Source organism: Castanea sativa, chromosome 1, assembly GCF_040712315.1.
Source record: "Castanea sativa cultivar Marrone di Chiusa Pesio chromosome 1, ASM4071231v1".
Lineage (NCBI taxonomy): Eukaryota > Viridiplantae > Streptophyta > Magnoliopsida > Fagales > Fagaceae > Castanea > Castanea sativa.
The window spans coordinates 58043228-58331585 of NC_134013.1; the positions used below are offsets into that span (position 1 = coordinate 58043228).

The 288358-nt window shown below is 36.0% G+C and overlaps 13 protein-coding genes across 14 annotated transcripts in view; 4 read left to right on the plus strand and 9 right to left on the minus strand.

Moving 5' to 3' along the window:
* Positions 1–16421: 16421 nt before the first annotated feature.
* LOC142622079 (calcium-transporting ATPase 10, plasma membrane-type) lies at positions 16422–118912 on the plus strand. Its single transcript, XM_075795508.1, has 41 exons — positions 16422–16556; positions 16642–16738; positions 30308–30340; positions 32114–32350; positions 67959–68045; positions 81152–81213; positions 86548–86666; positions 87481–87649; positions 89617–89733; positions 89826–89865; positions 93377–93504; positions 93636–93767; positions 93861–93950; positions 96631–96700; positions 97721–97791; positions 97895–97978; positions 98067–98144; positions 98229–98300; positions 103828–103911; positions 103990–104072; positions 104167–104275; positions 104391–104446; positions 104641–104683; positions 104792–104875; positions 105254–105391; positions 105481–105546; positions 105636–105734; positions 109089–109196; positions 111838–112008; positions 113045–113104; positions 113717–113881; positions 114042–114158; positions 114913–115011; positions 115806–115943; positions 116028–116128; positions 116530–116575; positions 116706–116840; positions 117747–117854; positions 117935–118026; positions 118306–118424; positions 118520–118912. The coding sequence occupies exons 8-41, from the start codon at positions 87485–87487 to the stop codon at positions 118522–118524; spliced, it is 3273 nt and encodes a 1090-aa protein (XP_075651623.1). The 5' UTR covers positions 16422–16556; positions 16642–16738; positions 30308–30340; positions 32114–32350; positions 67959–68045; positions 81152–81213; positions 86548–86666; positions 87481–87484; the 3' UTR covers positions 118525–118912.
* On the minus strand, positions 54594–55346 carry LOC142630717 (uncharacterized). The gene has a single exon (XM_075804753.1). The coding sequence runs from the start codon at positions 55344–55346 to the stop codon at positions 54594–54596; it is 753 nt and encodes a 250-aa protein (XP_075660868.1).
* Positions 82535–84110, minus strand: LOC142630725 (uncharacterized). The gene is made up of 4 exons (XM_075804762.1): positions 83931–84110; positions 83683–83840; positions 83094–83300; positions 82535–83027 (listed from the first exon to the last, which is right to left on the minus strand). The coding sequence occupies exons 1-4, from the start codon at positions 84108–84110 to the stop codon at positions 82535–82537; spliced, it is 1038 nt and encodes a 345-aa protein (XP_075660877.1).
* Positions 118913–121596: 2684 nt separating the features above from the next.
* On the minus strand, positions 121597–129083 carry LOC142640154 (choline monooxygenase, chloroplastic). 2 transcript variants are annotated; one of them, XM_075814245.1, is made up of 8 exons: positions 128514–129083; positions 125372–125446; positions 125059–125268; positions 124738–124833; positions 123431–123552; positions 123226–123319; positions 122033–122083; positions 121597–121946 (listed from the first exon to the last, which is right to left on the minus strand). In XM_075814245.1, exons 1-8 carry the CDS (start codon positions 128982–128984, stop codon positions 121806–121808), a joined length of 1260 nt encoding a protein of 419 aa, XP_075670360.1. In that variant the 5' UTR covers positions 128985–129083; the 3' UTR covers positions 121597–121805. The 2 variants fall into 2 exon arrangements, with proteins under 2 accessions (XP_075670360.1, XP_075670364.1); XM_075814249.1 differs by lacking the exons at positions 121597–121946; positions 122033–122083 and adding an exon at positions 122357–122810.
* A 7525-nt stretch (positions 129084–136608) lies between these two features.
* On the minus strand, positions 136609–137736 carry LOC142630732 (uncharacterized). Its single transcript, XM_075804775.1, has 2 exons — positions 137615–137736; positions 136609–137392 (listed from the first exon to the last, which is right to left on the minus strand). The coding sequence occupies exons 1-2, from the start codon at positions 137734–137736 to the stop codon at positions 136609–136611; spliced, it is 906 nt and encodes a 301-aa protein (XP_075660890.1).
* Positions 137737–154205: 16469 nt separating this feature from the next.
* LOC142630742 (uncharacterized) lies at positions 154206–155393 on the minus strand. The gene has a single exon (XM_075804786.1). The coding sequence runs from the start codon at positions 155391–155393 to the stop codon at positions 154206–154208; it is 1188 nt and encodes a 395-aa protein (XP_075660901.1).
* Positions 155394–184366: 28973 nt separating this feature from the next.
* LOC142640828 (plant intracellular Ras-group-related LRR protein 6-like) lies at positions 184367–189115 on the plus strand. The gene is made up of 3 exons (XM_075815118.1): positions 184367–184799; positions 185205–185374; positions 187888–189115. Exons 1-3 carry the CDS (start codon positions 184611–184613, stop codon positions 188594–188596), a joined length of 1068 nt encoding a protein of 355 aa, XP_075671233.1. The 5' UTR covers positions 184367–184610; the 3' UTR covers positions 188597–189115.
* A 16792-nt stretch (positions 189116–205907) lies between these two features.
* Positions 205908–206735, minus strand: LOC142618585 (uncharacterized). Its single transcript, XM_075791531.1, has one exon. It carries the CDS (start codon positions 206598–206600, stop codon positions 206052–206054), a length of 549 nt encoding a protein of 182 aa, XP_075647646.1. The 5' UTR covers positions 206601–206735; the 3' UTR covers positions 205908–206051.
* Positions 206736–213834: 7099 nt separating this feature from the next.
* On the plus strand, positions 213835–227301 carry LOC142621492 (nucleotide-sugar uncharacterized transporter 1). The gene is made up of 7 exons (XM_075794756.1): positions 213835–214165; positions 216039–216190; positions 216298–216506; positions 216578–216671; positions 218914–219080; positions 219168–219338; positions 226710–227301. Exons 1-7 carry the CDS (start codon positions 214075–214077, stop codon positions 226981–226983), a joined length of 1158 nt encoding a protein of 385 aa, XP_075650871.1. The 5' UTR covers positions 213835–214074; the 3' UTR covers positions 226984–227301.
* A 6893-nt stretch (positions 227302–234194) lies between these two features.
* On the minus strand, positions 234195–238272 carry LOC142622349 (auxin efflux carrier component 2). The gene is made up of 6 exons (XM_075795796.1): positions 237029–238272; positions 236130–236415; positions 235517–235602; positions 235224–235381; positions 234519–234595; positions 234195–234412 (listed from the first exon to the last, which is right to left on the minus strand). Exons 1-6 carry the CDS (start codon positions 238269–238271, stop codon positions 234346–234348), a joined length of 1917 nt encoding a protein of 638 aa, XP_075651911.1. The 5' UTR covers position 238272; the 3' UTR covers positions 234195–234345.
* A 3877-nt stretch (positions 238273–242149) lies between these two features.
* On the minus strand, positions 242150–253808 carry LOC142622609 (auxin efflux carrier component 2-like). The gene is made up of 6 exons (XM_075796124.1): positions 252695–253808; positions 252337–252535; positions 250921–251006; positions 249394–249551; positions 242349–242425; positions 242150–242216 (listed from the first exon to the last, which is right to left on the minus strand). The coding sequence occupies exons 1-6, from the start codon at positions 253806–253808 to the stop codon at positions 242150–242152; spliced, it is 1701 nt and encodes a 566-aa protein (XP_075652239.1).
* A 15468-nt stretch (positions 253809–269276) lies between these two features.
* Positions 269277–274797, minus strand: LOC142622593 (auxin efflux carrier component 2-like). The gene is made up of 6 exons (XM_075796107.1): positions 273684–274797; positions 273326–273524; positions 271883–271968; positions 270572–270729; positions 269476–269552; positions 269277–269343 (listed from the first exon to the last, which is right to left on the minus strand). Exons 1-6 carry the CDS (start codon positions 274795–274797, stop codon positions 269277–269279), a joined length of 1701 nt encoding a protein of 566 aa, XP_075652222.1.
* Positions 274798–287886: 13089 nt separating this feature from the next.
* Positions 287887–288358, plus strand: part of LOC142622371 (homeobox-leucine zipper protein ROC8-like) — an 8298-nt gene continuing 7826 nt past the window's right edge. The window contains exon 1 of the mRNA XM_075795824.1: positions 287887–288008. Within this exon, the coding sequence (XP_075651939.1) occupies positions 287887–288008 (122 nt within the window). The remainder of the gene's footprint in view (positions 288009–288358) is intronic.

Sequence of the window (288358 nt, forward strand, 5' to 3'; positions counted from 1 at the left end):
TTTCAATATTTATTTACAATAAAAAAAATTAAGTAAAAGGATAATTATCTTTGTCAATTAAAAATCCTATTAAAAATATGACTATTTTTCACAAAAATTACTCTATCTCATACTACTTTAAATATAAAAAATAAATTAAAAAAAAAAATTTAAGAGCTAAGGCCGTATGGAAATTGTTGAAAACTCTATCTCATTTTTAAGGTCACTACCAATATAGAAAAATATGATAGTTTTCTAAAGTTTTTATTTTTTATTTTTTTTTTTTTTGTAAATGATTCATTTTATAAATCAAAAATTTGGGTCAAATCAAACAAAGAAATTGGTAATGTTCCCACTAGCCTTATAAATGAATAGTTATTATAGTCTTTTTGGAAAGTAATAGTTATTTTTCATTTAAAAAGAATAACTATTCCTAAATGATGTAATATATTATATAATTTTAAATTTGTAATACTTAATTTGAATAATAATTCCTGAATGCAAAAATAAGGCATTTGGGAATCTTTATTCAAATTCATCTACCTCAACTAACACAAATAAGACATTCAAGAATTATTATTCAAATTCTCTCACCTCAATTATCGAACTATATATATAATGCATAACACCCCTAGTTTAATATGAAAAGGGGAAAATATTTTTCAAAAAAAGAGTCACAACATTTCATATATTAATATGTCAATTCACATATGAGCGCCACCACAATCTTCAATTTAAATGATATGAAATGTTAGTTTAGGAATATTTCGAAGTTATTGTAATTTTGTAGTGTAAATAGTATTACTCACCAACCGACTTTCTCAATTTCGTTCAACCCAAAGACTTACCGCGGCGACTGACAAAGGAAAAAGTGATTTTTTTTTTTTTTTTGGAGGAAAAAGTGAAAGTGAAAAAGCTGTAAAGGGTTTTTTTTTTTTCTATAAATTTCTTGGGGCCCCTAAATTATTAATATTTATATCTATTCTATGGGCCTAAATCTTTTGACATTTTTAGCGGTCCGGTCAAGCACTATGGGACGCATACAAGGGGCCGAGGGCACATGGTAGTGGTACACCGGCGGTGGATTATTATTATTTTACCATAACATTTTGCCACCGTCTTTGCTTTTTCTTTTTTCTTTTTTCCACACTCTTTTTCGGGGTGGGGGAGTCAAAATTATAGGTGTGGAAATAATTAGACTAATGGAGGACCATTGAAATGGAAAATCAGATATAGTGGGTGACAGTTATCTTCTTGAAAATTAAAGTTGGTTGGTACACCATCATATATATAGAATCGAATGATAGTCTAAAATCTATTTTATATTTAAATTTGATAGCTAAAATATTTAAAGCTATACAAATTACTGTGGAATTAAACTTATAAGACACATTGTGAAATTTTGAAAAAGAGTCATTGAATATAGGTTAAGACATAAAGACAACAATATCGAAAAATCAATCTAGTTTTATGCCCGGACGATCTACCATTGAAGCTATATTTTCCAACTTAAATGTCTAATAGAAAAATATAGAAAAACTTGTAAAGATCTTCATATGGTTTCATTGAGCTAGAGAAAGCATACAATAGGCCTCTAGAGAAGTAATGTGGTGTGTTTTGGAAAAGAAAGAAATTTCTCTAAAGCAATATTAAGTTGTTTAAGGATATGTATGATAGAGCTGTAATTAGTGTGAGAACAAGAGGAATCACATGTGAGTTTCCTATCATTATAAGTTTTCATCAAGGATCAACATTAAGTCAATATCTCTTTGCATTAATGATGGAAGAGCTCACTAAATTGATTTAAAAGGAAGTCCCTTAGTATATGTCTTCCACAAATGATATAGTTTTAGTGTCCGAAGCTAGAAGTAGAGTTGATACCAAAATAGAAATTTGGCAAGAAGCTCTAAAATCTAAATGCTTTTGATTAAATGAGACTAAAACAAAGTACATTGAATTTAAGTTTAGTAAAAATAAATACATAAATGATTCCTATCTTCCCAAGCAATTCCACCTACAAAACCTAATCCTTTAAGTTTTTACATACCAAAAACTCATACTATTTATAATTGAAAAAAAAAAACTCATCCCATTTGCCCCGTTAATAATCTTACTATAAGGGGTTATATAAACCAAAAAAACTAAACTTCTAGAATTCTATTTAGTTTAATTTTAAATATTAGTAAATGTTTTTATACTAGATTAAATAATATTTATAATGATTCTGGATCAAGTTACACTTAGTGCACCTCTTTACGATTCACTCAATAAATTTTTATTAGATTAAAATTTTAAAATTTTCACCATTAGATTCATATTCTCTTTATTCTTAATATGCATGACAAATTTTGTGTTAATGAGATGTTATTTATTATCCAATAAGTAAACTCATGTTTGTGTATATAAAAGGAAAGCAAATTATGCTACTGAGGGCGAAAATGGGCAAATGCCCCATTTTTCAAACTAATTAGGGAAATGCCCATCTTTTGAAATTTGATTTTCTCAAAATGAAGTTTCAAAAAAAAATTGTGGAGCTCTATAGCGACGTTTTAAAGGGCTTATAGTGACGTTTTAAGGACCTATAGCAGCGTTTCGTAACTCGACTTCCATGAAATTGAGTTACACGCAAGTTTTTCTTTTTTTTTACCTATAACTCGACTTCATGGAACTCGAGTTACAAAACGCCGCTATAGGTCCTTAAAAACGTCACTATAGGCTCCTTAAAACGTCGCTATAAGGTTTAACTTGATTTTGAGAAAATCGAGTTTCAAAAGAGTGACATTTCTCTAATTAGTTTGGAAAATGGAGCAACATGCTGATTTTTTTTCGCGAAAATGGCAAAAGCCCATTTTGGCCTGCCATTGAGTTACAAAGTTCATAATTGTTTGTGTATAATCTTAAATTTAAAAATACTTGAAATTTAAACATTTAATAATGGGATAGTTATTGATCTCCAATCCTATTGATATCTTACAAACGTAGAGAGTATATCAACTTATCAAGACAATATAATCCAAAGGTTAATTTGTCAAATTTATACTATTTTAATGAAAAACTATGAAGCGGTGTAATATTACAAAAAATTAATGGAGTAAAACTTAAACCAACCAATTTATATTATAATTCAAATGTAATCTAGAGCCATAATTACTCAATTGTCATCATATATAATTGACCATATTTAAATCACTAAAACATAATAAGTATAAGTGTTTGTGGGGTGTGGGGGGCAAGGGCCAGAGTTCAAGTCTCTAAGAGGGAGCTTCACACACATATACACTTAAGGCACGTTTGGTAGACGGTAATAGACACTGTAATGTAATAGATATTCCTATTGCATAACTATTCGGTTGTTTGGTTATGTTTTTATTACAATGAATAATTATTCCTTATGAATAGCTATTTTTCAAAATGAGGAATAATTATTCATTATCAAAAGTACTAAATATCTATTCCTTCACTTGATGTAGTAACTTTCTAAAACAAATTCCTAAAAAGCCATTAGTTGCCACATCTTCAAAAGGAAAAAAAAAATAAATTTTCCTTGTTGTTAATTATTAGCTCTATTTTGAACACTCTAAAATAAGTGTATTTTAGGAAATTTAATTTAAAAATGATTTAATTACACGTTCTTTTTATACTCTACTAAATTGTGGATGCATATTCAGAATTCTATTTCTAAATATTTACCAAACTAATGAATAGTAATACTTATTATATTCCAACTTAATGTATTCCTTGTAATACTTATTCCTATTCTCATGTAATAATCATTACAATATACCAAACGTACCCTTAGATTAAGTTAGAGTAGAATTCTATCTTGTATAAAAAAAAAACCAAAATGCATCCTAAATTGTTTCACCCGACATCACTTACAGTTTCCTTTTCCAAAGTCTTCAACACACTAATACTCTATCTTGTGACTCTCCTTTATTTATGTTGTTTTGTTCTCCTTAACGTGAAAAAGAAATAATGAAGGTCAACTTTCGTCAATAATGAAAGAAACTCTACTTTAGTCAATGTGAACTTTAGTAATTCAAAGCATAGTCGGAATTCGGTTACATGTGCTGCAAATCCAAATCCCTAGCAAACGTATTTTAGGGTTTGGGGATTTGTTATTGGGAAATGTTAGAGGATATCTTGAAGCAATAATTAACCATCTATTTTTAAAAAAATTTATGAAAAATAAAATAAATAATATTTTGACAATTTTTTCAATTTTTTATAAAAGTTGTGTCAAATTTTTTTTTAAATAAATTGTTAATTATTACTCTAAAAATACTCGTTAATAATTTTTTTTTTTGAGTAACTGACACCGTTAACATTACTCTTCATTATTTTGTGTACTATATCACATGAACTATCATCTCATTAGATAAACCTACAAATGTGGGACTGATACCCATGTGATATCAGTAATATTGCAACCACCTCTGGCACCAGATGTAATGGATTGGAGTGAGTGAGTGACACAAGAAGCACGCCATGATTCCATTATTAGGTGAAGCATTTTTTCCATGTGGCACATGCAAGATATAAGAAATGGAACACACAACAACTGTCATTGACTCGTAGGCTAATTCCGCAATCTACACGGCAGACTACCCAGTAGGAAAATTTCGGCGGTGATGTGAACTCTGAATTAAAAACAATGTACATTTTCTTTGACAGTATGCATTGGTTTGAAGTATCAGAAACATCCCATCAAAAAAACAAAAAAGAAGTATCAGAAGCGTTAGCATTGGGTATAAAACCTTCCGATTGCTATTTTATCCACTAAATTTACCAAAACAAGTTCCAATCGGATTGCCATATCTAATGCAATCCAGCTACAGTGAGCGGTTGTTTAAATACAACCTCATTGTGGCATTGCTTGCCTTTTTTAATTAATTCTTTCTTCACACTTCTCCACTCTCCTCTTCTCATTGGTTGCCTCCCTTTCTTGTCTCCTTCCTCCTCTCTCATAAAATAATGTTTATATTATTTTATTTAATAGTTATATTATTTTATTAAGTTATATGTAAAAATAAAAACTGAGATGTAGAATAAGTTATAAAATATGTTAGTAAAATAGATAAAGTAGTGTTTGAATATGTAAGTTTTTTTTTTTTTGATCCTCAGATGCTAGTGGTCTCAGTAATGAGTTTTCTTTCTCCAAATTTTATTCTGATTTTCACTGCTCAATTTACATTTTGCAGCTCTTTTAGTCAGCATCTTAGGGGTTTTCAGAGACTGCTAAGTCAGTGTCAAGTTGGATGTATATGGCCTATCCCAATGTTTGCGAGTTTGTTTGGGATGTGATAAAAAATTCAGCTTTTTTGAATTTTTAGCTTCTTTTTGCTACTATGGATCCGTTTGGATAAAACTTATTACTGAAAATTGAAAATTGAAAACTGAAAACTGAAAACACTATAGCAAAATAATTTTTAAATGCGTGAATGCCATGAGACCCATTTTTAATAAAAAAAATTGTCTGAAAAGTGAAGTTTGTGAGTCCCGTGAACAGTACACGGACCCACAAATGTGATAAAAAGGCTGAAAAGTCAACCATTCACGGTTACTGTTTATGAACAGTAGCATTTGCCCCGACACGTGCACAAAAAAAAAAAAACGTGAAAATGCAAACGCAGCCAAATTACTCTGTATCCAAACGGATACTATGCATGAGTTTCATTGCACTTTTTTGTACTATTCATAAGTCTCATTGTACTAATCAGTTGGCTTTTAACTTATTTTTTTTCTCTACATTTTCATTAAAAAGTTTTTAATTTTAGCTAAATAAACTGTTTCCACATAGACCGTGCGTAAAAAAAATTTTTAATTTTTTCTTTTGGGGGTCGGTGTCATGCAGTGATTCTCATATGTTGTTTTGTTTATTATTCCCATGGATACTTATAACTTTTCATCAGGAGGTAAGGCCACTGGTTTGTTTCTAAGCTTAGGTTGTGTTTGGTTGACAGAAATTGATTTCAGTAAAAGTATTCTTCACATTTATAGGTATTTAGGGCGACAAAAAATGTTGTTCAACTGGAAATTATTTTCAGTTGATAGTAAAATAAATGAACTTATGATTAAAATTGGCTTATATTTTCATTTTCTGTAAACCATTTTTTTGTTTCACCAAAAATTTATCAACCGAACCTTCACTCCCCCCCCCCTCCCAACCACTTTTTGCCACCCAACCATCACCCCCACTAAAGTCCGCCATCTCCGGTGGCCAACCACTGCCGTCAGTGGCTAGTGGCTGTCAGCTACCAGTCCCTAATTACTATTTTTAAAAATTTCTTTTAAAAAAAAATTATATACGTGCTTGAGAGATGAGAAAATAATAGAAAATATGTTTCCTGTAGCATTTTTAGGGCTCCAACCAAATACTAAAAAATATTTTTCCAGAATATTTTTAAGAATACAACCAAACATTTGCAAATAATTTCTTTTCTGGAAATTAAATATTTTCACCGAAAAATATTTTACAATCGTAAAATATTTTTCATCGAACTAAATACTAATCCTGACTCCTCGGGTAAGGTTACACTATAAGAATATGAGAAAAATAAAATAATCATAATCATAATCATAATTGTTTTGTGTGTGTGTGTTTTGAGTTTGGCAAGATGATAGAAAAGTGAATTTGATATATATATATATATATATATATATATGACCCTCCTTTTTTTGTTTGAAGAATGAAAGGTTGAAACAAAATTGTCTTCTAAATTTACTATTATCAGTATTATGGTTAAAACTTAGGAAAAGTACACACACACACACATACATACATATATATATATATATATATATATATATATATATATCTTTTTGTTTTAAAAAATAAAAAAGACATACCTAAGTTTTGCACTTACTGTGGGTGGTAAAAATGCTTGAGCAAACGTTTGGGTTTTGGGCCTGATTGGTTGGTACAAGTCTGTTTGATCGGGTTCTCTAGGCCCACAAGTCAGTCCGCACTATGGAGGTCCGAGGAGTTGTCCGAGGATGAGTATCTCCTCGGACAGGCCCAGCAACGGCCCTAGAGCTTCAAAAACGGGTTAGAGGCATAATTCTGGAAGAACTGGTGGGTAAAAGTGTGATCCAAGCACCCTTTAGAAGCAGGAGCGTGTAAGAAATATCTGAGAAAAAAGCTGCTACCACCGCATTAATGGGGAAATGACCTCTGAACGGTAGAATTCAACCTCCCTGCTATTATTTGAAGACTTCAAGAAGGTGGTGGATGGGACAAGTATCTAAAAGGAAGATTTGTGTGACACGTGGATGAAACAGGGAAGAAGAAGAAGTATATAAGAAGACGAGAGAGGAAAGAAGAGGGGACCTACTGGTTAGCTAAAAAAGAACTAAGAATTGTAATCTTTGGCATAGAAAGATAAGTATTATACAAATTGTCATCGGCTTACGTCCGAGGTGACTTCCTTGTCATATTTATTTATCATTTGCATAGATTGTGGCACTCTAGCCTGTTAATCAACTTCCAACATCCCAAACCTAGGTTTCAAACTCACACTCTACAAATTTCATTGTATAAGGCTCATTGGGCCTGAACCCATCACTTGTTTTTGGGTCCGGGTACAATTGTGCACTTACACTTACCATTATCATTATGTCCTTACTATATAAAAAAAAAATGTAATTAGATAAGTTAATAAAGATGACTATGACTATAAAACTAATGAACGTATATTAAATTTATTATTTATCCTTCTATTTTAAATAAGAAAAAAATAAAGTGAGTAAATTAGTACAAATGGCACCTTATAAATACATTAGAAAAGCATGGGAAAAATCGTAAATTTGTCTTCTTTTCGTTAGGGAACTTTTCTGCATTGTTTTCTCTTCTTTTAGAGAGGGGGCGGGGGGGAATTGAGCCCAGGAAGAAAAATCTTAACTCTCTTTCTTTCGGATAAGAGTTTTTTCTTTACCAAACTAAGAAAATGGTCATCCCACTATTTAATTCTATCGTCATTTTTCCATTATTTTCCTTTTCGTCCTTATCTAACAAACCTAAATAGTTTTTTTTTTAAAAAAATAAAAGGACTTGGAAGTCTATCACCTCACTACCGCGAAACTTCACTGTGTTGGAATTTTCTTTCCACTTGTCGAAAAAGATATTATTCAATGACCTCCCGTCATCTCTAACTAAAGTCAACCTTCTTGGTTGCACCGTTGCAGTGACACCTCATTGCCTTGCTTGTAGATTTCTGATGGAAGTAAATGCCGCTTGATAGAGAAGTTTGAGTAATATTGTTTGTATTTTTTTGAAATATGTGTGAGTGAAAAAATGTGTGAAAATGTATGTAATGTAAACTGAAAATATGTGTTTAAAATGTTCTACCAAATGGGGCCAAAACAGATTAAGATTGCGACGCCTAGAAAAATAAATAAACAACAACTTCAAATTGCTAAAAATGGGATCCAGGTTGCATACTCTAGTTGAAATGTTTATGATTTCGGATTTCCTCTCTGTCATTTACATTGGCTCATAATATGGTACTCCATTTTCAGTGAGTTTGGATAAAGAACTCGGGTGCCATAGCCATTTGGTTTTTTTTTACTCTTTCATGGGTTTTCTGAATTGTCTATTCAAGGTACAAAATCACCTACTTTGATGTTATGATTGTTAGTGTATGTTAATTGTTAACCCGATGGATCCTTAGTTCATTGTATTTCATTTGTACTACACTCCTATAATTAGTTGTACAATACTCGCATGTATACCTATATAAAGGCAGTCCCTTCTATAATTTTACACATACCAATATAATAAGAATTCATTCTCAAGTCTAACTTGGTATATGATAGTAATTTGGCCAAATTTGACCCAACCATTACTCATGGCCCATGAATCGTCTACATGGGCTATCTTATAAATGAGTTTAAATTTAAACTGATTTTAATATGAGTTGTCAAGATCATTAGTGAAATGATTTAAGATGATTAATTGAATATTTTTAGGTTTATCCCTACTTGCATAGGTATTGACTTGTACCTAAAATACTCAATTTGAGATAACTAGTAGAGTGATTTAAGATGGTTTCATGTTCTTGTTATCTCAGATTTTGCATGCCTACGCCCTAAGTTTTTGGTCGAAATGGGGCAGTAATTCTCACAAACTAATGAGTGAAACCATGATTTTAAAAACAAGATTGGACCAAACGGTTCAATCAGGAACCAAACCCTGAACTAGTCCGCTAAAAATCAGTGGTTCAACTATAAAAACAATTGGTTCAACCGGTAAAAACAATACCATTTTTCAATTTTTTGACCGTTCTAATTTTTTTAACCATGGGTGAAACATGTTTACAAGGGAAGTAAGAGGTGGCAACAAGGGAAGCATAAGGTGGCAAGAGAAAGATGGAGATTGCATGAAGCAAGGCTAGTGGTGGCATGAGGGAAGTAGGATTTAGCATGATGCTTATCTTGAGGTGGTATGTTGTGGAGGTTGAAATGTTATTTACAAAATAGTCTTTAAGTTTCTTCCCAATCACACTAACGCTCTGTTTGTTTGCTTGTAAAATATTTTCTAAAAATTGTTTTTCGTATTTTCAAGTGTTTGTTTAATTGGAAAATGTGGTCAAATATGAAAATCTTTTTCTTTGATTGGAAAACTCTTTGATAAATTTGTAAAATGTTTTACACCAATTTTTTTATATAAAATTTGTCTCAGTCTATGTTAATCATCTACTAACATAGACAGAGACACAAAACACCATTGTTTCTTACTACATCAGAGTATTTGCATTAGCTCATGCAAAAATATTTGTCTATCTTAGCGTAAAAATTTACATTTTCTATTTTATATACTTACTTTTCAAAATACCTCACATCAGATTATCTATTTTATGCTATATTTCATAAGAATAATATTTCCTATTATTATCCCAAATCATCTCTCTCTTCCTCAACCAAAAATCACTGCCCTCAATCTAAATAATTATTAAGTATTCTTTTGCATAACTACAGTAATTTTGTAAATTTTTCCAATCAACTCCAAAATACACCCACATCAATCTATGTATTTTTGCACATTAATACATAGACTAATGTGAGTGTATTTTGGAGTTGATTGGATAAATTTGAGATCTTATTTTATTTTACAACCAATGCAAATGCTTTAACAATGAAAATTGTAATTAATTTAAAATTGTAGGGAGGGAGCCCAAATATAAAATTGTAAAAAAAATATACTTATATTTTTTTTTTCTTAAGACTGAGGGGGCGAGCCCCTTTAGGCCCTCACTTGGTTTCATCCCTAGGTAGTTGCATACTTTAGTTGCCTAACTTGTGTTTGATCCAAATTATGACCCAACTTGATATTAAAGTGTCATGATATTAATGCGATATTTTCTAAGGTTTAATCCATGGATTGGAGGCTTGGGTTGATAGAATCCGCTATGTGCGATATAAATACCGTAGTTTCATATTAGGGCTTTATGTGTTGTTTTAGAGAGGATTTTTTTTTTGAGAAACAAACTAACTGCTAAACACACACACACACGCACGCACACACACACACACATAATTATACTCTCTCACCAAGCTCAAACACATTACTTAATCCCAAGTACCAATGTAACTTGTATATTTTGAAAATAGTGAAATTACTGCAACTCTATGGACGTAGGCAAATTTCTTAACCATGTACTTTCTTATGTCGTGTGATTGCCTTTTATGTGTGTGTTATTTTTCTATCTGTCTTCAAATCTCATAGATCTTGGAATTTATATATATTCCCAATAATTGGTATCAAAGCTTAGGGTTAGGGAGTTGAATGAGGTTTTTTTTTTATCCCTAGTGATTGTTTAAGCAAAAGCAATGGAAAAGGAAACTAGAAAGGCGTTTGGAATAGAAAATTTTGATAGCACAAACTTTGGATTTGGAGGAAGAAGATCACGGATTACCTGTATAGGAAGAAGTTACACAAGTCGCTTTTGGGTGAAAAGCCAGAAGGCATGGATGATCATGATTGGAAACTTCTTGAAAGATCGGTGTTGGGGGTTATTCAATTAACCTTGTCTAGATCGGTTGCACATAACGTTGTAAAGGAGAAGACCACTATAGGTTTGATGGCGGCCTTATCTGGTATGTATGAAAAGCCGTTAGCAAACAGCAAGACGCATATGATGAAGAAATTATTTAATCTAGCAATGGTAAAGAATGCATCAGTAGCATAGCATCTAAACGAATTGAACATCATCACAAATCAATTGTCCTTCTTAATATTTGATTTTGATAATGAGACTGTACATTGATCATTTTGGCCTCTTTGCCAAACTGTTGGGAGACCATGAGAATGGAAGTAAGTAATTCTAGTACAATGACATACGAGATCTAATTGCCAAGGAGATTTGCAAATTAGATGCAGGTGAAACCTCAAGATCTAGTTTTGCCTTAAACCTTAAGAGAAGGGGTAGAGGACATGACAAAAATTCAAATCAGTACAAGATGTAATCTAGATCTGGTCAATAAGTATAATGTTGGAACTGTGGCAAGGCTAACTACATTAGGAGGCACTACAAAAGTCTTAAGAAGAAGAATGAAAATGACTCTGCAAATAATGTAATAGAAGAGGTACATGATGCACTACTTTTTGTAATAAATAGTCCTCTTGATGATTTATTTTTGGACTCTAGAGTTTCGTTTCATACCATTCCACACTGAAAAATCATACAAAATTATGTTGGAGGTGATTTCAGTAAGGTGTATTTGGCTGATGGAAAAGCCTTGGATGTTATGGGTATGTGAGACATACGGATTCAACTGCCCAATGGGTTTGTATGGCTGCTGCATAAGGTTTGACATATTCCTAACCTCAACAGGAATCTAATTTTTGTTGGATAACTTGATGATGAAGGGCATGCAATACTCTTTGTTGGTGGTACACGGAATGTTATAAAGGGAGTCTTAATACTAGCTCGTGGAAAGATAATATTGGTATTTTGTTTTGTATATGACCTCAAGTCCAAGAGATACAATTGCAATTGCAAAAACAAGCAATGATGCAAGCCTATGGTACCACAAACTTGGTCACATGAGTGAGAAATGGATGAAGATGCTTGTGCCAAAAGGGATACTACCATAACTGAGTTCCATTGATTTTAACGTATGAAAAATGCGTTTTGGGAAAGCATAAAAATGTGAGTTTTTTGAAAATTGGCATAACCTTGAATGTTGGAAAATTAGAGTTAATATACACTGATTTATGGAAGCCTTCTCTTGTTGCATCCCTTGGAGGTTCAAGCTATTATTTCACTTTCATTAATGGCTAAAGTAGAAAGGTATGAGTTTATCTTCTGAAAAATGAATATGATGTATTTGAGACTTTCAAGAAGTGAAAGACCATCGTTGATACATAAACAAATTTGAAGGTAAAATGTCAGAAATTAGACAATGGAGGAGAGTACATAGATGGAGGGTTCAAACAGTATTATACTGTACATGAAATTAGGATGGAGAAGACCATTCTTGGAACACCAAAACATAATGGTGTGGTCGAGCATGCGTGTGAACAAAACTCTCAATGAGCGTGCTAGGAGTATGAGGTTGCATGCTGGATTACCAAAAACTTTCTGGGCCGATGCTGTTAATACTGCAGCTTACTTGATAAACCAAATACCATTAGTTCCCTTAGAGTTCGAAATTTTTGAAGAGTTTTGGAGCAATAAATAGGTAAAGTTTTTTCATTTGAAAGTTTTTGGTTCTGTTTCTTTTGTTTATATTGATTCCGATGCACGTAATAAACTTGATACAAAGTGTAAAAAAAAATTATTAGCTATGGTGATGAGAAATTTGGCTACTGGTTTTGGAATGAACAAAATCGAAAAACCACCAGAAGTAAAAATGTGATATTTAATGAACATGTTATGTATAAGGATAGGTCAACTATAGTGCCATATGTTATGGGGATAGATCAAAGAAGACTAAGTTTGTCAACCTAAATGAATTGATTGAGAGTACGGTCCATTAAAGGGGTGAAAAATATAAATTCACAAGTAGATCATAGTAAACCTGGAGCTACTATCCATATATATTCTAGGATTATTAGACCTTCACAGCGTTATTTACCATTTTTGAATTATATCATGTTGACTAATGGTGATGAGCCAGAGTGTTATGATGAAGCATTGTAGGATGAAAATTCAAGCAAGTGTCCGTTAGCCATGAAGGATACAATGGATTCTTTGTTGGGAAATCATACTTGGGAACTAATTGAACTACCAGCAGGAAAGAAGGATTTGCACAATTAGTGGATATACATAATAAAGAATGAGAATGATGGTAGTAAGTGCTATAAAGCCAAATTAGTTGTAAAAGGATTTCATTAGAAAAAATGTATTGACTACTCATAAATATTTTCTCCAGTTGTAAAGATGATAGCAATTAAAGCGGTACAAGAATGGTGGCTACAGAGAATCTATATCTTAAACAATTAGATGTGAAGACATCATTCTTTCATTGTGATTTAGAGGAAGACTACATGTGTCAGCCACATGGGTTCATTGTTTAGGGACAAGAGGGTCTAGTTTGCAAACTGAGAAAATCTTGTATGACATAAAACAAGCTCACAGACAATGGTACAAGAAATTTGATAGTTTTATGCGTAGAACTAGGTTCAAGATATTTGAAACTAATCATGGCTTTCATGTTAAAAATTTTGACAACTCTTATATCATTTTACTATTGTATGTAAAATGATATGCTCATTACAGGGTCCAACATCGAGGAGATTAATAATTTGAAGAAGCAATTGTCAAAATAGTTTGCAATGAAGGATTTGGGAGCTTCAAAACAAATCTTTGGTTTGAGAATCACTAGAGACAAGGTCAATGGTACATTGAAGCTTTCATAGACAGAGTATGTGAAGAAGGTTCTTAGCAAATTTAACATGAATGATGCTAAACCAATAAGCACGCCATTGGGTAGTCATTTTAGACTAAGTAAAGATCAATCACTAAAGACAAGGCAAGAAATGGACCATATGAGCTAGGTAAGCTATGTCCCAACTATTGGTGGTCTTATGTATGCTATGGTGTGTACAAGACTAGATATTGCACATGCAATGAGAGTTGTAAGTAGATACATAAGTAGGCCACGAAAAGTAGCATTGGGAAGTAGTCAAGTGGATTTTGAGGTATCTAAGAGGTTCATTAGATAATGTGTCTTTGCTTTACAAATGCAGTTTTGAAATTGCAGAATTATGTAGATGCTAATTTGGCTGATGATGTTAACAAAATGAAAAGTATTACTGTGTTTTTATTTACTCTGGGTAGAACAACTGTATCTTAGGCTTCAAATCAATAGAAGATTGTTACTCTGTCTACTATAGAAACCAAATATGTTGCATCGACTGAAGCTGTTAAGGAGATGATTTGACTACAAAGTTTCTTGGATGAATTGGGCTGATGATGTTAACAAAATGAAAAGTATTACTGTGTTTGTATTTACTCTGGGTAGAACAACTGTATCTTAGGCTTCAAATCAATAGAAGATTGTTACTCTGTCTACTGTAGAAACCAAGTATGTTGCATCGACTGAAGCTGTTAAGGAGATGATTTGACTACAAAGTTTCTTAGATGAATTGGGTAAGAAGCAGGAGAAAGATATTCTACACTTTGACATCCAGAGTACTACTTTTCTTGCTAAAAAATCGACTTTTCATTCCAAGTTGAAGCATATACATATGACATAAGGACTAGAACCTGCTCTTAGCAGGTGAGATAACATCCAAGCATACAAACCAATGGGTCAGGAATGAAACATTAATAATTATAAAGACAATCTAAGTACCAAATATATTAAAAAATTAAATGATACATCACAATTTGACCTCGGTTAAACCTCAGTCTGACCTCAAAAACCTTGAACATTTCTCCTTTTCGGTTCTTTGAACAGTTCGGGTTTCAAAATCATGGTGATAAGAGCTTGTGTTTAAAGGTATGTGACTGGTGTAGGTGATTGAAGTAGTCTCCAAGTGGGAAATTTGTTGAGCTATGTAGAGCCTAATTCGTGTTTGATTCGAATTATGACCCAACTCGATATAAATGTGTTACAATTTTAATGAGAGATTTTTTTTAAGCTTAGGGTTTTGTGTGCTTTTTTAGAGAGAAAAATTGAATTGCCACATCTTGTATATGTTCCTTGAAAATAATGAAATCACTACAACTCAGTGAACGTGGAAAATTATCAAACCTCGTAATTTCTTGTGTCATGTGATTGTCTCATATGTTTGTTATTTTTCTATATGTTTCTGCATCTTACAAATATGTAAATTCATGTATATTCCCATCAAATAATTTTAAAGCTTGAGATTGTCAAAAAGTTTAAAAGCTTGAGTTTAGCTTGGCTCAGCTTGATTCATTAATTAAGTCAAGTTCGAGCTCAATATCAAGCTCAAACTCGAGCTCAATGTTAGGTTTTTGAGTTTGAGATTCAAAACAAGTTCATTATTAAGGTTATATCAAGTTTATTATTTAGCCTATTTGGTTTAGACGAGTGAGTTCCAAATTCTATTTAATTAAAGTTTTCTGTTAATTAAATTTTTAAAAATATATGAATTCATCTATCAAACGTATTATAAAACTCATAAACAAGCCAGACTTAACTTGTTTTGTATCGAGTCCTAATGTTCAAGTTTGTTCATGAACAAATTTTTTATTTCTTGCTTAGGCTCAACTCGTTTATTAAATAAGTCTAAAACTAAAGTTAAAGTTTGGCTTGTTTATATACAAATAAACATGTATGAGCTTTTTATCGAACTAAGTTTGAGTTGTTTATGAACAAATTAGTTCATTTACAGCCATATTCACAATAATCAAGTTAGCTTCTTTTTTTTTAATAAAAAATAAATGGATAAAATTTAACTATAAAATTAGTTATAGCCTTAGCGTACAAACTTACTTAATATCTTTTTATTAAAGGTGAATCTTGACAAATCCATTATTAGATTATATCTTCTTCTTATATCCTCTATGTTTGCAAAATTTCAAGAAAATTAAAAATCAATAGTTATGTCATCAATAAATTTTTAAATTGCAAGTTTTTGTAATTTAAAATTATGCACAAAATATAAACTTATAAATCATATAGTAAATAATATCTAATTGACACAAAATTTAACTTCTGTATTAAAAATGTAAGGAACATACAATTCAACCATTAGATTTTCAAAATATGTTATAACATTAATTTTATTGAGTGAATTTGTAGACTTGAGTAACAAAAAATTTTGCAGCTAAATTTGTCAAAAATAAATTAAGTAGAAGTTTTATTTAACCCAATAAATTTAAAAATGGGCTTACATCATATAGCATGGACCGATCTCTCTCTTTCCAGGAAATTTCATTGGGGTCAACGAGTCAGTACTGAACCAGCTATAAACAAAATAATAACAGCAATATAACTCAATTTATGAATGGCAGACACGAGAGCAGCGTGGTTGATGACATGATGCCGTTTCTTTTTTTTTCTTTTTTCTTTTTTCTTTTTTTTCTGAATGACGAAGTACGGTTTTGTAGCAGTTGAAGCCCTTTTATGCGGAATCCACTTCACTAAGCTTTCTATGATCGGTACTACGAAGTTAGTGTTCCTAGTCTTTCAACATATATGGTTTTCACACTTAGATTTTCCAAGTAGATCTTTTCTTTATTCCAGGGGGCCGGTAGATTCGATTTCTTCGTACAATCGGATAGGTTCAGAGCTGATGATCCTTCGTGGGTATTTCTTCTCCGGTCTCAAATCATTTTCCCAGGTATGTATGTAATATCCCCCCACATTATTTTATGCATTAATGTAAGGGAAGACAATCAAATTCGATACACTCCTTATTTGTATCCTAGTTTCATTACCTGGCATCTTACTGCACTTTTAAATTCCTTTTCTCCCCTAAATGCATAAACATGTATAAAATCATATTCACCCAACAATTTTTTTTTTTTTTCTTCATTGAAAGAGTATTGATTAGACTTACATACGAGGATCTTTTAAGAACCAGATTCTATCCATAGAAGAGATTTGATGTTTTTTGGATTTGGCAATGTATCTTGTGTTACGCCATGTAAAATTTAAAAAGGGATACAATACTTAATACACTTTTAAATTTGTAATATTTAATTTAAACCAAGGAATAGAAGGAATCTTAATAGACTGTGACAATTTGGATTGGGTTGATTTTTCTGCACATCTGCTTTTTGTGTTTCCTTCCTTTTTTTTCTTTATTTTTTTGATGCGCGTTTTAGCGGCACTTTGTGGGTCTTGTATACTACTCATGGATCCATAAACTTTTTTTTCATCAAAATTTTTAGTAAAAATAGATCACATAGTACTATTCACACATTTAAAAATTATTTTACTACAGTATTCAGTTTTCAGTAATTTAAGCAGTATCTAAACGAACTCTTTGCCAATTTTTATTAATCTCCCATCTCTTAGTTTAAGTATGATTTAATCCAAGTCTCTTGTTCCACAAGAGGTTAACATTAGTAAAAAGTTTTTTGTATTTGATTTTTGAGCATCACTAAGAGGAAAAAAGTTTCTAAACGCAGTTGACATAATTCTTAACACCCCACCACAAAAAAATCAAAATCATATAAAAAAATAATTTAAGAATTTACTTCGTTATATATATTTGTTGGCTCTCTACATATTAACTTAAGGACTCAGTTCGAATGCTTCAATATGGTAATAAAGCTCCTTTTCCTTGGTAGGTTTCAATTATGTTAGTCTCTTAGCCCCTATCAACTTTTACTTTTACTTTAAAAAAACACTTTTTACTTTTACTATTTAGATGCTCTAATAAAAACAAAAGTTCATATTTCCCACAATAACGATGGAAATAATTGTACCACACTAGAACATGATTCCTCCCCCACCCCACCCCAGAGAGGCAATTAATGCTTCGTTCGTTTCATTGTAAAATGTTTAGGAATATTTTTAGGTATTTGATATGACTAGTACATTTTTTCAAGCAAATCACCAAAACCAATTACTCAACTAGTGGAACTAGAGGTCTGGTGATCGGATCATCAAAACCTATAGTTGAAACGATGACTCCAATGACCATCGCCAAAGCAATGTCTCCGATGACTGGACCACCAGCACTGATGGTTGGAACGACGGTTCCAGTTATCAAACCTTCAACACCAGTCATTTGAACAATGTCTACGGTGACCAAAGCTCGGCACCAGTCATCGAAACAGCAACTCCGACCAACAAACGGCAAGAACTAGTTCCAAAGTAGCAGCTTCGGACATTGAACCATAGACACAAGTCATCAGAACAAAAACTCTAATGATTGAACCTCTAGTACCAATTGTCAAAGCAACGGCTTCGACCATTAGACTGTCAACACTAGCTGCTCAACCCACCAAATTGGTGATCTAAACAACAGAGAGGGTGAGGGGAAGCCACTATGTGTTTTTGTAAAATTAAGCTGTTTTACCAAATTTTTAAAGGTAAATGTTTTACAATTTCTTATAAAGGATTTTACGGCCAATGGAAAAGTATTTTACAAGTTTAACTACATTTTACATATAAACCAACACCTAAATATGAGAAAATTTTCTAGAAAATATTTTATTTCAAAACAAACATAGCGGTGTTTGTTTGTTGTAAAATGTTGGTTAAACCTGAAAACATTTCAGTTGACCATAAAACCCTTTACAAAATTTTGTAAAATGTTTTACACAAAAACTTGGGCAAAACAGTTTACAAACTGTTGAGCTCGCACAACCCCCCACCCTTAAATACTCCTCGTACACCCTCCACCCTTTTCCTCCTTTTGCTCTCAACGGTGGTCTACATAGCCTTGATCACGACGGTCACCACAATCTAGTTCGTGGTGGTTAGAGGATTCAATGACGGTTGGGTGTTGGTGAATTGTGTTGGCGAAGCTTCGATTTAGAATTAGGAGGCTTTACTAGCAGTTAATGGGTGCCAATGGTAATTGGGAAGCATTAATTTGGTGGCCGAGGGCAATGATTTAGTGGCTAGGATCGTGGATCCCTTGAGGTTGCACCAATCTTATGGTTAGGGGCATGGATCTAGTTGGTTTTTAGGCTGATCTAGTGGTGGCAAGGTCAACAAGTGTCAATTTGATGGTTGGCTGGACCGAGTTGCACCAATTTGGTGGATGGTAAGGTGGATTGCGCTAATCTTGAAGTGGCGGGTAGGTTTTGATTTTCCCCTTTTCATTGTAGGTCACACCAAACACTTGTAAATGTCTTTCCTGAAAATATTTTCAGTTACAACAAAACCAATGGAGCATTAATATTACCCTGCCCCTTTTTTAAAAACATGCAGATAAGGTTCATTGAAACACACTTTTTGATCCAAAACATCCAAATAAGGGGTATGATACCCCCTCTCCTCTCCCTCTATCCAAACACTCTTTCTTGATCTCACTAAAGCATACAATAGCTCTAAACTTTAGTAAAAAAAAAACAAAAAGAGTATGGTATTAAGAAATAAAAAAGAGTTTTAAGCCCTATTAAACTCTCTTTATTAGTGTTTTAAAGGAAAAAAAAAACTATAATTTATTATATACGCTTCATAAATTTCAATTTTAAAAAATATTATTCACTATAGTTTATCAAAATGTTAAAGTTTTTCAATTAAGATTCTAGGTGTCTATTTGCCACTAAATTTTTTTTTTTTTTTTTTTTGGTTTAGTTTTAAGCTTGTTTTGTTTATGTACAAACTTTTAAATTTTCATTTTTTCTTACTTTTTCAAAGTATAATTCTACTTTAACTCACTTTTTGCAAAAAGTCAAATAAACTGATATCAAATTGACAAGATTGTAAAGACAATCTTCTCTTACACCCTATATGAAAAATTAATTAGTATCTTGGTAGAAGATGTCTTAGATTTGAAATATTATATTATCTATAAGTTTTTTTTTTTTTTTAAACTTTATTCCTTGCAATAATATTTCATCAGCTTTTGCATCAACCCCAAAAAAAAAGACTTTTTATCACCAAAAATCACTTTATTTATTCTACATCATCACTTTTACAACACACCATATATCCTTTTTTTTTTTTTTTTATTCTACACTTCATCATATTAAAATAATATATTTTCTATACATCATCCTACACCAAAAAGAAAAAAGAAAATTTTTAACTACTCTCGGAGTACGAAAAAATTGTGCCCCATCTTCTCACATATATGGCGAACTCAATCATGAATTTAATCAATGATCCCGTCATAAATACGAATGGATGGAGCACAATTTTCTATGCTCTAAAAGTATTACATATAACATAATAAAATAATATAAATTACCAAATAAAATAATAAAAAATACCATTTTCTCTCTTTTTCCTCTCACTCTCACTCTCACTCTCTTTTTTTTTTCACACACAACTATAAGATTTTTTTTTTCTTTACAACCGCAAGGTTGCATATATGCCACCTGTAGTATATTTTTAGTAGATCAATTTAAACACATATTTTTAGTTTTTAACAACATTATATATATTTTTACACTTTTTCACCCACATATATTTTCAAAAAAATTAAAAACTTTTATTTAAACACACGTATCAAATAGACTCTTAAATTATAAAATAGCAATGAGAAAGTGTTTAAACACTAGTTCTTCTGTTTGATCACGTTGTTTAAATAACAATTTTTATTATTTAAATATTACAATACTATTTTTATAACATTTTTTTACTCACAAATATTTTTACAATTCTCCAACAAACATTCCTAAAAATCTCTTGCCAAATGTGAATACTCTTATCGTTCGTATGACTTTAATCGGAGGTGACAGGCGAGGAGAGCAAAAAAACAACACAAGAGAAAGGGGAATTCTGCTTTGGGTTTTGTGATTATCGAATTTAGACAAACAATCCAGCTCTCCTAGTCGTAGAGTTGCTAAGATCATAGACGTTGGCACGTAGCACGTAGCACGTAGCACGATCAGGACCTAGAGCGACATCGACAAGCGAAAGAGGGGACAATGCTAATCCAGCTAACAACGACTTTGAGTAAATTTGGCCCTAACCGTGCGGTATGGGTTAGAAAATATAGAAACCTCGTTACTTGTTCCCACTGCCTTTTGCCCTTTCCAGGCAATTAAATAAGTTAAAGTCTTATCTTTATCTGATCAGAGTGCCCATTGGCCATTGTCTGCTTACTTTTGTACTTTAACTCTTTAAATATAAATAATACACCATTTCCTAAAGGCCCTACGAAACTTCGTTTCAAGTTCGAAGGATTAAATTGCAGTACGCATCCCTGCAATAGTCAAGGAAGCGGGTCAATAATAATAATAGATAAATAAATAAAGGGTACAGCCAAGTCAAGAACCACACCCGTAGGTCCCTGCAGAACTGACAGGTCACATGAGAATCATCTAGACTCTCACGGAAAGTGAGTGATTCAACTTGTTCATCAATTTGACGTAACTGGAAACGCGTGATTGGATTACTTGCTTGATGTTTAAGTTGTTGTAAGGTGTTTGAGTATATGTGTCGCCGTGCCTTCTTACGGGTGTTTGATGGGGGTATTTAAGCGGTAATTTTTGTTGTTTAAATAACAGGATATATATATATATATATATATATATATATATATATATATATATTTTTTAACACTTTTTTATCTTTTTAAAAAATTTAAACAATATTATTAAAACATTTCCAAACGGCCCTTAGTTTTAAGCATCCATTTGAGGTGAGTTGAAAAGTTCAACTAATTTATATTTTTAATTTATTTTTGTTATTATTTATGAGTTTTATATACTTTTTAATATTATTTATAAGTTTTATTATACTATTCAATTTATTTTTTAACTTATTTTCTACGTTTTCAACAAATTATTTTCAACTTCAGCTAAATAAACTGTTTCCAAACGAACATTTAGGGCGTGATTAGTTGGAGTGAAAACAGGGAGGATGGAAAATAGGGAAAGAAAAATAGAGTTAAAAATGTTGTTTTCCACTGTTTGGTTGAGGAAGGAAAATAGGAGATACAGAAAATAGGGGAGAAAGTTTCTCCTCCTGGACCCACTTTTTTTATCCTCCCAAATTGAGAGGAAAATGAGGAAAAAGTGATAAGAAATTCATTTTACACAAATACCCTCTCACCTACCCCTTACATATTATATAATAAGGATATAATAGTCAATTTATATAAATTACATTTTCTATCATTCTATTTTTTTTCTCTAACCAAACAAAAAACTTTTCCACTCCTCTAACCAAACACACAAGAGGGAAAACCAAAAATTTGCTATCCTCCCACAATTTTCCATCCTCTCACTTTTTCACTCCTCCAACCAAAAGGACCCTTAAGGTCTATTTGGATACTGCTTATCGCTGAAAACTAAAAACTGAAAACATTGTAGCAAAATAATTTTTAAATATGTAAATAGTACCGTGAGATCCAATTTTAAATAAAAATTGCTGAAAAAAGAAATTTATAAGTATCGTAAACAATGCACAAGACCCAGTAAAAACGCTTAAAGCTGAAAACTTAAAAGCACTAGTATTTGATAATGCATATCACTCTATTTTACACTTTAAAAACATATTTTAATTATTTTACAACTTCATTTTGCAACTCACTCAATATTTTAATTTCTATTTTTATATCCAACTTATTAAAATAAGATAAACTATACAAACAAATAATATAATCAAATCAATTCTCTCTTTTATCTTTTCCTCTCTTCCTCTCTCACTCCATCAAACCCACACGACCACCACCACCACCAAACCATAACAACCCACAACCAAAATTCCGCTGACACAGTCAACGTCACAACCAAAATCCACATAGCCACCACTGAATCACAACAACCCACATGGCAAGAACCCAGTCAACCCACAACCCCATGCCAAACCCACAACTTGTGAATCCCACCACCCAAACCCATACATCCCACAACCCACACCCACCAAACCCACGCCCACCACGATCCACGCCACCATGACCTAGGCAACCACCCCATGACCCACTAGTAACCCACAACCCGCAAACCTCAAAATTAACTTACGGTGAGAGGTTTAAGAGAGAGATTGAGAGCTAGAAAGAAAGGGAGGAGATAAGCGAGAGAGGTGAGTTCTATGAGGTGAGAGACGTAACTGAGATGGGATAGAGGTGAGAGAAGGGAGACACTAGTGAGAGGCAAAGAAAAGAGAGATATTTTCAATAAAATAATTCTTTTTTACATCCAGAGCTATTGTTGATTCCATATATGATAACCAATTGTTCATGGTTGGTAAAAAAAAAAAATCATTCTCACACTCGAATGTAGCTTATTTTTGGCTTGTTGGTTGCTAAAATAACAACTGAGTTGTGTTTACCCCCCTTCCTCATGCCAGTGCTCTAAGAGCATTGGTTATAAGTGGGAAAAAAAAAAAAGTCTTAAGAGCATTACAGCATTCATATAAAATTAATTATATATATATATATATATATATATATATATTAAAAAAGATCATATTTTAACACACTAAAAAATTACTTTATCTATTTTAGAATAACATTTAACTTTATATCCTACACTCATCTTCTACTTTAACACATCACCCAGACTTTTCATCTTTTTAGTCTTAAGAGCATTAGAGCAACTGTATCAGATGTTTTAAAATTTTTTTAAAAAAAAAAATCCCATTTTACTTTATCTATTTTATTATAGGATTTAACATTATACCTTATATCTCATCTCTTATTTTAAACATTTCCCATTAAAATAATACATACCTTTTATTATTAAAAATAAAAATGCAAACCACCACCCCTACACATAGCTAATTAGCCACAACCCACCACCACCACCAAATTTATGCAAATACAAAAAACCCAAATGCAAAAACCTACAAAATCAACCTAATTTCTACAAATCAAGATATACAAAAACCCACAACTTGCAAAAACACCAAAAACCCAAAATTTTATAAGTGCAATTCGCATAATGCAAAAACCCAACCTCCCTGCCTCCAACCTAATTGCTGTGAAATCGCAAGCTACCAACCCATCGATCGCAACCTAAAATACCCAACACGCCAAAACCATCGTACAAAACACAAATTGCAATCACAAACCCACTTATCTCAATGCCACCAATCGAAACTCAAAAAAATTCAACTCAAAAGTAGTGACAGTAGAAATCTCAACTTCAATTCATCTCCATCATTGAATTCCTCTGCCATACTTTTTCCTTGATTGATCTCACTGCGAATCTAGTGGCTATGTTGAGCTTGAAGAAGACAATGTAGGTGGAATTGGTGGGGAACAAGGTTTGGGCGTGGTAGGGATTGTGTTGTTGGATGGTGGTGTCGCAATTGGGCTAGAGAGGTGGAGGTCAATTTGCTACAGAATTTAGCAATTGGAGGATTTTCCAGAGAGAGAGGGAGAGAGAGAGAGGAATAAGAGAGGAGAGAGAAATTATTAAAATAAATAGCGTGGTTGTCGTACCCTTGTATTAGTAGAAGGGTACTGTAACAAACCAAATTTTTTTGACATTTGACACATCCAATAGAAGTGACTTTTTTGTATTTGATGTGCTAAATGCTAACTAAAAATTTAGCATTTAGCACATCCAATGGTAGTGCTATAGACATCCGGTGTGCTAAACAAATGTTAGTTTAGTATACCAAACTACTATTTTTGCTACTTTAATATACCACCTCATAATTCAGCCTACATCTTATATACTATTTTATTATACAAGCCATTAAAATAAAAAAAGTAAAATAGCGAACACGACACCACAAAAACTACCACAACCAACATCACCAAACCCAACACCACCACATCAATCCTAGCATCACCGCATTAAAGGAATTAAAAGAAGTTTACCTATCCAAGTTTGGCATTAGGAAGTTTAACTCTAATAGCATCCTCAAGCTTCTTCCCTATAGGTATCGCACCAGACATCATTATCTGAATCGTCGACAAGTCATACTTATTAACCTCATGGCTCTTAGTGACCACCAAAACAACTGGAGAAGTTTACCTATCCAAGTTTGGCATTAGGAAGTTTAGCTCTAATAGCATCCTCAAGCTTCTTCCCTATAGGTATCGCACCAGACATCATTATCTGAATCGTCGACAAGTCATACTTATTAACCTCATGGCTCTTAGTGATCACCAAAACAATTGGAGAAACAAAATGTGCAATTGTAACCTTAAATTATAAAGCAACTCCAACAGCTTAACAATCTCAAACTTTTGCATAATCAAAATTGCTGCCCCAACTCATAACCCACAAAGAAAAACCAAGTTCAACATATAAATATGAGACAATGGAAACACACAGAGTAAACCTAGCACCAACATCACCAAACCCATAGCCCACAACCACCGCCATAACCCATAGTCATCGCCGCATCACCAACTGACACCAAGATCCGCCAAACCCACGTCACAAACCAAGATCCATACCATCAAACCCACATCCCCAAACCCATTGCCTAGAACTATGAGGAATGAGTCAGAGAAATAGTGAAAGAGTCAAAGAAAGATAGAGAGAGCCATGAGAAAGACAGTGAAAGAGAGTTGGAGAGAGCAAAGAGAGGCACGAGTGATAGAGTGAGGAGAGAGAATAAATAAATTAACATAAAAAAAGTAGCATTGCTATAGTGAAAAAAATTTGCAAATTTTTTTCCAAGTGGCATACCAGATGGAGCCACTTTATTGTTGTTTTAGCACCCTCAATGTTAATGCTCTAAGTATCTCTAAAATTTTCTCCATATTTTAGAATAAAAACCTACTTTTCTCTATCTTAGCTAACCAATTTTCAAAACACCCATATCAAATTCTCTACTCTAAATTTAATTTAATTTAAATATTATTTCTTTATTCATTTTTTATTATTTCTCTTACCTTTCAAAACACCTAATTTTATTTATCACAGTTCCCAAGACACAAAATAATAAAATAATGATTTAGGGAATGAACATTATAGTGGCCCTCAAGCTTGCTCAAGCAAGTTGTTAAAACATAGTTTTCTAAATTTTATTATCTCTTCATTCTTTAGCTTTCAAAGTAAGATCATTCATAAATTAGAACCTATATATATATCCACAAATATTCAACAATCCTCTACTAGGTTTTATTATCTATATTTAACTTGGTTGACAATTTGTCATGCATAAAGGAAAGTGTCTTTTAACTTATATATAATGCTCAGGAAATTTTCAAAAAAGATTTGTTTCTAAAATTAAGGCTCAGATGAGTCTTACCTTATCTCATTGTTAAAATTGACAGAATAACTAAAATAAGGGGTGTATTTGGTACACCATCCAAGTTCATGTACTACATTAGCAAACAAATAAACGATAAAGGAGTCTTAGTGCAACAACATAAAAGTTTAGGGGGTCCTAAACATAAATAGTTACATGAAATTATATATGAAAACCCCCAAATTTTTGTTTTGATCTAACCTAACATCTAACAAAGCATCGCATATCTCACATTTGATAAAAAATATTAGAACATATTGAGATCTCAAAACAAACTATATGATCATGCCAGGAAATTTATAAAACCCAAAACCTAAGATGGAGACTCATGTAATTTTACCTACATCACCTTACAATCAAAACAAAACAAATAATATCATTAAACAAACCATCCAAATAATCGGTTAATACCAAAACACACAAATTACAGAGTAATTCCTAATCACATAGATCTCAAATCAAAATTAGAGAGTAAAATATCCATTTCCTTGAAAGCTCTAAGATCTAAATAGCTCACCAAATGAACTAATCAATGAGCACTCATCACACTAAGCTTCACGAACCTAGAAGAACAAGGCTTACAAAAATCTTTGGTACTTTTAGAACTTTTAGAAGCTTATAGAAAATCAATGAGAACTCTTGGAAAAGTTTTAAACTTAGAAACTCTAGATATTAAAATGTTTTTTTAGTGATTCTCTAGGACTATGGGACCAATGGTCATATCTCACTTATTTTAATTCCGACTAGTACCAAATTTGTGCACATTGAAGTTTCAGATGTCTACTTCCACATAAGAAAATTTCCATTTTAACATTCGATGTATTTTATGAGATATGAGCAAACGAGGAAAAAAAAGTGACTTTATCAGTAGTACTTTAGGGAACTTTTGAGTCATGAATTGATCTAGATCTTTTACAAAAGCCTCCAATACTTTGTTTATCAAGGTTAGAGCTTTGCTCCTCCATGATTAAGGATTGGGACTTGAGTCTATTTATCGGAACAAAATAGGAAGTCTAAAATGAATGTTATCTTTAAATGAATATCCAGGTTGACCTTAAAACTAATTCCATGACAAATGATTGAAAAGAATCCTCCTTAGTGATGAGATGGATATTAGAGAAAAATTATTGAATAAGCATGAGGGTAGTTTCAATGATATTGTGAGTTATGGAAAGGAAGCACAGACACTTCATTTAGGGTGTCATATTGGTGTCGCACCCGTTGTGTCATTTGGGGTGCTGTGCTAGTGTCGTACCACAAGACTATATAATCCTTGGGACACAGGTATTACCTAGATCAGGAAAATCTATAGGACGCTCAAGGTGCATCTCACATAGACCATGACACTTATGGAAAGCATTTGAGGCTCAAACATGATGAATTGGTTCTTGTCAAAGCGAGAAGTGGAAGCACTAGAGCTAGAGCTAGGAGCCATTATCCTGGAAACAATTAGACAAAATATGCAATGAAGATCAAGACATGACTCAATGGAACAACGCCTCCATGAGATATCACTATATGCTTGAGAAAAGGTATTTCCTCAATGATGTGTATGGAAATTCTAGGGCAAGTGTGAAGGGTTTATACCATAAAATACCTAGTAGAAAGGCCATAATCAAGGTCTACAACACAATCATGCTATACAGGTGATGATTATTGGACAAAATTTCACTTGGGCATTTTGTCGAATATTTGGCGTGCGTTGTCAACACAACCAGGAATGAACGAACAACCACCCATGAAAATGGTCCAAATTACACACAAATAGCCTTCAAAGCTTCAAAGGGGAATGTAAGTGCACAATTTGTACCCGGTCCAATCCCTAGATGGACCCAAGCTCAAAGAGTCTTATACAATGAAATTTGTAGAATATGGGTTTGAAACCTAGGTTAGGGATATTGGAGAGTTAATAAACAGGCTAGAATGCTGCGATCTATGCGAATAATAGATAAATATGACAAAAAACTCTCCTCAGACGTAAGCCGAGGACCACTCTTATTGCCTTTCTTTCTTTAAGCAAAAGATTACAATTTTTTAGTTCGAAAAAAGGTCCCCCTTCTTCTTACCTCTCTCGTCTTCTTATATCCCTCTTCTTCTTCCCTGTTTCTTTCACGTGTAACACAGATTTTCCCCATAGATACTTGTCCCATCAACCACCTTCTTGAAGTCTTCAAACAATAGCTGGAAGGCTGAATATTACTGTTCAGATGTCATTCCTCCATTAATGCGGCCAAGGAGATAGGTGCAGGGCCTTTAATGTAGTGGTAGCAGCTTTTTTCTCTTCTGGTATTTCTCACACATTCCTCCTTCTAACGAGTGCTTGAATCTCGCCTTTACCCAACAGATCTTCTAGAATTCTGTCTCTAGATCCTTTAGCACGTCTCATGGCCTTTACTGGGCCCGTCCGAGGAGATACTCCTCCTCGGGCAACTCCTCTGCCCCTTGTAGCGCGAACTGGCCTGTAGGCCTCGAAAACTCTGATTGAACAAACTTATACCAACAAACTGGGCCCAATGCCTAAATGTGCATTTAAGCATTTTTACCCTCCACAGGGAACAAACTCCATCGTTGACAACCAATATAATAGAGAAATATTGATGGAATTTAAACCCAAATCCAACCTTTGTGAAAAAAAATCCCAATTTTCATGCCCTAGATTGAAACTAGATGAAATGCCTGGTGAAATGAGATGGGATAGCGTATGATTACCTCAATGATGAAGGAAAACCTAAAATGAATACAGTAATCTTCAAATAATTTCAGGTTGGAAGCTTGAGGCTGAGGGGGTTAAAATTTTGCACTACCGAGAAAAATAGCAAAACTGACCCCAAATGTTGAGTAAAAACCATTTAAATGAGGTTTGGAACAAAATTCAGTGAAAAAAAAAAGATCGGTCTATTTTAAGTAAGAATTTTTATTTTATATTCTTTATTGGATTTGTATATTTGGCTGGAACTGAAAACTTTTTGTTGAAAATATTATGGATGAAGGTAAAAGTTAGCTGAACTCATGAATAGTACAGTGAACCTATGAATAGTATCAAAAAGTACAGTGAGACCCATAAATAGTAACAAAAATAAGTTAAATAGTAAAATAACCTGGCTTTTTAATTTGGAGTCAAACGCATATTTACTCTTCAAAACACTCCACATTTTTACATTATATTTTATTAAAATATCAATTTTTCTTGATTTTTTAATTATTTTTCGTTTTTCACACACAATAATCATTATTCACTTTCTTCCTTCGACCTCGAAATGCATAAAAAAAGGAATAAAAAACTATATGCAAAATGAATAATGTTAGTGTAAATTTACGCAATTACTTTAACAATTTTGCAAATTTACACTTTTTTAGCTTGATTGATTGATATGGATGATTTTGAAGGTTGAATGTGTAAAATTGATACATTTTTCTATTTTGTAATGATTGATGCAAATGCTCTTCTTTTTTCTTTTTTCTTTTTGAGAGAGAATTTCAATCTATGGTGTCTGCTCCTAATAATAGTTCTTTATCATCAGATCAAGACACCAATCAGTTTTTTGATACAAATGCTCTTAGAAAATTAAAAAGACCCTATTTTTCTCAAGAAAAACACTCTAAAGACTTGCCACCAAAAAAAAAAAGAACAAAACATCTTTTGGGTTCTTTCATAAAGAGATAAGCATGTTTAAACAAAGTTTGAGCAAGTGCTATTTGAACCATAATAGAAATTAGGCATTGATTACACTTAGGACTTGCAAGTAGTGTGTAAATTTAAACACTAAAAGCTTATTACAAAAGAAATAGTGAGATGGCTAAAGGCCATACAAGAAACCAGCACATAATTTACACACAAAATATCATTAAGGTTTGATAGACACTATCCTCTAATGAGGTATATCGTATGAATGATGAACCCCCCTTACTATTTGTCATTATTAAAAGAATTCTACATTTTTTTTTAACAAAAGTAAAGTACACCACATTTGAATCTTATATTTAAGTTCATGCTTAATTATTCATATTTACCCATTTTATGTGTCTTTGTGTTAAAACTTCTTTCTCTTTTTCTCTTGTGTGTGTGTTTGTTTCTCAAAAAAGAAAAAAAACTTATGAGATCCGGCTTTTCTATATGCAGGAGGATAATTTTTGAAGAACAGAAAAATTAGCGGTAAGTACTCATTTATGCATTTCTCATTAGAGTGTCTAGTATTTTATCAAAATTCTCAATATTTACAAGTAGGTCGCATGACCCATTGCCGCTAATCACTCACTCAAGGGCCACAATACTCACTCAAATTTATTTATGCATACATATGCTAGCTAGCTTCACAAATGCACTACGCCATTGTATGAATGCACAAGGCTAAAGATGGATTTCACAAAGCTAACTCTATTTTAGAAAGATTTCAGATTTTTTTTTTTTTATCAAAACCTCAAAAACAAACAAAACTATGGAAAAAGGGAACTAAGGACTAAATAAATCTAAATGAGATGCGATGCATAGTGTATGCAAATGCAACGCAGGATGTCCACTAATGATATAAAGAATTGAAACAAGGACGGAGGCGCAAATTTGATCTTTCCTACTGTACTGAGAGGAAGATGGGTTGGATGGACCTTCACCAGTGTAACCTAAGCTAATCCTATCCAACTAAGTTTTAGGATGCACAGTGTATGCAAATGCAATGTCAGATGTGCGCATGAATGTCCACTAATGATATAAAGAATTAGAATTGAAACAAGGACGGAGGAGCAAATTTGATCTTTCCTTTTAAGCTAGAGGACTGAGAGGAAGATGGGTTGGATGGACCTTCACCAGTGTAACCTAAAGCTAATCCTATCCAACTTAGTTCTAGATTGAGCAACTTCTTGCTCCAAAAGCGTGATTTTATCAAGAGCAACTACAAGATCAGTCTTCAACTGCTCAACCTCCTTTGTAGCCACCTCTAACTACTCCATTATAGAAATTTTTTCCCTCAACTTTACTAAATTTTTTAAGAGCAATTCCAGAAGTTTTCTCATACTTGCCACAGTCCATAATAATCTCATTATAAGCTATTTGAAGATCCCTATTGCACCCAAATTCATCCTCTGATCCTTCACCATCATCAAACTCAGAGACTTCGTGTTTGTTTGGAAATATCTTATTTAGCTGAAACTGAAAATATTTTGCTGAAAGTACTATAGATAAAACTAAAAGATAGCTAAAATAATACAATAGGACACATGAATAATATCAAAAAGTGCAATGAAACCCATAAATAGTAAAAAAACTGACTTTTTAAGCCAATGCCAAACACACACTTCCTTAATAACTTCCACAAAATTTTCTCCATGGTTCTCACCAATAACATCAACTAATACAATAAATGCAGTGAAGTTTCCTTCACTATCACTGCCATCTACAGAATTCGAACTCTCACAATCACTCAAGGTAGTATTCATGGCTTTACCTTTGGAATTAATGTAGTTTGGACATTGTTTCCTCATTCTTTGTTTTTTTTTTCCTCTCCAAAGCATTAGGGGCTGTTTGGTAAGTTAATTTAAGTAATGTTGTTTGAGTGTTTTTTATATATGTGTGGGTGAAAAACTGTGTTGAAATTTGTGTAAAGTTATTTAAAATGTGTTGAAATGTGTTGTAGCTGATCTGCCAAACAGCCCCTTAGCATCCTTGATTATACAAGGTTAATAATTGACTTAGATCCGACCCATAATTCATGGCCCTTGGATTGTCTACATGGGTTATGTAATGAGTGAGTTTAAATTTAAATTTAGATTTAAACTAATCTCTTTTGGAAAAGGGAAAAAAAAATTGATTTTGATTTGAGTTGTTAATATCAATATTGAAGTGATTGAAGATATATGGTTAAGAGTTTTTAGGATCACTCATTTGATATTGGATTTATCCTTACTTGAATTTGAATACTCCTATAACAAACAGATTAGTGAAGACAAAGAGAGAAATTGTGAGAACAAAAGATATAAGTACAATTTCTCTAAGTGCTCTCTCTAGGGACACCATCAACAGTGCTCCAGAACTTGAAGTGTGGAATTTACGAGGAGACTTTGATAGCCTCTTCGGTGACAAGAAGGTGCTCCAAGAACGGTAGAGATCGTGGGGAGTTTGTAAAGTAAACAAAGAAAAAGATCTTACAAGTGGGTGATCTGCTCTACAAAGGTACGTGGAATTATGGCCCATCTAATTTACTCAACATACATATTCCTTCACATCATTTGATGGTCCCTTAGTACTCTAATGTTTAACTTCAATTATATTGTGCATTTCCAATGGCAAGAATATAGAGAGAGAGAGAGAGAGAGAGAGAGAGAGAGAGAGAGAGAGAGAGAGAGAGAGAGAGAGAGAGAGAGAGAGACTAAGAATAGTTTGTACATTGATGCATATTCTATGTGTAACACTGTACAACAGAGAGCTTTATATAGGCACAGTATGTATGAAGTACAAGTAATATGAGTGTACTACAAGTACAGTATACTAGGCCCAAACACAATGGGCAAGACTAACGTATATACTAACACTCCCCTTGAACTCAAAGTAGCAAGGAAGAAACCAACTAGAGTTTAGATATAAGATCTCAAAGATGACTAGGTGGGTGAGTCTTGGTGAAGATATCAACAAGTTGGTCGGTGGAGGAAATGGTATGCAACTATAGACTATTTTTTTTTTAGATGATGACGAGTGATGTGGTAGTCGATTTTAATGTGCTTGTTGCGTCTATGGAAGACATTGTTATAAACAATGTAAATAGCACTATGATTATCACAATATAAGGGAGTTCCAGTGGGCTATGGAGCATTTAAGTCAACTAGGAGCCATCGAGGCCAGACGAACTCAACAGTGGTGTCAGCAAGGATATGGAACAAGAAACAATATCATGCTTCTTGCTATGTCATGAGACAAGAGAAGTACCCAACAAGAAGCAAAAATCTGTGATGGAGCTACGCCATGAGACAAGACAATTAGGGCTCGTTTGGTTTGGCCATGACTTGTTTTCATAACTCAATACTCATAACTCAAACTCAAAACCCATAACTCATAACCCAAACCTCACTTTATCTCAAAAACTTCAAAATTATTGTTTGGTCACATAACTCAATCACATAACCCATCTTTTGCCACCATTACTCATATTTCAGAAACTGAAAACACTAAAGCCCTGTTTAGTTTTTTTTTTTTTTTCCTTCACTCATCACTCTTCATTCAATTGTCATCACTCATCACTCATTTCTCATCACTCATCACTTATCACTCAAAATACCCCAATTTCTTATACCCACCCGTTTGGCACACATCACTCAACTTATTATCACTCAAAATTTCAACTTTTTATGGGCCCCATACCTGTAACTTGGTCAAAGCAAAGTTGTTAGCCTACCTGCGCGGAAGGTTTCATCCCTATTTTTTCTCCTTTCTCATTTCCCCTTCCCCCTTCAGCCCACATACTCTCCCAAAGCACAAACCCGAACCCATAACTCCAAAGAAGCTTAAGAAAATACCCAAAAAAAAAAAAACATTTAAGAAAGAAAAAGACTTCACCTTTTTCATTCTTCCATTCCTTTTTAGCCTACAAAACTCAAGGTACCGAAACCACAAATCGATATCGCCTTTAAACCTTGTAATAGCAAGGCGAAAAATCTCGACGATCCTGGTGACGCCGGCGAAGTCCGAATGGTATTGCTTCATCTTCATGTTTCCCTTGGCTTTAAGCTCACATGCCACAAACTTCTTCCTGAGTCGGCGGAGCAAGTTGAGCTAAGTCTCATACTCAATGTAAGCCAGGTAGTCCTGCTTGAACAACAAACCCATGGCCCACGCCTATCGAAAACCCACACCACAATCAAACCCACGGCCCACGGCCCACGCCCACCGGAAACCCACAACTTGAAACCCGATCTGAAACCCAAACCCATACAAGACCCACCCCCACTGAAACAGACCCATAAACGAGACCCACCACCGAAACGCCGGCCACTGATTCAACTCCAGCCACCAATTCAACTCCACCACTGAAACGCCATACATCAATACCTAACTCCACCATTGAAACGCCACCACAGACGAGAAGAGATGGATTAGAGAAAAAAAATGAGAATAGAGAGAAAAGTAAAGGAAACGGAGAAGAGAAAAATTGAGAGTAAAGGCAAAAAGACCCGTTGGAGCAAGGCAAGGATGAAACGAGACATTGGCAGTGAGACCCGTTTGTGCTATAAAATTACGAAATTGCCACTGATATCCCATAACTCATAACTTGAAAACAAGCTACCCTTGTTTCCGAAATTGGTAACTCAACTCTCAAAAAACTCAATTTTGTTAACTGAGTGAGCACACAGGCAAATCATCCAAACAATGTTTATTAGTGTGGGCCCCACGGATTTTGGGTTATGAGTTAACAAAATTCAATTTTGTTAACTCAGTTTTGCAAAATCCAAACAAAGCCTAAAATTCTGTTTTCAATTTCCATCATTTATCACTCAAATTTTTGAGTTTTGAGTGATGGAAACATCACCCAAAAACCAAGTCAAACAAGATTTTTTCGGTGGAATCCACGCATTTTGAAAACTCAGTGATGAAAACTGAGTGATATCACTAAAAATCATGGTGATCTAAACAAACCCTTAGGATCTTTTTTACTTTTTGATAGGTAAAAGAGATCCTAATTGATTGCTAATAAAAAATTTGATCCTTAAATGTTTTTGTTGGAAATTCCATGAGATGTCAACCAGTTGAGCTCCAAAACTCTTAGTCATAAAATTAAGGAATTAATATCTTACCACTAATAAAAAAAATGACACCTATCTTATTTTTAATTTTTTTTCCTTCTCCATATTAGTTGAGATAACGTTCCTATTTCATCCAAATAACGTTGGTAAACTGGGTAACTCTCTGTCACGTGACTTTTTGTTTAGATCAAACTTTTTTTTCCTCTTCTTCTTGCAGCTAACATCTCAAGTCTCAACCATCTCTTAAACAACAAAGAAAAACCTTTTTTCTCTCCTTCTTTCTGCATTTTTATATTAACTAATTTTAGGATTCCGTTCACGCAAATCTTATGGACCATTTATTATTGTATCCATGTAACAAACTATTTGAAAATTATTTAAAAGTTCCTAATTAAATCTGGTTGAAGTTGGTATATACAACTTGACATCTTAAACCTTTTGCCTAGAATTTTAATTTTTTGAATTGGATAAAGTTGTTGTTTGAGAAATCGTTGAAAATTTTTAATTTCAAAGTTTCAAATTTTTTTGCAATAGAATGAATATGAACACTTATGTAGGGGGAAAAAAAAAGAGAATGAAAATGAACACATTCCTGCTTTGTGCAGGTTAGGAACAAAAATCTTCACTATAAAGAGAAACTTTTTTCTCTCCAACCCTTTTCCTAATAGAACAAAAATCAAACTGGGTTACGTTCTAGGTCAATCCTTCTTCTGTAAGATAGCATGAGCTGCTATGCCTTTGTGATTAACCCCTCTACTCATTACTACTTGAAAACATCACCACCAACAATGCCGCAACATAGAGAAATTTCATTAATCCGTTATCTACACAAACCCCCAAATGAAAGAGAAGAAATTCAAAACAAACCCCAAAATCCTCTTTGTGGAGATTTACCCATAGCAAACCCCAAAATCCCCAAAAGAGATTCGTTAAGTTAGAAGGGAAAAAAAAGCCAGGAGTCATTTTTTTTATTAGTGGTATATATATGGAGTGGAACACAGGCTGTGGGACAAAAGATTTTGATTCAAAATGAAGGATTTTTTTTTTTTTTAAAGAATAAGACACTAATAGGTTTTTGGTGTAGGTAGAGATTATTAAATTTCAGATTTTTTATTCAATTATCAGCGATTTTACCAGTTGAGCTAACTAGAACTCACAAATTATTAAGGGCTCTTAGTTAACTATAAAAGTATCAAAATGAACTAAAGTTATGGAAATAAAATCATATTGAAAATGCATAAAACTAAAAAATAACATAATTAACGAATGATAAAAATAGACCCTTACATTTTGTCTCTCATCAAACCTATCAACTTGAATGAAACTCTACTTGTCTAGAAATTGAAATTTCCACTTAAAAAGAAAAAAGAAAAGAAAAAGATAATTTGAATAATTCAATAATCAGGTTTTTGAAACTTTATATCCTTGAAATAGTGTTATATAAAATTTCTTCTCATTGGACATCAATTAATAAAGGATTGAAGACATAATCAATATTTTCTACCCCTAGAAAATCAATAGACTTTGATGTGTTGTCAATAGGATCTTGAGACTTAAGGTTTATGGTTTCCTGTATTTGGATTCTAAAAAGCTCTTATACCAATTAATGCAGAATATAAATTATAAATATGGAAAGAACTAAATCTTTTTTTAATGAGAAAAACTATATATTGTTATAGCATAACGAAACCTTTAAATCCATATGGATTTTCTTGAATCTATAAAGAAAAATATGAAATCCACTATAAGGGAAAGAGAAAATCCTCTTTAAAATTTTTATTAATCAATTTCATAATTCTAAATTGAAAATTCCTTTACAGACTTGGAGACTAATTTAATAAACCATAAAACTTTTTTTTTTTTGTTGAGGAAACGATCCTGTGGGGAGTAAAAAGATCCTGATGGGAACGTGAGCCTTTTGGGCCGTGTTAAGGAAGGCCGACCTGACCCTGGGTTTAGAAGTTGTTAGTACTATAGGTCGGCCCATACGCCGAGGATCCGAGGATCCAGCCGAGGATGAACCTACGCTCGGATGAGCACCGAAGAACTCGAGATTTCATAGTAAAGGTTAGGGGATGACACAGTTAAGGCCAATGGTTAAAAGGGGTGAACCCTAGAACGCCCCAGAAGCACCGGTGTTGAAGAAATGTCAAAGGTAAAGGCTGTTACCTCCACATTAAAGACCCTGCACCTACCACCCTGGCCGCATTAATGGGGAAGTGACACTTAAATAGTGGAAGGGAAACTTCTAGTCACTGTTCAAAGGCACTAAGAAAAGAAATATCTAGGCTAAGGGAGGAGTTGGGGCAACACGTGTATAAAGTATTAAAAAGAGGAGTATTTAAGGAGGACCTAGAAATGAAACGGGACGGAACTTTTTGTAACCTAAAAAGAAAAAAGACAAAGAGAGAGATATAATATAAGAACATTTCTTACGTCCGAGGAGGCCTATTTACATTACTCCTTGTTATTTCAGTGCATCGGCAATCTTTAGTGTGTCAATTAATCCCCATACACTTCTAACCTAGGTTTAAAGCCCACACTCTACAAATTCGTATTGTTTAAGGCTCATTGGGCCCATAACTCGTTTGGGTCCAGTGCAATTGTGCACTTACAATTGGCGCCGTCTCGTGGGAATCTAGTCTAGAAGTGGGTAGGGATATTATGGCAAAGCTTAGGCTCTCACCATGCGCAGTCACAAGGATCACAACCGGAAGATCATTTCGAACGTCTTGAACAACGTAGGGATTGTGAGGGAAGCGTCCATACAGAATACCCAGGGGTTAGCCATACTCATGGTGGGGGGAGCACTACCCACGATGAGGGTTCTAAATCCATGCGAAGGAAATCAATCGTTTCAAGAGGAAGTTACGCCGTGCTAAACGTAAGGTTTCCCCGTCCTCGTCTAGTTCTTCCTCGAGAAGGATAGGGGAGTTGGGTACGCTTCAAGGTCATGTTCCCCCACCGCGCAACATCCTCCGGTGAGGAGGACGACCACCAACCCGCGTAACGTAGCTTCTCTGTGGGCTTAGGCAACGATACCATGAGTAGGGGCGTTGCACCAACTCTTTCTAAATCTCCGTTTTCACGGAGGATCGAGAGGAGGCTTCCCGTGAGGTTCACCCAGCCCACCTTTACCATCTATAATGGCCGGACTGATCCTGGAGCATGTGAGTCACTTCAACCAAAGGATGGCAAGTGCACTCTCACAACGAGACTTTGATGTGTAAAGTCTTCCCTCCACTGGGACTCCGTGGCTGGAGATGGTTTAACGGTCTCAAATCGGGATCCGTAGGGTCATTTGGGGAGCTAACTAGGGCATTTGCTTCGCGGTTCATTACGTGTAGCGAGTCCCTCGGCCCATTGGACTCGTTGCTATCCATGGTCATGAAGGAAGGGGAGACACCGAAAGCATACTCCGACGGTATACCGGGAGATGTTTAATGAAATAGACGGCGACTTTGACGAGGTGGCGCTTAATACCTTTAAAAGGTGGGCCTCCCTACCGATCACGACCCGAGAAAGTCTTTGACGAAAAAGCCCGTCCGCGTTGTACGCCGTCTTATGGATCGTATTGATGAATATAAAAGGGTAGATGAAGACAAGCAGGGAAAGGAAAGGAGAAGGTTATCCCGCAGAGAAGGCGGATTTCGGGTCGGACAGATATCACAACAAGCCGAGGAGGATTACTTCGGACAATCCGGCTCGGCAGCACCCTGCAGTGTAAAATGCGTGTTCCGAGAACCAAGGCATCGCTATTAGAAAAAGTTCGTAAAGAGCCCTTCTTCGATGGCTTGCGCAAGATGGCAGGGACCCCGCGAGAAGAAATCAAAACCTTTTCTCGTCGGGCACCATCGGGATGTGGGCCACACTACCGAGAACTGCCTGACCTCGTGGAACCATCTAGAGCAGCTCGTCGGTGAGGGAAAGTTAAAGCAAGACTTGTGTCACCACCGGGCGGTGTCGGCTCAAGTTGGTTCAAACAATCGGAGGAACAAGCCTTTCATCTCGGCCAGCATTGGAACAATTAATGTTATCTTCGCCGCACTGGGTAGGACCGGCTCAGTCCCACTAGGGTTATGGCGGTTTCCCATCCGCGTGCCGAGGATGTGGGTAGCGGGCCGAAGAGATTAAAGAGCACTTTACCCGTCTTGGGTTTCTCCGAGGAGGATAAGGTAGGGACTATCCAGCCCCATGACGATGCTCTTGTGGTTACCCTCGTAATAGGGAACTATGATGTGAGAAGGGTGATGATAGATCGGGGCGGCGGTGCGTATATCATGTACCCCGATCTATTTAAAGGGCTAAGATTGGAGTTGGAAGATTTAACCCCTTATGACTCCCCACTTATAAGCTTCGAAGGAAGGGCCGTTATGCCGAAGGGACGGATCCGTTTACCCGTTCAATCCGGCACCGAAACGGTTGAGGTAGATTTCATTGTGGTTGACGCGTACTCTCCATATACGCCTATCCTCGCTGTGCCATGGTTGCACGCCTTGGGAGCCGTCTCCCTCTACCTTACATGTTAAGGTGAAATTCCCTCGGGGGAGCATGTTGAGGAAATCCTCGGCAGCCTGCAGTGGCTAGGCAATGCATATCGGCCGCGGTGCTTCGTCGGTCAGAAATTGAGTCATCAACCTTGCCCATCCGGGAGTCATAGCATCACGGCTCCGAGGCACCCGGAGCGATGACGATAAGACGAGGCTATTTGTGAGGAGTTAGAGAAGTTTGTAATAACGTATGATCCGTAGAGGTTTTTCCAAGTTGGCATACTTTTGCCACACCAAGAGAAGATGGAGTTGTTGAAATTTCTGAAGGATAATTTAGATGTTTTTGCGTGGGACCCCTATGAGGCTCCGTGCGTAGATCCGAACTTTATTTGTCATCGTTTAAACGTCAATCCCGCCATTGTTCCGAGGAGGCAGCCACCTCGGCGATCTTCCCGAGAACATTCGAAGCCGTGAAGGAAGAGGTTCTTAAACTCAAAAGGGCGGGGGCTATCAAAGAAGTTTTCTACCCCGAATGGTTGGCTCATACCGTTGTTGTTAAAAAGAAGAACGGCAAGTGGAGTAGTATGTGTAGACTTTACCGATCCGAACAAGGCCCTGTCCTAAAGATTCGTTCCCAATGCCACGGATTGACCAATCGGTAGATGCATCTTGTTGGACATCCTCGGATGAGTTTCTTGGACGCCTTCCGTGGTTACCACCAAATTCCCTTGGCGTTAGAGGATCGCAGGAAGACCGCTTTCATTACTCCAACCGGGAACTATCATTATAAGGTCATGCCATTTTGGGTTAAAAAATGTCAGGCTACTTACCAAAGAATGATGACCCGAATGTTTGAACAAAGAATCGGGGAAAACCATAGAAGTATACGTGGATGACATGGTGGTGAAGAGTAAAGACAAGACCTTCGCACATGACGTATCCGGCCGACACCTTCCGATGCTAAGGAAGTATAAGTTGCGCCTTAACGCCTCCAAGTGTTCTTTTGGCGTGGGATCTCGGAAAGTTCTTGGGATATATGATTACTCATAGGGGCATAGAGGTAAACCTGCAAGGTGTTAAGGCTATTCGAATTTGCAGCCGCCTAGGAACCCAAAGAGATTCGAAATTGGATCGGAATGGTGGCCGCGTTGAATAGATTTATTTCTCGGTCGACCGACCGGTGCCGTCCTTTCTTTCGCTTGTTGCACAAGTGGAAAGGGTTTCAATGGATCGAGGATCGCGATTTAGCTTTCCAACGACTTAAGCAATATCTTTCTCGGCCACCTATTTTATCTCGCCCGAGGTGGATGAGGTTTTATTCGCTTATCTGGCCGTGGCTGTTCACGCGGTGAGCTTAGTCCTTATAAGGAATGAAAGCTGAGTACAGAGACCGATCTACTACGTTAGTAAGTCCTTGAATGAGGCCGAGGTGCGCTATCTGCCCTTGGAAAAAGCACTTCGGCGTAGTCCACGCCACGCGCAAACTTCCCCATTATTTCCAATCTCATACCGTGGTTGTTTTGACCCGAGTTGCCTCTTAAGGCCGTGTTGCGTAGTGCCGATTATTCTAGTAGGTGGCAAAATGGGGAACCATTTTGGGAGCCTTTGATGTTAAATACAAGCCTCGCACTTCGGGAGAAGTGGACAGTCCTCGCCGATTCGTGGCGAGTTTGAACCATTGCTAGAAGAAGCTTCAAAAGAAGCACACATGGGTGAAAAATCGGTTGGTGTGATTACGGCCGTATCGCCCCCGCTTGGAGAGTTTATGTGGATGGGGTCGCTAATCAAAAAGGGTCTCGGTGTTGGACTTGTTCTAATGTCCCCGAAGGAATTGTCTTCGAAAAATCTTTGAGATTGGCTTTCTCGGCTACTAACAACGAGGCCGAGTATGAAGCAATTTTAGTAGGCATGAAAATGGTACATAAGATGGGTGGCAAGGAAATCCATGTGTTCTCGCTCTCGGCTTGGTGGTCGGCCGTGTCATGGGAACCATTGGAGGCTGCAGACCCCGTGAATGCAGAATATTTGGCCTGTGTCAAACGCCGGCCAGCCGAATTCGACTCCTTTTCCTTAGCTCACGTTTCTAGGAGCTGGAAACACTCATGCGGATTCCTTAGCTACGTTGGCAACGTCCTCGGCTCAAGGGTTACCAAGGGTTATCCTCGTTCGGGATTTGGTAGAACCTTCTCTTAATCGCTAACGCACCTCGCATCCATCTAATAAGGCTCGGTCCTAGTTGGATGGATTCGATCATATCTTTTCTTAAAAATGATATTCTTCCCGAAGCCAAGGTTGAAGCGAGAAAAGATACGTCGAAAGGCGCCGCGTTTCGGTTGTCCGAGGACCGAAGCTATACAAATGATCCTTCTCGCAGACCGTATTTGTTATGTGTACACCCCGAATCAACAGAGGCATTACCGGAGGAATTGCATGAGGGAATTTGTGGGAGCCACACTCGGGGGAAGGTCTTTAGCCCATAGAGCCCTCGACTCGTGTTGGTTATTGGTGGCCCAATATGCGTAGGGAGGCTCGTGACTATGCCAAAATGTGATCAATGTCGAGGTTCGCCCCTAATATTCACCAACTCCGAGGGGTTCTTAACCCTCTCTCCAAACTCTTGGCCTTTCGCACAATGGGGCTTGGACATTGTAGGGCCATTTCCGAGAGCTGCTGGAAACAAAAGATGGCTGCTCGTAGGGACAGACTACTTCACTAAATGGGTTGAAGCTGAGCCCTTAGCCAATATCCGAGATGTTGATTCCAAGAAATTTATATGGAAAAATATTGTTACTAGATTTGGTATACCGCATACACTTGTCTCGAACAATGGCGTTCAATTTGACAGCAACGCCTTTAGGCAAGATCATGGTGACATGGGCATCACAAATAGATACTCTACCCCAGCTTATCCTCGAGGAAATGGGCAAGCCGAGGCCGTTAACAAGGTCATAGTTAACGGGCTCAAGAAGAGGTTGGATGATGCGAAAGGTAGATGGGTAGAAGAGCTCCCTCATGTCCTGTGGACATATCGGACCACACCACGCAGGTCCACTGGAGAGACGCCATTCTCTATGACTTATGGAGCCGAGGCGGTGATACCGCTAGAATCTGGTTTTCCTACTTTAAAGACAAGTTCTTTTAGCCCAGAGAATAACCAGGGACTTCTAGAGAAAGATCTTGATTTACTTGAGGAACGGCGTGAGGCAGCTATGGTCCAATTGGCTTCTTATCGCGAAGCTAAAACGAGGATATGATGCCCACGTGAAGCTAAGGCCACTTGCACCTGGTGATCTTGTATTAAGGAAAGTTGTAGGCACTTCTAAGAACCCAGCATGGGGTAAGCTAGGACCTAACTGGGAAGGCCCCTATCGCATTGTTTCTATAGCAGGCATAGGGTCGTATAGGCTAGCTGACCTAGACGAACGAATTGTACCACGTCCATGGAATGTAAATAATCTTAGAAGGTATTATTATTAATCAAATGAGCTTTTGTCAATTAATGCTTCAAAGTTATGGCTAGCTCTGACATTTACAGTTACAATTTTTAAGAATTAAACGAAAGATTGCTTAATATTTATCTTCGGACTACGACTTTGATTAAAGTTAACTTCTGATTGTGTCTGGATGTTAATACGTTACTGTTTATTAACTCGGATCGTAAAGTTAACTTCTGATTGTGTAAGGAATGGTCCTCGGATCTTACATCTTACTAGATACTGTGATATGCATTACAAGGGTTTAATCATTATATGAGGTCCTTTCTTCTTTTTAATTGAGGCATTGTTCAAATGAATTAACCATGTCACCTTGTATTAAATCTTTAATAATATACGCATGATTATGTGGAAGTTATGATTGTGCAATCCTTGGAGTTAGATTTTTATACTCTGAGAAACTTTTGATATGACTTAATGGGAAACTTTTGTAATAAGTACAAAAAGAATAAAGTAAAAACGAGATACAATCCAAGTGAAAAGTAAACGAAATCGTTCTTCATTAATCGCCGAGTATGCATTACAATATATAATTCAAAAAAAAAATGGAAAAAGAGAAGCCCTAAGCTAAGTCCTAAGCCGTTGGAGGAGGATCTTGCCGAGAGGTACTAGTGCCCTCGGTCTTTCTCAACTCCAAATTTCAAAAAGGAGTCATAACCTCGCTTTTCTTTATCCGCCGTTCTCTTGTTGGAAGGACGTTGGGTTCCACTGTCCGGTTCAAGTCCTTCTCTCGCATCCACTCCTCCTTCCTTTTCTTTATTGGAACCGAAGGTTCTCGTAGGATCGTGAATTTGGCTGGGACCACCGAGGTAGAGCAGAAGAGTTGTCTCGTGATAGGAGTAGCGCGGGAGCCTCTTCAATCTCCCGTATTTCTGGTGGGAAGCCAAACATTCTCGGACTTCCTCAAATCCGAAGATTGGGGAACTCACCCGTTACGTTTAAAGCTTCCCCATACTTTTTGACGCATTCACGGCATAAAGCCGCGAACTCCTCTGTCACTGCTCCCTTCCGTGGTTGCTACCCCTTCATCGAAACTTGCACCTTCGCTGCAAGCCAAGAGAGAGTTGGAAGGAGCCGGCTTCTTCCTTCATCGAGCCGCTTGCTTCTTCGATCCGAGCACTCCATTTGAGCTTGGGAGAGCTCTTCATCTCTTTCACGAAGGAGCTTGCGCTGTCCTTCTATCTCGGGTCTTCATAGTCTTCAAGTTTGACTCGACCCCATTTTTCTCTCCTCCTCGCATCCGCTACTTCCGAGGTCGCCTTCTCGTTCTCGGCAAGGGGTACCCATGACTTCTCGCCCGGCCTAATTTCGAGCTCTCGCCCGGCTACTTTCCGAGTGTCTTCAATAAACTTTTCAGCTACAAAGACCTCCCCGAATAGCCCGTAACAAAGTATGATGGAGTTAGGAATAATAAGAAACAAACTTACCTATAAATATTATTAAAAGTGGAATCTCCCTAAAAAAGGAGAAAAACTTACCAACGCTAAGTCTCTTTTTAGTGAGAGGAATAGTTGTGGTGGCCCATCTTTTCCAAGGTCTCCATGTCCTTGGGCGGCGGAAGCAGGCGTTACAAGACCTCGGCCGGTGGTGGGCGTGGCCTTGTTGAACCGCCCTTATACTCGGGATCGGCAGAGATGGGTGCGCCGTCCCGGCCCTTAGATCGGGGGACCAGGTGGTCGGTGCTCGGCGCACTTCAAATTTCGTCCCCGAATTCCCGATTTCAACCGAACGGGCTCTACCCTTGCCCTTGTCCAGCCTTCGCCGCCGGGCCGGTGGGAGTTATTGGCGTGGTTTTTCGGGGTCTTTATTAATCGTCCCCTCATTATCCCCCTTCCTCTTCTTCTTGGGATCCTCGGGCCGGCTTTGGCTCACTCTGAGGAGGAGGAGGAGGTAAAGGCCGGGGGAACTTGGGACGTCCCCGTTTTCTTTTCTCTCGCAACCTTAGCGCCCCTATTGGTGAGGAGACCCTCCATTCTTCCCATGTCTTCTTCTAATTCGTCTTCGGGAAGGGCAACCACAAACCCCGCAATCCCGCAGGCCTCGGTGGCTTCTTCCTCCTCGTCGGAAAGTACCACAAACCGGTTCCCGCGAGGTCTCTCTGTCTTCGAGATGGAATCGATCTATCTCGTCGTCAAGTGTGTGTGAAGAAGACACCGCTCTTTCCGGAACGATTGCTTGCTGAGTGCACCCGGCGAGGGGGACCGCTCGCTATCGGCCGGTTGTACAAAATGGTGTTAGGAGCGTCCGGAGGTCATGGTCGTCCAAAAAGTGGGGCCGAGCTACGTTTATCCTCTTTCGTCTTCGGCCGCCCGCAATTATGGCGTTCTCTATCTCCCCCGGAAGTCTTTGGAAAGGGGGTGTACCCAAGAATAAGGTGAGCAGCCCGGAGTTGTAGGTCTTCACTAACGAACACCTCGGAGCGAAGTACCCGGTTTAGATCCGCGATGTTACGGTGACTCGACGAGGACGCACGTGTTGCTTATCCGCAAAAAGACGTCAAAACAAACAAACTTGGTCGCATTTACATAGATGTTTAACAAATTTAAGTAAGTACGAATACGCATTTATCGTGTGTGTGTTAGGAGAAGTTGTGTCGTGGGGAGATTAATCCTACGGCGTCGCACCCGGATCCCCCCACTAACGGCAAGGGCGAAGCCGTCGTGCCGGTTCCCGTACACGATCAAGTAGTCGTCCTTCATGCCTTTGTTTGACTTGGGCATGTGAGATTAGCCTAACGGTGCCGGACCGAGACTTAATATAATAACCTACCTTAGAAAGTTTATGGGACTCATATAGGAACACGACATCGTGCCATGTGAGGTTTAAACCCATTTGCTCGTTTAGAGCATCTACACTACCCAACACTCTAAAAACGTTCGTGGGAGGCATTGATCGGGACACAACCGGTGGTTGCGAAGGTACTCCCTTGTTACGTGCTCTCATTGGAAGGGTCATCCCACCCTCTATAAAGGCTATCATAGGAATGATAACCTCTCCCTCCTTCTTTGAACCGGCCACCGGCGTTGCGGGCAATATTCTAACCCTACGTCGCCGGGAATATGGTATTTGGCTCTAAAGCCTTCCATCCCGGCGGCGTATCAACTAGACACTTGAATTTTCCCATTACAGAGGAACGATAGACTAAACTCTAAAAGGGATAGTGTTTGTAGTGATAGCCGAGGACAAATATCAGGGAGAAAAAGGTTAAGAATAGGAGCAAGAACTTACAAGGTTGAAGGAGCGCAAATTTCCACGGTTTTCTGCAAGTAAGGAATGATGGCTGATGTCTTGATGGGATTACCCCCAGAGGAATTAAATGAAGGCGCAGGTTCCCGAAGCGTCACGACGTGCGAAAAGGCGGCCTCGAAATTATATTTGTCCCGCCTAAACTTTCGTGGAGTGATGAGGGCCGTTGGATGTCCATCTCACCGTTGAACGTGAGGGACAAAATGTAACTTGCAGTAATAAATACGCGGGTTGTTCAAAATAAAAACCGCCAAATGGCATACTCTGGGACGCGAAACGATTTCCACACGTGCCATTACTCGCAAAGTGAGTAGAGTAGGTTCTCGTCGGATCAAAACCCTATTTTTCTCCTCGGACGTTGAAAATTAGAGTTTTGAGGGCTATCATGTGGGAGTAAAAAGATCCTGATGGGAACGTGGGCCTTTTGGGCCGTGTTAAGGAAGGCCGACCTGACCCTGGGTTTAGAAGTTGTTAGTACTATGGGTCGGCCCATACGCCGAGGATCCGAGGATCCAGCCGAGGATGAACCTACGCTCGGATGAGCACCGAAGAACTCGGGATTTCATAGTAAAGGTTAGGGGATGACACAGTTAAGGCCAATGGTTAAAAGGGGTGAACCCTAGAACGCCCCAGAAGCACCGGTGTTGAAGAAATGTCAAAGGTAAAGGCTGTTACCTCCACATTAAAGACCCTGCACCTACCACCCTGGCCGCATTAATGGGGAAGTGACACTTAAATAGTGGAAGGGAAACTTCTAGTTACTGTTCAAAGGCACTAAGAAAAGAAATATCTAGGCTAAGGGAGGAACTGGGGCAACACGTGTATAAAGTATTAAAAAGAAGAGTATTTAAGGAGGGACTTAGAACAGAATGGGGAGAGGAACTTTTTGTAACCTAAAAGAAGAAAAAGACAAAGAGAGAGATATAATATAAGAACAGCTCTCGGCTTACGTCCGAGGAGGCCTATTTACATTACTCCTTGTTATTTCCAGATACTGGCAATCTTTAGTGTGTCAATTAATCCCCATACACTTCTAGCCTAGGTTTAAAGCCCACACTCTACAAATTCGTATTGTTTAAGGCTCATTGGGCCTGAGCCCATAACTGTTCTTGGGTCCAGGTGCAATTGTGCACTTACAGATCCCATAAAACTTGATTGATAAGAAGAAATATTTTAAAAGATATCATATTGATACCCTACCATAAAAAGACCCTTTTTTTTTAAAGAGTTTCAACCTATGACGTCAACTTCTGATGATTGCTCTTTATTATCAAACCAAGACATTAATCAGTTTTTGGTGTAAGCGGGGATTGAACCCCAGATCTCTGATACAACTATCAAAGACTTTACCAGTTGAGCTAACTAAAACCCACATAAAAAGACCCTTAGTTGTCTATAAAAGCATTAAAAACACATCTAAAATAATAAAAATCATGAAAATAAATTTATATTCCCTAATGTTACCAAATATACATTAAAATTTTAACAAATGATAAAAATGTGGGGTTTATAAGCTAATACATTTTTAGGGAATAGGATTTTATACCTTTTAATATATAGGGTTTATATGCTCATAAATTTATATAGAATTAATATTAAAATCTCATTGTTGAATATACATGTCTTTCATGTTTTTAATATGCATATCAAATTTTGTATCAATTAATTAAATATTATTTATTATTAAATTCAAAAACTATATTCTATGCACAATTTTAAAGAAAAAAAAAACTAAAAATTTAAATATTTTATGGATAAGATAGTTATTGATCTCAAATTATTCTAAAATTTTGTAAATATAAAAGGTATAAGATGAAAATTTAATCTAATTTGTCAAAATTTATAAATATAAAAGGTATAAATTGTGTCTTATTACTTAAAAAGTTACTACAAACATGACTTGAACATATATGCAATCTAAAGTTATATTACTGGACTTTACCTATGACTGAAAATTATATTTACACCCGACAACTTGCCTTATGCATGACATACCAAAAATAAAAAATCTTGCCAGTAACTTTTCAACTTAATGATCCGTCATGTTGACTACAATAAAGAGATAGTGCTTCTTTGTAAAATAAAAAAAAAAAAAAATCTTGCCACTAACTTTTCAAGTTAATGATCCGTCATGTTGACTACAATAAATAGATAGTGCTTCTTTGTCAGATATTGTCACATTAAGATTTGATTGAAAAAACAAATTTGAAGAAAGAGTAGGGCCGAAAGAATCTACAAAATCTTTGAAAATAGCTTTGACAAATAGCCTTTATGCTGTCGAATTTCTTCGATAGGCATTCATAGCTTTGACATTTTCTAGAGGATACGTCAATATTACTTATACCCATGTTATCAAAATCGAGCTCTTACGTAATATCGTGTAACTCGGCACTGTCATTATGCAGGTAACATCTACTACCCACTCCTATAATAAATGGTGACACTTACAACAAAAATTAGGATAAATTATGCTTTTAATGATGGTTGAATCTTGAAAATTCAAGTGTGGTATAGCAGAATAGTCTTAATAAGAAATCATCAATATGAGTGTGTAGTTGGACGCTTTTATGTGAATTTTAGGGATGAATTCTTTAGATCATTCATGAAACCTAGTTTTGTTTAGGGCCAAAATGAACCCAATTCAAACTAACTGTGTTAAAAAAGGAGTTGTGTGAATTTTAATGTCTTCCTATACACAAACAACTAAATAGTTCAAGGCACCATGTTTATCGGTTAGCCAAAATCTTCAATTTTCTTTCACAAAAGAAGATTCAAATGTAAAAGCTATCTATCCCGATATAGTGACTTTTTATTCTACTCTTTCTGTGATTTCATTATCATTCACATATTTACACTTCCAATCTTGTGAGAGATTGTTAGAAAAAAAAAATTGGTTTTTACAAGTGTTTGGGTGGAAATTTTTGAGCCAAAATTAAAATGGGACCCACATGTTGTTTGAGGCAGCTATGAGTTGGGATGTGTTCTCCTTTGTGAGGAGATTAACATCATGTAATCACTTTCCCAAAACCATTAAGGAGTGAATGAGAAATTTACTCTTAAAAGAGCTCACATGAATATAGTTTATATTGGTGAAAATCCTAGAGTCCCACATGGGAAAGGAAAGCATAAAATATTGAATACATGTTTGTGTGGGCTAGGCCTTGTTCGTTTAATATTTAATAATTTTTTGTTTCAATGTTTGTATATGCACACTATAATTAATTCCAAAACAATATGTCTATTTGTTATTGCACATTTTCCAAACTAGTGTGAGTATCCCTATAAATATGTATCCCTCATTTCATTTTAGTTAGTTCTTTGCACTCATTCATTAGTGACTCTAGAGAGAGAGAGAGAGAGAGAGAGAGAGAGAGAGAGAGATGCACAATTCTAATCACTGTGCACAAAGATTGTAGTGTTTCTTTTGTGTAATGTTGATCATTGTATCCTAGGAGACAAACATCTAAGAGTCTGAAAAGAAATATTATGAGGGATGAAATCTGTCTTAAAAAAATAGTGTCAAACACTAGCCTTGATCAGTTTTGAATTCCATACTGCATTCACTTGAATTTCATATTGCATTCAGTTGGTCTGTGAGCTTTAATTTATTTATTCACGCATAAATATGTGCATATATTGTTTTTTTTTTTTTTTGGGTAAGAAAAGGGGGTATTATTTATAGCTTAGCAACAAAACACTAGGTTTGTCCATAAGGCACTCATGGAGAGTGCATAGTTACAGGGGATATCATAGGACACTCACAAGGAGTTCCAATTTACAAAAGATCACACACATGGTTACTAGTAACAAAAGTATGACATATATTATATTCTTCTAGTATGCTGCCTTGCTCCCTTCCTCTCTTTTGAGTCCATCGAAGACACCATTTGCTTCACAAAAGATGTGACGTGTAGACAAATGGTCCACGCCTAGTTCAGTAAGTGCCTGCAATCATAGACCAAAACAGATAAGACCGGAGCTAAAATACGAAGTCAACAATTAATGACAAGCTCATAATCTATATATATATATATATATATATATATATATAGAAAAATGCTAACGAGTGCTCTTAGGGCATTGATTAACAATCTATTTTAGGAAAATTTTGATATCATTTTTATGAAAAATGAAAAAAGTTGTCAAAATATTAATTGTTTTTTTTCTCATAAAAATTTTCTTTAACTGGATTGTTAACTAATGCCCTAAGGGCACACGTTAGCATGACACACACACACACACACACACACATATATATATAGAGAGAGAGAGAGAGAGAGAGAGAGAGAGAGAAGAATCTATATCAAGATTTTTTTTTTTAGAGCCAAACTTTGTATTAATAATTAACGAGAATCAAAGTACAAAGCTTTTAAGGCCGGGGGAGGGGATTCCTTTAACCAAATAATCTCATCATTGATACATTTCCAATAGCGAGCTAGAGAATGGGCTATAGAATTGGCGGATCGAGCAACACATGACATCGAGTGAATGTGTATCCTCGTAGTCAGACAGTGGATATCTTCATACACATGACCCAGCTGAGAATGAATCGAGCGTAGACTAGAAATGGCCGCCATAACAGTAGTGTTATCTCCCTCAGTTACTATATCAGAGAAGCCCGAGTCTATGGCAAATTCCAGCGCTTTCCTACAAGCCAGCACCTTTGCTTCCTCGCTGTCATGAACTGGTGGCCCTCTAGCTGATAATGACGCCATAACCTCTCCTAGATCATTCCAAATAACAGCCCCGAACCCCGATGCATTAATATCCTAAAAGATGGTCGCATCAAAATTAAGCTTGAAGCTAGAACTTGGCGGGGGAGTCCATCTTGAGCATCTCGCCATGGCAGTTGTGACAGCCAACTAAACTTGGGACTATTTGAACTCATCCAAAAAATCACTAACTCTCTTTACCTGCCAAGAGGGGTCCTGTATTTGTCCACCAAGGATGACTGTATTACGTTGTGTCCATATTAGCCACACCTGCACAAATAAGAGCTCCAACTCCTCTGTAGACAGTTTCAACGTTAGTTCCTCCACCAATTGCAGAAAATCAAGTTGACCACCAGCTCCTTTCTGTAATTTCCTCATGCTCCCGGCCCGAACGTCCTGAGCCACACTGCACTCCCACAACGCATAAAGAGCTTATTCGCTTGTTCTTTTACATAACTCACAGGTGCTATCTTCAACCACGTGTCTGCAGGCCAAATTATCGCGAGTAGGGAGAATGCCATGGCAAGCCCTCCACCCAAACACTTTAATTTTATTGGGAATGTGAAGCTGCCATAACTTGCCCCACACTAACTCACCTGCTCCTGCTTTTGAGTTTCCCCCTCTGCATGCTAACTTCCCTCTTGATTTCGCAAGCCACCCGATACCCTAACTTGACAGAATAGACACTGTAGGGATGATAAATCCAATATTACATGTGTATGTGCTTATTGGGCCAGAGGCCCAATCCGAAGACATTAAATGGTCCGAAGACGAGGAAATATTGACCCAAGAGGCCGTGTTGGTGGTCCGAGGAGGAATCCTTCCTCGGCCAAATAAAGCCGAGGTAGGAAAGTGTTGCCCGACATCCAAAAGCAATGTTCTGGGAGATCCTGTAAGTAAGGGTATGTATGGTGAACGTACCGGATAGGAAGAAGGACTATGAAATATCTAAGATAAAGCTGTTACCACCACATTAAATGCTCTGCAGCTAAACCCACTGGCTGCATTAATAAGGATGTGATGTCTGAGCATCAAAGTTCAACTTTACAGTTATTTTCAAAGACTTGAGGGGAGGGCTGATGGGACAAGTATCCAAACCAGTAATCTGATCCATACATGGAGAATGTAGAGAGGAAGAAGGATGATATAAAAGGGGGGGAGACATTCAGGAAAGGGGATCGGAAAGAAATATAGAAAACAATGTAGACTGGATATTTTTGTAATCTTCCCTTAAGAAGAAAGAAGTAGAAGAAATAGCTCCTCGGCTTGAGTCCGAGGATGATTTTGCATCATATAAACTTGTCCATCAATATTGTTTTGTGATCTTGAGTGATTACCATTGTTAATTAAGCTCATAAGCAACTAGATTTAGGACGCACTTTCTACAAATTTATTGTATTGGGCTCTTTGGCCCTATACCCTTTCTACTATTGGGTTTAGGTACAAATTGCGACCTTACAGACATCATCTCTATTGAATAGCTAGAAAATAGAATCAGCCACGTATCTTCTGCTTAGTGGTATTCGAAGGATTGCTTTAGCATCGTCTTTGTGAAATTTTATCTCTATTAAATGTCTATCCCATGCACCAACAGACCAGTCAATAAGTTCCATCACCCTCCATTCCCATTCTACCTCTTGTGGTGGATGAATCACCTTATTACTTGGATGATTCAGGATCCACTTGTCTGTTGTATATCCAATCCAGTTCCCACCCTCCAACAACATCCTCACTTTAGGACCTCTTGGGCTTCCAGAATACTTTTCCAAACATACGAACTGTTTGGAACATCTTTCGCCTCCAAAAAGCTACATCTTGGGAAGTACTTTGCTTTGAGACAAGTATATAACAATGACCCTGTATCTTGTAGCAACCTCCATCCCTGCTTGGCTAGCACCGCCAAGTTAAAACTTCGAATGTCCCGAAACCCCATATCCCCTTCCTTTTTTGGTTTAGACATCGAGTCCCAGCTCTTCCAATGGATCTTCCTCTCATCACCCACCTAACCCCACCAGAATCTTGCACACATAGCGTTAAGTTCATTACAAAGCTTCATCGGCAGTTGGAAAACTCTCATAGTGTATGTGGGTATTGATTGTGCTACGACTTTTATAAGTACCTCCTTCCCCCTCTAGACAATAGTTTGCCCTTCCACCCCTAAAGCTTTTTCCAGGCTCTATCCTTAAGAAAAGAAAAAGCTTGATATTTAGAATGACCAATCAAAGTTGGTAGCCCTAGGTATGATTCAAACCTTGCTACTTCCTTTACACCCAAAGTATTTTTTTATCCATTCCCTATGCCTCACATCAGTATTGCTGCTAAAATAAGTGGAAGACTTATCAAAGTTTATGCATTGCCCAGAGGCCGAAGCATAGAGATCCAATATGTCCATAAGCACTTGCACCTCTCCTTGGTTTGCCCGGAAAAATAATAGAAAGTCATCTGCAAACAAAAGATTAGAAATACAGGGTGCTCTCCTACATATAGAAATCCCATGGAGCTACTCCTCCATCTCTGCTTTGGCTAGAAGTGAAGTGAAACCCTCTGCACATAAGATAAACTAATAAGGAGATAATGGGTGGTGAAATATTACCAAATGATTTACCATTTATGTGAATAGAAAAAGAGGGGGTGGAAACACAACACATAAGATGTTCAATCCAAATATGGGGGAAGCCCATCTTTTCCATGATGCCTCTAAGAAAAGCCCATTCAACCTGATCATAAGCTTTACTAATGTCCAATTTAAGAGCAAGGGAACCTCTTTTGCCTTTTTTACGACAATGCATAGCTTGTAATGATTCATAAGCTACCAATATATTATCAGTAATGAGGCAACCAGGAACAAAAGCACTCTAAGTGGGAGAAATCAACTGGGGGAGTATTTGCTTCGGCCTATTTGCTAAGACTTTGGAGATAATTTTATAGATGACGTTATAAAGACTAATTGGTCTGTAATCAAACATTTTTTCTGGTGGTTTAATTTTAGGAATGAGGACAATATGAGTATAGTTAACATCAGTATCCATATTTCCAGAATTAAGAAAATCTAATACCACTACAATAACATCATCACCAACTATATGCCAAAACTTTTGGTAAAAAAGTGCATTCATACCGTCAGGTCTAGGAGCCTTTGTTGGTCCCATTTAGAACAATGCTGCTTTGATCTCATCCTTACTATATTCACTAGTCAGAATTTCCTTTATATCAGTTGTGATTTTGTGATTAACAGCATTCAAACAATCCTCCAGCTGGTCACATGTACCTGCTGCAAACATGCTCTCAAAATAACTGGTGGCTACTTTAGCAATGTCTGAAATGTCTTCCACCCACATACTGTCCTATGTTTTCATACCTTGAATGAAATTCCTACGTCTTCTGTTTGATGCTTTAGAGTGAAAAAACTTCTTGTTCTTGTTCCCATACTTCAACCATGAAATCTGAGATCGTTGTGCCTAGTATATTTCTTGCTTCACTAACAGATCATCCAACTCCTTATTAGAGGCTAAGAAATCATCCCTATTGTCTTCTGTTATCTCTCACTTATTGAGGTCTTCAACCCGTGTTTGGAGTGTTTTTATTCTCTTGGCATCAGGGCGTGTTCTAGATAAGCCCCATGCTTGCAGGTCAGCCTCACATGAAGCAATTCTCTCCTTTATTTTGTTCACACCCGAGCTCTCTCCAACCAGTTTAGTCCATGCCTCATTAACCATAGCTTCATATTCATCCCATAATAACTACGACTCTTCAAACTTGAAACTTTGTGGTTCTCTTGCACTCATACTTCTAAAGGTCCTAATCTGCAAAAGTAAGGGAACGTGGTCAGATGCATGCGAAAACAGGTGAGTAACGATTCTTGCCGAAAATCTTGCTTTCCAACTTTTCGTGGCAACTGCTCGATCTAGCCGTTGCCTGGTGTTGGCAGACCCTGGCTGTTTATTATTCCAAGTGAATGGATAACTGACAAAGCCCAAGTCCGATAGGTGGCAACATTCCAAAGCTCCCTTGAACTCATCCATTTGGCTGTAAGGGGGAGGCCGAATGCTCTGTTTCTCATGAGAGTGCAGTATCGCGTTGAAATCCCCTATGCACATCCACGGGCCCTCAACAAAAGACATAAGATGGTATAGTAAGGCCCACAACTTGGACTTCTGTGTGGTTTCTAGCCACGCATAAAACCTGGTCAAGTACCACACTAACCCATCGTCCTCCCTCACTCTTGCTAGTATGTGATTTTCTGTATAGTTAATAACATCAACACCCATCTCATTCTTCCATAGCAAGGCCAATCCACCCCCGAAGTCTAGTTTTTTGACAATGAACTGATTAGGGAAAGGCAGATCCTTACAATGTTTTTTGTAACCTTTCTTGACCAACCTTGTTTCCATTAAGAAAAAAATTTTGGGAGCTTGATCCTTCACAATTTTTTGAAGGCTACGAACTGTCCAAAGGTTCCCAAGCCCTTGGCAGTTCCAACTCAATAGCCTCATTGTGATCGGTAAGGGTGATTTAGCACCCCGCCACTAAATTAGTAGAATAGTCATCCTGGAGTTTCCCACGTTTCACCCCTATGCTTCCTCCATCCCCATATAATCCTCTCCCACCATTTGGGTCGACCCCCTCTTTCCTAAAGTTGGAAGAGGTTGTGTATCACAACCCCCATGTGGCCCACATTCCATTCGGGGTACCCTGGTCCATTTAGGCGTGGGCTTGACAGGCCCAACATGGACATTTTCTGTCACGTGCGCAACAGGAATTGTCATTGCCTTGCTCTTCCTATTTAAATTTAAAGACCCCTAGTTAACATCCACTTGATTCGCGCCCCACTTATCCATAACTTATGCGCTCCTTCCTTCTTTCACGGCATTAACTTCTTGAAAATCCGAAACTGTTCCCATGTTAGCGGTCCTTCCATTCACATAACCATCATCTCCATTAGGGTTTGTGGTGGCCAACCCTATCGCCACCAGAGGCTGCACCTCTTTGCAACTACTGTCATGGGAATTAACAGGTCCCATATTTTTGGTGCTCAGAGATAAACTAGAAGAATCTCGTTTCACTGGTGATCCGGAATGACGCCCCATGGCTTTCAACCAATCGCCATATGGACAATCCACCTCTAAAAGTACAGCTGAAAATCAGGACAATGCAGCTGAAAATCAGAACCGGTGCGTGAGAAAATGCAGTGAAAATCGGGGCAGTGCGACGAGAAAATGCAGCTGAAAATCGGGCAGGTGGAAAATGCGAGTGAAAATCGGGAGGACGGTGCGGCTAAAAATCAAGAGGAAAATATACCAAGATTACCTAAATTGTAGAAGGTAGACAGCTAGCAAAATACCACAACTAGGCATCCTTATTTCTTTGGTGTTACACATGATTTGCTCCCTATTCTTTCTCCTCTGTACATATCCATCTAAATGGGCAATATACAAAATGTAATAGTTTCTATATAAATGAAATACCAGCTCTCTCTCTATCTCAAGGTGAGATAGAATTTCTCAAAAATTCTTTATGGTATCAGAGCCAACCGTGAGAGAGAGAGAGAAACAAATTTTTTTTTTTCAACCCATTATGTCAACCACATCAAGCTCTTCCCCTGCCCTCACTCAATCTGATGACTATCCATATCCTGTGACACATAATATTGCAAATTTTGTGTCACTTCGTCTCTCCTCTACCAACTTCCTTCTCTAGAAAACACAAATGCTCAATATCCTTGAGAGCTATGACCTCCAAGGCTTTATCAATGGTGAAGTTCAACCACCACCCCCGTTAAATCAATAATGCGTCGGCACACAAACTAATCCTTTGCATTTGTGAAGTGGCGCAAAGGCGATCGTCTTGTCAAAGGTTGGTTGACGACCACTCTTTCCGAGGAAGTTCTTGGCATTGTTGTAGGCCTCAATACGCCTTTGAGGTGCGGAATGCATTGGTTCATGCATTTGCTCGTGTCTCATCAGACCGAAGCCTTGCGCTTAAGCGACGGCTTACCTCATAACTCGAGGTACCGATACCTTAGGCATTTATCTCCGTCGGTTCAAAGCTGTGTGCGATGATCTTGCAGCCATTGGGAAGCCAGTTCCAGATCACAAGAAATCATGGTGGCTACTCAATGGGCTTGGCAAAGAATATGAGGTGTTCACTACTACCATGTTGAGACCACCAGTCCTTTCATACTCTGAAATTGTCACTTCACTGGAGAGTTATGCTGAAAGGCATAAGCTTGATGCTCAACCCACGCCTCAAATGGCTTTCTATGGCCAACGCAACAATAAAAATAAAAGAAGCAATGGTGGTCAAGGGTCCTTTAATTCTAAGGTACGTGGGTTTGTTCAAGGTGCTCAATCAGCACTAAAGAATTCCAGCCATCCTACACGAAATCTGCCAGAAAATTCACCAATCATCACAGCCAAAAACACAAAAGATGAAGCAATTATCTGTCAGATTTGCAACAAAAGGAACCACACTACCCTCAAATGCTTTAATCGATTCAATCACTCATTCACAGCAGACAACATTCCACAAGCATTAGCAGCTATAACCATTGCTGACAGTTAAGATTCTGAGTGGTTCCTAGACACAGGAGCTAGTGACCATATTACTAGTAACCCAGGTAATCTTTATTCCTTAACTCCTTATCATGGATCCGATGGTGTTATGGTTGGCAATGGTCATACTTTACCTATCACACACATTGGTGAAACTACTCTTGGTACTAGTTCTTCTCCTATTCACTTAAAAGATGTGCTACTAGTTCACGATATTAAAAGAAAGATGTTGCTCTCTGTTAGTAAACTTACTACTGATTATCCACTCATCTTTAAGTTTGATGGACATGGTTTTGTGATAAAGGACAGGACAACCAACAAAACAGTAGCGAAAGGGAGTAAACGAGGTGGTCTTTATGCCTTTGATAGAGGTCCAACAGCCCTATTCTCCCATCGATTCAAGCGGGTTGCTAGAGATTGTTGGCACTATCGTTTCGGTCATGCACACCAAAGGATCATCAATCACTTGCACTCAAAAAATTTCATTTCTTACGCCTTGGCATCTAAGTCTTCTTCAATTTGTACTAGTTGTCAAATGGGGAAATCGTGTAGGCTTCCATTCTGGCCTAGAGAAAATGAAATAAAACTCCCATTTTATAAAATTCATTGTGATCTATGGGGGCCAGCCCCTGTGTCTTCTAGAGAAAAGTTTCGCTACTACACAATATTTGTTGATGAGTTTACCAATTTTACTTGGTTTTTTCCTATGAAAAAGAAGTCAGAATTTTTTAGTTGCTTTGATCTATTCTATAAATATGTGGAATGTCAGTTTAATGCAAAAATTTGTGTCTTTCAAAGTGATGAAGGTGGAGAATTTGCGGATCGTGAGTTCTTGCGGTTTTCTAGCCACGAAAGGTATTCACCATCAATCTGCTTGTCCAAAAACACCTGAGCAAAATGGCAAGGCTGAGAGAAAACATTGAAATATCACTGAATTGGGACTCACCATGATGTTCCATGCACATCTACCACCAAGATTTTGGACAAATTGCTTTTCCACAGCAGTGTTCCTAATCAACCGTCTACCATCCCCACACCTCAACATGGAATCTCCTTTTTTCAGACTCTATGGAAGAAATCCGGACTATTCTTCATTATGAGTATTGGGCTCAAAGTGCTTTCCTTACCTTGGTGAGTATAGATCACATAAGCTTGATCCAAAGTCCCTTCCTTGTGTTTTTATTGGCTATAGCATGAAGCATAAGGGGTACAAATGTTTGTATCCACCGACTAGGCGAGTTTATATCTCACGCCATGTGGTCTTTGATGAATCCATCTTTCCTTATTCCACGCCTACAAGCTTGTACAAGAGTGATCCTCTTAAGGGGGAGCTTTGCATCTTCTCAGAATGGGAGATTGATCCACCAAATGAATCTCCTCCACCTTACTCTACATCTCTTTCAGCCTTTGCACCGCCTGAATCTCAAGACATCACTAGCCACCTGCACCATCAAATGCATCACAATTCCTCCTCAGTTGAGCCTCCTACAGTGACCATATCAGGCTCTTCTTTGCCTAAGCCATGTCAAGCATCTTCCTCAAATCCACCAGTAGAGACCACTCCTATTCCTCCTGAAACAAACCCAACTCAGCACCCCATGCTCACTCGTTCCAAGGTTGGTGTACATAAGCCCAACCCCAAGTATGCTAATCTCCATGTAGCTCGCATAAAGGATGATATCCCAACTGAACCCCGATCCATTCAAAATGCTAAAAGTCACCCAGGTTGGGTAGCTGCCATGGATGAGGAGATGGATGCCCTTGCTACAAACAAAACATGGATCCTTGTTCCGTCCAAACCTGAGATGAATGTGGTGGGATGTAAATGGGTTTATAAAGCCAAACTTAAACCCGACGGCTCCTTAGAGCGACTCAAAGCACGATTAGTTGCCAAAGGGTTTCATCAAGTTGATGGCATAGATTTCTCAGAAACCTTCTCTCCTGTTATTAAACCTGCTAGTATTCAACTGACCCTCACAATAGCAGTTGTCAAAGGATGGGAACTTAACGTCAAAAATGCGTTCCTTCATGGCTTTCTATGTACTCCTGTTTACATGCATCAACCACCGGGCTATGTTGATCCAGTACACCCTACTCATGTTTGCCAACTAAGTCGTGCCCTATATGGCCTCAAACAAGCCCCTCGCGCTTGGTTTGATAGGCTTAGTGACTTTCTTCTTCAACTTGGCTTTTATTGCAGCATATTTGACCCGAGTTTGTTCATTTGTCAATCTTCTCATGGAGTTCTTATTTTACTACTCTACGTTGATGATATGATAGTCACTGGTGATGACCCAACTAGGATTCAATGGCTTATCTCTCAATTGGCTCGTGAATTCTCCATTAAAGATTTGGGTTTTCTCCATCATTTCCTTGGCATTGAAGTCCATCAAAGTACCCAAGGTCTTTTCCTTTCACAAACACGCTATGCTTTGGAACTTCTAGATCGTGCTGCCATGACATCATGCAAACCAATTTCGACACCCATGCCATCAAAAGGTCGGCAACTTCCCATCAATAATGCTCTTTATCCTGACCCCACACATTATCGTAGCCTAGTTGGAGGACTACAATATCTTACCTTCACTAGACCAGACCTTTCCTATAGTGTCAATTTTGTGTGTCAATTTATGCATGCTCCTACAATGGCTCATTACCAGCTTGTCAAACGCATTTTGCGCTATGTCCATGGGACTGCTCACTTTGGGTTACAAATTTTGGCCTCAAGTACTCTTGATTTGTATGGGTTTTCTGATGCTGATTGGGCAGGTTGCTCTATTAGCCGACGGTCTATCACAGGATTCTGCACTTTTTTAGGCAGTAATTGCATCTCTTGGAGTGCCAAAAAGCAATCAACTGTGTCTTGATCTAGTGCTGAGGCTGAGTATCGCTCCATGGCATCCACTGCAGCTGAACTCACATGGCTGTCCTTCTTACTTCGTGATCTTGGTATTGCCCTTTATCGCCCTCCAATACTACATTGTGATAACTTAAGTGCTTTGTATATGACAGTGAATCCTGTCTTTCATGGGAGGACAAAACACATTGAACTAGATTATCACTATGTTCGTGAAAAGGTGGCTCTTGGTTCTCTTGAAACCCGCTTTGTTCCATCCAACTATCAACTAGCTGATATTCTCACCAAGCCCCTCTCCAAGGTTGCCTTTCGGGAATTACAAAACAAACTTGGCCTCTGTCCTGATCCACGGCCAAATTTGAGGGGGAGTAAAAGTGCGGTAGAAAATCGGGACGATGCAACGAGAAAATGCAGCTAAAAATCGGGACGGTGAGAAAATGCGGTGAAAATCGGAAGGACGGTGCGGGCGAAAATCGGGAGGAAAATATACCAAGATCACCTAAATTGTAGAAGGTAGACGACTAGCAAAATACCACGGCTAGGCAGTCCTTATTTCTTTAATTACACATGATTTGCTCCCTATTCTTTCTCCTCTGTACATATCCATCTAAATGGGCAATATACAAAATTTAATAGTTTCTATATAAATGAAATACCAGCTCTCTCTCTATCTCAAGGTGAGATAGAATTTCTCAAAAATTCTTTAACCTCACCTTCATTCTTCGACGCAGCGTAGTGACTTGCGCAACGCTTGATATCGTGCCCTAGTAAACCACAGTAATGGCAAAACATCGGGAGTCGTTCATACTTGAAATCGACCCAAGAACGATCCCCATTAGATCTCACTATGAATCCACTCCTTCGAATTGGTTTAGAGATAAGAATAGAGACCCTCACTCTCATGAATAAGTTCTGAGCTTCTTGTTTCTGTCTCTTCTCTACATCTTCCATTACTCCTAGTCTACTCCCCACCACTGTAGCTACCGTGGGGGATGTCATATCAAAGGGGGCTCCCCATATCTGAACCAGCAACGATACCAAGTCAAACTTTGCATTCCTTGTTGTCAGACCCTTCTTCCATCTAAGTAGCACGAGTGCCTGGTTATTGAACGTCCAAGGCCCACTTCTAAGTATCCTTTCCATATCAAAATCTGTTTGGAATTTGAATTGGAATAGGTTGGAGCCACCTCTACACACTGAACCCTTTCATCTAGACCCCAAGCTTTCTTCAGGGTGGTCATGGCCGCCCTTTTGTTAAAAGGTTTGCAAGTCAGGAATTTCCCTATCAAACTCTGGGTACAGCTCTAAATTTTGTCCTTCCTTCCTTCATCCGAAACCTTTATCACTTCTTCCTCTTCTGAGGTTAAATTCATGTTTTCCAAATTGTTTATCACATCATCTGCCATCCTATCTACGGAAAAAAGAAAAAACAAACCCTCAGAATACAACTAAGGGAGGCAAAACTCGTTAGATGAGAGAGAGAACTCCTACGACGAAGAGAGAGGTTACCTCCTATATCAAGATTTAAATTGTGTAAATCTAAATTCCATGCAATCTGTAAACCCTTCCTTACTACCTTTATTTCAGCTGCATTATTGGTTGTTATCCCATTAGTATTTAATGTAACAAACGGGTCAATGGGTGGCATCCATGTAACAATTTTGATGATTTTATATGAAGGTTGATTGGGAGAATAAACAAGATGGTAGAATTCTGTCGATAGATGTAAAGTTTTATAAAGAAGTTGATTTAAGCTGAGAGAGGGTGGATTAAAAATACGTTCATGTCTTGCTTACCTAACGTGCCATAACCCATAATTGAAAATGATATTCCAAGGAGTAGATGGATAATTACTAGCCTTATCCTTGCACAGATTGGTAGGAAGTGAAATCTCTAAGGGTGTAGTAAAAAAGCTAGTCTCTTTGACCTGGAAAGGAGTTCCAAAATGGTTTGGCCCAAGAGCAATCTTAAATAACATGTAGTTTTTTTTTTTTTACAAGATAGAATATCTACTCCAACCTAATTTAAGTGTATATGTGTGTGAAACTCCTTCTTAGAGACTTGAACCCCAACCCTTGCCTCCCACACCCCACAAGCACTTAAACTTTGTGGAGTGACCACCGTGCGCGGTGGTGCAAGTAGTTTTGTTTCAATTCAGTTGCATTCTGGGCATTTCAGCCCGAAATTGCTCTGGTTATGAGCAATATACGATCTGGTGGGGAGCCTGTTATGGAAACATTTCCAAACCAAAATATAAATTTTATTTTGGCATCGAATTTTCCATATTCAAATCCATTTATTCTTTTCAAATAAGAGACCCTCCTTGCCACTTATTATGATCATGTTAAATTTTCGATTGTTCCAAAATCTTATGCTATTGGGATATGGTAAATTTAATCATTTAACCATACAATTTTAACACTCCTCCTCACATTTGGGCATAAACTCCTCTTAATACGTGAGACCCAACACGCAGGATTTTATATGGGAGGTAGAGTGGAGGAAACAATGATAAAACTCAAGACCTCTTATTCTGATACTATGTTAAATTACTGATTATCCCAAAAAGTTAAGTTATTGGGATATGGTAAATTTAATTATTTAACTACACAATTCTAACCGATCAAGATGGATTTGAACTTCAGGAATAGGTGTAGCAATTATTGCTTCCTGAATAGGCAACGTAGTTGGTATGATAATCTATCCAAGTGGCAAGTATCAGACATATAAAACAAAGCTACACACCTATCTTCTTATTCCAAGTCCAAAGGGCCTTCCACTTGAAACCTCAAAGAGCCATTAGGAAGCCATGGATCAGTCCAAAATTTGAAAAATGTTATATCCACAACATTTTCATAATACTTTTACAATAAATCTTAAGTGGCAGGTTGTTATTGGCTGTTACCGGTGAATAAAATAAATTTCAATGGTGATTCAAATAAGAACCAATAACAACTTATCATTTATGATTTGTTGTGAAAATATTATTGATATAGCACTTCTCCCAAAATTGTAGCCGAGTTCTGTCTCCTATTTGCCATCTCATACCTTGACTCAAATTCTCCTTTCTATAATATAGAGCTTTCCATATATGAGAAGCATTCCTAGAGGGTGTACAATGTTGAAAAGTGCTATGTGGAAAATATTTGGCTTTTACGCTCTGTTTTTTATAAAGTAAAATATTTTCAAATGTAAAATATTTTACATGTAAAAAGTTGTACATGTAAAACATTTCCAGATGTTTGATATGACAAGTAAAATTTTTCAAACAAACCACCAAAATTGGTGGCTCAACCACTGGAGCCGCTATTTTTGAAGGTACAGTGATAGGATCAATGGAACGGTTGCTCTAGTGATCAGACTGCCGGATATTGCTGATGAAGCAATGTCTCTGGTGACTAGACCGTTAGCACTGTGGCCGAAATGGTGTCTCCGGCCATCGGACTACCAACACCGATGGCCAAAATGTCGGCTTTGATTACCAAACCTTCGAAATCGGATTGCTGACACCGATTGTTGGAGTGGCAGCGTTAGTGACAGGACCCTAGCACTAGCTACCTAACCCATTGGACTGGTGACCTAGCCACTAGATGGGGTGAGGGAAGCCACTGTGTGTTATTGTAAAATGTTTTACTAAAGTTTTAAAGGTAAAATGTTTTATAACTTTTTATAAATTGGTGACCTAGCCACTAGATAAGGTTAGGGAAGCCACTATGTGTTATTGTAAAATATTTAACCAAAAATTTAAATGTAAAATGTTTTATAGCTTTTTATAAATGATTTTACTGTTAATGAAAAATATATTACAAGATTAACTACATTTTACATGCAAACAAATATTTGAAAATAAAAACAACATTTTCCTAAAAATATTTTACTTCAAAACAAACAAAGCACAATTATGGGAAAACTCATATTCTTACACAGAATTACAACCTTAAATTATTTTTTTGCATTACTTTAGACATATTTAGAGCTTGTTTGTTTTCCCATCTCAAATTCATATTTTTACATTTTAAACAACATTATACACATTTCCACACACTTTTTCACCCACACGTATTTCAAAAAATACAAAAATTTCATCTCAAAGTACTCTACCAAACATCCTCTTATACTCCAGAATTTACTTTAGACGTGTCATGATGGATCATTAAGTCGAAAGGTTATTCGGAAGAAATTGATCTTTTGACTAAAAAAAGAAATAGCGCTTCACTAATTGTTTTGCTGCTTTCATTAACACGTCTAGTGGGTAAGAAGTAACTAAAAAAAGGGGCATGAGACCTACCCTTTTGTGAGAGCCTGAAGCAATATTCTGGGACTGTTTAAGGTTTTTTTTTCCTCTCTCTCTCTCTCTCTCTAAAAAGGAGACTCAAGTATTCTCAAATTCAGATTTTGTTCCTAAAAATTTATAATTAAAAAAAATTAAGCAAAGAGAGATTTGAAAAGAATAGAGCCGAAAGGATCCACCAATTCTTTGTCAAATACCATGGCTTTTATGTTTGTCGAGACATAAAAGCGGGCCAAAGTCATCAGGAATACCATAGCTTTTATGTTTGTCGAGTTGCTTGAAATAAAAAGTCATCATGTTGTTGTTGTTGTTGTTGTTTTTTCTTTTTCTTTTTTGACTGAACAATTCCCTTGATATCAAGTTAATCAAAAGTATGGTCAATTGAACCTAAAACTTCTAAGTATACATTATACCCTAGACCAATAAGCCTACCATCGAAGTACCACCATACGAGACATCTCTCCCACTTTATCTCATGTGAGTTTTTCTTGTCATAAGTATGTGTGAGTCTATGTATATTAGTTATATACTTAATTAAATATTTTTTATATATCCATACAATATTGATGTATTTTTTTAATACATAGGTCACAATAAACTATTAGTCCCGTTTCTCAACAAAAAAAAATAAAAAACTATTAGTTTCTAAAGTTTAAAAGTTTATGAGCGATTTTAGTTTTTTAAGTTTTAAGGGGTTGTTTTTAGCCTCTAACAAACTTAAAATGAGCACTTTTAGTTTATATGGAGTCATGTATCTATAGTGTGTCAGTTTTTAGTTTGACCATATCATTTAAATGGCTAAAATCAATTGTTTTTAATTTTAGAGACTAAGGGGTGTTTGGTTTGTGTTTTCAAACAACTATTTTTAGTTTTTAAACAACATTAAACGTATTTTCATATACTTTTTCACCCACACGTATTTTCACAAATATTTTTAAACAACAATTTTTAATTTTTAAACACATATACCAAACGGACCCTAAAATTGCTCATGGGCTAAACTTTAGGGACAACCATGTATTTCAGTGTTGTACCTTCCATCTCTTTCGTCGCTATTTTATTAGTGTTAGAGTCGCATTGATCACTTTAAGTCTGTTAGAAATTAAAAATGACCACTTTCAACTTCAGGGTCTAAAATTACTCATGAACTGATGATGGGCTAAACTTTTGTGACTAACCACCACAACTGGTACTATTTTTGTCTCGCACTTTTTCCTCATCTTGGAAAGGAGACAACGCATCCATGATTCAACTTTACTCCTATTTGTCATCAATTTTAATTTTGCATTTTTTTTATAAAAAAACAAAAAAAAAATTGTATTTGTAATCTAATGATCAAAACAAAAATCTTATTCCTTTTTTTTTTGATAAAAAAAATGTGAACCTTTTTTCTTAGGATTTTATGTGGTTCTTATATGTAATGTTTTTTTTTTCCAAATAATTGTCATGATCACCATGGAATAAGGGCACCAACTTTTTAAAAAGTTTGCCGACTTCCAAATGGTATGCAGTATCTATCACCCTTAATTAGTATGCAAGTTGCTTTCATTTATTACATTAAAGTGACGGGCACGAATCATCATTATTCTTGTTCATAAAAAATAAAAAAGAATAGCATCATTCTTAATTCACTTCATACCGACTTGCTATTCTTATCCAAAATTTTTTTTTTAAAAAAAAAAAACCGACATGCTAGCATATTCCCATCCGCAAGTCCACTTTCTATATTTATACTTGAAAAAATATAAAATTTAAAAAAACTGTAAATAAACTAATAAAATTTAAACGAAAAAATTCCCAGCAACTGACCGACGCCAAGTTAATGGTATATATAGTCTTTGCAATGCCGACACTTATCTTTAGTATTCATTCCTTAGCCTTACAGTGTGTGCCCACTGAATGATATACTGCTGACCCTAAAATCACTAAAAGACATGGTATTCCTACACAAATACGATCATCTTAAAATTATTTTAACGCAAGTAATATTAGATAACCTTGATATAACATTAACTTGTGCATGCGTTTGAGATGTCTTTGTTTGTGTTTTGGTTTTTTGGCTGAGAGAGAGAGAGAGATCTGTGGTAAGTTTACCAATATAACCGCATGTACTTATAAGATACAAGGGATATATGCAACCAACCGCTAGGAATGAGTTGCAGATATATATATATATATCGAAGGATTAAATTGAATGTAAAGCTAATATTTACTGTACTCCTATACTCAATTCAATTTTAGGTGGAATGTTACATATTATGCTGTAAAAAGTAAGGAACAAAAGAAGTGCAATGTACTATCTTGATTTTACGTGTCAACTGTGTGCTGGTAGCTGGATGGATGGGATAGTTTAGATTAGAATGAATGAAGGAACTAATTATTCTCTATATGAATATAAGATGTGGAAATCAGATATTTGTTTATTTCAACTACAATTATTCTTTGCTTCACTTGAGGAGAAGATATAAAGGAGTGTGATTGGTGCTTCAAAACTTCACTTCCAATACAAAGCAAGTTAGTCCTGTTGTTATGATCCGAATTCCTTTGCAAGGAGATTGGATATCGATACTTGATCCGATACGTGTTTTAGATTCATTCGCTCTATAAAGACTTAAAGATAGACCATAGTAGAAAGCAAATTACCGAAAGAGAGAAAGACAATATTCCTCATCTTTAAGAGGTACTAGCGCGTGAGATGAGGAATTTTTTTTTTTTTTGGTGGTAGTAGAAAAAAAAAAACTATGTTTTTTATTATATATAATTTTTATTTTGAGAGTATAATTTATAAGTGAATAAATAAATTTGAAAATCAATAAGAAAAATGACCATATTTTTTAGGTAATGTTTTAGTAGAAGTTGAGATTTTATTTTTACTGAATTGTCTTTTAGTTTTGTCTCTACTTAAACATAAGAATGTAAAAGTATTTTAGAACAAAAACAATCCGGATTGTCCTTTAGTTTTTTTTTATATATATTTAGATTTGTTTTTGAATAAACGTGGGGTGTTTAACTTATTTTTCTATTTAAAAAAAAAAACAATAAACGTATAGTTACTTTGAAGAGGTGGGTTAGTGGAAGAGTATTCCTATTTTGTAGGCAATATTTTAGTGCAAATTAGACATGTATTTTTACCAAACTATCTTTTAGTTCTATCTCTACTTAAACATAGGGTGTAAGGATATTTCGAAACAAAAAAAATTCGGTCTAAACAGATGCAGCCCTTAAATAGTAGTACGGTCTTTTTTCTATGTTTCTTTGCAATTGAGAGAAAGGAGGCTTCTTCCTCAAAAAAGAGAGAGAAAAGAGGCTTGGTAGTTGATATTTTATAGTGTTTATTTCTAAAGTCTGTAGCAATTTTGCAACCTTTCTCATTCTCATGGAATGTCACTCTTGCGCATCCAAACAGACTTTGCCCAAAGCTTCTAAAGAATTTCAACAAGGAATATATAAATTTTCCAGTACATGCTTGCGCTTCATTTGTTCACTGCAAAAGGTTAGTTTCAATTAATAAGTTATTTACTTCAACCTTATGTTTAATTAGTTCAAGTTTTTGAGCATGTTTTAATATTCCTATGCATGGTATATAATTTTTTTTTTCATTGTATTAAAGAAAAACTTCTATCTTTCTCTCATATGAATGCGGTAGAAGACCCCCCAAAAAAAGAACGTTGTAGAAAAATGGATGAAATGTTGATAAGGTCTTCCTAAATCACTTTTTAGTAATTTAATATAAGATAGCATGAGCATACCAGGCATATATAAAACTTTCTAGAAGTAACTCCAATCCTCAGTTTCTCGGTTCTTTCTTTTCTCCCAGTCTATCGTTATTTTTTATTTTTTATTTTTTATTTTTTTATACAAAATAAAATTCTAATATAGCGTAATCTAAGGATATTATAAGTGTATAGGTGGGTGAATTTCTCTCTTGAACTCAACCCTTCCTCATACCCTACCGTATAAACATTTATATTTGTAGAGTGATCATCGCACTACTTGATGCAACAGTCCCCATCTATCGTTATTGAAAAGGCACGTGGGTCAGATATATCAATGAGACAATCTTATAGACCTCTCTCGCCCAAGATTTTTTCATTATTATTATGATCAGTGTTTTTAATAAACAAAATTAAAAACTTAAAAAAAAAAGTTTTAGTTATTTTTTTTTTTTTTTAATGGAAAGCCTGTGCTTTTCTTTTATTAAACAAAGAAAAAGAGTGAATTACATCCTGAGTACCTGCTTACCCAATGAGGCTAGGAGTTTCCTCCAACCAAACAAACAAAGTCATCAGTCTGTTTCGCAAATTGGGCTAGAATATAGGTAGGATTATTGTCTTGCCGTTTGACGTGTGAAAAAGTAAAAAATCTAAAATTTTAAACTAAAGACAAAATGCTAACAGTAATAGTTTCAATAGAGAAAACAGCATCTATGGAACCAGTAAGAACTTTGCAAAGGATTAGGGAGTCCGTCTTGAAAGTCACCTCTCTAAACCCCATCTCCCAAGCTAATTGAACCGCCATCTCCATGGACTTTGCTTTAGGTTCTAGCGCTATCAGGGGTACTAGGGTCTTCTTGCTTAAAGCTGCCATCACTTTTCCCCTCCGGGTCCCTCATAACCAAACCCATGCCTGTTGCACCCAACTCTGTGAATACGGCCCCATCCACACTCATCTTGAACCTAGGTGGCTTTGGAGGGGGCCACTTGACTACTTCAATAGGGTTGTTTGGACGGTCAACTTCATTTGCAGCTCGATATGCCTCCACCAAGGATAGTGAGTTTCGTACAATTACCTTCCTTGGTCTTCGAGTGCCTCCATGTCGTACAGTGTTTCTAGACTTCCAGATTTCCCAGCAGAAGGTCAGAGTCTTCTCAACTAAACTGGAGCTTTTGGGACTATATTTGACGATCTGCCAAATCACATCTATAAAAATCCACTTACTATCTATCTGAAAAGGGAACACCAACTTGCTATTGCTTTATACTTCCTTGACTTTGTTACAGAACCAGAACATGTGGTAACTAGTTTCAGCCTCGTTCCCAGTCATTACAGAGGTCATCATCCGTGACAGGTCTTTACCTCGGTAGCTAGGATGTCCCGTCAAGCCCTCCAGGCAAAATTTCTGATTTTGTTAGAGCATTCACAATTGTTTTTTTTAATTTTATTCTATTTTACCATTTTAAAATGTCACTTTATTAATTATACAATATAATTTTATAATATTTTTAGTATTTTAACTTTTATTTTCCTATTCTATTCATTAAAATAATATTTTTGCATAATAAAATAATATATCCCACAAACACCATCATTTACCATACAATACATTATTTATTCTTTCTCTCTCTTTCTCTTTGTTCAAGAACCACAATCACCACTACCGCTGCACTACACATACTTGACACCACCACCAACCCATAATCTACTGTCAACACCAAAAAAAAAAAAAAAACTAGACCATCAACACCACCTTCTTCGATCATCAACACCACAAAAAAAAAACATAGTAACCCACGATCAAACCCACACCGCTGACCTACTGCCCAAGTCATTGCACCACCAGACCCACGCCGCTGCATCCACTGACCACGCCGTAGCTCACCCAAATCACACCTATTGAAATCAACACACTGCCACCCACCGACCCAAAACCCACTCCCACACAGATCACAACCCACGCAACCCAACACTAACCCACCGCGATCTCCATCGCTAACCAAACCTAGCCTAGCCCGCCGAGACGCCAATCCAAACCCAGCTCACCGTGATCTCCCACATTTTGTTGACCCACACGAAGACACCGATCCAAACCCAGCCCGCTGATCCAACCTCCAAAATCCAAAACCCAACATCGGTGCAAGTTTTGAACGAGAGAGATGTGAGAGAGGGAGTGAGGAGGGAGGAGCTGTTGTGAGAGACAGAGAGAGGAACTGAGAGTCAGAATGAGAGAGAGATGAGAGACCATGGAGAGAGAAAGGTTTAAGCATAAAATATTAAAATCTCTTTTACCATTGAGCTATAGTTTGGTTCTACATTTAGAACTGCCCTGTAGCACAATTGTTTTTTTTTTATTATTACAATAGTTACCTTTTACAACATCCAATGGAATGAGCATTTTGGGTTGAATGGTTTCTATAAGCTTAAATTTGGCATTTAGCCATTCCGTTGCTGATGCTCTTAGGCATCTTCATACTCCATATACTATTCCATACTTGCCTTATTGCCGAACCATCTGAACTTTACCCTCCACTTACACTCCAAACCTCCTCCATGAGAAGTTTATATGCATTACGAACCGTGAATTTACCATTCGAGGTGCCAGCCCAAATACTCTTATCCGGAGGTAGTCTAAGGGTTTGTTTGGACATCGGTTATTGCTGAAATCTGAAAACATTGTAGCAAAATAATTTTTAAATGTGTGAATAGTACTATGAGACCCAGTTTTAAAGTTTTTTTATGAAAAAAAAAGTATTTCTGGGTCCCGTGAACAGTGCACGGGACCCACAAAAAAAATGTTGGACGCCGGACGCGCTATCCAAACAATCACTAAGGCTCAGAGGGATGCTTAGCACCAAGTCTGCCTCCTAGGGACAAAAGACCTGTCTAACAAATTAAGTTTTTCACTCTCTATTTTCTTTCTCGATAAACTCGTTGACCTTAGCATTCACATTTAGGATGTGCATCAATCTGACCTCTCGAAGGTGTTATGTCACCTTGTGGAACACCATTTATGCGAATAGCGTACGTTACAATGCTTATTCATTGCATAACAAGGGCTACCCACCTCTTTGTAAAGCCCAACTTAAGCATAATCTGTCCCAGGCACCTCCATTCCACCCTGTCATATGTTTTGCTCATATTGAGCTTCAGAGCCATTTTTGCTTCTTTACCCTTTCATTTTTGACTGATATGGTACATGGTTTTTGATGCCACCAGCATATTGTCCGTAATGAAAAGCTCAGCCACAAACACATTTTAATTCTCACAAACTAGATTTGGTAACACCTGCTTAAGCCTATTCGCTATAGTCTTGGAAGCAATTTTGTAAGCCACGTTAAAATTGAAAACAGTAATTGTTATTTCGAAAAAAAAAGATGTGTTTGGAAAGTCTAATTTTTTTATAAAAAAAAACAATAAATAAATAAATAAAAGCTTTCTGTTAAAAAAATATGATCTTGCTTTAATTTCTACAATAGACCCAATTGATAATTTAATCTCTCCATAGTCCACACACAAGTCCAATCCATCAGCTATGGCCAAATGGCCCAAATCCACCCAAGGCCAACAAACCCAACATGCGCTCACATATGACACATCCACAGCAAATTGATAGCAATTAAAAGCCCATCAAGCTTAGGCCTATTGTTCTAGGTTTTCTTGTATTACACCATATTGCTTGTAAAGCGCACATATCTCGTCTACATAAATAAGAAAGCCTAAGAGGATGGGTTGATGAACTATTTTTAAAAACATCTTATAAGAAAATATTGAAGTAATTAATTTTGTTGACAATTTTTTATATTTCCTATAAAATGATGTCAAAACTTTCCTAATATGGTTTATTAACAATTTTCCTAAGAACACTATTAAAATGACCCATAAATAAATAGTCCCTTGTATTTTTTTTACATAGTGTAATGCACAGTTTTTAAGAATTTAAATAGTATCAAAGTAAGTCTTGTGTTCAAGAGTAGTAGGGTCTTTAGTACATCTTCCATTGTCAGTGTTCTTGTATTCTCTGGTCTATCGCAGTCGTTAGATACAAGACTCTCGCTGACCCAGTTAGCCCATCGACTTGGTTTGTTCATTGACCTGTTGACTTTGACCATGACAATTGCCCAAAAGGGTTGACTTTTCACACAGGGTTGACTTTTTCAATCAGGTGCTTCCTAGCTAATTTTCACATCCTAATTTCATTTTTACAATCCTTTTTTGCACTTGAGCTTTCTTTATGGCATAACAAGAGATCTCTTTTCTAATTCAAGTCGTCCTTTATTGCAACAACTACTCTCACTAGACTTAAGTTATGTGTAGCTTTCTCAAAAGTCATAAGTTATGGCTTTATGTGACTGGGCAACACAAGGCTCCTGAACTCAAAGAAGTAAAATTATTGATGCCTTTGTTTTTTTCCATAAAGATTGGGAAGGCACCAACCATCAAATTATCACTTGGCGTTACAACACCTCTACTCTTGTTGTTTACATTGAATTTGGGGGGATATAACTACAGCTGTCCAGACCCAACCGGAGCCCGAAGACTCGACCAAACTGCCCGACTTCAACCTGATTCCAGCTTGAACTGAAGCTCCAGTCGGTTGGCGACGGGTCTTTGTTTTCAAGAACCAACATCGACGGGTTTCCTTCTCCAAAACCTGAGCCACCCGACCCGACTAGAGTTATACACAAAATCCGGCCAAATCTGGTAAGATCAAGCCAAATTTGGCGAGATCTCCACCAGATTTGGTGGGATTTAGCTAGATCTAGCCAAATCATAACAAATATCAGCAAAAATTTGCAAATTTTGGCTAAAAATTTGCAGCTTCCGACAAAGTTTTGCAAATTCTGGTGAACTTTACCATAGACCGAACTGACCTGAACTTGAAGCTGACTTGACTGATTGACATTGGCAGTCAATTTTGGGTCCCTCTGCCTCCACCTGATGTCGGCGAGTTAGGTCCCGGTTGGGTCCAAAACCGAACTGGCCCGACCCGTGGATAGATACAACACACCCGAAGGAGTTTGGAATATGCTTACTTCCTAGTATTCTGGATTTGGTGGTGCAAGAGAGTATAATCTTATGGTTGCCCTGTATCAACTCTGACAAGAACCTAGCGAAAGTATTACTACCTTCCACAGTTTCTTTCTAGGTGAACATTTAACTAGAAAGAGAGTTAACTTAGACCTAAGCTTAAAATAATTTGGTCTAATATGCCCAACAACACCATGATGATGAGAGGTAGACACCAACTTAAATTTATTTTGCTGGCTAAGGGGGATCTAGACATGGATTTATAACTTGAATTTCATTTATTGATCATTTACAAGTGTTTATCCTAGCTAAATTGGGATTTTTTCACTTCTATCAATTGGGAGTACAAACATAGATTTTTCCTTAGGAGTAGGGGACTTTGAGGTTGATGTGTTAGATGGTCTTTCTTACCCAAATATATTATAAGACAAACTTATCAAAATTAGGCTTTTAAGATTTAAGTACTTCATCAAGTTTAGCACTAAACAAACTCTCCAATTTTGTCCTAAACAAATCAAGTTCTCTAAACTTTTGATCTTATCCACACAAGAGACATTCAGATTATTATACCAATGTCTTGTTTTCATGTTGAACCCCTTTTATATCTTTAATAAATTAATACTTGTCCTAGATGTTTTAGGAAGTTTCATGAATTCTTTAAAGAAAGCTTATTATAAGTTGGTTGAAGGTCAACATCATCATCTAATCTTTTTTTTTTTTTTGGTTAAAAGGAACATGCATTAAAACTAGATAGCCATGAAAGGCATAGTAGTGGCAACATGCCTTACACAGTAGAGACCATTAGCATCCTCATTAACAATGTTACAATATCAGGGGCACGGGGTTAAACAAAATAACAAAATCTTCTTGTTGCATGCATCCCCTCTTCGCTCGTCCATCAACTGCCCTGTTCGTTTCCCGAAAGGTGTGATTCAGTCTGATTTGTTGAAACCTGTTGAGAAGGTACCTACAATCATTCAAAAGAGAGGAGTAATCCCTGTTAGTGACTGGATTAGAAAGAACAAGATCAACCACAACTTTAGCATCAAGTTCAACTTCCAGATAATCTATTCCCATCTGCAAGGCAAGCTGAAGCCTGTCTCGCAGAGCCCAAAATTCAGCTATGACACTAGTAGTGATTCCTATGTTTCGAATGTACCCTTTGATCCAGGCACCTCTATAATCCCGAATTAATCCTCGACCCCTTGCTCTCCTTGGGTTTCCAAACGATGCTCCATTTGAATTTAGCTTACACCATCCTTCCAATGGTTTATTCCACTTGACTTGGGAGTTTATCACCTATTAGGTTCTAAAGGATTTTCCTACACAGTACGCATACTCAATGGCTTGCTTCAAACATGACTTATTAAGGTTTGGGTTTAGAGTAGTGTTTTCAATAACTACTTTGTTCTTGTGTTTCCATAGGAACCAGATTGCGAAGGTGAACACTATTCTCCACGGATATCCATTTGCCTTAATTAGCGGGTTGCACACGCAGTTGGCTTCAAGCCACCTATGTGATGCCCCAATTTGATTGATTATGTGATGTGTGTGAATGTATGATGAGTCCCACATCAGGTATTTACTAGGTAGATCTGAGCTTTATTAACAACTACAATGAGCCTCAACTGTGATTAGTCCTTTTGAGGTATAGCGCAGATGTGGCTAGCGCTTTTCCTTGGGTCATTACATATGGTATCAGAGCCGGCCCGGTAACCCTGTGTGGGCTCAGAGACACTATCCCACAAAGTGGGCCTTAATGAACACGTTAGGGATTTAAATGGGGGAGATTGTGATATCCTAATTTAATTGATTGTGTGATGTGTGTGGGTGTGTGATGAGTCCCACATCGGGTATTTACTGGGTAGATTTGGGCTTCATTAACAACTACAAGGAGCCTTAATTGTGACTAGTCCTTTTGAGGTATAGCATAGATGTGGCTAGCGCTTTTCCTTGGGTGTTACATATGGTATCAGAGCCGACCCGGTAACTCGTGTGGGCTCGGAGACACTACTCCACAAAATGGGCCCTAACGAGGATATTAGAGATTTAAGTGGGGGAAATTGTGATGCCCCAATTTAATTGATTGTGTGATGTGTGTGGGTGTGTGATGAGTCCCACATTGGATATTTACCGGGTTAAACTGGATTTTATTAACAACTACAAGGAGTTTCAATTGTGACTAGTCTTTTTGAGGTATAACGCAGATGTGACTAGCGCTTTTCCTTGGGTAGTTACATCTATTGTGATGCCCCAATTTGATTGATTTTGTGAGTGTGTGATGAGTCCCACATCGGGTATTTACTGGGTAGATTTGGGCTTCATTAACAACTACAAGGAGCCTCAATTGTGACTAGTCCTTTTGAGGTATAGCACAGATGTGGCTAGCGCTTTTCTTTGGGCCGTTACATATGGTATCAGAGCCGGCCTGGTAACCCTGTGTGAGTTCGGAGACACTACTCTACAAAGTATGCCCTAACGAGGACGTTAGGAATTTAAGTGGGTGAGATTATAATGCCTCAATTTAATTGATTGTGTGATGTGTGTGGGTGTATGATGAGTCCTACATCGGGTATTTACTAGGCTGAACTGGACTTTATTAATAATTAAAAGAAGCCTCAACTGTGACTAGTTCTTTTGAGGTATAGCGTAGATGTGGCTAATGCTTTTCCTTGGATCGTTACATATGGTATTAGAGCCGGCCCAGTAACCTCGTGTGGGCTCGGAGACGCTACTCCACAAAGTGAGCCCTAACGAGGACGTTAGGGATTTAAGTGTGGGAGATTGTGATACCCCAATTTGATTGATTGTGTGATGTAAGTGGGTGTGTGATGAGTCCCACATCAAGTATTTACTGGGTTGAATTGGGCTTTATTAACAACTACAAGGAGCTTCAATTGTGACTAGTCATTTTGAGGTATAGCACAGATGTGGCTAGCGATTTTCCTTGGGTCGTTACATATGATATCAGAGCCGACCCGGTAACCTCGTGTGGGCTCGGAGACACTACTCCACAAAGTGAGCCCTAACGAGGACGTTAGGGATTTAAGTGTGGGAGATTGTGATGCCCCAATTTGATTGATTGTGTGATGTGTGTGGATGTGTGATGAGTCCCACACCGGGTATTTATTGAGTAGTTTTGGGCTTTATTAACAATTATAAAGAGCCTCAATTGTGACTAGTCCTTTTGAGATGTAGCGCATATGTGGCTAACGCTTTTCCTTAGGTCGTTACAACCTATGTATATCGAGATTGAATGTGGAAATCACATCAACAGAGACTCCAATTTTTTATCAAAAGAACTGACTGCATCAAAAACAAATTTAGGAATTTTTTCTAGAGTAGTCATTAATAAATTTAAATTATATAAAATTTGATAAAAAAAACTTAAATATATATTAAAATTACAAGAAAAAAACACACAATTACATGAAATTTTACAATTTCCTTTTAAGAGTTTTCAACGTTTGAAATCGCAACATGATAACTTCATTATCAATGCTGCAATTGCAACGCTAGAGAGCAAAGCTGCCAGCACTACCGAAGAGAACTCACAGTATCTGACATTGTTTTTAGGAAAATGAAGTTGGGTATTATTTTTATAGAATGAGTTGAAGAAGTTACAAATTTGATTGATTAAGAGCTTTGATATATGAGAAGTTTTGTTGTTGTTTGGGCTATTTTTACTGTTATTTGAGTTAATTTTTATTATTGTTGTCTTAGCTTCATTTTATATAAATATAAATATAAATATATATATATATATATATATATTTTAAGGGGTTAAGGATTATATTTGTGAGCCAATATTAATTTTGGAGTAACACTATGGACAACAAAGAACCATAACAATTTCACAACATTCCCAAATTGGTATGCCAAATCATTAAAAAAATTAAATTTGAGATTGTGGTGAGCCAATATGTGAGTTAGCATGCTAATTTAAGAATGTTATAAAATTGTTGTGGTTTTTTGTTGTGTCATTAGTATTCTTCTTATTTTTGTTGAATCTAAAATTTTAGAAATCTCATATTCAATATTTCTTTTTAGGTTAAACAAAACAAGTCAATTAAAAAATAATATCCGTGTAAATGTATTTATTTATTTTTGCAAGTCAGGGTGTTCATATGAACATCCTGATATAGTTTTGAAACTCAGACCGGACCATACGATCCGACCGAAAAAACCGCAAACCTCTCAATTTTGCGGTTTTTTTAGCATCAAGAACTGCTCTATGGGAAAAAAGCAGGGATTCGTGCGAACCGTGGTCAGATTGTACGGTTTTGAGAATCATGACCGGTTTTTGAGGGTCGGACGGTTTCTTTTTATTTCAACTTTTTCGGTGAATTTTGGCCAATACATCAGTATGAAGTTATGATCAGATTTAGAAGAAATGAAAGAACACGAAGAAGAACAAATATCAGAAGGAGATCTGTTAATTTCAGATCTTGAACAAAGGTATTTGTAAGGGAAAAAAAAAGAACTAGAGAAGAAGAAGACAAGTTCCTCAAAAAAAAAAAAAAGAGAAGAAGAACACCGATCACGCCTTTGTCTTCTGCTGCCGCTTCTTCTTCTTCTTCTTTTTTATTTTATTTTTTTCTTCTTCTCTTTCTTTTTTCCGTTGATGGAGATCACTTTGCAGTTTCCTCTTTTTCGCTGAATACTACTGCTATGTGTTCTCTTTCTTTCTTTCTTTTGTTACACCTCTTGAGTTGGAATTCCCAAGTCGCTCACGTGGCTAACATTGGAAAGATGAAAGGTTCTAATTTTTTAATAAAAGCAAAACATTTTCAGCCATTAGATTTAAGTATGCCAACATGAACATGATGTGATGCGACAACCATTAGATTTAAGTATGCCAACAGCCATTAGATTTTCAACTGCCCAACAAGATGTGACATGCATTGGTAGGTGTATTAAATATTTTAAGTATTTTTAAAGGGAGTAAAGCTCCATGTATAAATTATTTTATAATATTTTTACAAGATGTTGATGTGACCAGTCTCTTATTAGTTTTCATTTAAATTCATCATTAATATCATATTTTTGTTTACCAATAATCACTAACCACATCAGCAGTTTGTAAAATTTTTTATAAAATAATTTGTATCTCTAGCATTATTTCTTTAAGAGTAATGTAGTATCACAATATTTTACACAATTTTTTGCTAAATTTGACACATGGCAAAGTGTGAGTAATAAAAAAATTTATGGGAAGTTATTATTATTATTATTATTATTATTATTATTATTACAAGTTTAACTAATCAATATATAAATAAATAAATAGATATTATATTTAAATTTGCTTAGGATTTGATATTTTTTATTGTCTTGTAAAAGTTCTGATATGAAAATATATATTTGAAATATAGATATTTATATTTTATTGGACTATTTTAGTTAAATTTTCTATTTATACTAATTTAATATATTTATTTATATTAAAAATTTATTAAATTAATTATAATGTCATCACAGTTCGACCTCGGTCTGACCTTAAAAACCTTGAACCTCTTTCTTTTACGGTTTATTGAACGGTCCGGGTTTGAAAACCATCATGAACACTGTTGACAATGTGGAGCCGCCTTGGATATGGTAGATACAAAATGCCAAGTGGGTGCCACCAAATATGTCAAAGAAGGACAATTTTCTAATCGCAATAACAAACTTTATTAAAGGCGAATTGACATAATATACATGCCATTGTGGGATATTGTTGGATTCAAATTATGGTTCATGCAGCTGATCACTTCAGAACCACGTTTATGCATGAGGCATGCATGTGTGCTTGGGAATAATTAAGCCCATGGGTTGTCTATTCGATAAGATGATCAAGGGAAACCCTAATAAGATACAGGATGTCAGTTTAGGCATTGGATCTCATTTTGGCCCACTAAAATGCTAAAGCAGCAAGACTTGGTGGGATAATCTTTAAGTAAAAATTTCGTGTTCTATAGCATTTTTGGGGATGTTTCGTATATGTGTTTAAATACATGTTTTTAGTTTTTAAATAACATTACACATATTTCTATATATTTTTTCACCCACGCATATTTTAAAAAATTACAAATAACATTATTAGAACAACGTTACCAAACGACCCTTTTTATTTGAAGAGAACATATTTATGTAAGGATCAAATCCCCACTTTCTCATTCATAAACAAATCTTTTACCTCAAAAGCACAAACCCATCCAACAAGTAAAGAAAATTCATTGTGGTACAACTCTAAAGGGAATTAAAGTAATCAAAGTAACCTCATCTGGGCAAACCATTTTTTGAGAAAATCTTCACCTGTTTACCATTTTACATACTACTGTGACTTCTCTTTTGGTGCATATACTTTGCGTGAATACAATAAAGGCAAGGCACGGAAACAAAGGAAGAAGAAAAATATTTTTTTAATGCGCAAAGCTATAAAGGCTATCTCACATATCCATAAGCGGAAACCCCTTTTAACTTTAAAATTGTACCGATGTGGCATATTTGATGCGTGAGGGTATTCTAGATGCTTTTTTTTATATTTATGTTTGTAGGGTCTATTTGGATAGAACTTATTGTTAAAAATTGAAAACACTGTAGCAAAATAATTTTTAAATGTGTGAATAGTATTGTGGGACTCTTTTTTTTTTTTTGTTGAAAAAATGCTTGTGGGTCTCATGAACAGTGCGTGAATAGTGCATGAATAGTACTTCTGGTCTCTGCAAGGTAACTCCATGTGCATGAACAGTATTCGTTACTGTTCACGCGCTAGAGGAAAAAAAAAAACTGAAAACGCAGCAGTAAAATGTGAATCCAAACACATTCTAGCGTGTGTTTGGTATTCGTTTATCTTGCTGAAATTAAAATTTTTTTGTTAAAAGTACTGTAAATAAAAGTAAAATTTAGCTAAAATAATACAATGTGATCTATGAATAGTATTAAAAATAGTAGTGAGGCTCATAAATAGTAACAAAAATAAAATAAATTATCAAAAATAATTTTTACCAAATACACATACTATATCTATTTACGTGTCACTTTTAACTGTTTGCTCGAACAGTTTCGAAGACTCTACAAGCTGCATCAATGTTTTGGGGGGGAACAGGAAGACAAGAATAGTAGAACACTACTAGCAGTAGTAATGCTTTTCACATGAATTTATGTCAGATTGTCAATGAGACAATTAACAAAATCTCCACTTATACTATTTTTTTTTTTGTTGGTAAACGTATACTCTTTTCTTTTCACAAAATTGCGTGTCTACATCTTTTTTTTCGCAACGCTTTTCATCTTCCACTTTCCCCCCCCCCCCCCCCAAAAAAAAAAATCATCTCCCACTGAAGATTAATTATCTCAGTCATCTCTCCTCTTTTTTTTGTTGAAGAAATGCATTCATCTCAAAGTAATCTTAATAATCAGCAGTATTATGTATATATGTCTTCTAATCTTCTCCCATTTAATAATTAGTTTGATGAATCCACTCATTTATAGCTTTTAGAGTCCGTTTGGATAGAACTTATTGCTGAAAACTGAAAACTGAAAACTGAAAATACTGTACAAAAATAATTTTTTAATGTGTAAAATTACTGTTCATCCCAAAAAGTACTGTTCATTGGCCTAAAATCACTGTTCATGGCCAATGAACAGTGACACATGCGCGTGGAAAAAAAAAAAAAAAAAAAAAAACTGCCCAGACGTGGACGCAGCCTCCTATCCAAACGCATTCTTAATCTCATTTAAAGTGTGGATCAATATATGGGATCTTTTCAAATATCTTTTTGATGATTATTTTAAAGAAGAAAATAAATATATTGGAGTCGGATTGATAGAGGAAGAGGCATCTTATAAGCTCGATTTTTGGTGATGCAGGGGTAATCGTGATTTTTCTTTCAACACCCAAGATAATCTATTCCAGCAATTGAAAGCTGAAGGTATGTATCTCAGTGGACTTTTCATGCACTTTTATTTCACTAGAAAGTTTGTGAGTTGCCATATATATCTGGTCTGAATATTAATCATCCAAGTATGATTTTGCTTTTCACCAAAACATGACCAAAAGGAAATATTGCTTCTTCCCCCACTTGCTCCCTCCCTCTCTCTGGGTTACTGTATTCAATTTCCACCGGTATTTGTTTAATTATTTTTTATTGCTTAAAGTTAAATGCTTTTTTTTTTTTGGTTATATAATTACAAATTTTTAGACAATCAGAATCTTTCAATTAAAAATTTTAAGTTTAGGAAATTTCAATTTAAACTTTTTTTTTCTTAAGATGAAAATATACCCCGAATAAAGCAAAGCATTCACGCACGATTGCTTATTTTTCTATAGATTTCAGAGTTTTAGAGGGTGTTTGGTAGAGTAGTTTGAGATGAGATTTTTGTTGTTTTTTGAAAAAGTGTGGATGAAAAAGTGTGTGAAAAAGTGTGTAATGTTATTTAAAATGTAAAAAATGTGAGTTTGAGATGGGAAAACAAACTGACCCTTAATTTTTTTGGCTATAAATGAAATTGCTCTCATTCATTTTTCCCAAATTCGTTGACCAAACGGGTTTTGGTATTCACTGTTCAGCCACATATATGATTTTGAGTGCAATCCAGTCTAGTCTCTTATATGAAAATCAATTTCCATCAAATATCAGTTTTGAAAGGTGAATAATGATCAATACTATACTTTTGAAAATCAGAACAATCAAAATACCAAAAATAGATTCGGTTTCTAATTGAAAAGGCAGTTTTCATAGTTTTTACTAGACTGGTTCAGCATACAATTTTTGGTTCAACCGGCCGGTAAGGTCCGGTTTTAAAAACCATGACCAATGCCAATCTATCTATATTCCACCACTGTATAATGTATATGATAATAAGTTGATAACTTGGGTGCATATGGTCACATGATTAAATGCCAGAAACATAGGCGAATGGTATAAAATCATCGTCTATGGGAAACAGTAGTGAATTGGCTAGGTTGGAGTGACAATACTACTGCATGCATGATCGGACTCTAGGGCTTAGTATGCATGTCGCCTAGAGTATATGGTCCATTTGATAAGCTGTTGATTGATTATGATACAGTGGTACGTATTGGTTAAGTTTTGAATCAATTGAAACTTAGCAGTTTTAATTTGATCAAGTTAATTTTTGATACGTACAATAATATTAAGAATAAGCTTTAAAATATTGAAAACTCATTGAAGAGTTCTATCTTAAAACAACTTTTTTTTTATGGGAAAAACAGCATAATATTAATAGCAATCATATAGAGTCTGGTAAATTAGAGGCAATAACAGTTTCTAAGAAACTGGGGGTTTCCTCAACCCATGCCACAAAATCATCAACAAATTTAGCATGTTGAGCTAAAATATGGGCAGGCTTGTTTCCTTCCCTCCTAATATGTGAAAAATCAAAAGAACAAAAAGATTGAAGATGGAACAAAATACCATTAAGAACATTAGCAACAGCAGGAGGGGCTTTGGAGCTTCCATGTAAACAGTTGTAGACTTGCAAAGAGTCTCCCTCAAATATAATATTTTGAATACCAACATCTCTTGCAAAAATCACAGCCGCTTCCATTGCCTTGGCTTCAACCTCAAGAGAACCCAAAGGAGCAAAAACACGTTGGCTTAAAGCTGCCACAACTTGACCCTTATAATCCCGAATAAGAACACCCATTCCAGCACTAGAAAGATTTTTAAAAACAGCTTCATCCACATTAACTTTGTAGACACCCGGCTGAGGAGGTAACCAACTAGTTCGGGAATAACAAACAGAAGGTATTGGAGGGTCTTAGACAGCTTGAAACTCAGAGATAAACCTGGACGCTTTGAGGATCATATTTTCCTTTTTCTTTGGTTGTTCACCATGTCGAATACCATTTCTATTCCTCCATATATTCCATGCGATTGCCATGAACTGAGCAAGACAAGTAGTTGATGATCCCACATCACAACCTATCCTCCAAACCACATCAGCAAAATTCCAATGACAATCCACCAACAGATTACAAGAATCCCACACAGACCTAGGAAAGTCACAAAATAATAGCACATGACTTGTCGTCTCACTGCTCTGGCCACACTAGTCACAAACATCTGAACTGAGCACATGCCGATAGAAAATGTTGGATTTTGCGGGTAGAATATTTTGACAAGCCCGCCAAACAAAGTTTTTAATTTTGTTAGGCACCTCAGCCAACCAAATAGTTTTCCAAAGCCTGCTTTGGCTAGCATTACTAGAAGTTCCTTCTTGCTCTGCCTCTTTCATTTCCATAGCAATCTAATAAGCACTTTTAACTGTAAAAGTACCATTAGGTGTGGCAGCCCAAACTAATTTATCTGGAGGCATACGAATACTCAAAGGAATAGTTAAGAATTTTTTCAGCTTCAAAATTTAAGAATAATTACCTTACAAGATCAGCCCTCCATAACCTGTGGTCAAAGTCAATAAGAGTATCTACTGTTGCATCTTCAGGTAGCAGAATTCTAGGTGACACAACCCTATATGTAGATGGGAATGGAGTCCATTTATCCTTCCAAATACAAACCTTCTTACCATTTCCAATCTGCCAACACATCCCTTGCCGAATAATAGGCTGGGCTATAAGAATGCTGCGCTAGACATAGGATGGATGTCTACCCTTTCGCGCATCTACAAAAGAAGTATCAGGGAAATACTTACTCTTGAAAACATGATAGAAGAGAGAGTTTGATTCATGTTGCAATCTCCATCCTTGCTTTGCTAGGAGAGCAAGATTAAAAGCTTTGAGATCTCTAAAACCCATGTCACCCTTAGCCTTTGGACTACACAACTTGTTCCATTTCATCCACACCATTTTTCGCTCATCATGTTTCTGCCTCCACCAAAAGTTGCTCAGCATACTATTAAGTTCATCACAAAGAGACTCCGGAAGAAGAAAACAACTCATTGTATGCGTTGGTATTGCTTGGACGACTACCTTTATAAGTACCTCTTTGCCAGCCATATATAAAAACTTCTCTTTCCATCCAGAGAGTTTATTAGCTACTCTTTCCTTAAGTTGTTGAAAAGTATTGCATTTATTTCGGCCAACTAATGAAGGCAAACCCAAGTACTTCTCATGTTGACGAATAATATCCGCACCAAATCTTTGCTTCACCTCTTCTTGGATCTCTCTTGGAGTATTAGGGTTGAAAAATAATGAGGTTTTTTTGTCTATTTACTTATTGACCAGTTGCCCTTTCATAGACCATAAGCAATCTTTGTACTTCATCACAATTAGCAGTGGTAGCATTACAGAATAATAAACTGTCATCAGCAAAGAAAAGATGGGTGATGTGAGGGCTTCGTTTGCAAACCTGAAGACCTCGAAGAGTTCCCATCTCAGCTAATTTGTGGATTAAAGATGAAATACTTTTTGCACATAACAAACACAATATATGGAGAGAGAGGATCCCCTCGACGCAAACTCCTAGTTGGGGTAATGTGCTCTTGAGGGACACCATTAATGCGAATAGAGTATGTAACAGAAGTTACACAGCTCATAACCATAGAAATCCACCTAGAATGAAAACCTATTTTTATCATGATTTTTTCTAAACAACTCCATTCAACCATATCAAAAGCTTTACTCATGTCTAGTTTTAAGGCCATGGACCCAGTTTTCCCAATTTTTCTTTGACTGATGTTGTTCATAACCTCAAAAGCAATAAGTACATTATCTATAATAAGCCTCTCAGATAGAAAAACACTTTGGTTTTCAGTAATAAGTGAGGGGATAAAAGTTTTAAGCCTATTAGCAAGCACCTTGGAAGTCAGTTTATAAACCATATTAGATAAACTAATAAGCCTATATTTTGAAACCTTAGTTGGGCTTTTAACCTTGGGAATAAGGACAATATGTGTATCGTGGAAGTTTTGAGGTGCTGTACCATTATTTAAAAAATTCAAAATACACGTAACAACACTATCCCCTACTACTGGCCAAAAATACTAATAAAAGAGAGAAGGCATATCATTTGGTCTTGGAGATTTTAAAGGATACATTTGGTTAATAGCTTTTTTAATCCTCTACAGCACTGAAGTCTCTGACGAGTGAACTATTCATTTGTAGTAATCCCGTTAATCTCATTCAAAGCAAAATTGGGTAGACCATGATTGATATCTTTTTCCATGCCCAAGGAAGGAAACCCTCCCTTTCAGTCTGAACTCGTTTGCAATTTCCACACTCTAAAGTCTTCAATTTAACAAATGTCATCTGCATCAGCTGTCAAGATAGCTATACTTACCAAGTATTCCTTGTGACTTTTGGTTTTTTTTTTTTCTTAAAAAAACCATCTCAGCACGCATTCCCCATTGCCTTTTCTGCAACACACAAGCCATGTGGTGGTGATAGTATCAAGATATCATGCATATTGCATGCTGTACACTTGTCATTACTGGTTCCACTAATTTGGCCGTGACTCTCAGGATTCCAAAATTTCGCCCTGTCCACATTCCCATTTTTGGAAAATATCGTTTTCCGCATTTGAATCGAATAACCATTAGTCATTTTCGTGTGCAATACATGATAACGAAAGAATAACGCGTTTTGTATTTTTTTTCCTTTTTAAACACGCACAAGGAAAAGGAAAGGAAGTTTCGTAGAAGAATAACTTTGATTGCGTAAGGGAAAAGAAATTAACCTTAGAAAGTAAAATAATTTTCTCTTTTTATTTTTTTATTACCTTTTAATTCTTTTTAATTCAAAAAGCCGTTAGATATTATTAATGGGATGGCCTAAGCCACCTATTAAGGGTTTTCAAAAGAAAAAGACGCTATGTGTAAATTTGTTTTAAAATTTGTTTTTGTTAGTATGAATTTATTTTTAAAAATGCTTTAAGACACTTTTTATATGAAAAGAAAAAAAAAACTGATTTTTTTGACATATATTTACCATAATATTAAATTTTTTCTAAAACAGTTTAGTAATAATTGTCTTAAGGGTATTAGTTAACTAGACCTATATCAATTAGTTTTTTTTTTTTTGATACAAGACTTTTAATAATTTAAATATAAGAATTATTTTAGTGACATTAATAATAAGAAATAAATATAATAATAATATTGATTACTAGAAACATATACTATTACAAATTTTTTTTGGAGACATAACTTTATTTTTTTTAAAATAAGTTTGAAATTTTAAAAAATAAATCATAAGTACTTAAGGTAATTGTTAATAAATTTTACTTTTAACATGTAAAAACAGAATATATAAATAACCTTTTAACTTTTTTTGGTGCTTACAACAGTAAATTGCAGAGGAATAAGAAGAATAGACGAAAAGGTCAAGTGGGTGGAAGTAGAAGGGTATTTGCCTACTGGTTTTTTCTTTTCTGGGAAGAAAATTTGGAAAAACAAACACGATCAGGTAAGGCTAGGTGAACTACTATTCTCTCTGTATACTTTCTTTTAGTGTTGGATATTCCTGCTTTCAGGGTTTGTTTGGCTATCGTTTAATCGTACTGTCTGTACAGCTTTCTTTCTTTTTTTTTGTTTTTTTGAGAGATGAGGATACGGCCTTTGAAATCACACTCTTTATTTATTTATTATATGTGTTTAGATACGGTTCATTTTGCAGAAAAGTGAAAATTTATTATTAAAAATAATTTATAAATTACTGTTTATATAAAAAAATAGTGTACACTTGCTTTAATCACTCTCTTGAAACAAGAGGCGCCGAAACAAGAAGCGCCGGTAAAAAATAAAAAAAAAAAGGCAAAAACGCTGGACGCCCGACGTGGACGTGCATCCAAACGTTGAATACTTTGGTGCGTTTTCCAGAAAAAATAAGCAATTTCAAACCGACCATAGCTTTATTGGTTTTGAATATAAATATAATATTTTGGAAAACGACAGGTGTTCCTATAAAAAGGGATCACCTGTGGTTAATGTTTTTTCTTTTTTTTCTTTCTTTTTTTTCTTTTGTTGGGAACCCAACTTTCTGTTTGGCGAGTGAGAAAGATAGAGAAAGTGCAAAAACAGCTAGGGAAAAACTGGGTTAACAAATAAATATTTCAGATTTGAGAGAGAGAGAGAGAGAGAGAGTTTTATTGTTTGTTTGTTGAAGATTCGATTTCGCATAGTGACAGTGAATCAGTGGTAGTGAAGTGATTAGTGTGATGCATGAGTGGTGAGAAGAGAGTGAAGTGAGAAATCTGACGGTGCCATCTCTCCTGCGACAGTGATATGAGTTTCTTTAAGGGCTCGCCGTACCGCCGGCACAACAACAACAACGACGCTGAGTCCGGCGGAGGAAGCCGCGGCGAAGAAGAGGACGAGGAGTCGTCTTCGAATCCTTTCGATATTACCAGCACTAAGAATGCCTCCATAGCTCGTCTCAGAAAATGGAGGGTACGTTTTTTTTTTTCTCAACTCTATTTCTATTTTTGGCCAATCTTGTATTTGAAATTGGAATTGTGCACTTTTTCATTTGCTTTGTGTTACTAAATTTTGAGGCTAATTAATGCAACTAGCAAAATACAATGTTTATTTGATTCACTAGGAAAGTTCTGAACAAAAATAGTGTGTTTATGTTTATAGTAGCGTTTTTAATAAACTTTTTGTAATATCATGCTTATTTGGGAAACATTAATCAGTATTAGTAGTAATCTTGATGGGTTACCCGGTAACTGATGCCGGTGTAGGAGTACAGTGAGGATTGTTGTACCGGATGCTATGCATCGATCAGCTAATCTGAGTGAAGTTCTCTTATGTCGGCCCAATATATCTACACAAACCCATATTTCTATTTTTATAACTAAAGATCAAATAAAAATCTTGGGAACAGAAGTTACAAACACAAAACCATACTTCTATATTCATAACCAACAATCAAATTACGTACTTTTGAAAAGAAAATACTATACAAAGTTTGAACTTCTAGACCTAACATGTAGGTTTTAGATGGGGAACAGTAAAGAGGGAAGCTCTGTCTCCATCCAAATCGATACAATCATAAGAAAGACATACATATATACAATCAAAACATAGAAACAAACCCTTTTATTTAAGCACGAAACATATATAAAATATCACACCCTTTCCACTTTCTGAATCCGAAACATAAAACAATCCTAGGACTAGATTCAGGAATCGAAACCACCACCATCACCAAAAAAATTATTAATGAATACATCCCTTAACACAGCCATGGTAATCGTGTCAATCCCAGCCGCCACAATTCTATGAATGATAGGATGATTCTGATACCCGCCATAAGCCGGCGCAGGTGGGTACCCACCATAACCATGAGCAGGTGGATATCCACCGACATAAAGAGGTGCAGGTGGAGGTGGATATCTGCCATAGGCCAGGGCAGGTGGGTACCCACCATAAGCATGAGCAGGTGGGTATCCACCACCATAAAGAGGTGCAGGTGGGTACACACTTGCATAAGCCGGTGCAGATGGAGGTGGATATCTGCCATGAGCTGGTGCAGGTGGGTGATAATATGCACCCACAGCCCCATAGAAATATGGGTTTGTGTAGATATATTGGGCTCTAATCTGAGTGAAGTTAATTTTAGATGCTTATATACGCAGCAAACAAGATTTCATTTATGGCAAGAGGCAAACAAATACGTTTGAGTAATAATCAAATTAGCATCTAAAATTAAGGTTGTAATTATATAGTGCATCATGCTGAGTATTTTCATTTCCAAGTAGCAGCTTATCTTTTGCATAAATTTCTTTATGTAATCTTGCTGTATTCTAGCAGTAATGGCAAGTTTGACTCTGCATCTTATCTTTATTTATATTTAGTGGGTGTTAAGTGAATTTTCTGTTGTTGCTCAATTTACTGTGTCTTGATTAGAAGACAATGCTCCTTAATATTTGGGCTGCTCAACTTAATGTACTAGCAAATAAGTGTTTGTTGATTCACTGGGAAAGTTTTGAACAAAAAAAGTGTGTTTGTGTTTATAGTAATGTTTTTAACAAACTTTTTGTTATATCATGCTTCTCTAGGAAACATTAATCAGTATTAGTAGCAAACAAGATTTCATTTATGGAAAGAAGCAAACAAATGGCTTTGAGAAATACTTAAATTAGCATAAAAAATTATGGTTGTAATTATATATTGCATCATACTGAGTATTCTCATTTCCAAGTAGCAGCTTATCTTTTTCATAAATTTCTTTACGTAATCTTACTGTATTTGGGCAGTAATGACAAGTTTGACTCTGCATTTTATCTTTCTTTATATTTAGTGGGTGTTAAGTGAATTTTCTGTTGGTTGCTGAATTTACTGTGTCTTGATTAGAAGACAATGCTCCTTAACATTTGGGCTACACACCCAACTTTTTTTTTTTTCATCTGTAGCAAGCGGCACTTGTGCTAAATGCTTCTCGTCGATTTCGGTACACCTTGGACCTGAAAAGGGAAGAAGAGAAGCAGCAACTGCTGAGGAAAGTTAGAGCAAATGTTGAAGCCATACGAGTAATATATTTCCTCAAACCTGATCTTCTTGTACGATGTTTAGTGTTTACAGCTGTAATGTATCTTTGAATTTATGAAATTGGCTGTATTAGGCTGCACATCGTTTCAAGGCGGCTGGGGAACGAACAAATGGTACATCTACTAATGTCCTTTCTTGTTCTTTATTTATAGCAGTTATCATATTATCAAATCTGAATGCTACTTTTTTTGGCTTTATAGTGTATGTCCCTTCCCTCTAGTTATTCCTTACCTTTTGTTACCACAATTTCTCTTATCTGCATTAATCTTTTGGTTTTCCCTTTTTATTGTTTGTTTTTGAGGTTTGCTTTTAGGAAAGATTTTATAGTTTTATTTCTAATACTAATTATGCCGTCTTGGTTTCTGTCAGCTGTTTTTTATTTCTTAATAAATCACTGATCCATAACTTGTTGCTCAGAAGAATTATCTGTTTCTTGTTCTTGCTGGTTTTGTAATTAGTATTTTTTACTCTAAATTTTTAAACAATTATTTTTTTCTTCTTTAGCACAAATTGTGGCAACAGGGTCATGAAGAGTGACAAGTTCAGTCTGGCTTATGTGTTAGGCAGTCAATCTAATGGAATAATTGAGACTAAAAAATGGAATCCAGTGGACATAGTTTGCTTTAATTGCTTGGATTTGGCTTCAAAAATCCTTTCTTTCTAAATTGTCTCACAATTTTTGTTAGCATAATCAGCTGGAGAGCATTTATTTTTTTGATAAGTAATAAGAATTTAATGAAATAGAAACGAGGGCTCTATGTTCATGATGGTGAACACAAAGTATCTAAAACAATTAAAATCAAATCAAAAGAGAAAGTAATAGAATGCTGGAAATGCAGTGTAAACCCCAAATCCGAGACCAATCAAACAGGGTCTGGATTAGCAAGGACTTCAAATGCTCAAAAGGTCTCTTATCATCCTCAAAAATTGTAGCTGTTTTGTTCCATCCCCACTAACCACATTACACACGCTAGCACTAAATTCCAAACATCCAAGAAATGCTTCCCCAATCTAGTTTGCCAACTAAACAGAAGATAGACGACCCTCTCCAGTATCACCCATTGAATCCCAAATATCCAAAACACTACACTCTACAATGGATGAGCAACCTCACAATGAAGCAAGAGATAATCCACCTACTCCCCACAATAACAACACATACAACAATGATTGACTAGGGAAAAACCCCCCTGAACAAGATTATTAGTTGTGAGAATCGGATCCCACGCTGCTTTCCACTGAAAGAAAGACACCTTGCTTGGGGCCTTAACACACCAAATGGTCTTCCAAGGGAAATAAATAGTGAGGCTACCACAAATAGAATTATGAAGACCTTGACCTATGAAGTAGTGGTTACTAGTTCAAATTCCTTTCCCCTCTCATCTGGGCCAAACCTTACAAAAAAAATTTGAAAAGTTCATGCTAATTTGTTTTTTTTCCCCCCAGTCTGTGTCGTTGAGGGCCTTCTATAGGTTTAATTTTTTTTTGATAAGTAAGAATGATATATATACGAAAGGTTACTCTATGCCTGAAAAACACAGAGCAACCCAGAGAAATTGTGCATTGCTCTCTTACAGAGGCTTGAATCAGAGATGGAGGCAGCCAATGTGTTACACAGGAAAGTAATGGGCAGCAAAAAGGTGGCTAAGTCCAAAAATAAGGGATGCAGAGAGCTGCAAAACTTGATTTCTTCGGTGAATTATGACAGAAGATAGAGGGTGGTCTTGTGATGGTGTTTGTAGTTGGGGATATTTTAGTGTTTATGAAGATAAAAATGATTTCGTAGAATGTTAGAGGTTTAAATGATCCTCGGAAACGTCTTGTGGTGAAGAACTTGTTGCGGGAGTGGAAGTGTGATGTTGTTTGTTTACAAGAGACAAAAATTGCTAGCATGAATAGACAGCTGGTTTGTAGTTTGTGGGGCTGTCCATATGTGGACTGGGCTGTCTTGGAGGCTGATCGGACTGCTGGTGGTATTTTGCTTATGTGGGACAAAAGGGTTTTGGATAAGGTGGAGATTATGGTTGGTATATTCTTAGTGTCGGTAAAGTGGAAAGGGGTGGGGGATGGGTTTATTTGGGCTTGCTCAGGCGTTTATGGCCCAAACGAGAATGTTGAGAGGGGTCTCATGTGGGATGAGTTAGTGGGAGTTCAGTAGTGTTGGAGGATTCAGTGGTGCTGCTTTGGGGACTTTAATATAGTTCGCTTTCCTAGCGAGCGTAGGGGCGAGACCCGTTTGTCGATGGCTATGGAAAAATTTACTGAATTTGTTGAGGATCTTAACTTGGTTGATTTGCCTTTGGAAGGAGGTAGCTTTACTTGGTTCAGTGGTTCTGATCAACCAATGATGTCTAGGATTGACAGAGCTTTGGTCACTCCTGATTGGGAGGATCATTTCCCAAATGTTACTCAAAGGATTTTACCCCGTACTATCTCAGACCACAGTCCAATTCTCTTGGAGGCAGGGGGAATGGCAAGGGGGAAAAGTCCATTCAGATTTGAAAATATGTGGTTGAAGTTGGAGGGATTTGTGGATAGAGTTCAAACCTGGTGGAATCGACATTCCTTTGTAGGTGCACCTAGTTTTGTGCTTGCGAAAAAATTAAAGGCTCTGAAAGAGGATATTGTGCAATGGAATCGCCGAGAGTTTGGTAATGTAGCGTGTCAAAAGAAGCAATTACTGGAGGAGTTGATAACATTAGACGCTAAGGAGGGGGTTTTTGGTCTCTCCGATGGGGAGAAAGTTCATAGGGCTGGTTTGAGGTCCCAGGTGGAGCATCTTCTTTCCTTAGAAGAAATTTCCTGGAGGCAAAAATCTAGGATGTTATGTATCAAGGAAGGGGATAATAACACCAAGTTTTTTCACAAAATGGCTAACTCCCATAGAAGGTCTAATCATCTAAGGACCTTGGAGGTGGATGGGGTGGTTTTTGAGGAGGCCTCTGAGGTAACTTATCAAGTTGTACAATTTTATAAAAATTTGTACAAGGAGACTGAGGAGTGGAGGCCTGTTGTGGAGGATTTGGAGACTGTTTATTGTTGGTGGGTTTGGAGACCGTCTATAGGTTTATTGTTGGAGACCGTTTCTTTCTTCAGGACATCAACCTTGTTTTTTGGTTTCTTCTTGTACTAGACATAATATCAATCGGGTTACCCATATTTTATGAATATTTTATATAACTGCGTCAATTTTGTTAGTCTTCTTGAAGGGCAATTTAGCCCTACCTTCTTGTTGCCTATGCTGGTGTGAGGTCATTTATTTGTAGCCAGATCTTAAGATGTGGCAGGATTCAAGTTTATATTTAACTATCATTTATGTTGGACTTATTTTTTGAACTTTTGATGCATCTCCTTATGCCACGGTGCTATATTATCTTTATCTAAATTGCCTGTTTTCTACAGTTACTTTCAGTTCCACATGGATTTGTAGTTGCATTATTATTATTATTATTATTTTTTATAATTCGATAATTGGGGTTGGGAGGATTTGAACCCTGGATGTCTCTGTAGGAAACACCAAGAGATGCCAATTGAGCTACAAGGCTCTTGGCTGATATTTTAGTTGCATTCTTGTTGTATCCTACTTGTACGCAAGATTATTTATTTGTTGTCTTCATGTGTCAGGAACATTAGAAGCATCTCCAACTCCACCTTCACCTTCACCTTCTGGTGGTCATTTTGCAATTGGACAAGAACAGCTTGCTGTAATGTCACGGGATCATGATGTTTCAGCTCTGCAGCAGTGTGGAGGGGCAAGTTTGCAACTGAATTATCTTTTTATTTTATTTTATCTGATTATTGTATTGTTAGTACTTAGTTAAGTTTAGTTTTATATAGTTAAGTTTAGTTTTATATATTATTTGCTTCCCTACCTTTACATCAGGTCAAAGGACTATCAGAATTGTTAAAAACAAATTTAGAGAAGGGTATCAAAGGTGATGATGCTGATTTGCTGAAGAGGAAGAGCGCATTTGGATCAAATACATATCCTAAGAAAAAAGGGAGGAGTTTTTGGGTAAATTCATCATCAATTTGATCTCTTAAACTTTACCTTTGTTGAAGAAGAGAATACAAGATGATTGTGCTTATTTATTTTGCTGTCTCTTAGATGTTTCTTTGGGATGCTTGGCAAGACCTCACATTAATCATATTGATAGTAGCTGCTGTGGCCTCTTTGGCACTTGGTATAAAGTCTGAGGTGAGTTTTCAGTTTCATAATTAATTAGATAACTTTCCCTAGCTATATTGGATAAAAATTTGATCAGTCTCAGACTGATCAATTTCTTGAGCGTTTATTTGAACTCTTCTCTTGGATCTCAAGTCTATTTTGCTTCGAACACTACATGAATGGCTGGCTGTTTGGTTTTGTCCTTCTTGTACGGATTTGTTTACATTTTTAGATGCTTGTTCACTTAGATGATGGTCATATTGGTGTCAGCATTCACAACTTGTGGATGCAGGCTGCCCTGGTATTCTTCTAATAGAGTTGTGGTGCATTGTTCCTCTGCAAGACGATTATCTTTGTCTTCTTGTTTCCTTTTAGAATTATGTGAGCCACATCCTTCTATTCTTATTAAGATACCAAGTGTGTTGATAAAACCTAGAGTTGGCTGTTGAGACATATCTATGCTATGCAAATACATGTCATAGCTCACATTAAAATGTGTCGTGAATGTTGCCTGTGGTCCCCTTGTTCTTTTGCAATCTGTAAATTATTATTTTTAACTTGGAGATTTTATTTATTTATTATAGATAATATATTTTTATTGATATGGAGGAGTGACATCATTTAAACAGGGTGTGTACACTGTACACAAAGTGCTCCTAAAGAATTGCATTCTAACAGAGAATAAAATCTACAAGGAAATGCATATCAATAGTTCTGATATTACTTGACCACTAGAACAATATTTTCAAATCCAACGTTTTCAATCACATAAGTGAGACCTACAGTCCACTAACTATGTGTTTGCCCCTCTCCCCTTGTATCAACCCACTCTAAATGTAATGTTATGAAATTTTAAATTCCAAAAATTTCTATATTTAAACCACAATTTAAGATCTCCCAAACAAATTTATTTAGTCATGAAATCAAATCATGCGGTAATCCATCTATCTCCAAAATAACTAAGAGTGTGTTTGGATACCGCTTATTTTGCTGAAAATTGAATACACTGTCGTAAAATAATTTTTAAATGTGTGAATAGTGCTGTGGGACCCATTTTTAATGAATGTTTTGTTGAAAAAAGAGGTTTGTGGGTCCCGTGAACAGTGCACGGGACCCACTAGAAAAGCTAGAAACGCACTTAAAAAAAAGAAAAAAGAAAATGCAGACGCTGGACGCAAAACTCAGTATTCAAACGGATACTAAATGGTCTAAACCCCACAAGATTAAACATAGACAAAAATCCCAAATAAATTCTAACAAAGGAAATGTCCAAAATAAAATTTAATCAAATGCATAATGAAATTCTCCAAGAGTGACCATACACTTGAAATCTTAATGATAGGATACTTGAAGGAAAAACAATCACGCTAGGAGGGCAATTATGGTTGGAGTGAGGAACTTTAATCAAGTTTTCCTGTGGAAATGTGGTGTTAGAGAGGAGGAAAATCATTTCTTTAGAAGGGAAATATGGGGATGCATGGTGCCATTGAACCATGGAGAAGGTTAGAACTACTCAGTGTTGGGGATTTTGGAAGAGTACGAGTATGATGGGATGGATTTGCGACCTATTTGTTCATGTGGTTGGAGATGGATATAGGGTAAGATTCTGGTATGATACTTGGTGTGGTGATCATACTGAAAGAGTTGTATCCTTAGTTGTCCTCCATCATAGTTGACAAAGATTTATTAGTTTGTTCATGTTTGGAACCAGCTGTTGGGTGAAATGTTTTAGTCAGTTCAGTCTTTCCTTGACATCCTATATTCCAATATTCCATGTGGTGGTGTTCATGATCTTTTGAATGGCAATGAAAAGTTTGATGTGAAATCATATTATGAAGTTGTTCGTGGTTTAATGACGTAAGATTTCCATAGAAGCATATATGGCATGCTAAGTCACAAAAGAGATGCTTTTGTTGTTTGGAAAGCAGCCTTTGATAAGATCCTGCAGGGGATAACCTTATCAAAAAAGGTATTCCTTTGGTAAATCAGTGTTGCATGTGCTTTGGTTCCTTCTATTTATTTATTTTAATGAAGTTATATTACTTATAAAAAAAAAACATAAAAAAATACAATGAAATTCTTATTTTATCTTTGAGTTACCCAATTTAAGCATTCATAATTTTTGGTAAATTGGGTGATTAGATTAGGGCAAAATAAAGACTTCATTGACAAGCCAAGAACAAATAGGAACATTATCCCTTAGTCAAGGGCAAGATAGTCCACAAAATTAGGATAAACTCAATGACAAAATAGGGATTCCATTATACTTTTATATTTATCACAAACCTTAGAGAGGTGATTGTCATTTTTGCTTAACTTTGGGAATGACTGTCATTTCCTTATACTTTAAGCTGGTTGGTGTGATTTCCATTTTTTGTGTGGGTTTGGGGGACTCCTAACTCCTGGTGCACACATGATTTGTGCCCCTTTGCATTTTGTAATAAGACTTTACAAATAGATCAAGCTTCGCTTTAAGAGCATCTAGACTGTTATTTCTGTTATGCTTTTGATCATTATTTGTTAGAGAGGTACACTTTCTCTCTCTCAGTTTGTTTTACTTTCCTTTTTGCCTTGTTTTAGTATGCTAGTTTCCTCTTTTATTTTTGATAAGTAGTATGCTAGTTTCCTCTTATTTAGCAACTGTGACATTTATCTTTATTTATCTCAAGAAACTGTGCCTTATTATTTTTTTTTATTTTTTTTTCTGAAGGGGATTAAGGAAGGATGGTATGATGGAGGCAGCATTGCCTTTGCTGTTATTCTTGTGATTGTTGTTACAGGTATTGAATGGAATGCTTCATTAAAAATATTTATTTTCTATTACATTAGAGGATAAGTTTAATATGTTGGATTAATACCTCTGTTAAATGTTCATTTTATTAAGCTCTAGTTGGTTTTATTTATTTTAGTTTTTCTTATGATTTTTAAATATTCTTGCTTCTTTTTGCAAGATGTTGGGAAACATTTAAGTGTTTTTAAAACAAAATGTTTTGGAAGCACTGTAATTATCATTGTGTTCATGGACTACGACACCATTCGTTGAGCTTTTTTTGTTTCCTTTTTATTTTATTTTATTTTGTTTTATTTCTAGATATATATGGGCCAAAAAAACTCGTAAATGTTTAATGTTTGAAAACCAACCAATCAAGTGAAAATTTAATTCCTTCATATCATTGAACATTATATTATACTTGTTGACATGTGCATATGTTAATTTACCCGCTCATCTTCCAAACAATTAAGGGATTTTTTTTCTTTCAAGCTATAAATTCCCACAACTGTACACCTGTTCCTTTTATTATTGCTGAAGCTCAAGTTTTATTCTGAATTCTTGTTATCTATTATTGTTCACTTTTTTTAGTTTTATTCTGTTTTACTCTATGTGATGTTGTGTCCACAATTCTCTACAACAACTACAATAGCAAAGCCTTAGTTCCAAATTTTTTGGGTTCAGCTATGGATCGTCAATAGATTACTTAGGGTCGGCCACATCTATACTTTTTCTCCAATCTATTCTATCCGAAGTTATGCTTTCTGTTAATTCTTTAATTCTTGATCTGTTTATCATATGCAATTTCTATATCCAATGCATCTTGGAGGGGCTTACAAATTGTCATGTTGATTGCCTCTATGGAAAGACAGTTGCACTTATTATTAGTATTATTATTATTATTATTATTAGTCTTGTTATTGTTATTGTTATTGTTATTGTTATTGTTGTTGTTATTATTATTGTTATTATTATTGTTATTATTATTATTATCATTTTGCCATTTTTTTTCAAATACTTTCCTCTACAGCTATAAGTGATTACAAACAATCTCTTCAGTTCCAAAGTTTAAATGAAGAGAAGCGAAATATCCATCTGGAGGTTTGTTTCTATGACTTTTTGTGGTGCCCCCCCCCCCCCCCCCTTTTCTCCCCCCTCTTTTGTTCTTTTCTTTTTGGATTTGCACCTGAAGACACATGCATAGGTCATTCGAGGTGGCAGAAGAGTTGAAATCTCTATATATGACATAGTAGTTGGAGATGTTTTGCCTCTCAACATCGGTGATCAGGTACGTGTTTCAGTCTTGCTCTTATTGTTGTACACTACAGTTGTGCTTTAAATATATTGTTGACTTGACATTCTAAATCTCTTCATAGGTTCCTGCCGATGGAGTATTGATCTCTGGTCACTCTCTTGCAATTGATGAATCAAGTATGACTGGTGAAAGCAAGATTGTGAGCATTTCTACCTATCTTGCACTTTTATTAATAATCATATTTTCCTTTTTTTAATGTAACCCCCCCCCCCCCCCCCCACAGGTACACAAGGATTCCAGAGATCCATTTCTGATGTCTGGCTGCAAAGTTGCTGATGGTAGTGGCACCATGCTGGTAAAATGATATTGTTTTTAGCTCTTTTCATTTCTTCACTTATTGTGTGTAGTGTATTTCTTCATAAACTATATTTTGATGAGTATATTTCATAAACCATATATATGTCATTCTCACATACGTTGAGTGTTTATATATATATAATGATAGTTTAACATGTAGGAATGATTCTCTCCCCAGATTAACTATCTTTTCTGGAAAACTGAGGATCTTTTGATTAGAACCCCTGTGGTTCTTACTGCTGATAGTGATTTAAGTGTGTGAATTGTGCTTTGCAATAGCTGATTCAAGGTAGCCAGGCCTCCTAAGAATTAGAGAAAGGAATAAGAGAGAATAGAGAACAAGAAAGAGAAGAACTTGTGGGTTATTTAATTGATGCGTTACAATCTGTCGTTTCTGCTTTTAAGTAACTGCTACAAGCTCATACAACTGTAACTAACAGCTCTAACTACTTCCTAACTGACTTAACAGAATATCTAACTACCACTAATCATATGCCATTAGTTGTGAAGCATGTGTCTAATTGATATGAGCATCAGCTTATTACTACCCCTTATATCTAGTGCTACAGCAGTATCTTTATATCAGTAATGTCAACAGCATATTAGTTATGACAACAGCATACTACTGAAACAGTTTGTAATGATGAGTCTCTTAACATTCCTTTCCCCTTTAAAGCACCTTGCCCACAAGGTGAGGGAATTGAAGTTGCAGCTTGTGGAGAGACTCCCAGGTGGCATTCTCTGGAGAGGTGTCTTTCCATTGAACCAACACCTCAGTGATTGACCTAGATCTTAACTGCTTCACCCTATTGGAGAACAGCAACAGGCTCAGGTGCCAATTGACCTTCTGAATTAAGGGGAAAAGTTGTGGCTGGTGTGACATCCTGTCATAGTTTAATTTTCAAACTGAGAACATGGAATATACAGGGTGTATGCCAGTACCAGGTGGTAGTTTTAACTTATAAACCACTTCCCCAATCTTCTGTAGGATCTGAAATGGGCCAAAGAACCTTGGTGCAAGCTTCCACTTACCCTGACCAGCCAAGGATTTCTGTTTGTAAGGTTGTAACTTTAAATAAACCCAGTCTCCCACTTGAAAATGCCTTTCAGACCTGTATTTGTTGGCCTGGAATTTCATCCTCTCTTGAGCCAGCAGTAAATTATGCTTAAGAGTAATCTGCTGCTTCAATTCGAGTTGACCAGGGATATAATTCTGCAGCTTGGGGGGAGGGAACCCATATAAAGAGACGTGTGAAAGTTGGTAATTAACCAATATTCAGCCAGAGGTAACCATTCAACCCATCTTTGAGGTCTATCACCCACAAAAGCTCTTAAGTATTGCTCAAGACTTCTATTCACCACCTCAGTTTGTCCATCAGACTAAGGGTGTTAAGCTGCTGACAAAGCCAAATCCACACACTGTAATTTGAACTGCTCAGACCAGGAATGGGAAGTAAAAGTGGCATCCCTATCACTGACCAGGGTCGCAAGCAAGCCATGTAACTTGAAGACATGCTGCATATACCCAGAGGCTACCTTTGCAGCTGTATAAGGGTGAGGATAAAGGCATGAAGTGCACATATTTGGTTTGGTGGTCCACTACCACCAGAATTACTGTAAGCCTTCATTGAAATCATGGCTAACATCAGTCCATGGTTTTATTGGAATTGACAATGGTTGTAATAAACCTGCAGGGGCAGTAGTGTCAGACTTAATCCTTTGACAGATACTACATTCCTTAAAATGGAGGACTGGTGCCAACAATTCATCACATGATGTCTGCTTTCATGCCTTGCTAATAAAACTATTTAGCAGATGAAGAGATTTATGCTACAGGACTATTATGGATGTGTTTGAGAACCAAAGGCTTGAGAGAAGAATTTGGGGGAAGGTAAATTCTTTTTTTGTATAATAGCAGGCCATTATTCAAGGAAAAACCATTTGGATGGGGGTCTCCTGACTCAATGGAATGTATCAACTTCTGTAAATTGACATCCGGCTGGTAACTGTCCTTTTGAGTATCAAGCCAAGTTGGATTTGCGACACAGAGCAAAAATAGAGTACAATCTTGCTGAAAGTCCGGTTGGCTGTTTTGTAAGTCTACTTCCACCACTCATGAGAGAGCATCAACCACCCTTTTGTCACTTCCCTTCTTGTATTCCACTGAAAAGCCATAGCACATGAGTTTAGTGATCCATATCTACTGGGCCAGATTACCAACTCGTTTCTCCAACAGAAATTTCAAAATTTTTGGATCAGTCTTCACAAGGAAAGGCCTGCCAAACAAGTTAGGCCTCCATTTCTGCACTGCGGTAGCTAAGGCCAACAATTTATTTTCATAGGTGAACAAATGCGGGCTCTTTCCTTTAAGAGCTTGAATATGAAAAGTAATTGGCCTATGGTCTTGCACTGAAACAGCTTCAATCCGAAAGCTCAATGCATCACACTCAATAAGGAATGGCTTGGGAAAATCTGGAAGGGCCAACATTGGTGGACTATCCACTTCCTGTTTCAGTTTCTCAAAAGCCACTTGAGCCTTCCTATCGCGCAGAAATGATTCTTTTTTAAGTAGACCAGTCAGTGGTTTAGCAATTTCCCCATAGTGCCTAATAAATTTTCTGTAATAGCCAGTCAGGCCGAAGAAACCCCTTAATGCTTTAATTGAGCTGGGCACTGGCCATTGCTGCGTTGCAGCTGTCTTTTTGGGATCAGCTTTAACACCATGGCCACAGAAGATATGCTGTGATTGTTCAGTAACAACTCTAAGATAGCTTTCAAGTCAACTATATGCTCATCCAAAGCCTTACTAAATTCCAGAATATCATCAAAGAAGACTAAAACAAATCTTCTTAAACAGGGTTTAAACACTGTGTTCATAAGTAGAAGGAGCGGATGTCCGTTTTTTACAGCTGTTAATGTCCGCCGTCTTGTTCTATCCGGTATTCATTCTTAGCAAGTCTAATAAGTATATTTTATTTACCAGTTCCGGGAAGAGAGATTTTTTGAATAGAAAGAATGAAACCAGTACCAGCTTATCACCAACCATGCTTCCATTCTTTTCGGCGGCATCCTTCTGTATTGGCGAAGCTTAACTAGAAATCCAAAGTCTTACTAAAGACCAGAATATCATCAAAGAGACAAGGAAATCTTCTTAAACAGGGTTTAAACAGTGTTCATAAGTAGAAGGAGCATTAGTTAAGCCAAAAGGCATAATTGGAAATTCATAGTGACCTCCATGAGTTCTAAATGCAGTTTCTGGAATATCTTCCTCCCTCATATGAATCTGTTTGTGACCAGATCTGAGATCAAGTTTAGACAAAATTTCAGCCCCATCCAACTCATCTAAAGAGTTCATCTACAACAGTAATTGGGAACTTATCTTCAACAGTAGCATTATTCAAAGCCATATAATCAATCCTACAACTACCATCAGCCTTTCTAACAAGTAAACAGGTGAGAAGAAAGGGCTTTGGCTTGGTCTAATAGACCCCACCTCAGGTAATTCTTTCTCAATTTTTTCTATTTCAGACTTTTGAAAATAAGGATACCTGTAGGGTCTTGCAGAAACTGGAGGAGTCCCTTCCTTGAGAATGATTTGGTTTTCATGGCCTCTAACTGGAGGAAGGCCCACTGGTGTGGAAAAGACCTCTGCATAATCGGCAGGGAGATCAGCCAAGATTGCAGGTAGTGATTCCTGCTTCATACAACCAGGACTTGCTGTAGCAATCTGCAAAATTAACCCTTTCTTTGGTCTTTTAGTAAAGAACATGTCTCCTTGAAGGACAGATTCAGTAAGCTGTATGCCCTTGAAGTACCACCTGCTTTCCCAGGTACTGAAACTCCATGATAGCAACTTGAAATCCTAACCTATAGTTCCCAAGGTACTCAGCCATTGAGCCCCCAAGATTACTTGACAACTCCACAGGGACATCACATTCAAATCAACAAAAAATCTCTGACTTTGCATTCGCAACCCCCAGGGATATCACATTCAAATTAACACAGTTTCTGATCCTGCATCAAAAGAAATAGGCCACAACAAACCCCTTTTGTTATAATAACTTCTCCATTTGCTACCTTCACTTCCAGGATATGAGAAGTGTCCACTGCTAACTTGTTTAAATCAGAATAGCATCCACAAATTGTGTATACTACCCAGTCAATCAATGCCACAAATTCTTGATCTTGAAATCTGCTCTTAACCCTCATGGTGCTTGGAGAGGGATTTCCCACTAGAGCACACAAAGTGATCTCTGCATCCTTTGCTTGGACTTCTTGAACCTGATCCATCGTAATTTCATCATCGTCAGTCAATTCTACCAATTGTACTCCAGGCTTGTGATCTGTTTCCACAATTGAGCACAGTTATAACAAAGACCCTTTTTCCTTCATTCCTCCATTTGAGCACTAGTGAGCTTCTGCACTGGAACCCGTAATTTTTTCTCTACGCTTTTTTTTTTTTTTCCGAATCTAGGAACTTCAAGAATTTATGGCGTCCCATTATCTTGGACTGATTTCAGGCTTTTCCGGCTGCTATTCAGATATTCTTCTTGAATCCTTGCCAATCCAAATGCTGAATTTAAGGTCTTATAAGCTAGCATTCTTACTGACAGTCTAATCTCATCTTTGAGTCGACTCAAGAAGCAACTGAGCATATGAGGCTCTGAAAGCCCTTTAACTCTGTTAGATAATGCCTCAAATTGACTCTTGTAACTGAGCACATTGGAAGCCTGCTTTAATTTGGTTGAAATTGCCATGGGGTCATCATATGCAGAAGTCCCAAACCAGCAAACAACCACGTCTTCAGCATTTTGAAACCACACCAGAGCTTCCCCTTGTGGAACGAAGCCATTGACACTTGCTGATGCATATGGGTTTTATCATATGCAAAGAACTGATTTTCCTTGTACACGCAGTGGGCTGGATCTTCTCCCTTAAACTGTTAATGGTGATTAAGTGTGTGAATTGTGCTTTGGAATGGCTGATTTGAGTTAGCCAGGCCTTTTAAGAATTAGAGAAAGGAATTGGAGAGAATAGAGAACAAGAAAGAGAAGAACTTGTGTGTTTTTTCATTGATGAGTTACAATCTGTCCCTTCTGATCTTAAGTAACTGCTACAAGCTCCTACAACTGTAACTAACAGCTCTAACTACGTCCTAACTGACTAATAGTATATCTACTTAATCACATGCCATTAATAGTGAAGAGCATGTCTAATTGATAAGCATCAGCTTATTACTACACCTTATATCTATTATTACTGAAGTTTCTCTATATTACTAATGTCTAGAGCATATCAGTCATGACAAACAGCATACTAATGAGACAGCTTGTAATGATGAGAGTCTTAAAACCTTTTTTTTGTCTTCTTTTTCTAATTATATGTGTGCGTCTCATAAGAAAATCTCATCACCGTTCTTTATTACGGTCTTTATTACAGAAAAATATCAAGTTGTACTATTTGCAAATCTTATTTGCTTGTCACTCTTTTATTTTCACCAACTTGCATGCACATTTTTTTTAAAGGTAACTAGTGTTGGGATTAATACTGAGTGGGGTATGCTCATGGCTAGTATTTCAGAAGACACTGGTGAGGAGACTCCATTGCAGGTCAGCTATTTTATCTTGATGTTTTTGAGTAAGTCCATTCTTTGCATGTTATGTTAACTTGCAAATTACATGTTATAGGTACGTCTAAATGGAGTTGCTACTTTAATTGGTATGGTTGGACTTACAGTAGCTGTTTGTGTCCTGATTGTCCTTCTGGTCAGGTAACTCAAAATATTGGGAATGATCTCTCTCTCTCTCTCTCTCTCTCTCTCTCTCATAATTAATTGCTGTGGTTGACAAATAAAATGTATGCAGATATTTTACTGGCCATACCAAAGATGCAAATGGAAACGTTCTGTTTACAGCTGGCAAGACGAAACTTAGTCCTGCCATAGATGGCGCCATTAAAATTGTTACCGTTGCTGTATGTATATATTTTTTGGTTGATGTTTTGTTTGTTTATGCGCATATTTTAATGTGGAGAAATTTATCACTATAAAAAACATGTTGATAAATTTACCTATGTTGAAATATTGTAGGTCACCATTGTAGTGGTTGCAGTGCCTGAAGGGCTTCCTTTAGCCGTTACCTTAACGTGAGTTTCCCTAGCTTTATATATGATGAAATTTTGTAATTCTTTCCGTATTTTTTGGCAAATATCTTTTCTGTAATTACTGTAGTTAAAAAATATGTATATCTAATATTATATGTTATTCTAATGTGTTTATTTCTCTATTTGTCTCATATTTTGTCATTACCTAATAATTGTTTTCTTTGACTATGATACAGTCTTGCCTATTCTATGCGAAAAATGATGGCGGATAAGGCCTTGGTATGTAATGACAGTTTTTGACGCTTGTGCTTACATTAGTTTTTTAGTACGCGCATACGCATGCTGTGTGAAAGTAAATATATTTGTATAACAAAAGTCATAATGCAGGTACGAAGGCTTTCTGCCTGTGAAACCATGGGCTCTGCCACAACTATATGCAGTGATAAGACTGGAACCTTAACTTTGAATCAGGTAGATTTTTAAGCAGTTGCTTGATTTAATCTTATGCTGTTCAGAAGAGAAGTTCCTTATGTTGGTAGGCTTTGACTTGGTGGTCACTTAGGATTGAAATATCAACAATCCCATCCCCCCCCCCCCCCCCCCCAAAAAAAAAAAAAGAAGAAAAATAAAATGAAAAGAAAGAGATATGGAATTTATTGATTCATGGCTGTGGTAGTAAGACACTATTGTGAATGCAGCTGGGTGTTTTGGGACAAAAAGCTTGCCTTGAGGTTTTTTTTTTTTTTTTTGGGTTGTGCAGGGTGTGGGAGGGGGATGGTTGGGGTTTAGTCAATTGTCCTTTTTCTTCTATTTATGTTTACTAATTGTGATATTATCTTTTATTGATAGATGACTGTTGTTGAGGCTTACGTTGGCGGGAAAAAGATTGATTCTCCTGAGAACAAGTCGGAGTTGCCTTCCTTGCTATACTCTTTACTCATTGAAGGCATTGCACAAAACACTAATGGCAGTGTGTATGGGTCTGAGGTGTGCTTTTTTCTTAGTAAATAATTCTGCGAAAACTTAAGCAGAAAATCTATGCTTAGTATGATAATGATGTCACTGCTCTCCTGCAGGGTGGTGGAGATATAGAGCTTTCTGGTTCACCAACAGAAAAGGCTATTCTTAATTGGGGAGTGAAGGTTTGTTCTCTAATTATATGACTTTTGCCACTTCTCTGGTAAATTGATTTTTTAGTAGTACTATAAGTGACTGTTTTTTTTCTTCACAGCTGGGGATGAATTTTGAGGCCATCAGATCTGAATCTTCAGTCATTCATGTCTTCCCGTTCAACTCCGATAAAAAACGAGGAGGCGTTGCACTACAATTGGTAATGTGAAGGCTTATTCTTCTTTAAATATTATTCAATCATGGCAGCAACTGGAATAAATGATACTTGCTTATATATTTTCTATTTTCAGTTCTTAATATTGTGAATCTTGCCCAAGACTACACAAACTATGCAACACATGTATTGCTGCCTGTTGATGGCATATGTTGGATCTTTTTTTTTTTTAAATAATTAAATTTTTACAGCAAGCGAGGGAAGGGGGATTTGAAGCTTGGTTTCCCACATAAAGGAGACCAAACATTGCCACTTTGCTACAAGACTCTTGGCAGATTGCCCATGTCGATTGTTGATTGGAATACAGAGATTTAGGCACAAATTTTTCATTGATAAGTAGATTTAGGCACAAATTAAATCTGCAAGTGGGAAAAAAAATACTATGAAATGAATAGAGAGTTTTTCTATCAAGATATCTAGTTGGGTCATTGGAGTAAACTCACTTCTGGTTAAGGCCCATTTTAATAGTGCCTACCTGTGGTTTGAACTTTATCACTTTGCCTACCTGGGGTTGCTTCTGTTAGGACTCTGTAACTCAACTTCTCACCGTTATAAACAAAAAAAAAAAAAAAAACAAAACAAAACCAGAAAAATTAAGATCAAAAAGTGGTATTGGAAAAAATTGTGAAAGTTTTTAAACTTTGACCTTAGAACACTAAAATCAAAACCCAGAAATGGATATGATGTGTTTATATTAACATTATGACTTGTACACTGACCAGAAAACCAATACAACCACAATCACAAACAAGGCCAAATCCACATGAACATACACACACAGATTCACCTTCACCAACACATGGTTCATACCCACAGATTCGTACGTACAGATTCAAACACCAGAAATGGTGCTTGTTGTTTTCATGTATTGCTTTTCGAAGCCTTGTTTGTTTCCAATAGAACGTGACCTACTTGCTGGATTCCCTCAAGCGAAATTGGTGGAGGCCATTTTATCCACTGGGTTGGGCTTGAATTCCTTCTATTCATCACTTTCTTTCAATCTCTCTGCAACCCATCATTGATCTGGAAAGTTCGTCTCCTCTGTAATTTTTTTTCTTTTGTGTTTCGGAAGTATAAGTAAATAAATTGGTGTTTTTGGCAAATGGGTCTTTCTGGAATCTCTTAAATTTCATAGTGCAAACCAAAAAGAAAAAAAAAAATTATTGAGATTTTGAGAGCACCCATCATAATCTGGAACTCTACCATGCTTTGGAGCCATGGTCCTCGCCTTCTTTTCGAACCTCATGGGTGGCTTTACCCACTATGTCTTTGGGTCAACTCCTGTTTTCTGTGGTGCCAACTATGCCCCTCTCAGTAAAATGGTGGCGCTATGGATTCCCCATATCTATTGTCAACATTCTTATCTGGCTCGGAGTTGGGGGGGGGGGGTGGTTGGTGGAAGTTCATTGTCTTCTGGTTAAGCAGTTGGTCATTAGAATCTCCCGACCCAAAGTTTAGTAATTTCTAATTTTTTTTCACTCCCAGGTGCTATTTTCGTTTCATGTGTACTATCGAGGCAGGATGTTAATGTCATTTCTATTCTTTATCTTAGAAAGAATCTTTCGGTGGCTTCAGTGGACAGACATTAGGTGGGAAATTGATATTCAGATAAGGTCTATTGTAGAACAGACCATTAGAATTTGTATCTGAAATTTTGACATCGCGGGATAACTGCTTGAAATTTATAACAGTGATTTCTTGGATCCTTGAATGATTCTCTTCTTTCTCCTTGCTACACTTTTTTCTTTGAGTTTCTGGAGTTCGAGGTTGGAATTGGGGATGTCAATCTTTATTAAATCCTAATTTTTAGATCTTTATCTTTATGTTTTTTTTATTTTTATTTTTTTATATTACCTGTTTCTAACGGTGAGAAGTTGAGGTGGGTGAAGGAGTCCTAACGGAGGCAACCTCAAGTAGGTAAAGTGACAAAGTTCAAACTACGGGTAGGCACTATTAAAATGGGCCTAACCACAAGTGGATTTACAGTAATTACCCCTATTTAGATTTAAATTAGGCATAACAAACCAAAGGATCTTGGGAATTTAATGGCTGGTTATGGAACTGTGTGTGTCAGTAAAAAAGTTGAAACCTGTAGTTATTACCAATGTTATTCTCTCTTCCACACCATTTGTATTATTGATATCTGAAGAAACAAAATCTCAGATATAGCTGGTAAATATGGTAATCTGCTAATTTTTATTTTTATTTTTTTAAAGAGGTAAATTTTTTTATTGATGTTACTGAGATCAGATTCCAAAAATCTGGGGTAAGGCTGTCTACCAACCATCACTCACAGCCCTGTAGAATTCTGCACTTTGTATGACCGTTTATTTATTTGTTAATAATGATGTCAGATTCCCCTTAAAAAAAAAAAAGCTCAAGGAATTGTGTAGAAAGTAAAGAAAAGATACTTTTACCAGTAGAGTCCTAGAGAATTAAGAATTTCATTCAGTGGCAAGAATTTTAAACTTTTTTGTTAAGTTAATTTGAATTTTATTTAACAATGTTGTATTTTAACTAGTTAATTTATATGGTCAATTACGATGACAGCCACAAGGTATAGCGAAACAACACTCGATATAATGATTTCAAGGAACGACACAGCGCCCCCAAATTTTCAACATAATTAATACTCTACCTCGTAACCTCCCTGCTGACAAATGGAATTAAAAAGACAAAACAGAAACAGTACTCTTTTTTAGTACAATATTCTCAGCAATACTATTTTTAAATGTATTCTCAATTTAAATAAATTTTAGTGCAGTTTCACTAGGTAGTTCCCTTGACATCACATGTCACCTTTTGCTAAACATTATTGTTCCCCCTCGCCACCCCCCCCAACCCTCTTCTCTTAAAGTAGTGATTGTTTCATTGTTTTTTCCTAAGGTAGTGATTGCTTCACACTGTGCTCCCTGTAGGAATGGACATCTACCATTGCTTGACAAATTTTGTTTACCCTATGATTTACATGATATGCGTGTGTGTATACAACCTACTAATAGATTCATCCACCTCCATTAAAAAAAAATTCATGATTCCTTTTTGCCTATTGCATGTTTTGATATTTATACGTAGAATAATTCTAATGAGCAATTAGGATATCAAAGTGCTGTCAATAAAGAAGACTTCAAAGCTTTACTTATTTATTATGGAAAAACGTAAATTCTTTATCTATGATCTGATGTTCGCCATGAAACCAGCATCTTGGTCCAAAACAAGTTTCAGTGGAATTCAATAATCATTGTGTGTAATATCAGGATTAATCTACTGATACTGTGTTTTGCATATATGACAAAATGTTATTACTAATGACTATCATTTTCTTTTCTTTGTTTACAGGACTCTCAAATTCATATTCACTGGAAAGGGGCTGCTGAAATAGTTTTAGCATCATGCACACAGTATATTGATGCAGTGGGTCAGTTAGTTGCAATGGATGAAAATAAGGTTGGATGCGTAATTACTTTCCTAGATTTACAGTTTGTGTCATAGTTTATGAAGCATTGATATGAATGCTCTATCTATGTCCAATATGATATGGATATGGTGATATGTTAATTTTTTAAAAATTAGGATATGATATGGTGAAAATATGTTAATTATTGAATTGATTAACATGTCTTTTTAGGGTTTTTATATATTTATATATATATTTTTATGATTGTATATTTATTGTTACTAATAGGTCCAAAACATAAATAACAAGCATCAAAGGTTAATAACATATCTAATACTTATGTATTAGATATGTTATTAACCTTTGATGCTTGTTATGGTGTTTAGTTTTACCATCTTGAGATTAAGTCTTGAGATTAAGTCTTGAGATTAAGTCTTTTTTCTTGAGATTAAGTCTTTTTTCTTTTTTACTCTTCTGGAATGGTGTTTAGTTTTACCATCTTTTTCTTGTCTTCCCCTTCCTGTTTTGCTGGATCATTGTAATTTGATTTCTTGATGTTTTTGCCTCTTTAGTACATTTCCTATGTACGGGGCTGTGTTCTTCTCTAATATATTTTTATCGTTACTTATCAAAAAAAAAACATATCTAATACTTATGTATAAAAAGAGTCCGAATTTGGGAAGGGTGGGGTGTAAAACCTAAGTTTTACACCTTCCAATAAGAGTTTGTCATATTAGCATTTTACTTAAAATTCAATGCATCCTACCGCACTTAATAACATCTCAATAAACTCCCAATTTGATTGTATTTATATATAGGTATTAGAATTAATTGGGTGTAGTTGTACTTATTCCTAAATATGTAATAAGATGATGTGGCATGTTAGGATTGGAAGGGTAAAACATAGGTTTTACACCACGTCCTTACAAAATTTAATATTGTATAATAAAGAGATAACATACCCAATACTAATTCAATTTTTAGCTTTAGTATCCAAGTAATTTTAAAAAATATAAAATATAAAAGTTTCAAAAACTTGCTTTAAAAAGAAAGATAATTAACTATTTAAATGAATACAACATTCAACCTTCAAAAAGCACACCTTAGCTGAAGTGCTCAACAACAATATCATGGATTGTTTTCGTTGTCATTCTCTTTCCTTTTTTCTTTTTTTTTGATAAGTAAGAATGATATATAGACGAAAGGCTACTCTATGCATGAAAAACATAGAGCAAACCTAGAAAATACAAGAAGAAAACAGAGAAACAAAAGAGAAAACCAAACAACAAAGAAATTATAAGAGAAAAATGGAGCAAAGAAAAGAAGGGAGGAAATCACTAGACATGAGTCCCCACGCCCGAGACCAATCAAAAAGAGTTCCACTAAAAGAAGCAAGCAATTGATCACTGGAGCTATCCAAATCCTCAAAGTCCTCTGATTCCGCTCATTCCAAACACACCATAGGATGCCCAATGGAACTAAATTCCAAATCTGAGATGAGTGTTTCCCCCAACCAATTCCACCAGCCAAAAAGCAAATCTGGGATCGATCTAGGTATAACCCAAGACAAGCCAAAAGTTCTAAAGACAAAGCTCCATAACCGATAAGCCATCTCACATAAGCCATCTCACATAATGCACCAATCTCTCATAACCGATAACCGATAACCGATAAGCCATCTCACATAATGCACCAATCCACAATGGCGGCACAAAAGTTCTCTTTCCTTTTCCTTTTCCTTTTCCTTTTTATCCTTTACAGTTTTGATATTATTTGGATATAAAAATTATTTATTGGTAAGTTCAAGTTTTATCTAGTGTTATTTCTTTAGTGTTTTAACACTAATAACTTTTTGTTAGATTTTTTTTTTGAAAAGTCCACCATTTGATTACTTGGTTACTGATTAGTATTTGTTAATAAACTTATATGTAGAATACAAAATACTAGAACTTAAAACATTTTATAAACGAAATAGTTATTGACAGGATCAATCTAATTCAACGGTGGATCAATCCAAAAACTCATCTGATACTAACAAGAATAAACGTGGTGTAATTTGAGCCTAACTCATTTTTAAATCTTGCAAAAAATGTTATTTTGTTTAAAAAATTTCAAGAGATGCAGTTTCAGGTTTGCTTCTCATAAGGTGTATATCAAGAGCAATGATGAGAACCAAGTCTTGGCCCAAATTTTTGGTTATGGATCCGTCACATATTAATATGGGTCAGCCCCATGTTCTCTCCACCATTCTATACTATCCAAAATCATACTCTCACTTCCTTAGTTAATATATCATTTTTTTTTTCTACTAATCTTATTGTAAGTCTTCCACTACACATTATCGTTCTCTTGACTTGAAATAAATCACTCCACACTGTTGCATCAATCTCTCTCCTTTTGCACACGACCAAACCACCTCATGTGAATTTATTTTATCTTTTAATCAATAGGATCTATCTTTTTTTTTAAAAAAAATTGTTTATTTCATGTCCTTTCTTTTGCATTTTCACATCCCTACCTTAACGTTGTCATTAACTATGCTTATTTTATGAACATGCTAGTTCTTAATAGTCCAACATGCAATACCGTAGACTTAATAGGTATTTTATGATCACACCACAATTAGTACAAGTATTTTTCAAGTTTCTGTTGTAACTTTATTGCTTAGGAGAAATTTCTCTCGGTTTGCAGGCGATGTTTTTTAAGAAAGCTATTGGAGATATGGCTTCTGGTAGTTTGCGCTGTGTTGCCTTTGCATATCGATTATATGAAGTGGAAAAGGTTCCATCTACTGAAGAGCAACTAGCTCAGTGGGCCTTACCTGATGATGACCTTGTATTGCTGGCTATTGTGGGCATAAAGGTATATATTTCCATTTATGGTTTACATTCTTCTCATTGATAAGCTCTAACTCAATTGGCACCTCTCCTTCCCCTTTAAGAATTGGATTGAGGGTAAATTGTTGGTTCGGGTCCTAACTAGTGTGTACAAAATACAACAACTTCAAAAACAAGTCTTAATCCCAAATTTTTAGGGTTAGCTAGGGTTGGCCACATGTATTCTATTCCTCCATTCTATTCTATCTGAATTCATACTCTCCTTTACTAGACATGTCCTCTTGTATTACTTATACGGATGTTGTTTTGGGTCTCCTCTACTTTTTTTTCGTTCACTCAACTTGCATCAATTCACTTTTTTTAACTGTTGCATTAGTCGCTCTTCTTTGATCATGACCAAACCATCTCAAGTGAGATTATGATCTTTTCATCAATAGGGGCTATGCCTATTTTTAAGTGGATTTTCTCATTTTGGATCCTATCTTTCTGTGTAATTCCACTTATCCATATTAACAATCCCGTTTCAATTACACTCATTTTTTGAATATGTTGCTTCTTAGTAGCTCCACATTCAGTACCATAGAGCATACCTGGTCGTATAGCAGTCTTATAAAAATTTCCTTTAACTTAATAGGTCTTGTATGAAATGAGGAAAGCATTGTCCTTCTATGAAGGGGAATATTGGTTGAGATTCTATGCCATTTTGCTGTAATACCCCTTTCCTTACTGTGCTTTGCACTCCTGGCATGGAAAATGTTCTTAAAATATCTCTAAAAAATGCTTACATAAATTCATTTCAGTATTTTGTATAATTAGTCTGCATTATTTTTGTAGTATTCATTTTCTTTTTGATAAGTATTTTGTTGCAGCAGTTGATTATTCACAAAGTCTAATAACTATCTTGTTTCTTAGTTTTTTCTATTAAAGAGGGCTTGTCTCTTAAGGGCATCATCTAAAATGTTTTAAGAAGGTTTTACTTGAAGTTTGTTACTGATAGCGTCAACTTTTTGAAAGTCAATTCCTATACGAGGGCTTTATTTTATGTGGACAATGCAATGCAGGATCCTTGTCGACCTGGTGTCAAAGATGCTGTGCAGCTATGCCAAAATGCTGGCATTAAGGTATTTTTTTCTGTACTAAAGTTTTTAGTTGCATGTAATGTTGAAGACCTGTTTCTGTCATTAATCATGTGATTTACACTAAAATAGCTTATCATAGAGTTTGTGTGAGGTAAAGCCCCCCCCCCCCTCTCTCTCTCGTGCTTTTTTTAGTTTAATTATTTTATTGATAGTAATATGATCATGATGGTATGCACTGTGTGTGTGTGTGTGTGTGGGGAGAGAGAGAGAGGGCGTTTGGATACAGTGTTTTCTGCGTTTTCTGCGTCTGAGTTTTCTCTTTTTTTTCTTTTTTTTTCTTTTTCTTCTGCTGCTGCAGCACGGGTCAGGGGGGACAAGGCTACTGTCATGTACTGTGCATAAACAGTAGCCACATTTTGTTGACTTTCAGCACATTTGTGGGTCCCCTGTACTGTTCATGGGACCCACAAACTTCACTTTACAGAATTTTTTTTATTAAAAATGGGTCCCACGGTACTATTCACACATTTAAAAATTATTTTGCTACAGTGTTCTCAGTTTTCAGCAATAAGTTCTATCCAAACGGACCCAAAAAGTACTTTTGTAAATTTTATATAGATTATTAAAAGGAGTATCTTTTTTTCCTATGCATAGGTGCGCATGGTTACTGGTGACAATATTCAAACTGCGAAAGCAATAGCTCTTGAATGTGGAATACTAGGTTCAGATGACAATGTTACTGAGCCAACTCTCATTGAAGGAAGAGTATTTCGTGATTTACCAGAATTGCGCAGAGAAGAAATTGTCGATCAGATATCTGTATGATCTGCTACATTTGTTTTATCTTTGATTTATTTATTTATTGTGTATATGTCCCCTAATTAAATTTTTATTTATTTATATATTTTTAATTATCCAAAAAAATATATTTATTGTGGCCAACATGGTAGAAACATTAACTGTATTGTCCAATGTATAGGTGATGGGGCGATCTTCTCCCAATGACAAGCTTCTGCTTGTGCAAGCATTGAGAAAGAGGGGACACGTTGTTGCTGTAACTGGGGATGGCACTAATGATGCTCCTGCTCTACATGAGGTAACAGCATGTCCTATTTCTTCCTATTCTTCTTGTCTTCTTCATGTTGTTTTATGGAGTCTTATGTCTGTCCGTGTCTTACTGTTGTTACTATTACTGGTAGTATTGAGAAAGAGGGGACATGTTGCTGTAACTGGGCATGGCACTAACGAGGCTCCAGCATCTCCTATTTCTTCGTATTCTTCTTGTCTTCTTCGGGTCATTTTATGGAGTCTTATTATGTCTGGCCATGTCTTACTGTTGTTACTACTACTGGTAGTATTCTTTATAAATTTGCCACCTCATAGCTCAATTGGCACCTCCTTGTTTTTCCAATGGAGACATCCAGCTTCATATCCTCACCCCCAACTATAGATTTTTTAAAAAAAGAACAAGTGTTGTTTACAAAGTCGGCATGATAATGGTGAACGTTATAATTTAATCTATTTGATTATAGATGTCTGGATGCTGTGGCAAATACCATTTGAGACAATCTACTTAGGTGATTCTCATTTTTGAGAATCCCCTGTTTAAATGTGCTTTTCTCCCAAGAGCAATATAATGGATCCTTTGGCTTTGCGGGTGAAACAAACTAATTGTGGATCCAGGTCTCTGTTTCACACATGCAATAATGGTTTTCATTGTACAATTTGTACTGGCTACTTGTTGTAGCCCTGTTTTTGCCTTTAGATTTTGAAATTTATTTGACATTAAATGGTCTAAAAAAAATCTGTCTTCTTAGTGTTGATTGGTATTATATTATTCTGGAGTTTAGGCAGATATCGGTCTTGCAATGGGTATTTCAGGGACAGAGGTTGCTAAAGAGAGCTCGGATATCGTTATCTTGGATGACAATTTTGCTACTGTTGTGAAGGTTAGCTTTGTCGTATATGTGCCTTCTTATTTCTTCTCTGTTTTGTTTCCCTCATAATTATATGCATAACTTTGCTCTTGAAAACTTGTAAAATGCTTTCTTCAAGATAATTCTCTGTAACTTCCGTTTGTTGTAAAATGTGACTACTGCTTTCATTATGTTTTCTGTTGCTGGGCCAGACAGGTAAAAGAACAAGAGAGGATTAGGAATAATGGTCCATAGTTGCAAGGACTGGAATGAATATATAATATTTTGCTTAGTTGAATTACTTAAAAATGTAGATATTATCTCGAAAGAGATTTGTCCTTGGTCATTGCAGCTTTTAATGTGTCATGTTAGTTTATGTTCATGATTATTTGATTCGACTTTCTGCTCTTTGAGGGTTTTGTTATGAACATAAGATTCTATTATTCCCTGTTAAGGGTCTGTTTGAAATCCGCTTATTTTGCTGAAACTAAAATTTTTTTGTTAAAAGTACTGTAAATAAAAGTAAAAGTTAGCTGAAATAATATAGTGGGACTCATGAATAATATCAAAAAGTGCAGTGAGACCCATGAATAGTAGCAAAAATAAACTAAATAGTAAAATAAGTTGGCTCTTTAATTTGGAGCCAAATGCACACTAAATGACACAATTGAATTAGACTTCGTACCCATTAATTCATGAGCTTGTCTTTAGGATCATCCTGGCCACAATGTCATTTTTTTAATTTTGAAATGCAAAATGTTTAATAATTTTTATTTTTGACCCCAAAATTTTGGGACTAAGGCTTCATTGTTGTTGTTGTAATGTAGGTTGTCAGATGGGGTCGATCTGTATATGCAAATATTCAAAAATTCATTCAGTTTCAACTTACAGTAAATGTAGCAGCCCTGATTATAAATGTTGTGGCAGCGGTTTCCTCTGGGGATGTCCCACTAAATGCTGTGCAGGTTCTCTCTCTCTCTCTCTCTCTCTCTGTGCATGGATGTATGTGCTCCATGCTGATGGCATAACATTTGTTGCTTGTTGTATAGCTTCTCTGGGTTAATCTTATCATGGATACTCTTGGAGCTCTAGCATTGGCTACTGAACCACCAACTGATCACCTGATGGACAGGCCCCCAGTTGGTCGAAGGTAATAATTTTGGGTCATGGGAGCTGTAATTTTTATTCTGGTTTTTTGAAAAAAAGTTGCCTATTGTTTTATTCCATGTTAGTGTGATGCAATGCTTTCCATGGGATTGGAAAATGATTTTAAAGTTTTGTCATTTACTTTATAGTTTATCCCCTGTTGAAAGGAACTTTATGATGGTAAATTGTATTCTTATTGGCATTATGGACCAATTTTTTAGAGGGACCAACCAGGTTGTGCATTCTCTGTTTTCTGTTTTTTTATCATCTTTACCCAGGTTATTCAAATCTTTTTAAATTTTTATTGGCTGGCATGACTTGTATTTTGTGTTCTTCATTGAAAATAATCAAATTATTGTATATCTGTTTCTTTGATGCTTATATGAATTATTGTCCATTTTTCAGAGAACCTCTTATAACAAATATCATGTGGAGGAACTTGCTGATACAGGTACATGTGTTTTGTTTGTTTCTTTTGTGACCAGTACTATGTTACTGTTGAGGGAATTTAAGTTCATAAACGGTCTTTCAGTTGTCTGTCATGTTAATGGTCATTGTTAATGTTGTTTTGGAAATTGCAGGCTCTATATCAAGTGATCGTTCTGCTTGTCCTCAATTTCCAAGGTAGAAGTATACTGAAGTTAGAGGGTGCCGGAATCGCCAATGCCAACAAAGTGAAGAATACTTTGATATTCAATGCCTTTGTACTTTGTCAGGTAATTTTTGACTTGTTCAATTTAAAGAAATGAAGTTTAAGTTATTTAAGCTTCTTTCTTTGACTTTGACTATTTGCCTGGATATTCTTTGGGGCATATTTATCTCTTTTAAACATTATTTCACAGAAGGTTCTATAGCCACATTCTCAGAATTCTGTTAAATTGGTTTACTATATATATATATAGGCTACTTTGACATGCACGGCTTCCTCAGGCCACTTGATTTAGCCTCTTAGAAAATTAAAATGAAATGATTTCAGTCTGGCTTTATTCCAGTTCTACACACATGACAAGAAAACTAGTTTAAAGCTGTCTTAGTGAAGCTCTTGATCATCATGCCTATCAAATTCTTTCATGCTTCTTCACTAGGAGTGATCAGCTGTGTGTGTGAGAGTTAAAAATTTTAAAAATATATATATATATAAAAATCTTCTGTTTCTAAGGAATAAGTTTGCCCATGTAATTCCTTTACTTTTTGTTGATATCTCTATCTCTGTTTATCTCATTACACATGCTAAAAATCAGCAGTTGTAGCCACAGACTACCCAGTCCTGGGGCTGTGTGTTCATAATTTTGTTTTAAAAAGTGAAAAAGAAAAAAGTGGTGTGCTTGTGTGTGTTACGGGAACACTTGCACTTGTCAGGATTATGAAATCTTCTTAGGGTGGGGATGGCACACTGGTGCTGCTAACTTCATTCGTGATCCAATTATTTATCAATTTTAATTGGCAAATAAAAATATCCCAACTGCCATTCATTATTGTTTGTCTGCTAGTTTCCAATGCGTGATTCATTTGTGTCCATAAAGTTAACCAGCCAAGCTGATCTCATTTGGCTAGGAAATTGGTATATCATGAGTGATATTTGTTAGCTATTAAGTGTTTTCAATTAATTATTCCAACTGCAGATTTTCAATGAATTTAATGCTCGAAAGCCAGATGAATTTAACGTGTTCAAAGGAATTACTAAAAACTATCTTTTCATGGGGATAGTGGGAGTAACAGTTGTGCTTCAGGTGAGACTTGTACAGCATTTTTTATGTGCCTTTGGCTTTATGGATCTTGTTTGGACCTCACACTTCTTGCTGTTGTTTAGGTTCTTATCATCGAGTTTCTTGGGAAGTTTGCCTCAACAGTAAGGTTGAATTGGTCTCAGTGGCTGATCTCTGTCATTATTGGTATCATAAGGTCAGTTGGTAATTATATCAAGTAGTTTTAAGGCGTTGTAAATGTTTTTGAGCATCTTGCATCTCAACTTTGTTTGGAACTTTTGTCTTCAAAGTGAATCTCTTTTTTCTAGATGGTCGTTAGTAAACCTGGAAAACTCCATCCAACTATTATGAACATGTAAAAACAATAGGCCGGGTGTTATTATAGTATTATAGGCTAAAGTGCCTTTCTCCTTTTTTCTTCCCCTAACTAATGGATATTCTCTCTCTCTCTCTCTCTCTCTCTCTCTCCATTCAGTTGGCCCCTTGCTGTTCTTGGGAAACTACTACCTGTTCCAAAAACTCCCATCGGCAATCATTTGGCAAAGTTCTGTCGAAGAGTAGGTCATATTTTCTGTTGTAGAGGAGCTTCCCAAAGTAAGAAATGTCACTATTTATGTTATTTTTCTCTAGGGTGCATTCTAACTGCTATGGCTTCTGATTTGTTTAATTCTCTCTTTCGTGCCTTATAGGTTAGTTTATATAGAAGACTTGAGGAGTTGGAGCAGAGACATTGACCAAGTTTACAAATTCACTTCCTCTTTGGGTGTTTTTTCATCGTCCTTTTTTATATTCAGTTTTGAGAATGTCAGTGAACGTTTGATGGAAAAACAAACTAATGAAGTGAAAATAGGAGCAATCTGCATTATTACCTGAATTGCTTGGGCTTTTTTTTTAAATTATTATCAAGGATGATAGGGTACTAGTGCAGTTCTACTTTTTGGCATACTACCTGTTTTTGTTGACAAGATATACTTGTGCAGTTATATTGTTGAAATTATGTTTGGTACTTGATATCCTCACATTGTGATACTGAGGGAAAAGTGGATTTTATGCATGGAACTTATCTAAAAGGAATTCTTTAAGTCCATTTCTTTTTCTTTTCAAATTCATTCATTATAACTTGTTTTAGGGTTATGTTAGCAAGCGTGCAGTATGTTAAGTAGAGTTAATTCTACCCTCTGTTTTGGTAATATTTTGTGGATTAGTGGAATGCTACAGGAATTTAGAGTGAAACATCTTATCAAACTGAGCGTGCTTAAATTCCTAGATTCTCCAATTGTTGGCAGTAATTACTGCATTATGTCAAATGATTAGAGTGTATATACTTATGGAGATTTTGCTTTTCATTTCATGATTTAAAGCATTATGTCAAATGATTTCAGTATATAGTATATACCTCTCATGTATATACTTATTACAGTGCATATACTTATGGGGGGTTAATTCTACTTTATAATGAGTTTCGAGAATGCGTTAAAGAGCTCATTTGAATCCCTTGATAAAAACGACTTTGGGTCATGGACACACTCCCCCAATTATTTCTTCTGTTCTCTTTTCCAACAAAAAAAGTGGCATCTTCTAGATGATCATCAGATTTCCAGTTCTCTGATTCCCTCTGCCCTCGGAATATATGATATTACAATTATTTTTTTTTTTTTTAAGTGATCTTAAATTTATTCCCTATGTAATTCTCTCATGTGAATATTGGCTTACCAAATTTTATAATTTTTGTTTTTACAACAATACTCATTAATTTTTGTTTCCATCAAATTATATAATTTTTGTTTTAAGTGGGTTCAAAACTACCGCGATTAAGAAAACTTCACTATAGAACACAATACGACTTAAAAAATTCATATCTTTAAAATTGAGCCCAAAAATGGTCAACCTCTATTGATAATAGTTTTTATTTTTTAAAACCAATTACAAATATAAAATTAATTTATAAACTATATAATCTCTAAAAGTTGAAGGTGTAGTATTTATTGTTGTTATGTTTCTTTGGAGCCACATTATCGTGGCATTTTGGTCTATTTTGGTCCATTAGGTTCACTTCAAATCAATTTGGTCTACTTTGGATTCATTTGGTCTATTCAGTCCTTTGAGCAACATCATCATGTATTTGGATTCATTTTGGTTTATTTAGGTTCATTTCAGTCCAATTTGGTCCATTTTGTTCTCATTCAATCTCATTTGCTCCATTTTGGTAATTTGGTTTGACATATTTTGGAATAATTGGGTCTTAAATTGATTCTTCTTGTAGGTTGTCTATTCAATATTTTGCCTTTTTTGGCTCAAAAATACAATTTTTTCCCTTAATTTTTGGTTGGGTTGAAAGGTTTGAAAAATATTTGAACTTAGCTTAATATATATTTTTTGAGAGAATGATCATCTTAAAATTTAATATTCAATAATATAGGCATTATACCTTTGTTTGGGAAAAAAAAAAATGCTACAATTCTACACTTATATAATAATTTAAACTTAATGTAACATGTTTGTGTTTCATGGAATGTGGGTGCACATTTTTTTGTTAATTCTTAGATATGTTCAAATTAGTCAATTGATTATTTTATATTCTTAAAAAAATCCTTTTAATAACACCTTCTCCATTTATATAAAACAATATTATAATTATGTAATTTAAATCTTCTTATTAAATTACATTTTTCGTATATATATATAGATCACACTATGTATTGTTATTGAATGTTAAATACATTATTTGTTCCATTACATAAAACTTATAAAAATAGAAATTACTTTTATATAACACATGTATTATTTAACCTACAATTTTTACAATATATTCTTATAAAATAATTATATTACATTTTCTCACACATCGCATGAGTTTGTGACTATTATATATAAATCTTGAGCAATTTAACATTGATTAACCTTTTAATATTTGACAAACTTTTGAGGCCTCACCATTTTACATCTCAACTTCAAAAAAAAAAAAAATTAAAAATCCACTGGATGTTTTGTGGCATGACAAACTCCCGTTTTGTAGCATGACAGACTCAACTCTCTCTCTCTCTCTCTCTCTCTCTCTCTCTCTCTCTCTCTCTCTCTCTCTCTCTCTCTCTCTCTCTCTCTCTCTCTCTCTCTCTCTCTCTCTCTCTCTCTCTCTCTCTCGTGCCCTCCCCTTTTCAGCACACTCACTTCTTTTGCTGCTGATTTTGTCTAATTATTATTATTATTATTATTAGGTCAGAATACGTCATTAGTCCCTTAAGTTTCAAATCAAAATCAAGATGGTAAAAAATCAAAATAAGCTTTGTTTGATGATTCTTTGGCCTTTCATTTTAATTTTCAAAGGAGCAATGTTTCAAATATCTATTGTTAAGAGGTATGCAAATTACATATATATAAAAATAAAAATAAAAAGTAAAAATTCATTCCAGTTCAAGTAGACGCACTTTAGTTGTTTTCTAAACTATTTGTTGTTTTGGGTCTAACTTTGCCCTCGAGTACATATAAAAAGTTGATAAAATTTAACTTAGAGAGCAGATCACACATAACTAGGGGTTGTCAATACTATTTTGGTTTGTCAATTTATTGACAATCCTTTTCATTTTTTTCTTTACCCTTTTCTATTTAATACTTCTTAAACCTGCTACGCCTCTTTCCTAAGGATGATATGGATACTAACAAATTATAACTTTAAAGTTTGGAATTTGTCATTTGTTCATGTATTTGGTTATTTGTTACTTGACAAGGGCAATAGTCCGATTTGGCTAGATTACATAGAAGCAAGACCGCTCAACAACCAAGAATTTACTGCTGAGAATGACTCTGGGTGTCATTCAATGCTTTTGGGAATACAATATAAAAATCAAAGGCACTGACAAAAAGGTTCCTTATTACATAAAACTCTAAATTTTAATTAACAGAGACGCGTGATACAAAATGGGAGGTGGAACAAAAAATTAAAGTTCGTATATACAATTTCGGAATTAATTAGATGAGTTAATCATTTGTTAGGTTATAATGAAGCAGACTATGGAAATGGTGCATGGCCTTCTCTATTGTAGGAGCATATCTGCCAGTAGAATATGCTGGTGATTCAAGGCCTCTCTGAACACCTTCACATAGCACAATATCTTCTATCTGCACTTTTTAAACCAAGTGCATTAGCCTTAAAATAAGTGATACTAGAGATAGTTTCCAGATTGATGGACTAGACAATGTTTTACCTGCACTTGTTCACTATCTTCTAAACTTTTCTCTATGAAAGCTTTGTCATCCTAAGATGAGGGGAAAAAAGTGTAGCTCATTAGAGTACATTGCACTTGTTTTCACATATCAGAAGCCCAGTATAATAAAACGTTGTATTCTTTTTTCTTTCTTTTTTTTTCCTTTCTTCTTTTGTTGCCCAACATATATAGAATTTAGATGCACAGATATTCCCAACCATAAGCCACCAATCATTCAAATATTTTCATCATATAAATTTCATACATTTCACAAGTAGGTTAAGACTGAACCATGCATGGAGCAAACACTCAGCACTCTTATACCCAAAATGCTTCCTCTGAATCATGCATTTGAGAATAATGATTTGTCATTTCAATAGCAATTACAAGTACAATTAGGAAATTAGAGATTGAAGAAATGTATATTGCACATAAGAAGAGAACCCCCCACCCTCTCCTTTTCCATCCTCCAGAGGAACATAGTTGACAGATGGAGGGTCTGACATCAGTGCAGTTTCCCCTATCTCAGCTTTCCGACAAGACCAAGATATATAGATAGTTTCTTATTTGTCATGTAATCTTGTATAGTAAGACATGCAGATCAATACGATAAGCAGGCAAGAGTATATTATAGTGAGAAGCAATCCAATGACACTATACTTCTTCAATGCCTGAGACTTTAATCTATGTGTGGACTCAGCCTCAACCCAAACCGTTTTTATTAACTGTGGTTTAGTTGGGGAACTTGACCAGCATGAACCCAACGATGTGCAGCCCTCTGAACACAGCATGCACAGACTCATTAAAAATGTCATGCCCCAAAAAATTAATGATTTGTCCACAAAATAGCACTTAGAAATATTTCCCCCAAAAAACAAACGAATGTAAAAAAAAATTTTAAAAAAAATCTTACATTTGATAACATGGTACAATCAAGCCAATACCTATACAGTGAGACACAGGTTGGGTGCAGGATAACCAAATTATGACATGACATCCATCTAAATATTCCATCACGATTTTTTTTATTAGTAAGTTAAACATATGCCTAATGAGTTTTGAACCCATAACCTCACTTTCCATCTTGTTCTTATGGTGGAAGAAAGTGTCATTTGAGGTAATGCTTATTGTATGTAGTACTATTTGAATTATGGACAAGATGTAATGAATTAGTGCATAAAATAAGAGATTACCTTAAGAGAAGCTTCAAGAAAGTAGTCAAATACCACTTGACATTTCCTGGGTCCTAGTGGGAGTACTAGATTGGTGTCCATCCAAGGTCCATACCTATAAGACCACCAAAGAACTCAACTTATTAGGACATACAGATTAGCTGAAACAATTCATGGAAGTAACAAATAGATTAACCATTGCCACTTCTAACAACCGAGCAAATACCTATTGATCATGAAGTTTGGATAAATGAAAGCATATAGAGCTTTTGATCCCAGTCTATCGTAATCATCTTTCCTATCCATCGAGCCACCTTCACAACTTTGAATGCTAACCTTCTCATACATCTATCTCATAAGCAGTAACCCATCAGGTACAACGAGAAACATCAATAAACATGAGTAATTAAACTATCAGTCTAGAAGTATCAATGTTGACAGCCAAATTTTAATCGCTGGAAAGCAAGCCCAGCTCTAAAAGCTTAAATAAAATTTAAGAAATAAAGGAAAAAGTGCATTGGCTGGAATAGTTTAAGGGAGGCAGCATTGGGCTTCAAACAGAGCCTTAAAAGGTCCAAATAGGTACCATGTGTGGTCCTGGTTTCAAGCCCACAGCTGGGGATTCTTCAGCAACCAGATGGGTCCATGATTGGGCCTCACAAAGTCACAGATATGTGCCCAAATATCCTATCTGTTGTTAGACTCCTGCAGGGTTTATAACTCAAAAACACTGATCTAAATAAAATAGATCAGTACTGGCAGCACTTGAATAAGGATAAACATCAGGAAATTAACAAAATGATTGTCTGAAAAAAGGTTCAGCTCTGGTTAATTTCCCATACCCTATGAATAGGGGGACTTCACTGCAAAAAAGAGAGCTTTTACGAGAAAAAGAGTACTGAAACTCTGACAAAAGTTCCTTAGAAATATTGCTGTCAAAGAGAGTTTTCAGAGAGAAAAGAGTACAGAAACTCCCCTGAAATCTCTTTACCATATACTGCTGTCAGAGAGGTTTTTTAGGGAAACGAATATTGAAATTCCACTTAAATTTCTCCAGCATATAATGCTATCAGAGAGTGTATTCTGAGAGATTTTTTGTTCTTGCTAAAATCTGAAGAAGAAAAGCAACAGAAAATTTCTGTTTTGTTGGAACACAAAGAGAAGGAACAAAATTGGAAAGGTAGAAAATGCTTCTGAATAGATTAGAACTTGCAGGTGGAGTTGAAGAAGGCTCAAGAAGAAGTCATTCTTCTTCTGGAATGCTGTATGTCCAAAACCTATGTCACTAAATAAAGAAGTGTTCTATAATCTTAAGCGCTTCAGTTTATGTATTATTTCTTGTTTAGAATCTGAAGTTGTCCTTAGGTGTAATTAACAATCAAGTTTTTCGTTACTTGGAAGTAGAACACCAGCAATCAAATACAAGTAATTCAGAAAAAACATTATGGTCTTCATGACTCTGTGAGAGACATACTACCATAATTTGTAACAATGAAGTACAATTTCAGAGAGGTAACAAGCAGTGAATCATACTTTGGTGGAATAGGATTGAAGCTGAAGACCAGATGCTAGGCCTTTATGTGCATATGGCACATGATATCCACCATCTAAGTAGTTGTCACAAAACACCTACAAGAATGAACCAATTAAAATATAACCAGTGGTTTGTGAAAAACTTCATCAAACCAAGCAGAGTATTATATATCCATTCTTAATGTTATGAGGATCTCCGTGCATTAAAAGTTGTAGGCATTATACGAGGCCAATTTTAAAATTATAAAAAAAAAAATTAAAAAAATAGAGATTCATTAACTAGGAGCATAACTTCAAGGAAAAATAGTTAGAAGACCACACCTTCCAGTTACATTCAATAGTGTATTCACGTCTACAGACATAACTTAGGGAAGAATCAACTCCATTGGTACTCAGTATCTCTGAACAGCTACCAAGCCATTCACTTGCCACTGTATTAATATCAGCTTCAAGCTGAGATATCTCTTTGTCTAAGTTGAGAAGAACTAATGGCCCCCAAGTAGCCACTTTTATTGGTATAAGTCCAAAGTCCTACCCTCAATGACCAGAGAAAGTAACCAAATTATTCTCGAATTTAGAGGATATTGTACAAGAATTCGAATGTGATTGCTAATTTAGGAATTTCACAGCATACCTTTACATTGAAATTCTGTATTCCTGTTATCCTAGTCGCCTTAAGAAGCTTTCCATCCAACCCATACGTCCATGCCTGTAGAAAAATTTTAGGTCTACCTGTTAAAATCATCAGAAGAATATATAAAATAAACAACATAATTTATTTTGTAAATTATATTGACAGATTGACAGCTTAAAGTCATACTCATTCCCTTCAGTTATAGGTTAGGATCAAATAACACATGGTGTAACTTTAAGTAGTTTTACAAGACCTAATAACTTTTTATCGAATTAATATTTTGAAAGTCCCACCATTGGATTACACATTTTTTATCTTCTTAACACGCATGTCAAATTTCTTGCCAATCGGATTTCATCTATTATTCAATCCAAACTCATCTTTTATGCACAAATTTTTAAATGCAAAAACTTGAAATTTCAGCATTTTACAGATGAGATCATTATTGATCTCAAATAATTTAGAAATTTTGCAAGCATAGAGGATATAATAAAAAAATGTTATCCAACGATGGATGTATCAAAATTTGCATCCAAAAAAATTTTAAGTGGTGTAATATTACTTAAAGTTATACAAAGTGTAACTTGAACACCCAATCATATATATATAGGGAGGCGCTACAGCAAAATTGATCTTTGAAGCCTAAAAATCATAGTATGTATAGATCTAAAATGTTCAAACAAATCTATGAAGCATAATGGTAGCAATCTTCGAATTTCATTTGAGTTACCGAAGTAAAGTGATTTGATTTTTTTAGAAGTGATTTAAATCTTCACTTATATTTGTACAGGTAAATTGTATTACACATGTGGGGTAAAGAAAAGAATCCTTATTTCCTAGTAAAAGTAAGTATTGAATTTGTAATTTTCACTCAGTTATCCATCATATAAGAGATGCTTAAACTATTGAATGGTCTAAACTGCAAAAAAAAAAAAAATTAAAATTAAAAATCATAATTTTTATTTAAAAAATGGGTGTGATCCCATCAACTTTGATAAGGCACTGCCCTATCATATATATAGAAGATTTGTTAGAAAGGTACAAGGAAACAGTTGAGGTTCTATTGGACTTGGCTGGTGGCATGATGCCTTGGGGTGTTAATCTAATAAAGGTACGCATAACATCCCCCACAACCTTCTCCAGAAATCCAAAAAAGAAGGGGGATGAAATGTATTTATAGCATCAGAAGCACTTGTGGCAAGATGAACAGATAAACGTTAACCCTAAAGCATGTTGACAGAGTTAAAAAAGAGTTTACATCTACTCTGTTACAGACTCTGTGTTGTAATTTGGTACCACCTTTCTAGCTGATAGATGCAACAATAGAAATTATGAGAAAGTTCCTGACAAAGCAACATGAAATAGCAAAAGATAGCAAAAGGATTGAAATTTAAACTTTTAGGAGTATGAGTTTCTGGGTTCAATAGACCCAAGAAAGAACAAATAATGCAGGGTAAGATCTTTAAATAAACGTTATGACTACTAGAGCAGTAATGTTCATTGTACTGTAATGACTGTTCTGTACATGGTAAGTATCAGTTTTGCTAGTATGGCACTATGGCTAGACTTTTAAAGAGTACTTTTGTACTTTTCCTTTTATTTCAGCTGAAGTGCATGATTAATTAGATTTAATTAGGGGCTACAGTTTATGTTACTGGGGTTCTTGGGTTCAATCCTGTTATAAATAGAGGTTATGATAACTTTAAAAGACATCTTGCCTTTTATTTATCAATTAAAGTTTAGCTTTTAGTTCAAAAGTTTTCTCAAGGACTTAGGGTTCGCTTGCTTAAGCACCCAAGAAAAGGTTTTCCCTTTATTCCTTCTAAGAAACTTAGGTTTTGATGGACAATTGAAGTAAACCCTAGTCTCATAGCATTCTTAGTTGCGTTAGTTGCTATTAGAGCCAAAGACAATCCACCCTTGCATGAAGATCAAAAAGTTGAAAGAAATTGAACTCCAATTGAAATCGTAATCCGTAATCTAAGCGGATTGACAAGTTGTAGGCTTAAATGGTGATTCAGGAGGGGACTGCAAACTCTTGCGTATACCAAGAGGTGGTCTTGAGGATGAAATATATATAGAATATCCGATACAAGGTGAAATGGAGGGCAAAAAATTTCAAAGAATTTGTTCCATGGGATATTATGCACCAATCAATAATATTTACTCTAACGATGATAATTTGGTTAAGGTGAGCATTTCATTACATAATAAAGAAATTGTTCAAGAGAGTGATATAAACCTAGTGTTAGACACAGAACCTAATAGTGGCGTTCGAACATGGAAGTTTTACATACACATGTTCGTTGGACAACACCATTGATGTTTGATGGAAGTCAATGATGATGAAATTTAGTAATTTACTAATATAACAATGCATGATGTGTCTAGCAATATAAGGAAGAGGTGATATATGATGGTCAAATCTAGAAGAGATAAAGATGGTGCTGGTCCAAATTTTGGAAGAAAGCAACTTGAAATCAACTTAACATTTTTTTTTTTTTTGGGGGGCAAGAGCTCAACATTTAAATTTACTTTTTCTTTAAACACAGACTGTCCACAAAATGAAACTAAGAAGAGAAACAATGTGTTTATTTTTCTGGAAAAGAAGTATCGATGTTCTTTTTGCATTATATCAATAAATGTTACTTACTAATCAAAAAATAAGAAAGTCTCAACTAGAAGAATCTTAACAGTGTCTCACCACTTAAAACAAAGCATAATATGTTGAATTTTGTTAATCAAATCAGAAATGTTATATCCACAATACTTTCACAACAGATTGTTACTAGTTCTAATTTGAACTCATCATTGCCGTGACTTTTTAGCCCACCAGTAATAACTGGTCACCTACTATTTGTCTATTTGTTGTGAAGTGCTGTGAAAATATTGTGGACATAGCATTTATTTATTCAAATATGGGTTTTTTTTGGGTTAAATTTGGAGAGTTAAATGCTCAAGCTACTTGTGCCCTATGTTTTCTACAGAATACCTTTTCAACACAGGTTTTTAATCTCCCATAATTGGTGAGGTTTGACATAAGAAATGGCTTAGAAATGTACAGATATTAACTATCATAAGAGAAGTGCTAGTACACAGCATATCTATACTATAATGGTTAGTGAAGTCAAGTGTTACTGACATGATAAGGGCAGACAAAGCAAGAGGCTTTGTGGGCAGTTCCTGATGAGACAAGGAGAGAAGCGTGATGGCGACACACATTGTGAAAGGCACGAATGTTTCCCTTTTCATCTCTACAAACCAAAAACTCTACATCACCCAATCTGCCTGTGAAAAAGTCACCTGGGTCCTTTATGTGTTCAATGCATCCTACGGCCTGCCAGCCTCTGTAGAAAACACGCTCCAGTTCTACTTGGAAAAACGAAGGGTCTGTGTACCATGAGCTGGGTGGTGTCACAGCCTTTTCTACTGGAACCTTTGGGTCGAACTCGTGGACCAATTTTCCAGCATCAGAGTTGCGGAGGAGACACTGACACACAGTCACAGAGGGAATGGATTTGCGTTTGTGTTTGTTGGAGTGGGTTTTATCATTTGGGGGCTTTGTGGATTGTAGCAGGAAATGGGGGTTCTTGGCTTTCAGGATCATCATCATCGAGTAATCAGCCCCGTTGGAAAAGCCCTGGGAAGAATGCAAATAATATACAATACAACCAGCAGGCGAAAAATGTTTTCATTTTCAGGCCTGTTTACAGTTTTACCACTTTACCTTCACCCAATATAAGAGCATACAAAATGGGACTTGCAAAAATGTTATATGCGGCTAGTATTTAGCATCACAGCTCTAAAACCCTCCAACAGCCGGTTTTGTAAACTCTTACCATTGCAAATTTTTTTTTTTAATTGTACTACAATGTCATCTTAAATGTAAGATGGCACTGTTGTAGCAACATTGTAAACATATTATATTACTTTTTAGTCTCTTTTTCTCTCTCTTCCTAACATTTTTTGATAAAGAAACATATTATATTAGATATATATATATTATTTTAATGTGTTGTAAAATAAAATAAAAGTTAAGATGTTGATTATATTGAAATGGTATTGTATGATTGATAAAATAACTTTTTGAGATGATAAAATAGAATAGAATGAAATTATCGGATGGAAATGCTCTAATACCCCTCAACGGAGCATTATGGTCCGTTTGATAATATTGTTCTAGTAACATTGTTTAAGTATTGTGAAAATACGTGTGAATAAGAATATGTTATGAAAATATATGTGAGGAAAAAAGTGTTGTGAAAATATATGTGAGGAAAAAAGTGTTGTGGAAATATGTGTAGTGTTGTTTAAACAACGAAAATTGTTGTTAAACAACACAACCAAACAAGCCATTAATTACGCACATCAATATGGAATGGATTAGAATACTTTTTATCATTATTTAATCTAGTATGTAACCCGTGCTTACGCACGGGAATAATGAATTATAGTAGTGCTGTTGACGTTAATTTGAGTTATTAAACATATAAGACATAGTTTGACTAGGACATTTAGAGGTATTAAAATTTCATGATATCAGTTACACAGTTTTCATGATATCGGTTACGTCAAGTTTCTCATCATATTGCTATTACGTATATAATTTTGAAAATTACTATTAGACACTACATATACAATATCAATTCACGTTTTCATGATATCGATTACCCCAAGTTTCTCATTATATTGCTATTACGTATATAATTTTGAAATTTACTATTAGACACTACATATACAATATCAATTCACATTTATATTCTGTGAAATTCTACTAAATATAATACAAAATAAAATAATAAATTGGTCAAATTGAGTGGGGATAGGTGCATTGGATTGTTCAGCTCAATTACAGTTTATTACGTTCAATATCTTCGCATACAAAATATTTGAATAGAAACAGTATAAAAATATGCTTATTAGTTCAAAGAAAAAATAACAACATAAATTTAAACAATTTAATTTGTATGGAAAACTAACAAAAGCAAAATCCAATTTTGATTCTAATTAAATTTTCTCTAAACTTTGGTTTAAAAAAGAATATATATATATATATATATATATATATATATATATATATGTAAGTGCACAATTTGTACCCTGACTCAACCGCGTGATGGGTTCAGGCTCAAAAAGCCTTATACAATTAAATTTGTAGAGCGTGAGTTTGAAACCTAGGTTTTATGGATATTGGACAACAGATGGTGGGCTAGATTGCCACTATCTACACAATCGATAGATAAAAATAACGGAAAATCATCCTCGGACGTAAGCCGAGGATGACTTGTATTGTCTTTCCTTCTTTAAACAATAAATTAAAACTCAAGGTGGTGTGTACAGTGTTCTTTTTCTTTTTCTTGTCTGATCCCCCTTCTCTAATGCCATTTTCCTTCTCTTATATCCCTCTTCTTCTTCCCATCATCTTCCATGTATAGCACAAATTTCCTAGTTAGATACTTGTCCCATCCACCACCTTCCTGAAGTCTTCAAACAATAATTGTAAAGCTAGTCACTACCGTTTAGAGGTCACTTCCCCATTAATGTAGCCAGAGAGATAGGTGCAAAGTCTTTAATGCGGTGGTAGCAACTTTTTCCCTTGATACTTCTCATACGTTCTTAATCTCTGTAACTGTGTGGAACGCGTTTTTACCCAACAGACCTTCTAGAATTCCCTACCCAAACATTATGACATGCCGTACGATCTTCACTTAACTTAGCCGAGAAGTTGTCCCTCCTCGAACAACCCCTATCAACCTTTCTAACAATGGTTTACTGATGGGCTTCAAAGTTCTGCTCGGACAGATAAATACCCCTAAATCAGGCCCAAGGCTCAAAGGTGTATTCTGACCATCCCGCCCCTATAATAGCCCCTCAAAACTTCATTTTTCTCCCCAGCAGAGAAGGAAAATGGAGTTTTGAACCAACGCCACAGCCTCCACACGCTTTCCCAATCGTCACACGTGAGAGGGTCTTTTTGCTTCTTTTAAGCCGTTTCTGACGCTTCGAAATCTGTAACGCCCGTATTAATGGTTGTAAGATACACCTTGTTTTCCACGTTCTACGATGAGATGCGCATCCAACGGTTTGGATTTTTTCTCAAATTTGGGCGGGATAACTTCCATTCAATGCCACTTCCCATACACCAAAATGCCTAGGGAACCGAATTTCAACCACTCACTTCAGAAATCAATCAGATCTCAAAATTTCCTACTCTCTCTCCTTTCAAGAAGCTCGCGAAGAAGTGTCTACCTCTTTCCTGTAAGTTCTCAATCTTTTTAATTCATTTCTCCTCGGTCATAGTCCTCGGCCACTAATTATATCATTTCCCTCTCTAAACTTCCACTCTTATCCCAACCCAATGGGTAGGTTCAAGTGTCTAGTAGATACCAACGCCGGTATGGAGGGTTTCCGGGCCAAATACCATATTTCCTATGATGTAGGCTTGAGATATTGCCCAACCAAATCCATAGCCGACGATAGGCAAGAATGGGAAGTTGTCATTCCCATCATCGCCTTTTTAGAGGGTGGGATGACACTTCCCATGAAAAACATAACCAGTGAATATCTCCGCAACCATAGGCTATGTCCAAATCAATGTGCACCCAACATGTTTAGAATCTTAGGTTGTGTTGACTCTCTAAATGAGCAAATGGGCCTGAATCTCACATGACACGACGTCGCTTACATGTACGAGTGTCATAAACTTAAACGTGTAGGATATTACTCAAATCTAGGTCCAACATTGTTAGACTCATATCTTGCCTTCCTAAATCCAATAAAGGCATGAAGGACAACTATCTAATTGCTTCGAAAAATTGGTTTGACGGTCCTCTTTGTCCAATTGAAGAGGGAGACCCATGTGACTCCATAGGAGCTAGTTTTCCCTGGCCTTGGACTTGGTTCTTTTAACTATACCATTTCTAGCTACATTGCATCTTAATTCCTCTTTGTATGACATTTATTGTGATCTAACCATATCAGACTCCTCGAAAATTTTTGCAGACAAACAACACGTACAGCCTCGTCTAAGCCTTTGCAGCATCGCGGACCTCAATCGCGTTTTACGATCTGAGGTATTTATGAGCGAAGACCTGTAAGTGAGGGTAGCCCATCTCATATTGGGATACGATCCACTCTCAAACGATTTCCAAGATATCGGCAACGCTATCATCGCGGGTGACCAGAGACGCAGAAGGATAGACATCTCGAGACTAGGTTTCCTTACTCTACACGAATTACTGGACGATCCTTCCATCATCTTGTACGCACGCCCAATAACATCAGTCCCTCTTTCGACACATCTTCAGGAAACAACCATCCGAGAAGAGTCAACATCCTCGCAGCACTCTCTTGAAGAGGAAATAGACTAGTTTCGACTTGAGGAAGTAGAGAGACCTTAAGAGGGCCAAATTGTCAACCTCTCGGACGAGGAAAGCGAACCTGCGGAGGGCTCCGGAATATAGGGTTTCATAGTCACCCATGTTGATAGTAGTGATGAGAAGAAGAAGAACAAATGTCCAAGAAACAGGAGACAAGCTTGAAGTCTCTTCTTGGCAGGAGGGGCTAACAAGTTACTACGAAGAATGCCTGGGGCTCCCAACCCCCCATTAATCTTCCTCGTCCACCCCCTCCTCCAAGCCCAATTCTTCCTGCTCCTTACCCTAAGAAGAGAAGATCAGATGAGGTTGAAAATGAGGATTTTGTTCAGAAAAAGAAGCAAAAACAACAGAGGGCAGGAAAAGGCCATGTTCGAGAATCCTCAGTGGAAAGCAGGGACAGCTGAGAGTTGGCCGAGGTGCGCCAAGCACAATCCCACTGGTCACCCCCACTGGAGTTAGAGGGGACTCCCATTCCTCGCCATTCTTTAATAAGAGACTTTCAAAAAGGGCATAGCCATTACCTGGCGGAAGCCTTGGAGCAACCCATCCTTTTACCCAAGGACATGGAGGCCTTGGAAAAAATGAAGCAGCCTCAACTCTTCCTTTCCCTCAAAAGGGATTTGGCTCTAGTATGTTTCATTCAACTTACCTTCTTTTTTATAAACTTACTTATAGATGTTCTGTTATTTTCTACATCCTACTGTACATGTTCCCCATATTTATACAGGCCATCCAAGAGGTCTTTGCCGCTTAGAAATGGGTAGAAGATGCTCATAAAAAAGCTAACATCGAGTTCACCATCAGGGTTGAGACAGAAAAAGCTTTAGGCCGAGCTCACCTGGAGAAGAAGAAACTTGCTGACAAGCTTGTGGCAGAAGAGCAACTAAGGAAAAACGCTGAGGCTGGTCTCAACACAGCAGAAGCACAAGCCGAGGAGCAACGCAAACAACTTCGGAGCCACAAGGAGGACCTGGCTACTGCCCAACAGGAGATTGAATGTCTAAAGGGGGAATTAGCCCAAGCTAAGGAAACTGTTGATGCTGCATCACTCGCTTCTTTTAACAGAGGGGTTGAAGAAACAAAAACCCGATTAGTTGAAGAGCTTGTTGAAGTGTGCAGAGAGTACTGTCAGCAAGTGTGGATGGAAGCCCTCAATGTGGCAGGTGTCCCTGCTACATCTGAGTGGAGAAAAACCGAGAGTGTATGGTATCCTCCCGATATTCGTGCATTTGAGGCAACACCTGCTACCGCTGCCTCTGAGACATCGTCTCTTACCCAGCCTTCCACCATTCAGGGCAATCTTCCCCCCACACAAGCCTTTACAGGTCCTGGCCAAGTCGTACCCCAAGGAGAAAGCATCGACAAGGATCCAAGCAAGATGGCTAGCCAAGGAGATCCTCCACCAGGGGCTAAAGACAAAGGAAAACAAACCGTGACTTCGACCAAGGTCGTGCCTTCAAACCATCCTTCTACCATTAAAGTCGTGGCCCCCAAATCCCAAGAAATCAAGCTTAAAACAAAAGGAGAGGAAGATAAAATGAAAGAGATTGAGCCTAAGTCCGCAAAAGATCTCTCATCCAAAAGTAAGGCATAAATAACCAAGGACCTCATCTTTGTCTTTAGCCTACTTTTGTAATAGTTTAACTTAGTTTTTTATTTTATTTTATATTGTCACTGTTTTGTTACGCTTTCATTCCCATTGTAATTTCAAACAATTGCATTATGAGTTCAAGACTTTAATTCTAACTTCATTTGCTGGGAACATCTGTTCTTTTATTTTGATACAACTCATATTCATTACATGACTAGTTGTAATGTGCAAAGGACCAATATAGACCTTAGTGATGGATATAATTAGCAGCCGCAACATAAGAATATATCTGAACTCAAAGCAAGAAAGACAGGGTCTGTGGCTAGACTTTATACAAAAGTTAGGCACAAAGAGTAAGTTACCAATCATAACCACGTATATAGTGCGAGAGTAAAAAATATAATCACTGATTTTCCTGACACTTAGAAGCGATAAACTAACACGTTAATTTTCCAAAAGTAAGTGATCCGAGGACCAAACTCAATTAAGGTTCTTTTTAATACTTAATTAAATATCAATTTTCACAAGGTATGTGGTCTGAGGAGCCAAGCATGACCAAGTTTTTGTTTGATACTTATAAGAAATGAAGTGAAATGTTAATTTTCCCAAAGTAGATGATTCGAGGACCAGACTTAACTAAGGTTCTGTTTAACACTTAATAAAATATCAATTTCCACGAGGTATGTGGTCCGAGGAGCCAAGCATGACCAAGTTTTTGTTTGATACTTATAAGAAATGAAGTGAAATGTTAATTTTCCCAAAGTAGATGATCCGAGAACCAGACGTAACTAAGGTTCTGTTTAACACTTAATAAAATATCAATTTTTACAAGGTATGTGGTCCGAGGAGCCAAGCATGACCAAGTTTCTGTTTGATACTTATAAGAAATGAACTACAATTAACGCAACACAATAATAACTTGAACTAGAACAGCAGAAATGTCTTTCATTAATAATAGTACCTTCATAGGTTATTTATATTTTAGGGACGTTTTATAGCCTTTTCATCTAAATCTGCAAGATAATAAGCTCCTATGCCAGCTAACGAAGTAATACAATAATGCCCCTCCTAGGTAGGTCCCAGTTTTCCCCATGCTGGATTCTTGGCATTACCCAAGACCTTCCTTAATACTAAGTCTCCGAATGCTAGTGGCCTTAACTTCACATGAGCATCATACCCTCGTTTGAGCTTATGCTAATAGTAAGCTAGCTGAACCATCGCATTCTCTCTCCGTTCCTCAATTAGGTCCAGGCTTCTCTCTAGTAAACCATCATTATTACTCGGAATGAAAGAGCTTGTCCTCAATGTTGGAAACCCAGTTTCCAAAGGGATCACGGCCTCGGCCCCATAAGTCATGGAGAAGGGCGTCTCTCCTGTGAATCTTCGTGGGGTAGTCTGATCTGTCCACAGAACATGTGGCAATTCTTCCACCCATCTTCCCTTCACATCATCCAACCTCTTCTTGAGTCCACTTACTATAACCTTATTAACTACCTCGACCTGCCCATTTCCCTACGGATAAGCTGGAGTGGAGTATTTATTCGTGATGCCTAGGTCACAACAATATTTTCTGAAAGCTTTACTATCAAACTGCAAGCCATTGTCTGAAATAAGAGTATGAGGTATTCCAAACCTAGTGACAATGTCCTTCCAAACAAACCTCTTTGCATCCACATCTCTAATGTTTGACAAAGGCTCAGCCTCAACCCACTTGGTAAAGTAATCGTTTCCTACGAGAACCACCTTCCAAACAACCCATTTGGGAAAGACCCTACTATATCCAATCCCTATTGAGCGAACGGCCAAGGACTAGACAAAGGGTTAAGTACACCACCGGGCTGATGGATTTTAGGAGCAAACCTCTGGCATTGATCACATTTTTTCGCATAATCCTGAGCCTCTCTCTGCATGTTGGGCCACCAATACCCCTAGGTAAGAGTTCTATGAGCCAAAGACCTTCCTCTTGTGTGACTCCTGCAAATCCCTTCGTGCAATTCTTCCAAAAGTAACTATGTTGCTTCAAGGTGTATACACAGCAAATATGGCCCAGAAAAAGAGCGTTTGTACAACTTTTAATCCTTGGACAACTAGAATCGAGGTGCCTTCCTGCATATTTTATTTGCTTCAGATCTCTCCTCGGGCAGGACATCACTCTTAAGAAAGGATATTATGGGGTCCATCCAACTGGGTCCGAACCTAACTTGATGAATAGGGACAACATCGGCAGCCGTCCGAGCAGGTTTCAACAAATCTTCAACAAGAATGACTCAGGGCAAACCCTCTGCCGCAGATGTTGCCAGTGTGGCCAACAAATCAGCATGTGTGTTCCCACTCCTAGATATATGCATTAAGGTAAAAGAATCAAATTTGGATTGTAAATATCTAACCTTGGTCAAATATTCCTGCATTCTTGGATCTCTAGCCTCTAAGGTCCCTACCACTTGGCCCACGATTAATTGAGAATCCGAGAACATTTGGACTGATTTTCTCCCCATTTTTTGAACCATATCCATCCCGACCAGTAAAGCATCATATTCCGCCTCATTGTTGGTAGTTGAGAATTCCAATCTCAGCGATTTCTTAAACATAAAGCCCTCTGGAGACACAAGAACTAGTCCCACACCTGATCCTCTTTGATTCGCCGCCCCATCAGCATACACTTTCCAAATCGGAAGTTCCTTACACGAAATCATGTCAACTGATTTTTCATCCATGTGTAACCCCTTTACACTTTCTTCTAATGAAGGTTCAGCGAATTCTGCCACCAAATCAGCAAGGCCCTGGCCTTTGACATAGGTGCGAGGCATATATTTAATATCGAAAGCCCCCAGGATAGTTCCCCATTTTGCTATCCTCCCTGAATAATCAGCACTTCGTAGTACCGACTTAAGGGGGAGCTGAGTCAAAACAACAACTGTGTAGGATTGAAAATAGTGAGGAAGCTTTTGCGTAGCATGCACTACAGCTAGAATCGCTTTCTCCAATGGTAAATAACGCACCTCAACCTCATGCAAAAATTTACTCACATAGTAAACTGGTCTCTGTACACCACTATCATCACGTATTAGAACCAAACTGACGGCATGAATGGCCACCGCTATATATGCAAACAGGATTTCATCTACTTCTGGCCGAGACATGATGGGTGGTCGAGAAAGGTATTCCTTAAGTTGTTGAAAAGCCAAGGCACACTCCTCGGTCCATTTGAATCCCTTCCACTTATTAAGCAACTGGAAGAAAGGTCTACACTTATCAGCGGACCGAGAGATAAACCTATTGAGAGCAGCGCTCATCCCAGTCAATTTCTGAACTTCCTTTGGATTCCGAGGTGGTTGCAAGTTGTTGATTGCCCTCACTTGTGCCGGATTCACTTCTATTCCTCTATGAGTCACCATGTAGCTTAGAAATTTACCAGAGCCTACCCCAAAAGAGCATTTAGAGGCATTAAGGCGCAACTTGTACTTCCTAAGCGTTTGAAAGGTGTCATCCAAATCTTTCACATGCATAGGCACCGTCTTGCTTTTTACCACCATATCATCCACATACACTTCAATAGTCTTTCCCAACTACGGCTCAAACATCTTGGTCATCATCCTTTGATAGGTAGCCCCTGCATTCTTTAAACCAAATGGCATCACCTTATAATGATAATTCTCCGTAGAAGTAATGAAGGATGTCTTCTCCTGATCATCCAGTGCCAAAGGTATTTGGTGATAGCCTTGGAAAGCATCCAAGAAACTCATCCGAGGGTATCCGACTGTAGCATCCACCAACTGATCTATACGAGGCATTAGAAATGAATATTTAGGACAAGTCTCGTTCAGGTCTGTGAATTCCACGCACACTCTCCACTTTTCGCTCTTCTTCTTTACTACCATTGTATGCGCCAATCATTCCAGATAAAAAACTTCTTTGATTGCCCCAACCCTTTTGAGCTTTAGCACCTCTTCCTTGACAGACTCGGCATGCTCCTTAGAGGAACGCCAAGGCAGTTGCCTCCTCGGAACAACGGCAGAATTGACATTCAAATGATGGAAAATGAAGCTTGGATCAACCTCAGGGGCCTCATAGGGATCCCAAGCAAATACGTCTACATTGTTCTTCAAAAACATAACCAATTTCATCTTCTCCTGATGCGGTAGCCGAACACCAACCTGAAAGAACTTTTCAGGGTCATCACCTATAAGAAAATTTTCTAATTCTTCGCATGTTACCTCCTTTGCTGTCACCACACTAGGCGCATCCAGAGACGTTAATTGCTATAAGTCCTCAGTAGCCGAGACCGAGGATCCTAGCTCAGACTGATGTAGTATTGCAGCTGATATGCATTGTCTTGCTACTGATTGACTCCCAAGAATTTCTTCGATCTGTTCCCCTAACGGGAACTTCACTTTGACATGAAGAGTTGAGGATATGGCACCTAGAGTATGCAACCAAGGCCTTTCCACGATGGCCGTGTATGGGGAATAAGTGTCAACCACAATGAAATTCACATCAACTGTTTCCAAACCTGACTGAACAGGCAAATGAATTTGTCCCTTTGGTATGACAGCTTTCCCTTCAAAACTTATTAATGGCGAATCATAGGCAGTAAGATCCTCAAGTTTTAAATTAAGCCCCTTAAACAAGTCAGGGTACATAATATCCGCGTCACTACCCTAATCAACGATCACTCTCTTCACATCATAGCCCCCTATCCTCAGCGTAATTACCAGAGCATCATCATGTGGTTGAATGGTCCTAATCTTATCTTCATCCAAGAAGCCCAAGATAGGCAAAATATTTCCTTTAATCCTCTTCGGCTTCGAGCCAGACTCCTCGGCGAGGATATGTGACACAGACATCACCCTAGTAGGACAAGAGCCGGTTCTGCCAGGAGCAGTGAAAATGACATTAATTGTTCCCAAGGGAGGTCTGGATAAATTTTTCCTTTGGTTAACTGAACCTGAATGGCTTCCTTGTCCATTAGGATGACACAAAAATTGTTTCAACTTGCCTTCACTAACCAACTGCTCCAAATGGTTCCACAATGTCCAGTAATTCTCAATAGTATGACCTACGTCTTGATGATATTGACAAATGAGACTCTGATTCTGCTTCATAGGATCTCCAGCCATCTTGTTGGGCCATTTGAAGTATGGTTCCTTCCGGACCTTCTCCAGCAACTGGTGTATCAGTTCTTGGAATACGGTGTTAACTACCTGAGGAGTGGCCGAACCCAATTGCCTAGCAAAATCTCTCCTCGGCCTATTATTGTTGTATCTATCCAACCTGAAATTCCTCCTCTCCTGAGGGATAGCCTTCGCCTTCGCCTTCACCTTTCCTTGCTGTTGATCTTCCTCAACCCGTTTGTACTCGTCAATATGATCCATAAGCCTACGTACACCCCGTACAGGCTTTTTGGTCAGAGATTTCCTTAAGTCGTGATCAGTTGGAAGGCCTACCTTGAAAGTGTTAATCGCCACCTCATCAAAATCGCCGTCAATTTCATTAAACATCTCCCAGTATCTATCAGAATATGTTTTCAAGGTCTCTCCCTCCCTCATGGCCATGGACAATAATGAGTCCAAAGGCCGAGGAACTCTACTGCAGGTAATGAATCGAGAGCCAAATGCCCTAGTGAGCTCCATGAAGGAATCAATAGAACCCACCTTCAGGCCATTAAACCATCTTATTGCCACAGGTCCTAAGCTAGAAGGGAAGACTTTGCACATTAAAGTTTCATTCTTAGAGTGTACTGCCATCCTCTGATTGAAATGACTCACGTGCTCCACTGGGTCTGTTCTACAATTATATATGGTGAACGTAGGCTGAGTGAACCATCGTGGAAGCTTTCCTTTTTCGATCCTACGCGTGAAAGGCGACTTGGAGATTTGGTGCAACGCCCTGCTCATGGCATCGTTTCCCAAGCCCCTAGAGAAAGACCCATTGTCCTTTCGACCATGAAGATCGTCTCTCTCACAAGAAAGTATCACTAGGAGGAGTTCTGGACCTCGGCCTGTAACTACTGCATTGGGAGCCCTCAGAAGAAGGATCAGAAAGAGATGGTGTTCGTCTCCATCTCGCATGACGTAACTTCTTCTTAAGGTGGTCAATCTCCCTTTGCATGGCCTTCGCGTCGTCCTCATGGGGGGCTCTGCTTCCACCACGCGAACGACTCCCACCGGTATGCACTGTATGCACACTACCCTCTCGATCCCTTTCACGTTTAAGATGTTGGAAATGATCCTCATGTTGGGACCCTAGAGACTCTGCATGATGCAGATATGAGTCTGCCATAGTGTTCCAATTCCTTAAACACAAGGTTTCCCACAGACGGCGCCAATTGTAAGTGCACAATTTGTACCCTAACCCAACTACGTGATGGGTTCAGGCCCAAAAAGCCTTATAAAATCAAATTTGTAGAGCGTGGGCTTGAAACCTAGGTTTTATGGATATTGGACAACAGATGGTGGGCTAGATTGCCACTATCTACATAATCGATGGATAAAAATAATGGAAAATCCTCCTCGGACGTAAGTCAAGGATGACCTGTATTGCCTTTCCTTCTTTAAACAATAAATTAAAACTCAAGGTGGTGTGTACAGTGCTCTTTTTCTTTTTCTTGTCTGATCCCCCTTCTCTAATTCCCTTTTCCTTCTCTTATATCCCTCTTCCTCTTCCCATCATCTTTCACGTGTAGCACAAATCACCTAGTTAGATACTTGTCTCATCAATCACCTTCCTAAAGTCTTCAAACAATAGCTGTAAAGCTGGTCACTACCGTTCAGAGGTCACTTCTCCATTAATGCGGCCAGAGAGGTAGGTGCAAAGTCTTTAATGCAGTGGTAGCAGCTTTTTCCCTTGATACTTCTCATACGTTCTTACTCTCTGTAACTGTGTGGAACGTGTTTTTACCCAACAGACCTTCCAAAATTCTCTACCCAAACATTATGACATGCCGTACGATCTTCACTTGACTTAGCCGAGGAGTTGCCCCTCCTCGGACAATCCCTATCAACCTTTCTAACAATGGTTTACTGGTGGGCTTCAAAATTCTACTCGGACAGATAAATACCCCTAAATCAGGCCCAAGGCCCAAAGGTGTATTTTGACCATCCCGCCCCTACAATATATATATATATATATATATATATATATATTACCTAGTTAAAAATGGATCATACATAGTCATGGTATATTACATAAATTACTTATAAATTTGAATTGTTTTTAGTTATAAAAAAAGGCTCATAAATATAGAATCATTCAAACTCTCTCTTCCTCTAATTTTATATATAGAGTTAGATATATGATTACATTTTTTTTATGGTTTATTTATATTGGACTCTTTGTTTTCTATACTAAATTAACTCATTTGGCATAAAAATTTAAAAATTTAGATTAGATGGGACACATGACGCATGATTAAACTCTAATTGAAATCCAATTTTCACACTAAATTAACTCACTTGGCACAAAAATATAAAAATTTAGAATAGATGAAACACGTGGTGCAAAATTAGACTCTACTTGAATGCCAATTTGAAATCTAATTGAATTTTCTCTCAGTTTTACCTATTAATATATATAAATTACAATATTCCTATGTTGTTCTTTAATCCTTTAATTACTATTTACTTTAAATGAAAAATTGTAATGGACATGTGTGTGCAATTTTAAATTTTCACTTTTCATGATGAATTCATTACTTCAACTAATTTCTATGACATACACTATTTCTTTATGCTCTTGAGATTAAATAAAAAGTTATGTATCCCCTTAATTTCGCATTATTTTAATTCAATAAAACATATTCATGTTTTCGCAACATTACTTCATGTTTTTGCGACATTACTCCATGTTATTTCTTTAACATATTTTGAACATTTTATATAATCTTTCACATTGCAATTTAAAGCATTATCCTTGCATCACACTGGTCCTTTGCTAGCTTAAATAATGGCCCCCCTAAATTTTTTTTTTTTTACTGAAAAGGTAGAATATCTTATTAAAAGAATAAAGTAATACATGTATAAGACGGTCCAAGGCTAACATAGGCTGAAATAGCTAGCCTAGGCCTGTGGACAAGACATATATCAGTAGCACAAACCTAGCACTAGCAACAAAGTTCTTTGATTTGCCACTAGCGTCTGATATTCGTCAAGTAAAGAAGTTGCCCCATGTAGAATAGCCTCAAGTTATGCTTGTGTGTCTTCAAAATAATACTTATTTCTAGCATTCCATATCGCCCATAATGTAATGGCCCAGTACTCCATTTCCTTCCTTGTCAGCTTGTCCAGAAGAGTCCGTACCAGTAAAAAGAAATCCAAAGCATGTGCCTGACATTTCTGAAGCTTTCCGCGGACCAGTGCCTACACGTTCCTCACCAACAAACACTCCCAGATTATGTGGCTAACAGTTTCTTCATGATGCCGACATATTATGTAGTGGGGATTGACCTTAACTTTGCACTTTTGCAGGTTTGCTTGAGTGGGAAGGATATTTTCACATGCCCTCCATAGAAAGTTTTGAACCATCGGTGGGATATTTAGGGCCCAGAAAGATCTCCATACTAGTCCATTTGACCACGTTTGGGAGTGTTCACTTGTTGATAGGTATTGGAGCCTCAACGTGACTTTGTACGCCAATTTGACGTAAAAAAAACTTGCTCCTTTTCTTGTTCCATGTAAGGTTGTCTCTTGCATGCATGTTATTCAAAGGGATACGAAGAATATCATTGTGTATGTGAGGCTCAAACCAGTAGGCTATCTTATCTTTGTCCCATTACCGTATCCTCGTCCACTAACTCCCTCACATAGCGTGGTCGAGCTCCTTCTCTTCTAAAGCATGTTTCCCTTGGCAGCCATCGATGGTTCTCAATTTCAGCCGCGGTGCCATCTCGTACCTTCCATACCGAGCCACCCACTATAACCTCCCTGGCTTGTAGTAAACTTCTCCATACGTAAGATGGGTTACTCCCCAAGGTTGCCTTTAAAAAGGAGTGCGTAGGAAAGTGCCATGCCTTGTAAACCCTGTACATTAAAGAGTGTTGGTGGTGAATCAGGAGCCATGCCTGTTTTACAAGTATTGCTAGATTCAATGCCATAATATCCATGAAGCCAACTCCTCCTTTTGTCTTCGGTTCACAAAGTTTGATTTATCTTATCCAATGAATTTTCTTTTCATTCTTGGATTGTTCCCACCAATATTTTGCTAGTATAAAGTTAATATCATCACACAGTCCCTTGGGTAATTTAAACAAGCCCATCAAGTAAGTGGGTATTTCTTGGGCAACCGTTTTGAACAAGATTTCCCTACTTGCCTTTAATATATACTTCTCCTTCCACCTTATGACTCTTTTGGCAATTCATTCCTGAAGTTCTTTAAAGGTGTTGACTTTGTTTTTTCCTCCCAACATTGACAATCCAAGGTATTTTTCAAATTTAGGGATGACCTAGGCATTGAACACTTGGCAAATTTCTTCTCTCAGATTTGGTCTTGTATTTAGGCTGAAGAAAAAGGTAGTCTTGTGTCTATTTATTGCCTGGCCTGATGCTTGCTCATATTGGCCCAAGATTTGTGGTAGTCGAGCACACTCTGAAGGCAAGGTTGGCAAAACAGCAAGCTATCATCGGCAAAGAGGAGATGTGAGATGCTTATCTCATTCTGGCAAGACAGTAGGCCTTTAATATGTTGTGTGTCAGCAGCCTTGCGGAGGAGAGCTGATAAGCCTTCTGCACGAAATAGAAAGAGGTAGGGTGACAACAGATCACCTTGCTTTATACCAAGAGAGGGTTAGATCAACCCGTGTGGCTCCCCATTTAGTAACATTGAGTAATTTGCTGTTGAGACACAATGCATTGCCAAGTGGACCCACCATTCATTGAAGCCCATTTTCAGCATTATTTTGCATAGAAACTCCCACTCCACTCGATTGTACGCTTTGCTGATATCAAGTTTCATTACCATGTGTCCCACCTTGCCTTTCCTTCTATTCTACAACCTGTGCAACATCTCATAGGCTACAGAAGTATTATCAATAATAAGTCGGTTTAGGACAAAGGCAGTTTGAGCTTCAGATATAATAATTGGTAGGATAGTTTTAACTTTATTGGCCAAGACCTTGGAGACTAACCTACTAATAACATTACTCGGGCTTATAGATCGATAGTCTGACATGGATTAAGGTTCTTTCTTTTTTGGTATGAGTACAATGTTAGTAAAGTTCATTTTGCTAGGAAAATGTCTCGAGTTTAATACTGATAAAACAGTTTCAGTGACATCCCCAACTACAATGTGCCAGAACTTTTAAAAAAAGAAAGGAGACATACCGTCAAGTCCGAGAGATTTTGAGGGGTGCATTTGAAATAAGGTTGTACATACTTCATCACTAGCAAAATGCATGATCAAGCTGTGGTTCATGTCTTCTGTGACTATTGTTTCCACCAATTCTAACACCTCATCAACAGTGGTCAGATGGGAGGTAGAGAAGAGATTTGTAAAGTACCTTTTGTCCACACCAGTTGTATTCTTGACTCCTGTATGCCACACACCTCCCTCGTACATTAGTCCATCAATCTGATTTTCTTTTTTCTTTGACTCGCCCTTTTGTAGAAGATTTTAGTATTTTTGTCTCTCGCTTTAAGCCATATTGCTCTAGAACGTTGTCGCCAAAAGACTTCTTCTTGGTGCAGTATCTCGTTGATCTCCGCCCTCTTTTTGTGAATCTTTTCTAGGTTGTTTGCATATCCCAGATTGATAAGAGTCTCCACCTCACTCTGTTTCTCTTCAATTCTGACTTTAGTGTTGCCAAAGGTCGTATGGCTCCATGCTATTAGTTTAAGATAGTAGTGTTTTATCTTCTTAAAAATTCTGAACATTGGGCTGCCATTTTGTGCGTGTATCCACCAAGCCTCTCTTATTACATTTTCACAATTTTGGTGTGCAACCCACCTCTTCAAAGCAGTGAAGCCTTTTTTTTCCGATTCTTCCTTGGTTGTGTAGTATGCGGCGTATTCAAGAGTATCGGGTCATGGTTTGAATAGGATACTTGCATGTAAAAAACCCGTGCTTCAGGAAATAACACTTGCCAAGGAGTAGTGGCACAGGCTCTATCTAGCCTTTCCTGCACAAACGCATCCTTGGTAGGCCATTTCTCCATGTGAAGGCATGTCCTTGGAAGCCCAAGTCTTCAAGGCCACATTGAAGTAGGGTCTCTTTGAAAGCAAGCATCGAAGCCAATGGCTTCGGTATGCCGCCTTGTTTCTCGTGGGAGTGTAGATTCTCATTGAAGTCTCCTAGGCAGACCCATGGTAGTGATGTCCTGGCATGTAGGTGTTTGAGGAAATCCCATGATTCATGTTTCCTATGTCCCTCTGGTAGGCTATACAAGCCAGTTATGCGCCAAGGTTGTTGGTCAGGTGTCAAGATATATGCATCAATGTGATTTGGGAAAAAGGTTTGGATGTGTAGATTAAACTCCGCCTTCTAGAAATACCCAGTCCTCCACTTCATCATTCACTAGGTACTGCCAGGACCGATTAAAAACCAAGGTCAAACATATCTTCCTCATTTGTGTGATATTCTACTTTGTTTCCATAAGGAACAAGACGATGGGTCCTTTACTTCTTACTATGTTAGTGAGAACATCCACTACTAGTTGGTTCCCAAGCCCTCGGTAGTTCTAACTTATAATGATCATTGCAATCGGCGAGGCTGCCTTGCAGCCTCCACCGTTGATGAGGTTGGATAGGGACAGCGCACATCTAGTTTTGTTTTTTGTTTTTTTTTTTCTTTCTCACATGTTTCATCTTCATTTTCCACCCCTCCCTCTGCCTTTGCTCTCTTGCGGCCCACTGTCACCTTTACCTCTGTTTCCTGTTCTTTACCCTTCCAATATGGTCCTAGAGCAAGTCTCACCCACATTGGTTGCTTTTGATGTGCATTGATATTAGCTTAATTTTGCATATTTATATCATTGTTAGAAAGTATTATCATACTTATTTTGAGTTAATTCATGCATTTTATATTTAGTTTTGGAATAATGGTGAATAATCAATTTTGTGCTTAATTGAATCTTATTGCGTGACTTTGTCTTTTGTAGGAGAATGAAATTAAATAAGTGGATTTGTGCAAAGAAGAAAGCTAATAGACTTTACATTTACAAGGGCCATGATGAAGTTAAATAAGGCCAACTCAATTAAATTTAAGTCCAATTGCAGTAAGGAATCAAAGGAAATTTGCACCAAATCTAAGTCCAATTCAGATTGGGATTCCAGCCTGCACACCATTTAGTATTTTTGGCATAACTTTCGGCTCAGATGTCCAATCGAGATGATTCAAGTTGGGCTGAAAAGATAACTTAAAGGGCTACAACTTTGTAGTTTACCAAAATTCTGAATTTGGATGTTAAATGGGAAAAAATAGTCAGTTAAGTGAAGCCTAAAAATCTGGGATTTTTCCTAGATAAGAATTCAACTTGTAATAGGATTCCTTGACCTATTTAAAGGCTCTTTAGGGCAAAATTCAGGGAGGCTAGTGCTAGGGCTGGGGGATGAATATAGAGAGTATGGCTACTTCTTTGGTTTTCTTCCATGACATTTAGTTTTATTTTATTTGTCTAGTTTAATGTTTAGTATTTTATTTTTGTGTTTTCTTTCAATTACCATGAGTAGCTAAATTTATAATTAGGGTTGAGGATGAAACCTTGTTAAGGATTATCAGTAATATTTACGTGATTTGATTTTTCCACAATAGTTGTTTTTTAATGATTTAAATTGTTCTTGCTTCATATCAATTGACTAAGATGAGATTCTAGATATGAGTTCAATTATGTTTTTCTCATGATTTAGGATTTATCTTAATTAGTTGAATGCTTGGTTTATTAATTCTTGATTATAAAATTGGATATCACTTGTGATTTTTCAGTCAATGGATACAATTTATGATTTGATTTTTAGAATTAGATATATCTTGTGATTTGTTTAGCTGCGGATACAATTGATGATTTGATTTTATACTTAAGAAGCAAAGAAGAACATGCTTTTGATTTTTTAAAATAAGGATTTTAATGAGAATACTTTCCATGATAGCAAGATTGATTTCTAGATTATCATGCAGTGGTTGGGAAAAATCAATGATTATAAATATATGCTGATATGAATTAATAAGGTGGATTCCAAAACCTTAATTCCTTCCCTTGATTGTTTACATCTTTTCATTGCTTTATATCTTTTGCTTAGTTTAACTATTTGCTTAATTTTATCACTTGCTTAGTTTATTTAATTTCAAAACAACCAATTTTTATTAAACTAGATTAGGATTACTTTGGTTAAGATTTAATTAATTTTCATACGTTCATTCAAGTCTCTATGGGTTCGACCTCGTTCTTGTCAAATTATACTTCGGTAAAATTCTACACTTGCGAGTATTTTAAAATTTAACAACAGTTTTATTTGATTGCTAGGATTAATGGTCATGTGACCTGTATGGTCATTAAGGCTGTCAAACTCCACGTGACTTGCATGGTTGTGTTGTATGCTCGCCTCTTGTTGCTTTGTAGTTATAGATTCTATGTGCATGTGTGTAATAAAAGGTGGGTCATGGCTAGTAATCATATGGGTCATTTCCAAATGAGAAATGATATGTCCACAACATTTTCACAATATTTTTACAATAAATCTTAAATGGCAGGTTGTTACTGGTTGTTATTGTTGGGGCAAAAAAATAATTTTCGTGTTAGCTTCAAATTTGAACCAATAACAACTAACCACCTTTGATTTGTTGTAAAAATGTTGTAAAAATGTTGTGGACGTAATATCTCTCTTTCCAAATAGGCATTAATTTCCTTGTGAATAGTGGATTCCATAATTATTGTTAACTCGTCAGTAGCATTTATTTTGATTTTCAATACTTGCGTAACCTGTGGGAAGGCATTATCCGTAACTGCCACTAGTGTCATGGGGCTTTCCTTATGTGTGCCAACCTGATTAGACGCCACACTAGGGTTTTCCAGGTGTGACGTAGCCCTAGTATTCTTGCCACTAGCCTCTACTACTCTTCGCTGGTTTCGGTGGTCAATTTTTACTCTCCTCTGCTTGACGGCGTCCCCCCGCCTTCATCCATTTGTCTTATGGAGTCTCGGTGTTTGCTATGGAGGTGGTCATGTGCTCAGTGTTGGGGCAAGCTTTGCTCTCGTGTCCTAGCCGTCCACAAGCAAAGCACAACCCCACAATCCTCTTGTATTTAAACGCTACCCATGCCCTATTCCCTTCCAAACTTACCACTGGGGCTCCCTTCCATAGACGTTTATCAAGCGAGATGTCCACCCTTACCCTTAGGAAATGTGCTCAATCTGAGGTGAAAGTTTTGTCGTCCACTTGTAATACTTTCCCAAGGCCACCAGCAATCTCCATCCTTTCATCCTCGGTCATTAAATCGAAAACAATCCCCATACTTGGACCCATAGCGATATTGTAGGAAAAATAATATTTCGTGACATCATACCCTTCTCCCATCTTCTCAACACCAAGAGGTAGTTATCAAAACACCACGGTCCATTCTCGATCTCCCACTTGAGTTAGGACTCCATAGAAAACTTGATTTGGAGGATATCCTCCCCCACTTCTACAATTCTGATATCGTTTCCCATTCTCCATATCGATCGTAATAGATTTTTTGCTGCTCGGAGGTTGGGAGTTTATTGCTCAAAAAGTGACCTAGAACACTCAGAGAGCATTCCTCTAGAATTCGGTTTCATTTGCTACCACAAATGGTTATGTCTGATATCTCTTCTTCAATCAAAGAGACCTTTTGTAGTCGTGCTATGAAGTTTGGATCCATTAACGCCCACTACTAGGAAAGTGGCTAAGGAGGGCTCACCCTATGTGAAAAGAAAGGCTCCTAGTGTGAGGAGAGTTGAAAAGTGCATGAATCCAAACATATTCTAGCCCCCCTAGGCTCCTATGTGAAAAGAAAGGCTCCTAATGCATCATTTTTATTTCTTAAAATTACTCTTAATTCAAAGTGTATTTAATGTATTTCATAAATAAAAAAAAGGTAAACTCTTTATAAATTATTAATGCACTATATTTTTCTTCTAATTTCTCTTTTACCATAATAGCTCATTGCACCAAAGAATATTTAGGAGACATCCTAGAAATATATAAGTAAATATTTTTAATAAAATTCTTCTTTATTCATTTTTTTAATGTTTTAAAAAATTAAATGATGAAGCAAAAGTTCGTCAGTCGTTATGAGTTCATCTAGATAGGGTCGGTCACACTCCTGCATCACGACGGAAGTAAGAGCTCATTCAAATGGTCACCGATGTGGTGCCTGCCACAACGTCTCCGATGCCAAAGTTAGTGCGGAAGAAGGTTTTTAAAAACAAAATAACTCAATATATCTTTTGACAATGTATATACATCGTATTGGCGTTGTGAGGGCTTTATATATCCCTCTGGATTCTAGCCGTTGTGGATGGTGCTGTGGTGTTAATGTCTTTCTTGATAACGTCTTCAACTGAGTAATGAGATTCAATACGTTTCCAACAGCTTGTCCAGCTGGTTACGTAACCGTCCGAGACATTATTGGCAGCATTGAATAGTCTTAACATTCTCGTCAATGATACAGATACTCGGTCAGGTTTGTCTGTGGAGGCGATCTCATCTGTATTTGACTTCATCAGTCCCATCAGCTGCCCCCAAGTTCTATGGTTATCATGACGTGTCCTGACAATAGTAGAAGATTAAAGGGTTTTTTTTTTTTTTGTAGGCGACTTTTGGGATTTTGCCCCGCATTGAATGTGTAGTGACGGCGTTATGCTAGTCATGGCCATGTGGCATGTTACGATTGGAGAGGGCTTATGTCCTCATTGTATGGCCCTTGGATTTCCTGCTGATTTTCAGTTTGCCCTGATCTCTCTTTTAAACTTCTCTTCTTCTTACTGTACCTTTCATTTTCTCTAAAATTTCAGTTGTGTCTCTGAGTGCTTTCTCCTCTCAATTTTTCTTTGCTTTTTTTCTTTTTAAGCTGGTGTGTGGTTGGTGTTGAGCTCCTCGCCTTTTCTTTTCTGAGGTACGCTTTTCTTTCTCTTTTCCTTCTTATTCTCCCTCTTTGGCGATTGTAAATATCTGATTCTTCTTTTCTTTTGGATTCTGCTTTTGGTTTTCGGGAATTGTAGTATTTTCTTATTTTTCTGCATTTTTCTTTGGGTGTTCATGGTTAGTAATTCTGAGGTTAGGATAGCTTGTCCCTCAATTTCCTTTCTTTTTGCCTGCTTAGGGGGGTCTTTTGGTGTTTTCCCAAACCTTAAGAACTTCATTTTCGAAAGTAATACCTTGGGTTTTTTTTTGGGTGAGTTGTTTCCCTTGCTTCGTCAATCAATCGATTGATTTGAGGGTTTGGTGAGGGAGGAAGGCTCAATGTCTGAAGTTAGGTCCAGTGATCTCGAGACTAGGCTATCGTCCAGTGGTGAGTAGGTAGAGGGGGATACGGCCGTCTTGACCCTTAAAGAGGTTAGGGCCTTTCATGCCCTCATGGAGGTGTGTTGGCTGGATGCTGACACTATGGGTAGATTTTGGGATAGGTTTCAATTTCTAGAATGAGTTCGTGTTCGTAAGCCTAATGATGAGGAGAGGGCGTGCCAATTTTTTCCCGGTGAAGTGTGCTTCTATGAGGCCGCTTTCACTTGTGGACTTAGGCTCCCTGTTCATCCATTTATAATGGAACTTTTGGATCATTTTGGTATTGCTCACGGGCAACTCATGCCCAATTCGTGGAGGATAGTGGTCAATTGTATGGAAATATGGTTGGCCACTAACGGAGATATCATCAAGATGAGTGAACTTGTCTATCTGTATTGTTTGAAAGAGTCTAAAGAGTATGGATACTATGAGTTGGTACCCTAGGAAAGGAGAGCCAGGATTGTCAAAGGTTTACCTTCGTCCTTCAGGCACTGGAAGTCCAGATTTTTCTTTGTGTCCGGGGACGATTTTAAGACTCCCTCTAGCCAGGATTGGGGTGATGTCCCAAGATTGCTTCGTCAGTGGGAGACCCCGACTTTAGGTGCGTCAGTATCCTTTCCTATCATCTTTACCTTTGTTGGATCCGTTGTTATCGTCATTAACCCCTTTGCCTTCTTTGCAGTTAAGAGGAGGCCCAAGCTCAAAAGTAGGCACAAGGACTGTGTTGAAAAGGCAATTGAGTACGCCCAAACAATCGAAAACTGGGACGACCTAGTAGACTCGCGGACGTTTTCCTTTTACCATCTTGGCCCTAACCCATCCCCCTACGTTCTACGGAGTATTGACATCGAAGGAAAAAAAAGTAGGCTTTGAGTTCGTTAGTCTCGGTCTTTCTATCTGCATTTGATTCTTTTGTCCTTTTACAAGTGTTTCCTTCTTGCAGAAATGACAACGAAGTTTAACAAGGGTATGTACGAGAAAATGAGGTCCAAGAAGGACGAACCACTGTCCAGTATTGGAAAGAAGGTGGTCCGTGTCAAGGGGAGGGTTTCCTCCGTCACTCCGACTGCTTCCGCAACTCCAATTTTTTCTAGCGCTGAGACGACGAGGACGGCTTCTCCTGCCACCTTGGTTGAAGAGATCCCGACTCCCACCTCAAAAAGGCCACGCACGTCTAATAGGGGGAGAGACGATGGTTGCTCGTCTACTATCTGGGATGACGAGAGGCTAGCGATGGACAGGGCTCATGGAGTTGTGACTGCGGAGGATCTGCAGGTGTTCTCGGGTTTGCCTCCAAATGAGCTGGTGGGTCGTCACCTCCATAAGCTCGTCCAGGTAATGTGCTTGAGCAAAGTTTTCTTTTTCACTATCTATGTTGGTGTTCTGAGGTTAAATTTCTTTGCTTGTTTCCTTCTTCTTGTTTTTTTTTTTTTTATTAGGTGTTGGGGGAGAGCATCCATCTTTCCTCGGAGTATCTCGCTCAGGGGGCTAAGGTCGATTCCGCGCTTTCTTAGATAAAGGTCCTAGAGGCAGAGAACTCGAAGTTAAAGAGGGATTTGATAGCTTCGATGGAGGACGTCAACCACGCCGAGGAGGAGGTCAAGAGATTAAGCGGTGAGCTTAAGGTTGAGCAGCAGTTGGTTTTGGAAAAGGACGAGCAGCTTGCAGCTGCTAAGGAGAAAATCAAAGTCGTTGCTTCCAGGGCCGTTGAGGGTTTCCAACAGACCAAGGATTACAACTCCGTGCTCTTCAGCTGGTATTTCAAGGGGTTTGAGCTTTTGAGGAGATATTGTATCAAACACCCTTCCGGAGTGGATTTTGAGACGCTGGACATGGAGGAAGTGGACAAGGAGATTGCTGCTGACAAGGCTACTCAAGCAATGACTGCTAACGCTCCCAGAGACACTCCTGTCATTGATACTCCAATCGTTGAAACCCATGCCCTTAGCGCCCCTGCTGATGACGATGCTACTCCGGACGTTTGATCCTGTCACTTGGAAAAAATTTCCTCTTTTTTTTTTTTTTTTGGGTGCCCGATGTGTTTTGGGCTCAAATTCTAGAACAGTTTTAATTTGTTTTTTGAGAAGAATATTTTTAGGCCGGTGTTTATGGGCTTTTAGATGTAAAAACAAAGGTAATTGCCCGTGGTTTTTGGGCTTTATTAACATCGTACTTACTTGCATATGTTGTACTTGTGTGTGCTTCGAGACCCGTCAACCTCTTTGACCTGTCAGTAACCTGTATCCGTCAAGGCTGGATCTTATCTTTTGGCTCAGCCAATAATGCACATCCGTCTAGGCGGAATCTTATTACTTTAAACGTTTTTTATTATCTTTTCGCTTTCGTCAGTAATACACATTCGTCTACGCGGAATCTTATTACATAGGCTTTTTTCTTTTTCGCCTTCGTCAGTAATGTACATCTGTTTATGCGAAATCTTATTACTTAGGCTTTTTTTTTGCGCCTTCGTCAGTAATGCACATCCGTCTACGCGGAATCTTATTACTTAGGCTTTTTCTTAGAGATTTCCGAGACAATCTCTTGGCTTTGTCGGCAATGTACATCCGTCTAGGCGAAATCTTATTGCTTAGCCATATTGGGTTTCCGGGGTTTACTGCTGACAAGACCTGTATGAAGACATTAGTTGAATCTTTATTTCATTAATTTTCAGGAATGAGTACATTTTTGTGTTACATCTGTTGATGGTATTTCTTCAAGTGCTCAATGTTCTACGGTCGCAGGAGCCTCTGCCCGTCTAGGGTTTCCAAGTGATAGCTGCCTTGCCAAGAGTAGTGGACGACTCTGTAAGGTCCTTCCCACGTAGGACCGAGCTTCCCTTGGGCGGAATTTTTGGTCGCCGTGGTGACCTTGCGCAGGATGAGGTCGCCTATGTCAAGTCATCTGAGCTTGACCCTCTTGTTGTAGTACCCGGCCATTTTCTGTTGGTACTTCACCATCTTGCTGAAGGCCTTATCTCTTATTTCATCTAGGCAGTCCAAATTGATTCGCAGCTGGTCGTCGTTGTCTTTCTCGCGGAATACTTCTCGCCTGACGCTGGCCACTCCCACCTCAACTGGGATTACCACCTCAGTGCCATAAGTGAGCCTGAAAGGCGTTTCTCCTGTTGGGGTTCTTGCCGTTGTTCTGTAGGCCCACAAGACATTAGGCAATTCTTCCGGCCAGGCGCCCTTCGCTTCGTCCAGTCTGGCTTTGATAATTCTAAGCAGTGTTCGGTTCGTCACCTCTGTCTGCCCGTTCACTTGTGGGTGTCCTGGGGACGAGAATTGATTCCTGATGCCTAGTCCCGAGCAAAAGTCTTTGAATCCCTGGCTGTGGAACTGCCGCCCGTTATCTGATATAATCGTCCTTGGAATCCCGAACCTGCAAATTATATTCTTCCACACGAAGCTACGGATCTATGCCTCTGTGATAGTTCCTATTGCTTCTTCTTTGACCCACTTTGTGAAGTAATCAATAACAACGAGCAGGAACCTTACCTGTCCTTTTCCTAGGGGAAATGGGCCGACGATATCAATTCCCCATTGTGCGAACGGCCACGGGGAGGTTATCGTCGTTAGTTTCTCTGCCGGTAGCCTCTGGACATTCCCGAACCTCTGGCACTTATCACACCTCTTGACGAGCTCCACTGCGTCCACCTGCATGGTTGGCCAAAAATATCCTGTTAGAATGACTTTGCTCACCATAGATCTGGGTCCAGCATGGTCTCCACAAATTCCTTCGTGGATTTCTCGAAGGATGTACTTGGCCTCTTCTTCATCGACACACTTCAAGTAAGGCATGGAGAAGCCCCTTTTGTATAAGGTGTCATTCAGAATCGTAAATCTAGCTGCTTTTGTTTTGATCCTCTTGGCTTCTAGGGCGTCGTGAGGGAGGTGCCCATCTTGGAGAAACGACACAATCGGTGCCATCCAACTATTTACGCTCTGGATGGCAAATGTTGGGACTTCTTTGATCCTGGGGTGTTTCTTAATCTCCATGAGTAATTCCACGTTTGTCTGTTTTTCTTCTGACGAGGCCATCTTCGCGATCTCATCTGCCGCCATATTCTGGTCTCTTGGGATCCGAACAAACTCCAACTTATCGAACTCCCGGGCTAGATGTTTCGTCAACTTGAGGTACTTCTGCATTGTCTCCTCTTTTGCCTCATACTCTTCCCTGATCTGCCCTATTGCCAACTTCGAGTCGCTCTGGATGAGTAGGTTCTTTGCCCCAAGTGCTTTCCCGAGTCTCAATCCCGTCAGTATCCCTTCGTACTCGACCTCATTGTTGGTTGCCGGGAATTTCAGTTGAACTCCATATATGAGTTTTTCTCCATTAGGGGTGTTTATGATGACCCCTACTCCCCTCCCCCCCTTTTTAGCTAAAGAACCATCGGTCTGGATCGTCCATAGTTTGGTCTCATCGTCGGGGCTATCATCTTCGAGAAGGGTGAATTCAGCAATGAAGTCCACCAGAGCTTGCGCCTTGATAGCTGTTCTGGGGTGGTATTCGATGTCGAACTGGTTGAGCTCGACCGCCCACTGCACCATTCTCCCAGATGCCTCGGGCTTGTTCATGGACTTCCTGATGGGCTGGTCCGTCATTACCACAATGGGGTTCGCCTCAAAATACGGACATAGTTTGCGTGATGCTACTATTAAGGTGAACACGATCTTTTCAATCCTGGGGTACCGCACTTCAGCTCCTTAGAGGGCTTGGCTGACGTAATAGACTGGTAACTGTTTCTTGTCCTCTTCTCGAATCAGGGCTGCACTTACGACCGAGGCTGACGCTGCCAGGTACAAATATAGATTCTCTCCTTCCTTGCACGGACTCAGGAGGGGTGGATTGCTTAGGCAGCGTTTAAGTTCTTTAAATGCTGCTTCACATTCTTCAGTCCATGCAAAAGCTTTCTTTAATGTCTTGAAAAAGGGCAGGCATTTGTCCGTAGCTCTAGAGACGAATCTGTTGAGGGCTGCGATTCTTCCCGTCAGTTTTTGGACCTCCTTGACAGTCTTGGGTGACGTCATGTCTAGGATGGCTTGTACCTTCTCCAGGTTGGCCTCTATACCCCTTTGGGACACAATGAATCCCAAGAACTGCCCTGAGGTTACGCCGAAGACACACTTGCTAGGATTCAGCTTCATTCGGTATTCTCTGAGGGTAGCAAATGTTTCCTTCAAGTCTTCTAGGTGTGTCAGTTCTTCCTTACTCTTGACGAGCATATCATCCACGTACACCTCCATGTTTCTGTCAATCTGCTTACTGAACATTTTGTTTACTAGCCTTTGGTATGTTGCTCCTGCATTCTTCAGCCTGAATGGCATCACCTGATAGCAATAGAGCCCTTGACTTGTGACGAAAGCAGTCCTTTCTTGGTCTTCCTCAGCCATCTTTATCTAGTTGTATCCTGAAAATGCATCCATGAATGTCAGTAACTTTTGTCCAGTCGTAGAATCTACCAGCTGGTCTATCCTCGGTAGAGGGAAGCTGTCCTTCGGGTAGGCCTTGTTCAGGTCCGTGAAATCCACACACATTCTCCATTTTCCATTTGATTTCCTCACCAGCACGACGTTGGCCAGCCACTCAGGGTAGTAAACCTCACGAATGAAACCAGCTTGCAATAGCTTGTTAACTTCGTCGATGATCGCTTGGTTTCGTTCAAGGGCAAAGACTTGTCGTCTCTATTGAACGGGCCTTTTTCCCGGGTCCACGTTTAACCTGTGCTAGACGACTTCAGGGGATATACTGGGCATATCCTCATGACTCCATGCGAAGACATCCATGTTTTCCCTAAGGAACTGAATGAGTTTTGTCCTCATCTCGGGGCTTAAGGCAGTTCCTATCCTCGTCATCTTAGTTGTTTCTCCTTTAGCCAATTCTACTGCTTCTAGAGCTTCTACTTTGTCCTCTTTTTCCTCCTCAATTGTCCACGTATAGTTTTCCTTCGCAACTAGGACAGCCTGGTACCATTCCTTGGCTAAGACCCGATCTCTTTTCACCTCACCGACACCATCTTCAGTTGGGAATTTCACCTTTAGGCAGTAGGTGGATGTAGCCGCCTTCCATCAATTAAACATAGGTCTTCCAATAATCACATTATAGGAGGAAGGGCAGTCTACTACCAGGAAGTCCAATTGATGGGTCAATTGCCTTGGGTAAGTCCCTACTGTGACTTTCAACGTTGCTATGCCTTTAGGGTATACCCTGTCCCCACTGAAGCTGACAAGGTGGGAGTCAAACAGGCGTAGTCTCCCAAGATCTAGTTTCAGCTGCTAGAAGGCCGATAAATACATAATGTCAGCGGAGCTTCCGTTGTCTACAAAGATCCTTTTGGTATTTAACCCTTCGATTGTGAGCGATATGACCAAGGGGTCATTATATGGCTGCTTCACTCCCCTAGCATCCTCCTCGTTGAAAGATATGTCCTGGTTCGTCCATCTCTGCTTGAACGGGGGCATCATATGGACGCTGTTCACCTGCCTCTGGCAAGCTTTCTTAAGGGATTTGAATGATCCTCCCGTGAACGGCCCCCCCGCGATCGTGCTTATCTCCCCGATCACCTCCTGCGGTGGTTGGGATGGACGATTCTCATTTTTGGACGAGGATTTGCGCGGGCTTCTATTGCTATCCCTGAACCTGCTAGATTCTCCCTTTTTCACATATTTCTGCAATTTCCCCTTCTGTATCAGCTCTTCTATTTGTCCTTTCAAGTCTCGGCAATCCTCTGTGTAGTGGCCATGATCCTTGTGGAACTGGCAGTATTTGTTCTTGTCGCGCACATTAGGAGACGAATGCAAAGGTCTCGGCCACTGGAGGATGTGCTCGTCCTTAATCTGCGTCAAGATTTTGTCAACAGGCATAATTAGAGGGGTGAATTTTACCGTCCGTGTCGCTTTTTCTTCTTTCCGTTTGTCTCCATCACTTCCCCGACGGCCTGAGCGCTCCTCTTTTATCCCCTACGTTCGTTTTCCTTCCTTCCCTCCTTTCTTGGCCTTTCTTCGTCCACTATGGCTACCAGTGCATCCTCGGCATTCATGTGCTTTTGGGCATTCAAGAGCATCTCTGCCATTGTCCAAGGCAGATTCTTTGCCAGCGAGACGACGAACTCTCTGGACCTAAGCCCTGTTTTAAATGTCGTCAGTTGTACCTTGTCGTCTGTGTCATCCACTTCTAGGGTTTCTCGAGTAAAGCGTTTCACGTATGACTGCAAGGTCTCCCTCTCCCCTTCCTTAATAGTGAGTAGGTGATCCGCTAGTCTCTTAGGACGTTGCCCTCCAATGAAATGGCGTAGAAAGGCGCTACTTAACTGCTCGAAGCTGTCAATGGATGAAGTGGGCAGTCTCGTGAACCACTCTCTTGCAGCTCCCTTCAACGTAGTAGGGAAGGAACAACACATTATTTCATCAGGGGGCTGTTGAAGGCCCAGTGTCGTCTTAAATGTATTAAGGTGATCTTGGGGATCCTTAAGCCCATCAAAAGGCTCAAGTTGAGGCAACCGAAACTTTGCTGGCACTGGTCGTTCTAAGACTGCCATGGTAAAAGGAGAATCCGTTGCCCTGACCATTCTATCTAGGTTCCGATTCGTCTTCTCCTTGATGGCATTTCTCAATTTGTCCATCTCCTTTCTCATTTCCTGGAGGAGATCAAAATGTTGTTCCTCTGGAGTAATGGTCCTTCGTCGGTCACTTCTCCCGTGGCTGTCCCCTTCATCCTCTTGGACAGCTCTTGATTGGTTCTCCTCCTGCTAAAGCCTTTATCTTATCTCTTGATTATGTCTAGTGAGTTCTTCGACGGTGGCCGCAAGAGCTTGAACTTGCTGAGCCAAGGCCGCTGAATCCTAGTTGGATTCCATCTGGATATCGAAGTTGGTAGGAACTACGTTTTCGAACCGTAGTACGAGAATGTCGTTCCCACAGACGGCGCCAAACTAATGAAGCAAAAGTTCATCAGTCGTTATGAGTTCGTCCAGATAGGGCCAGTCACACTCCTGCGTCACGACGGAAGCAAGAGCTCATTCAAATGGTCACCGGTGTGGTGCCTGCCACAACGTCTCCGATGCCAAAGTTAGTGCGGAAGAAGGTTTATAACAATAAAAAACGAAATAACTCAATATATCTTTTGACTATGTATATACCTCGTATTGGCGTTGTGAAGGCTTTATATATCCCTTTGGATTCTAGCCGTTGTGGATGGTACTGTGGTGTTAATGTGTTTCTTGATAACGTCTTCAACTGAATAATGGGATTCAATACGTTTCCAACGGCTTGTCCAGCTAGTTTCATAACCGTCCGAGACATTATTGACAGCATTGAATGGTCTTAACATCCTCGTCAGTGATGCGGATACTCGGTCAGGTTCATCTGTGGAGGTGATCTCGTCTGTGTTTGACTTCGTCAGTCCCATCATTAAAGATACGGACAATTTTTTTTTCCTTTTAGAAGAAACCATAAATGTGGATTTCCTAGCTTGGTTCCCTCTAAAAAAAATTCCTAGCTCCAGCACTGATTACAAAGACTTATTTCACTCTTCAAGGTATCCTTTTTTCGCTCTATTTTATCTTTATCTAGTATATAGATATTGTGACTTCTACCTATTTGATAAAAGTCATAAAAGTCTAAAATATGATAAAGTAGTAAAAGAATGAAACATATTTGATATTTGCCTAATGACTATAATTGCTTTTATAGTTTGATCACTTGAGGTCCATTCTTTTAAACATATGGGCGGCCTTAAGTAATATATATATATATATATATATATAAAATGTGAAACTCTTAAAGGTCTGGATTCTCAACTGGTTCGGGATTATATGTTCTTTGGTGAAGTTATTGTTGCACAATTGCTTACAAATGCCTTAAGAAAATATAATTGTGCAATAAGACTATTATGAGGGATTTTAGTCAATATGTTATGCCACTCATTGTTTTTCAAGTATATTTTTAGTTCCGGTATGGCAATTGGCAAAGCATTTCCACTCTCATATTAAAGGGGATATTACAAGATGCAATAGCTCTGCACAGGATCCAAATCATTTTCTTCTTATTATATTACATAAGTGTCTTTAAGGCAATTGTTAATAAACTATTTTAGAAAAATTTTAATACCACTTTCATTAGAAATATATAATTAAATAAATCTGTCAAAACAATTAATTCATTTTTAACCCCAAGGAGTTGGTTTAGTGATTCCTAAAATCTCATTATATCCATAAGATCCTAGATTTGAAATCTCATGCCAACATCTTGGAGTCATTCCCATGGGATTTCCTCCTTATAATAACCTGGTGTATGTTGAATGAGAGGATCGAGTGAATAGTCAAATACTCGAAAATGTTTGAATACTCTCGTTTATCAAAATAACAATAATAATAATAATAATTCATTCTTTGTTTTCCAATAAAAAGTTTTTAAAAATATTTTATAAACCAATTTCCTTAAGGCATCTTTTAACTTTTCAGTATTATATATATTCACTTTCTTAAGTATGGAATTGCTTTCATTTAAGTATGATATTTTTCATTTTGGTTGACAATGTTTAATTTCATATTTAAAATGGTCATTTTGTATGTCTTTGTGAAAGTTGTCAAAGTCGAACCAAATTTGTTTTAGTTTGGCCAAAAAAAAAAAGAGGAAAAATTGCATTACCGATGAATACCAGTGTACTAATTCTTCAGAAACTATAATTTTATTTTAACCAACTCATTTTCTCTCTTCTCCCTTCTCACAATACACATCACCCTCATCACTCTTGCTTGTCAATATCCTAACTCGAAAGTGAGTTGTAAGTCTTTCTAATGCAAATTGGTTAAGGCAGAAGAATATTTTTAATATTTTATATTGTTTTCTCTTTCCTATTGGAATTAGGATTATTTGCTTTTTTAACTTGAGTTAAGATCTTGTTATGATTTTATTTGTCTTTCTTTTCCTAGTTAAATTGTTTTTTGTTTATCCAGTAGGAGTATGTTTATTATTTCTTTTCCTAAAAGGAGCAGGAGAAACTCTATTCCTATATTATGGGGAGGTGGATTATGATTACATGGTTGTTAATAAAAGTTTGTTTTGAGAGATTTTCTCTATTCTTTTGCCTACTAGCCTAGTGTTCTTGTAGAACTTAGATTTCGTAAAAGAGTTGTATTAATTGTGTTACAAATTTTGCTTCTATACACTTACGTCGCATCACTTTTTCAATATACAAAACCACATACAGATATTCAACTTGGATTAAGCATGTCATTCTCTCATAGGAAATGAAAACAACCCAACATTAGGAAATTTTAGGGGTTGTTTGGTAGGGTGTTTTGAACAACAGTTTTCAATATTTAAACAACATTACACATATTTTTACATATTTTTTCACTCACACATATTTCCAAAAAATACAATCAATGTTACTAGAACAACAATACCAAACGGATAACAATTAACTACAAGAAAACTGGCCTATTACGGCGGGCCTATTGCGGCGGGTGAGAAAACTGCCGCTATAGGTCGCCTATTGCAGCGCTTTTTTGGCCCACCACTATACATGAGATCTATTGCGGCGTACTATTGTGGCAGGCCAGTGACTCGCCGTAATAGACCTACTTTAGCGGCCTTCGGCTTAGGTATAGCGGCAGGTTAATGACCTGCCGCAATAGACCCTAAAATTGCAGTTGGCCTATTGCGGCGGGTGCAAAAACTGCCACTATATATCGCCTATTGCGGCGCGTTTTTGGCCCGCCGCTGTAGATAAGATCTATTGCGGCGTTTTTTGTGACCGCCGCTATAGGTAAGGCTTTTGTATAAAATCAAGTTTTTGTAGTTTACAATAACGCATAAAAGATGAGTTTAAAGATCAAATTGTAAATTACATCCGTTGGCATGAAAATTGGCATGCACGTTAAGAACATATAGAACATGTAATCCAACGGTTAGATTTTCAAAATATGAATTCAATAATAAGTTATTAGTTGGTGTAATATTTTTTAGAATTATATCAGATGTAACTTAAACCCAACCCTATATTTCTTAATTCAATGTGAATTTCGACAAATTTACCGTTAGATTACATTATCTTCATATATTTTTCATGCTTAAAAAATTTCAAGGTGATCAAAGATTAATAGCCATGTCATCAATCAATTGTTTAAATTCAAGTTTTTGTAATTTAAAATAACGTATAAAAGATGAGTTCAAAAATCAAATAGTAAATTACATCCGATTGGCATGAAAATTGGCATGCATATTAATAACATATAGAAAATGTGATCCAACGGTTGGATTTTCGAAATATGAATTCACCAATAAGTTATTTCTTGGTGTAACATTTTTTAGAGTTACATCAAGTGTAACTTGAACCCAGCCCTATATTTCTTAATTCGATGTGAATTTTGACAAATCTCCCTTTAGATTACATTATCTTCATATATTTTTCATGCTTAAAAATTTTAAAGGTGATCAAAGATTAATAGCCATGTCATCAATCAATTGTTTAAATTCAAGTTTTTGTAATTTAAAATAACGTATAAAAGATGAGTTCAAAAATTAAATGGTAAATTACATCCGATTGGCATGAAAATTGGCATGCATGTTAAGAACATATAGAAAATGTGATCCAACGGTTGGATTTTCAAAATATGAATTAAAAAATAACTTATTGGTTGGTGTAACATTTTTTAGAGTTACATTAAGTGTAATTTGAATCCAGTCCTATATTTCTTAATTCAATTTGAATTTTGACAAATCTACCGTTTGATTACATTATCTTCATATATTTTTCATGCTTGCAAAATTTCAAGGTGATCAAAGATTAATAGTCATCAATCAATTTTTTAAATTCAAGTTTTTGTAGTTTAAAATAATGCATAAAAGATGAGTTTTAAGATCAAATGGTAAATTTCATCCGATTGGCATGAAAATTGGCATGCATGTTAAGGACATATAGAAATGTGATCCAACGGTTGGATTTTTAAAATATGAATAAAAAAATAATTTATTGGTTGGTGTAACATTTTTTAGAGTTACATTAAGTGTAACTTGAATCGAATCCTATAGTTCTTAATTCAATGTGAATTTTGACAAATCTACCGTTAGATTAAATTATCTTCATATATTTTCATGCTTGCAAAATTTCAAGGTGATCAAAGATTAATAGTCATCAATCAATTGTTTAAATTCAAGTTTTTGTAGTTTAAAATAACGTATAAAAGATGAGTTCAAAAATAAAATGGTAAATTACATCCGATTGGCATAAAAATTGGCATACATGTTAAGAACATATAGAAAATGTGATCCAACGGTTGGATTTTTAAAATATGAATTCAATAATAAGTTATTTCTTGGTGTAACATTTTTTAGAGTTACATCAAGTGTAATTTGAACCCAACCCTATATTTCTTAATTCGATGTGAATTTTGACAAATCTACCGTTAGATTACATTATCTTCATATATTTTTTATGCCTGCAAAATTTCAAGGTGATAAAATATTAATAGCCATGTCATCAATCAATTGTTTAAATTCAAGTTTTTGTAGTTTAAAATAACATATAAAAGATGAGTTTCAAAATCAAATGGTAAATTACATCCGATTAACATGAAAATTGGCATATATGTTAAGAACATATAGAAAATGTGATCTAACGGTTGGATTTTCAAAATATGAATTCAACAATAACTTATTTCTTGGTGTAACATTTTTTAGAGTTATATCAAGTGTAACTTGAACCCAACCCTATATTTTTTAATTCGATGTGAATTTTGATAAATCTACCGCTAGATTACATTATCTTCATATATTTTTAAAGTTTTTTTGTTTTTAAAGTTTATTTCACAGCTCATTAATAAAATGACCAAGTGACTTCACCACATTGCAGAATATTTTTTAAAAAAATAAATATAAATTTTGAGTTTATATTTTCTTTTTCTATAATTTCTAAGTTGATAAAAATATTTATTTAACTGCAATCCAAAATCTTCATCTAATCATTTTTTCCACGTCATCATTTTAATTTTTTAAACTAAATAGTGTGAGAGTTTTAATAAGAGAGTCTCTCTCTTTTTTCCTTAATCTTAAAGTTTTTTATTTATTTTTTATTTTTACGTGAGTCTTTCTTCTTCTTCTTCTTCTTTTTAAAAAAAAAAAAAACCTTAAGTGAGTCCTTTAAAAAAAAAAATTCTAACAAGTAGTCTTTTTAAAAACTAAATAGTGAGAGAGTCCTAACATGAGTCTCTTTTTCTTTTTTCCTTCATCCTAAATGTTTTTTTTTTTTTTTACGTGAGTCTTTCTTTTTTCTTTTTCTTTGTATTGAAACCTAAAGTGAGTCATTTTTATATATATTAAAAAAAATATAAAGTAAAATATTACTTTGATTTTAAAAAATAGAGTAAAAGATTACTTTATTTATATTATCTATTTTATTTTATTTAAAATAATTTATTTATTTTAATTAATTTACACATGATTCTTAATTAATATAAATATAAATATTAAATATTACTATTTATAAAATATTTATTTATAAAACATGCTCAGTAGCCTAATTTACCTTGTGAACAGGAAAGTTTTAATAATGGTGTGGTATTGTTTTAGTAGAACTAAAATTATTACAGGTTGTTTGTAATGGGACAAGTTGTTTATTTACATGTGAAATTGGCCATAAGAATCTCTTTCTAGTAGGTTGGTTTTTCTCAATTTAATAATAAAAAAAAAACTAGCTTGGATTTATGGAGGTCCCACTTGGGACGTTACTAGTTTGGTTTTCTAGCTTTGCTTTATGGATGTGGCACTTGAGACTTGATTGGCTTGGCTTTCTAGTATTTGGCTTGGATTTTCTTGTTTATTAGTGGGTGAATTTTTTATTAAATTGTATTGATTGTTAATGCGTGAGAGTGATGGAATTCCATAAAGACATGCATTTGAGTTGGGTAACCCAGAAAAGTGAATTTGAATATTATTTTCTGCAGTGATTGAGAAGGTTCTGTATAGTTTTTGAACTGTGTTTATTGAATTTATTTGTATAAGTTTCGGGTTTTGCTATGATTCTGAGTATATTTTTTAAAATAAAAGTCGTTTTGTTCTTTTTTAAATGTAAAAAAATTAAAAGTCCTTATGGTCTTTTCCTTTGATAAAGTCCTTTTGGTCTTTAAAAATTACAATAATTTTCTAAGGTTTGGTCAAGACCTTTTGTAGAAGTTTGTAGAAGTTGTACGTGTACCAAATTAACAATGGAGTAAAAAAAAAAAAAAACCAACCCAACACGCATTCCCCACTTGACTATTTTCCCTTTTCTGCAACAAATTTGGGTTTGTGAAAGCTAAATTTTTCAACCAATTGCTATAGCAACCCCGTTTGCTATAGCTTCAAGGAACCAAGATAGGTTGACTTGGATGGGGGCAAAACATGGGGACTTTGATCTAACAAGTGCGTACAGGATTGCAACAGGGCTAGGTTCTCTTGATCTTTTCCATGGAAAATGTGGTTGGGACCTAAAAATCCTTCCAAGAGTACAAACTTTCCTTTGGAAGTGTTGTCATAACAGCATAAATTGCACTCTTAATTCACATAAATTGGTTGAACACTTCTTTATGTTTTTGTTGGGTTGATGGCGCTAAGATTAAATAGTGTAATGTCATCGTAAGTCGTAAAATTTAAGGTGAAATTAATTTTTTTTTAAAAACCATATAGTTTCAAGGAGGTTTCAAATTATGAAACCTTATAGTTTTCTAAGTATAAACTAATAAATTAAACGGTTAACTTTTCTTTCTCCGTCAGTAACAATAGGATCCAAAGGTTCCAATGCATGTAATATTTACTTAATCTATATTCTATATGTACACACCATTCATTGAAGGTGAAAAATCTATGGGCTTGGTTTCTTTCTTTTCCTTTTTTTGTTTTTTTGTCATTCTTCATTTGTGATACCTAAGAGGATATTCGAAGTGGGTGAAAGGAATTTAAGGGCTGTCTAAGAGCTTGGATGAGGAGACACGTTGCCCTTATATATTTAATTATCAAATAATATTATCTTTATTGCTCATCTTTGTTTAATCTCACAATAGTTTTAGGTTTTGATTCTCATATTGTGGTTAGATATTGATAGGGGAATAATATAGCCTATCTCCAAGTCGTCCATAAAGGTCGTCCATAGCCCACCTACTACCATAAACACCCTCAGAAACTTACCTACAAGTGCCTCGTCCAGGGAAGAAGAGCTCAAGACGAGGTACGCACCATCAGAGTGATGCACTCGTCCAGAGTGTCGACATCCTCGTCTTGAGCAAATTCACCCGTTAGACGAGGCAGCCCCCGCGTGCGAAACAAAGCACGCCCAACTGAGGAACTCAAGGACGAGGTTGTCACACTTAGGAAAATCTCCAAATGAGATATGATAATCCCTTATCCCACGCGTAACCGCAGGTATCCGTTGTGAAACAAGAGCATAACTTCCGAGACGGTTATGCAAGTTACGTTTGATTTCTATCTCTCCTTGAAGCCAGGAGAAGTTCCAATTTTGGTAACCGCCTATGATAACACTATATAAAGGTACATTTCAGACAAACCCAAGGTATGTTCGGTTTTGACTCCAAAAAGTTGGAACTCAAATAACTTAGAGGAAAAACTAACTTTGCCATCGGAGGACTTTTGGCCGGCAGCCCCGGTCGCCTTTGATACGCTTTTCTTTCTTTTTCGGGCCGTAGAAAGATCCGGTAGTCCTTTCTAGTCCGAAGCATCCAGCCTACTTGATTTTCTTGGCATCATCGGTTGGCGCCGTCGTGGGAAAAACGGTAAACTTGTTATTCTATCCCGGACAAAAGGTTGAATGGTTCGAACAAGATCAAGGGCTACTAGCCCAGCCACAGGGGAGAGTAGGGATGCTTCGGCCAATCCCCTTCGTGATCGCGAGATCGGCACTGTAGTGCCACCGCCTTCTATGCGGCACATACAATCCATGGCTGCCGCTGTAATGGCAGGGACGCGCGTCGAACCGGGGAATTGAATAAGGAGATCAACTTCATGAGGCGTCGTCAAGTACACGTGGAGGGAAGGGCCCCAAGTCGAGGGAAGGAGGGGGAGAATGTAGAGTCCGAAGATCGAACAAGGGGTACCGCTTGAAAGGGTGCCGCACTTGGAAAAAGAAATGGACCAGATGAGAAAAGCCATGGATGAAATGAGGGAAAACATGAGGCGAACAAACCCGGTAGATGATATGGTCCACCGGAAAACGGACTCCCCTTTCACAGCCTCCGTCGGCGGTCACCCTCTACCCCCGAAGTTCAAAATGCCTTCTCTCTAGACTCGTACGATGGAAATCGCGACCCCTGCGATCACATTGCAACTTTCAAGACGACCATGCATCCAGGGGGTCCCGGACGAGATCATGTGCGAGCTTTTCCCACCACACTCAGGGATCGGCGCGAGTGTGGTTCGTAGATTCCCCCGAAACTCGGTGGGATCATTTGAAGAACCGAGTAAGCGTTTGTCAACAACTTCATTGGAGGACGGCGTCACAAGCGTTCCTCCTCTAGCACCGCCGACCATAGAGCAAGGGGACAATGAGAGTTTGCGATCTTTTATCACCCGTTTTAACGAGAGAAGCCTTAACGGTGGACGAGATGGATGACAAGCTATTGCTAGCCGCTTTCCTGATGGGGTCAATTCTGACTTGTTTATTCATAAGCTCTATGAGCGAGGAACCGCGAGACTATGGCCGAGCTTGTCCATTCAGCCCAGAATTTTATGAATGCCGAAGACGCCATCATAGCCAAGAAAAGAAAAAGGGCGAGCGCTCGGAGGTGGGCCACCATCGCTACCGGACCGGGGACCTCGTCCGAAGAAGGTTCGGGTAGACGAGAGAAAAGATAAGGATGGTAAGAAGGCCGGTTCCTTCTTGCAAGGAATCAAGCAATACACGCCCACGACTATGCCGTTAGAGCGAGGTCCTTATGCGAGATCAAGGATGATCCGTCCTTGAAGTGGCCGGACAAAATGAAGGGAGACCCCAACAAGCGTAACGGGAGCAAGTACGCCGTTTTCATAGGGACCATGGGCATGATACGGACGAGTGCTTTGACTTGAAGCAACGGATATGAAAATCTCATTAGACAGGAAATTGAGGAACTTCCTTGGACGAGACCGGAGAGATGAGAAAATGAAGGCCAAGGTGGAAGAATCATCACGCCCTCCACTTGGAGAAATAAGGGTAATTATAGGAGGAAGCTCGACGGTGCGATCGTCCAAATCAAGAAAGACGTACACGAGGGTGGTGCGGAACATCCAACGGTTTGAACGACCTACTAGGACGAGGGAGGTTGACCAACGGTACATTACTTTCACGGACGAGGAGGCGGGACGAATTCACCATCCACACGATGACGCGATAGTCATCACCCTACTCATCTCGACTACATGACCGGGGAGGTATTGATAGACAATGGCAGCTGCGGACATTCTCTACTACCCCGCGTTCCAACAAATGAAGCTAGGACGAGATCGGCTTCGACCAAGTGAACTCGTCGTTGGTAGGATTCGGAGGAATGAAGGTGCAACTTTGTGGGCACCATCATGTTGCCGGTAGTCGTCGGGACGTATCCGGCGACGGATAACCAAAGAGGTGAATTTCCTTGTTGTTGATTGTGCATCGTCATACAATGCAATAATTGGAAGGCCAACTTTGAACGTTGGAAAGCGGTAACCTCTACCTACCACTTGTCCATTAAATTCCCGACCGAGCACGGAGTAGGCCGGGTACAAGGAGACCGGTGGCCGCGGAGAATGCTACCTAGCCATCTTGGCCATGGACGAGCATATGCGGACAATGAGCATAGACGGAAAAAGGGTTGTGGGCCGAGCCCACCTTTGAAGCATTAGAGGACGTCCCTTTGGACGATGACCAGCCCGAAGTCTACCGGAGTTGGGGCGAGCATGGAAGAGGGGCGAAGCACGCTTTGGTCCGGTTTCGAGGAAAAACCTCGATGTCTTCGCATGGAGTCATGAGGACATGCCGGAATTGATCCAAACGTCATTACCCACGGCCTGAATGTGTGTCCCTATTCGAAACCGGTGCGTCGAAGAGAAGAATTTTTGCTCCCGAGCGAGATAATGCCGTTAAGGAAGAGGTGCGAAGTTGGTCGCCGCGAAGTTTATCCGAGAAGTTCACTACCCAGATGGTTGGCGAAACGTAGTCATGGTCGGAAAAGCCAATGGCAAGTGGCGGATGTGCGTCGACTTCACCGATCTCAACAAAGCTTGCCCCGAGGATAGCTACCCATTGCCACGCATTGACCGGTTAGTGGACTCGACGGCAGTCACAAGATACTTAGCTTCATGGACGCTTTCTCGGGGTACAACCGGGATTCGGATGAATGAAGCGGATCGGAGAAGACCTCATTCGTCACAAGCCAAGGGTTGTATTGCTACAAGGTTATGCCCTTCGGTTTGAAGAACGCAGGGGCGACCTACCAAAGGCCGGTTAACCATATGTTCCGTCCTCAAATCGGGCGAAATGTGGAGGTTTATGTGGATGACATGCCGGTGAAGAGCCGGGACGAGGATAAACATCTTGAAGACCTTCAAGAGACTTTTGACACATTGCGACGGTACCACATGAAGTTAAATCCGAGCACGTGTGCTTGCGGAGTGTCGTCGGGTAAGTTCTTGGGGTTTCTGGGGTCGCGCGGGGAATTGAGGCGAATCCGGATAAAATCCAGGCGATGCGGAACATGGAGCCACCGAGAAATATCAAGGAAGTCCGGTCTCTTGCGGGACGAGTCGCCGCCCTCGACGAGGTTTGTATCGAAAGCTGCGACAAATGTTTACCTTTCTTTAAGGTCCTCGGGAAGGCTTTTGAATGGACGGACGAGTGTCAAAAGGCCTTCCAAGACACGAAGGCGTATCTAATGACGGCCCCATTGTTGAGTCCGTCTATACCGGGGAAGAGTTGTACTTGTACTTGGCAAGTGTCCCCACACGCAAGTAAGCTCGGCGTTGATCGAGGAGAAGAGGGAAGAGTCCGAGAGGCCGGTCTATTACACAAGCCACGCGACGAGAGGGGCGAAGGACGATACCCGATGATGGAGAAACTAGCCTTCGCGTTAGTCACGGCTTCTAGGAAGGCCGAGACATTATTTTCGAGCACACGTCATCAACGTCCCGACGGACCATCCCATAAAAAGGCGATGAGCGGGGTTGGAAGCCGCGGACGGCCGGGTACGGTGGGCCGTTGAGCTCGGCGAGTTCGATGTCGGTACCTCCCGAGGAGTACAATAAAAGCGCAAGCGTTGGTAGATTTCATTGCGAATTCACCCCCGTCGGGACGACGAGCAAGGACGAAGGAAATGAGATGTGGGTAGTGAATGTAGACGGATCGTCCACATTGTATGCGAGGTGGGGTTGGAATTGTGCGAAGTCCCCCGAGGGTGACAAGGCTGGAGTATGCGGTCCGTCTGCAGTATCCAACTACCAACAATGAAGCTGAGTATGAGGCTCTACTCAAGGGGTTGGAATTGGCTAAGTCCTTAAGGGCGGAGTCGTTAACAATCAGAGGAGACTCTCAACTGGTCATTAACCAAGTAAATGGGATGTGTGATGTCAAAGAAGATCGAATGAAGAAGTATCTTAATAAAGTGAAACGCCTTGCCCGGAAATTTTCAACCATAAGTTTTATTCAACTTCCCAGGGAGGAGAACGGCGGCGAGACGCCTTGGCAAAAGCCGCCTCGGCCGGGGAGTCATAGACGAGTTTGACGACGTTCGGTACATGCCGAGCATAGACATCCCCGACATACGGCGGATAGGAGGAGGAGAAAATTGGATGAGTCCAATAATAATCTATCTCAAAGAGGGGAGGCTTCCGAGAAGACAAGGATGAAGCGAGAAAGTTAAGGGTCGAGTCGGCCAAGTATGTCATCATAAATGAGTTGTTGTACAAGCGAGGCTTTTCTCACCCCTACTTAAGATGCCTGGCTCCCCGACGAGTCAAACTATGTTCTAAGGGAGGTTCATGAAGGATCTGTGGAAATCATTCGGGGGCAAGGTCTCTCGTCCATAAGATCGTCCGTGCGGGCTACTATTGGCCAACAATGCGGGCGGACGCTAAAGCCTATGTCAAGGTATGTGACCAATGCCGGCGTTATAGCAATGTGCACCTAGACAGCGGCCGTCGGAGTATCGTACCCCGATGACAGCCCCATGGCCCTTCGCACACGATGGGGAGTTGGATATCCCTGGGTCCTTTTTCAATAGGAGTCCGGCAAATGAAGTTTTTGGTGGTAGGGATAGATTACTTTACCAAATGGGTAGAAGAGCCGAGCCTCTTGCGGCAATCACTCGGCGAACGTGAAGAATTTTGTATGGAAGAATATCCTATGCGGGTTCGGAGTACCCGGGGTATTAGTATCGACAACGGACGTCAATTTGACAACGCACCCTTCGGGGATTTCGCAATCATTTTGGAATCAAGAATCACTATTCTTCACCCTCCCATCCACGAGCAAATGGGCAAGCGGAAGTAGCGAAACCGATCCCCTGCTGAAAATCATCAAGACTCGGCTTGAGGGGGCAAAAGGGATATGGCCGGACGAGCTGCACCTCGGTGTTACGTGGGCCTATAGGACGACCGCACGAACTCCGACGGGAGAGACCCCTTTTAAGCTAGCCTATGGGAGTGAAGTTGTTATACCGCGAGAGGTCCATATGGCAAGCCATCGAGTGATGAAGTACCGGGGAGAAAGACAACGGGGAACAACTTCGCCTTGACCTCGATCTTATTGATGAGGTAAGAATGGATGCGGAGCAAAGGACGACAAGATACAAAAATCTCATGGCCGACGGCATGACGCCATGGTAAGGCCCGTACGGTTCGGTGTCGGGGACCTTGTCCTCAAAGGGTCTCCTTGGCGACCGGGAACCCGGCTCGTGGAAAACCGGGGACCCAATCGGGAAGGACCCTACAAAGTAATCAATTGCAAAAGGCGAGGGTCCTACTACACAGGAAGCCCTGGATGGACGGAAGTTAGAACATCCTTGGAACGTGGAACATCTGCGAAAGTACTATCGGTGATGAGCGAGGGGACGAAGGAAGTCGTGGCAAAACTACGGTTGTCGTTTGCGTGTTTGCTTATATTTATTTGTGCTTTTACTATTATTATAGCGTGTTATGAATAAAAGTGCACTAGTTCTTAAACTCTTGCACTACTTGCGGACTAGTTTATGAAAGACGATGCTATGTACTTGATATCTTAATAAGGCACTAGCTTATAAGCGTGTGCCAAGTTCGTGAACAATGTTCATGTAATAATATGGTTTGGATTTCTTATGTACTTGAATTCCGGTTTCACGATAATATCCACGGACGAGGAAAAAGCCTTTGACAAATAAAAGCTCGGACGAATACAAACCCCGTCTAAGCTTCCGAGGCATGCTCGTCCAAAAAAGAATGAGGATAAAGCAAAAATGCTAAGGCATGCTCGTCCAAGCTTTCCTTAAAAAAGAGCAAAAATGCTAAGGCATGCTCGTCCAAGCTTTCCTTAAAAAGAGCAAAAATGCTAAGGCATGCTCGTCCAAAAAAGAATGAGGGTAAAAGCAAAAATGCTAAGGCATGCTCGTCCAAGCTTTCCTTAAAAAAGAGCAAAAATGCTAAGGCATGCTCGTCCAAGCTTTCCTTAAAAAAGAGCAAAAATGCTAAGGCATGCTCGTCCAAAAAAGAATGAGGGTAAAGCAAAAATGCTAAGGCATGCTCGTCCAAGCTTTCCTTAAAAAAGAGCAAAAATGCTAAGGCATGCTCGTCCAAGCTTTCCTTAAAAAAGAGCAAAAATGCTAAGGCATGCTCGTCCAAGCTTTCCTTAAAAAAGAACGAGGGTAAAGCAAAAATGCTAAGGCATATTCGTCCAAGCTTTCCTTAAAAGAATGAGGATAAAGCAACAAAGTTAAGACATGCTCGTCCAAGTTTTCCTTAGCCGGGGCATACTCGTCTAAGAAGGGAAGTAGGCCTTAACACCTGCGTTCTAACGGCGAGCATATGATCGTCCTAAATACAATCGTCCATAAGGGCATCATGTAAACAATCATGACAACTGGGAAACATTGCTTAAAAGGCAATTGAATAAAAATACATACACTCGTCCATGGAACAACAATGATGATAACTGAAAGTAAGCATTCATTAAACAATAAAAGGGTGAACGACCACCGTCCAAAAACCCTTGAAAAGTAAGCCTTGAAAGGCATTGTTTATAAAGCCGTCAAAAGTGCTCGGGACGAAATAAATGTACTCTTACACATTTAAAAAAATAAAAAAAAAAAAAAAAAAAAATGAGAGACACGGGAAGAAAACACTTAAACAAATGATGAAAATTTTCAAACGGGCATCGAGGCATTAGGGTCGTCTTCGGCGAGGCTTGGTAGAGGCATCGTCTTCAACATTGACATCTTCGGAGCTAGTACGAAGAAAAGAACTAGCAGCACCTCCAAGTTGAAGGACGATAGAGAAGTCAACTTCGGAAACTTTTCTTTCGCCTCCATGCGAAAGTCTTCAAATCCAGCCGCATAGTTGGCGTCCGAAGGTCCGTAACCGCTCGAAGCCACGAACTCCTCCACGCCCTCGTCCTTAGCCCTCACAAGGGAATTGCTAAGCTCGTCGGTCTTTTCGAAAGTGGTCAAGACGAGAGTCCTTTTCCACTACATCGGCCTTTAACTCCTCGACGAGGTTTAGCAAATCCTTGGCTGCGTCCTTAGCCTCGGCCACCGTCTCGGCCCGGCTTTTGCACTCATCCTTAACCTCCTTGATCCTCCTCTCCAACAGCAGACCTCGTCTGTCCAACTCGCAGCTTTGCCTAGACGCGGCCTATAAACTTGGACATGGCCACTGCACAAACAAATAAGAATTTTTGTATCAAGCAAAGTAAACAAGCATGAAAAGCTAACGACGAGAACAAATTTGTATCCATTACCTTGAAAAGATCGTGGACACCCGAGTGTTCAAAATCCGTCAAGGACATGTTGTAGCATGCAGCCACGTCCTCGTCGGACAACGCACATTGGAACCTCTCCCAAGCCAAGCCCTCACTCTCGAGCGGGTTGGGCACAACATCAACGGGAGGTTGGGACGAGGCGAGAACGCTGGTCTTGGACGGTGGAGTGGGAGCGAGGCTCGGACGACTCCACGTCGAAGATTGGGACGGACGGTGGTGGAGGAGGAACGGGGACGACGGGAGAGACGACCCCGGCCTTGGACGACTTTACGTAGCTTGGCTCTCTGGGGAGGTTTTCAAGGTTGATGGCCTTTGACGGGCTCCTCTTATCGCCAACGGAAGGACGATCCCTAGTTTCAGTGTCTTGCTTGCCACTCTCGTCCACGACCCCTTTGCCTTTGTTTTCCTTCATGGTAGCCATCCCTAAAATAAATAATAATAATTATAAGTAAAAAAAAAAAAAAAAAAAAAAAAAAAAAAAAAAATGGAGTGGAAAGGCAAGACCAGAACGAACGTCGGCGGAGTGTAATATCGTGGGCGAAGGCTTCGGGGAGAGGGCTCGGGGCCAAGTCCCCGAGTTGCAAGACGTTGCCAAGGTAACCAAAGAGTGGAAGTCCCTCTCCCGGGTGAAGACGAGCTTTTACGGACGCGTCCTAGATGGAACTGGCTCAACGACGGCCTCCTAACACCTGCAACAAGGACGAAGAAATTAGCCCATAAAGATATGTAATGAAGGCGATGCTACAGTAGTGGTGAGCATACCTTCAGGACGAAGGTTCCCTAAATCTCCTGTATATGGGGGAAATGAATCCCCTCCCACATCGGCGGGGCGTCACCCGCCCAAAACTCCGAGACGAAGAAGAACTCCGTCTTCCAACTCCTATCTGAGGTGACCAAAGATTTAATTATCCTACAGTCTTTTCTCCTGGCTGTGAATTGATAAAAGCCACGAGATTGACTAATTTCAGAGGGTTTATAGCAAAAAAGGAACTCGTCCACGGTAAGAGGACAGTCCCCTTCGAAAACCTCTCTCCACAAAATTTGCATAGAAACAACTAGTCTCCATGCATTAGGATTTAATTGACATAAACCTATACCTAACCTAGTAAGCAACTCCCTCGGCAAAAGCATTGAGAGGCAGCCTAAGACCCCCTAGAAGATAGGCTTCATAAACCCCAATGCCAAAATGAGGTTGGCAACACCACTCATCACGGACGGCCAATCTAGGATTTAGCTCGTCCGGGATTTGGTACCAACTCCTAAGGGACGTTAGTTTTCTCTCGTCTGTCTTGGCTGGAACCCCAACAGCGCAGCTGTATACAGTCTCAACCTCGTCCCTTCTAGTGGACGAGGGCGCGCTAGAAGGACCAGCCCTAGACCCAGATGCTACCCTCGTCCTAAATTCTTCTGGAAAACTTCTAAGGGAACCCCGGGAACCCCCGGAACATACTCGTGCGAGGTGTTACCACTACTCCTCTCTTGTCACTACTAGAGCCACTATAGCTAGTTGTGTTACGATATTCATCGATCTCCCTATCAACGCTATTGCTAGACGAAGAAAAACTTTCGGACATTTTGGAAATGTAAGGAAGCCTAAAACGAGCGTAGAGAAAATACAGGCTCTAGACGAAGAAAACTAAAGGACGCTGGAATACTCCTAGACGAGGCGATGGACGAGAGATGTCAAACGAGAGAATTTTAAGAATGAGGAGGGTAGGGGAGGAAATCCACTATTTATAGGCGTTGAAAAGTAAAACCCAGAACGCAATGACCAATCAGGAAGAACCACGTGGCAACCTCCTCGAAAACCCTAACCCACACAACGGTTAACCCGAGTAAGTAATGACACGTGACATAATATGAAGCCTTGGCAACCTCGTCCCTTACTTTGAGACACGTGAAATAATGTGTTGAAACGAGTCGAAGAAACAAAATAACTTTGGACGACCTTAGAACGGGGGGCAGGCGATGGGGGAATAATATAGCCTATCTCCAAGTCGTCCATAAAGGTCGTCCATAGCCCACCTACTACCATAAACACCCTCAGAAACTTACCTACAAGTGCCTCGTCCAGGGAAGAAGAGCTCAAGACGAGGTACGCACCATCAGAGTGATGCACTCGTCCCGGAGTGTCGACATCCTCGTCTTGAGCAAATTCACCCGTTAGACGAGGCAGCCCCCGCGTGCGAAACAAAGCACGCCCAGGCGAGGAACTCAAGGACGAGGTTGTCACACTTAGGAAAATCTCCAAATGAGATATGATAATCCCTTATCCCACGCGTAACCGCCGGGTATCCGTTGTGAAACAAGAGCATAACTTCCGTACGGTTATGCAAGTTACGTTTGATTTCTATCTCTCCTTGAAGCCGGGAGAAGTTCCAATTTTGGTAACCGCCTATGATAACACTATATAAAGGCTGTTTCGGACAAAACCCAAGGTATGTTCGTTTGACTCCAAAAAAGTTGGAACTCAAATAACTTAGAGGAAAAAACTAACTTTGCCATCGGAGGACTTTTGGCCGGCAGCCCCGGTCGCCTTTGATACGCTTTTCTTTCTTTTTCAGGCCGTAGAAAGATCCAGTAGTCCTTTCTAGTCCGAAGCATCCAGCCTACTGATTTTCTTGGCATCATCAGATATAATTCTGCTAACTTTAGGTCCCTTCTTTTGCAACATACAAGCGGAATGGTCTTGAAAGAATTTTGTATTCATAAAAAATTGTGCATTTAGTCTACCTTCATTGGTCATTTGGATTGGATCAATGTTTAAATTAACTATACTATTCTTTCTAAATTTTCTCTAGCCTGATGACCATTGTTTGATTTTCTCTAGGCGAGGATTAAAGAATTGGCCCAGCAACTACAACAGATTCAGCTAAGCAACTCCAACCAAATGCAGCACTCTCCATGCACCTTGGTATCTTCTATTGATTCTTGCATACGTTAGTTTGGCCTAATGGGGGCATAATTAGTATGCTAGTGCTTCCAACTGCTGTGAACAAGGTTATGTTGTTCATCTGTAGGCACTCCAAATGGTGTTTCCCCTCTTATATTCAAATGATAGGCTGTGATGAAAGACTCATTTTAGATTTCATTTGAATACACCTTCAAGGGTTACTTTGCTTAACTGTTTGTATCCCCGATTTCAGTATTGAATCTCTTTTTTTAGTAAGTAATCTCAATATTGAAATTGATACACATCATAGGTGTTTAATTTGTAGGTTTGAGTTTAGAGATCAAAGAAAGTGTTGTAGCAATATACGTTAAAAAAATAAATATTTTTTTGTAGTGTTAGTTTTTTTGTAGCAATAAACATTTTTCTTCTTCTCCTATTCTTCTTCTCATTTTTTTTTAATTTTTTCCTCAGAATTTTTTATTATCAATTTATCACTAGAGAGTAGAGAGCTTGAGTTGCGTTGGGGCAGAATTTGAAAGAGTGGGTGGGCTAAATGATGCAGAGGTTTAAGGCTGCCTTGTTGCTGAGGCGCAACAATCTTCGCATTCACAGTCTTCGTTTCCTCAACCAATACCACACAAGAGCTCTCTGTTCTCTTTTGGACACTACTATTACTGATGAACTTGACAACCAAGTCAGTTTCAACTTTCAAGAATACCCTTTTGTCTATTCTCTTTCTTTAACCCCCACACGCTAACTCTCTTTCTCTCTCTGTCTCTCTCTACAGGTATTGGTTGAGGGCAAAGCTTGGTCTAGAACAGCAATTCTGAACAGGCCTTTGGTTCTCAATTGTCTTAGTACTGCAATGGTGTGTGTCTTTTACTAGATACTCTTTGTTACTCTGTGTGCGTGTTTGTGTTTTTGGCTATTAAGTTGGCACCCAATTTGTAAAAATTGGCTCAGTTGAAAGATTTGTTGTCTGGGTCTTTGTTTTTATGGTGTTTGGTTGAGAATCATTATGTTTAATTGGGTTTACTCCAATTGTGTAATATCATGTATCTGTGTTGTTATATACCCTCCATTTGGTTCAACTGAAAACATTACTTGGGTTATTGTTTTTATGGTGTTTAAATTGAAAATTATTGTCATGCATAGTTATATGGCTTGAGTTTGCTCCGAGTAAAGCTAGAGACACAACCAAATTTACAACTGGTTGAGGTGGCAAATTATGATTTGTACATTACAACTTGCAAACTCAACTGTTGTTAAAAAAGTTGTGGACTTTATTGTGCAAGTAGACTTATTGTTTCTCTCTCTACTCTCTAGTGATAATTTGTAGTAATTTTTTTTTTTTTGTAGATATATATATATATATATATATTTGTGGTATTGTGAATGTATTTGATGCAAAACAGGTTCTTTGTAACGGGTCTGATGCAAAGCGCACTGGAAAAAAAGAAAAAAAAAAAGAACCTATAGCGGCGGTCAAAAAACGCCGCAATAGGTGCATATTTTATGTATTAAATGAAATCCTATAGTGGTGCTTATAGTCCGCCGCTAAAGGTACGCACATATAGCGGTGGGTGGGACCGCCGCTATAGGTGCACATTTATGTATTAAATGAAACCCTATAGCGGCGCTTATAGCCCGCCACTAAAGGTACGCACATATAGCGGCACCGTGTGTCCGCCGCTAAAAGTCAATTGACACGAATTCGAACATCATATGGCGGTGGTTTTATGCCCGCCGCAATAGACCAAAACCGCCGCTAAAGGGCGTATCTACAGTGGCGAGTTTTTGTACCGTCACAATAGAAATACTGCGTCGCGACAAGGCTGGTGGATAGAACCGCCGCAATAGCCCCTACCGCAATAGGTGAAATGTATCTATAGCAGCGGTTTTGGCCCGCCGCAGTAGGCCATTTTTTTGTAATAATCCACATGGGTTTCTTTTAAAAACAAAATTCCAACTCAGTTAAGCCATATATATATGGCTATTTGACTTGGATTAAGCGCATGTCATTTCCCTCACATTAGCTGAACTGATTTCCGAATGCCAAGCACCGCAAGTGCAAATAACCATGACTGATCAAATTTTGATACAAAGACTTATTTCACATTTCAATGTATCCTTTTCTTGCTTTGTTTTCTCTCTATCTAGTCTATAAATATGGTGTCTTATGCCTATTTGATAAAATTCCAATGAGAAATGAGTAGTTTTATGTGTTTGTGTTTGTGTGTGTGTGTGTGTTTCTAAGCTCTAGCACTTAAACAAATTCATTTTCCTAAGGTCCATTACCATGCTATTCTCATGTGAAGAAAAAAATCAGCATGAATGAATGAAAAAAGCCTTTGTTTCCTCCTTCTAGACAAGCTAGTCTATGTAGTTCAAAAGACGTAGTTAATCAGCAGAAAGTTTATTTTATTACAGGCTATTTATATGCCCAAAGCATAAAATAAATAGAAACTTTTTTATGTTTTCTTTTCCATTTAGTATGTGTGTATGTTTTGTTTACTGTGAAAATGCTTCATTTGTTACAAGATAAGATGACTATACTAGGAGACAAATATGGTCTTACCCATTCATATGGGTTTGGCCCGATGAAACTTCAGTGCAATGGATATACCATATACTAATTCCATCTCCAAAAGGGGATGAACCATTCATTTTTTTAATAAAATAAAGGTGAAGTACAAATTTCATCCGATAAAATATGTCTGTCAAACTCAATTTTCAATTGGTTACTGTTTTAAAATGTAATGTTAGGACCAAATTCTAATTTCTTTTATATTTTGATTACTTGAGGTCCATTCTTTTAAACATATGGGCTGCCTCAAGTGATTTATTTTTATATGTTCTTTGGCGAAGTTATTGGTGAACAATTGCTTACAAATTGCCTTAAGAAAACATAATTGTGCAATGAGATTATGATAAGGGATTTTAGTAAATATTATTAATATATATATGCCACCCATTCTATGATTAAAGTACATTTACTTAGTTTCGGCATGGCAATTGTCAATTGGCAAAGCATATATCCAGTCATCTAATTCTAGCCATTTATGAAGCCTTCTCACCGAAAGGAATGTAGAGTATAATGTGCTTTGTGTGTGTCTGAGGTGGAAATGGATCATACTGACCATTATTTTATTTATTACTCTTTTCTCACTGAAAAGAATCTAGCCGCCGCCTCAACAAAAGAACAAACAAATGCCGTATATGGCGGTGATGGTTCTTTATCTTATATTATAATTAGATAAAAACATTAATTAGTCTTTGAAGTTTGAGAACAACAATCATTATGCTTTTCATCGTGCTCATTTTGGTAACTTATTATTGTTATCTTTTGTTAAATGGTAACTTAATTTATTATTATACTCTACGAATTTAGGAAAAGGAAAATGATGTTAAACAATAAATAAATTATAGGATAGTGCAAGACGTACTCATTGTACCATCACTACCTGTTCTTCCTGATCAGAATTTTTTAATAGTTGTAAACTGTTCATGAATTTGACTTAAAGTTTGAATTCTTCTAAATTTAAATCAATGCATTAGCACTGGCGTCAGTTGACAGTTATGGTGGTAAAATGGCGGTCAAATCTTTCCTAACTAACCTCGAATTGGGGACAGATCCTACACCAAATGCCACCGTAGCACTTTATAATCTTACCTTCACACCATCTTATCTTTGGGCAAGCTTGTGCTCGATCATGCCACCAAAACGGCTTCATCTTGTGCTTGATCTACCACAAGGTTAAGTCTAATAATGGGGACAGATCTTGGGCCAAGCTTCAACGTGGACTGTTAGTTACGTTTTGGTCCCTAGTTGGCCTGCTACTGATTTAAATCAAATTCACTTTTAACCAAGTGATCAGTTAATTCAAATTCGGTTTGCAAGATTGATGGATGAACAATAGTAGTAAATAAATAATCACACTCTCTCTCTCACACAAACAATATGTGATTACAGAGAGAGAAGCCCGTCAAATATAAAAACTTTTCATGGCCTAGCTTAATAAACGGAATATACCTTGAATATAGCTGTATTACATAACGACTTACAAAATCTCTAATTATGCAATGTACATATACATTCGAGCCTCTAGCTCATGCTAGCAATAAAATGCACCAGTTGTTTCTCTTTGTAGTCTCCAAATGCAAGTCACGATGCCAGCCACAAGTCTGATCACTCAAACACTTCAAAGCCTCTTGAAGATTTCTGATGGTCTTGTGATTTTCATAACTCAAGCTCTCACTCAGTGTTGTAGTGGAATTCTCCTCTCAAAAGTGCTCAATGGGAAAGGGTGAAGGTATATGAGAATACAAGATTTTCTTTCTAGGCAAGTACTTTTTCAAAAAACTTTAAAACAACATGAAATTTCCTCTATTTTTCAAAAATGATTTCAAGAGAGTACAATTCGTCCATGGTTCAAATCAATTAGGCTTATAGACACCAAAAGTCAAGCCAAAAAGTTTTCCCCTCCCCAAATTTAAACCTTTCTTTGTTGTCTTTTGGCTTGAGAATTGCATGATTAAATTTCTAAATTAAACTAGCTTTTTAAAGGAGTAAGTTTAGCTCATTTAAATTTAAATATGCAATGTCCTTTTTCTTGATACGTATGGGAATATAAAGCATATGTATTTGTGACTCTCTTAAAATCCAATCGCTAAACACTTGGGTTTTTTTTTTTAAAGATAGAAATAAGAAATGAAATTAAAATAAGGTACTATCTTAGAATAAGCATTATGTGGTGTCTAGCATATTTCTCACGCATAATAGAACTTTCAAATCCATGTCTGTGGTTTAAGACATTTGCCTTCTCTCTTAGCTTAGAAACCTTTAGGGCAACTCTTAGCTAATTAGGAGATAAAATAAACTAGTATAGATGGCCAATTATACTTAGAAAAATCTATGATTAGTGGCAATTCCTAAGAAATGGAAAGATAAACAAAAGGACTTACTAATGCACGCACATTACTTGAAGTGTCTAGACACACATACACTTTACACACGTGTTGTCAAGACTCAAAAAAGAGGGTCAAGTGCTAAGATGAAGTGTAAATAGTGATTGATTATTAGTTTTTATAGCTTGGGGTGCAAAGTGAAAATATTTCATAATTTAAGTTGGATTTCTACGATTAACCTTAAATTTTCTTTCATTTATAAAATTTTTTTTTTAAAAAGTGAGTAAGATATTAGGTTGATTTTTTTGTAGGTTGATAGTGAAGAAATAAGAGGTAGAGTTTGAACCTATAGTAATTTGACGATGGACCTACACCAATCTATCCAAAGCATCCTGTCCAAATCCCGCGAACTTTCTCTCATCATCACACAACCTGAGCCTCCTAAACTCGTGCTAACTACCCCTAGGTGGTCACCCCCCCCCCCCCCAACCAGGTATTATCAAGGTACGTCAATTCTAATGCTGTGATTTCAAGTTCTTGTTTAGCAGTCATTGCCGAGGACCCACATGGAGCTATTCTAAAGGTCTAGGCCAGAATAGCTCCCAAGCTTTCACCCCTCCAAGCTGAAACTATGGCACTGCTCTAGGTAGTACAACTAGCAATTCGCGAGAAATTGAGCCACGTCCAGTTCGAAGGTGATTCCAAGGTCTGCTATGAAGCAGTTCTTGCCAATGGTCCTTGTTCTGCTTGGGCCATCTCCCATTTTGTCTCTAAAATTCGAGATTTAGCTTTGTGTTTTATGTCTTGTAATTTCCTTTGGGTCTATAGAAGCTACAACTCTACTACTCATACCACAGCTAAGTTTGCCCTTGCTTCCAATGAGTCTTGCTTTTTCAATTCGGCCAATCTTCCACCTTTTCTAGTTGATGTTTGTAAGGAAGAGGCTCCCCATATGTTTTCTGTTTTTTGATTAATGAATTGAAGCTTATAAAAAAAGGGGTAGAGTTTGAACCATAAATATATATTTGACACCACAAAAGATATTATTACCATTAAACCATCACTCAAACCCCAATATAGGTTGACTTGTCTCCTTTTCCCCCCTACCCTAAAATGATTACATGATCTTTTTTCTTTTTTTCTTTTTTCTAAATTTCAGCTTAGAATTGTTAGGGTCATATTTATTATGTATTGGCATATCTTTTGACAAAATGCATTTTACTTGTAATTGGATAGATCTAAGATATGTTTCGAATATCAAGAAGTGTGTTGATAAGACAAAACAAGTGGTATCATTAAAGACATGAAGATTGAAAAAAAAAAAAGTTAAGAAATGCTGAAACAGTGAATCTCGACACTAGTCTTGACACAAGCTCGACACTTGCATTTATCGAGAATTAATGAAGAATTCTCAACACAAGCTTGACACCTCTTGATCTATCAAGCTATGCAAATCCAGAATTCTTAGTTTAGAATATCGACTCATGATGACTTGGATTATTAGGGTTTCGTTCACTAAATTCCTAGTGTATAAAAGTTTTATTTTAAAGTCATCAAAGACACATAGACCTAGATTAGAGAACTTATATATTTTTAGAGAATCTACTGCGTTCTTGTACGCCTTAGAGTTTTGTAACCAAGTGCTTCTACGTCTTCAACGTGCTTTGAAGTGAAGAACTTTGCATCCAACAATAAACATCAGTTGCTAGGAAATTAGACACATACTAGGATCCATGCAAAGGAAGAAGTATCTAGAAGATCAAGTCCAATTAGAGATTGGAGTAAAGGTTAAACTGTAGGTTAGTATTTTGGGATAAGGCAGGGTAGTGGTAAGATTCCTTGTAATAGCTTGTTCTTGATTAGTGGATTCTTAGGAGTGATGGCCTGAAAATCACCCGATAGAATTTTTGTTTTGTGATAAGTTTTGCCCATTTGTTAAAAAATCACTATGCCAATTTAATTTCAATTGCACTTTAGTTAAATTGGTAATTTGTGTGTGCCTCCACAATTTACATGTAATTTGACCTAATTAAGCAACTTGGGTAATTACATTAATTAACCGAGGTCAATCTATAACCCAACAAAAATGAATAATAATTTTAATTCACAATGTTTTGAACTTTATTCACAAATGTTAATGTAATCTATTGTGATTATTTTATAATAAAAATTTTATTAGTGATTTATTCATACCAAAGTAATGATCCAATTATTATATTTTGCCTTTAGAAGTTGTAAAAAAAAGTGACTTTGAATTTTTTTTCTTTCTTTTAAGGATCAACTGTAAAAAAAAGGATTAAATACTTAACACTGCTAATTGTAAAATCGAAGACTCTAACTAAAAAAAAAAAAATGAAAATAGTAAGGAGTAGGCAGAAATTTTTCACTCCTGCAAAAAGACTCCTCTAGATGGAGTGAGTAATTTCTCATGAATAAGGGAAGGGAGTACGGACTAGGGACTAGAGGGTACGTAGTCATTACTAATGATTACACTTCCATTATCTTCTTCTTGTTGTCAAAAAATTAAAAAGAATTCCAAGTTGGAATAGGCTCGATAAACAAAAGGAATTCCAAGTGTAAAACACAAAAACAAAAATGTGAAAATGGCAAACAATATTAATAATAAGCCACCCGAGATTCGCGTGCAGCCGAGTGGGGGAGGGGTTTTCAGGCCTATTTTTTCAATAGAAAAGGGTGGGGTTGACTTAATCAAGTGGGAGACATGGCCACGCAACCCTTAAGGACTCAGGCCTTAGTACACGGCCTTGTACTTCCCCCTCCCCTAAAAAACAAACAAACAAAACGTCATTCACACGTGGTAGGTACCTCATTCAAACTCAACCGGCCACCCGTACGTCCTTTGCAGTCCTTTCCGTCCAATGTATATATAATCTTGCTTCTTTCTTTGCTTCCAAACAACAACAAATTATATGCAATATACCTCCTTTTCTGGTTATTAAGCTCTTTCTTATCCAAAATATTACCTTCTTATTGTTAGGCTTTATAATTGTAGAAAATTTTGTTTCATATTTTCTAGGAGAGGGAGTAGAAAATCTTTGTGGTGTTTGTAAGGATGATGTATGAACAGCAACAGCATGCGAGGATAGATGTGAGGAAGAGGATGGAGAGGAAGGGTTCCATAAAGGAAGAGAGATTGGAAATTGTGGATTTGAGTGGCATGTCCTTGGAGGCTCTCCCTATTAATCCTTCCCTTAACCTTGGGAATATTTGCAATCTGGACCTCTCCAATAACAATATTCAGGTATTCTTCACCAATAATATTCTAGTGATTTTTCTTTACCAAGATCTATGTCTCTCTCTAAAACCAGATATATAATTTCCTCCAATAATAAAAATCTTTATCGGTAAGCGGTTCTCACTTACCCTAGAAAACTTAAAACAAAAAATCTATTTTGCGGTTAAGATTTTATTTTCTATATATTTTATCAAATAAATGACATAATTTTACTTTATTTCTTATATCTAATGGTGTATAAGTGGGTTTATATTTCAAAGTGTAAATGATCATTTTTCTCTGGGGATATTGTGAAGTGTAAACAGGTGTTTGATTTCTGGAGAAGATGAATATTGATCAAATATTATTATGTTGGATTTTCATAATACTTGTATGTGGTAATAAATTATCGTTTGGTTGTAAATTTGACAGAGCATACCGGAGTCCTTAATAGCGAGGTTGCTAAATATGGTAGTTTTTGACGTGCACTCAAATCAGCTTAAATCGCTCCCAAATTCAATTGGCTGTCTTTCTAAGCTCAAGGTCTTGAACGTCTCCGGCAACCATATTGAATTTCTACCGAAAACCATTGAGAACTGCAGGTCTGTGCTCCCCTCATGCTCTTCTTTCGTGTAGCTACCTAGCACACCAAGCTTTTTAACATTAAGTCACTGCCTAGTGTTATTTTAAAAATAGTAATTTAAAAAAAAAATTATGAACACTGAATTCTGTTTCCTATGGATTATCATGGAAGTTATTTTAAGTTTTTTAGAGAAGAAAAAGTAAAACATATATAGTAGTATATAAAACATCAAATAACCTAATCATAACCACACACCAAAAACAGAAAGAGAAATAAAGATCAAAATATTGAGTGTACCCGTTTTTCCATATTATGATTTATGCGCATGCATCATGTGTATACTACTACAAAGAGAGTAGAATTTAGTGATTTCATGTTTTAATTTGTCAAAAGGGTTTGTTAAAAATAAAAGGATAAAATTTAAAATATAGATGAAGATATATAGTGGCAAAAAAAAATGTGAAGAAAAAACAAAAGGATGGTTGAGAGGTGATTGATTTTTTAATATCGTAATTAATAGTGAAGGAATAAACGTAAATTATAATAATTAATAAAAAATATATAATTTAAAGTTATAGAAACTTTAAAATTAATTTCTCCATAATTAATTATAAATATATAGATTGGTGAGAGAAATAACAACAGTTATAAACTTATAATAATTAGGTAAAATATAATTTTATCTTTCCAAACAAAAAATTATAAGCATGAACAAGCAACTTATCTAATAAATAATTGATTAGTCTTAATAAATAGCTTTCCTAAAAAAAGTAGAGAATGATAAATCTTACTCGATGGGACTATTTGGTAGTGTAACTAGAACAATAGTTTTTAGTATTTAAACAATATTACATGTATTTTCATGTACTTTTTTACCCACACATATTTCTAAAAAATACAAACAACATTATTAGAACAATATTACCAAACACCCCATAAATCTTTGCAGACAAAACAACTGTTGATGGAAGGTAGTTCCAATGTTTTCAAGAAATAAAATTTTATTGGGAGCACATAGAGAATATACCATTGTTCACACCAAAGGAATTAGTTTGAATCCAATGAGCGAACTGACCACCACACAACCATTCAATATTATTAGCCTCTATTGTGCTTCCTTATCTTTGACTAAATACACCATTTTACATCACATACTTACCTAACATCACAATTCATTTACCGGATCTTTTGATTATATATATTTTAAAGTTTTATTTGCAATACGTGACATCATTTTTTATTCGAATTTATTGTTTATACTTTTACTCAAGCAAAAGTAGATTATTTTTACTTGGTAAGGAAATCATATTCTTACACGCATATATGAGTGGCTTTCACAATACTTTCGTGCATAACAATTAACCATATCCTTACTAAAAAAACAATTAATATTATTTTATAATAATACGAAAAAAAAAAAAAAAGCATGTTTATGTTTATGTTGGCATTTTTTGGGTGTGCTAAATGGTACATTTGACTATTACAAATAGGGTTCATTAAATAAAAAAAATTGACTATTACAAATTGGATGATCACTACAACAAAAGTCAAAAAACTCTTCATTTGTTTTATAGAAAATAAGCAAAATACAGCAACAGTTACACGCATGCAAAGGAAAAAGCTCAATCTAAATATAGTAATCTGAAACCGTCATTGTGTTCTGGAGAAACATAGTCTGAAAGCACTAAATAGCATATACGGACAAAATACTAAAAAAATTAAGTTAAATGTCTGGTAGATTGATGCGAGCTAGATAGCCGCCCAACAATCCTTTTCCGTTTGTCTAATGCTTCTGTTGTTTACCAGCAGGAATAATATGCTAGGAGAAAAAAAAATTGAAGAAATTATTTAATATTTTTAAAATACAGCTATGCGGTAAGTATGCCTTTCTATTATATAATAATAAGTTTTATTAATTAAATTTATGATAGAATTTAACATTCACACGAGATGATGATAAAATACCATGTTATATTCCCAAAAAAGTGCCTAATAATTTTCTAAAATTTGAAAAAGTGAAAACATGAACTTAATGCTATATTTGGTAAAAAAAAATTATATTCCAGTAATTGATAACATGTAACCTATATACCCTAAACCTTAAATTTTTTTTAACTAGAACCACTTTATTTATCTTTAAATTTAAGGTAAACTTGGTTGAGATTTAGTGTACATGTAATAATTATTTAAAATATTGATTATTATTGATTTTGAATTAAATTTTAAATAATATGGTATTATACATATCCTTAAATCTTTAAAAATTAAATATTGACTATAAAATGGACATGGTCATTTTATTTTTGAAAACAGAAAATTCTGATTCTGATCATAAATTTTTAGCTTAGCCTATTTCAGGTTTTTTATTTTGTCATTTTTGAATGAACAAAAGATGAATGAAGACTATCATTTTTTTTTTTTTTTCTTAAAACAAGCTTAATTTTATATATATATATATATATATACACACACATACACACACCATGGTTTACAATCTGTGGTTTGATGCATGCACCCTGGGCCCTCCTGCAGATCCTTAGAAGAAGTGAATGCCAACTTCAACCAGCTGAGAAAGCTCCCAGACACCATTGGTTTTGAGCTTACCAACCTAAAGAAGCTTCATGTTAACTCAAACAAGCTCGTATTCCTCCCAAGCTCCACCTCTCACCTGACCGCCCTGCGCGTCTTAGACGCCCGGCTTAACTGCCTCCGGTTACTCCCTGATGGCCTTGAGAACCTCACCAACCTCCAAGTCCTCAATGTTAGCCAAAACTTCCAGTACCTGGAAACCCTACCATACTCCATAGGTCTCCTCATCAACCTGGTGGAACTGGATGTGAGCTACAACAAGATAAAAAGCCTGCCAGACTCCATGGGATGCCTGGGAAAGCTCCAGAAACTGAGTGTGGAAGGGAACCCGCTGAGTTCGCCTCCCATGGAGGTGATGGAGCAGGGATTGCATGCGGTGAGGGAGTACCTAAGTGAGAAGATGAACAATGTCGAGCACAAGAGCACAGCACCAAAGAAGAAATCATGGGTTGGCAAATTGGTCAGGTACGGGACCTTCAATGGGAACAATAATAACAATAACAATAATAATAATAATAGAAAACTACACGAGGACCGTCAAGGCTTCAGCATACCTGAGTATCGTTCCATTGATGGCCTCGCTTCGCCAAGGTATATGGGGATGTTCTCGCCGCGTCGCCTCTTCTCACCTCGGACCTACTTCAGTAGATGAACATGCAGCAAATACACGCAGAGCTGTCTTTCAATTTACAGCACGAAACTACTACCTTTAATCATCATTGCTCATGGCGTGGGGTACTTTGAAGTTTGAAGTAGGTCTTGTGATATAATGCTACAAATTAATTAATAAGGGATAGCAGGCTGTAAATCTTCTTAGGTGCAGTATATTATATTCTCCAATTAAATTTAAAACATTTGATTATATTGATCGATAAGATCAGAATAGTGATGTATTTTTCAAGAACAAACAAATTCAAAACAATCAAGTCTTTAAATTCAATTGAGAGACTTAATATACTGCACCTAAGAAATTATACCTAAGTTTTACTCTTATATGTACATATGAATATATAAATAGTATAAGTCCTTCTTAAGATTTCTCTTAGCTTAGGTAAGCATATGGATCAGATTCACTTGTGCCTTGGGTCTCTAGCTTGCACTCTTTCATATCTGTTAAGTAGAACAGGTATAGTTTTGGTCTGTAAATAAATATCATGCGTTGTGGAGTTGACATTTGGTTTCCTTTTAACTGTATGCGATTTTATAAATAAACTCTTTTCCAAACAAGCTATTTTCTCTCCAAAAATCAAATTAGTGGACAATAAAAAGGTGTACAACGAAAAAAAAATCTAAGAAGCTCGGTCTTAAAATTGAGAGAGAAAACAACAACGAAAGTCGACAACAAAGTCAAGATATGTAAAATGTATTTGGTGAAAGAGAAGCCGAAGAGGAAACGCAACCTAGAGAAGTTTTGCTTCCTATTTATACTCTAGACTTTTGTTAGTTTTTCTAGCTAAAGCAGATGTGACATGCAATGAGAACAACAGTAAATACAGACTAATGTCTCAAAAAAAAAAAAAAAAAGACAAAAGATGGTAAAAATATGTGACATGCGTCAAACCTATTAAGGGCAATAGAAAATTCTGACTAAAGATTTGGAGCAATCTTTCTCCAATGTACTATGTGACAATTTAAGAAATAATTTCTATGTCATTTTAGTCCCATAACTTTTTTAATGAATTATATAACTTATTTAAATTTTTTACATATATAATTTTATATTATGAATCATAAAGTAGTTGGTTGGAAAATATTTCTCCATATTGGTTTAGAGATGAACTTTGTATAATTTTAAATGAAAGAGATGAGAAAAATTAGCAAAGTAAAAAGACAATTATGTCCTCACTTAAAACACAAAATTATCATTTTACTGTGAAGCTATATACAACCTTCCTTTCTCAAGTCATGTTATATGCTAGTTTCTATATTGAAATCCATTTTTTTTTTGTTTATATCAAAATACAATTGAGGGGCTAAAAGATGTTTTATTGATTATTTTAGTTTGGTTTGGTACAACTTAATTTTGTTAGAAATATATGCTTTGTGATGTTGTCATATGCAGAAGTTTTATTGATAAAGTGCAATGGATTACAAGGTTTTTTTTTATGATGCTGAGTGCTATTACTCCCGCACAATGCTAGACAGGTTTTTTCTAATATGCTTAAAGCAGTATATTAGCACTTCTTAATACTTGAAAGAGCCTTCTAAACTTCTAGTAACAAATGACTGACTTAAGAATACCAACAGTTTATCACCTTGAAATATTAACAGCCATCATCTAGAAATTTCTTTATTAAAATTACAAATTAATATCTAACATGTGACTAGTTGGAAAGGAATTCGAAACTGACTTTTTTCCAAGAAAGGCTAGTTCCTTGGAATGTTTATTTTCCATTTGCTATTTGGAACCTTTGGCTCAATAGGAACATTGTCGTGTTTAAAGGCAACCACCCCAACCCGAGTCTAGGCAAATCTGTCTCCCAGGCAGCAAATGAATATTTCTTTTGTGCTACCAGGAATGGAATGCTTAAAAGCTCTAAGCTGATTATGGTTAGGTGGAGCAAGCCTAGCAGTGGGTGGTACAGACTCAACACAGATGGATTGGCTTTGGGAAATCTTGGAAGGGCTAATGGAGGGGGATTAATCCGTGACTCTAATGGGCTGTGGGTCAAAGGTTTTACCAGGAACATTGGGCATGCCACTAGTGTGGATGCAAAATTGTCGGCTTTAAGGGACGGGTTGACGTTATGGTTAGCTCTCAATATCGTGGCAGTGGAAATTGAAATTTGTAAAGTTGTAATTTACAACTATTTTGTATTGGCTTTAATTCCATACCATATTTGATTGTAATTTCTTCAATTATATTTCTTTGTATTTATGTGGGTTTGTAATTGTAAGGGATGAGTGTGAGAGAGTGTAAAAACTCAAGCTTAAAAGGATGAACAAGTAGATTTCGCGAGTGCCTTGTGAGAAACTTACCCGCAAAAGAGCCACGTGTAAAGCACATGATTGGAAGATAAAGAGTCATGCCAGCCTAGAGGTTTTTACGAGTGTCTCACGGGAAAGGTCATCTCGCGAAGTACTCGCGAAACTCTCTGTTTGGCAAAAAGTTGTGCTTTGCTTTACCAAGTCTTTATCCACACTATATATACCCTCATTATTTACAATTGTAAGGAGTGCTTTTCAGAGAGAAAACCCTAGAAAATAAACTTGAGAGTTAGAGATTGTTATACCCACAATCATCTACACATTTCCTTGTAGCTTTCCTCAACTCGTACCTCTCCATCTCCATATCCTTGAGAGGTTGATAGTCCAAACACTTATCATACTCATTCTAAGTGTCAAGTTAGATTTTGGTGTTGTTGGGAAGTTTTGGAATGAGTCATTCATTGGCAGATGCAATCGGGCTAAATTGCGAGATCCGAAAAGCTAGAGAAGACAAGGTTTCAAAAAGCCAGTTGGTAGCAAGAGCTTGAAGGGCTCAAGTACATTGGGTAAACTAGATTTCAAGGATCTTTTGTTATTCATGTACTCCAACTTTATTCTCTAGTGAATCGATTTCAATTTGGAGAGTCGCAGAGAGGTTTTTCGCCGAGTTCTTTCGTTTCCTCTTCGATAACACGTCTCAGTGTTATCTTGTGTTTGCATATCTTTTCCCTACTCTTTAAGCTTTTCTTTTTATTGTTGATAATGGATTAATATAGCTTAAGGTAGTGTTATCGGTTGTTTGCGTTCATTTACTCTTATTCCGCACTTAGCTTAAGTTAAAATAAAAGCTATATAGCCGTAATTTTTAATTGGAGGTTTGAACAAGCTCTTGTATTTTCACACAAATCTGAGTTTTAAAAATTGATGCAAAAGTTGTGCGTGACTGGATCACTAGTGAGTCCAATTGTAATCTTAACCACTCTTCTCTTATTATGGACTTCAGTACCCTTCTCAATCAAATTCCCCAAGTGAAGATGAGCCACTGCTACCGGAAAGCCAACAAGTGCGCAGATGCTCTAGCTAAGAAAGGCCCATCCATCTAACAAGACTTTGTTGTTTTCGATAGTCCGCCTATGGACATTGCTATGCTTTTATTTTATGACAATACTGGTTTGTACTATGAGAGAGATTGTCCTTAAAACTCTATAGCTGTTTCTTAGTCTTTTAATAATCGTTTGTTTACCCAAAAAGAAAAAAACAAATTTGTGTTGCTAAGAGCCTTGTAGACTGTAGTTCAATGGTTAGTACATTTTGGTGTGTTCATAACATTTAAGATTCAAACTACTCTTCCCTCGTAACTATCGAATTTAAAAACAAAAACAAACAAATAAATCAGAGTTTATTTTTTGGGTGTCCAAAACGACACATGGGTGTCCTCTAAAAAATCCTCAAGCCCAAACCAATGTGATTCAAAAGCCCAATCTAATGTCACTTGCAAGCCTAGCAAATAAGGAAAACCCTTTTACCTAAACGAATTTCCCAAGCAAAGTTAAAAGCTTAATGAGTCATTATTCAGAAGTGGTCAAATAGCATTTAATTGAAGCTCCATAAGGAAAGTTATAGCCATTATGTTCCAGCTACAAGAGAATACGAGTCTTTTATCAGGTTCCTAGTTTTCATTAGTTCTTTTAACTTTAGTCTTTTTTTATACAAGATAAAAATTCTACTCTAACCTAATCTATGTGTATATGTGTGTGAAACTCCCTCCTGGAGTCTTGAATCCCGGTCTTTCCCCCCCTCCGCACACCCCACAAGCACTTATACTTGTGAAGTGACCATCGCACCAAGGGTGTGCAGTGGTTCTTTTAACTCTAGTCTTGAAATCGTAATGTTATGAATTGTAATTTTCATTCTCCTAAGTTTGAGTGTTGTTCTAAGCAACTATTTAAGCCATCTAAGTGGGTTCCAGCTGTGGGTTTCAGTTAATTCAACTGGTAAAATCCCTAATGGTTGAATAAGAAATCTGGGAGTTAATCCTCGCCTATACCAAAAATTGATTAGTGTCTTAGTCTAATGATAAAGAGTTATCATCAAGAGCGGACGTCATAAGTTGAAACTTTTTTTTTTTTTTAAAAGGTGGGTTCTAGTTAACTGAACTAGTAAATTTTCAGATGGTTGAATAAAATATTTGAGGTTCAATCCCTATTTATACTAAACCGATTAGTGTCTTGGTATGATAATAAAGAGCTATCATTAGAAACGAACGTCATATGTTAAAAACTCTCTAAAAAAAAGGTGAAATAAATTATATAGTGTGATTTATACAAACTTGGCCCAAGCTTGTAAGAAGATTGATTTCTTTTACTGTAAATCTTATCCATTTGGTGGATTACATTTGAATGACGAATTTTAAATTTGCTCTTATCTCTCTATTGGAAAATTCATTAGAGTGGTGAGTTATCTAAAACTGTAACCAAACACATGTAACCAACACCAAAACTGTCCCCTCCAACTTCAAATCTTGACTTCATTCCTAGAAATAGCTGGAAGTACTGCACCCAAACTCCATCCTATTTCTTCACGCAAGCTTCTTGTAATATTGCCAATCCTAGGCTTGGTTGAATATCAAGCCACACTTTCTGACATGTTGACGCATGCATGTTGTTGGATTGACAATCTTAGGCTTGGTTGAATATCAAGCCATATCAAGCCACACTTTCTGACATGTGCATGCAAACATTTAATGGATTGTTGGCTATCGCCATTTTTTGACTAGTCATTCCAACAATGACAATAGTTAGTTTAACCCATCCACAGTTTATTAAGGCGAAAATATTAGGATGGTTTTCCGTATTTATTCTATGTACACCATTAGAGCATCCATATCAGTGTATGAAAACTCTTCTAAAATACAAAAAAATTCTCATTTTACATATTTTGGGCAAAAAAACACCCACATCAGTGGGTGTAAAGCTGTGCAAAGTTGTGAAAATTTATCCAAGAGCTACATTAACCGTGTAAATATACATGGCTACTATAGCTCGTTCATTCATTATTTTATCAATTTTCGGTTCGCTCGTTTTTTTTTCTCTCTTCTCCGTGCTCAACAAACTCAGTAAACGTCTCTCCTCATCTTCTTCTTTTTCCTCAGATGCACACAAACACACCCACACACAAACACATCCACACAGACAAATCAACACAGAGAATCAAAGATACACTTGCTAAAAAAAAAAAAAAACCACAAAGATACACAACCATAGATCGGTGCTTGATTGAAACAATCGGTGCTTGTGGAACGATCGGTGCTTGACTGGATCGGAGCTCGCGGGTCTTGCCTGATCGGACCTAGGGAGATCTCGGATTTGATCGGTGCTTGTGGATCGGAGCTAGGGAGATCGGTGCTCGTCGATTGGGGGTGGAAGATCGGTGCTCGTCGGTTGGGGGTGAGAGATCGGTGCTCATTGGTTGGGGGTGGGAGGCGAAGGGTCGGTGGTGGAGGAGAGAGGGAGGGGCGAAGGAAAGAGGGAGGCCAAATCAGTGGAGGGCTGAGGTGACGAGCTGGATCGGCGGTGACGGCGGGCTGGGTGAGGCGGCTGAGAGGGAGAGAGTGAGGGAAGGAGAGGAATAGGTGAGATGTTTTTTTTGGTACAGAATGGGTGAGACTTGAGAGAAAATGTAGAGGAACCGGTGAGAGGTATTAATAAATAATAATAATAAATAATATTATTTAATTAGAATAGATGTGTAAAATAAATAAACTGATGTAGGTGTTTTGAAAATGTGATAGTGTAAAATAGAAAAAAGAGGTTTTTAGTGTAAAATAGACGAAAATTTTAAACGAACTGATGTGGTTGCTCTAGTTCCTTAGTTTCAAGTAAGTACAATTGGTTCTTCAAGTTTTCAAAATGAGTAATATAAATCATTCTATTAACTTTCACTAGTAGTATTACTTACATAACGAACGAAATAATGAAATTTTTTTTAATGACATTGCATTTTTTTATTAAAAATTTACAAAAATAAATTTACAAGTAAACAAAAATTTGACCCGTTCTAATTCAAGTAAGACCCACGAGAGAGATATTGAACCGTTCCAAGCCGGCCATTATCTTTCAAAGCAAAGACAAAGAGCTCGATATCGATCATGGAGGAGAAGAAGAAGAAGAAGAAGAAGAAGATGAGGACGACTACAGTGTTCACAACAACTAGACGATACAGTTGTTTCGGTGACTAGAGACGAAGGAGTTTCTGACGTGGCAGGCTAGTTGGATCTCATTTCGACTTTCAACAAAGCCGCAAAGCAGAGGCGTGGTGCTGGTGGTCAATGCCGGCTCAATGGGTGAGCCAAATAGGCAACCGCCTAAGGCTCCCAATGAAAAAAAGCCCCAAAATTTTTACCAGTAGAGATATTTCTATACCAATAGAAGTATTAATTAAGCCCTAAATATTCACCAATAGATAAAAAGTAGTTGTTTTTTATCAAAGAAAAATATTTTTATTGGATGGGTCAATCATTTAATCTCTCACACATAAATGTTAAAAGAACTCATTAATCTTACACTAGAAAATAAATTTATACTCAAATTCTATTTAGAAATATCAAATATATAACTTTATTAAAATTTTCAATCATAATTTTTTAGTATTTGGTTACTTCTTTCAATGAATAGTGTTTTATTTTAGTTGTATAGTCATTGAATAATGCAATGAGTTCGTTTTAATTTGTAATATTTTTCCAAAAAAATAGATTTTAAATGAAAAAAAAAACCAAAAGTTAAATAAATATTATATTAATATTCAAAGCTTAAGAATAGACCTCACTTGAAGTTGTTGTCTTAGGCCCTACAATACCTTGAGCCGACCTTGCTGGTGGTGGTGGCAATAACTGAATTCTATGTATAGGAATATGGTTCTTGTGCTATTATGCTTTTTAGAGACTTTTTGAAGATTGTTGGAGTGTCAAAAGGCATATGTACGTGTAACAAAGAAAGCAGGTGTTCAGATATGGAGGCTAGGACACAAAGAAAATGAAGAAAATAAAAGTTGCAAAGAGAAAGAATGTGTAATGTCAAAGGCGATATGTGTCAGCGGCAAAGACCAATGGAAGCTCTTGGTGTCATTGAGAAGTCAGGGTCTCAGGGATAACAATTGTTGAGTTTGATAGGTTCTTTTGAATGGTATAGGAATATGTTAATTTCTACTATTGTTTAGATATCTAATTAGTTGAGCTGTTTAGATTGTAAACCAGTTGTTTTGGTAGTTTCTACCAGTCGTATTGAGGCCACTTTTGCATATAAACTTTAGTAATACCTTGTCTTGTTCTAATTGTTTTTAGACGACGAGGATGTAATTATAAAATTGTTTGGAACAGGTCAGTTTTTCTTTAGGTGTAAATTTATTTTTGTAATTTTTTAATAAAAAAAATTGCCACATTATTAAAAAAATGACAGATCATTATTTCATTATTCACGTAAGTAACACTACTAATAGAAATTAACTAAAAAACTTATATTGTTCATTTCGAAAATTTAAGGGATTAATTGCACTCACTTGAAACTTAAGAACCAATTGCGCACATAAAGTAAATTTGAGAGACCAATAATGTAGTTTCGCCATCTATTAACAATGTCAAATTTTCTTAAACTCGCCTCTTCCGGTCGTTGTTTTATTAGAAACTTCAATATTATTATCGCCCCTCTTACTAAACATTTGAAAGGAAGGAAATTCAATTGGAATGAGGAAGCCTATAAGAGCTTTGAGCTTATCAAGAGAAAGGTGACAGAAGCTCTACTTGCACTTCTAAATTTCAAAAAGTTGTTTGAAGTTGATTATACTGCTTGGGGAGTGGAAATTGGTGCAAATCCCAATCAAGAAGATAAGCCTTTCGCCTTCTATAGTGAGAATCTAAGTAAATCTCGAAAGAAACATTCCAATTGTTTTATAAGTTTTATGAAATTGTCCGTTCTTCAGATCATTGCAGTTATTATCTCATTCTCAATGACTTTCTATTTTTTATTAGTTTACTATTTTAAAAATCTAACAATTAAGTTGCGTGTTTAATTTGTTCTAAGTGCAATAATTGTTAATATTTTTTTTATCATTACAATATTTTGTAAATGTGAAAGAATGAGACAACGGAATTTGATGGTAATTAAAAGCCAATAGCATTCGAGAGTGTGTTTCCAATTTAAACATGACTTCCAAATGTTATAACTTTTGTTTTGACCATAAAGACAAAACACACGAAACAAAGCCGTATGTTATAGTGAGGTTTCACATGGTGTTACCCTCGCCTAAATGTTATAGGTTTGGTTTTGAACAGTAAGTCAAACGCGTGAGATAGAGTCGTTATTATGGTATAGTGGGGCTTCACATGGCTACTGGCCCTGTTCATGAAAGTTGCAACTATTTTGACACAGGCAATGACCACAAATGGGCGATAGAGGCTCTCTCATTAGCGGGCCACAAAACAAAATGCACTGGAATTTTTACCCAATGACCAACACGACATCACATTGGCGTGGATCTAGAACATGCTCATGATGCACTAGCTCCAATAAGTGGTCCAAACAGGCATGCCCAAACAAAAGAGAGTCTTGAATCCACAGCCTTCCTTACTTTTTTACTAATAAATTACGCATGCACAACCCACCCCACCCTCACTCTCTCTTCCCCCTAGAGATAGAGCTCATTATGCTATTTCAAAAACATTAGGCGCCAATGCCATTTTGGTAGTTATATCTTAGGGTGAATTCAGTCTTTATAACTCTCTCTTCCCCCTAGAGATAGAGCTCATCATGCTATTTCAAAAACATTAGGCTCCAATGCCATTTCGGTAGTTATATCTTAGGGTGAATTTAGTCTTTATTTTGGTTGCAGTTAATTTAGAGTCTATTTGGAATCCACCTATATGGTTAAAACTAAAATTTTTTGTTGAAAATACTGTAGATAAAAGTAAAAGTTAGCTGAAATAGTACAATAAAACTTATGAATAGTACCAAAAAGTGCAGTGAAACTCATGAATAATAACAAAAATAAACTGACTTTTTTAGCTAGAGCCAAACGCACACTTAATCTATATTATTTTCAATTTTAGTCAATTTAATACTTACCATCAACTCATTTACCGAAAAACAAAAATTAATTGCAAGTTAAAAATAACAAAGACCAAATTAAATGCTACTAAAATGTAGAGACCAAATTGACATTAACCACAAAAGGTAAAATTACCAAAATGATGCACACTAGCTAAAGCTCATTGGTTACTAAAAAAAAATTCATTTTTATACAAAACCTAAGATGATAGTGTTTACAATCCCATCAAATACAATGTACATCAACAACAAAAAATTGGATTCACCTAATTATACAAATATTTCAAAAAGTTAGTCAAAATTGCCAAGTAAAACCCATCAATTAAACTCATAGTGATCACACATGTCATCAAATCATATTTTGAAACAGTACTATAATACAATCACCAGATTCACAACCAATATATATAAAATAACTTTTACAGCTAACCATCTTTACTTCCCGCACAAGATTACCAGTACCTTGCATCAAGAAAACCTTATTTATCTATTGCATTTGCAACTTTTGAGGAACAGAGAGAGTGAGAATTTGCAACTCGAGCATAAACCCTTCATAGTCTTAGTCATAAGTTAAATTCACGAAGGTGGCTATGACCACACACATATAGAGTACCGTCAGATCTTGTACAATGGACCAAATGTGGTCAAGGAGACAGCATCGAGAGAGCCAGTGCACTTCAGCAAGTCATTGGGAGGTTAGAGACAGTGTAGAGACAGCCACTGGCCTTGATTGAAATGAGAAAATCATCATTTATTGTTGAGTGCATGAAGAGGGTGAATTTGATTGGACAGCTGTGTTGGGTACAGGGAACTAGATGGCAAAGTAGTAAGGATGTAGCTGAGAAGATGGAGCTCGTAAAATGGCAAAGCAATTTTCAGTTATTCAAGGATGCATTGTTCTAAAGCTTTGCATTGGAATATGGAGAGGGAGTCAGAAAGGAAGCGAGCAGAATGCAAAAATTTGAGAATAACACTTACGTAGGCGGAAATTATAGACAAAATTTAAACCCTTAAATCCAGGCTTAAATTCCTAATGGAATTTGAAATTTCATCCCATAAAACATTCCAAACAAAGAACTTTATTCGACAGAAATTTAAATTCTTCTTTATAATTGGACAGTTGGGCGGTGGGGGGATTTCAAACCCTAGACGTTTCTATTGGAAATACTAGGAAGCGCCAATTAAGTTACAAGAACGCTTGGCAACAGAAATATAAATTCTACAAGACCCCTGAGTGCTGTCTACAAATTCTCTACCCAAACACAGTAAGGACTTCCTCAATCTATATATCCAAAACTTTTTCCCCAGTAAATAAAAGGTAGGTTAAAGAGAAATAAAAAGTCCAATAAATTTTCCATGTTCCAAGAATTAGAATCAAACAAATATGGTACTGATATACACTAGAGCATCGGATGCTTGTAACCAAATGCAGGTAGTATAATAGACCCAGAATATTGGTTTAATCAATGGCGATGACAATGACATCAAACTAAAAGAGGGGGGCGAGAAAAATTTTAAATTCACAGGAGGGAAAACAAGCTATAGATACTACAAACTACCCACATTAAAGCAACTGTCATCATCATAGAGAACTGTAGTGTCGTTTATATAAAACCCATACACCAAATTTTCAAGACCTGGATTGGCTTGGATCTTAGCATAACCTAGCATAGCAATCAAAAGGACCGTCAATCAAAATGTTGTGCCCAATGTATTTGCCTTCATTTCTTCCACACTTCTCAAACTCAAGCTTCATCCTTACCAGGCAGCAATGCCTTCCAGAGACAGTTCACTATATATATGTATATGATTTTTCATAGTTTGCAGTACCGATTGACAGATCAAAATCTCACACTACTGTGTTTGTTCAACCAGTTTTAATTAAGTTCAGTAATTACATCATTGTGATGAAAACTTCATATCCATTGTTAAAAATAAATAAATGAAAAATGTTGTGGGTGCCCTATGTGAAATCAACTACTTCTTTGTAAAATCATCAAAAGGCTGGCAGGGAATAAGAGAATTACAACTCAATACTTGTAAAGCATCAGATGAATAGTCTTCCACACTAGTTAAAAAGAGTACAAGCAACAATCACATTCGAACACTGCCCTAAATGATCATAATTATTAGTGTTCGTTTTTTTACAAGTTCATTAAAAGAAGTCAGAAAAACAAGACAAGTACATATATCTATTCAACGAAATCATAGTCCATAGAGACACAAATATCCATTATTCAATATACTACTCCAAATGGTAGTTGTGTAACAGCATCAAGACATTCTTATGCGTAGGGTACTGCATTCACTAGTTTTATCAGATTACCAAAGCAAAGTAGGTTGCTTTATAATGTAGCTTTATAAAGGCCCTTACCCTAGTATAATATCTTCTTGCGCAGGTTTGCATTTCCCAAAAAGTTAATGGCAATAATACCAATAACTGTATAAGGCAACAAAATAATCAATGGGAGACAAACATCATGCTTTTATAACCAAATGATCTAAATACTATCGATGAATAAGAAGGAAGAAGAGACAGAAATGAAAATCACAAATGATCAACCTCCTTGGCAGCAAAAGCATCATTAAAGCAAGAGGAATTTAAGTAAATGTGGCATCTATGAAATGACGAACATCATAGTTACAGAAAAAAAATAAAAATAAAAATTTCTTTAGCCCAAAATGATTAGGAAAAGCTTCCAAGCGGCATTAAAACCTTGACTGAGAATGCATCCAAAATAGGAAATATAATGCAATCATAAACTTGACTAAAAACCCAACTGACTAGATATGGACCCAAAGTGCTTTCGGAATTAGTATTCCTATCCATATGTTTGCCCTCCATTCTGCTTGAGTGATGCATTTTTCGTTGATGACAAAGAATAACCTGAACGCAAAGTCATTGGTTCAGGGGCATGAAGGTAAGTAACACGGTGGAATGCTCACCAATCTACACTCCCTATATCTTTTCCAACCTCCATCTTTTTTTCTTCTTCCTTTTTCTTTTAGATAAGACTTGCACCTAAGTTCCATTCACCTCTTCACAACTCCAGTGAAAGATAGGAGGGCACCCTATCAAGGCTTCTAAATCAATAAGAGGATATAGAAACTAGAGATGGACCTTTAGAACTGAACTGAACTAATCTTTAATCCCAACTAATTGGTTAAGGGTACATGGATTCTTTCAAGCCAAAAGGGCAACCATATCCATATAATTTCTACCAGAGACATTTTTGGCCAACCTTTTGCTACAGAATCCCCCCCCCCCCTCCTTCTCTCAATTGCATTAAATAAAGAAAGGAACATCCACGGTAGAAAAAGGAGCAATAAAAAGCATTAGTCACAATAAATTAACAACTTTTTTTTACAAGTAATAAATGAACAACTTTTAGCAATTTGAAAATATTGAGCAAGATTTAAATTGCCTTAAGGCAACGTATTTTATAAGCAGCTCTAGCAGGCTTGATGTCAACTATAGATATTGTGAAAGATGGGAAAGCAACTAAACATGAAAAGAAAACCAGTGTCTGTAAAGCCACGAAGCACGGGTGCGTTTCTAGATTCGGGTGCGGGTGCGGGTGCGGGTGCGGGTGCGGGTGCAGGTGCGGACTCGGCAATTTTTTGAAAAAATAGGGTGCAGGTGCGGCAATTAAAAAATTATTAAAAATATTTTTATTTATATATTTTATATATTGCTAAGCATGATTTTTTATATAATAATAATAATAGAAAACTCATATAATAATAATAATAATAAATTTAAAAAAAAAAAGATAGTAATAAGTACACAAAAGTTTTTGACACTTGAATTATTGACATAGGTATTAAAATAGATGAGGTTTCCCATAAATAAATAAATAAAAAGATGTGTCTAAGTGGCTCACGTATTTGGTCAGCCCAAAAACAAAATAAATGATACATGTGGCCGGTATTAAAATAGGCATAGCTTCCCAAAAAAAAAAAAAAAGGGAAAGATGTGGCTCAGTGTCAATGGCTAACTTGTTTGGTCAGGCACAAAAAAACAAAATAAAACATTTTAAGAAACATAACAAAGGCATTAAGAAACAAAACAAAGCCTTTTCTCAAAAAAAAAAAAAAAAAGAACAAAGCTTTTTAACAAAACTTATCAATTATCAAACGATGGAGGCGTGGAGCTAGAGGCGCACAGAGAGATGAGAGTGAGAGGAGCTGAGCTGAGACATGAGACGAGAATGATACGAGAGTGACAGGTATCAAACGGTGCGTTTTGCACCTTTATTTTTTTTGAATTTCAGCCTAAATCGGCGCCGATAATGACTAATACGGACCGATTTGGCCCGAATCGGCACCGAATCGGCGCGTCAGGGAAAAAAAACTGGACGCGACACCGACGCGCTGGCAACGGTGTCACCCGCCGCACTCCGCGTTGGGCCGCGTCAAACACTGGTGTGGCACCCATTTTGCCACGTCAGTGCTTCAAAGCTGTAAAGGAGACTTTAAGGACTTGTTTGGCACACAATTTTGGATTAACTAAATTGCACTAGATTGGATTGGATTGAGAATAAATGGAATTGGAATTAATAATTATTATCCCAATCCTACATGTTTGGTGCAATAAAAATAAAATATCATCTTAACTTTTTTAATTTAGAATTAAAAAATCCCTGCCCTCAACCCATTGCCTCAATAATAACAACAATGCCCTCAACCCATTGCCTCAATAATAACAACAATCCCCTCTCCGTCAAAATTCGTTTGTTGGTGGTAGGCAGATTCTGGATTCAGTGCTCATTGCAAATGAGTGTCTAGATAGTAGGTTGAAGAGTTGGTTACCGGGTGTGGTTTGCAAGCTTGATATTGAAAGAACATATGATCATGTAAACTAGGAGGCCTTGTTTTATCTGTTGGACCGGATGGGGTTTGGGTTGAAATGGAGGGGGTGGATTAAGACTTGTGTTACTTCTGTCCGTTTTTCAATCCTGGTAAATGAATCCCCTGAAGGTTTTTTTGAAAGCTCCCGTGGGTTGAGACAAGGAGACCCATTATCCCCACTTTTGTTTCTCTTGATAATGGAGGTTTTAAGCAGAATTTTGAAGAAGAAAGAGGAGAATAACCTTATTCGGGGGTTTCATGTGGGAGCAGTGAATTCTGTTGGTGTGCAGATTTCTCATTTGTTGTTTGTGGACAACATTATCTTATTTTGTGATGCCTCTAGGGATCAGTTGTTGTCCATATGGTTGGCGATGTCTTGTTTTCAAGCCTTTACTGGATTGAAGGTCAATGTTGGGAAAAGTGAGATTGTTCCCGCTGGGGAGGTGAATAATATAGTTGCATTGGCTAGTATTCTTCAATGTAGAATGGGGAGTTTGCCTATGAAATACCTAGGGATGCCTTTGGGAACCTCTTTTAAGACAGCTTCGATTTGGAATCCTATTTTAGAGAAGATGGAGAAGAAACTTTCAGGGTAGAAGCGTCTCTACTTATCTAAACGTGGTAGGATCACATTACTAAAAAGTACTCTATCAAGTCTTCCTACGTACTTTTTATCTCTCTTCACTATTCCTAAAGTTGTGGCTGCTAGAATGGAAAGGATTCAGAGGAATTTTCTTTGGGGGTCTTCTGAGGGAGTTTTAAATATCTTTTGGTGGCTTGGGAAAAGCTGTGTTTACCTGTTAAATTGGGTGATAAGAAGTGTGGTGTCGTTTAATCAAGCTCTATTAGGGAAATGGCTGTGGCGTTATGGGCAAGAAGTTACCCATCTCTAGCGGAGAGTAATCTCCACAAAATATGGTGAAGGTCAAGGGGGGTGGTGTACGAAAGTGTGCAGGAGGACACATGGTTGTGGCCTTTGGAGAAGCATTCATGAAGGGTAGGAGAGTTTTTCTAAGCATCTGCCTTTTGTAGTGGGTGAAGGCACCCGCATCCGCTTCTGGCATGATAGGTGGATTGGGGATAATACCCTAAAAGATCTCTACCCTGAGCTTTATGTGTGTTCTGATGCCAAGGATGCTTGCATATCTGAGGTTTTGTGGCTTCCGGAAGGAGGTACTACTAGAGTGTGAAATTTAAGGTTTTTTAGAGCTTTTGAAGATTGGGAGCTAGCTGCTTCTTAATCTCTTCTTCATTTTATCCAACCTCGTATTCCTTGGGGGGATAGGAGGGATACTCATTGTTGGCAGCTCAAAGGCGATGGTAAGTTTGACACCCGCTCTTATTACCAAGCAATTTAGGATTCTCCGAATTTTTTGTTTCCTTGGAAGGGTGTTTGGAAACCAAAGATTCCTAAGCGAGTGGCTTTCTTCTTGTGGACAGCTGCTCACGTTCGGATTCTCACATTGGATAATCTCATGATTAGGGGTCGCCCTTTGGTAAATTGGTGTTGTATGTGTTGTTGTGATGGGGAGTCGGTAGACCATCTTCTTCTTCATTGTCCTGTTTCACATATCTTATGGACTCTTATACTTCAGGCTTTTGGTATTCATTGGGTTATGCCAGGATTGGTGGTGGGGTTGTTATCTTGTTGGCTTCAGTGGCTTGGGAAGCATAACTCAAATATTTAGAATTTGATTCTAGGGTGTTTAATGTGGATTGTTTGGTTGGAACGGAATCGTCGCTCCTTTGAGAACATGGAGAAGACGTTGGATGAGTTAAAGGTTTTATGCCAGCGTAGCCTTTTTGAGTGGTCTCGTTGCCGGGGTTTTACTGATTCTTCGTCTCTTTCAGAGTTTATGTTTTCCCTTAGATTATCTTTCTGAGTCCCCTCTATTTGGTTTTGCTGTTTTTTTTTCTTTCCTTTCTTACTGTTCATCATCATGAACATCTTGTACTATTCATTTTTTTCTCATTAATATTAGTTCAATGATTACTTATCATAAAAAAAAAACATATGTTGCCATTAGATCTACAAAACATGGATGAGTCATTACCGTCACACTCGACCACTTCTACAAGTTGATCTCGCAAATGCCAAGCAGGACTTTTCTTGTAACATAGAGTTTGATCAGCATTATGAATTTGAGAAATATACATTGTTTTTGAAGGCAAGGTCTACTTTGGAGAATTGGAATGAGACTGGAGGTGTGGTGGAAGACATGGAAAATTGGGGATCAAGAGAAATGAGGGGTACAACGGAACTTCTGAACCCAAGGGGACAAGAATTCCGTTGCCTTGGGAACTATAGCTGGCATTGAAGACTTTGGGGCATTGCTTGCTGGCTTCATTGAATTCAGAGCAAGAACAGTGAACCAATATCCAATTTCAAAGAGCTTATGGAGAATAGCCTCGATGCCCACTCTCCTAGTCACCCACACAATCGTTGTCGTCAACAATGGCAACCTCCAACTCATCCAAGTCTCCTGCGTTGATGACAACGACAATAGGCAGAAGACAGCAAAGGCTTTGCAGCTTTTTATTCTGTGACCTTAAATAGGCTGAATATTTAGTCCAATCCCCCTTGTAGGGATTTATTAATCCACCTTTACCAAACCATATGTGTTGCTTTGGATTCAAATGTTACAGGGGTGAGATACCCAAAACTTGGTTTTTTTTACCTTCAGATTTGTTTGTCCTAAGCCTAACATTCCCCTAATGTGGTATTGGTATTATTTAGCTCTAATCCTAGTCATAGTCCCATGTGCCAAACAGAGGGTAAAAGTAAGAGCAGTAATCAGATAGAAAGAAAGCACAATAAGCTATGAACAAGCTCAATATTTGCACAAAGCATGAACAGAATTGAACATGGGCTTTCAACATGTACTCCTTTGTGACAATTTCTCCCACCCTGATCTATTTACCCAACTCCTCCTAATAACCAGAATACAATGTTAAAACGATCAAATTAAATCAAATAGAGGCACATTACAACATTATTTCCAATCCTATTAGTTTTAGCTTTTATTTTAAGCTCCCTAACCTAACTCACATACACGCATACAATACAAACACGCTTAAGCCTCCAGCTCACAAAAAATAACTGAGAAACATAATAACCTCCATAGATCCATAATTCATTTTCTTAAATAAAATTAAAAAAAAAAAAAAAAAAACGAAGAATTCCATAAAACAAAACAAAAGTCGCAATTGAAAAATGCATCAATCTATAATTTATCTAAGATAAGCGGGGATCTTGATACGAATGAAAAGCATACTCATGACATAGGCAATGATGACGGAGGAGATGCCGGCGGCGGCGTAGGAGACCTTGACGCTCTTGGCGCGGTTGCGGTCGAGACCCAGATCCAAGAGCACGATCCCCAGCCCACCTAGGATGAACATGAACCCGGACGAGAGTCCCTCGATGATGTACTGGCCGTTCACCCGCCCCTGCAGGAACACGACGGGTCGTACGGTTCCTGTGGCCGGGTCTTGGACGGAGCCGATGCCGGGGGGCTCGACGATGACGTCGTAGATGAAGCCGGAGACGACGAGGAAGTAGGTGAGGAGGACGAGGGCGTAGACGGTCATCGAGGAGGGGAGTGTTAGGGTTGGGAGCTTCAGGCGGAGCTTTGGGGGGCGGAGGAGGAAGCTGTTGAAGGCTACGAGACGGAGCAGGTGGTGGATCGGGTCCACCGACGAGGCTGAATCCATTGCTGCTGCTGCGGCGGCGTTGCTGGTACTGCTGGACAGGGTTTGGGTTTCGGATTTGGACCTCATCTTTCGTTTTTCTTTCTCTTTCCCAGGAGCAAGATCGACTGATCTCGTTGTGGGTGTATGACTTGACTTGTGTTATTATGATTTATGAGGGGTTCAGGGCTTTGGGATTGGGACACTACGGAGTTTGGGATTTTTTTTTTTTCCGCGAGTTGGGAGTTAAGACTAAGGAATACGGATTGGATTAATGACATAATGCTACGTGGTCTTGTTTGGTTGGGTTGTTTAAACAACACAATATGTATTTTCACAATATTTTTTTATTTACAGTTAGTTCTACAACACTTATGTCTGTTTAGATATTGTTTATTTTGCTGAAAATTGAAAACACTGTAGTAAAATAATTTTTAAATGTTAAATAGTGCAATTAAACCCATTTTTAATAAAAATTTTACTGAAAAAAGAGATTTGTGGGTCCCGTGAACAGTGCACAGGATCCACTGTAAAAGCATAATTTTGCTGGAACACGTTTCTCAAAAAAAAAACACAGACGTAGTACTTTTCAGCACTATCCAAACGGATACTTAAACAACATTACTAGAACAACATTACTAAACGAGCCTTCGATTTCTTAAATACCAACGAAATCAGTGCTAATACCTAAACAAAAAAAATCAGTACTAATATCAAAGTCAAGAGTATGTCAACCGAACTTATGTGCCCTTACTTTTGTCACAAAATGCTACATGTGAGAATACAAATGTTAGAGAAAATATAGTGGATCTATATGAATGTAATGATTAACTAATCACAATCACAGGATAATTGTAATGTCCTCTTTCGTTTTAAAATGTGGCAATGTTTTCTTTTATCATTTCATAAGCATTTTCCATCGATCTAAGGTAAAATTCAAATTTCTCTTTAAAAATTGTGTCTAGACCCTCATGTTAAATAACCTATATTGTGCAATAACAAATATTTACCTACACAATTATGACCTTGTGAGGGGTCGATTTTCGGACAATACTCATGCCCAAGCTTAAACAAGGATCCCAAACCCTCTAGTTGTAGCTTGGAGGAACTATGCTTGGTTTACCGCAGCTAGATGGGCTGTTTACAAACCAAGTGGTGCACAGGGCAAGACTCTTACAATACGTACACACTAGTAAGTGAGAATATATGTATTGATCAATAAGAAAAACAGCAAAGGAAGACAAGATTTAATAAAGAACACAAAATAATGGTTCGAGATCCTCAAATTAATAAGAAACATTCCATTAGCTTCCTTAGTTATGGATTACAATGTGCTCACTAAGACGTAATACAAGGTCCAAATAAGCTCAAAAATTACAGACTTATATGACTATCTAAGCCTCTAAGACTTACAAAATTTGAATCCTTTTGAATCTAAGTATGTGCTGTAATGGTTGTTTTTGGGATCCCGGGGGATATTTCCTTACTTTTCTTTGAGTTTTTTATAGAGTTTTCTCGATAATTCTATATGATTTCACTATTGCTGACTGCTTTTCAACGTTGGTTGCTTCTCTTTTTATAGTGTTACTTTAGGGTTCTGGGGTATCACTAATTCTTCCCCCTTGGCTCCTTGGGTACCAGAGCCCCTGTTTGTTTCAGACCTTTTGGTGACTGATTCTTCCTTATTTTCCATAGCTCTCTTCTTTTAGTGTTTTTCCTTCAAAAGTGTCTGGCTGACCTTCTGTTCTAAGGTGCCTTTGGGAGAGCTAATCTTTAATTTTGCTCCCTCCAAGTTTTTTTCTCTGTCTTCTCTTTTCAGGCTTAGCTCCCTTTTAGCCGCCCCTCTTCTTTTGTCATCTTTCCCAGTAAGCCAAATCCTTCTCTGCCAAGTCGAAGGTTTTCCTAACTATTTCCTTTCATGGGTCTCTTCTTTGGGTTTCTCGAGGTACCGACCTCTTACTCTTAAGTCATTGCTCTCCAAGCCCTCTAGCTTTGTGTTGCATCACTGAATGCTCGAGAAGGACCCATCTGCCTTTTGTTCCTTTGCTTTTGATCTCCCTTTGAGTTGTCTTAATTTCACTTTGGCCATGCTGCACATCCCAGAGGCCCCAGGCAGTCTCCGGGATCCTGGCCCAGCCCCTTTTACCAGATTTTCTTTAGGTTCTTTGGTTATGGCGGCCTAGCTCCTTTCCTTTCTCCCTTTGTTTTAGGGACTCTAAATCTCGCCTCTTCACGGATCATGGGCCTCAAGTCCATCGACTCTAGCATCCTTCTCTTTTTTGTAAGCCCAATCCTTTTTTCTTCAATTTTTGCCTCCCATGGGTTGGCCCAATGTGCCATTTCTTTGGGCCTTTTATCGTGTTTTTTTTAGACCTCAACAGACCTTAAAATCGATGTTGTAAAATTGAGACTGGACCACATGGTCAATGAATTGTCTCAACTAGATCGCCTAGGTTTGAATTTTTTTTTTTAATAAAAGAAAGAAAGAAGTTCTATGTTTTTGTAATAAACAAGATGTAAATTGAAGTTTATTTACTTTGTTTATGCAATTGTATTTTGTACTCTTAAGGATTGAGAATCTCAATAACTATTTATGTTTTTGTAAAAACAATGTGTAGCTTAGAGTTTATTTATTTGTTTATGTGATTGTACTTTATACATTTAAGGATTGAGAAACTCAATAATTATTTATGTTTGCTTAGGATTTAGTATTTCTTATTTGCCTTGTAAAAGTTATGAACTTATGAAATGAAAAATACATTTGGAAGATGTAAGGTCGCAATTCGTGCCTAGGCCCAATAAGAAGAACGATATAGGCCCAAAGAGCCCAATACAATAAATCTATAGAGAGTGGGTTAGAAATCTTGTTTCTAACGAGTTTAAACAATAATAACAATGACCTAAGATTACAAAACAACAAGGATAAATGAGTTTATATGATGAAACTTATCCTCGGACTCAAATCAAGGAATAGATGCTTATCTTTCTCCTCTCTTAAATATTAATTACAAATATCCAATCTATAGTGTTTGCTCTTTCTATCTCTTGATCCCTCTTTCTTTGGGACCTCCTTCCTTCTTGTACCTCCTCCCCTTCATTCTTGCTTTCCACGTGTAAATCTAGGTGGCTAACATGAATACTTGTCCCATTAGCACCTTCCTGAAATCTTTAGGTAATAACTATAAGGTTGAAAATCACTGTTCATCTATCACTTCCTCATTAATGTGGCCAGAGACTTAAGTACAAAGCATTCAAGCAGTGGTAGCAACTTTCTCTAAAATATTTTCCATCTGTTCTTCCTCTCTGTGCCCTTGTGAAACATATCCTCATTTACTAGACTTTCTAAAATATCATTCTAGTCAACATGACGTACCATCTGACCGTCATTTTATTTAGCCGAGGAGATACCCCTCCTCGGACTACTTCCACTAACCTCTTTCATAACAATTTGCTCGTGAGCCTTAAAGTTTGACATCCTTATTACCATCAATCTATCATCAGACAGATAAGTATCCTCGGACACAACCCATGGCCCAAAAACGAATCTTAGGCCTTTTATCCCCACAAAAGATATATCTCTATATTTATTTGGACAATTTTAGCCAATTTTTCTATTTTTATTAATTTAATATGTCCATATCAAAACCATACACCCTCCAATTGCTAATATACCACATGCATAATGCTAGGAAAAAAAAAACCCCTTTTAAATTGTGCATGTAATGTGTGGGTTATCTAGATTCCTGATAATGTGATGTTTGACAATATGGAATAAAATGAAACTTATTAGATTTCTATTCTAAACAAGATAATGCTATCAAAGTCCGGCTTATGGCATTTACCAATGAGTTTCATTTTAGTCCACATGTATATTTATCTAAATCATGAACAAAAAGAGTAATATATAAAAGGAAATGCTAATGAATGCCCTTAGGGTATTGGTTAATAATCCATTTAAAGAAATTTTTTATGGGAAAATAAAATAAAACAATTAACGTTTTGACATTTTTTTTTTCATTTCCCATAAAAATGATGTCAAAACTTTCCTAAATTGGATTGTTAATTAATGCCCTATGGGCATTCGTTAGCATGGCCCATATATAAAAGCTATCCTTGAACTAATGTCAGATACTACAAAAACTTTCAAAAATATCCAATTTACTAAGTATAAACTTTATCTTTGGTTTTTTTTTTTTAATTATAGTATTGGCTATCCAAACACTCAATTGTGCATATAATTGCCATAATGTTGTCAATGTGAGTTATGTGTAGCAAATACAAACTGTTGGAAGGAAGTAGAGGACTTGGAGGACAGAAAATTTCAAACTGTGTTAAGTATCATTTGTCCTTGGGGCCAAATTGGATATTTTTGAAAAATTTTTATAGTACTTGTTATTATTCCAAACCCCATTGATGGTTTTTGTATTTTACCAAAAATAAGAAAAAAGAAGAAAAAAAATAGTGATGCGGGAGATATTAAAAATTTTATTACATAAGTCTTACAAACTAATGTAGTACGAATCAAAAAAAGGAAAAAAAAAAAAAAGAATTCATTTATTATGTTATTAAAGTCCACCAATCACATTTATTGCAACTAGGTGTGTGCATGGGTCGAATTAAGAGAGTTTTTTTTCTTTTCAATTCGACCCACGATGATCGAGTTAAAAAAAAAGAATCAACCAACCTAACCCATCGCAGGGTCTAACCCAACCCACCTAGATCAGGTTGGACCCATGGGCTGAATATATATATATATATATATATATATATATATATATATATATATATATATATATTTATTTATTGAGCACTAGAACAACATCAACACAAATAAGACCAAATTTATAATATAATAAACTTGAGTATAGCACTAAACTAGCACAAAGTATTTCATTAGTGTTTTAAGGTTCAAACCAACACAAATAACAATAGAGTTACAATCTTATAAATATGTTGGTAGTGCATCAAACCAACTCATATAATTAAACCAAATAATTTTATTTGCTACCCCTACCGTCTGAAAATTCTAAGTAATATCACCACCATACACAAATTATCAAACCAAATGACATTTCATTTAGTTAGTAACATATCAAATAGTTCTATCTCAACTTAGTTGAAAAACAAAATAAACGTAAATGGGTTTTATATTCTATAATTATTAAGATATCATATAGTTCTATCCAAACTCAGTTGATAAACAAAATAATAAATAATAAGTGGATTCGAGTTAGCTCAACTAGCAAAGTATCTGATGGTTGAATAAGAGATCTGTGGTTCAATCCTTGTCTATACAAAAAACCGATTGATGTTTGGTCTAATGATAAATAGCTATCATCTAAAGCGAATGCCATAGGTTGAAACTTTCTAAAAAAAAAATTATATAATATATATTTATATATTAAATATAAGTGAATTGAGTTGGGTTAGGTAAATTTGTAAATTTGTTGATCCACACCTAACCTAATTTATCATAATTTTTTTTAATCCAACTTAATCCACTAGTCTCTAAAAACCAATCCAATTCAACGGGTTGAGTTGGATCAGATCGATTTTAGCAGATCGTTGAGTTGGAGAAATTATAAGGCCCTCATAGTAGGCAAGTGATGTGGTCTACTATTCCACTAAGACTCTCACTTGATTAAAATTGCCGAATTAGAATTTTTTTTAAAATAGAAACTAATTAATAATTTAACAATTTTAAATAAGTAAGAATCTTTTAATGAAATGATGAACCATATCACTTATTCACCAGATAATTGTATAAGTTCCTGTTGAGTTGGCTACAAACCCCTAATTACAACATTAATTTAATTTGTGTTGGGAATTGGGATTGTAGGATGGCCCAATAGACACTGGGGTTATCGGTGTGCACATTTTACAAGTTCATGAATCCATAGTTTTACACAGATGCCTAAGCGTACGTTGAAGCACGCACTCAGAAATTTTTTAAAATTTTCTTCAAGCTCATTTGATGGGTTTGATAATTTTCAATTTTCAATTTTTGTGTTTTAAAGTTTTTGTTTTTTTTTTAATGACATGGACTTTTTAATCTTTCAAATGCTTATATGGCCTGCTTTTCAATGTTATATTAAAAATTTTAATATTATTTATTGATTAAGTTTCAAGTGCGTTAATTGTGTCATCTAATTTGTAACATAAACGTTTTTTTCTTTAATAAAATGTAACATAACTTATTCTATTACTTTTTTTTTTTTTTTTGAGAAAGATAACTTATTCTATTACTAAGTTGGTATAGACCAAATTAATGAGCGTTTAGTTCACTGTAAGGTACAAATATTACGTTATTATAATTTTACATTAATATAATCTCAACACAAGAACATAACATTACATTATTTAACAAGATAATAAAATTCAAATAATGTAATATATAATATTTTCACCGTCTTTTTAGAAACTGATAAGAGAGGTTAAACTCAAAAACCTTGGAGTTCAACTACATTTAAAATTGAAATATTCAAAGCTTAAATCCCTTGTCCCATTTTCAACTATCAAAAGTACCAGTATTAAAGAAGAAAAAAGAAAAGGAAAAAAGTGATGAGAGTAATTGGATGCATCACACACCAAATTTAGTCCTACAGTATAAAGGTATGTTTGGTAATTATTATTATTTTTTTATTTTCTGTTTTCAAAATTTTTATTTTTATTTTTGAGACTAAAAGACTTGTTTGTCAATCTAAAATAAACAAAAAATAAAAATTGTTCTCAAAACTCAATTTGTGAAATAAACCGAAAATATGTAAAATGTTATTTTCAGTTTCTAATTTTCAAAATTAATGAAAACACCTATTTAATTTAATGAATCTATCTCATTTAATAAATTAGCATTAGAATTCATATCCTAATAACAACATATTTTAGTATTTTTTTTATTTTTTTCTTCAAAAAATTATCTCTTTAATTTCAACTAACCAAACATGTTTTTGATTTCAAAAATAAAAAAAAATCGTTTTTTTTTATATTCTCAAAAACAAATTTTTAAAAATAAAAAACAAAAATTGTTAAAACATAACATAAATTTTTTTTGTTGTGGTTTTTGTTGTTGTTGTTGTTGATACAATCCTAAAATGTAACTTGGCTACATTGAAGTGGCCCTGAAAGAGAGTAAAAATATAACTTTGGGTAGTAGGCCAGTAGTGCAGTGCAGTGCAGTGCAGAACTTCAATCTGTCGGTCGATGATGCCGTGATTTCCTCAAAAATCTGTGTCCGACAGCTTGAGTTTTCCGCCATCAACGCTTTACTCGACCCACGTGTCCCCTCCCTTTTCGAGAATCGAGATTTTTGTTCCTGTTTTTGTTTTCTTATAATTTATATTTACTTCCCTCTTTTTGTCTTTTTACACACTCCTCTTTTCTTTTGTGGTCTCCTTCTATTTCTATCAAAAATTGAACTCCTCCCAAAGACCAAAGCTTTAACTTGTTTTCTGGGCTGGGTATCTACTTTCATTTCTGCACTACTCTCTCTCTCTCTCTCTCTCTTCTTGTCTTGGGTTTTGATTTGAAGCAAGCATTTTGATTTGGGGTCCTATGGTTAAAAGGAATGCTGTGTAGCCGTAAAATGTTCAGTTTCATAGTAAGGAAAGATATTAAGAAGGTTCTTAAGCGCAAAGACAGTGATGCTGGCCACAAAGGTAACTAAATCTTTCTCATTTTTCTTTTCCTTTCTGGTTATATACTTTAGATGGGTTTCTGGGTCTCCTTTCTCTTTTTTTTTTTTTCCCCAACATCGCATGTGCATTATCATTATTCATTTAGCCTTTGAATATTGCCTCTGCTATGAAGAATTTCTATGTTTCCTTCATGGGCTTCGTCTGCTCTGCAATGAAGCGTTTGGAGTATTTTCAATATTATATATTTGTTTCTGTCGCTTTTGTTGATTTGTCTTCACTTACTATATTTCTTTTCTTTTCTTTTTTGGTCGCATCTCTGCCATTTCTTAGAGTTTTTCATTAGTTTGTTTTGACGAATTCAATGTACTTACTACTTGGTTCAAGGCATTATTGTTATTGTTGTTATCGTCATTTTTTTTATAAAATTTTTTAAATTAAAATATTGGGTTTTTTTTTTTCATTTTTCTTCTTCTTATTAATAAGATTATTATTGTTAGGAAAAAATACATTGGTTTATAAAATATTTGTAGAAATTTTTATGGAAAACAAAAAAAGTAACTTAATTTTTTTGACATTTTTTTTTAAAATTTTTATTTTCCATCAATGTAGTATCTAAACTTTTCTAAAACGGTCCATTGCAAATGCCCCAAGAACACCCGTTAACCGGACCCTTGTTGTTATTGTTATACTTGTTGTTGCAGTTATTATTTTTACCCGGGAAAATTACACTAACCTCCTCAGTCCCCTCTAGTGTGGAATAAGAAACTCACCTCCTTGAAATGCAAACTATTTACACTGACCTTCCTTGGATGACTGAAAAAAGGCTTTAAAAAAATCTTGAATTCCATAATTTACCCTCCACTTAATCTGTAATCCTCACTCGTTGTAATAGTAAATTCAAGAATTTTAAAGATTTTTTTATTCGGGATTGTTTAGCGCATTTTTTCAGTCATTTAGGGGATGTTAGTGTTAAATAGTTTAAATTTTAGAGGAGGTGTCTGTCTTATTCCACACTGGAGGAGAGGCAACACATTTTTTTAGTTAATTTGGGGATGTCAGTGTAAGTAGTTTACATTTTAGGGGAGTTGAGTGTAATATCAGAAAAAACTTGGGAGGTTAGTGCAATTTTACCATTTTTATCCTCTTACTCTTACAAGGCGAGGACATGTCATTTGAAACAGAGTTTATTGGCCTATAGTTTTTACTCTTTTCAAGCTTGTTTTTAATATAAACCAACTTTCTCAAATATTTTCCCACTCAATTACTTGATTAATAGGTTGTTTCATGCAGTAAAAAAAAAATTTCCTAGGTCTTTTTAGTATTGAATGGAATTATTTTATGCTCATAAGACATTTGACTCGTAGGATAAGACCAAGATGGATGAACTGTTAGAAGTATTGTGCGATCATAGAATACATATTAAGTTAAGACTGCTATAAGACTAGCTATCCTCCATGTTAAGAAGCAACATGTTTATAAAATAAGTGTAATTGAAATAAGACTATTAAGATGAATAAATGGAAATACAAGTAAAGATAGAATTCAAAATGAGGAAATTCACTAAGATAGTGGTAGCCCTTTACTGATGAAAAGATGACGGAGAGTTGCTTAATTCAAGTCGAGGAACAAAAGGAGGTAGATGAAGACTTAAAATAAAATTAGTAGAGGTAGTAAAAAATGACATGTCAATTAAGAAGATAACAAAGAGTATGACTTTGATAGAATAGAATGACGGAAAAGAATACATGTGGTTGATACTAACTAGTCTGTTGAGAATCTATAGTTGGCCCCAAAATTTTGGAATTAAGGCTTGGTTGTTGTTGTTGCAATTGTAAAATCTTTGTCTCCTTGATGTGGTTTATTAATCTTTCTCTCTTTTTTTTCATCAACTCAGGTAGAGCACTAGAGGAGCTACGAGCTTCTCTTTTTGATAAATTTCGCTCATCTGAAGGTGTAAAGCGTCAACGGCAATGGAGATGTGGCCCCATTGCTGCGCTTACCTTCAATTTTGTGGTTGCTGTTGGTATTATTTTCATGAATAAATTGGTTCGTATAGCCACCTTTTTACATATCTAATCTAACTGTATAATGCCCTATTTGATTTATGTAGTCACTGTTCCCTGCTTCTAACTTTTCTGTCCTTTTTTTTTCAGGTGCTTAATAATGTCAAATTCAAGTTCCCTATATTTCTTACTTTTATTCACTATGTTGTAAGCTGGTTCTTAATGGCCATTCTAAATGCCTTTTCTATCCTGCCGGCATCTCCTTCCTCAAAATCAACACGTCTATCTACTTTAATTACTCTTGGCACTGTTATGTCTCTATCTACTGGCCTTGCTAATGTCAGCCTAACATACAATAGGTGAGATACATAATTTTCTAAGGATTAATTATTCTATTTCTGACACTCTGACTCTAGTACCTACATTTCAGTGTGGGTTTTTATCAGATGTCCAAGATTGCTGTAACGCCATCAATTGTTCTGGCAGAATTTATATTATACAAGAAGAAAGTTTCTTTCTCCAAGGTGACTGCTCTCTCTTTGGCAACATTGATGTCCTCATGGAAATAGTGTATTGTTCTCTGAGCTTGTAATACATTAAGATATAATCATAGAGTACTTAGAATCTGTAAGCATTTTTAGATATTACTATCGTTCATTGGGTCCATCTTAAAATGTTTGTTAAAATGGGAGCTTTTTGTCTTTATTAAGAATCAGTTTTGAATGTTTGTCTGAAATGTGGAGGACCTGACTCTAAAAAAATCTAATGACTCCGCCTGTAGTGCTATGCAAAGTAGCATCAAGTGACAGTAGTGTCCATTTTGTTTTGGACATGATACACCTTTGACATGCTTGTATCGGTAAATAAGATGGCCTGAATGTGTCCAAAGACATGAAGTAAATTTATGACAATGTAAACATTGCTAAGATGTTGCCAACACATTCAAATCTTGGTAGATTAATCTGGACGATAATTTTATGTCTTAATATAGTAACAGAAACATCAGTGTAGTTTACTGCAAATGACGTTTATGTCAAATGGTGTTCCCTAGCGTTTCTAATGGAGATGTCAAGGGTTTGAATCTCCCCCCCCCACTTAAAAATATAATAAAAGCATTGGTGTTTCTTAGGTATTTATTTTTTATACAGATATTGTTTATTATCTGTATATTGATGCAACAACGTCCAATGTTGACTACAAGAATTGATGAAATATTGAAATGATTCATGGCTATCAGTGATCAGATATAGGGAGCTTTTTCCATGTGTCTAAACATCTATATTGTATGTCTGCATAAATTGAAAATGTGTAGTGAATTGGACTTTGACAACTTCTGATGCAGCCATGGAGTATTAATTTGCAATTACTTTGCACATTTGCCTATTCAAGAATTATTTTATATGGGGTCCACGTGTTAATTCCAATTGAAGGGAAGGTTGTGTAGTTTTAATGGTCTGATTTTTTAGGGTTAAACTAGGTTTTATTTAATTAGTTATGGGAAATTTCCGTATTCAGAGGCAAATCTGTAATTTCTGCAATTCCTGAGAATGGAGGGTAATTTGGTTGAGTCTAGGATCTTCTAGGAGATCCTAAAGCTGTGTTTGGATACAACTGATAAGCTGTGTTTTGGCATTTGCGTTTTTTTTTTTTTTTTGAGAAACACGTTTCAGCGCTGCTTTACTAAGTTCCACCCACAAACCTGTTTTTAACAAAAATTTCATTAAAAATGGGTCCCACAGCACAATTCACACATTTAAAAAATATTTTACTATAGTGTTTTCAGTTTTCAGCAAAATAAGCGGTATCCAAACACACACCAAGTATTTTAGGTTTTATTTTCTTTGAGTCCGAGTTAGTATTTTATTAGTGTTTTGTTTACTAGTCAAAGTAGGAGTCCTAGTAATAGGAGTGCTAATACTACTAGTAAAAGAAAAGGTCTTATATAAATTGTGCTCAATTTATTTAAGGCAGATGGAGAATGGATTAATAGTAAAAGTTATTGAATGTTTGGAGCATAGAGGCACATTTTCTTTTCTTCCTCCTTTTCTCATCTTTCTTTCTTCTTATTCTTTTCTTTCTCCAAATGACTATTCATGCAGCCCTTGAACATCATACAAACTTCTCTAATTCTTCTTCTTTAAAACTCCAAATCAAGCCTTTATATTACCTATCAGAACCTGAAATCTCCACATACTTTCTTATACCAAATAGTCATCAAATAACTCATCAAACCTTTTTTTAATTCCTAACACTATCCCATAACCCTTTCATTAACAACTCAAAAATCCTATTTCCACAAATCCTCCTAAACCTTAACCCACCACAAACACACGTGGACAAATTCCCCAATTCGTCCTACATCAACTTCATTTAGGAATTTTTGTGCATGAGATTGAGTAGTAGAATAAATGGCATCTGTGTGAAATCTATTCTCATGGGAGAGTATTTTGCAGTAGAGCCTTCTGTTTTGGGAATGCAGTCTTGTGCCATGTAACTGGCTTTCAAACTTGTACTAGATTGCTTTCACCACTTTCGAGCCCCCCTCTTCGAAAACATACTCTCCTTGCCTCTTTAGGCCTTGAGAAATTCATCAGTTCTATAAGATACTAGTTAGTTGATTATAATGGTCTGAGTATATGGAATGTAACACTCATGCTTGTTGAATGACTAACTGACCTTTAGAAACTATTGCTTGATCAGCATAAGTTGGTAATGTGCTATAGCATCCTGCTTTGTGTTTGAAATATTGCCAATGGAATGTTTCAGGTGCTTTCATTGACAATTGTTTCTATTGGTGTTGCTGTGGCTACGGTGACTGATCTCCAATTTGACCTCTTTGGTGCTTGTATAGCATTGGCTTGGATAATACCGAGTGCAATCAACAAGATCCTCTGGTCCAGTTTGCAGCAGCAGGAAAATTGGACAGCCTTGGCGTAAGTATCAAGCTCTCTCAAACATTTTCTTTTTTCCTTGAAGTCTTCATAATTGCATCTTACCAAGGATGCTGAATCTTTGAACAGCTTGATGTGGAAGACAACGCCAATCACTTTATTGTTTCTGGTTGCTTTGATTCCTTTGTTAGATCCCCCTGGTGCCCTCTCCTTTGATTGGAATTTTAACAATACATTGGCTATTCTCACATCAGCAGTTCTAGGCTTCTTGCTACAGTGGTCAGGTGCTTTAGCACTTGGGTAAGCAACCTCTTTACTGTCTTTTGACTATATCATGTGATAGCAGGTTTGGTCTCATGGCTTGGAGCTGGAGTTTCCATCCTTTTGTTTTATTTGGTTAATTTATACTCTAGACTGATGCCGGTAAAAAGAAAAAAGAAAAATTCTATTATGTAACACATCAAAACATGAGCTGGTGTTTTCTACAACCATGGGAGAATGACACAGGAAGATCATGGACAAATAAGCTCAGAGATCAAATTATTTAAAAAATATGACCTAAATTTTGTGGAGTGCTTACTAGAAGTCTAGTCTAGTTGATATTATCTTTTGATTTATTTTCTCTAATATGTTTATGGGTTTTTTTGTTGTTGAAGATTATATGTTTCTGGTTTGTTTGATTTACTTTTCTATTCTTTAATTTTAAGACTCTGGGATAAGGATACATTATAATTTCCAGATTTGCTGGTAATAGGATTTATTGGCCTAGAATGACAAACTTGTGATTGATGCCACTGTGCCTTCTTAATTGGACATAACATCCTTCAATTTGTTGGTGATGACAGCAAATCAGTGATATAAATACACCATTTAGTAAGCTCACCTTCCCAAAATTTTGATGGTGGTGTGCCCATCACGGGTATTTTTGTAATTTCGTATTTACTGGTGGTGGACCACAATGATGAGCCTTCAGTTTTATTTAATGTCTATGTCAGTTTGATTTAGTTAAGGGGTTTATATGTGGACTTTAGTTTAAGCCATTTAGGAATTTGTTTATTAGTCAAATTGGGGATTCTAGTCCTATCAGGAGCAAGTTAAGGTCTAGAGTCTAAGTATATACTTTTGTATTCAAAAAATTCAAAGTCATTGGGTTTTGTGTTTGTAGTGTTAGGAATTAAATGGGTGATGTCCAAAATGGTGCATGAAGTCCTACCATATTGGTGTTTTACATCCATTTCCTTTAGTAATAGGGTATGGGTATGGAATATGCTTCCATTATGCTTGATGTGGCAAATTTGGAGGAAGAGGAATAGAAGAGCTTTTGTGGAGAGAGAGTTGCCTATAAAGAGATTGATATCTCATTTTCTTGGGCCTCTTTTCTTTTGGACATCGTTAGATAAGGGCAGGCCATCGAATATGTGTGATTTCATAGATTTATTGTACCTTTGAGCTGATATACTCCATTTTTTTCCTTGGTATATTTGTTCTTTTTTATTAATTCTGTTGATAATTCCCCAAGATTTCATAAACATGCATCAAAATCAAAGTAATTGAGCTGGATTCTTCCCATAGGGGTTAATCCAGGCTCTGAGTTGCTGTCAAGTACCAACCATTGTTCCCTCAAGTTCGAGAGGAATTGGCCATGTTTTACTACCATCATAGCAGCCACAATCAAATTTGGTTCTATGAAACAAAGTGCTGACTTTTTTTTTTTTATAGGTACAAAGTGTTGGCTTAAAAGGTGAATTTTTCCCTTTACTTCAACTTATTATCAAAAAGAATTTGGAGATATAAGGCAAGAATTGAGAAGTCAACTAGATGTGATAAGAATTGGGATGTAAATGATAATTGTAAGATAACTTGGTCGATTCAAGGTGACTAGCCTCCTAAATTTGAGATAGAGAAAGGAATTTGAGGGTTAATTTTCTGCTTGCTTTCTTTTTTTCATTCACTGCTTAAATAGAATACAATGCTTGAGAAAATTCAAAATTACAACTGATGACAAGGGCAACCTATTTTATCTGATAAACTTTACCACTAACCAATCCTTATTGAAGTAGATAGCTTACAACCTGATCCACCAACCATTGCTATGAAAGTAAATAACTGAACAGCACAATAATCATTATCCTCCTTCACTTATCAATATCCTTGTAGAGTTTATGAAATAATTGCAACCTTACACATGCTAATCCAGGTTCATTCAGACAACCTTGGTTCATAACAAGACGTGCCGGAGTTTTTTGGACTTTCAAACCTAGAACTTAAGAAGATTGCATATATAGTTTTGGAGAACTGTTTTTCATTGTTATGGCATTAATGAAGTTTGAAAAGTGTAATTTTATAAACTATTGGAAACAGCTTATGGTTGGATTTAGCAATGATAGTGGATACAGTTTTAATAGGTGGAAGCATGAAACCTGGGTGAGAGTTGGGATATGCTTCAAAAAAATCATGATAGCTGTTTGTTGTAGGAAGATTTGATTTAGATTGTAGGATATTTCTTTGGAGTGGTACTTTAGGGCTAGGCGTGGAGTTCAATGATGGGAAAAGATTAGGAAACAGAACAAAGCCAAGGTTGCTCTGGTTTTTCATGCTTCAGGCTTTTGGCATTTATTGGGTTATGCCGGGATGGGTTTGTTATCTAGTTGGCATCAGTGCCTTGGGAAGCATAATTCGGAAACTTGGAATTTGGTTCTAGGGTGCTTAATGTGGAGCGTGTGGTTGGAGCGAAATCATCGATCTTTTGAAGACAAAGAGAAGATGTTGGAGAAGTTAAAGATTTTATGCCAACGCAGTCTATTGGAGTGGTTTCGTTGTTGGGGTTTTACTGAGTGTTCTCTCTCTGAGTTTGTCTTCCCTTAGCTTAGCTTCCTGACTCCTCCCTTGTTGTTGTGTTATGTGTTCTTTTTTTCTTTTGTTGTTCATCATCATGAACATTTTGTACTTCACTTTTATTTTTTCCCTCTTTAATATAAGATTTTTGTTTATCTACCAAAAAAAGAAGAAGCCAAGGTTGCTCTGGGGTTGTATAGAACAAGTTGTGATAGAAAAAAGGGATGCTTTCCCAAAATGAGTTTGAATGTCAGAGAAGAGTACTAGGCCTATTTTTAATAAATTGGTTGAAAGATGGCTACTGATTTTAAGGGTTGGATTTAGGGGTACTGGGGTAGAATAGTGTAAAATCAAAATACCCCACTTGTTTCCAATTTATAATTGAGGAGTGCAAAACATGGATAGAAAGGTCAATTGAGCTCTAGTTCAGATGGCACCTCTTCCACTTGTAAGAGTAAGATGGAGGGTGAGGTCGTAAGTAGTTCAAGAGCTATTGGGTTTATATGCAAGTTCATCAATAAAAGGAAGAAAAAAACTTATCTAGGAGTTTGTTCCTGTGGATGGAGGAAGATACTTCTCCTTAATCTCTATCTAGTTAGTAATGGCGGGTTGGATAATTTTTGTTTGATGATCTCCTAGAAGAGTTGGCCTTTACATTTAACCTACATCTTCACGAATGACTTTCTTGTTATCAGATAAGAGTTACCCCTTAAAGAAGTGGTCCATCTCATGCAACCTGTCAGTAAAGGCCCATGGGTCTAGGCGACCATCAACAGTGGCTGCCTGAACTTTTGTGCTTCATATGACTCTCTCATTGAAGTCTCTAAGCTCCCTAATGTCATTATAGTTTTGATAATCTTATCTAGGAGAGCAGCCCTTGATTTTTTATGAATGTTACCTTGGCAATGTTGTCTACGGGTATTGTGCCTTGTTCCTAGTTATTGCCTCCTATGTGGGGGGCATCGCCTTCATCTCTCCTTTGGAGGAAAGCTTCTACTGACCCTATTTGAGCAGACAGGGCTTGGAGGGTTTTCATATTTGTTTCTAAGGCTTGTTTCATGGTGGTTTGGGACTTGAACTAGACTAGGACTCTGAATTTGACACTATGCCGACCATTATGCGGTGTACTGTGTGGATGCAAGTGAGACTAGTTAAACAAAACTCCTCACAATTTAATTTTCAATATAAAATAAAGGCTAACTCTTTTAATTGGCTACACTTCAATCAAGTAGCACCTATGTTTGAAGTACTGAAGGTGACCGTTCTAAGTTAAAACTTCCATTGATTAGGGCATGCCTCAAAATTAATTATGAGGCTTGACTACCTTGAAGGATTTAATGTAAAACTTTTTTTTTTTTGCTCAAAGGTGATAAAAGAATAAAAGGGTTGTGTAAGCTGGACTTGGAGAAAGCCTACGATTGTATGCACTGGAATTTTCTTATTTATATGTTGAGAAGATGCCGGTTTAGTTGGTGGAGGTAGTGGATTTACACATGCATCTCCATAGTTTGGTTTTCAGTTCTGGTGAATGGTGGCCCAAGTCGTTTCTTGCAAAGCTCTAGGGTTGAGGCAGGAGGATCCGTCATCTCTGTTGTTATTTATCATCGTGGAGGCCTTGAGTTGGTTGTTGGAGAGGGCAGTGGGAGGGCATTACCAGTCGGGATTCATAGTTGGATGCTCAGCCGATAATGTGATTAAGATTTCTCATCTTCTTTTTGGGGATGATATGCTGATGTTTTGTTGGGCTGACTTAGAACAAATTTGGTATTTCAAAGGCATGTTTGTGTGGTTTCAAGCAATTTATGGCCTTAAGATAAATTTGTGGAAATTTGAGCTGGTACTGGTAGGTGATGTGTCGAATGTAGAAGTATTTGCGTGAACTTTGGGTTGTAAGGTTTTTAAGCTAGCAATGGCATATCTTTGTTTCCCTCTAGGATCTGCCTTCAAAGAGATGGTTGTGTGGAATTCAATGCTAGGGAAAATTGAGCGCAACAGCTGGCAGGTTGGATTGGAAAAGAATGTACCTCTCCAAGGGAGACCAAGTGATGCTAATAAGAAGCTTCTTATCCAACCTCCTAAACTTATCCCTAATTGCCATTCCCTTGGGGGTGCTTGTTGTATTGAGAAGCTACAAAGGGATTTCTTGTGGGGGGTTGGACTTATTGATGAGTACAAGTATCATCTAGATAGTTGGAGATGTGTGTTTGAGCTCCTTCAAAGGGGCGGTTTGGGTATCAAGAATTTAGTCTTGTTCAATCAGGCGTTGCTAACTGCACCTGTGTTTGTGCTTAGTGTTATAAATTTAGTTCACAGCTGATCCCAAGCTTAGGAAAAGGAGGGTTGCAGTAGGTTGACTGCCAACGTGAAATTTAGTCACCCTTCCACTACATATACTCATTGGGGCGTTCCTTACTAGCGATGCTGCATTGGACCCTAGATGCAGTGAAAGGTGGGCAAGGTTAGCTAGGGTGTTCCCTGTAAGCAACGCGCTATATTGGCACTCAGATGTAGGAAAAAAGGGCAAGAGTTTCCACACTTTGATGGACAGATGCAGGTAAAGAAGTTAGTCCGAGAGAATAAGATTTATATGGATACTTGGGAATAAGGTTTTTAGCTGGGAAACTAATGGAAATAGTAGATACAATAATTAGGAGAAGAATATACATACTATGTCTTCAGGAAACTAAGTGGGTAGTCGAGAAATCTAGAAAATTGAACATACAAGATATAAATTATGGTATACAGGAAAATTAGTGGATATGCCCCTTAAGGAGGATTAGAAGAATCCATTTTGGGAGGACATGGATTGATTGATTCAAGTGTTACCAAACGACGAAAAGGTATTTATTGGAATAGATCTGAATGTTCATGTTAGAAAAGATATTGGGGGCTATGAAAGAGTTCACGGAGGCCAGAGATATGGATTAAGGAATGAATCAGGTGATGCTATCCTAAATTTTACAACACCACATGATTTAATATTAACGAACACTTGGTTCGAAAAGAGAGAATCACTCTTAATTACCTTTAAAAGTGGGACAAACGTTAGTCTCAGATTTCATCCTTACTAGAAAAGTGGATAGTAGATGTTGTAACGATTTTAAGGTAATACAAGGAGTGAGCTTAACAACTCAACATGGGGTAGTGGTATGAGCTATTTGTATTAGAAGATGGATAAGAAGAGATATTAGACAAAGAAACCCAAGGACTAGATGGTGGAGTTTGGAGGGAGAAAATCAAAATGTGTTTAAAGATAAAATGATCAAAGAAGGCAAGAAATTTAGACGAAGATGTTGATAAGATTGGAATGCAATGGCTAATTGTATTAAAATAGTGGCAAAAGATGTACTTGGACAAGAGGGTAATGTGGTGCTTGGCGGGATGATGGTGTAGTTAGATGATACCATATCGGACTGGATGGTGGTGAGAATGTGAATGACTTGCGATTTGTGATGGGATTAATGGATGCTATAAGTGATAAACTAAAGGCATGATGGAACGGCAGCTAGAATGGGTCTCACACTGCTTGGCAATGTTGCAAGGTGGTTTCTAGTGTGGTATTGGTAGTGGCAAAGACAAATCGGGATAACAGTCAGGGGCAGTTGGGGTTGGCATGGGTTCTGAATTTATGATGAGTTGGTTTTCAGTTTGGACTTGATTTGTTGGGCATTGGGTGATGTTGATATGGGTGGCATCCGTAACTTTCTATTGCAGTAGAGAAGTATGATAACAAAGGGTTTTGGGCTTTGCTAATGGTGGCTGCAAGCCTTAGAGTCCTTGAGATTGGTAGTTATTGAATTTTAGTAACAAGTGACGAGTGGGGTGGGGGTTTTGGTCTAATAGAGTAGAGGTTGGGGTGGCAATAAGTGTTTGTGTTCGGGAATTCGGGTTGGAATGAATCTTGTGACTTTGTTCTTCAGGGGATGACATGGTTGTCTTGGCTTCAGTAGATGCAATGTTTGTTGGTTTTTTTTTTTGGGTGTTAAATTACAACTTCCCTCAGGTTTTGGGGAAATGTCACTGTCAGAAACCCATTCTTATTTTTGTAAATGACCTCCAACCCCTTAAAGTTTTGATTTGTATAACAAATAACCTCCTATGACCATTTATGTCTATTACAAATCAAGGCAAAATATTTTTCAAACTAAATTCCCATCCAAAATAACCTCAACGATTACTAACCATACTGGTTATAGAATAAGAAAGTTTTTTTCAAAATAAAATAAAAATAACAACCACAGCGGGTGTCATTTTTAAGAATATGAGTGTGTTTCTAATATTTCCCAAGTGAGGTTAGTGTAATTTACCCATTTCTTTCTTTCTTTCATTTGGAAAACTGGATTAGAGTTATGCTCTGATACAAAGTTGATGCAGCACAAGTTTGAAAGGCAAATGGGAGGCAAATGGAATAGGGAAAGGAAAAGATGGGCTTAGGAATCAACATTTCAACACTAAGTGGGAAAACCTAGAAATCAGAACTTATCTATTGGAAAATTTCAGGAAATATCAAAAAGGAAAGTAATTAAAAAATAAACATAATCCCATATAATCCTCAATCATACTAAAATTACATTAATGGACATTCAAATTAGCAATAATTTTGTGTCTGCACCATTCTATTGATAATTAGACATTACAATATAACTGGCATTACCATGTTGATGATAAATATTGTAACATGCTGATCTATTATTATATGCTTGCTGAAATCATTTATCATGATATGTATCAGGTAATACTTTTTAGTTCTGCCCATGTTCAAATTTATGAAAATCATCTTGTCTGATCTCCGTTTGTTTGTTTGTTTTGGTTCTCAATTTCTTTCTTAATTTACAGGGCTACATCTGCCATTACCCATGTAGTTCTTGGTCAGTTTAAAACTTGTATTCTTCTTCTTGGGAACTACTATGTCTTTGGTTCAAATCAAGGATATACTAGTATTTGTGGAGCATTCACAGCAATTGCTGGTATGTCTGTTTACACTTACCTTAATCTGAGGCAGAAAACCAGCAAAACATCTCCTCGACAAGCCTCTTCTGTACCAGTATCTAGATTGAGCAAAGAAAATGGCAACAAACATGATGGCAATTATGGCAGGGAATCAGTCTAACAAAACACTTAACTTTGGTTAGAAGATTAATCTGAAGATGGTTCATTAACTTGAGTTTTTTATTGAATTTTTTTTCCCCACTTATCCTTTCTGAATTCTTAGAATAGGGCTCTTTCTTTCATATGTGTCTCTGTTTATAGGCTACTTCGGAGCTGCAGGTTAACATTAATTTTAGGCTATATTGTTATTCCGGCTCAAAGGGCTTTTGCAGGTTATGTGGAGTGCTTTTTTGATGTCCTGACTGCAAACTCAACATTGTACATATGGATGGTTTGGAGGATTCTTTAGTTCGATATAATTTTATCAGGATTTTTATTATATTTTTGTTTGTGTATTTGACAGTTCGTTCCTTTTATTTGTTTCATTTTTGGCGAATAAGCTGTAGCCAATACCATTCAGGAATTTCATAATAATCATATAAAGTCAATTCGTGTAGAAGAATTTAATTGAGGAAGACTCTCCAGAAAGGTTGCCAGAGTTTATAATGGGTTGATTGAAATGAAATAGATAAAAAATGTCGGGCTCCTTTTGTGAGATGTGAGAGAGGTCATGATATTTAATTATTTGTCTTCCTTTTTGAATCTTCTGAAGGAATGGAATGAAAGAAAGTAGCATTTTTTGAGGGTTGAATGGGAAAGGATCGGAAAAGAATCATTGTTATACAACATTATTATTATTATGTAATACAGTTTTTGAAATAAAAATACTATATATGCATTTAAGATAAAAATAGAGATATTATGGAGGTTCTAGAGATATTTAAAAGGATTAAAAAATAAGATTAAAAAGAAAGAAAAAAGAAAAAAGAATAGAGGATTGTAAATAAATTGAGTTTTGTTGAGTAGCAAATGTTCGAGCTTGGTTTAATAAACCAAGCCTATAAATTATCAAAGAGTCTAAAAGTTTGAGCTTGGTTTGACTCATTAGTCAAGTTGAGCTCGAGTTCAATATTAAGCTTTCGAGCTTGAGATCCAACATAAATATATTATCAAGTTTATATATTAAGCTTCTTTGCTTTGGATAAGTAGTATCAACTCTTATCTATGTATATATTAATAGATAAAATTTAGAGAAAATTTAATTAAATTTTACAATTGAAGTTTAATTTTGCTTCATGTATCTTAAATTATTTATTTTTAGAGTGTTTTATTTATTAATTTTGGAGTCAAATCTAGGATCACATCATAAATATCCATCAAGTTAATGCATGCAAAAACCAAAGGGTCTATAATTAATGAACATAAATTTTTTTAAAAATTGACAATTTACATTTTCTACCTAATAATATTCTTACAAGACTTTTTAAAAAGTTAAAAAAATATAAGAATGATTATCAATAATATTTAAATTATATATGTAAGAATTATACTATGCATCTTAATGTATATCTTTTAAGTATATCTATGCTATGAGGTTACAAGCTAGTTTAATAAAAGTCTTAGTAAGATATGAGTTTATTTGTTAAGCTCATATCAAGCTTATTACCATGTCTATATTGTTTGGACGTGTGGTCTCAACTCTTAACTCCTATTTAATTAAAGTTTTAGTAAGATATGAGTTTATTTGTCAAGCCCATGTCAAGCTTATTACAACGCCTATAAATGACCCTAAACTTAGTTTGTTTTGTATCAATCCCTAATATTCATCAGTATGTTCATTAGTGATGTTTTTTGCTTAGGCTTGGCTCATTTGTTAAACAAGACAAAAACTAAAGTTTAAGTTTAGCTTGTTTATAGATAAACAAACATGAACAAATTTCTTATCAAGTCAAGCCCTAATTGTTTTGAACAATGTGGTTTTATATTACCCTAGTTTCAGATTTTTTTTTTTATAATAAAATTTTCAATTGCTTTTTTCCTCCTTTCCTAAACAAGCTATTATTGTATGCTTAGCGGTTGGATTATTCTGTTCTAAACTTATTTTTCAATCCAAATAGTATTAGACCCAACTTGGTAATGCCACATAGGCTTGGAGACATTGTCTCATAAAGTAGGTTCTAACGAGGATGACAAGAATTTAAGTGAGGGAGATTATGATACCCTAAATTGATTGGATATTAATTGAGTGTGTTCTGAGTCTCACATCAGACATATTTGTATAATATACTTGTGTGTACATTTATCTATTTTCTTTTGCAATTTTTCATGCAATATTTTAAAAACTTTGAACCAAATGAAATGCATACGTATTTTATATGGTATGTATCCTGTAATGTATATTACTAACCATGCTATTAGTGCAATGTTTAACGGAGAAGAGATTGTTTGTAACAAACATCATTAATTAATTATTATGTGACAGCAGAACTGTTTTTACCATGGAGCAAGTAGCAATTTTTAAACCCAGGGGGTTGGCTGAGTTGGTAGAGCTCTCAGTCTCAAAGTGCTTGTACTGGGCTCGACTGGGTGTGCTCCCTAGTTCGAGTCTTGCTACCTGCACTTTGAAAAGAATTTCCTGGGCCAGTGCTTTACCCCTTCGTAGGGCTCTCCCGGCACGAACAGTGATTAGTCTCTGGTTGAAAGCCTTGAGGATACACTGTGGGCAACCAAAAAAAAAAAAAAAAGTAGCAATTTTTAAATCTTTCACAAACAACGAGCTATTTTGGGATCAATATAGTCAGAGACTCACTGTGACACAGTAACAAAAAATAGCTATATTGATACATGTAAAACAACTGTCGTCATTTTTATATAAAAATAAGTGTTTCATCTTATCTGATTTTCCTAACTATTTTTATTTATTTATAAAAGGTTGGAGGAGTCATTGAAAGGTCCAACATGCATTACTTTGACTTAAAGATTTCAAGTTTCAATGCATGGTAGTGACATTAATGGGAGCGGTCAATGGAACTGGTTGACTTTTTCGCATGGGAATAAAATACTGTAGAATAAATGGACCACACTCTGTTTTGATACTCAAAATATACAGTAGTAGTAGTAGCAGTAGCAGCAGTAGAAGTAATAATTATCCTAGATTCACAGACGCTGGGCAACATATAGAGAGAGTCACATGATGGGGTACATTTCTTGTAGACACTGCATGCATGATGTCTGCTCTAGGGTTTACAGGAACTGTTGCGTTGTCAATGTTTATTGAAGAAATGTCTAACAGATATGACAGGAACTAAGAAGACGTTTACGTGCAGTGCACAGGCAAAGAACTACAAATCTAATCTCTACAAACAAAAACCCTCTCTTTTCCGGCCCCACATGAGACTGATGACTAGAATAGACAGTAATTAATGATTTGGTAATAAAGCAAATGAAGATAAATACAATATGCTGTTAATTTTGCAATTTGAACTTTTTCTTTTCAAATTTTCAAGTACCTTTTACATAGAAAAGTGTTAATTCAATTATAAGATCCTTGGTAATAAAGCAAATACTTAGTGTAATCTGTGTAAAAAATCTTATTACTCACTTCTTAATGCATACATTATACATATTACTATTTGAAATCGTGCTATTGCAACACAATTTTAATCTATATAATAATATATGTATGAAGTATGGTATCGTAATTCTTTATCATTTACTAGAATTGTAACCTCCCCTTTAGAGCTAGATATTAACATCAACATTTTGGAGCATAGTAACATGCTTGGTATAATTGCGCGTCTCTAGGAAAACAGAAGTGTGGTGTAATACAAAATAATTTTGTCAACAATCATAGTAAGATAGACAAAAAGCCAATTTGTTTTTTCTAGAAAAAAGAAAAGCCAATTTTATTGTCATCCACCGTATGTGCAACAACAGTTTAATGACAAACTAAATTCAATTTTTACTTGAAGAACAGCTCCTTTTGGGACAGCTGTAGGTCACATGCTTTAACGTTGTAGCACATATATATTTAATGCATAGGGTGAAGATCCCGTTAAGCAATGCTTTTAAAAAAGGTAAGGAGATTTAGAACAATGCATTGAAGCTACCCTTTTCTTTCGACCTCCACTTCTGTTTACAAGTTATTTGAAATTCAGTCATTCATATTCATCTAAATCTATATATATATATATATATATATATATATATATATATATATATATATATATATATATATATATATATCCAGTCACTCATTCACGTGCAAGTAAATTTAATAAATCCAAAACCCATAATGCTTGATTAATTATTTTTCTTAATTTTTTCTATAGATAATGCTGCATCCAAGTTTATTATGCTACTGACAATGACGTTTGTAGTGACCTCCTTGTAATTTTTAAACTTAATATAGTTTTTGTTTATAACAAAAAAAATGATTATTAATAAAAGAAATATTATACTAATACAGTAAATGACAATATGACATTATGAATAGGATAGTGAATGTTGAGTTATAAAGATAAAGATTTGTACTGCCAATCTTTTTCCTACCCATATATAACCCTAGCACATGAGAGAATCTATAACAATAGCTATTTCCTTTTTCTTGTATAATCAAATACTGGGGTTATAATTTAATATATTTTGGTATAAGACGGGAAATTTTAAATGATGTTGTTTTTGTCAAATACCTCAACTCAATTTGAAATAGATTCATTTCAAATCTTGCTCAAATTTGCAATCTGCAATAGTAGGGTCTAGTACCAAGGACTAGCATAACACATTTTAGAGTCTAAACTGAAGATTTTTAGTGGGGACTTCTCTTATTTTATATATTAATTGAATAATATTTATTTATTTTTATCTTTTTTCATTTAAAAATATATATTTTCTTGTTTTTTTGAGATACAAATAACTTCTTCATACGCAAATGTAATATGCATTGGTAGTTAATATATTAGAAGTGATACATGCATTAGAAAAATAAGTTAGAATTTTTGCATAACTTAATAAGTTAATTGGAATATTTTCATCTATTTATAAATGGTATTTTAAAAAGTTTTAATTTTAAAATAAATCTAAATAATTAGTATCAGAATAAATATCATGTCTGAGATGGTCATTGTCGCTCTCGGCACTGTTGGACTTCAAGTATTGAACAATGAATTTCAATAATGACTTGGAAAACTATTAATTCTATTTTTTTCTTTTTTCTTTTAATTATTTTATCTTTTTTCACTTAAAAATATTTTTTCTTATTTTTTGAGATACAAATAACTTCTTCATACGCAAATGTAATATGCATTGATAGTTAATATTTTAGAAGTGATACATGAATTACAAAAATTATTTATATTTTTTGCATAACTTAATACGTTAATTGGACTATTTTCATCTAATTATAAAATTTATTTTAAAATTTTCGATTCTAAAAAAAAATCTAAATAATCAGTATTAGAATAAATATCATGTTTGAGATGGTTATTGTGTCTCTTGGCACTATTGGACTTCAAGTATTAAATAATGAATTTCAGTAATGACTTTTCTTGAGAAACTATTAATTCTAATTTTAATTTTGATAGAGATAAAAAGGAAGAGAAATTTTTGAGAGATTGAGACTCTCTTAAACTACAGCAAACATATTCAACCCTATTAATAGTATGTACAACATTCAAAAAGAATATAATTTCAAAAAAATATATTCATTGCAGTTTGGGCTTTAATTAAAAAAAATTACATTATAAGATTGACAAGACATTCTATTGGCCAATAAAAGATGTTCTTTTATTTTCCTCTCGGTGAGAGGCTTTACTTTTTTTTTTTTAAATAATTATTATATTCTATTTTAGAGGACCTATTTTCATTTGGGGCCTTAGACCATTGCCTAAATAATCTAATGGTTTAGTCATCTTGGTTATAATTATTTGACTGTGATGATTAGTGCAGCTATTAAATACTTTCACGCTAACTTGTAACCAGGAGTGTCCGTGGGTCGGTCCAAGTTGTGTTTATGCCTAATCTGCAACTGACCTGACCGAATTGGGTGAAAAATTTTCAAACCCACAGTTGACCAACGAGGGTATCAGATCAGACTGGTTAGGTCATGCTTTAGGTGCCGGTCGGTTCGGTTAAAACCAGCAAAGACAAAGCAACTGAAAAATCAACCTAGATCTGGCAGAGGGCTTATTGAATTCGGTGAAATCTTGCCAGATCTGATGAGATCTCCACTAGATCTAGCAGAGATCTCACTAGATTTGGTGGAGATCTCACGGATTTGGTGGATCTCCACTGATTTCTCATAGGAAAACTGTTAAACTTTGCTAGATTGGTTGGTTTTCATGGTTGGATCAGATGACTCAGGTTTTGGAGGGGCAAATCCACCAACTGACCTACCAGTGTCGGATTCTGAGGGTGGGGACCTGCTACTAACCGCTGGAGCAGTTGGATTGGGCAACGGGTTGGTCGGATCCAGTTGAGTGTGGTGGGTGGGTTAGGTCTCTGGTTGGTTTGGACACCCCTAGCCACTTGTAACAATCAAATGACTTGTATGAAATTATGCAAATGTCATTGTAGGCTTCCATAGGTGGCTTCACAGGTCTCTTTTTGCTGATTAGTGAGTGTGAGATAATCTAAGCATGACATTTGCTAATGTTACAATAAAGTTGTACAAGGGTTTTGTAAGTAAACTGGATAGCCATTTCTTTTAATGAATTTTTTATGAGATTGGGTTTTTAAAGTGAATTCTTTATTAAAGAGGTTTTTTATTTTATTGATTTTCCATTTCGTTCCCAAATGTATGTACTTTTACTACTTTCATTATTATTGTTTATAGATTTTGGTATTATAACTATTGTTAAGATATTTGGATATATGAAAAAATCTTTTATGCGCTAGGTGCATAAACCATCTCTCTCACTAATAGGTGGATCCCATACCTGGGAGGCCCACCTGTCAGTGAGAGAAATGTCTTATGTGCCAGGCGCATGATATATATACATATACATATACATATATATGCTTCAAATTTATTATAACTTTATCAAATAATCTAGTTGGGGGTTCAAATTCAGTTTTGTCAATTGGTTTTCACGGTAGGATTCTTTAGTTTGCTGCCTGAACGTCGGATAAATAATAAAGTAAACTGAAACGTATAATATTAGAAATTAAACTAGCTACGTAGGCAGATCTGAGCTTCTTTGATAATATTGGTGTAGCAAAAATTGAAATACATTCAAATTTAACCTGCTGCCTTCCTTTCTACAATCTATTCTATTAATTTCTGCTATCTAACTGTATAAACCAAGTAAATAGCAAAGTAAAACAAATAACTTTGACGAAAGAACTTAAAGATCGAAGCAAATGCATGCTATATTTTCAATTCCAATGGTCACATATAGCTAGGGATGGTCACGATCTTATAAATTATATTGTTACGCACTGAATCCAATGGCATTGTTCTTCACCGGACATTTGCATATAATAAGCCTAATTTGGATTTACAATACTATATTTGCTTTCCCTTGTCTTTACTTCTGTCCACAAGTTACAGCCCAAGAAGCACATAGTAAAGAACAGTTATGGGCAAGGCAACCAGCATTCCAAAAATAACTCTGCAAAAATAAATAACACCAAAACTTATGTCAACTTTTTATCATCATTTGCTTGTTCTAATAATTAGCTGATTATATATATATATATAGAAAACAGAACACTTACGCAGTGCTAAGTACGTTGGCATGGACATTGTACTCCTTGGCAAATACAAAGGGAACGATTCCCTGGGGAAGAGCAGCCTGCGGATATGAAGTCAAAGTTGATCATTCTAGGTGAAGCAATCTTATCTTTGATTATCTTCAAAGATATTTTTTTTGAGAAGATAAAAAAAAAAAAAAAAAATGGAGGAAGAAAGATGCAGGAGAAATTGAGATTCGGATCATGGAAAATAAGGATGGGTGGGTTTTTTTTTTTTTTCAAGCCTACAAAATTTATTCTTCAAATAAAGGGAAAGGTGGAAGAAAAATAGGGTGGGAGAGCACATTAAAATTTTGCTCCAATTGCAATAAAATTTGAGTTAATATGAAATATATTTAAAAATATTTCCTATAATTAAAACTAATAAGGACATAATAATAATTAATACAAAATTATTAATTCTTTTTTTCTTCCCAATTAAATAAAAGAAATTTTTATACATTTTCTATATTCTCACCTTAAAAAAAAAAAAAAAAAATCTTATTTCTTCTATAAAATAAACATAAAGAAAAATATCAATCTTTTCATTTTTTTTTTTTGAAATTTCCATCCTCCTAATATTTTTCATTCTCTCACTATACTGTCCTCCCAATTTAATTACCTCAATCATATATATTAGCTCCCCTTATTTCTTGATGAGGAAATACTTTCAAAAGTTAGATGGTATACCTGAACAATTGCAACATGCAAAAGCACCCCACGAAGACCAATAGCGATTGAGGTTGCTGCAATTACTGCTGGACCAGTTAAGAACCTAACAGCCATTGAAAATGCTGCCACGGATTTTCCACAAGCAATGATCTTTGGTTGTAAAGCCATGAACAAACCTAATTAGTCAAACATTACCCAGATTCGTCATTTGAAAGAAATTACTGCTAAGTATTTTTTTTCCCAACATATTAGTCATAAGATTCAGAACGTAGTAAATTCTTTGTGACGAGTCAGTTAGTTGAGGAAGGTACCTAGACTGAACATTGCCATTCCCAATCCTGCATCAGATAATATTGCAATGGATCCTTTAATGATAGTTGGCATTTGGATGTGATACCTAAGAACAAATTAGAGTAATTCATATTATTCTACACAGCAAAATATATGAGATAATGAAGCAGATTTTCTTGAACCATGCATCCTAGACGTGAACCAACCATAATTTGTTGTGATATACCAGTTCCTTAATATTTAATTACCCTACAAATATAAAATAAAAGAAAATACAGTAAAAAGATGTGCAGTAACACTCGAGATGGATAGACAAGCAACTCCGGAAAATTTTCTTAATTAAGGCCGATGACAAGTGACAAGGACAATAAATATGTATATGGGTGGTGATTATTAGACATAGTGTGCACAAAGTAATTCTTAGACACTTTCAAAATACGAAAAATTATGCTCTGTTTTCTCATATTTATGGTGGAATCTACTTATTAAATTTATGATAGAATGCACCACAAATATAAGAAGAAGGGAGTACTATTTTTCTGTGCTTTGAGAGTACCTAAAAAGTTTTAGTGTACAAGTACATGTTGATTGAAATTGTGTTTTGAAAACAAGATTTCAATTAAATTGGGGTACCTGTATGAAACGAGAGACCATGTAAGGCCGATAAGACTTGAGTAGGTATTAGGGTTTCTTATAAGCTTCCTCCAAACCATGATAAGTACAAGCCTAGTCATGACACTTGCGGGAGGCATTTGGTGCTTCTTCGCTCCATCACTTTCTTCCATATCCACTACTTTTTTCTGGCATGTGTAAGGTGACCCATTTGTTGGGAACTTCAATCCTTCCTCTATTTCAAGCTCTGATTTGTCCCCATTAATTTTGCTTGCTGGACTTATATTTTCACCTGAATCATGATTGCCTTTATCTCAGTGATTTCAACAATAAAGAGACCCAAAAAAAAAAGGTAATGAAAGTTAAAAGACACAACCCATCCATTCATTCATAAAATTAATTTCCATTAATCGAGGATTAGCATTTTAAGAACAAGCTGCATGTATGCACTGATAAGTGTTTTACTGTTTTTTAGCATTTGAAAATGGTAAAAGAAGTTTGACCGATAGCATGTAGTGTAGTGCATCTTAAACTGAAACGGTTGATGTGAGTTTGCATTGCATGCAAATACATAATCAAAAAAAGACAAATGCGGTTGAAAGTCCTAAATATATTAATTGGATAATAATATGTATTAAAATTAATTTAAACATATATAAATAAGGGAAAATATTGTTTTATTATACACTTTCTTTGAAATCAGAAAATCATATTTTTACCACCATATACTCTTAATGTGATGATCACTCTACAGGTGTAAGTACTTGTGGAGTGTGGGATCAAAAGTTTAGATTCAAGTTTTCAGAAAGAAACTTTAGATATATATACACGTAGATTAAGTTAGAGTCGAAATTCTATTTTATATCAAAAGAAAATCATGTTTTTTTTGAACAAAATCATCAAAACATTATTTCAATTACCTCTTGAAACAGCGGTCTGAAGTTGAGTGGCAGCTTTGGAAGGATCAAGGACCCCAAAGTCAGTGGAGGCAGCTCGATTGACTGCATGTTTGAGATTGCCTTCGGAAACTGGAGAAGCACTTGAGCTCCAAACAAACATATGAAGCTCTTTGTTAGGCTGCACAGCCATCTCCTTCTTCCTTTGGACACCACTAGTACTAGACCCTGAAAATATAGGGTTTGGAGGAGGGTAATTACCCCCTGCAACTGTACCATTAACATTAAACAACTCACCACTCATACTCCTCGCTCCTCCTCTACTTTTCTTCCCAAATTTGTTATTACTATTAAGAAGCTGCATATCATGATCCTCAAAATTTGAAGTCCTTGGTGTTGCTCCTTTTGAAGACTCATAATTGTGCTTTGGACTTGGTGCTTTGCTGCTAGAAAACATTGCATAGAAATCTGTCTGGTTAAAGCTTGAAGCTCTTGGTGTTGGCTCTCTGGAAGACTGTACTGAGTAGATCTCTACACCAGTAAGATTAGATGCTCGTGGAGTCATGGAACTTAGTCCAAGTCCATGGCCATGGGACTTGTTAAATGAGGAAACCATAGATGATGAGGCTGATGCAGCACCAGATCTTCTCACAACTACGTGAAGTTTTCCATCCTCACCAATCTCAGCATCAGCGAGTAATGGGTCACGACCGTTGAGTGAAACAACGTCAGACTCAACCTTGAAGGAAGTGATGGAGCCAGCAGTCTCTGGAAACTGCTCCGAAATGAGTAGCTTTGCACCTCTGAACTCAAACAAGAAGAGCATGAGAGTATACCAAATAATACTCTGCAAAACTACAATCTGGACCATTAGATCTCCTGAGAAATCTCCATACATGGCCTTCAAGAGTGGGATTCCCATGACAAGAGTGTTGGGTAGAGTGGAGAGAGAGAAGAGGGTAATCATCCACTCAAGGCAGCCATTTTTGCTGAAGGTTTGCCATAGAAAGAGAGCTGTAAGAATGACCATTTTTTGGAGACAATCAGCAGCAATGAAGCGATAGTTCATGGCATAGGGATTGTTGGAAGAAATGAAATGGAAGGAAAGTAATGGAACTGCAAACACAGCCACAAATCGGTTGATACCAGAGCACTGGTCCGGTGTGAAGATTTTCCACCACCTCACCGATCCATATGCTAAAAGCATAGCAACGTATAGAGGCACAATGGCCGCAAACACATCGTAAATGTCCTTACCACTAATCATATTGCTTGCTTAACTACGTACGTACTGGAGATCATATATAACTAGTGGAGAGAGAGAGAGAGAGAGTGAGAGAGAGAGAGAGAGCGTGAGAAAGAGACAGAGAGATCGGGTCTCTATTAATTTGCTTGTTCAAAGTATTCAGATCAAGAAACTCCTCTACCTCTTAAGTCTTATCAGTTTGACATATTGGTTGTATTTTAGTTAACACTGAAGTCTAAAAAGGCTAAATCTTATTAGGGTACTGTCTATTACTCACATTTTATACAAAATGCACTGAAATCGTGAACAGTGCACTACAAGTATGAGTAAAATTTTGTGTAATAGATTATATATGCTAACATTATTTTATTATACACTTCTTATTGCACGTAAAATTGAATATCAAAATATGATTCTAATTATAATTTTAAAATAGTAAATTTGAAAATCATTTTTTTAAAATACAATATTAGCATGAAATTGTATATTTTACGTGGGGTGTATGTATCACCACTTGTTCAAAAAGGGTTTGATAATGATGCACGATAGGAGCCAGAGCGAGGAACAGCCTCGTCAACATCGCTGAAAGAAATTGCTTTTTAAATCAGAAGTTGTCGCCGTGAGAGAGTAAAAATTAGATCCCCTTCTGTGTGGTTGTGGGAACTCAAAACTCTACAGAGTTTTAATTATAATAAAATACTAATAATTAAATAAGTTGGAGATTTAAACGTATATGAATATGCGTTGCATTATATATATGTGCATGACTTTGACTCCTAAAGAAAAAAATGAAGATGAGTCTGTATTTACTGCAGATAAACCTTACTCGTCGCCACTGTACTCGTTTAAGCACATGAGTTAAGCAATTTTGAGTGATCCGCGGTTGCAGCAAGATTCTGTCTCTATTTAATAAAGCTTGTTGTGGGAACTTGGACCCTGACTTTTATTATTATTTCTTTTGATATTACAGTTTCCAATGGAGACAACCTATTCGGTCAGAAACAAACTCACAAACAAGTGGTTTCAGATTGACAGTCTTGTTTAGAAAAAAATTAATTTTTTTGAACGGATTATTAAAAAAAAAAAAAAAAATCAACTTTCCAAAAGTACATTTAATTTATATAAATTCAAACAAAACTAATAAAAAAAGGAGTATTGTATTTGCTAACTAAAATAAATGGTATGTAAGAAAAATGATTTATATTTATAAAATAAATATATTTTAGAACAGCCAAAAATACATTATGAACTAGATAAGACCTAGAGAATATATATATTTTTCTACCTCTCTAATACTTAAGATTAAAATCAATGTTTGTTATAATTTAGTTAACAAATACCATTATGAGTAAATAAGTAAGCCAAACACTAAATACTTCACAGAATTTTGAGCTGAAAAAAAAATGTGGTTCGTTTAGTTTTATTATAGGAATTAGACCTTGAAATCTAAAGCTCTTGCTATTAATACCTTAAACTGAAAAGAGTTTTAGCATATATAACATTTGGCAAATTACAATTTTAAAATATTTTGAAGTTGCATTCATTTGGCAATCAAAATGGTGGAAGTGCTTTTAAATGTAGGCAATGACAATGGAGGACATAATAATAGTAGTTACTGGTCAGTATTTTCATATATCGTTGTCAAACTTAAATCGTTATTTTATTTTATTATATATTATTTTTTGAGAAAATATTGTATTATATATGATATTTTGTCTTATTGTTATTGTAACATACACAAACACTTAATATAAATTAAAAAAAATTATAAATATGCAAATATAAGATGTATATTTATTATATGTTTTGAACATATTCAACTAATGACTAATTAAATTGTTAATTGTACAATTCTCAAAAAAAAAAAAATTATACAAAATATTTAACAAATATAACTAAATAATTCAATTTTAAATATATTTATACGATCCATATGGTCAAATTGGTCAAACTCAAAAATGATGATACATAACATTTGAGATATAATAATATTGTATTTCTCATTATATTTACATCTTTCCTAATCAACTTCATCTTTAGTCCAAGTTAATGTTATAATTATTGATGCCATTTGAAAAAATCATATCATCATTGATATTTTTTCCTAATCAATTTTCTTAGTCATCTCCAAAATTTACTATCACTTTTTGTATTTTATATTTCTTTATGGCATTCAAGTTTCTTGAACCAATATTAATAATAATAAAAATTCAATTATATTATCATTTAATACTCCTTTTTGATATCCATATTATCACTAATACTTTATTCATAATATAAAAAAGAAATTCATAAGTATGAAAGTGAAGTGTCAAATGTGGTCAAAATTTTGTATGAAAGAGAAGGGAATAAGAAATGACTCCTGTACATGTTATTTTATTTGGCTCAATCAAGTCATCCAATAATTATTTGTTAAAAACAAGTCCAGCAACTTGTTCAACTTAATTTAAAGCACAAATTTTAAGAAAAAGTCCTATTTAAGCTCATATGTTTAAGTATTGTTCGATACATATGATTCATACGATACACATTTGTATATCTCACAATTAAAGAGCATAGCCAATACAATACTTAAAAAAAAAAAAAATTGATATGTGTAGTATAATTTGTATGTTGTATCATAAACAACTATGTTTTCATACTTGAACGGTGGAACCTAATTATTTCAATTACGGAAAAATTAACGGGTGCTTTAAAGGTATTAGTTTATGAAGTATTTTTAGAATTTTTTATTGGAAAATAAAAAATTAACTAATTTTTTGATATTTTTTTGATATTTTTCATAAAAAGTACTATCAAAACTTTCTTAAAATAATCCATTAACAAATACCTTAATGGCACCCATTAACGGACTTTTCTAATTAATAGCAATTATCATTATTTGATAGTTGAGGAAGCGTAGACTTGAATTATAAACTATTTTTTATTAAAAAAATAGTTGAGCTACAAGACACATTAATCCTTTGTGATCTTATTGTTGGATCATTTGACTAAATCATCTTTCGTATGAATTTTCGGTGACTTATAAAATATAATTGTTAAAATTACTATAATTGACATGTTGTGTAGTCCTAAGCCTTTATTTTTTATGATATTTTCTTTTTCCTTAATTTAATTTGTCTTTGTCAAATAAATCACAATATATCTTCAATTAATTTATATAGTTATAATTTAATTTTGTCTTTTATATCTTCAATTAACACCTTTCCCTCTTCGTTTTCAAAAAAAAAAAAAAAAACACCTTTCCCTCTGGATTCGACTTAGAACTCACGAAGACCAAGTTATTATTTTTTCAACAATCTTACCCTTGGAAGTATTATTGAAGTCCCAACACTTTTTATTCAAAATCCATAAAAATGAATTTATATTATTAAAGTGTTGAGGTTGATTTTTTTCAAATAGTATATTGCTGATGATATTGTCATACAACACATTCAAGAAAACATAAACTAATCCAGGAAAAGTATAATGAATAATAATTGATTTGAAATATGAATACAAAACAATATTAAATTATAAATAGATGCATGTATTTATATTTCTTTTATTTATTTATATAATTAGAGTTCACTTAGAAAAATCTTAACTTTGCCAATGACTACTTTCTACCTAATAAAAAAAATTATATATATAGTAGTTCTACAAACGCCAAAAATTTTCATAGATAATTTCACTTACCCTCTTACTCTTATTCACCACAAAAAAAAAAAAAGAAAAAAAGAAAAGGAAAAGAATTATGTGAAAAAGTCAGTGAAAATTTGTGTGGTAATAGACTTTTTGATTCATATAACTGGGTAAGATAGCAAAAGTAATTAAATACGTAGAGTCCAACAATGAGAAATCAAATCAAATGGTGTCGATCCTCCTCAGCCTAACTTGGATGTACATTTAACCAGAACTCAAAGCCCAAGAAGTACATAGTAAATAATTGTAATGGGCACGGCAAGGATCAATCCAAAAATAACCCTGCAGAAATTGTAACACCAAGATTAACTTATATTTATTATTATCGTTCTTATTCATTACTCTATATCCACATATTTTCTTCTATAAGATTTTATTCTAAATATTAACTAAGAAAAATCCAAAAATACTTACGCAGTGCTAACTATGTCTGGATGAACATCGTACTCCTTGGCATACACAAAGGGAACAATTGATAAGGGAAGAGCAGCCTGCGACAAGAGGTAAAGGTTGAATATAGCAAGTTTGTTATTCTCAGAGTTGTTTGTGTAACTATAATACATCCAGTATTTTCAAGAGTGACTCTTATAGCTTGTTTGGATGGATGGAGAGTAGAGTAAGTTAAATTACCTTATTTTGATGTTTTTCAAGGGAGAAGGGGGAGGGATTTGGAGGGGTTCTAACTACTTCTAATCCCTCATTTTTAATTCCCTCAATTTGGAGAGATTTGGAGGAAAAGTAGAGCATAAAAATGCTTGACCAAATGATTACCAAATTTACCCTTATCATATTAATAAAATTACAAATTATGAAAGGACTAATTATTCTACTCTCCCTTACTTAATTTTAAAAACATCAAAATAAGGTGGATGATAACCATTCCTCTCTACTCTACTCTCCCTCTAAACTTTCAAACATAGTGTTGGGAAAATTTAGACCCCGGTTGATAGAATTAACAAGTTTTAAACCCAAGTTGTTAATTAGATTTATTATGCATAAACTTGGTAAACAAACAAACATCAATATCATGTCAAACTAAGTGCAGTAGAAAAATAAATAAGACAAGATATGATGACCTAGGAAAACAATGAAACCAACCAGTTTTACAGTAAAAAACCTGGGAGGAAACCTTCCTGAAAAGCAATTCACTATAGTAAAGAAAAATTTCAGATCTAGTACAAAAACCTTTGTCCCTAGACTCTACAATCCCCGTAGATAAACTTACAGCAGAAACCTTCTACCGGTTCAGAACCTCTGAACTCTTCAATATAGGAACGTCACCTTTTTGATGCACGGATCCCAGTACGTGACTCACTCATTTACATGAATCCTAGTACGTGACTCACTCACCAACTTAAGAAAGAAGAATATTGGCTATAAAGTTCTTCACTTCATCAACAATGAAGATCAAGAAGCACTTGGTTACAAAACCCTAAGGCATAAAAGATGCAGTAGCTTCTTTCAGAGAGAATAAGGCTTCCGTCACCTTTTGAATATGTTCTCCTTGTATTATCTTATGTGACGGCCTCTAAAATAAGCCTTATATATGTCTAAAGTTGTGAGAAAAGAAACCCTACACAAATACAAAAGCCTGGCCCAAAAATCAGATTTGAAAATTCTGATTTCTGTAACCTCGATAGATATCTCGATAGATAGCAGGTGTCGAGCCTCATTAGACCTCGATAGATAGCTATCTGTCGAGTAGCTGTCGAGCAGCTGTCCAGTTTTAGTAAACACCTTTTCTTCACTTGTTTCTTGGTCTAATCTTCATGGCTTTAATATTAGACTTGAACAACATGTTCTTTGAAGTATTAAGCACATCCTAGATCTACCAAAATACAAGTAAAGTGCGTTTTGTCAAATGATTAGCCAACTACATAAAATATTTCTTAACAATCTCTCCCTTTAGCAATCCGTGACAAAACCATAACAAACAAATGAACATATGAGAGAAGTAATAAATCACTCAACTCATACTTACTTGTTGAATACAATAAAATCTATCCTAATACAAACTCTTGAAAAACTTTGCAAGAAGAGAGTTTATGGCATGGAAGACTTTGATAACTTGTATTTCTGAAATACTTTAAACGAAATACATCAAGACATCTTTGTGTGAAGCAGAAATAAGAGATTGCATACAAATAAAGAAATATGTGTATAAATAGAGAAAATAAACAACACATGTAAAGATAGGTGAATAATACATACATCATCACATATACCACTTAATAAGCACAATGTATGTAAACATGGTCACAAGACCTAAGGTATAAGAAGAAGAAGCTAAAAGTAGCTCCTACAACAAGGAGGTAAACACTCCCCTTAACAAGATGAAACACATCTCCCCCTTACAAGGGCATGTATTTCTCCCTCCTAACTTGTAGAATCTTAAAGAAAAAAAATCACAAATTCTCCAATTTCTCCCCTTTTTTGTCATGATTGACAAAAGGTATAAGAAACTATAAAACTTTATCCGAGAAATATAAAGATGATCAAGGGGGCACAAAGAATAAAAAAAATGCATGAATGTAATGAAACAAGATGCTATGGATAACAAGATAAGATAAACATGCAAAAACATGTGAAAAGCAATGCATGCAGAGGATCTCAATCGATCGAGAGGTGTTGAGAAGCTATCAATCATACCTCGATGGATCGAACAGCTATCGAGGGGACATGAACTTTCTCGATTGATCCACCTAGCTATCGAGAGGTGTCGAGATTGCGATAAAATAAAACAGAAGAACTCAACAGATAAGTCAGGTATCGAGAGGTGTCGAGGAGGTGTCGAGATGGCTTAAAAACAGTTTTTTAAGAAGAAAAAAACATAGATATGAATGCAATCAAACATACAGTTCAGTCAAATATCCAAACAACATTTTAACCTCTCAAAAACATCTCTCAATCAACAAAGAGATAAGCATTTAGCTTCCAAAAACACACACACACACACACACATACTAAACAAGTCAAACCAATTTTATATTTCAAAAACAAGTTAAAACAGTTTAATGAGTATACATCAACACATGTAAATCTTTTGATGACCAAATCACATTGTACCTGCACATGTATCAAAAGTAGCAAAGAATATTGCGTGTTGTGTGTATACATCGCAAGATTGTATGAGTGTCTCAAAGTTATGACGATTTGAGAATTAAGAAATGAGAAAATCATTTTAACTCACATACAATCATAACTGTTTGATGGGGACTATCACCTTTGAGGTACATCCAATAACTCCCACATCTCCTAGAAAACACGCTTGCAATCATATTTAAACCATTTTTGTTCTTTTTGCTTTTATTTTCTTTTTATTTTTTTTTATCAAGCAAACCATGTATGGGTATATAAAAGAGAGAAGAAATACCTAATTATGTTAAGCTTTTGACATTGCACTTTTGCTATGCCGAAGCATACAGATGTCATTGACATTGCACTTTTGCTATACCGAAGCATACAGATGTCATATCATGATTGGCGGGTTACAGTAGTGAGATGACTATTTATGCCTTTTTCTTAGGATTTTCTAGTCCTACCCGTCAAAAAGAGTGATACGAGTGTTTAATATAAGAGATCACTTAACCTTACTCATCACAAACAAAGAGCCACATAACTCACTTGCTTAGTTGTGCACAAGGATATTCATCTAAGTTACAAGAGATAAAAAGTTTAAAAAACTCTGTTTCAATGGCCATTTTAAGGTTCACAAGAATCAATGTACACAAACATACACTATTTTTGAATTTTTCTAAATTTTTCAATTTTTTTTTTTAATTTTGAAAAAAAAAAAAAACTAACCAACTAAACAAAAACAGACAAACAATCATGAAAGCATAAAAGAAAGATGTATATGTATGAAAACATGATTCTAAAAGCAGATAAGAAATCAAACAAAGAGAGTCTTACTTTAGATAGAAAGAATTAAAGCAGAAGACAACAGAAAAGACAGTTAAGTCTTAGGTTCCTTTCTTACCCACACAGCACGAGTCTTTGGCCGTGAAGATGAAAAGACACGTGTCCTAGTATGTCTACTAAAGGACATAGAAGAATTTAAATTCTCCTAAAATTGAGTTAAAAATCTCAAAGTTTTTAATAACTCTCCAAACAAAGGTGTAGGTCCTTGAGAGGAAATCTGTGACCGTTTGGATATTTGCTTTTGAGGATACAACTTAAAGCAATTAGGACGAATGTGTCCAGAAACACCACAATGGTGACAAACATGAGGTCTAACAAAGGATTTAGAATTAGCCAAAGCAGTTTTGGATTTCATACCTTTATTACCTTTCTCAGATTGGGGCACAGAGACAGTCCTTGATCCAGAAGCCGTGGAAGAGGAGGGGCTGGAGGAAACAACATATTCTAAGCCATTCTTATCAGAACTAGGTTTTTGAAAACTCAAAACCTCATCAAGTTTTGCACTAGACATTCTCTCCATTTGAGTTTTAGCTTGACTAAGCTCAACCTTGAGATTCTTGACCTTCTCTTCTAATGAGGTGTTCTCTACAATGAGAGTCTTAATTAACCTTGTAGTCTCATCTAGTTTGACTAACAGATCAGCCTTCTCAGTTTTTACCTCATTAAGCTCTTTTTTACAAAGATGAGAAGTCTTTTCAGATTTTATGAATTCAGTGCATAGCTTATCATAGGCTTCCCGAATGGTCATATTCTTAGATACTTCATCATTAGAAGAATCCTCACTGTCACTAACACTCTCCATAATCACCTTATTAGTTGAGGCAGTAAAGGCCATAACGTGACTACATTCATCCATATACTCATCAGAAGAGTTATTTTCAGTGTCACTCCAAGTAGCAACCAACCTTTTATCTTCTGACTTCTTGGCCTTTTCCCTCACAAGGTAGTTTGGGCATTCTATCCTCATATGACCAAAACCCTTGCACTCGTGGCATTGGATGATGGACTTCTTATTCTTCCTCATCCTAGAGGATTTAGATTTCCTAGGAGGTTTGCCCTTGTATTTTTTCTTGAATTGAAGAAGTTTGATAATCTCATTAGTTATGAAGGTTAGATGTTCATCCTCCTCATCATCATCATCTTCATCTTCATCTTCAGAGTTCTCAATCTCTTCCTCTATACCCTTAAGAGCTAAATTTTTACTCTTTCCACCATTTTCCATTGAGCCTAATCCCATCTCATAGGTTTGAAGGTTCCCTACAAACTCAGTCAAATAAATTTGATCAATGTCATTTGCTTCTTCAATGGCAGTGATTTTTGCATGGAATCTTTCAAGTAAGGACCTAAGGATTTTCCTAACAATTTTCCTAACAATTTTGGATTCTATTATAAACTCACCAAGGTTGAAGGCAGAATTTACAATATCCTTGAGTTTAGCATAGAACTCATCAAAAGTCTCATCCTCCTCCATCCTTATTTCTTCAAAACTACTAGAGAGTCTTTGAAGGTTCACAGTCTTCATTGCCTTGGTACCTTCATAGGTGGTCTCAAGAATGGCCCATGCTTCCTTGGCAACTTCCGTAGATGATATTTTCTTAAATTCCTCATTGGTTACCCTACAAAACAAAGCATTTAAGGCCCTACTGTTGAAATTTGCCACTATGATTGTTGCATCATCCCAATCCACCGGCGATTCCTTTGGCTTAATACAGACTTCAACAACTTGCCATACTTGTTCACTTAAAGCCTACAAAAACACTTTCATACGAACTTTTCAGTACCCATAATTAGTGTCATCAAATAAAGGAGGAATCAAAAGAGATTGTCCATGATTCATGACAACGGGGGTCAAGGATCATACTCAGGAAATTAATCCAATCAGAGTGTACCCGCTCTGATACCACTTGTTGGAAAAATTTAGACTCCGATTGATAAAATTAACAAGTTTTAAACCCAAGTTGTTAATTAAATTTATTATGCATATAAATTTGGTAAAACAAACAAACATTAATATCATGTCAAACTAAATGCAGCAGAAAAATAAATAAGACAAGATATGATAACCTAGGAAAACTAATGAAACCAACCAATTTCACAATAAAAAACGTGAGGGGAAACCTTCCCGAAAAGCAATTCACTATAGTAAAGAGAAATTTCAGATCTAGTACAAAACCTTTGTTCCTAAACTCTACAATCCCCATAGATGAACTTATAGCAGAAACCTTCTACCGCTTCAGAACCTCTGAACTCTTCAATATATGAACGCCACCCTTTTGATGCACAGATTCCAGTACGTGACTCACTCCTTTGCACGAATTCCAGTACGTGACTCACTCACCAACTTAAGAAAGAAGAATGTTGGCTACAAAGTTCTTCACTTCATCAACAATGAAGATTAAGAAGCACTTGGTTACAAAACTCTAAGGCGTAAAAGACACAGTAGCTTCTTTCAGAGAGAATAAGGCTTCAGTCACCTTTTGCATATGTTCTCCTTAGATTCTCTTATGTGACGGCCTCTAAAATAAGCCTTATATATGTTTAGGATTGTGAGAAAAGAAACCCTACACAAATACAAAAGCCTGGCCTAAAAATCAGATCTGAAAATTCTGATTTCCGTAATCTCGATAGATATCTCGATCGATAGCAGGTGTTGAGCCTCATTAAACCTTGATAGATAGCTATCTGTCGAGTAATTGTCGAGCAGCTGTCCAGCATTAGTAAACACCTTTTCTTCACTTGTTTCTTGGTCCAATCTTAATGACTTTAATACTAGACTTGAACAACATGTTCTTTGAAGTATTAAGCACATTCTAAATCTACCTAAATACAAGTAAAGTGCGTTTTGTCAAAGGATTAGCCAACTACATAAAATATGTCCTTAACGCATAGCATTAAAGAGCTAGCATATCAGTATTCGCATCAGGTCGTGCAAATTTTTTTGTCTATTTTAATATAAGAACTTATTTTTTATTATTATTTTACATACTCACTTTTTAAAACATTTCACATTAAGATTATCTAATTTTACACTACATTTTATTAAAATATCAATTTTTTTTTTGATTATTTTTCTTTCTTCACACACAACAACTATTCTTTCTCTAAAAAAAAAAAAAATCAATCATTATCTACTATTTTCCTTTATTCTCAAGATAAGTAAAGAAAGAATAATAAACTATAATACCATATATTTATACGGTTAATATAGCAATTTTTACACAACTTTGTATGGTTTGATGTGGGTGATTTTTGGGCTTGAGTTGGCTAAAATGCGATATATTTTTATTATACAAACACTAATGAGAGTGCTCAAACATCCCTCCATCGGAAAGTAATGTTATGAACTAAAGAAGTCTAAACATAATTTTGAATATAAACAATGCTACGGCATAATTTTAAAAGAATTAACTAAATATTGTGGAATGGAAGGTTTAATTAATGTCATGGTTTTGAAGAGTTTATTTGTTCATATATTAACTGAATTAATTAATTAATATCGATATTAGAGAATGCACGCTTTCAATTTTAGTTGGTGTACCTGAACAATTACAATTTGCAAAAGAAGTCCACGAAGACCAACAGCTAAAGAGGTTGCTGCAATTACTCCAGGGCCGATCAAGAACCTAACAACCATGGTAAACGCTGCCATGGATTTTCCACAAGCAATGAACTTTGGCTGTAAAGCCATGAATAGACCTGGTAAAGCAATTAATAATTGGTTCATTACTTGAAAAAAAAATAATAATAAAATAAGAGAGATGCTACATTCACAATATTCTTACAACATTTTTACAACAAATCACAGGTGGTTAGTTGTTATTAGTTCAAATTTGAACCTAACACGAAAATTACTTTTTTGCCCCAACAATAACAATCAGTAACAACCTGCCACTTAGGATTTGTTGTAAAAATATTGTGGACATATCATTTCTCATAAAGTAAATAGGAATTGACATAAAAAGGTTTAGATTTTATACCTTATTAAAGTTACAAACTTATGAAACTATTTAAATTTGAATCCCATAAGCACATTCTTTATTGAGGGCATTAATGATTAATGAAGCAGGAAAACAAAAAGGAAAGGTAAAACCGTGAAAGTCGCTTTCTTACTCCAGCTAACTATTTGGTTAGGACATAAAAAAATGGGGGATACAAATAGTCCAAGGAAAAAAAAGTGTGGGATATAAAATAATTAATTTCTCCTCATGTGTCTTTATTTGGGAGCGTGGAAAAGTTGAGGGAAGGAAGACTCTTTGTTTGGTTAAGAAGAAAAATGAGATGTTAGGAAATGTTATTTATATAAATTTACTTTTATACCCCTCTTATATAAATCAAAATTTTTAATAGCTTATAAAAAGTAATTTAAAAAAAAAAAATACATAAACTTACAAACTAATAAAACATCCAAAAAAGAAGAAGAAAAAACTCAAACAAACAAACACAAAAAAAGGTAAATGTGTCATTTCCCATCTTCCCCAATTCCTCCTCCATTTTCCTCCCAAATTGGGGAGATTGATTTTTAGTGGGTCAAGAAAGAAAACACTCGAGCCCCGCCAAAATCATCACTTTCCCCTCCCAACCAAACAACCAAAACTACCATTTTCTCCCCTATATATTTTTCTATCCCCTTTTCCATCCTTCCCCAAATCACCTCAACCAAATGGATACCAAATGTGGTTTTCTCTTTCTACCCTCTCTTTCAATAACTAGGAAATTGATTTATGAATAAGTTTTAATTAAGTGAAATGCAAAGTTTAATTAATAATTTCCTGCTTTTCTTTGCTTTATTATTGCCCATAACAACGAAAATGAATTACAAATATTGACAAAAACTTCAAATTGAAATGATTTCATAATACATTTAAGACTTTATTAATTGACAAAAATATAAATCTAGGACCTAATAAAAAATATGGTGTAAAGTTTGGACATTTTTTTTAAATTTGTAAAATAAAATAAGTAAGGAAAAAAAAAGGAAGGAAAAAAGAAAAAGAAGAAGAAAAAAAGAAAAGAAAAGAAGAGAGGAAACAATATGCAATGTGAAGCATTAGTTGCAAAAGGGTACCTAAACTGAATTGAGCCATTCCCAGGCCTGCGCTCGATATCATTGTTATGGATCCATCTATGATTGTTGGCAATTTAATGTGACACCTAAAAATGCAAGAGAGTTAAGAAATTTAATCATAATATCATATATTGTAATAAAATTTGGATTTTATAAGCTATGTTTGTCCCCAAGTGTATCACTATCAGCTTTATTTATTTATTTATTTTTTTTCTGTTTATATCTTTTTTTCTTTTTCATATTATTTTTCCTTATAATATAAAAAATCAAAGGAGATTTATTATTAAAGTACCCCCTGTTAAAACTCAATTAGTAAAAGTTTATGTATTAATTTTTTTCATTATAAAATCCTACATGCTTTTACCATGTAACTTGAAATACGTACTATCTTTTTATTGTAAATTTTCAATAACATTATAGAAAATCCTTCTTTAGTTTACATATAATTTTACATCCAAATTAAACAACAGGCCAATCTAAAACTAATATACTAAAACTAATTAATTTTGTTTTATGGGTGAAACTCTATTACGAAAATTCCAATAAGTTTAAATTATTATTTGAATTATATTTTTATTACTAAAAAATTTTAAATTTTAAAGGAAATTTCAATGTTTATTTTAAATTATTTAAACTTTTTTTTTTATAGTCTTCTGTTTTGACGGAAAATCTGTTGTTGATGTTAAGACTTTTTTTTGGAGAACCGTTGATGTTATATATTTTCTTTTTTTGAGAAAGCGTTGATGTTAGACTTTGGTCATATGATTTAATGTTTAAAAAAAAAAAATTAACAATGCCACTTGTAAATTCTAATGATATATAAATTCAACTAACCCGTGCATCAAACGGATATATTTCTTGTAATGGATTATTTTTATCATGCTCTGTGACAACTTAGCTGGACAGAACAGTATGTATGCTCAAGTTATTTAATTTTGTTGTATCGGCAATAATTGCAATAAATGAATTATTTCTCTAAAACAAAGCTGAACAGAACAGTATATATATATATGTTGTTTTTTGAAAAAAAACAAAGCTATATTTATATGGTGCCTACTGCCTAAATCAAAACCGAAAACTATAATTCTGTGGAACAAATATAATAATTTGGAAGTGGAAAGAGACACAGAATGAATTAGCTATAGAAAAAGGGAAGCATATATATATATATATATATATATATATATATATATATATATATATATATATATATATATATTGTAATGAAGTATTCGTCATTGGTTATTTAAAAAATGAAAAATGCGCAATATATATAGACACCAAAGAATTTCATAGACCTGTAAGAACAACAATAAAACTAAATTATCTAATAGTATTAATTTATGGCAGTGTATATATAATAAACGTTCAATAACCAGTTAGTGATAATCATTACTTTGAAATTTTCCTGAGTACCTGAATGCTATTAAGGACCATATAAGGCCCAAAACACTTGCGTAGGTACTTGGGTTTCTTACAAGCTTCCTCCAAACCATGATGAATACAAGCTTAATTATGACACTTGTGGGAGGCATCTGAAGTTTCATGTGAGACCTACTTGCCTTGAAGTTAGCCTCTTCCTCTAGATCAAGCTCCCTATTCCCGGTGATTTTCCCTGCAGATAGCTCATATACCTCAAATGTTTCAATTGATTATCGATGATAAACTCCTCTTTGATATGTGATCATGAAGTAAAGAACTTTGATCATTTGATATAATCAATGTTCGAAAGCAATATTAATTTCACGAAAATCACAAAGAAAAGGTAGTTCACCTCCTGACGTAGTGGAACCATGTTTAACAGCAGTACTTGTAGTGCTGAAAGCATCTCTGCCATTGTTATGCACATCAGAAACTGGTGAAGAGCTAGTGCTCCAAACAAACATGTGAAGCCCCTGCTTGTTATTAGGAACCTGACCACCGCCACCACCAACACTGACACTATTCATCTTTCGATAATTACTGCTAGACGCAGACCCTAAAAACATCAGATGATCCGGTGATGCGTAAGGTGAAAATCGATCACGGGTCCTTGTGTAACCATGTTTTGGACTTGACTCCATGTATCCAGACATGGGGAGCAGAAAATTCCCATCTGTTTGGCTAAAGCTTGAAGTTCTTGAAATTGAACGGTAGGGTTCTTGTGGAGTAGATTGTACTGAGTAAATCTCTACACCATTGACTGGGTTTGATGCTCGCGGTCTTTGGGTAAGGGAACCCAGGTTGGCACGGGAATACATTCCAACGGACCTATTAATCAAAGATTGTCTCAAAACCACGTGAAGCTTTCCGTCCTCACTGATCTCAGTCTCCGCCTCTATTGGGTCTTGACCACTGAGCGAAATAAGGTCGGACTCAACCTTGAAGGAGGCGATGGATCCTGCAGTCTCAGGAAACTGCTCAGCAAGGAGGACCTTTGCAGCTCTGATCTCAAGCAAGCAGAGCGAGACATTATACCAAACAATAGCCTGAAGAACCACAACCTGGACCATAAGAGCTCTAGAGATCTCTCCGTACATGGCTGTCATGAGAGGTATTCCTATGAAGAAATTGTTAGGGAGGGTGGAGAGTGAGAACATGGTGATGGTCCATTCAATGCTGCCCTTTTTGCTTAAAGCTTGCCATAGAAATAGAGCTACAAGAATTACCACTTTTTGAAGAGAGTCTCCAGCGATGAACCGAAAGTTCATGGCATAAGGGTTGTTGGTGGCAACAACGTGGAAACAAAGTAATGGAGCCGCAAACAACGCCACAACGCGGTTGATGCCTGTGCACTGCTCCAGTGTGAATATTTTCCACCACTTAACCGAGGCAAAACCTAATAGCATAGCAAAATATAAGGGCACAATGGCCGCAAATATATTATAAATCCCCGTACCAGTGATCATGGTTTACACTGAGAAAGAGGGCTAATTGAGCTAGATGGGAAGATTCTTCTTTCAAAGACCGGAAACATAGTGGTTCATCCAGTTTGATGCGTTCTTCTGAGGGCCTGCTTGGGATTTTGATGCATGAACAGGATCGAAAAGACAATAAATAAAACAGAGTATTTTTAACAAGTTTGCTAGGACATTTGGTGGGCAGATTTCATACCAAAATGTGCAAGAATTATGAGATTTTGGGTTTATGAACTTACTTTAATTTTACGCATCAGATTTTACAATAAATGTATTTATGGCAAAAATAAACTGATTCCTTGCCACTGGTCTTATTCATTGCTTAGTTTAGGTAAATTCCTCAATGAAACGATGGCAGGCATATATGCATTAATCTTTTTTTTTTTTTTGGATTAAAAATGCCACATGTATAAATAAAGATTAGGATACAAGATGGGAACTAGCCACCATCGAATTGTCCTGTACAACAAGCCCCCCTAACAAGATTTAAGAGGAGGGAAAATAAAACCACTGGGAGAAACCTTTCCAATGGAACTATCCCAAAATAAAAACTACTAGAGAAAATTAAAACCTTCCCAATGAAACATGTCTACTATAGCAAGGGAATTTTTTACAATTTTAGGAAAACCATTTTCCTAGACTCTACTTATACCCGTAGAAAGCTTACCAAGAAAGTTTTTCACTACACTAGAATCTCTAGACTTCTTAACTATATGAAGTACCACCATGGATGATGCACTCATGATCACAACTAAAACCTCTAACTGAATTCAAGAACCTCTTGAATTTTTCTTCACAATAACAAGTTTGTGGTTGGAGCTATAGCTTCAGCTTTTTCATCAACTAATCTTCAGATTTGCTAGAAACTTTTCGATACGATGAATTTAAGAAAAAAATTTGGACAACCCTATACTCACAAATAGAGCTTTTTATATCAACCTAGGGATGACTTATAATGTCCCTTTTATATCCCAACAAGTAGAGCTCAAATTAGGCTTGAAATGAACTAGTTATTGGACTTTGCATTTTTTTATTTGTACTAATTCGCTGGAGTAAGAGGAAATAGAAACTTCACTTTCGAGCTTCGATTGATCAGGTCAGATGAAGGTTAGAGTCGAGTGTAGGAGTGTGTAGCCAACCCGCTAAAACCAAACCAACCCAACCCAACCCGCCAGGTTGGGTCAGTTTTTAGGGCTTGGTGGGTTGGGTTGGGTTACAAAATTTTTTTTGATAGCAGGTCAGGTTGGGTTCGGGTCATAAAATTCCAAACTTGCCAAACCTGACCGGACCCACCCATATATTTAAAATATATTATATAATTAATAAATTTTTTAAAAATAACCAGCTATTCCCATCTTATATAAAAGCCAATTAGTTTATACTTCATACAAACCCTAGTAAATTACTATTGTTGTTTAGTCATTAGTGTTGTTTGCCTTTAAGGAGTTACATTGATACTAATCTTTAGGAATTTTTTAAATATATTTACATTTATATCTTTTCTTGCTCAATTTAATAATAATAGTAATAAAAAAATTGTCCACCCATGAGTTCAACCTGACCCAATCCAACCCATGTGGGTTGGGTTGAGTTGGACTTATGTGATGGGTTAGGTTGAGTTAAATTTTTTTTAACCCACCATGGTGGGTTAGGTAAAAAAAATTCCCTTAACCCGACTCAACCTGACTCATGCACACCCCTAGTCTAGTGCAATCAGGGTGGAGTTTAGGCATGAAGTTGAGGTCATTGAAATTTCATTTTTCTTGAATTGTTCTTGAGAAGCCTTTATGTCTTCAATTTAATCTTCAATTACCATTTTAAGACACTCAAAGCTCACAACTAAACACACAATTTGGCCCATTTGACAACATTAAAACATATAGACCTAGCAACTTTTACCATATACAAATAGAACATGTACCTGTAGACAAATAATAAGTAAATTAAAGCATAATCCCACAAACTCAATCACTATTCACTCAAATAAAAAACATTGAATGACTTATCAATAATTAAGAATACATTCAATCCAGACCTGGTACAAACACCCATTTTTTACACCCTCCAATAGTAACATGACACATAAGCATTTTACAATCACTACTTTTATAAACCCAATATCATTTTTTTTTTGGTTTGAGAAACCGGCATGCCAGACCAATATCATTTAACCCAATATTGGGTTAAAACCCAATATCATAAATTAAAAAATTTCACCTCCCGCGCAACCGAAGAAAAAGAAGCCTACAATCACCAGAGACCTCCAACGCAATGACCTTAACATCTTGAGATTTTAATTCTTTATTTTTTGGAGATGAAGGTGAAGAGAATGAATGCAAAGAAAAAAAAATCTATAGGCAGTAAACTATCTGATCATTTGAGATTTTTTTTTGAGAAGGATCTGATCATTTGAGATGAAGGTGAAGGAGAACTCAGAATCAGACTCAACGACATAGTCCAAGTTGGAGAGGAAAGGTGGTGACTCATCCAAGTTGCCTACAAACTCAGTGGCAGAGTGCAGACTGTGCAGTGCTCAATTAGTCTGACAAGGAAGAGGAATAGGCAGTGAGGAATTGCTAGAGACCGTTGAGGTTGCTGTAAAAAGAAATGCTAGCGATATCTAAGGTGGTTGGAGGTTGGAATCTCTTGGTTCTTTAGTCTTATGGGAACTGAATTTTTTCATCATGTAGTTTTCTTTCTTTTAATTAATTTATTTATGAAATTGGGTTTTAAGAAGTGGTGATTGTATGTGGTAGGTCTAATTCATTGTTTACTAAAATGTTGATTGCATGTTGTTATTGAAGAGTATAAAATGAGGGGTTTGCACCAAGCCCGAATTGAATGCATTCTCTTCATAATTTAATCTCAAAGACGATAAAAGAAGAGGTTTCTTTTTCTATTTTTAGTCAATAACCTAGCAGTGCAATTTGAGGACCTTTGGCATCACTTCTCGATGGCAATGGGCTCTAACCGAGAACCATTATGAGAGAGAGAGAGAGAGAGAGAGAGAGAGAGAGAGAGAGAGAGAGAGAGAGAGAGAGAGAGAGAGAGAGAGAGAGAGTAAAAAGGATTTGGGAAGATGGAAATTAAAAAATAAAAAATACCAATGTAGATCCCTATTTTGTACCAATCATTATAGAACCAAATCATTAAATAAATGTCATAGGGTGAAATTTTTTTTTTTTTGGTAAATGACAATCCATTCATTAAACAAAGCTAAAAGGAAACAAGAGATTCAGGACATATCCTGTTAAAATACATCTCATTGAGGTCATCCTCATACACATCAATCATGCCCACAGACAGACTATCAAATAAAGAAAAATCAGAAGCCTGTTTGAAGCCCATCCTAGCAAGTCTATCAACACAACGGTTAGCTTGACGGAAACAATGCTTAATCCGAATATGATGCATGAAAGAAACTAGCAATCTGCAATCGTCCAAAATAGGGGAGATAAAATTATTAGCATAGGAAGGATTATTTAAGACATTTACAATGGACTCAGCATCAAGCTCAATCACAAGGGATGCTATATTCAAACTTCTACAAAGCAAAATGCCCTCCCTCAAGCCCCACAGTTCAATTGCAAAACTGTTGGTGGTGTCAATCCTCCTACTGAAACCTCTAATCCAATGCCTATTAGCATCTCTAATCACCCCTCCATAGCTAGCCAACCCGCTTCCACCCTCTGCCGAGCCATCTGTGTTAAGCTTCAACCATCCTTCAGGCGACTTCTCCCATTAGAAATTTCTCATTACCTTCTATGTTGGAACTCTCGGAGATGACACGTAATGGATAAACTCCAAAGCTTGGTTCAAAATCACCCCAGCCAGCTTCAGATTGCTACTTTTGTTGCTGAAAACAAATCTATTCCTACTTTTCCATATATTCCACACAGCAAAATGAAACATAATCCTCCATGGGGGATTGGCATCAAGCAAGGAACAATTATTTCTATTAGACTACCATTAATAGACAACCAAGCCTACAAATCACTTCTCCAAAAACCATGATTTGTGGATGTAATGCCTAGCTAATTCCAAACATGCTTGATATAAGGACAATCACGAAGAGCATGTAGAATAGTCTCCGAACCTCTTTGACAACTAGGACAAATGTTATCATTAACTACCCCTCTTTTCTCAAGGCACACCTTGACCCCAATACTATTATGAACACACAACCATAAGAAAGTCTTGATTCTGGGAAGCGTGTCTGCTTTCCAAATCCATTTGGCCGAAAAAGGAGAAGCTTCCATAAGACCTATAGCAATCTTAGAAGCACTCTTTAGCTCAAATGTGCCTTTAGAAGAATCTGCCCAAGCCAATTTATCAACGCCTCTGCTCGTGAAGGTAGTGGGAGTGGCTTGAATCATCATCTCAATCTCTTGAGGAAACTGGAAACTCAAAGGGAATTTTATCCCAATCCCAACCTGTGTCCAATATGAAGTCCTTAATCTCCAACGTGCTTGCTTCCTGAGTAATAGGACCTTGAATGAGTTGCCTAAGAGGTCCTCTTTGAGTCCAATTGCTATACCAAACACTCAGTCCATTGTCCCTACCAACCAACCACCTATTACCCCTATTAAAGGTATCCCTAACTTTCTTCATTGTAGCCCAAACAGATGAACAAGGATGCTTATTGGCATTAGAGGCACTACTTCTCCTTGGACTACAATACTTCCTCTTCAAAACTTGGGCCCAAGGAGCTTCTCTCTCTATATTGAACCTCCAATTTAGCTTAGAAAGGAGGGCAACATTCCTTCCCTTAGCTGACTGCAACCCAAACCCCTTTCCTCCTTGGGTTTGGTGACCTTATCCCAGCCAATCCAATGAATTCTTATAGGGTGAAATTCTATCATATCTATCAAAATAGAAAAAGTCTCAAATCCCCGACAATGATGATATATACAAGGAAAAATATAGCATCTTCTAGAGTCTAAAGTGAACAAAAGTCAGTGCTCAAAATTATTCTGTACCCATTGCTAAAGCATGATTTACCTTCATTTTTTTTATAAAGCCAATTACAACTTACTCACCTGTAGTCTGATCAAAATTTAAATTGTCTACTTATAATTTAAAATTTGACAATTTATCCACCTGAGGCAGTTAGAGTTATGTAACACACCTCTCTTAGAAATAGGACTAAATAGGTGATTTTACTAACTTTTATGTCGAAGGGAGGGTTTTGTAGAAATTAAGAACCATGATAATCTCTTCTCCCCCACATTCCATTCGTCAAAGTTCCAGCCAAAAGAACTTCTTTCTTTATGTTGGAGATGAATCTTTCTGCAAGCATTATACGCCCACTGCCAAGCCTTCCACTCCAAATTAAAAAACAAACAAATAAATGCACACAAACCCACCAAAACAAAGTCATACTTTAGTCAAAAGTTGCGAATGAAAATAAGATCCTCTCTAGTAAGCTTGATCGAATCAGCAAGTCAATTCCTACATAATAAACAATCAAAACTCAGCACTTGATGCTATTTTTGCACCTAAGCTGTATGCCTCCTAACATATGATTATTTCAACATCCACCTGCTAACCTCCTAAGTTTCGCAGCTTGTGCAAATGTGGATGGCCTGCAATTAACAAAGAAGCAAATCATATTGTATTGATATTTAATACATACTCATTGAAACTGTCAATTTCAAACCAATATAACCCAAAAGGAAGGAATATATGCTCAATTTTTTCAAACAAACATGAAACTAAACAGAAGCTAATCATATCAAATAAGAAGCTATAAACATCATAACGATACAATTCTAAATGCCAGTGGCATTGACAACAAACTTTAAGATGATGGATTTCGACAGTGAGTGTGGAGAAAAGACTTTTCATAAACATCTAGAACCACTCACTGTGACAAGGAGCTCGCCTCTTTGAAGAGTTGCTTTATCACTCCACGCAACTGGATTATTGTAGCATTAGTGCATCCTCCCTGGAAGAAACCACATGACCAAAAAAAGAGTATTTTAATAACAGATAACTTGAGTATAAACCGACAACTTAAGTATAAACCCCCCTATCTTTTTATCTTGTTTTTGTGTGTTTTATGTTTTACGAAGAGAGGGACATAAACGTGAAACAAAATTATATATTTAGCCTTATTTTTAATAGATGTAGATTACAAAATTTTAACTGAACTAACCTTAAGAGGATAAAGTGTTAAGTTTCAAATTACAAGTAAACAACGTAAATTTCAGTCAAATCATAAGCAGGTTAGTTGTAATTCGCCATATTTTATATAGTCATATCTCATACATTCCAATTAATATTTAACTAAAGAACTTATGATTAAGTTTTCAGAAAACTTCCAAAAGAACAATTGGAACAATATATTTCAATTTTTTATTTTATTATGTTCAATGTTATGTATTCTTATTTTTGCCCTGGTGGATCTCTCTCTCTTATTTACTAAGTTTCTATTAGGCATCAAAATTTGAATCAAATTTTGCTTTGTTTTTTAAAACCTGAAAAATGGTGAGTCCCACTTTTAAAACATGTGATTAGAATGAGTTTTAGAATATGGTTTTCAAAAGATAGTGTGTAAATATTATGATAAATATTTTAGGGAAGAAAAATAAAATTTTAGTAAAGTTTAGGGCTAAAATAGTATTTTACCCTATTTTAAAAAAGTGGACCCCACACAAAGTTTAACTTTTTCTTAAAAATTTGTCCTCATGCCAAACACCATATATGTATTTTAGGTGAAAATGGGCAAATGCCCATTTCGCGCAAAAAAAAAGGGGGCAAATGTTCCATTTTCCAAACTAATTAGGAAAATACTCATTTTTTGAAACTCGATTTTCTCAAAATTGAATTTAAAAAAAAAAAAAATTGGAGCCCTATAGTGACGTTTTAAAGAGCCTATAACAACGTTTTAAGGACCTATAGCAGCATTTTGTAACTCGAGTTCCATGCAAGTTTTTTTTTTTAACCTATAACTCGATTTCATAAAGCTCGAGTTCCAAAACGTCACTACAGGCTTCTTAAAACGTCGCTATAGGGCTTAACTCGATTTTGAGAAAATCGAATTTCAAAAGAGAGGTATTTCCCTAATTAGTTTAGGAAATGGGGCATAATGCTGTTTTTTTTTCTTTTTTACACGAAAAGGGCATTTGCCCATTTTGACCATGTATTTTATATATATATATATATATATATATATATATATATATATATATATATATATATATATTCTCAAAACACTATTTTAGAAAAATGGTGCCCAGCACACATTTTAATACTCTACAACTCTAGCATAAGATCGAATTTTTTTCTCATGATGTAAAAGTGAACCCCTATTACAGTGTGTTCCAAGCTTCTTGGGCATTGTTAATTGCAACAACTAAAGAGAAAACTAGTGGTGTCAATGTTGAATTTATCAAAGAGAGGGGAGCCTTATCTCTGATTTTCCAAGATTGATAATATGGATTCATAGCAACTATTAGAGCAACCACATCAGTTCGTGCAAATTTTCTGTCTATTTCGCAAGAAAAACCTACTTTTTTTTTTCATACCCATTTTTACAAAACCTTCACATCAGTTCGTCTATTTTACCATCTATTTTATTTAAATAATCGTATTTCTTTAATTTTTTTTATTATATCCAACAAACATGGCCCACCCACCTATTTTCCTTTTTTTTCTCACGCCAACCATCTTTCTTTTTCTCTGAACCATCTCATACCTCTTTTTCTCATTTTCCTTCTTCCTTCTACTCTTTATTCTTTCTTCTTTATTCTTAAGCTTGAACTTTTTTCTCTAAACAAGCTTTTCGGAATGACATCAATAACTCCAAGATTTCTCAAACTCGTGGTGATAGGGCAAGGTTGATTTTGTGGTTTTGTTATGAGAAGAAGTTAGAGCGGAAGAGCAAGATGAAGGGGGAGAAGAAGACAATGATCTCCTCCATAAGCACCGATCTCTTCCACAAGCATTGATCCACCGATCCAGTCAACCTAGAAACGCTGATCTCCACCACTGATCCATCGATCCACTTCCATTGACCCACTGATCCACTTCCATAGGCATTGATTCTGAGTTGGATTTTCTAATTGTTTTTCCATTGATTTTGGGTTAATTTTCTGTGATAGGTTGCGGTGTTTGGTGGTGGCGCTAGGTTTGGTGGTTAGGTGGTTATTTTCTTCTTCCTTCTTCTTATTCAGGCACGTTGGGTTGCTGTAAATGTTGGGGAAGAGAAGTAGTTTGATAGAGGAGAGAGAAAAAAAGAATAAAAAAAATCATTTACACATGAACAATAACCATGTATATATGCACGGTTACTGTTCATTTACACAGCCGTGGTGTATATTTGCACGTTATTACACAGACTGATGGAGGCATTTTTTGGGTTAAAATGTGCAAAATTGAGCACTTTTTGCATTTTACACATTTTTGCAACCACATCAGTGGTTGCTCTTAGATTTTCATGCTCATCAATATGATTTGGACAAGAAATTGAACCATAAATGTGATCAATCAATGAACAAGCATTAAGAATTGTGACAATTTGTTTCTTCCATGCAACGTAGTTATTTTAATTGAGATTGATGGACATAAGATTTGACATGTTTGAGAGAAGCAATAATTGTTGTTGTGATTATTAGGGAGTTATGGTGTTTTGGGAAATAGTGGTTAATGATGGTGTGGTGGCACTAGCATTTCAAGAAGAGGAGCCACGAATCAAAGCCCTAATATAATGTAAAATTTTATGAAAAAGTGGAGATAATTTCTCAGTGAAAGAACTGTAAAGAAAAATGTCATTACTACTTAATCAATATGTACAAGATCTATTCTTTGAGAGAGAGAGAGAGAGAGAGAGGATTATAACTAACTACCGTTAATGTTGGGCTCTGACAATAAATTAACCACTCTAACAAACTCTGTAGGACCCATGAATCAAAGCTCTAATATGATCCAAAATTTAATAAAAAGGTGGAGAGAATTTCTTAGTGAATGAAGTGCAAATAAAATTGTAATTAATATCTAATCAATTATGTACAAGATCTTTGCTTTCATAGACACACAACAGAGCTTAGAGGGAGAGAGAGAGAGAGAAGATAGGGCTCTAACAATAAATTAACCACTCTAACAAACTCTTTAACAACAAATGATTAACATTAATTAACATGTGGCTTCATTATAATCAGCATGCAAGATAGCTCTTGCGAAAATGATTGAAAGTTGTTACTAAGACACGACATCCTTTAAAAATCATCTCTAAGCAGTGGCGACGCCACTCAGAAGCTAGGGTGTTCCTAGGAACACCCTGGCTTGAATTTTATATTTTTTATTTATTTTTATATATATAATAATTTATTTTTTTTATTTGTTTACTCTTAAAAAAAAATAGGAACACCCTCAAGCAATATCAGGAATACCCTCAAAAATTTTATGCCAAACAAATTTTGAACTAAAAGGCATGCAGAGGCAGAGGTAGAGGTGTGTGCACACATGAGGTGTGTGCTAATGCACAGTGGAGTGTGTGCTAGACTCCTAATAGTTAGTAAAAAAAATGAATGAAGCAACTAAACACCAATAATTAATAATTTAATTAACTAATACATTATAAAAGACAAACAAATTAAATTATGTTAGGCTAAACAAAAATTAATAATTTAATGAAACAATAATACAACAAATTATAGTTTATAAAGACAAACAAATTTATGAAACAACTAAACAACAATAATTAATAATTTTATTAATATTTCAAATGAACTTATAGTTTATTGTACGGGTACCTTTGTTCATTAATTTCTTTTCTTTTTATTTATTTTTTTTTTCCTTTTGAGGTTTTTCGGTGTACAAAATGCAAATTTGTTTTGGTTTTAAATTTTTTTTTTTAAAGTACAAACTTCATACTTGCCAAATTTTGAATTTCGGCCGGTATTTACCGAAATGTCCCGAAACACCTAAAATAGATCGAAATGACCCAAAATTTTTTCAGAGTGGAATAGGAACACCCTTGACAAAATTCCTGGAGTCGCCATTGTCTCTAAGTCTCTAGACCATGGTCTTAATACACTATTGTCCCTCTTGGGTACTTAATGTGCTAGAATAGAAATGGCACCGCCATACGGTATCGTTGCTCTTATCACAATAAACTTGTCCTACTATATAATGAAATTTAATAAGATTCTTGAGCCTCATTAATTTGGGTTTTAGGTTAAATTTTTTAAAAAAATAGTGGAGTAAATTTCTCATTGAATGAAGTGCAAATAAAACTATAATTACTACCTAATCAATTATGTACAAGATCTTTATTTTTAAAGACACACTTTAGAGCTTAGAGAGAGAGAGAGAGAGAGAGAGAGAGAGGGGGGGGGGGGGAGGAGGGAGAAGATAATAAATAATTAGCCGCTGGGCTCTAATAATAAATTGACCACTCTAACAAACTCACTGACAACACATTGTTTTATTATAAGGATAAAGTTTAACTACAAAATTGGTTGTAGTTGTCAAAAAGAAAAATTACAAAATTAGTTGTAACCATAGACTACAACATTACTCAATATGTTTTTATTAGAGGTGAATTTTGATAAATCCACCAATGGATTACATTTTGTTTTTATATCCTTCATACTTGCAAAATTTCTAGAAAATTAAAGAATAATAGCTATGTTATCAATAAATTGTTTAAATTGCAAGTTTTTGTAATTTAAAATTATGCATAAAATATATAAACTTATAGATCGTATAGTAAATAATATCTGATTGACACAAAATTTGACACATGTATTAAGAGCATAAAGAACATGCAATTTAACGATTAGATTTTCAAAATATGTAGCAATATTTATTTTATTAAGTAAGATTATAATCTTAAGTTATAACTAATTTTATAATTAAATTTTGTCCATGGTTTTATTATAATCAGCATGCAAGATACTCATGCTAAAATGATTGAAAGCTGTTACGTACTAATACACGACATCATTTAGAAATCATCTTAAGCCTTTGGGCTCTAATAATAAATTGACCACTCTGGTAATAAGGGGAAGAGGTCCTACCATCGCCATACCTCTCACCAGATACAGCAACTTGAAGCGTAAGAATTATCGTTGATTGATATGATTCCACAAGTCACCTTTTTGTGTGTGTGTTCATCATATGTATATTTAGATCTAGAGCATATCCAAGTTTTGTATCTAGATTGATCAGCGAGTGACCTTTTTCTTTTTGCCGATTTGATCACTTTTCTGATGTGGGTTTTGGCTATGCCTTGTAAGGAGGGTGATGCCCAGTGTACCTATTGGCTATTGATAGTCATGGTTCTTATTGTGGGAATTGATTTTTTTATTTTTTCCTTCCAATTGGGTGAGGGATTAGAATTCTGGCTGTTTTTATTGGAAAACACCAAAATATGTCGATTAGTTGAATTATAAGACTCTTAATATAAGAATTATTTTTAAATATTCACTTAGTAGAACATTTGATATTTAATGGCATTGTCTAAGGATTATTTTTGTTTTATATATTGTATTTATGAGAGATCGTCTTCCCATTACCCACTGGTAGTGTGGTAATTATCCCCTATTCTTGTTACGATCTTCTCTACTCTCTTATTGTTTTTCTGCTTTCATTTAATTCATATGTGAGTCTCTGTAGGTTTTGGATGTACTAGAATTACTACCTAATCAAATAAAATAGTGGAGTAAATTTCTCATTGAATGAAGCGCAAATAAAACTATAATTATTACCTAATCAATTATGTACAAGATCTTTATGTTTAAAGACACACTTCAGAGCTTAGAGAGAGAGAGAGAGAGAGAGAGAGAGAGAGAGAGAGAGAGAGAGAGAGAGAGAGAGAGAGAGAAAAGATAATAAATAATTAGCCACTAGGCTCTAATAATAAATTGACCACTCTAACAAACTCATTGACAACACATTGTTTTATTATAAGGACAAAGTTTAACTATAAAATTGGTTATAATTGTCAAAAAGAAAAACTACAAAATTAGTTGTAATCTTAGGCTACAACATTACTCAATATGTTTTTATTAGAGGTGAATTTTGATAAATCCAACAATGGATTACATTTTGTTTTTATATTCTTCATGCTTGCAAAATTTTTAGAAAATTAAAGAATAATAGTTATGTTATCAATAAATTATTTAAATTGCAAGTTTTTGTAACTTAAAATTATGCATAAAATATATAAACTTATAGATCATATAGTAAATAAAATCTGATTGAAAAAAAATTTGACACGTGTATTAAGAGCACAAAAAACATGCAATTCAATAATTAAATTTTCAATATATGTAGCAATATTTATTTTATTAAGTAAAATTGTAACTTTAGGTTATAACTAATTTTATAACTAAATTTTGTCTCAACACGTGATTTTATTATAATCAGCATGCAAGATACTCATGCAAAAATGATTGAAAGCTTTTACGTACTAAGACACGACATCATTTAGATATCATCTTAAGTCTCTAAACCAAAATACGTCGTCCTCCCTCTCGGGTGCTAGAATAGAAACGCCACCGTAATGCAATATTGTTGCTTATATCACAATAAACTAGTCCTACTAATGCAGTTGATAAAAAAAAAAAAGTATAAATAAGTCCTACTAATGCAGTTTATGAAATTTTCATGCCTCATCAATTTGGGTTTTTGGTTAACGTACTCTAAACTTAAGAGATATAACCCAAAAATAAAAGTTTCCAAACTTTTGAGGTCAAATTGTCAAAAAGGCCTAGGAGACAATTTCCACATGCGATTAAAGAGAATGTCCTTATCAAAATTTTCCTAATACCACGAAAGATCGATGTATGAGAAGTATCGGTCCCATGTGGCCAACCGACAGATAAGATCATCTCATGTGGGACCCACCAAGTGGTCTTAAGTAAGCCAAACACTAAATACTTCACAGTATTTTGAGCTGAAAAAATATGTGGTTCGTTTAGTTTTATTATAGGAATTAGCTAGACCTTGAAATCTAAAGCTCTTGCTATTAATACCTTAAACTGAAAAGAGTTTTAGCGTATATTACATTTGGCAAATTACAATTTTAAAATATTTTGAAGTTGTTGCATTCATTTGGCAATCAAAATGGTGGAAGTGCTTTTAAATGTAAGCAATGACAATGGAGGACGTAATAATAGTCGTTACTAGTTGGTATTTTCATATATCGTTATCAAACTTAAATCGTTATTTTATTTTGTTATATATTATTTTTTGAGAAAATATTGTATTATATATTGTTATCGTAACATACATAAACACTTAATATAAATTATAAAAAAATTATAGATATCCAAATATAAAATGTATATTTATTATATGTTTTGAACATATTCAACTAATGACTAATTAAATTTTTAATTGTACAATTCTCTAAAAAAAAAATCATTTGCACAAAATACTTAACAAATTTAACTAAATAATTCAATTTTAAATATATTTATACGATCCATGGTCAAATTGGTCAAACTCAAAAATGATGATACATAACATTTAAGATATAATAATATTGTCTTTCTCATTATATTTACATCTTTCCTAATCAACTTCATCTTTAGTCCAAGTTAATGTTATAATTATCGATGCCATTTGAAAAAATCATATCGGCATTGATATTTTTTCCTAATCAATTTTCTTAGTCATCTCCAAAATTTGCTATCACTTTTTATATTTTATATTTTTTTATGGCATTCAAATTTCTTGAACCAATATTAATAATAACAAAAATTCAATTATATTATCATTTCATTTAATACTCCTTTTTGATATCCATATTATCATTAATACTTTATTCATAATATAAAAAAGAAATTCATAAGTATGAAAGTGAAGTGTCAAATGTGGTCAAAATTTTGTATGAGAGAGAAGGGAATAAGAAATAACTCGTGTACATGTTATTTTATTTGGCTCAATCAAGTCATCCAATAATTATTTGTTAAAAACAAGTCCAGCAACTTGTTCAACTTAATTTAAAGCACAAATTTTAAGAAAAAGTCCAATTTAAGCTCATATGTTTATGTATCAATTCGATACATATGATTCATACAATACACATTTATATATCTTACAATTAAAGAGCATAGCCAATACAATACTTTTAAAAAAAATATTTGATATGCGTAGTACAATTTGTATGTTGTATCATAAACAACTATGTTTTCATACTTGAACGGTGGAACCTAATTATTTCAATTACGGAAAAATTAATGGGTGCTTTAAAGGTATTGGTTTATGAAGTATTTTTAGAATTTTTTATCGGAAAATAAAAAAGTAACTAATTTTTTGATAGTTTTTTATATTTTCCATAAAAATAGTATCAAAACTTTCTTAAAATAATACATTAACAAGTACCTTAATGACACCCGTCAATGGACTCTTCTAATTAATAGCAATTATCATTATTTGATAGTTGAGGAAGTGTAGACTTGAATTATAAACATTTTTTTATTAAAAAAATAGTTGAGCTACAAGACACATGAATCCTTTTGTGATCTTATTGTTGGATCATTTGACTCAATCATCTTTCGTATGAATTTTCGTTGACTTATAAAATATAATAGTTAAAATTACTATAATTGACATGTTGTGTAGTCCTAAGCCTTTATTTTTTATGATATTTTATTTTTCCTTAATTTAATTTGTCTTTGTCAAATAAATCACAATATATCTTCAATTAATTTATATAGTTATAATTTAATTTTGTCTTTTATATCGTCAATTAACACCTTTCCCTCTGGATTCGACTTAGAACTCACCAAGACCAAGTTATTAATTATTTTCGCAACAATCTTACCCTTGGAAGTATTATTGAAGTCCCAACACTTTTTATTCAAAATATCCATAAAAATGAATTTATATTATTAAAAAGTGTTAAGGTTGATTTCTTTTTTCAAATAGTATATTGCTAATGATATTATCATACGACACATTCAAGAAAACATAAACTAATCCAGGAAAAGTATAATGGATAATAATTGATTTGAAATACGAATACAAAGCATAATTAAATTATAAATAGATGCATGTATTTATATTTCTTTTATATATTTATATAATTAGAGTTCACCCCACTTAGAAAAATCTTAACTTTGCCAATGACTACTTTCTACCTAATAAAAACAATTATATATATAGTAGTTCTACAAACGCGAAAAAATTTCATAGAACATTTCACTTACCTGGCCTCTTACTCGTATTCACCACAAAAAAAAAAAAAAAAACAAAAAAACAAAAAACAAAAAAACAAAAAAACAAAAAAACAAAACAAAACAAAAAAAGAAAAAGAAAAGAAAAAAAAAAGGAAGAGAATTATGTGAAAAAGTCAGTGAAAATTTGTGTAGTAATAGACTTTTTGATTCATATAACTGGGTAAGATAGCAAAAGTAATTAAATACGTCGAGTCCAACAATGAGAAAGCAAATCAAATGGTATCGATCCTCCTCAGCCTAACTTGGATGTACATTTAACCAGAACTCAAAGCCCAAGAAGTACATAGTAAATAATTGTAACGGGCACGGCAATGATCAATCCAAAAATAACCCTGCAAAAATTGTAACACCAAGATTAACTTATGTTTATTATTATCATTCTAATTCATCACTCTATATCCACATATTTTCTTATATAAGATTTTATTCTAAATCTTAACTAAGAAATATCCAAAAATACTTACGCAGTGCTAACTATGTCTGGATGAACATCGTACTCCTTGGCATACACAAAGGGAACAATTGCTAAGGGAAGAGCAGCCTGCGACAAGAGGTAAAGGAGAGTATGTTAAATTAACTTATTTGGATATTTTTTAAAAGAGGAGGGGGAGGGATTTGGAAGGGTACTAACTGCTTCTAACCCCTCATTTTTAATTCCCCAAAATTGAAGAGATTTGGAAGAAAAGTAGAGCATAAAAATGCTTGACCAAATGATTACCAAATTTACCCTTACCATATTAACAAAATTACAAATTATGAAAAAGACTAATTATTCCACTCCCCCTTACTTAATTTTAAAAACACCCGAATAAGGTGGAAGATAACCATTCACATTTACTCTCCCCCCTACTACTCTCCTTTCCTCCTCTCTACTCTACTTTCCCTCCAAACTTCCAAACATAGTATTAAAGAGCTAGTATATCAGTATTCGCATAAGCTCATGCAAATATTTTTGTCTATTTTAATATAAGAACTTACTTTTTATTATTATTTTACATAATCACATTTAAAAAAAATTTCACATTAAGATTATCTAATTTTACACTACATTTTATTAAAATATATCAATTTTTTTAATTATTTTTCTTTCTTCACACACAACAACTATTCTTTCTCCAAAAAAAAAAAAAACCAATCATTATCTACTATTTTCCTTTATTCTCAAGATAAGTAAAGAAGGAATAATAAACTATAGTACCATATATTTACATGGTTAATATAACAACCATATATTTTTACACAATTTTGTATGGTTTGATGTGGGTGATTTTTGTGCTTGAGTTGGCTAAAATGCGATATTTTTTTATTATACAAACACTAATGCAAGTGCTCAAACATCCCTCCATCGGGAAGTAATGTTATGAACTAAAGAAGTCTAAACATAATTTTGAATATAAACAATGCTACGGCATAATTTTAAAAGAATTAAATAAATATTGTGGAATGGAAGGTCTAATTAATGTCAAGGTTTTGCAGAGTTTATTTGTTCATATATTAACTAAATTAATTAATTAATATCGATATCAGAGAACGTGTGCTTTCAATTTTTAGTTGGTGTACCTGAACAATTACAATTTGCAAAAGAAGTCCACGAAGACCAACAGCTAAAGAGGTTGCCGCAATTACTCCAGGGCCGATCAAGAACCTAACAACCATGGTAAACGCTGCCATGGGTTTTCCACAAGCAATGAACTTTGGCTGTAAAGCCATGAATAGACCTGGTAAAGCAATTAATAATTGGTTCATTACTTGAAAAAAAAAAAAAAAACAGGAATTGACATAATAAAAAGGTTTAGATTTTATACCTTATTAAAGTTACAAGTTTATGAAACTATTTAAATTTGAATCCCATAAGCACATTCTTTGTTGAGGGCATTAATGATTAATGAAGCAAGAAAACAAAAAGGAAAGGGAAAACCCTGGAAGTCGCTTTCTTACTCTAACTAACTATTTGGTTGGGAGACAAAAAAGTGGGGGATAGACATAATCCGAGGAAAAAAAAGTGTGGTATATAAAATAATTTGTTTCTCCTTGTGTGTGTTTATTTGAGAGCGTGGAAAAGTTGAGGGAAGGAAAACTCCTTATTTGGTTAAGAAGAAAAATGAGATGTTAGAAAATATAATTTGTATAAATTTACTCTTATACCCTTCTTATATAAATCACAATTTTTAATAGCTTATAAAAAGTAATTTTTTTTTAAAAAATGCATAAACTTACAAACTAATAAAACAGCCCCCCCCCCCCAAAAAAAAAAAAAAACTCAAACAAACAAACACAAAAAGAGGTAAATGTGTCGTTTCCCATCTACCCCAATTCCTCCTCCAAATCCCTCCCAAATTGGGGAGATTGGTTTTTAGTGGGTCAAGAGAGAAAACATTCGAGCCCCGCCAAAATCATCACTTTCCCCTCCCAACCAAACAACCAAACCTACCATTTTCTCCCCTATATATTTTTCTCTCTCCTTTTCCATCCTTCCCCAAATCACCTCAACCAAATGGATACCAAATGAGGTTTTCTCTTTCTACCCTCTCTTTCAATAGCTGGGAAATTGATTTAGGAATAAGTTTTAATTAAGTGATATGTAAAGTTTAATTATAATTTCCTGATTTTCTTTGCTTTATTAGTGCCCATAACAACGAAAATGAATAACAAATATTGACAAAAACTTCAAATTGAAATAATTTCATAATAAATTTAAGACTTTATTAATTGACAAAATTATAAATCTAGGACCTAATAAAAAATATGGTGTAAAGTTTGGACATTTTTTAAAATAAAATAAGTAAGAAAAAAAAAGGAAGGAAAAAAGAAAAAGAAGAAGATAAAATAGGAAATAATATGCAATGTGAAGCATTAGTTGCAAAAGGGTACCTAAACTGAATTGAGCCATTCCCAGGCCTGCGCTCGATATCATTGTTATGGATCCATCTATGATTGTTGGCAATTTAATGTGACACCTAAAAATGCAAGAGAGTTAAGAAATTTAATCATATATTGTAATAAAAGTTGGATTTTATAAGCTATGTTTGTCCCCAAGTGTATCACTATCAGCTTTATTTATTTATTTATTTTTTCTATTTATATCTTTTTTCTTTTTCATATTATTTTTCCTTATAATATAAAAATCAAAGGAGATTTAATATTAAAGTACCCCCTGTTAAAACTCAATTAGTAAAATTTTATGCATTAATTTTTTTTATTATAAAATCCTACATGCTTTTACCATGTAACTTGAAATACGTAGTATCTTTTTATTGTAAATAATTTTCGATAACATTATAGAAAATCCTTCTTTAGTTTACATATAATTTTACATCCAAATTAAACAACAGGCCAATCTAAAACTAATTAATTTTGTTATGGGTGAAACTCTATTACTAAAATTCCAATAAGTTTAAATTATTATTTGAATTATATTTTTATTACTAAAAAACTTTAAATTTTAAAGGAAATTTCAATATTTATTTTAAATTATTTAATTTTTTTTTTATAGTCTTCTGTTTTGACGGAAAATCTATTGTTGATGTTAGACTTTTTTTTCTTTTTTTTTTTGGAGAACCGTTGATGTTAGACATTTTCTTTTTTTGAGAAAGCGTTGATGTTAGACTTTGGTCATATGATTTAACATTTAAAAAAAAAAAAAAACCATGCTACTTGTAAATTCTAATGATATATAAATTCAACTAACCCATGCATCTGTTTCAAAAAAAAAAAAAAAACTAACCCGTGCATCAAACAGATATATTTCTTGTAATGGATTATTTTTAACATGCTCTGTGACAACTTAGCTGGAGAGAACAGTATATGTGGTCAAGTTATTTAATTTTGTTGTATTGGAAATAATTGCAATAAATGAATTATTTCTCTAAAACAAAGCTATATATATATATATATATATATATATATATATATATATATATATATATATATATATATATAGTATTTTGAAAAAAAACAAAGCTATATTTATATGGTGCCTACTGCCTAAATCAAAACCGAAAACTATAATTCTGTGGAACAAATATAATAATTTGGAAGTGGAAAGAGACACAGGATGAATTAGCTATAGAAAAAGGGAAGCATATATATATATATATATATATATATATATATATATTGTAATGAAGTATTCATTGTCATTGGTTATTTAAAAAAATGAAAAATGCGCAATGTAGACACCAAAGAATTTCATAGACCTGTAAGAACAACAATAAAACTAAATTATCTAATAGTATTAATTTATGGCAGTGTATATACAATAAGCGTGCAATATTCAATGTGTGATAATCATTACTTTGAAATTTTCTTGAGTACCTGAATGCTATTAAGGACCATATAAGGCCCAAAACACTTGCGTAGGTACTTGGGTTTCTTATAAGCTTCCTCCAAACCATGATGAATACAAGCCTAGTTATGACACTTGTGGGAGGCATCTGAAGTTTCCTGTGAGACCTACTTGCCTTGAAGTTAGCCTCATCCTCTAGATCAAGCTCCCTATACCCGGTGATTTTCCCTGCAGATAGCTCATATACCTCAAATGTTTCAATTGATTATCAATGATAAACGCCTCTTTGATATGTGATCATGAAGTAAAGAACTTTGATCATTTGATATAATCAATGTTCGAAAGCAATATTAATTTCACAAAAATCACAAAGAAAAGATAGTTCACCTCCTGACGTAGTGGAATCATGTTTAAGAGTAGTACTAGTAGTGTTGAAAGCATCTCTGCCATTGTTATGCACATCAGAAACTGGTGAAGAACTAGTGCTCCAAACAAACATGTGAAGCCCCTGCTTGTTATTAGGAACTTGACCACCACCACCACCAACACTGACACTATTCATCTTTCGATAGTTACTGCTAGACGCAGACCCTAAAAACATCAGATGATCCGGTGATGCGTAAGGTGAAAATCGATCACGGGTCCTTGTGTAACCATGTTTTGGACTTGACTCCATGTATCCAAACATGGGGAGCAGAAAATTCCCATCTGTTTGGCTAAAGCTTGAAGTTCTTGAAATTGAACGGTAGGGTTCTTGTGGAGTGGATTGTACTGAGTAAATCTCTACACCATTGACTGGGTTTGATGCTCGCGGTCTTTGGGTAAAGGAACCCATGCTGGAACGGGAATACATTCCAACGGACCTATTAAACGAAGATCGTCTCAAAACCACGTGAAGCTTTCCGTCCTCACTGATCTCAGTCTCCGCCTCTATTGGGTCTTGACCACTGAGCGAAATAAGGTCGGACTCAACCTTGAAGGAGGCGATGGATCCTGCAGTCTCAGGAAACTGCTCAGCAATGAGGACCTTTGCAGCTCTGATCTCAAGCAAGCAGAGCGAGATATTATACCAAACAATAGCCTGAAGAACCACAACCTGGACCATAAGAGCTCTAGAGATCTCTCCGTACATGGCTGTCATGAGAGGTATTCCTATGAAGAGATTGTTAGGGAGGGTGGAGAGCGAGAACATGGTGATGGTCCATTCAATGCTGGCCTTTTTGCTCAAAGCTTGCCATAGAAAGAGAGCTACAAGAATGACCACTTTTTGAAGAGAGTCTCCAGCGATGAACCGGAAGTTCATGGCATAAGGGTTGTTGGTGGCAACAATGTGGAAACAAAGTAATGGAACCGCAAACAACGCCACAACGCGGTTGATGCCTGTGCACTGCTCCGGTGTGAATATTTTCCACCACTTAACCGAGGCAAAACCTAATAGCATAGCAACATATAAGGGCACAATGGCCGCAAATATATTGTAAATCCCCGTACCAGTGATCATGGTTTATACTGAGAAAGAGGGCTAATTGAGCTAGATGGGAAGATTCTTCTTTCAAAGACAGGAAACAAAGTGGTTCATCCAGTTTGATGCGTTCTTTTGAGGGCCTACTTGGGATTTTGATGGAGGAACAGGATTGAAAAGACAATAAATAAAAGAAAGTATTTTTAACAAGTTGCTAGGACATTTGGTGGGCAGATTTCATACCAAAATGTGCAAGAATTATGAGATTTTGGGTTTATGAACTTACTTTAATTTTACACCAGATTTTACAACAAATGTATTTATTGCAAAAATAAACATATTCCTTGCCACTAGTCTTATTCATTGCACATTAGTTTAGGTAAATTCCTCAATGAAACGATGGCAGGCATATATGCATTAATCTTCTTCTTCTTCTTTTTTTTTGGATTAAAAATGCCACATGTATAAATAAAGATCAGGATAAAAGATTGGAACTAGCCACCAGCGAATTGTCCAGTACAACAAGGCCCCCTGACAAGGCTTGAGAGGAGGGAAAATAAAACCACTGGGGGGAACCTTTCCAATGGAACTATCCCAAAATAAAAATTAGGCGAAAATGCACTTTAGGTTCCTATATTTTGGGTTAATTCTCATTTTGGTCACAAAATTGATTTCTTTGCTAATGTCATCCCTAAAAAAAGAAAATTATTTTTAAAATGGTCCTTTCCGTCAGGCTAGAAACGGAGAAATCCTATGTGACTAACGGAATGCCCTGTTTGTTGACGTGGCTATTAAAATATTATTAAAAAAATATTATTTGGCATATTTAAATGCCATGTCAGCATTTTAATTTTTTTTAAATAAAGCCACGTCAGAAAATTTATATAAAAAGAAATTAAATTTAAAAAAATCCTTAATTCTAATTTAATTAAAAAAAAAACTTGTTTCTCAAAAAAAAATTTTAAAAAACAACCTGGTGTTCAGTGTTCTTCGTGTTCTTCCCCATCAAACCCAGGAAGAACTCAAACCCACATTCCCAGAAAACAAACCCAGCAACCAAACAACAAACACATACCCAGATCGGCAGAACCACAACAGCACACCACAACAGAAACAAAAACCCAAATCAATAGCACACCACACGACCAAACCCACAAATTTGACCACCACTTCCACCGTCGCCCACCAGTCACAACCCCAAACCACAGCAGCAGGAAAAAAAAAAACCCCCACAAACCAAATCAACCAAATCGGACCACGACTCCTACGATCCACGCTCCGACCCATGAACAATCAGACCCACGCTTTGATCCACCATTCGATCCACGCTCACGACTCCTTCGATCCATGTAGACCCACGAAGAGAGAACAAAGAACAGAGAAAGAGGGAGAGAAGAAGAAGCCTCTGCGACGTTGGGTGCTGGGTTGGTGGGTTTGGGTCTCGACGAGAACAGAGAACAGAGAACAGAGGGAGAGAAGAGAGAGCAAAGAAAAGAAGTGAGAGAGGAGAGATAAGAATAAGCCTGAAATGAAATAGCTCCTTTGCTGTGGGATGATAGGTGTTGGTTTGTGTTTGTGTTTGTGTTTGGTTGCTGGGTTTGAGTTCTTCCTGGGTTTGATGGGGAAGAACACGAAGAACACCTAGTTTTTTTTTTTGAGAAACAAGTTGTTTTTTAATTAAATTAGATTTAAGGTTTTTTTAAAAAATTTAATTTCTTTTTTATATAAATTTTCTGACGTGGCTTTATTTAAAAAATTTAAAATGCTGACATGGCATTTAAATATGCCAAATAATCTTTTTTAATAATATTTTAATAGTGACGTCAGCAAACAGGGCATTCCGTTAGCCACGTAGGATTTCTCTGTTTCTAGCCTGACGGAAAGGATCATTTTAAAAATGATTTTCTTTTTTTAGGGATGACATTAGCAAAGAAATCAATTTTAAGACCAAAATGGGAATTGACCCAAAATGTAGGGGCTAAAAGTGCATTTTCGCCTAAAAACTACTAGAGAAAATTAAAACCTTCCCAATGAAATATATCTACTATAGCAAGGGAAATTTTTACAATTTTAGGAAAAACATTTTCCTAGACTCTACTGCCCGTAAAAAGCTTACCGAGAAAGCTTTTCACTACACTAGAATCTTTGGACTTCTTAACTATATGAAGTACCTCCATGGATGATGCACTCCTGATCACAACTAAAACCTCTAACGGAATTCAAGAACCTCTTGAATTTTTCTTCACAATAGCAAGTCTGTGGTTGGAGCTATAGCTTCAGCTTTTTCATCGTCTAATCTTTAGATCTACTTGAAACTTTTTGATATGATGAATTTAAGAAAAAATTTATACAACCCTATACTCACAAATAGAGCTTTTTAAGATCATCTCTAGGGATGACTTATAATGTCCCTTTTATATCCCAACAAGTAGAGCTCAAATTAGGCTTGAAATGAACTAGTTATTGGACTTTTTGCATTTTTTATTTGTACTAATTCACTGGAGTAAGAGGAAATAGAAACTTCACTTTCAAGCTTCGATTGATCGGGTCAAATCGAGGCTAGAGTCGAGTGTAGGAGTGTGCAGCCAACCAACCCAACCCAACCCATCAGGTTGGGTCAATTTTTAGGGCTTGGTGGGTTGGGTTGGGTTACAAAATTTTTTTGATAGCAGGTTGGGTTGGGTTCGAGTCATAAAATTCCAAACCTACCAAACCCGACCAGACCCACCCATATATTTAAAATATATTATATAATTAATAAAAATTTTAAAATAACTAGCTCTTCCTATCTTATATAAAATTCAATTAGTTCATACAAGTCCTAGTAAATTACTATTGTTGTTTAGTCATTAGTGTTGTTTGCCTTTAAGGAGTTACATTGATACTAATCTTTGAGGTTTTTTAAATATATTTACATTTATATCTTTTTCTGCTCAATTTAATAATAATAATAATAATAATAATAATAATAATAATAATAATAATAATAATAATAATTGTCCAACCCATGGATTCAACCTGACCCAACCCGACACGTGTCGGTTGGGTTGGGTTGAATTTTTTTTAACCCACCATGGTGAGTTAGGTAAAAAAATCCCCTTAACTCAATCTATGCACATCCCTAGTAGAGTGCAATCAAGGTGGAGTTAGGCATGAAGTCAAGGTCATTAAAATTTCACTTTTCTTGAGTTGTTCTTGAGTAGCCTTTATGTCTTCAACTTAATCTTCAATTACTATTTTAAGACATGTCAAAACTCACAACTAAACACACAATTTGGCCCATTTGACAACATTAAAACATAGGCGAAAACCACATTTTTGTCTCTACATTTTCAAGCGATTCCCACTTTGGTCCATAAATTTCATTTTCACCGCTTTTAGTCCCTAAAATTTTTTTTAAAAAAAAAAAAAAAAAGATCTTGTTTTTGTCCCTACCATCATCTCACGAACGGAAATAGTCTACGTGACAAACGGAGTGCATCGATGGCACACTAAATGTTGACGTTAGCATTAAAATAATAATAATATAATATTTTATTTAGCATTTTAAAAATGCCACATCATCTTTTAAAACAAAAAAATTAATTTATGAATTTTAACTAAATGAAAAAAAGGAAATAACCGAAATAAAAACCAAAAATCATATAAATTGAGATCTAACTTTATCTTGAGGAAGAATGGAGAAGATTAAAAACCCAAAAAATTCAAAACCCAAAAACATCTAGTGGACTTTAGAATCATTTGATCTTAATCGATTATTTGTTAATTTGATTAAAGAACACATAAGTAAGAAAAGAAGAAAAAAAAAAAACGGTAGCTAAATTCTAAAACACAAAGATTCAAACACACATAAGAGACAACTTGCAATATCAAACACAAACACACACGATTAGCCAAATCCCAGAAATACCATAGATTGGTTAAAAAAAAAATCTAAAGTGAGATAAGAGAAAAAACCCAGATTGAGCAAAAAAATAAAACCAAATTGGTATTATGAACAAACCCACCTCCGTACAATAAACTTTGCAACCGAAACAACATTGTTCTTCCTACTCTCCATCCTTCTAGCTAAACTCTGAGCACCCAAAATTTTCAAAGCCAAAAGAATATAAACCTAGAAAATTAGCACAAACCCTAAAAATCAAACACAAAAACACAAGAAAATCGAACCTAAAACACACGAGCACAAACCCAATTAGATATGTATGAAATCGGCTCCAACGATCATGATCAAGGGAGCCACGTTGGCCAACGAGGCTCTGATGGGCCCATTGTTTCTGGCTAAGCAAGCGACGAAAATGCCCTTTTTAATCGCCGTGAAAGCTTTGATTACGATGGTGTCTCTATAATACAGAGCAGACCCATTGTCGAGAGAGAGTGAAAGCACATCAACGCCTTCGCTTATGGCCTGATCCTTACTGGCGAGAATATCGGGTTGGGATCTCGGGCAAACTCGAATCGTCGATGCTTTTGGATTTGGGCCAGACACCTGTGTCTAAAACTCCGATGATGACATCGTTAAAGGCTTGGTTAAGGACCTAAGTGTTGTGGCTGTTGAAGTCAGTGTTGAGGCTTGGGAACTTGGGAGTGCGAGTGGTGTGGAGAGTGTAGAGAGTGTCTTCGTAAACGCCAAGGACAAATTCAGATCGGCGGAGTGAGTCGGCTTCATCGGAGTCGAGTGAGGAGGTGAAGCCATGGTAAGCGTCGGTGTAATTGTAGAGAAGAGAGGAATCAATTTGGAGTTGAGAGGAGTACCAATCATGGTGGGTGGCATAGGAAGAAGGTTTGTCTTACTTTTGTGTTCTTCAATCAGATTAACAAATAATTGATTAAGATCAAACGATTCTGAAGTCCACTAGATGTTTTTGGGTTTTGAACTTTTTGGGTATTTGTTCTTGTCTATTCTTCCTCAAGATAAAGCTAGATCTCAATTTATATGATTTTTGGTTTTTATTTCCGTTATTTCTTTTTTTTTTCATTTAGTTAAAATTCATAAATTAAAATTTTGTTTTTAAAAATGACGTGGCATTTTTAAAATGCTAAATAAAATACTATATTATTATTTTAATGCTGACATCAGCATTTATTGTGCCAGCGATGCACTCCGTTTGCCACGTAAACTATTTCCGTTTGTGAGATGATGGTAGGGACAAAAACAAGATCGTTTTTTTGATTTTAGAAACTAAAAGCGATGAAAATAAAATTTAAGAAACCAAAGTAAAAATCGCCTGAAAATGTAAAAACGAAAATGTAGTTTTTGCCTAAAACATATATACTTAACAACTTTTACCGTATACAAATAGAACATGTACCTGTAGACAAATAATAAGTAAATTAAAATATAATCCCACAAACTGAATCACTATTCACTCGAATAAAAAACATTGAAAGACTTATCATAATTAAGAATACACTCAATCCAGACCTGGTGCAAATACCTTTTTTACACCCTCCAATAGTAACATGACACATAAGCATTTCACTACACAATGAAATAGAGTCACCACACACAATCACTACTTTTTAAAACCCAATATCATAAATTAAAAAATTTCACCTCCCACGCAACCGAAGAAATAGAAGCCTACAATCACCAGAGACCTCCAACGCAATGACCTTAACATCTTGGGATTTTATTATATTTATTTTTTATTTTTTGGAGATGAAGGTGAAGAGAGTGAATGCAAAGGGAAAAAAAAATCTATAGGCAGTAAGTTTTCTGATCATTTGAGATGAGGTGAAGGAGAACTCAGAATCAGACTCGACGACATAGTCCAAGTTGGAGATGAAAGGTGGTGACTCATCCAAGTTTCCTACAAACTCAGTGGCAGAGTGCAGTGCTCAATTAGTCTGACAAGGAAGAGGAAGAGACAGTGAGGAATTGCTAGAGATCGTTGAGGTTGCCGTAAAAAGAAATGCTAGCGATATCTAAGGTGGTTGGAGGTTGGAAACTCTTAGTTCTTTAGTCTTGTGGGAACTGAAATTTTTCATCATGTAGTTTTCTTTCTTTTAATTAATTTATCTATGAAATTGGGTTTTAAGAAGTGGTGATTGTATGTGGTAGGTCTAATTCATTGTTTACTAAAATGTTGATTGCATGTTGTTATTGGAGAGTATAAAATGAGAAGTTTGCACCAAGCCCGAATTAAATGCGTTCTCTTCATAATTTAATCTCAAAGACGATAAGAGATGAGGTTTCTTTTTCCATTTTTAGTCAATAACCTAGCAGTGCAATTTGGGGACCTTTGGCATCACTTTTCGATGGCAATGGGCTCTAACCGAGAACCATTATGAGAGAGAGAGAGAGAGAATAAAAAGGATTTGGGAAGATGGGAATTACAAAAAAAAAAAAAAAAAAACCCAGCAATGTAGATCCCCATATTGTACTAGTCATTATAGAACCATATCATTAAATAAATGTCGGTGAAATTCAATCCTATCTATCAAAATAGAAAAAATCTCAAATCCCCGATAATGATGATATATACAAAGAAAAATATAGCATCTTCTAGAGTCTAAAGTGAACAAAAGTCAATGCTCAAAATTATTCTATACCTATTGCTAAAGCATGATTTACTTTTATAGGGCCAATTATAACTTATTTACCTGTAGTCTGATTAAAATTTAAGTTACCTATTTATAATTTATAATTTATAATTTGACGCTTTATTTACCTGAGGCAGTTAGAGTTATGTAACCCACCTCTCTTAAAAAGAGGACTAAATATGTGATTTTACTAACTTTTATGTCTCTCTCTTCTAAAAAAAAAAAAAACAAAAACAAGAAAAAAAGCTAGGGTTTTGTAGAAATTAAGAACCATGATAATCTCTTCTCCCCCACATTCCATTAGTCAAAGTTCCAGCCAAAAGAACTTCTTTCTTTATGTTGGAGATGAATCTTTCTACAAGCATTATACGCTCACTGCCAAGCCTTCCACTCCAAAAAAACAAAAAACAAAACAAAACAAAACAGAACAAATAAATGCGCACAAAACCCACCAAAACAAAGGAGAGATATATAAAGTCATACTTTAGTCAAACGTTGCTAATGAAAATAAGATCCTCTCTAGTAAGCTTGATCGAATCAGCAAGTCAATTCCTACATAATAGACAATCAAAACTCAGCACTTGATGCTATTTTTGCACCTAAGCTGTATGCCTCCTAACATATGATTATTTCAAAATCCACCTGCTAACCTCCTAAGTTTCGCAGCTTGTGCAAATGTGGATGTCCTGCAATTAACAAAGATGCAAATCATATTGTATTGATATTTAATACATACTCATTGAAACTGTCAATTTCAAACCAATATAACCCAAAAGGAAGGAATATATGCTCAATTTTTTCAAACAAACATGAAACTAAACAGAAGCTAATCATATCAAATAAGAAGCTATAAACATCATAAGAGCATCCACAGCGAAAATGAGATATGGCAAATGTAAGAAAATTTTAGCCATTAGAGCCAAAAACAACCAGCATTGAAACTTGTAAACTATCAAAATTGTAAAAAAATTTACAATTGAGCTACAGTAGCATCTTATTAATAAGATGCTACTGTAGCTCAATTGTATTTCTAAATATTAGTTTTTAATTTTCTCTCTCCTCTCTCCCTCATTATTTCTTTTCTTTTCTCTATCTTCCTTCTCTCTCTCATTCTGCTCTCCTCTCTTCAGACTCAACCCACCCACACATCCCACCATGGTTACAAACCCATCACCACCAACCAACAACAACCAAAATCAATCAACCAACCACAATTATAAACATTGCCCAAGCACCAAGAGAAAGAGAGAGAGAGAGAAAGGGAGATCGGTGAGGTGGAGAGAGGACACGTCGGCGGCGAGACCAATGAGATAGCTCACGCGGCGAGATTGGCTTCCGGCGGCGAGATTTACTAATCTCTCTCTTTGAAACTCACCAGTCACCACCACCACCAAATAATCAAAACCTGATCACCACCATCACCTCAAACCCATTACCCACTTCCACCAACAACCAATCACAAATCACAATATGTATAAAACTCTCCGATGACCACCATGGGAGGAAAAAAAATACTTAAAACACGACTGAAGAAAGAGGCAAGGTTCGATCTCAGTAAGAGAAGAAAAAGGCGATGGGTTTGGCTTTATGGGTTTCGCTAATGATGGGTTCGGCTTTGTGGGTTTGGCTGCTAATTTTGTTTAATGTGATCGGTGAGGTTTTCTGGTGATTGGGTTTGTTGGGATCGATGGGTTTAGCTAGTGATTAGGTATGTTATGATCAGTGGGTTTCGCTTGTGATTGGGTTTTGTAGATTTTTTGGTTAAAGATGGTGCTTGGTGGATTTAGCCGATGATTTTATTTGTTGTAATCGGTGGTGATTGGTGGAGGTGTTGTTGAAGGTGGGTCTTTGATTGTTGCTGCTATGGAGGTGCATTAATCTCCTCTGTCACACTTACACTTAGGCTTATGTTTGTACCCATGCCAGTCTCAACTAATATGTGTGTGTGTCCTATTGGGTAAATTTTTTGGACGGTGGAGGTGGTGGTGGTTTTAGTGGAAGAGAGAAAGAGGAAGAGAGTTAAAAATGAGAGAGAGAAAGGAGAGAGATGAGAGAAAATGAGATATATTAATTTATTGGGTAGATATATTATTTTAAAGAGTAGAATAGGAGAATAAAAGTTTGGATGTTGGGTATGTTGAAAAATGGTATGGTATAAATAATAAAGTACCTTTTTGGATGGTAAAATAGGATAGAATTGGGATAAATGAATGTGGATGCTCTAACAATACAATTCTAAATGCCAATGGCATTGACAACAAACTTTGAAATGATGGATTTCGAAAGTGAGGTTGGAGAAAAGACTTTTCATAAACATCTAGAACCACTCACTGTGACAAGGAGCTCGCCTCTTTGAAGAGTTGCTTTATCTCTCCACACAACTGGATTATTGTAGCATTAGTGGATCCTCCCTAGAAGAAACCACAAGACCAAAAAAGAGTATTTTAATAACAAATAACTTGAGTATAAACCGACAACTTAAGTATAAACCCCCCCTATCTTTTGATCTTGTTTTTGTGTGTTTTATATTTTACGAAGAGAGAGACATAAAAGTGGAACAAAATTATATATTTAACCTTATTTTTAATAAATGTAGGTTACAGAATTCTAACTAAGCTAACGTAAGAGGATAAAGTGTCAAATTTCAAATCACAAGTAAGCAACTTAAATTTTGGTCAAATCATAAGCGGGTAAGTTGTAATTTGCCATATTTTATATATTCATCTCATACATTCCAACCAATATTTAATTAAAGAACTTATGATTAACTTTTTAGAAAACTTCCAAAAGAACAATTGGAATAATATTTCAATTTTTTTTTTATTGTGTTCAATGTTATGTATTCTTATTTTTGCCCTAGTGGATCTCTCTCTCCTATTTACTAAGTTTCTATTAGGTATCAGAACTTGAATACAAATTTTGCTCTTTTTTTTTCAAACCTAAAAAATGGCGAGTCCCACTTTTAAAACATGTGATTAGAATGAGTTTTAGAATATGGTTTTCAAAAGATAGTGGGTAAATATTATGGTAAATATTTTAGGGATAAAAAACAAATTTTTAGTAAAGTTTAGGGACTAAAATAGTATTTTACCCTATTTTAAAAAAGTGGACCCTACACAAAGTTTAACTTTTTCTTAAAAATTTGTCCTCATGCCAAACACCATATATGTATTTTCTATTCTCAAAACACTGTTTTAGAAAAATAGTGCCAAGCACACATTTTAATACTCTACAACTATAGCATAAGATTGAAATTTTTTTCTCATGATGTAAAAGTGAACCCCTATTACAGTGTGTTCCAAGCTTCTTGGGCATTGTTAATTGCAACAACCAAAGAGAAAACTTGTGGTGTCAATGTTGAATTTATCAAAGAGAGGGGAGCCTTATCTCTGATTCTCCAAGATTGATAATATGGATTCATAGCAGCTGTCAGATTTTCATGCTCATGATCAATATGATTTGGACAAGAAATTGAACCATAAATGTGATCAATCAATGAACAAGCATTAAGAATTGTGGCAATTTGTTTCTTCCATGCAACGTAGTTATTTTAATTGAGATTGATGGACATAAGATTTGACATGTTTGAGAGAAGCAATAATTGTCGTTGTGATTATTAGGGAGTTATGGTGTTTTGGGAAATAGTGGTTAATGATGGTGTGGTGGCACTAGCATTTCAAGAAGAGGAGCCACGAATCAAAGCCCTAATATAATGTAAAATTTTATGAAAAAGTGGAGATAATTTCTCAGTGAAAGAACTGTAAAGAAAAATGTCATTACTACTTAATCAATATGTACAAGATCTATTCTTTTAGAGAGAGAGAGAGAGAGAGAGAGGATTATAACTAACTACCGTTGGGCTCTGACAATAAATTAACCACTCTAACAAACTCTATATATAGGATCCATGAATCAAAGCTCTAATATGATCCAAAATTTAATATAAAGGTGGAGAGAATTTCTTAGTGAATGAAGTGCAAATAAAATTGTAATTAATATCTAATCAATTATGTACAAGATCTTTGCCACAACAGAGCTTAGAGAGAGAGAAAGAGGAGACAGAAGATAATTACTAACTAGCCGTTGGGCTCTAACAATAAATTAACCACTCTTACAAACTCTTTAACAACAAATGATTAACGTTAACATGTGACTTCATTATAATTAGCATGCAAGATAGCTCGTGCGAAAATGATTGAAAGTTGTTACTAAGACACGACATCATTTAGAAATCATCTCTAAGTCTCTAGACCATGATACACTGTTGTCCCTCTTGGGTACTTAACGTGCTAGAATAAAACGGCACCGCCATACGGTATCGTTGCTCTTATCACAATAAACTTGTCCTACTATATAATGCAGTTTAATAAAAATTTTGAGCCTCATTAATTTGGGTTTTTAGGTTAATTTTTTTTTTTTTTTAATAGTGGAGTAAATTTCTCATTGAATGAAGCGCAAATAAAAATATAATTACTACCTAATCAATTATGTATAAGATCTTTATTTTTAAAGACACTTCAGAGCTTAGAGAGAGAGAGGGAGTAGAGAGAGATGGGGGGAAGAGAGAGAAGATAATAAATAATTAGCCGCTGGGCTCTGATAATAAATTGACCACTCTAACAAACTCACTGACAACACATTGTTTTATTATAAAGACAAAGTTTAACTATAAAATTGGTTGTAGTTGTCAAAAAGAAAAACTATAAAATTAGTTGTAACTTTAGGCTACAACATTACTCAATATGTTTTTATTAGAGGTGAATTTTGATAAATCTACCAATAAATTACATTTTGTTTTTATATCCTCCACACTTGCAAAATTTCTAGAAAATTAAAGAATAATAGTTATGTCATCAATAAATTGTTTAAATTGCAAGTTTTTGTAATTTAAAATTATGCATAAAATATAAAAACTTATAGATCATATAGTAAATAATATCTAATTGACACAAAATTTGAGGCGTGTATTATAATTAAGAGCATAAAGAACATGCAATTCAACGATTAAATTTTCAAAATATATAGTAATATTTATTTTATTAAATAAGAATGTAACCTTAAGTTACAACTAATTTTGTAATTAAATTTTGTCCTCGTAATTTTATTATAATCAGCATGCAAGATACATGCAAAAATTATTGAAAGCTGTTACGCACTAAGACACAACATCATTTAGAAATCATCTTAAGCCTCTAAAACAAAATATCGTCGTCATCATCCCTCTCGGGTGCTAGAATAGAAATGCCACCGTAATGCAATATTGTTGCTTTTATCACAACAAACTTGTCCTACTAATGCAGTTGAGAAAAAAAATGTATAAATAAGTCCTACTAATGCAGTTTATGAAATTTTCAAGCCTCATTACTTTGGGTTTTTGGTTAATGTACTTTAAACTTAGGTTATACAAAAATAAAAGTTTCCAACTTTTGAAGTCAAATTGTCAAAAGGCTTAGGAGACAATTTCCACCTGCGATTAAAGAGAATGTCCTTATCAAAATTTTCTTAATGCCACTAAAGATGTATGAGAAATATCGGCCCCATGTGGTCAACCGAGCAGATAAGATCATCTCAAGTGGGACCCACCAAGTGGTCTTGGTGTCATTTAGCTAATATGGCATTATTAGATTCTTGAAAATCACTAATTAGATTCTTAAAAATCATTGGAAAGAGTTATTTCAAGTCAGGATTTTCGTGATTTTTTAAATTATAAGTAGGATTGTGTAAAACAGGTTGTATGTAATAATAATTACTTAAATGAAATGAAAAATTCATCTCCAATGTTCCATCCGATGTATACAAAAATATTTGTATCTTCTTTTAGTTTTATTATTTAATTCCTAAGTAAAAGGGATTCTTATCCTCATGAATTTGAGATTAAACGTGTACATAATTCAAATTATTTTCTTTTTCTCATTAATTTATAGCTTCAAGCACGTTGTTAATTTCTTCAATAAATTAGAGCACCAAAAAGAAACTTAACGTGTTGATGAAAAGGTAAAGAACTACTTGCTCATTATAGTCATCCTTATCATATTCTTTCTTAGTGAACGAGAAAGGAAATGAAGCCTTGAGAACTGGCAGTTATGTTTACCTGCATACCTTACAAAAGAATATAATATTTGAAACCTTGCAGGTTGCCATTTTCTTTTGGTTTGGAATTTAGAATAAATCTTCCATACTTGGTAGCTTTCTTTCACAGCATATCCTACTCCCACGATTTTCGCTGACCTCTTTAGCTGTTACTTGGGTGTTATTCATAGATTCGTGTCTAAAACCGAGAACATGTTACTGAAATTTGAACCCAACAAATCCAAGACTAGACCCACCAGCCTCACTCTCTTGATAGGGTTTTTTTGGTGATAATTTACTGTCCTTATATGGAGTTGACCCGTGTGAGGCCATATATGTCATGTACAATGTACTCCAATTCTGTCATGAATAGGTTATATAAATGCAAGGTTTACAGACATAGACACCACAAGAATTAAGAAAGGAATTCAATTTCTCTCAAAAAAAGAAAAAGAAGGATTTCAGTATTTTAAGGTTGTATTATCGCTTAGCTTTCTGTGCCTGAAACTGAAAATGGATTTCCCGATAGGAAGTGGTGGTGGCGGCTCGGGTGATGAGCAAGAACATTCAAATGCTCGCAAGGGGAAGAGGTCCTACCATCGCCATACCTCTCACCAGATACAGCAACTTGAAGCGTAAGAATTATCGTTGATTGATATGATTCCACAAGTCACCTTTGTGTGTGTGTGTGTGTCCATCATATGTATATTTAGATCTAGTGCATATCCAAGTTTTGTATCTAGATTGATCAGCGAGTGACCTTTTTCTTTTTGCCGATTTGATCACTTTTCTGATGTGGGTTTTGGCTATACCTAAAAGGAGGGTGATTCCCGGTGTACCTATTGGCTATTGATAGTCATGGTTCTTATTGTGGGAATTGATTTTTTTTTTCTTTTTTCCTTATAATTGGGTGGGGGATTAGAATTCTGGTTATTTCTATTGGAAAATATTAAAATGTGTCAATCAGTTAAAGTACAAAACTCTG

Excerpts from the sequence above, each read along its gene's own strand:
- LOC142630717 (XM_075804753.1), bottom strand. The coding sequence starts at position 55,346 with ATGAGGCTATTGAGTTGGAACTGCCAAGGGCTTGGGAACCTTTGGACA.
- LOC142630725 (XM_075804762.1), bottom strand. The coding sequence starts at position 84,110 with ATGGTGTGGATGAAATGGAACAAGTTGTGTAGTCCAAAGGCTAAGGGT. Across the intron at positions 83,841-83,930 it reads ATTTCCCTGATACTTCTTTT|ATTGGAAATGGTAAGAAGGT; the intron begins GTAGATGCGCGA and ends ATGTGTTGGCAG. Across the intron at positions 83,028-83,093 it reads ATGATCCTCAAAGCGTCCAG|TTGGTTACCTCCTCAGCCGG; the intron begins GTTTATCTCTGA and ends TTCCCGAACTAG.
- LOC142622079 (XM_075795508.1), top strand. The coding sequence starts at position 87,485 with ATGAGTTTCTTTAAGGGCTCGCCGTACCGCCGGCACAACAACAACAAC. Across the intron at positions 104,276-104,390 it reads TTAAAATTGTTACCGTTGCT|GTCACCATTGTAGTGGTTGC; the intron begins GTATGTATATAT and ends GAAATATTGTAG. Across the intron at positions 104,447-104,640 it reads CCTTTAGCCGTTACCTTAAC|TCTTGCCTATTCTATGCGAA; the intron begins GTGAGTTTCCCT and ends ACTATGATACAG.
- LOC142640154 (XM_075814245.1), bottom strand. The coding sequence starts at position 128,984 with ATGATGATGATCCTGAAAGCCAAGAACCCCCATTTCCTGCTACAATCC. Across the intron at positions 124,834-125,058 it reads CTATTGAATGTAACTGGAAG|GTGTTTTGTGACAACTACTT; the intron begins GTGTGGTCTTCT and ends TCATTCTTGTAG. Across the intron at positions 122,084-123,225 it reads TTCTTGAAGCTTCTCTTAAG|GATGACAAAGCTTTCATAGA; the intron begins GTAATCTCTTAT and ends CCCTCATCTTAG.
- LOC142630732 (XM_075804775.1), bottom strand. The coding sequence starts at position 137,736 with ATGGTGACTCATAGAGGAATAGAAGTGAATCCGGCACAAGTGAGGGCA. Across the intron at positions 137,393-137,614 it reads ATGAGCGCTGCTCTCAATAG|TGGTGTACAGAGACCAGTTT; the intron begins GTTTATCTCTCG and ends ACGTGATGATAG.
- LOC142630742 (XM_075804786.1), bottom strand. The coding sequence starts at position 155,393 with ATGACGGACCAGCCCATCAGGAAGTCCATGAACAAGCCCGAGGCATCT.
- LOC142640828 (XM_075815118.1), top strand. The coding sequence starts at position 184,611 with ATGATGTATGAACAGCAACAGCATGCGAGGATAGATGTGAGGAAGAGG. Across the intron at positions 184,800-185,204 it reads TCTCCAATAACAATATTCAG|AGCATACCGGAGTCCTTAAT; the intron begins GTATTCTTCACC and ends TAAATTTGACAG. Across the intron at positions 185,375-187,887 it reads AAAACCATTGAGAACTGCAG|ATCCTTAGAAGAAGTGAATG; the intron begins GTCTGTGCTCCC and ends GCCCTCCTGCAG.
- LOC142618585 (XM_075791531.1), bottom strand. The coding sequence starts at position 206,600 with ATGAGGTCCAAATCCGAAACCCAAACCCTGTCCAGCAGTACCAGCAAC.
- LOC142621492 (XM_075794756.1), top strand. The coding sequence starts at position 214,075 with ATGCTGTGTAGCCGTAAAATGTTCAGTTTCATAGTAAGGAAAGATATT. Across the intron at positions 214,166-216,038 it reads CAGTGATGCTGGCCACAAAG|GTAGAGCACTAGAGGAGCTA; the intron begins GTAACTAAATCT and ends TCATCAACTCAG. Across the intron at positions 216,672-218,913 it reads AGAAAGTTTCTTTCTCCAAG|GTGCTTTCATTGACAATTGT; the intron begins GTGACTGCTCTC and ends GGAATGTTTCAG.
- LOC142622349 (XM_075795796.1), bottom strand. The coding sequence starts at position 238,271 with ATGATTAGTGGTAAGGACATTTACGATGTGTTTGCGGCCATTGTGCCT. Across the intron at positions 236,416-237,028 it reads TCAGACCGCTGTTTCAAGAG|GCAATCATGATTCAGGTGAA; the intron begins GTAATTGAAATA and ends ACTGAGATAAAG. Across the intron at positions 234,596-235,223 it reads TGCATGTTGCAATTGTTCAG|GCTGCTCTTCCCCAGGGAAT; the intron begins GTATACCATCTA and ends TCATATCCGCAG.
- LOC142622609 (XM_075796124.1), bottom strand. The coding sequence starts at position 253,808 with ATGATCACTGGTACGGGGATTTATAATATATTTGCGGCCATTGTGCCC. Across the intron at positions 251,007-252,336 it reads TGGTCCTTAATAGCATTCAG|GTGTCACATTAAATTGCCAA; the intron begins GTACTCAGGAAA and ends TTGCATTTTTAG. Across the intron at positions 242,426-249,393 it reads TGCAAATTGTAATTGTTCAG|GCTGCTCTTCCCTTATCAAT; the intron begins GTACACCAACTA and ends CTCTTGTCGCAG.
- LOC142622593 (XM_075796107.1), bottom strand. The coding sequence starts at position 274,797 with ATGATCACTGGTACGGGGATTTACAATATATTTGCGGCCATTGTGCCC. Across the intron at positions 270,730-271,882 it reads AATGGCTCAATTCAGTTTAG|GTCTATTCATGGCTTTACAG; the intron begins GTACCCTTTTGC and ends TTGCTTTACCAG. Across the intron at positions 269,344-269,475 it reads CCAGACATAGTTAGCACTGC|GGTTATTTTTGGATTGATCA; the intron begins GTAAGTATTTTT and ends CAATTTTTGCAG.